This window comes from Seriola aureovittata, chromosome 16 (assembly GCF_021018895.1).
Source record: "Seriola aureovittata isolate HTS-2021-v1 ecotype China chromosome 16, ASM2101889v1, whole genome shotgun sequence".
NCBI classification, from domain to species: Eukaryota; Metazoa; Chordata; class Actinopteri; order Carangiformes; family Carangidae; genus Seriola; species Seriola aureovittata.
This window is the reverse complement of record NC_079379.1, coordinates 8,501,306-8,755,899: the sequence shown is the minus strand read 5'-3', so window position 1 is coordinate 8,755,899 and position 254,594 is coordinate 8,501,306. Positions and strand designations below refer to the sequence as shown.

The following is a 254,594-nucleotide window of genomic DNA, read 5'->3' as shown; positions in this document are numbered from 1 at the left end:
CCAGCGATGGCTCAGAGATGAAACTCATTAAGTCTCAAACTCCAATCCTCAACTCCAATAAGACTGTAATATAAAAAGTATGGATTGCTGCAGCGACTGCATGAGATAAATAAAAAGATCTGATTCTCAGATGTATGCCCATGGACCGGCAACACACTTACAGTACATTTGCACATACACATAGTTTTATACACACACACACACACACACACACACACACACTGACCCATGTGAGCAGACAAAGAAGTGCATAGCAGTGCGCCCACTTTTGCACACCCACACAGTTGCCCACAGCAATCCCACGCACAAGTTAATTTGCATTTACAATAATTTCCCATATGCTCAGTGCTTGTCCAGAGGTAGGCGTTGCGTAATAAAGCAGTAAGTAATATAACCTCAGTCCTGGAGAGAAAGAGAGGGAGAGAGAGAGACACTTAATAAGTTCACACGGTGGAGCGGAGAGAAGAGAAAAGCATGGAGCACAGAAAGTAGGCTGGGAGAGGTAACTGAAAGTTGAATGCTGTTGTAAGTGGATACAGGGCATACCTTGTAACACATAGATAAGTACAAGAGGCTCAGACGGCCTTAAGGTTGGAGAAGAGAGTGGACGTCGGTTCATTTCTCAGCACTAGGAGTGTAGTTAAAAGCTATGTATTTAGAGCCTGTCCACCTTCACTGTTGAGCTCCTCAGTACCGTGACCCTGTTCCTCGAGGCCTGACACTCAAACCATGAAAAATTTAGTGTGAAATGTAGCCATGCAAATGCTGGAGGTTTTATTTCATTTGACCAGGTTTTGAGATGCATGAGATGCTGATGTCCGTCCAATGTGATGACAGTGAATTGAAGTTTCACAGACAATTCATTTGACGAGTTCAGAATTTTGTGCATTACAGCTAACCACATTTGAATATGACTGTAGGATGTTATTTGCATTGCCTGCATTCTATTGCATGCTCCAAACAAGAAAACCATAAAAGGCATAAAAAGTCATAATATAGTAAGCCATAAAAAGTCATAGTAAAGTCAGGCATGAAAAGGCATACTATAATATGGCATAGAAAAATCATAGGCATTAAAGGTCATCGTATCGTAACACATTTAAAGTCATAGTAAAGTAAAGCATAAAAAGTCATAGTAAGGTATAAAATGTCATTATCGTAAGGCATAAAATGTCATATTATCGTGAGGCATAAAATCTCATCCTATAGTAAGGCATAAAATGTCATAGTAAAGTAAAGCATAAAAAGTCATTGTATAGTAAGGCATAAAATGTCATAGTATAGTAAGGTATAAAATGTCATGTTATAGTAAGGCATAAAAAGTCATCCTATAGTAAGGCATAAAATGTCATATTATCGTAAGGCATAAAATGTCATAGTTTAGTAAGGTATAAAATGCCATATTATCGTGAGGCATAAAATGTCATCCTATAGTAAGGCATAAAATGTCATAGTTTAGTAAGGTATAAAATGCCATATTATCGTGAGGCATAAAATGTCATCCTATAGTAAGGCATAAAAAGTCATAGTATAGTAAGGCATAAAATATCATATCATAAGGCTTAAAAAGTCATATCATATTATCGTGAGGCATAATATTTCATAGTATAGTAAGGCATAAAATGTCATATTATCGTAAGGCATAATATGTCATATTATCGTAAAGCATAAAAAGTCATAGTATAGTAAGGCATTAAAAGTTATAGTAAGGCATAAAATATCATATCATAAGGCTTAAAAAGTCATAGTATAGTAAGGCATAAAAAGTCATAGTATAGTAAGGCATAAAAAGTCATAGTATTTTAAGGCATAAAATGTCATATTATCGTGAGGCATAAAATGTAATTATCGTAAGGCATACAATGTCATATTATTGTAAGTCATAAAATGTCATATTATCGTAAGGCATAAAATGTCATAGTAAAGTAAGGCATAAAATGTCATACTATAGTAAGGCATAAATATGTCATAGTATATTTAGGCAAAAAAAAGGTTGTAGGCATAAAACCAACATATTAAGGAATAAAAAGTCATAGGCATTAAAACTTCCTAGTATAGTAAGACATGGAAAAAGTCATAGCATAGTAAGGTATAAAATGTCATATTATCATGAGGCATAAAATGTCATAGTAAAGTAAGGCATAAAATGTCATACTATAGTAAGGCATAAATACGTCATAGTATATTTAGGCAAAAAAAAGGTTGTAGGCATAAAACCAACATATTAAGGAATAAAAAGTCATAGGCATTAAAACTTCCTAGTATAGTAAGACATGGAAAAAGTCATAGCATAGTAAGGTATAAAATGTCATATTATCATGAGGCATAAAATGTCATAGCATAGTAAGGCATAAAATGTCTTATTATCGTAAGGCATAAAATGTCATACTAAAGTAAAGCATAAAAAGTCAAGGTATAGTAAGGCATAAAATGTCATTGTATAGAAGGCATAAAATTTCTTTGTATCGTAAGGCATAAAATTTCTTTGTATCGTAAGGCATAAAAAGTCATAGTAAGGCATAAAAAGTCCTAGTATAGTAAGGCATAAAATATCATATCATAAGGCTTAAAAAGTCATATCATATTATCGTGAGGCATAATATTTCATAGTATAGTAAGGCATAAAATGTCATATTATCGTAAGGCATAATATGTCATATTATCATAAAGCATAAAAAGTCATAGTATAGTAAGGCATTAAAAGTCATAGTAAGGCATAAAATATCATATCATAAGGCTTAAAAAGTCATAGTATAGTAAGGCAGAAAAAGTCATAGTATAGTAAGGCATAAAAAGTCATAGTATTTTAAGGCATAAAATGTCATATTATCGTGAGGCATAAACTGTAATTATCGTAAGGCATAAAATGTCATATTATCGTAAGGCATAAAATGTCATAGTAAAGTAAGGCATAAAATGTCATACTATAGTAAGGCATAAATACGTCATAGTATATTTAGGCAAAAAAAAGGTTGTAGGCATAAAACCAACATATTAAGGAATAAAAAGTCATAGGCATTAAAACTTCCTAGTATAGTAAGACATGGAAAAAGTCATAGCATAGTAAGGTATAAAATGTCATATTATCATGAGGCATAAAATGTCATAGCATAGTAAGGCATAAAATGTCTTATTATCGTAAGGCATAAAATGTCATAGTATAGTAAGGCATAAAATGTCATAGTATAGTAAGGCATAGAATGTCATATTATGGTAGTAGTAAGGCATAAAATGTCATAGTAAAGCATAAAAAGTCATATTATCGTAAGGCATAATATGTCATATTATCGTAAGGCATAAAAAGTCATAGTATAGTAAGGTATAAAATGTCATATTATCATAAGGCTCAAAAAGTCAAAGTATAGTAAGGCATAAAAAGTCATAGTATAGTAAGGCATAAAATGTCATATTATCGTGTGGCATAAAATGTCATTATCGTAAGGCATAAAATGTCATATTATCGTAAGGTATAAAATGTCATATTATAGTAAGGCATAAAATGTCATATTATCGTAAGGCATAAAAACTCATAGCAAGTAAGGCATAAAATTTGTTATCGTGTGGCATAAAATGTCATAGTATAGTAAGGCATAATATGTCATATTATCGGAAGTCATAAAAAGTCATAGTATAGTCAGGCATAAAAAGTCATAGAATAGTAAGGTATAAAATGTCATATTATCATGAGGCAAAAATGTCATCCTATAATAAGGCATAAAAAGTCATTGTGTAGTAAGGCATAAAATGTCATATTATCGTAAGGCATATAATGTCGTAGTAAAGTAAAGCATAAAAAGTCATAGTATAGTAAGGCATAAAATGTCCTAGTATTTTAAGGCATAAAATGTCATATTATCTTAAGGCATAAAATGTCATAGTATAGTAAGGCATAAAACGTCACAGTATTTCAAGGCATTAAATTTCATATTATCGTAAGGCATAAAAAGTCATAGTATAGTAAGGCATATAATGTCATAGTAAAGTAAAGCATAAAAAGTCATAGTATAGTAAGGCATAAAATGTCATATTATCGTAAGGCATAAAATGTTATAGTATAGTAAGGCATAAAAAGTCATATTATCTTGAGGCATAAGATGTCATATTATCGTAAAGCATAATATGTCATATTATGGTAAGGCATAAAAAGTCATAGTATAGTCAGGCAAAAATGTCATCCTATAGTAAGGCATAAAAAGTCATAGTATAGTAAGGTATAAAATGTCATATTATTATAAGGCTTAAAAAGTCATAGTATAGTAAGGCATAAAAAGTCATAGTATAGTAAGGCATAAAATGTCATATTATCGTGTGGCATAAAATGTCATTATCGTAAGGCATAAAATTACATATTATCGTAAGGCATAAAATGTCATCCTATAGTAAGGCATAAAATGTCATCCTATAGTAAAGCATTAAATGCCATATTATCGTAAGGCATAAAATGTCATAGTATAGTAAAGCATAAAAAGTCATATTATCGTGAGGCATAAAATGTCATAGTATAGTAAGGCATAAAAAGTCATAGTATAGTAAGGCATAAAAAGTCATAGTATAGTAAGGCATAAAAAGTCATAGTATAGTAAGGCATAGAATGTCATATTATATTAAGGCATAAAATGTCAGTAAAGTAAAGCATAAAAAAGTCATATTATCTTGAGGCATAAAATGTCATATTATCGTAAGGCATAATATGTCATATTATCGTAAGGCATAAAAAGTCATAGTATAGTCAGGCATAAAAAGTCATAGTATAGTAAGTTATAAAATGTCATATTATCATAAGTCTTAAAAAGTCATAGTATAGTAAGGCATAAAAAGTCATCGTATAGTAAGGCATAAAAAGTCATAGTATAGTAAGGCATAAAATGTCATCCTATAGTAAGGCATAAAAAGTCATAGTAAAGCATTAAATGCCATATTATCGTAAGGCATAAAATGTCATAGTATAGTAAAGCATAAAAAGTCATATTATCGTGAGGCATAAAATGTCATAGTATAGTAAGGCATAAAAAGTCATAGTATAGTAAGGCATAAAAAGTCATAGTATAGTAAGGCATAAAAAGTCATAGTATAGTAAGGCATAAAATGTCATATTATATTAAGGCATAAAATGTCAGTAAAGTAAAGCATAAAAGAGTCATATTATCTTGAGGCATAAAATGTCATATTATCGTAAGGCATAATATGTCATATTATCGTAAGGCATAAAAAGTCATAGTATAGTCAGGCATAAAAAGTCATAGTATAGTAAGTTATAAAATGTCATATTATCATAAGTCTTAAAAAGTCATAGTATAGTAAGGCATAAAAAGTCATCGTATAGTAAGGCATAAAAAGTCATAGTATAGTAAGGCATAAAATGTCATCCTATAGTAAGGCATAAAAAGTCATAGTAAGGCATAAAATGTCATATTATCGTAAGGCATAAAAAGTCCTAGTATAGTAAGGTATAAAATGTAATATTATCATAAGGCTTAAAAAGTCATAGTATAGTAAGGCATAAAAAGTCATAGTATAGTAAGGCATAAAAAGTTATAGTATAGTAAGGTATAAAATGTCATATTATCATGAGGCAAAAATGTCATCCTATAGTAAGGCATAAAATGTCATGGTAAAGTAAAGCATAAAAAGTCATAGTATAGTAAGGCATAAAATGTCATTATTGTAAGGCATAAAAAGTCATAGTATAGTAAGGTATAAAATGTCATATTATCATAAGGCTTAAAAAGTCATAGTATAGTAAGGCATAAAAAGTCATCGTATAGTAAGGCATAAAAAGTCATAGTATAGTAAGGCATAAAATGTCATCCTATAACAAGGCATAAAATGTCATATTATCGTAAGGCATAAAAAGTCCTAGTATAGTAAGGTATAAAATGTCATATTATCATAAGGCTTAAAAAGTCATAGTATAGTAAGGCATAAAAAGTCATAGTATAGTAAGGCATAAAAAGTCATAGTATAGTAAGGCATAAAAAGTCATAGTATAGTAAGGTATAAAATGTCATATTATCATGAGGCAAAAATGTCATCCTATAGTAAGGCATAAAAAGTCATAGTATAGTAAGGCATAAAAAGTTATAGTATAGTAAGGTATAAAATGTCATATTATCATGAGGCAAAAATGTCATCCTATAGTAAGGCATAAAATGTCATGGTAAAGTAAAGCATAAAAAGTCATAGTATAGTAAGGCATAAAAAGTCATAGTATAGTAAGGCATAAAAAGTCATAGTATAGTAAGGTATAAAATGTCATATTATCATAAGGCTTAAAAAGTCATAGTATAGTAAGGCATAAAAAGTCATAGTATAGTAAGGCATAAAAAGTTATAGTATAGTAAGGTATAAAATGTCATATTATCATGAGGCAAAAATGTCATCCTATAGTAAGGCATAAAATGTCATGGTAAAGTAAAGCATAAAAAGTCATAGTATAGTAAGGCATAAAATGTCATTATTGTAAGGCATAAAAAGTCATATTATCGTAAGGTATAAAATGTCATAGTATAGTAAGGCATAAAATGTCATATTATTGTAAGGCATAAAATGTCATCCTATAACAAGGCATAAAATGTCATATTATCGTAAGGCATAAAAAGTCCTAGTATAGTAAGGTATAAAATGTCATATTATCATAAGGCTTAAAAAGTCATAGTATAGTAAGGCATAAAAAGTCATAGTATAGTAAGGCTTAAAAAGTTATAGTATAGTAAGGTACAAAATGTCATATTATCATGAGGCAAAAATGTCATCCTATAGTAAGGCATAAAATGTCATAGTAAAGTAAAGCATAAAAAGTCATACTATAGTAAGGCATAAAAAGTCATTTTCGTAAGGCATAAAAAGTCATAGTATAGCAAGGCATAAAAAGTCATAGTATAGTAAGGTATAAAATGTCATATTATCATGAGGCAAAAATGTCATCCTAAAGTAAGGCATAAAATGTCATGGTAAAGTAAAGCATAAAAAGTCATAGTATAGTAAGGCATAAAAAGTCATAGTATAGTAAGGCATAAAAAGTCATAGTATAGTAAGGTATAAAATGTAATATTATCATAAGGCTTAAAAAGTCATAGTATAGTAAGGCATAAAAAGTCATAGTATAGTAAGGCATAAAAAGTCATAGTATAGTAGGGCATAAAAAGTCATAGTATAGTAAGGCATAAAATGTCATTATCGTGTGGCATAAAATGTCATTATCGTAAGGCATAAAATGTCATATTATCGTAAGGTATAAAATGTCATAGTATAGTAAGGCATAAAATGTCATATTATTGTAAGGCATAAAATGTCATCCTATAGTAAGGCATAAAATGTCATATTATCGTAAGGCATAAAATGTCATAGTATAGTAAGGCATAAAATGTCATACTATAGTAAGGTATAAAAATTCATAGTATAGTAAGGTATAAAATGTCATATTATCATGAGGTAAAAATGTCATCCTATAGTAAGGCATAAAATGTCATTGTAAAGTAAAGCATAAAAAGTCATAGCAAGTAAGGCATAAAAAGTCATAGTATAGTAAGGCATAAAATGTCATCCTATAGTAAGGCATAAAATGTCATATTATCGTAAGGCATAAAATGTCATATTATAGTAAGGCATAAAATGTCATATTATAGTAAGGCATAAAATGTCAGTAAAGTTAAGCATAAATAGTCATATTATCTTGAGGCATAAAATGTCATATTATCGTAAGGCATAATATGTCATATTATCATAAGGCATAAAAAGTCATAGTATAGTCAGGTATAAAAAGTCATAGTATAGTAAGGTATAAAATGTCATATTATCATAAGGCTTAAAAAGTCATATTATAGTAAGGCATAAAAAGTCATATTATCATAAGGCATAAAATGTCATATTATAGTAAGGCATAAAATGTCATAGTATAGTAAGGCATAAAATGTCATAGTAAAGTAAACTATAAAAAGTCATAGTATAGTAAGGCATAAAATGTCATTATCGTAAGGCATAAAAAGTCATAGTATAGTAACGTATAAAATGTCATCCTATAGTAAGGCATAAAATGTCATATTATCGTAAGGCATAAAATGTCATATTATTATAAGGCTTAAAATGTCATAGTATAGTAAGGCATAAAATGTCATATTATCGTAAGGCATAAAATGTTAAGGTATAAAAACTCATAGTATAGTAAGGTACAAAATGTCATATTATCATGAGGCAAAAATGTCATCCTATAATAAGGCATAAAATGTCATGGTAAAGTAAAGCATAAAAAGTCATAGTATAGTAAGGCATAAAAAGTCATAGTATAGTAAGGTATAAAATGTCATATTATTATAAGGCATAAAAAGTCATAGTATAGTCAGACATAAAAAGTCATAGTATAGTAAGGTATAAAATGTCATACTATAGTAAGGCATAAAAAGTCATAGTATAGTAAGGTATAAAATGTCATATTATTATAAGGCATAAAAAGTCATAGTATAGTAAGGCATAAAATGTCATCCTATAGTAAGGCATAAAATGTCATATTATCGTAAGGCATAAAATGTCATAATATAGTAAGGCATAAAATGTCATAGTATAGTAAGGCATAAAATGTCATAGTAAAGTAAACTATAAAAAGTCATAGTATAGTAAGGCATAAAAAGTCATAGTATAGTAAGGCATAAAAAGTCATAGTATAGTAAGGCATAAAATGTCATCCTATAACAAGGCATAAAATGTCATATTATCGTAAGGCATAAAAAGTCCTAGTATAGTAAGGTATAAAATGTCATATTATCATAAGGCTTAAAAAGTCATAGTACAGTAAGGCATAAAAAGTCATACTATAGTAAGGTATAAAAATTCATAGTATAGTAAGGTATAAAATGTCATATTATCATGAGGTAAAAATGTCATCCTATAGTAAGGCATAAAATGTCATGGTAAAGTAAAGCATAAAAAGTCATAGCAAGTAAGGCATAAAAAGTCATATTATCGTAAGGCATAAAATGTCATAGTATAGTAAGGCATAAAATGTCATATTATTGTAAGGCATAAAATGTCATATAATAGTAAGGCATAAAATGTCAGTAAAGTTAAGCATAAATAGTCATATTATCTTGAGGCATAAAATGTCATATTATCATAAGGCATAAAAAGTCATAGTATAGTCAGGTATAAAAAGTCATAGTATAGTAAGGTATAAAATGTCATATTATCATAAGGCTTAAAAAGTCATATTATAGTAAGGCATAAAAAGTCATAGTATAGTAAGGCATAAAAAGTCATATTATCATAAGGCATAAAATGTCATATTATAGTAAGGCATAAAATGTCATAGTATAGTAAGGCATAAAATGTCATAGTAAAGTAAACTATAAAAAGTCATAGTATAGTAAGGCATAAAAAGTCATAGTATAGTAAGGCATAAAAAGTCATAGTATAGTAAGGCATAAAATGTCATCCTATAACAAGGCATAAAATGTCATATTATCGTAAGGCATAAAAAGTCCTAGTATAGTAAGGTATAAAATGTCATATTATCATAAGGCTTAAAAAGTCATAGTATAGTAAGGCATAAAAAGTCATACTATAGTAAGGTATAAAAATTCATAGTATAGTAAGGTATAAAATGTCATATTATCATGAGGTAAAAATGTCATCCTATAGTAAGGCATAAAATGTCATGGTAAAGTAAAGCATAAAAAGTCATAGCAAGTAAGGCATAAAAAGTCATATTATCGTAAGGCATAAAATGTCATATTATTATAAGGCTTAAAATGTCATAGTATAGTAAGGCATAAAATGTCATATTATCGTAAGGCATAAAATGTTGAGGTATAAAAACTCATAGTATAGTAAGGTACAAAATGTCATTATCATGAGGCAAAAATGTCATCCTATAATAAGGCATAAAATGTCATGGTAAAGTAAAGCATAAAAAGTCATAGCAAGTAAGGCATAAAATTTCATATTATCGTGTGGCATAAAAAGTCATAGTATAGTAAGGTATAAAATGTCATATTATTATAAGGCATAAAAAGTCATAGTATAGTAAGGCATAAAATGTCATCCTATAGTAAGGCATAAAATGTCATATTATCGTAAGGCATAAAATGTCATAGTAAGGCATAAAATGTCATAGTATAGTAAGGCATAAAATGTCATAGTAAAGTAAACTATATAAAGTCATAGTATAGTAAGGCATAAAATGTCATATTATCATAATGCATAAAATGTTAAGGTATAAAAACTCATAGTATAGTAAGGTACAAAATGTCATATTATCATGAGGCAAAAATGTCATCCTATAATAAGGCATAAAATGTCATTGTAAAGTAAAGCATAAAAAGTCATAGCAAGTAAGGCATAAAATTTCATATTATCGTAAGGCATAAAAAGTCATAGTATAGTAAGGCATAAAATGTCATATTATCATAAGGCATAAAAAGTCATAGTATAGTAAGGCATAAAAAGTCATAGTATAGTAAGGCATAAAAAGTCATAGTATAGTAAGGCATAAAAAGTCATAGTATAGTAAGGCATAAAATGTCATATTATCGTGTGGCATAAAATGTCATTATCGTAAGGCATAAAATGTCATATTATCGTAAGGTATAAAATGTCATAGTATAGTAAGGCATAAAATGTCATATTATTGTAAGGCATAAAATGTCATCCTATAGTAAGGCATAAAATGTCATATTATCGTAAGGCATAAAATGTCATACTATAGTAAGGTATAAAAATTCATAGTATAGTAAGGTACAAAATGTCATATTATCATGAGGCAAAAATGTCATCCTATAATAAGGCATAAAATGTCATTGTAAAGTAAAGCATAAAAAGTCATAGCAAGTAAGGCATAAAATTTCATATTATCGTGTGGCATAAAATGTCATAGTATAGTAAGGCATAAAATGTCATCCTATAGTAAGGCATAAAAACTCATAATATAGTAAGGAAAAAAAAAAAAGTCACAGGCATAAAAATTCTGTATCATAAGATATGAAAAGTCATAGTAAGGTATAAAAAGTCTTAATATAGGAAGGCATAAAAATGTCAGTAAAGTAAGTCATAAGCATAAAAATATAACACTATAGTAAGTCATAGTAAAGCTTTAGTTAGTTTAGGCAAATGCCCCACATTTCTGATCAAAATTCAGTTTTTATCTTTAAGCTGCATAATTTTCATTGTCAATTCAGAAATAAACGACAAGGACAGAAAACATTTGCTTATATTGGAGATTTTTTAATAACACATTTCAATATTGCAACAGCCATCAGATTTTCTTCTAACAGGTAAAAATCATCAAAAACTAACAAAAAAAAAAAGAAACTTTTTTTTTCAGTTTTATATTCCAAACACCACTGTTTCTCAGCTATGGCCCTAAATTCAAACAAATGAAACCCTTACACAGTGAGCAGATATTATATTCAACACATTGTTCTTCAAACAAATTATAAAAATAGATTTAGCATTTTCAAATACATATTTACAGTATTAAACATATCATAATGATCACAGTAACAGAGAGGTGGGGATAGAGGGGGGAACAATTTGAATTTCATTCATCGTGGTGGCGAGGTCCAGTTTGTTGTTTGTTTGTGACTGCGTGTGTGTCTCTGTCTTTGTGTGTGTGTTAAGGACCATCAGAGTGTTTTCTCAGATATGTTAACATGTGCGTGATAACATCTATAAGGACATATGACTTTATTTAATTTGACAAAACAGTTACAGAGAGAGAAGGAGAGTACAAGGAGAAAGAACAAAAAAAATAAATAAAAAAAACACGTACCAAATACAAACCTGTTACAATATTCTGGTCAAAAATGTATGTACCCTCTATTGTGAAGCTGTATGAGAATGAAATAATGCCCAGATAAACTTCCTTCCTTCAAATCTCCTGTGTTAAAATAGGACAGAAAAGGTGATGGAGCAGATCACTGTACAGAGAGGATTCTGGGAGTTTAACTGGAAAAGAGTGCAACCACGTAGTATGGCAGAGCGTGATATTAACAGCAACATAAAATGAAACATGAGAATCCCACAGCAACAAAGAAAAACAAACATTTTTTAATTTTTTTTTTATGACATTGTTTTACTGTACCCATACTGCAACACACACACACTGTAATGTATACAGCAAATCCAATGATAATGGACCTAAAATGAACTGTAGCAAACCCAGTGTTCAAGAATACACAGATACTGTGTGCTGACAGTAAAAATCCTCCAGTGTTCCTCTCACTTCCTGTCAAAACAACTATAATCTGTTCAGGAATAAACTCACAGTCATAGAACAAAATCAACAAATCAAACAGAAACAAAACAAGAACACAACTGCTTTGCTCAACACTTTTTTTTTTTCTTTTTTTAAATACTATAAGTTAAATAAACCCTCCTAACCCCCTTTTCTGGAGAGGTTTGTGTTACAGTCTGTAAACATAAATAAATATGGATAAATAAGTGAATCAGGCCATCTTCCAGAGTTGGCCTGAGTCCTATACAGAGTATTAAACATGGTAGTGAGAGAGCCTTTGGAGAGGAGGATTATGTTACCGAGATGACACCCAGCAGGCTAGTGGAGGGGAACTAGATGCTTTTAAATGCGCAAAGAAAAAAAGTGGAGAGCACGGAGGAGTCGAGAAAGATAGAGGGAGTAAAGAAAGTAGCAAAACAGACAGCGACGTATGACAAATGAGTCAACAATCAAACACGTGTTCAACCCTTTGTATCCTGCTGCGTTTGTTTCACCATCAGTAGCCTCAAAGAAAAACAAAAAGGATGATGTTTCTGAAAGTACAGTCCATCATCACCCACAACTTACCGTCGCTCACACTTTATATACTGTATATAGGGCTATACAGTATGCTAGACCCGTCCATTCATCCAGCTCTTCTACACTTACTGTTTAACATGTGACAGCACAGTCTTCTCAAGCTCCTGCTCTGAAACTTTAGGTTACATTTCAGCCATGTTTAACCTTCAGAAATATTCCTTTAACCACCTGACATGAGATCAGCTCTGATGTACAATGATATGATTGTGTCCTCGTAGTAAATAAGCTCCAGTTTGATGTGAAATCAGCTGTGCCAGTTCTGAGGAGAGAGTTATTTGATCCAAGGCCAAGTAAAATAGTTCCTGCCTCTTACAGTACATTGTTTTTAGTGAATGGATGTTGTGGTGAAGGGAAATTCCACCCAAAACATAAATGTTTCTTTGAGCACTAGTCCATAACTGTGTGTGTGTTTGCTGCACAGTATATCTCCCGCAGCCTCAGACAGAGCCCGTCCTGCTAGAGACAATATTTCATTTGACTTAACACACTGATCCAGAACCAGTGAGATGGAGCTGACACAGTTACTGAAGGGTCAAAGTGCAGATAGAGGTCACACACAAAAATAGTCAAATGACATCACTCCTCTGCTGTCCCCCCCCAATCACAACAGGAACACTTGCTCCTCTCTGAGCGGAATTCATAGAAAAAAGGAAGGAAGGGATCAAGGAAGGCATGAGGAACTGTGGAAAGGAGGAGTAAATAGAGGAGTGCGGTTTGCTGAAAGATCTGCTCATCTTTCCTTAAGTCTGGAAGAGCTCTCTCTCTCTCACTCTCTCTCCGCCCCTCCTCTTCTCCACCCAATCATCTGTCTGCAGCAGCGTGAGACTCGGCGTGTGCGTCGACTGTCTGTTAGACCTGCACACCGCGGCCGTGCATTTGGATGACCTGGGCTCTGAGGGTCTGGATGGCAGCCAGTATCAGCTTCTGGTGCTCTAGGGAAGTGATGCCAAGGCTCAGTACGTCTCTGTGGGCACAGAGATCAAGATTTACCAAGATTAGTAGAAGGAATGTGAAATTTATTGAACTCTACATCACTGGCTCGAGTCAGTGACTTCTAATTATTTTATGCTCAGATTTACAGGTTCATTAATTAACAGTTTATCACTCAGAAACTTAGCTCATCTGCTCCATCACTGTGTAGTATTACCTTGATAAAATTTGATTGAAAGTGGATTGGTAGCATTATCAGACAAGCCAACAACTGTTATTACACTTTTACATCTGAGTCCCGCCCACTGAAACTGATTGGAAAAATAGATTTACAGGCCCTTTAAAGGTTTGTTTGGCAATTTCTTTAAGCAGTGTTCCACGGTCCTCTCTGGTTAAAGAGTTTCAGGTCTGTCACACCTCTGACCACACTGGTTGCCGGTGGGTTTGGCCAGAAGTGTGCTCTGTTTGCACCCACTTAACCACAGTGATGTCACTGTGTACCAACACACCCCTGAGTACACTTCGACATCACTGCAGCGAAGGTGGAGGAGGACCACAGGAGCACATGTTAAAAACAATAAAAAATAAAAATGTCTGAACTGAAACAAGTAGCTTCTAAAACACCTCATACATGTTCTTAAAAATATAGTTTACCTTATTTTAGGGCTGCAACAAATCATTTTCATTATCAATTAATCTACTAAAGTTTTATTTCCTCAATAAATCATTTGTAAAAAAAAAAAAAAAGCTCAGTTTAATTTCCAAAAGCCCAAGTTGATGTTGTAAAATTGCTTGTTTTTTCCCCAGTTACTCTAAAAGCAAAAAATAGTTTATCATGTAAGAAAAAAATAGCAATGTAGAAGGTGGGGTAAGAGACTATTTGGAGTTTTTGCTTTAAAAAAAACAACGATATATAACTATATCGACTAATTAAACATTCAGCTCTACTTTATTATTTATTTATCAGGACATTTCTAGATGTGCAAAGGTTAGCTCTAATAATCAGCGGTTAAAAAAAAAAGCCAATATCAAGAAAAAGAGTGGAGATTATCCACTAAGTGCTTTATTTATTCATGCAGTTAGTGTCTCACTTCAGTTATCTAGTCTCATTTGCTCACTTGGCTGCCCTCTTGAAAACGGGAAATGAAAGGTCACGGAGATAATGTTGTATAAAACTACTTACTGTACAGTCATTCGTGCCACAGACTCCAAGTAGCAGTACCCTGCAGCAGTGAAGTTGTCCTTGTATCGGCCCATGTCCACTGCGTCCAGCCACTCTCCTACTGAGTTAAAGGATGGGAAGGAGGGGAGAGGCCTTTCTGCTAGTGTAATGGATGAACTCAGGGTCCTAAAGGAAGAGAAGAAATAGGGGTAATTGTACAGAGTTTGGAAATTTATAGAAGTGAATGTTTACAGTCATCCATTCACTGGGCCTGTAGACCATACCTGCGTGCCAGTGTGGAGGAACCGATACCATCAGGGGAGCGAATGCTTTTGCTGAGGGCTGAGTGGATCTGGCTGAAGCTGGGCCTCTCTGTCCTCTCCTTCTGCCAACAGTCCAGCATCAACTGATGGAGATGTGGAGGGCAGTTAACCGGCGCCGGCAGCCTGAAGCCATCCTCAATGGCCTTTATCACCTACATGCACAAACAGGAAATCAATATCAGTTTAGACATTTTAGAATGAGTATTGTGATTTTCCAGTGCTTATACTATAACTGGATGAATTCCCCATGTGTATGTTTGTGACTGAAAGGGCAGGGTGGGGGGGAGTGAAGAAATATGAAGCAAAGTTGTGTCCTACTTTTAAAAGTTGAGTAAGGTACTTAAAACCTTTTTTTTCCCCTTTAGTTGCTTAGTTTCCAAGAATAGAATCATGTGGACAGTACAGGTCCTACTTGGATAAATAAGAGTATGAAAGTGCTGGGCTTTCATTTTCTCCTGTCACTAATTACTCCACCTACAATGTCCCAGTGCATCGTTCTGCTTTTTGTAATTTAACTTATTTTAAGGCATCACCTGATGAGATGTTGCTAACTTCAACAATATGAACTGAATACAAATCTGTAGCAACGTCTTGACTAAATTTACAAAAATTAAACCGCACAGCAAATAGCCAACTATTATCAGAGAGAGAACAAAGAGCAATATAAGTCACTGTCTGTGGGTTGAAAGGTCACTTCACAGGTTATTTGATTGGGTATCACAGTAGTTGGGTCCTGACAGCAAAAAACTGTTATAACTATTTACTTTTCTATAATACAATACATTGTGAATTAAAAACAAGAGTCCTGACAGGTCTGAAATTGAAGAGAAATTAGTGAAGTGAAATCAGCAAATTAGCAAAGTAAAAAGCCAGTATTTTCTGATTTGCTCCTGTTACCCGGCCCTCTAGAGAGATAAGTCACTAAATACTTAGGAAACGATTAATCTACTCCTGTGAAACCTCATGGTCTCCAAATATCAGAGCTTGAAAGCCCCCCCCCCCCCCCGAGACTTCCATCTGTGTCCCTCCATCAAACTAATGTTGTTCCTCCTAACAAGAGATTTCCTCTCAATATATATATAAATATATATATATATATATCCGGGGACATGCAATACGCCCTCCTCCTGAATCACTCTAAGTAATACAATCTCCTGAAAGGAGGAAATAAAGTTGAAGCCTAATCACAAAAAAAAAACGATGTCCATCAGCGGCATTATTTCCTAAAACACATTCCCTTCTCTCTGCCTGCCCACTCACCCAGTGCCCCACTCCACCATCCTCTCAGCCCCTTAAGCTCCTATCTCACTAAAGAGCATTCATAAAATGCTTTTCAGCATTTGACATTTTCCATTTAATCAAAGCTGGTAGGTAAAGGGCACTATGGATCACAGGTGGACAGGCCGAGCAACAATTCCGTTATGATATAATGTATCAATTTAAAGTGGATTAATATCCCCAGCGCTCTACAAGCTTGACCTTTGCCCCTTCAATTGGAAAGTTTGATAACATGAACAAGGCTGAGGGGAAACTTTCTTCAGCTTTGTGAAAGGGCACTGGAGAAAAAAAAAAAAAGGAATTTGAAAAGCCTCCTATTCTCGTGCCTGCTGAATAACTCATGCATATTAATTTTAGGACATTCAAAAATGGAGCATGCTAATAATCTGTTGCTTTTTAACTATGCACCTGCCTGCATAAAGTGTGCACATTATTTTCTGATGACATTCATTGGAGAGGGCATCAGCATGCTGAAGCTCTCGGACTTGATGAGTGATCGTTAACCTTAAAATGATCACTAGATTTGCTAATATTTCATTCCCGGTGTGTTGTTGGCTTCAATAAAAAGAGAAAATAGTCAATCCGCTCTCATCTCTTTTTTGCATCATGCTTAAATCTGCACTTTAGAGGCATGACGTCCTTCAAAAAGCTAAATAAAAACGTTTCTTTTTTTTTTTTTGTAGGACAAAGTGGTAGGAGTGGCAACAGGAAAAACAGAGAACCCACCCACACTGACTTGGAAATAATAGGTTGCAAGTGACAAGCGGCAGGGTCCAATCGACTGAACAATCTCTTCAACCCTCAAATAGCAAGCGCTTTACATTTCCTGAAAGAGGCTGAAATTTTCCAGAGGGATTTTCAACACTTTTAAGAGCAGGACGGCAGGATGGGGACAGGCGGAGGCCACTGGAAGGGGGTCAATGCGTCCTTACGAGAAAACAGGATTGGTCATGGAGCTGATGCAGACTTAAAGAGGGGGGACTTAGGCCCTGCAAAAGCTTTCAGAGGTACTGTGGCTTCTTGGCTTTCTTTTAATAAGATCCAGGCTGGGCATGGATACAGAGTTCATTGATAAAGAGAATCAGAGGGAGGTGGAAGAGAGAGAGGGAGGCTGGTAAAGTGCAGATATTAATATAAAAAAATGGAGGGAGGAATATGAAGAATAAAGGCAATAACTGGAGGGATTAATCTCTCTCTCCACTTACATCCTGGTTGCCCATATCCCAGTAGGGTCTCTCTCCATAGGACATGACCTCCCACATGACGATGCCAAAGCTCCAGACATCTGAGGCAGAGGAGAAGCGGTGGTACTGGATGGCCTCTGGAGCGGTCCACAGCACCACGCTCTTCCCTCCGTGCTGGCGGACAGAGGAGGTAGAGGTAAAATGCAGAGTTAAATAAAAGGGTGTGGAGAGTTCACAAAACATAAAGCTTTAATATTCTCTTTGAAAAGCTTTGAACGTATTTTCAATAGATCAAAAGAATCTTTAGACGAGTGAGTTCACCTTGAGTGGAACCCAAAAATATCCAGGGAAATAAGGCACTGAATTTTTCTTTTTTTTTTGAAAGCTTAATTATATGACTTCAACCTGAACCTGACATGACACGTGTTCGCTCTCATTTGGTCCAAGACTCATTAAAAATATCAGCCATACATGTGTGAACTTCATACCAACAAGCTTTCTACCACTTTTAGGTTCATTAAATAGGAAATTAGAGAGTAAAATATCCAGTGAAGTTAGCATCCTAGCTGAAGCACACGCTCAGGTCTTCATTATGATGTTCTCTTACCAGTGTGGTGTAGATAGCCTCTATCTTGTCCTCCTGAAGAGGTCTGAAGCCGGACACTTTGCAGCCCAGGTTGGAGTTCACCAGCACCTGAGATTGAGAAAACAAACCGGTTACGTTTGGGGGGGGGGGATCTCCGCGTGAGAGCTCAGCACCCTGGTGGGCGAAGCTCTTATCCCACCAGGGACAATTGATTGTTTACAGGAACAAATGGTCGTGTTCTTCGTTCTCCATGACGTGACCACTGGATTTGACAGACAGGGCTCTTAAAAAAAAAAAAAAAACCCACCCAGTGAAACCTGGAGGTGACAAACCGATTTCGACAGTATAGTCTCATCATTTTCAGCTTCACACGCTCCTCAAATAAAAACCTTCAGCTGAGTGATTGAAGATGTTTGCAGACAAGGACAAATTGTATTCTGTAGTCCGCCTGTGAAAACATATACCAACCCTCCCTACACCTTCTCCCCTATCACCTCCTCCCACCTGCTACCTCACCTTGTGTGCAGCCAGCCGTTTGTGGACGAAGCCCATTTCAGTGAGGTACTTCATCCCTGATGCCACTCCGGTCAGTATATCCATCAGCTGCATTACACTCAGCTGGCCCTCGTGTTTCTGGGAGTTATCAGAGGCACGAGGAGAGGAGGGACAATCACAGGAAGGGGGGAGACAAAGAAGGAGGGGGTGAGGAAAAGGAAGAAGAGGAAAGGATGAAGGAAAGGGAGAGAAAGTGAGGTGAGTTTACAGAATATAGTGATGCGAAAAGAAAAAAAAAAAAAAGCTAACACATCTGTTACTACAGTACAATGTTGTGCTCACTGAGCTGAATCCCTTTACTTGGAGAATAAACACAAACAGCCCATTAATTCATATAATTTCATACCACGCCGCAGTAGCAGAGGGGGCACAATAACAGTTTACACAAGCTTACAGCATCTTTGAGCTGAAACACTCCATTTGTGCTGTTAATTATGTTACATTTTCCTTATTACTGTAATAAGCACAAGTATTGCTGCTCTAGGACTGTACCGTAATAGTCGTGAATTCAGGATTATTAGAACAAAATGCTTTGTATGTGAAAGCGGAAGATAATAATAATGGGGCTTTATTTTCTGATTAGACAATAAGCAAACACATCTGCATATAATTTTAAGATAAATACACAAACATATTAAAGAAAACTTACCCTAAGGAAAGAATCTAAGGCTCCATTAGACATGCTCTCCACCACGATCATCATGGTGTTACCTGGAGAAAGAGAGCAAGACAGTAGAGTATGTGAACGAGTGAAACTGGGGGAAAATGTGAGAATCGGGGAAAAAAATAAAGTGAGTGTAATAGAGACAGAGACACAGACGGAGGGGGGAGCAGGAGGGAGAGAACACAGTGAGTGTAGTCCACTTGGCAGCAGGGCAGACATTGTGCAAAGCCATTCTTCACTCAGTGAACTGTGGTGAAGCCAGGAGAACCTGTGTGCTACCCTGGCTGTCTCAGCAAGTTTAACGACCCAGACCCACACACACGCACACACACACACAATCCATGCACGACAACACACATGAACCAGCAGAGCCCAGGCATGCACAGTCATATACACTCCACATATGCACAACAGGCACAGGCGTGCGTGTATGCGTACGCGTGTACACAGACACACACATGCACATGCACACTATGTGCCCAGGCACAGATGGCAGGGATCCAGCAGTGCTATGGAGTGCACAGAGGAGGATAATAAGACTGCAGCAGTTAGAGGGAAGAGGAAACAAGGAGAAAGGAGGAGTGGAATATGGGAGGTTGATACAGGTAAAGCTTGATAGACATGTAAACAACTTGGTGTCTAACAATAAATCTCATGCGGGCATGTTACAAAAAAAAACAAACTATAATTGTGTTGTAATATTCACAGTCCATGGTCTGCCAGTCGCGCTGGGCTTTCAGAAAGCTATTTGAAATGGTAACCAACAACACTGAAGCACCGTGAGTCAGCACAGAGACACTGCCAAAATCCACCAGCCATCATGTAATTCATGTGAGCTGCAGGGTGAATCACTGGTTTAACTCTGTGACTTGCACAGGGCCGGCATGACAGATAACAAACAGGGCCCCAGTTAAAGGAGCTCTAACTTATGTGTCACATGATCATCTGCTAAAAATTTAATTCTATTCTAGAAGATATAAGTTTGGAAATCCTGACAGAAATGGGGAGGAAGGGAGGAGAAACTGAGTGTTTAAGTGCTGCCTCACACAAACACAGATTTATACACTCACACACACACACTTGTAAGTCAGTGTGAATACATATTGAAAAGCAAATCCTTGAACTTTGCTCTGCTGTTTCAAACTGTGGCAAAACAACCTCTTTTATAGACTCAATCAGGTCTCTACAAGAACTAATAAAAACTGGAAACATTTCCTTGTTCCGAGGAAAAGTGATCACATACACTTGTAGAAAAAACAAACTGGGGACAAACATTACTGCAGCCAATCATACGAAGTCCAACAGACAGATGGCTTCTCTAAACAAAAGGTGTCAGTCATTTCAATGTAGTAGTAAATCCACGAAAGAGAGAGGTGATCACCGTAGTTGTGTTATGTTGGGGAGGTAACAGTAGCCTTGGCTGTATATTTGACATTCCAGCCACTCAACTCTCAGATCACTGCAGGTCTGTGCTGACTCCGACTGATTCTTGATACATTATTTTCAATAATCTGATCTGTTCTTAGGTTATTTCCTTCTGACTGAGCCGACAGCCGTGCTGCAGGGACATATCTCTGTTTCTCATGAATATCAGAGTGCAGCTTATGCTAGTCCAACTTTGTGTTGCAGTCTTCCAGCTGTAACACCTCCACTCCTTCAGTACCTCGACAGATATATAAGGGCACTTTGCCTCTGACATGAAACTCTCTGAAGCAACCGTAAGCTATGAAGACTGTACAATGAGACCACCACTTTCTGTCGCATTGATGACAAAATTTTGAATTTTTGACAGTTTTTCATGTCCTTACAATGTGATAATATATGTTTAAATAAACTGCAATTGTATAGCACACACTCAATACACCTAAAAATTTAAGACACATTCACCCATTCTCACACATACATATGTTTTTTCCTACATATTTAGCACTTTTTCTACCATACACACACTGATGATACATCAGGGGCAATTTGGGGTTCAGTATCCTGCCCAAAATCCCCACAATTGCCCAAAATGCAGACTGGAGAAGTCAGGAATTGAACCACCAACCTCCAGAGCCACAGCCACCCTAGTACCACAGTACATTGTAAATAAATACAATTTGGTGCTTTGATATTTACTATATTTACTGATCTGATCAAATGTAGCTCCTGCACTTATCTTTATCACTGTGCACTTAAACAGCAGCCACAGCAGAAAACTTCATTTAGCGGCCTCGCCTCTTTTCTCTGTGTTTCTACCCTGAGGTGAAAATACTTCCTGAAATCATATTCCTGGCAGGTAACAAATCACCGTATTGCATTTCCTATAATCCCATTTCCTGTCATCCAGGTACTGCCAGTAAGAAGGTGGAGCATCATGTGGTTGGTCATGACTGATAGAAAGGAAAGGAGGAAGCTTTGCTACCTTAATGGGACACACCCATGTTTCCAAGTGGCTTGAATTACAGTTAAAAGATGGGGAGATTAGAAAGAGGAGGTGGATGCTGTTTGCAGGTGGGCTAGGTGTGGTGGAGGGATGGCAAGGAGCTGAGTGAGGAGGAGGTGGCGGCGGGGGGGGGGGGTTAAGTGATGTAAAGCAGCTGATTTGTAGTCTAACAATGTGTGTGTGTGTGTGTGTGTGTGCACTGTTTGTGTGCACGGATGTGTGATTTCATGCCAAGTGAGGAGGCAAGCAAGCAGGTGTGTGTGTCAATGATAGTGAAAGAGAAGTGAGCATATGGGACCGCTTTCGTGTGTGTGTGTGAGAGGGAGCATCCATGTGTGTGTGTGTGTGTGTCAGTGTGTGTGTACATGATGGTGGGAGAGATTGGAGTGGATCTCAGGGCCCCGCTGGGTCTCTAGCACCAATTACTGTACCCTGCACATCTGCTGCCATCCTACTGAGCACAGAGTGTGTTCGGGCACTGTGCCCTCTCACACGCACGCAGACACACACAAACACACACACACACACACAAACACCACACTGAGCATCACTGCGGCAGTAACACAAACTTCACAAACTCTTTAAAGCTTCTCCCTTCACCTGCCATTCCCATTAACCTCTACCTCATCTTTTCTGTCTCTCATGTGTCTTTTCTAAGTCTCCTCCCTTCAAGTTTTTTTCTCTCTCACTCTCTCTCTCTCTCCCTCCTTCCATCCTGTTTTCGCTCTAGGACCTCAATTGCTATCTGTCAGCGGAAAATGGGCCTTGATGTAGCTTGGCTGCTGCTAGCGTGCAGCATCCGCCCCGCCACCCCGCTCTCTACTCTTCAACCTGGCTTCTTCACTGTGAGCACTGACCCCCTCCACGTGTGTGATATTAAAGTGGTCGGAGTGTCCCAGTGCTCTTTACAATCCTCCCTTCCTGTCCATCACCTTTCCTCTAACTCCAGTTTTCCTCCCATCTCTGTCCATGCTTTCACGAGACGTGATGACCCCCTTGTGCAGCTGTGATACTGAAATCTTTTTTTTTCTATCTTTCCCATGGCCTCATTCCTTTGGTAATGGAGATGATGAACCCCCCCCCCCTTTATGAGACTGGAGGTGATCAAACTGTCACATTTCTCTTTTGAACCTTGGCTATCCAGAATTTTTCCCCCTGTGTGCTTCCTTTCATCTTCACCTGCTCTCCTTTTGTTTTCCCAATCTTTTCCCAGGGGTATCGCCTTCCTCCCAAACTGCCTGTCACCCCCTGCTTTCTGCTTGGTCTCCCCTCCCTCCATCCCTTCTCACCGGTGGTGATGACGCCCTCCAGTCGGATGATATTGGAGTGGTCAAACTGTCCCAGGATGCCAGCTTCACTGAGGAAGGAGCGACGCTGTTTGTCGGAGCAGCCGGCCCTTAACGTCTTTATGGCCACTGGCAGCTCTCTCTTACTGGGCAGCTTCAGGCAGCCACGACACACCTCGCCAAAGTCGCCTGTAGGGGGAGATAAAGAAACAGAGGTCAAGGTCCCTATTGATTGAGGAAGAACCAGAGAGAACAGAGAAAAGAGGTCAGGCTGCTGATATGGAGTAATATCTGCACAAGGATCAAAAGAAAGTGAGAAGAAATGAATAGAGGGTTAGACCGAGGAGGGGAATGTGGAGAGAGACAGAGAACGGTTGGAGCAGAATCAGATGGTGAAATACAAACATACCGGGGAGGGAAAGAGATGACGCAAATGAACAGACACCATTGAGAGAGAGAGACAGACATGAAATACAAAGGGATCAAAGAGAGATCAAAGATGGGGTAGGGTGCAGGTGAAACAGTGAAACATCAAGCAGAGACAGGATAAATGTAACAGCCAGCTCGATTTTGGCAAAGATTAGTAAGTTGCCAGACCGAATGAACTGCTGCTGCAGTTTGTCTCAAGGCAGGTTGAGGGAAGGTGCAAAAATACCTTGAGTTGCCCTCAAGAGTGCTGCAACTGTGGACAGTTCCTGCTATGTCTGCTGCCTTTGCTCATACTGATAATGGGAATGGTAGCAATGCTTAGAATGCTTTTGCCTTTATTGCAATTTTGGTAAAATAAAGTTTCACAATTTCTACTGTGCCATAAACTCCTTACCAATTATATTAGGGGCACATAAAGAGCAATTTACACGAGGTGTACTAGTCAACCTGCAAAAACCAATGAAGGAAACTTTCAAAAGTCTGAAAAATAACCCTGATGATGTCGTCTGTGTTATCTCGAACTGAACAGAAAGCTTGTGTTATTAACTTGTGATGTAGAGTTTGAAACATGTGGGCATTTACCAAGCCGGGAGGTTCTAACAAAACCTCCCTGCTTGGAAATGTAGGATGGAAATGTAGGATCCAGTTTTTCAGAAGCTTGACCCATTTTGCATGTTGCACTTTTGTGGCCAGAAAGGTATGCAACCCCAAATACTGGAAAACTGCGGCTTTAAAGAGTTTGCGAAGTGCAGCAGTCTTGCTTTGTATAATCCTGTACCTGTGTGCACAATTCTCTCTATCTTGATGCTGGAGTTGTCCAGTTCCTTGGCAAAGGCGTGTACGGCCTGCAGCAGGTCCTCACAGGTCTCTGGGTCAATGTAGGTCCTCCGTGTTGGGATCTTAACTGGAGTGGTACAGACACACAGGAACACACAATATAAGACAACCTTCACAAAACAGAGACTTGTCATGTAATTTATGGTCCAGGTGCCTGTCACTATAAAGAAACATGATAAAAGACTGGGTTCCCCAGCAGCAAAATATCCACAATACCAAAAATAAATAGATAAAAGAACGACTCTCAGATTCAGATATCATTAAACCCTACGGGCAAATAAATACAGCTAACAACTGTTTTGTTAGCATATATATATGTGCGTGGCCCCAGTGGTACCCTCTCTCAGCACAAAGCTACGCATTCGCTTCGGTTTGTGCTCCACTGGGGCTGCAGTCAGTGGAGAAATTGGTAACTCTGCCTGCTTCAACAAAGAATTTCTCTCTCTGTGATTGTTCAACATTAGACCAAAATGATGTGTCTAGGAAGAAGCCTTTGCTCTCTGATCCGGAGACTGAAATCAATACCCAAGTTTTTACCATTGATGTCGGAGATAGCTGAAACATTTTCTACCATCAAACTCCACTATAAGTAAATATCTGAGTTTGAAATCTTTATCTGTGTTTATAATAACCAAACATAGCCCTTAAATACTTTGCAAAATGCTGATTTTGATTCTAACTGTTTAGGATGAGTTTTAGTTGGTTTTTTTTTTTCCTTTGAAAGAGACACAAAATGCTTCTGTTTATGTATTCATAACTTGTCTAATTCTCCGTTTTTGTTTGTTTTGACCTTGCGAACTCCAAAGGCAGAGAGAGAGACAAACCGAGATCAAAGGCTCCGACTCCTCAAATCCGACTTCGGGTTCCCTCCACAAGGCTTTAGTCAGATCACAAGGCTCTTGCACCAGGCTTTTTGTCTTGCCTCAAAATGTTATCTCACTAACACACACACACACACACACACACACACACACACACACACACACACACACACACACATGCAAAAATAACATACACGCACAAACACAATATAGTCTTCAGTCAGAAACTGGGACAGGGCATAATAGACAGTAAAATGCTGAGGCAGAGGAACCTTAAAGTGCCCCGGCACTTGTAGTTGGCTTGCTGCTTTGATGTTAGTGTTAGAGTTTGTGTACCAGCCTCGCAAAAAAAAAATGACAGCTTTGGAACATCAGCAAGAAAAAATATCTAAAAATAATATGATTATATGTCCTCAAAACACAATATGACATTTGATAAATAACCTACTATGTATAAAAGTGATATATTGTCAGCTACACAACTTGTTATCAAACAACAACTGGGTGTAATATCAGTGAAAATGGTCTAAATTCAAAATAAATGAATATTTTTTCTTTTGCTCTGTTCAATCCATAAATGAAAAATGTGGCTGTGATTACCTTCCCTCATTTCAGGACCTCTACAAAATCACTACTGTGACATTAATGAGACGCAACAATTGGGAATTGACGCTGACATTTAGAACTGCAAGTGGTACTGACCCCAACTGTTTGACTGTACACAGCACAAACAACAACAAAAACACTCTCAGCGCGCCACTTGTTTTTCTTTTATCAACTGCCTATTGTATTTACTGAACACTAACAACTAGCAAATAAACTAGCCAGCAGATAGCCAATAACTATTAAGCAATCAGGTTTAGTTTTCAATTAGATGACCTTTGACCCTTGGTACGACATGTTATGGCTGATCTTCCTGGAAAATGCCTGGTGGTTTTCCCAAAAGCTGGGCCGAGGCTCTGAAATGTGATTACAGCTCCGGATCGACCTGAAGGATCCTATACTGGCTGCCTCATAACGGCTTATTGATCCAACAGACACACACATGCACGCACACGCACACATACATAAATAAAGCCAAAAGTCCAATTATGAAGCAAATGAAACCTTTTCTATTCAAGGCCAGGGCTGAGTGGAGGATCGAATTCTTTTCTGTCAAATAGGGTTTCTCAAACTCACTGTTGCAGCTTAAAACCAGCTGTACAGTACACACGTACACACGTACACACGTACACACACACACACACACACACAGAGGGGGGTGCTCACATGCCACGTTAAATGAACAATATAGGCTGAAAACGGCTGCAAACACATGACACACACGTATGTGCGCCTCACTAGCTCTGTGGGTGATTAGTTTCAGGGTTAACTGTGTCACGGCCATGAGCGATTGAGGGGAAACTGAAGCATGTTCTCACTTGGCTGCGTAATCTTCAGTGGACCACAGAGTGAGTACACTCAGCCCCAGATATGTTCATCCTAGACAAAAGGCCACAAACTGTGCATCATGCCTTACTTACCGTCTTCCTCCCTTCATTTCCCTGGACACCTTCTCTCTTTGTCTCTCTCCTACATGCAATCAGACTCTGGCTGCTATCTAAAACTGGTCAATTAATGGAGATTGTAGATGAGTCTTGATCCTTTCCTCCTATCCCCCCCTTTGCATGTTTCTAGGTCACATACTCCAACAAAAAACTAATGTCCTGAGCAGTGTCACTTATGATGAGTCTTTCTGTCTCTGCCGACTCACCTCTTCACACTCTTCTCATACTACGCCCTTCACACAACTCATTTCCCCTCCATTTCCCTCTACTTTATTACTCACACACTCATTTATTCACTTTCTCTCTCTTCCCTTGTCCTCCTGCGTTAACACAGGGCAGGGGAATGTGTCTTAAGAGTTTGGAGGATGAACAGATGGGAGGAGAGGAAAAAAAAAAAAAGGCATTATATGAAACACACTTTTTGTTCTCGGACAAGGCAGACCATGCAGCACAATGAGAGCGTATTGTACTGGGTCTGCAGTGACGGAACAGGAAGTGGACTCAAGAGCGTGTGTTGATAAAGAGAACAAAAAAAACGTCTTTGTGCCTGTCTATGCCAGTGTCCATGATCTACAGAGAAAGGTGTGAGTGTTTGAAAAGCAGGCCAAAAATGTGTGTGTGTGTGTGTGTTTGTATGTGTGTGTATTGCGTGCTTGTCATCTGTTGGCATGTCTTTGTTTGGGCAGATTTAATTCCCAGCCGCATGGCTTCGGCTCATTATTCATCAGGCATAGTGCTCCAAACCTCTCCAGAGGGCTCAGCATGCTGGGAGATTAAACAACGCAAATGAGCACGCACACACGCACACCCACCCCCACAAACGAACACACACACACACGCTGAATTCACAAAATTGTGTACACACACACACACACACACACACACACACACACACACACACACACACACACACACACACACAAGGAAACGCTCAAAACACACATGCATCCACCATATTAGCAAAGCGTTGGCTCACACTCTCTCACACAAACAGGGAGAGATATGTCAAACTACTTCCATTCTGTCACTGCCAAACAAAAAGCCTATTGAGAGCTTTGTGAGCAGAGTTTAAAAAAAACAGCATTTACAACCTTGTTCAACATCATATGCAGCAACAACAACAACATTTAACGTCCTGTTTTGGGAGCGCAATCAGCCGTCGCCGCTGTTGATGCTGCTGCCTGCCTTTTTCTGGAGCTTTTATCCCCCCTTTCCCTCCTCCCTCCCCCCTCCCACCCTTTACAGCCCGCATCTCCGGGTCTTTATCTTTCCCCTCCTCCTGATTTCAATCTCTCCCCATCAAACTCAGCCGCACACACACCACCTAATGGAGTGAGTCAGGGTGCTCAGAGTTGGCTAAGCATGCACTCAGAATTAAGAATTAATGCCGTGGCACTACCTCATCTGTGATGCACAGGCATGTGTGTGTTCACATGCATTCCAGCACATGGAAAAGGAAAGACAAAGCATGTATTGATGGATCCCCACCCCCTCTCCGCAAAGTCTGAACACACACACACACACACACACACACACACACACACACACACACGATGAAATAAAGTGATCACCGTTGTCACTTACACTGGAAGTAAAGTTCCTCGTCTCCCTCTTGAGAAGCTTTGCTGTAGCCGCATTGTCTACAAAGGGAAACAAAGACCGGCATCAGACAGTGTTTTTATCCCAGCTGAGCAGACACAAACAAATACAAGCATCACACCCTGTTTATCTTGCAACGTAATAGATTGTATAGTGTGTGCAATAACTGTGAGATGAGACGAGCGAAGACAGGAGTATTGATAGTGGAAATGGAGGGGATACGGAGAGGAGGCGTTCAGAAAGACCCCTGATGCGATGGCACTGATGAGCAACAGAAAAATCTGAGGCTGAATAAGTAGAAATCCTGCCTGATTTGACTGAGCGAGTCACAGACACACAATGATCAGCCTGAAATGGATACGCTATTGTTGTTTCACCCTGATGGGAGTTTTTTTTTTTTTTTTATGAAAAGAGTTGAGCGCACACACACACACACGCACAACACACAGGCCAGTGTACTTTCCACACGTATGTGCACACACAGTTATCTCTCATCCCTCTCCACCGCAGGGGGTCTAGAGAGGAGAGAGCTCTCTATGATCTGACTGCTGATGGCTTTTCGGCTTAGAGGAAAACTTGGCACTTTACACTCACACTCGCGCAATCCACAAAAACACACAGGGACACACGCACACACACTGTAAGTGACAGATTAACAAGTGATGAGCAGACATTCTGGATGACCAGCTGCGTGCTGACTTGGATTAGAAAGATGGAGGAAAAAAGAAGACAAGAGGGATACAACCGAGGAATTGAAGAAAGTCTTGATGGTAAAATCTATACTACATCTGAGATTCTTTTAACAAACAGGTTGCTGATAGAATATGTTCTGAATGTGACCTGGATATACAGTATATAAGGTCCCCCCCCCCCGCTACATTCTGAAGAACTCTTTTCATGTTTTTAGTTAATAAACTCTAGGTTTTTTCACCTGTATGATACACGTGCGTTTATATCTGCAGGCATCATATTGACAAATGATCACGGAACATAATTACAGTGGCTGGTTGTCAGGTTTTCAACAAAAATAGACACGGCCAGTCTGACAAAGAAGCTACAATTGCAGTGTCAAATGACTTGAGGTGCACAATTGTGTACATAAAAAAATCAATGTTGCAGGTATCTGTAGACCTGGGTGTGTGTGGTGCATTTGTGTGTCTGAGTGAAATATATCTGCTCGGTGAGCCATGTGTTAATTTGAATGTCAAAACACATCAGCACTTCACACAGAACCCACTAACAGCCGTGAGGGGGTTCACAGAGAGCCTGATGGACTTATGTTTCAGGTGTGTGTGTGTTGGAGCTCGTGTTCGCTTCTTTACATGTACGCACGGCTGAATATTTATGCGTGGCATTTGACGCCGCGTGCATGCGTTTACGGGACTATGTTATTTTGCATGCGCACGTCCCTGTGAGTGTTCGCGCGAGGAGACGTAACGGAGGGTGCAGGCTGACACATCCCTCAGCCTGTGCAGCAGCAGGGTCTGAGACAAGGTCAGGGCCCTGTCTGTCAAAAGACACCAGCAGACACATGCAGCAACAGCTCCTAAGGGCAGGAGATACCAGACAGGGGAGAGGAGACAAGAATTAATAGATAAGGGAGCACAGCGGATAGGGAGCGAGGGGGAGAGAACGGGAGGGAGATTTGGATGGAGGGCACGACGGTACCAAAAGAAACAAGATGCAATAGACGTGAAGGGGGAAAGGAGAGGTAACGGAGCAAATGGGGAACATGGCAAGGGGATGAGGGCAAAGCGGGAGATAAATCACTGAGGAGAAAATGTAAAGGAAGTCGGGCAGATGAGGAGGCAGAGGAAGTGACAAGAAAATAAGAGGTTACGAGTAAGAGGATAATTGGGCAGAAGGGTATGCAAGGAAGGAGAAACAGTTCAAGAGGTGCACAGCACAGCCCATAAAGTACACGGCTAGGGGCAGAGGAAGAGGCAAGGATGGTAGGGAGGAGTGCAGGATGAGAACGGATGCTACAGATTAAGGAAGCAAAGGCAGTGATGGAAAACTGCAGCTGAGACATATACCGCAGGATGAGTTACGGGACTGACAAGAGGCAAATGAGCAAAAACAGCAAGCAGATGCACGGAAATAACAGATTTAAGGGGACAAGTCGAGTGATATGAAGGAAGCAAGGAGACGAGGGGGCGAGTAAGCCTTGGAGAGAGGAAATAAGGAAGAGGAAGGATAATTGGCAGGGCTGCATGAAGGCAAAGTCCCATGACTTGATACCATTTCCATTACCTCTTGAAATGTCACAGATGTGACAAAAATGAAATAGCAGATGCAAAGTAGTTCTTTTTGGTGAATGGCTTCTGTTCGGGTATGAACTCAACAGTAACAGTCTCCATCACATTTTTAAGTTCATCTGGTTTCGTGGCAGAGTGCAGTACTGAGGGTATAAAATGGAATTGGGCCAAACAGCTTGACAAGAATGGAAGAAAAAAAAGAGCGACATGGTTTTTGGCTTATTATCATTCTCTTGGTATGAGAGAAGCTGGAGAAAGGAGAAAAGAAACCACAGAAGGAGGGAAGAGATGGCAAGACCACTGGGGAAATGAAAGAAGAAAGAAACTACGGGGGGAAAAAAAAAAAAGAATAAGCAGGGCTGAGGAGCAGGAGGAGGAGGGAAGTGCAGACATGCCAGTGTACCTGGGCATCAGCTGTGTGAAGGGAGGAAGAGGAGAAAGAAGAGGAGGAGGAGGAGGAAGAGTGGAGAAGGAGGTCGAGAGCAGCACCACACTAGCAGGAGTTACATTGGAGGAGCTCGAGCAGACACTGCTGGGAAGAAAACAGGGGGGGGAGGGGGGAGTGCCAATGTCAATCCTGACTCTTTTTTTTTTTTTTTTTAATTACTTTAAAAAAAAAGATCAGTCAACACAAAGTTTGATTGATTGATTCCTTTCTCTCAAATTTAATCACTGGAATCATTAGACTACGGTGGACGCGGCCAAAAAAACATGCAAAAAATGATGAAATAGTCATACATGATTTTACTATGAAAACATATATGCTTTTTTCCCCTAAAAAAAAATTGGTCCCAATTTAATACTTTTGACTATAATTCTGGACTGAAATTTCACACTTCTGAGGAACCAGATGGCAGAAGGGAACGTGTGGATGTCAAAACACTGAAGATCCTGGCCAAATTCTGTCACTGTCAACTGGTTCTTAACAAATGTTGATTTTGGCACAAATTTTCATCTCAGTTTTGTCATTTACAGATTTTTCAAAGCGCATTTCTTTTTTTCAAAAGCATGGATGTAATGAATATATAAAAAAGTAACACTTTCTCAATATCTATCTTTACGCATCGCAAAGTCTTGGGAAAAAGTTAAAGGATGAAATCAGTCTTATTCTATGTCGTCGTTACTGTCAACAAATCAGAAGTAAAATCCAACAAATGCATCAGTCCTGTGTCTTTACACTTTCCAACTGTCCTCGCCCGTCTGTGGCTCTCTGCTCCAAGCCCACTCCCTGCGACTGAAGGTGTAAATTTCATACAGGGGGCCAAAATATATACTTTAGTTTAAAAGCAAAAAGAAACGTAATGATTTCCTGAAACAGCTGGGAACTCTAGTTCTGAGAAAATACTGCGTTTGCTTGGCACTACTTGCTGCTGTGAATGTGGCTCACTTGATGTGTTTTTAGTAGTTTTTGGAAAACAATGGATCTTTATGGCACAGAGGAATAAGTTATGTCAAGCTTTGACTGCGTACCTGTATCTGTTAGGATCAATTCATTGTTGGGTTTTGGTCTTTTAATGGGATTTGTTGTCAATAAGAAAATATAAAATATTAATATATAATATCTAACTTATCCTTTAAACTGACTTAATGGCTAACTGGGCAAACGTTCATTTTTGTATGTTTTTTTATGTACTTATTATCTAATCATAGTTTTTATTTTTATTTTATTTTATTTTTTATTCATTGGCTACACACCATCTTAGCATGGAGAACGGCACTGGGACGCAGAAACATCAGAAGACATTGTGGTATTTTGTGATATATTTCCTATGGAACCCATCTTTAAACGGGAACCGTGCAAGGTGAAGTATCCTCTCAAGGCACAAAACTTTGTAACTGATTTGTACACTAACTCATTACAGCTCAGTATGTTTGTGGAGGATATTTGGGAAAAATAAATTTTTTTGTAAGAATTAGCATGTTTTCCTTAGATGACATCATAGTAATTGCAGTTGTCAGCATGATTTGGGCAGACAAAATTAGCTCTAACCTTACTCTTCTTATGTGCAGCACATTCACACTTTTGCCCCCTCGCTCATGTTTTCAGGAGTGAACTTTGAGAAAAAAAAAAAAAGAAAAGGGAAGGGATGTCATGTAAATGAAGCCCATTCACTGCAGACTCTATCCTCTCCATACCTGAATTCTCTTCTAAAATAAAGTGCAGTTATGGAAATAACATGAATAATGGGTGGGAGAGCAGGAAGAGGAGCTGACAGGTAAAGTGAGGCAGAGACGAATTAGGCCAGAAGAGACTTATGTGGGGCGAAATACATGGAAAATTAGGGAATTTCATAAAGCCACTTTCACTTTTATCCATAATAGGTTTTATCCATTAGTGTGACTCTAGTTTATGAGATTCAGAACGGTGATACATTTGTTTTCTTGCACTGCTGAGTGCTGCTTCTTGAAAATAGAGTGATTCCTGCCCACTAAAGAAGCATTTCCCCCACGGTGCATGTTTGTTTCTTTTAATCTACAGCCTCTCCTGCACAAAGGCAAAATATTATAGTTCTAGGTTTGGGTTAAGAATATTAACAGGTCCAAACTTAGAAACAAATTCATGATTTATTCACCTGTAAATGATGAATAATAAATGGGAACATATTTCCCAAACTGATACAGAGCCCTTTGGAATGGCAACTTTCACATTTAATATGGAGGATGTCTGCGTCTGATGGTGGGGGGGCTTTCTGAGACACGGAAGCACTGATCTGTACAAGACACAGGAAACTACACCACTGTGCTGGAGACCTTTTCTCTTGGCCTACCCGTCTCTCCCTCCTCTCATTCTTTTCCCCCCTTCGAATCCCACTTTCTGTCACTGTGTCGCCAAGAGTCAGTGGCCCTATGAAATGACCCTCTGCTTTAATTCCCGCCTCTTCCTTTCTTCTTGATCTCCTCTCCATCTCCTGCTCCAGATAACTTGTAACTCACTCACCGGACATAGACACGCACACACGCATGCACACACTCAATCATCAAGACACACACATGCATGCTGGTGTGGCCGGTGAAGGGTAAACAATCCCACTGCACTGACCAGTCAAGCCTGGGCTTCCTGGAGAATGTCTGGGCAATGCCCTGGAACTCTGGCTCTATCAAACTCTGTCAGGCACCAATGGACTCTGTGTGTATGTGTGTGTGTGTGTGCATGTGGGCGTGTATGTGTGGACACACGATGGGATACAGTGTCAAGATAAAGTTTAAAAGAGAGGAAAATACAAAGTACTCATTTCTCCTTTTGGTCCCATCAGTCCATTTTTATTCCCTACATTATTCCGACTGAATCATTTTCCAAGTACGTCACTGTCACTTTTAACCTGAAGAGCCAAAATATCAAGCTGTGGCTCACTAGGAAATGTGTTTTAAGATTCTGCAACTCTTGTTTGATGATGTGATGTCTTTTTCTTGAGTGTTACTGTCACAGAGGCCAAGATGAGAATAATTACTGAGGTTTTGTTAGAGTCCTAAGTAATGTCTCCAAATGTCTTGTTTAATCCGACCAACAATCCAAAACCCAAACATATTCGATTTACTATCAAAGAACAGTTTAAAAAAAAAAAAACATTTACTTTGGCATTTATGCAGCTGGAACCTCTAGATTTTTACCAATTTTGCTTAAAAGATCGATCGATCATCAGAATTGTTGCTGATTTATTTTCTGTTGTTCAACTGAAGGGTTAATCAGTTCACTCAGCATTATAAAGATACTGGAAATTGGACCATGTCGCTTCCTGTTGCTGTGCGGGCAGGTCGACACATGCTTCATCTCATCACTAGCTCTGTATGTTTTCAGGACTCTAATAGCGACAGGAACAGAATAGGTAAAAAAAAACCAGCAACAACAACAAAAAAAAAACCCATACCCACATTTTACAGCTGCTGACACATACTTTACATTAAAAGTGAGAAATGAAGCCAGATTTCCTGATGAAGTGGGCTCGAGGACTGTGCAAAGCATCCCAGTGCGTATCCATAAATGGAAATGCGTGCCTTAAGTGCGTGCGACCGCCTGTGTCCGTGCCTTCATGTGTGTGCAGCGGGACTCATTTGCATGTGTCTGTGTGAGCAGGCATATCGATGTAACTGAGACCCTGCAGCCGAGAGCTGGCTGTCTTTGCAAACATGAGAGCATAGTAATTGAGGCATCAAGCCATTCTCTCTTTGTTTCTATGCAAAACATAAAGAGCAAGTTAATGGTCCAGCAGTGATGAACAATGGAGACCACTTGCAATGAACGCAGTGATGGAAATAAAGGAGGGAAAGATAAGAATAATTATTCGCTACCGTGCACGAGGGGATGATGCTGCCGTTTCTCAAAGCGAGAATGTATTTAAATACTTATGTGTGTGTGTGTGTGTGTACTGAGAGTAAGCAGGTTTTTTGCACATTCTGTGTTTTGCTGTTGCCTTCACGTGGTCTTTGTTCATCTATTCCCATCTATTCCTTTATAGGCGGTTGACTGACAGCATGCGGCTTGCGTGGTGCTGCTGTGAATGAACAGAACTCATTTCTACACCTGATTGGCTCCATCATTGCGCTGTTAGAGTGTATCTGGAATTGGTCTGGTGGTCTCTCTATCACAATCCCCTCTTTAGGTACGCCTACCTGTGGGAAAGGAATGTTTTACTTTATCTGGCTGAGAGGTGGCACTGATGTGTGTGTGTGTGTGTGTGTGTGTGTGTGTGTGTGTGTGTGTGTGTGTGTGTGTGTGTGTGCGTGTGCGCGTGTGTGCGCGTGCGTGTGTATAGAGGAAAGCAAGAGAGAATGCACGCAATCTATGCAGACAAATGCTTCCACAGTGAATCCGAAAGTCTCCCTGGACAGACATCAGTTGAATACCAGCCAAATGGAATTGTTAAAAAAAACAAAAAACAATTGTGTTTCTGGCCATGTGTGCATGAGTGTTAATTGTGTGGGAGTAGATATGTGCTTCTTCTTCATTTGCCTGCATGTGTGATGTGCCGTATGGTATGAGTTATGTGTGCGCGTGTGTGTGTGTGTGTGTGTGTGTATGTGTTTCTGAGTGGACGTGTGTGAGGCGAGCTGGCAGAATATAGAACTGGACAGGAGTCAAAGAGCAAAGTGGTTGGAACGGCGAGCAGAAGTGCACTACCCCTCCCATTTATCAGCTCAGCTGAATAAAACATCTGAGTAGGTATATGGCAAGTTACGGACAGAGCAACAAACAAGACAATAAAACACACATTAAAACGCCTTTAAGCAGAAATACGGAGTGTACCGAGCGGTTGTTCACTTGATTGTTCGACTTTGTAGGACTTTAGTAGTTTAGTAATATCATAAACTTCAAACTCATTTATGTGAAAACTGACAAAAGTTACTGACTACTGTAACATCAATTCTGTAATTGCTGGAAAACATGCAGCAATGTCCACTAATCGCTTGAGACTCTAAAAACCAATTTAATGGTTCAGGGAAGTGTGCTAAAACTGTTTTGAAAATCAACCTATCATAGCTGATACAGGCTTGCGTCAATTAATTTTAAGAATTAAGGGCCACAGCAAAATTCACACACTTTAATTTTCAAATGAACCCAAACTGACACAGTATTTTGGCCAAGGTGTGTACCTGACTTTGAGAGAGAGAAACAAAGCTTCTCACACTGACTGCTGGACAGGGATGGGTATCGTTAAGATTTTACAGTTACTACTACTCTTACCGATACTGCTTATGGATCCGGTACTTTAACGGTACTCTTATCGCTACTTTTTGAGGAAGAAAAAAAACTTGAACAAACAAAACATTTGTCACACTTGTGACAACGGGCTGTGTTTTCATCCACTCTGGTAAAGTAGAGCCACACTTTGGACCGTTTGGTTCTCTCCGCCATCGTTATGTATAAAGGTAGGCTGCGAGCTTGAGTTGGTGTCTGCGCTGCACTGTCTGGTGTATGTGTGTGTGTGTGTGTGTGTGTGTGTAGCTGGAACAACAGCCCCGCCCCCTGCCCTCCGCTCACACAAACAGCAGGCAGGCAGAGACAGAGAGACAGATCTGTTGTCTTCTGTGAGAATAGTGAAAATCTATCATACATAGACGGATATTTGGTGAAATAAATGTGCAAGTTAATGTTTATCCAGCCCCAGTACCGATAGCAGAACCATTAAGCTCGGAGCTTTTTGATACTGTGGTCTTGAATAATGTAGCCCTGGGGCCCGTTCAATACCGGGGCTCGGTACCCATCCCAACTGCTGGAGTCTGATTGCTCTGTTCCTACCGACACAAAATTCTCTAGATTGAAAGAATTTTTTTTATATGAGGACTGAGCAGTGGGTAAAAAAAATAAAAAAGGACACGGCACCGGTGCAGAAAGTCAGTGTGGTCACCTGTGAATCTATCAATTTGCCACCAGCTATCTTTACTCATCTTTAGATCTTTACTGGAAAATCTGGTGAAAAAATGTTTCCCTGTTCACTCTGGCAAAGAACTATGAGCTCCCCTCCAAAAAAAAAAAAAAAAAAATCAAAAGAGGCTTTGACCCTGCCAACATTTTCCTCTGAGTGCAGACAGCACCATTATCAAGCCGACTTCTTTATGTTGCATATGAAACTGTGTTGGGGGTGAAAGGTGATCCTGTAATTTCAACCATTCGCTCGCCGTCACTGCACTTTCCTTTAATAGAGGAACTCCTCCTATCACTGGATTACTGTAATCTGGATTATAATGGAGCAGCGAGTATTTGTCCACATGAGCATGACAGCTTGTGTTTGTGCAGCACGCTAAAGGTATTAAAATCTGGGAATGACAGAATGAGCCACAGGAAGCAGTGAATTAATTATTTGCATGTGCGTTTCCATCGGTGTGTTCATATCTACCTCCTCCAGATGAGCAGTCCGACTCCCATGGAGAGCAGCATGATGAGGGCGGCAACGGACACGACGACAATGATCACCACTGGGTTCTGTTCACTGGACGCCAGTGCCACTGGAAATGACAAGACACACTAGTTACACCGAGTGCACTCGGCAAAAAAAAAAATCACAGCGGTATTTATCCACTGTACAGACTCATCGTCACACGCTTTAACACACCGGCATGCAGCGCACATAAATTCAATTACAGTATTTGAAGTGTGAACAAGAACAGGAGATGAGAGCAAATAACAAGGCGATGACCTTAAAGGACAAATTAATTTGGTAAGAGTGGAGGGTAAACTGACATTTTCCTGTTTCAGAAATTCACAACCTTCCCATCATTGATATTCTCACTTCACCCACCAACATTACACTGTACCAAACATTTACAAACCGTATGCTTCACTTAAAATGACTCAAAGGAACACAAATAATATGACACCTTGTGTTGCCATTACACACAATATATTTTCCTTCTTCTTGTTGTTGTGGTGAAACTGATTGTAGCAGTGAATCAGAATTGCAGTCATTGATGAAACAATCTCATCTAAAGGTCCATTTAGTAGCTGTTGGAGAGCTTTCAGTCGCATTACATTACCTTCCTTCTCAGATGCCAGTTTGCTAGTTGAGACTTGTAATCATCTGCACTTTTATCAGAAGCAGTGATTGTTCTGTCAACTGCTGTTTCCAAGGTTACCTTAACAGAAGTTGACAATATCCTGAGACGCAGCAGACAATGCACTAGCCAGTAATCATCTTGACACGTATGAACAGTAATCTTCAGCATCACAATGGAAACACTCACCAAAGATTATATATCAAAATGTGAACGTGAGCTCGTAAAGTTTTTCCCCTCTTTATTGTTGCTGTGCACCTGCCAACTATTTGCTTACAATCAACCTACAAATACTTAAACTCGCTTAAAGCTGGGGAAGGCGGTTACTTTTCTGCTTTAATGGGCAAAAATTCTATAACCACCTCGCAGCATATTGTAGTTCAAGATGTCTGAGGACAAAGACCGTTTTCCGTTTTCAGGGTTTAGAAAAATGTGGCTCATGACACATGTGCCAGTTGAATTTCGCTAACTGCAGCCAAAGGCTTACGGCTGTGAGGATTTTCAAATTCTGGCATCTTTATTTATTTATTTTTTTACCTACCCCAGCTTTGATGTATTATTCAACTGACAATTGGTGAATGCCATGATCAGGTGATTAGGGTTGATGATGATGTATTTTTAATATTGTTTAAAAATGTCTTTGCCTGCATCTCTTACACGACCACTAGAGGTAGCTGTGGTGATGCCTTGTAAGAGTATCAGGTCGTCTTTTATTTGACACTTGGTCTAGCCTGAAGCAAATGTAGAGAACTGAATATGTATCATCCAAAAAGTTACTGTTCAACTAAGACCTCTCACCAAAGAAGCATGCAACGCCCTCTGCTTAAAAAGAAATAAATGATCTAGTAGCTGGTCTTGGGCCAACTTTAGAAGATAGTGGTTGTGCAGGGCAGCTCTCACGCGAGTTAATCTGTGTAAATGGTGTGAAGGTGCTCAGTGCTATAAGATTATGAATGCTCAACAAATCCCTTTTCCGTGTTTATAAAAAGTTCAAACCAAAGAATTCATGACAAGTACAAGGCATGAAATGCACAAAGACACACAAACGAGTCCCAACCAGACCCTGAGGTGGCCCGAGGGACACAGTATCAACTTGCACAAAGAAGAACAGTTTCACAGCTTACTGGTAAAATCTCAAATCTTCACACATAATCTCAGACACAGTCAAATCCCCTTCACTGTCTCTCCCTATCTCCCTCACACTAGCAACACGCCTCATTGTGTGGGCTGGCCAGGTGCCTACACAAACCCCCTATCCCAATCTGCCTGGCGGTGCTGAGAGGAGGGGGTGAGCAGAAAGGAGGGAAAGTGAGGAGAAGAAGAGGAGGAGGCGTAAAACGGCTACTTACACTCGCCAAGTGTCTGAAGCTCCAGGGGAGCGCTGTACGCTCCGTAGTCGATGGGCGGCGGCGAGGAGGAGGAGGAGGATGACGAAGATGAGGATGATGAAGAAGAGGAAGATGAGGTGGAGGAAGTGGAAGAGGAGGCAGAGGATGAGGAAGACGAGGAGGATGAGAGCGGGGAGGAGGACAGGGATGAGGAGGAGGCTGGCGTGGAGAACGGGCGGATGAGGAAGACATATGTGGTGCCAGGTTTGAGGTTGTTGACACTGATCCGCGTGGCGGCGGTCTTCACAGTGGAATAACTCTGATCCTTTTGTTCCTGCGGAGACAGAAAGTGAAGTGAGAGACAGAGAAAACAAAGACAGGGAGAACACAGGAGGAGGAGTGAGACGAGTAGGTGGAATCCATTTGCGAGACTCCTTGTTCCTCTCCCAGACACAGTTTGTAATGCTGGGGGACGTGTGAGACTAATTCTTTTTTAACCAAATCAAGGGCTTTAGGTGATGTTTCATTTATTGAGAGAGAGGAACAGTATTCCAAAGAAGTTTCAAAGAGTCCAGGCCAAGTTTAGGAGTCAGGCTTCTTTCACCTGCTTTCAATAAATTACTATCTCTCTGTGCTTTGGAAATCAATAATGAAAAATCCAGACAGTAATAAAAGAATGACTCTATTCATTAGAGAGGTCTTAAGAAAATAAATCACATCTGTTTCTCCCCCTTGGGGGAATGAGATACACCCTGCACAAGTGGGCACGGTGGGGGCAGAGGGTAGGTGACACACACCGTACCATAATTACTTCTCTTGTTGTCTGTTTGTTTTTGCCTGTTCGCTGCATTCAATTTCCCATCTCTGCCTTTTTTTTTTCAACAAATACTCTTTTATTGGATCTTAGAATGTCTTTCCTCTGCATGTCAACAAGACCACACCAATTAAAGCTGAGCTTGTTTCACAGCTTTTATGATAAACCTGATTTCCATGCAATGGTACAAAGATATAATCGTGGCAAAGTGAGTTGAGTATGTTTCCATGTGTCCATTTTTGCACAACGCTACTTTGCATGTGGTTGTGAGGATTTGGAGCTGCATGTGTTTTATGTGTGATCTTTATTGCTTTTTAGCCACACACCAGTGAAATATTGCCATGAAATTTTTTATACAGAAGCCCACGAAGTCCAGAGGGTGAATCCTAATGATTGTGGTGATCAATCGGGGTTGACATCGGTGGTTATAGTTTACAGACTCAGGTTAAATTAGCATTACAATTAGTTATTGGACATTTAGACAGAAAACGGTGAGAATGTCAAAGTGAAATTCTCACCAATTTTCTATGTGAGCCAGCGATTTCTTGGCAGGAAGCAGCAGCAGGCCCGTTGGCAGCGCGTCTTGGGCGGTGTGGGCATCAGAAAAAGTTCAGGCAACTTTATGGTAATGAGTTTTATACAACAGTTAGTTCCGACCAAGTAATTTGACTGGACAAGAGGCATTCAATGAGTGCTGATATATAGTATAACAGCACTGGGACTCTTAACTACATGTATCACTCTGCTTTACAGCTGTTCTATTAACCAGTAATCAGCGTTACATTAATGGCCGTTATCTATCTTAGATTGTAACAATCGTTGCAAAGATGAATATATTTCCAGAAATAACGATTTAATTAAATGATGCCTGGTCGTCAGAAGAGGATGAGAGGAAGAAACCTGGATACTTCAGCGCACACCTGAGGTAGACAAAGTAGCAAGCTGGTGTGCACTGTGCAGGTCAGGAAAATGTTTGTGTTGCTTAGCAACAGTCCAGTACCAGTTCAGTTGCAGAACTATTTGTGTTGTCGTCGCCACATAAAAGATTAAAATAGACAAACAAATCATAACCTGTTGTTGCTTATTCAACTAATATGGCGCTTTTAGAACTGTTAGAACGGCTGTGATTGTGATTGACTGAATCACAGCCGTGTTGATGTTCAGCACATCATCACTCCGTCTCGTGTGATATTGCTTAAATGATGTGGTTGGGCGGCAACCAATCGGATTGTAGAAGTGCTCCGCTGTAGAGAACAGTTTTTATGCTTCTTTTATTTCTGTTAAGCACATTGAATGACCTCTGTGTATGATAATGTGCCATACAAATAAATTTGCCTTGCCTTGCTTGTTCTCAAGCTCAATAGAAGAGAACTTGATAATTGTGGTGGTGGGGTTCCCTTGTTCTCTCCGACATGTCCCTGTTTGCTAACTAGCTTCACAGGCCCTTTAAATACAGTTTGCAAGACCAAGCACTCTCAACAAACTTGCTGAATCTACAGTAAGTCATCAAATTTAGAGCACCCTCACACTTCAACAGCGTCTGTGGCAGGACAGTCAGATCGCTTTTGGCCTGAATGTACAGTTAGCATGTCAGCATGCTGATGTTAGCATTTATTTTAATAAACTACAGCATGTAAATACAGCCTCACAGAGATGCTAACATGGCTCTAGACCCTTCTTTTAGCCATGTATAAAAGGGATCCAAGAGTCCAGACTCTGACTTTTGGACCCTACTGTATGTACAAGAGTTGTATTGCATGAGAACAGGATAAGGCAAGTAGAAAGGCAGAGAGGCGGCTGCTTCTATGTGAACTAGTATGTTGCAGATGGGAAAGATGAACAGAGGAGGATGGAGAGGAAACATGGAGGGTGGTGGGAGTAAAACAACAGCAGCATCACTCAGAGATGACATGCTCTAATGTCAAGTTATGAATAAACTGTGAATTAATCATTATTAGTCATTGCCATTATTAGTCAGTATTATCATCAACAGTGTGTTATGGTCCAGATTAAAACACTTTTAAATGCCTCATATGTTCAAGGGTTATGAATAATTTTTGAGATATCAGTCAGTGCTACGTATGTAGGCCCAGACTGTAAAAGCTGCATCTTGATTAAAAAAAAAAGGGAAGAAAAAGACTATACACTGAATAAGTAAAGCTGAATAAGCAAAGGCTCTTTGACAGAGTGTGGTTGTACTGCCTTTTCATTTCATGGCCTTTCAACAACTTGCTCATCTCAGTCTCAGTTATTATCCATCTATCCTTTACACTCTCTCCATTCCCCTACTTCCCTCCTGCGTTTCCTCTGCACCTTGTTTCACGAAGCAACTTCATTCATTTCTTTCTATCACTGTGTTCTTGCAAGCGTCTTATCATCAAGACATCTCCCCCTCATCTGTCCCTAATACCCTCTCTAACCTTTTCCCTCCCTCAGCTATCAGACCGCCATCTCATTCTTTCGAAATGTGCTACACCTCCTGTTATCTTTTCTCTTCTCTCAGGTCTTTCCTCACCCACCCCACCTCTAAATCTTTCCTTTTTTTTTTCCTTCTAAAGATGTGGGAGTAGAGCAGTAAGGATCAGGGCTTTGTAAAATACGGTGTAGCATAGAGAAGAGAGGGAAGTGTGATATGGGTGAGAAAGTGACACAGCGAAATACAAAGACCTGGCGTTGGCAGAAATTGCGGTGTTTGAAAATGGAGAAGCGTGAGTGTGACAGCTGTGGTTTACGTGCATGACAGATTTGCTGTGAAGACTATGACTGTTGACGGGACGGCCACGATCTGACTAAGTGCTATGTTAAATAAGCGTGATAAGGCTGATGAAATCACAATGGTTATCCATAAAAGCAGAAGAGAATGTCGCAGTAATATGGATTCAGGTTTACAAACCACAAGCCTTGAAATGGACTAACACAAGCATTAGAATGGGCCGTTACTAATATAGATACTTCAGAGTTAAAAAAAAAAAAAAAAAAAATATCAATTAGTTGGCTGTTTATTTTTAATATTAACATAAACACGCACATGAAGTCAACATTACTTGTCATGTGAAGAAAGACTCAGCCTGTGAAAGCAGTTGTGTAATATCTTCTGAGGCTGCATCAAAGCAGGAGGAGGCATGGAGGCTCTAATGAAAGACGCAAGTGAGCTTTATTCTTGGAATTGTTAATTGTTAATTAATGTGCAGTAAACAGTCTGAGGCTTTCAGCTTGCCATCCTTTATTATTAATGTTCCTAGGTGGAAGTATGTTTAAGAGAGTAAACGGGATGCTAGAGGCAAACGTTTTTCTATCTTAAGCTGGTATTAAAAGTCTAATGAAATAGTGGCAGTTCCAATGAGTTTCATCAATATTTTCAGCAACAAGAATTTGTTGTGAATGTGATTCTGTCATCATTTCTGTATTGTGTGTATGTGTGTGGCAAACGACATACCCACTATAGATAAAAAAAGAGAATATACCATCAGGAAGCAACGCTTTTGGGAGGCATTTCTTAGTCTTAAGAAGGGTTAAGAAGGATTTGGAAGATGAGTCCTTGAACATTTTATACTTGAAGAAAAAACTCTCTGGGAGACGAAACTATCTACCAGTGATGCAGTTTTCCAGTATCTTTGGCATTTGCATTACTTCAAATTATTTTTTGTGTGCCAGTACCAATATACTGTATCTGTGTTCCATTATTGGCCAATCATATCAGTCATGGCAATCTATCATTGGGTTAGACACATTTAAAAATAAAACATAATTTATATCAAGAACAAAGATAAATTAACAGTGTTTCATTTGAAATGTTGATATCCAAGATGTATTTGTTGTTTTAAGAACCAAACCCATCTCAATGTACTTTTACATCTCTTCTTTCAGGCTTCTGTATGGAGCTCTAGTAACAACAGCTCGTGAGCCAATCAGAAGAGAGGAGGCTCTGAGCCTCTTTTCTGATTGGCTGACTGCTTTCTGATTGATCAAATAAAAATATAGTGGATTTCAGGTTTGTTGTGACATCACAAAGTTCCAGAAGTCCTGACGGCTTGTTTCAGAATACAGGCTGTGTGCATTTCTCTGTGGACTGAGCGCATTGATACTTTCACAGTATTATCACAGAATCTGGACCAGCCTTATAATAGGAAATAAGAAATACATGGATATCTACCTTTATACAATATGGGACCTTTAAAGTTTACCGCTGTTTACTTATGGAAAACAGTAAGTGGAGATAAGCGTGTTATTGTATATAGTTTTAGGTCTTGACTAGTGATGACAGTGCAGACAGATGAAGATGTAACATTGGATTTACCTTCTCATAATATTTGACCTCATATTCAGTACGGCTGCTGTTTGGGTAGGCAGGCTCCCTCCACACCAGAGTTATGCTCTTTTGCTCGATCTTCTCCGCTCGCAGCTCACTGATCAGAGATGGTGCTACAGAGAAAGAGAAGAAGAAGAAGAAGAAAGAGAGAGGAAGAACAGGGATGAGTTCCGGGACTCCAGTCTCATTCATTATAAATAAAGTAGCTTCAGGAGTTTTCTCAGGCACATCAGAAACAGTCTCAACTCTCCTGGATTTCCAGTTTTTACACTAAATTCGACTGCGCAGGCAAAGGTCAGGGGAGGAGTACTGTACAGTGAATTCACTTGTGAGGTGGATCAGAAACGAGGCAATGATATATTCATACAGTATACCACAAACTCAGATGTGATGTGAGCGATCAAAAGAAATGTGGAAAGATGGATATTAGGAGAGGAGAGGAACAAAGAGAGAGAGAGAGAGAGAGAGAGAGAGAGAGAGAGAGAGAGAGAGAGAGAGATAGAGAGAGAGAGGACAAAATTATTGAAGTTAAGACATGTCAGAGAAAACAGCTTCATCGTACTCAGATTCCCCATGAATGGACAAACTGTGGATGTTTCTTTGAGTGTGTTGCATTGAACACAGCCTGGGTCGGTACACTGGGACTGACAGTAGATCAATACAGATATGGATTGACTGACAAGTCTGTATCGACACCAGACTAACGGATGGAGATGTTCGTAATCTGAGTCTCTCAATTAAACCCTCCTCTGAACTTTTTCTGACTCAATCCAGGGGAGCTGCGGTGAAATTCATCCTTACAGATATTTCATCTCTTATCGATCACAACAGAATACAAAACAGAAGATGAATTATCAGTGCAAAGCTTTCCAAGTCTCAGAGGCAGTGTAATGGCAGTCGCTCGCAGAAAACAATTTCATTACCGAGGAGAGACCGGTTCTTTGTTTCTCTGACAACAAATGACAGGCGACGCGTATGATAATCAGCGAGCACCACCCACTCCTGCTTAAGTGCTAATTATTCCATGGTTAACGAAGTAGCAAAAATGGGTTGTCACTCAAGAATAGGAAGAAAAATAAAGGGGTGCAGTTAGGCCTTTCTGTTTGGGAGGAGTGGCGCCATTAAGGCCATTAGGTTTAGGTTTAGTGGCATGTGAGTGTAAGGGGTGTTTGCCGTCATCTTCTTTTGACTTGATAATTATTGCTGTTACTTCAATACCTTCCTCTCACGCAGACATGATCCTCTTAAGTCCCCTTTCCTTCTGCTTCTTTCTGTCCCTATTTTACTCCTATTCCTCGTTTTTATTCCACCCTCTCTCATCCTCCCTTCATTCACCTTAGCAGCTGACCACTCCTCTTCCTTGCTCTCCTCACTTCCTGCTCTCCTCCCTCCTGACCCATAACCATCAATTCATTCATTCATACATTTTTCCTGTATGAAAACAGCGACACTAATGAATATGTTCTGCCTGTCACACTTAAGTAAAACTATGTGAACACATAAAAATACTCCACACACACACACAGAGAAAGAGAGAGCATCAGTGCAGTTCCTTCAGTCCTCCTCTCAACCTCTCAAATGACAGGATAATACAGTCATTTTAGGCAGCAGATCAAAGACAGCCTCGACACACACTGTCTGTATCTCTCTCTCTCTCACTGCCCATCTCCATCTGTCTGTTTTTTGATGTCTGAAAACACAGGTATTATCCATTATTCATGGTGACTTCTATGACTTTTTACATCATAGAGGAAAGATGGGTATGTAGCCGTGTGTGTGTGTGTGATTATCTCACAAATTCTGCACAGTAGGAATGTAAAATAATAACGTGAAATCTAACATTTTTAAATTTAAAAATGTATTTTAATAATTCAGTTAGAGCACCTCTGCAGGTAGTTGCCATTGTATTATTCTAATGCAAGCTCATTTTTCAAGGCAGATACCAATTGTCGGGAACAAAGAGACAGATAACTGATATTTGATATTTCGTAGTTGGTGTTAGTTAGTGCTGCAGACAGGGTAGTGTCTCATCTCCAGTAGCAGGACTTTCTCATACTAGTAGTGTTTACTGCTGCTCTATTTTATCACAGGTAATGCTTCCTTTTTTTCCATCACAGTGACTAACTACCTGCTGTACATTTAAACTTACACTAGTTCTGCTCCAGCACTAAGAGCTCTCTGCTCCTTCTACTGACTTTCACCAATTCAGCAGTTGTTCACACGCTGTTCAGATCAGCTAGTTACTTTAGCTTAGCAGTTAGCGCTAGCGCCTCTCTCGCTCTGAAACAACAGAGTGTGATGTTGTTGCAACCTCAGTGTAGAGGATTGTGATGTATATTACAACTTCTGCTGTCTTACCTTCGACATACAACTCCGCTCCTTAACCAGAGTCGCTTGCTGACAGGGGCAGCTTTAGTATGTGTCCGTCTGTGTACACAGAAGCCTTCAGTGTGATAGGCTTTTACTCGTGATGTGTAACCAATCAAATCGTGCTGTGGGCGGGACATTGATTCAGACCACAGAGTGCTGGCTACAGGCCAGAGACAGGTGGCTGCATCAGTGCCAAAGTATTTTGATCCCTATTAGGAACACCATCTTATCAAAATTACTCAAAAAAAAAAAAAAAAAACCCAGAATAGTTGCATAATATTTTTGTGCTTATGTTTTGCGTTTATCTGAACTTTTACAAGATGTATGAATTTTTTTTCATTAAAATTTTACAGTCTGTTAGCATTGGAAAAGGAGATATATAATAGCTGAAATTGTGGGAAATATATATTTGACAAAAGAACAAAAGAAAACTAATTCATTAAAGAATCAAAAAAAACCAAATAAAATAGTGACCAAATACAATCTCAAGAGATGTGATGTGTCACTTTAATCTTTGGTTGACTTTAAAGCATGAATTCTGTGTCTATTGAATGTGAAACACTAAAAAAACAACAACATATGAACAGTCAAAGTGTTCAGAAAACTTTAATCATGCCAGGTGGCACTGAAAGATCTCGAACACGTTGCTTTGAGGTATCAAGTCATTCTAAGGAATATTGCCACTTCATGTGAATGCAACCTAATGTACAGATGCACGCACAGTAGGGGAGAGTAGCTGTAAAAAAGAAAGGCACTGTAGGAAGGAAAGATGCTAATGAACAGTATACAGGAATGTAAACAAACAAGCAGGGAGATTATTCTTAATGATAAATGAATCTGTTCAGACACTTGTTATATTATATATATGTGGAAGAAATAGACTGCAGTCTGGCTCATTATAAAATAAAGGAATTACTCCCACAGCACATGAAAAGCAAGAAAAAAGAACATGTAAAGTAAACAGCTGAGACTGGCAGGTGGTTATAGATAAACATGACAGAAACTGAGAAAAAGAAATGAGAAAGGAAAAAGAGTGAGACGAAAGTTAAGAGTGAGTGGAAGTTCGAACAGACACACCCTTCCTTCTCAAAGCCCCCTGCCACCTTAACACAAAAGAACCTCAGTCGAACCAACACGAAACCCGGAAACGCAGTGTCAACCTGCTCTCACCCATCTACAACTGCAGGCTATTGTTTGCTATTCTTTCCTTCCTCGTGTGCTGAATTATGCATAATACTGGCGCCTGCCTCCAAACTCCAGATCACATCACAGCTCTAGCTGACACACAAGAGCAGGTGTGCGCAGTTTCTCTACCAATTCACACACAGCTCTGATACAAAAGTAATACAGTGGTCAAAGTGGTGTTTCCACCTCTGCAGCTGCAAAAAAGTAGGTGCTAACTTAGCAGCGACTGAACTGATGGTAAACTAAACCATTTAGATACTGGTAGTGAAGAACGCAGCTGCTTTCCTTTGTAGCTTTTAAAACATATTTTATTGGAAAATATTCATCAGAATTTGGATTTGCTGAAGTGTGCTGCTGCTGCTGTTTCTATTTTGTTATAATAACATTTCATATAGAAAATGTCTTCTAGGAACAGGAAGTCCATCAGCTTCACAACTTAATTTTTCATCAATTTTCTTTCTGGTATTGTACTTTTCACTCACAGAATTTGCTTTCACAACATGATAAATTTGAAAATAATTAATGAATCTATGAAGAATTTGGACACAACTATGGAGCAATGGTTGCTAAGTGAATATAATAGTTTCCAAGACACATGTGAAGCTGTTCACGTAAGCAGGCATTAGTGCAGATACTGTACGCCCACCACCTGGACACACAAACACAAGAGTGCATGGCAGCAAATGGAGGGTAGTGTTGTGTTTGGCTCTGTATTTGAGAGGAAGAAATCAATGCAGACAGCCGTCTAAAATGGCTTTTGCACTCACACACACACACACACACACACACACACACACACACACACACACACACACACACACACACACACACACACACACACACAATTGCAATTGCACAATGATTTTCAGTAATATCAAGGAGGTGATGGCCTTGTGGGCAATAAGCCTCTCCAGCTCTGCGGTGGAAGTACACAGCAGATGTTTTCAAAGCCTCATCATACAGCAGAAATCACACGGCAGACGAGCTGATACGCTCTGGTCACAAAGACATACATCTCCTGATAAGATCCAGTATAAAAGTTCTTGCGGCACACATACGAATGACTGGTACAGATGATGCTCTATAAAACTTCAAAGGGACACTGTGATGAGAGCGAAAAGTGAGGCATGAGGAAATGTAACAGATAGAGTTTGGCACAAAATGGCAAAAAAGGCAGCACACAACTGTTCCTCTGAGTGATTAAACTTCCATAGGCTGTGAGCACAAGCTCGGGCTGGGTATCATTTAGGTTTTACGTATTCTGATCTTTCCTCTACTTATCAGTTCCACTTTTCGTTGAATCCAAGCTATTGGTACATTCCTACACCCCTGAGGCATTTGCCACAAAAAAAAAGAAAAAAGAAAAGAAATCAAAATATGTAGCAAAAACTACTTTCATTTTTAGCAGATTTAAGCTGCCCTAAGTTGTCAGAAGATTCTTTTTGGTTGAATGATGAAAAAGCATGAATATTCTTTGTCTTGCCATGTTCTAGTTAAAAGGTATACGATAGGCATATTGTATCAAGTAATATTTCCATATGTTTTTTGATTATAAAGCAAGTCTAGGTTCTATCTTAGTACTGTGAAAGTATCAAACTGAGAAATGTCCACAGCACATATTCAGAAAATGTGCCTTTAAAACAAGCCACCGGGACTTCTGTAACTTTGGGATTTCACAATGAAGCAGACACCCTCCTCAGCCATGCCCCAAGCTTGGCCCATCTGGACCCAACATCCAGTCATGCAAAATTTGGTTGGATCGTTTACCTTAAATCTGTTATCGATCACTAAGGAAACAGCCAACAAATCAGAAGAGACGTTCAGAACCTCTCTTATGATTGGCTCACTGATCTGTTGCGACTAGAGCTCCAGAGAGCAGCCCGAGAGAGGAGCTGTAAAACTACATCCAATGATTTTTGGTACTTCAAACCACAAACATATCTTCTTATAAATATCAACACTTCAAATGCAACAAAGGAAAAATTTAAAAATGGGACCTTCAAGTATATCCTGTAACATTTTGCTCTTTAAAGTCCTGGCCACAGTGCGCCATATTGTAAACACTGTACTTGAGCACTGGTGCAATGCATAACCACTGATGCAGACAGAAGCACAGGTGGTGCTCACTTGCTTCCAGCAATGAAAAGGCTGAGTTGAGCATGTTTCTTAACAAATCCCTGGGGTTCTTATAAGTTCCAGTTTAGACTCAGCTCTCGCTACCCGATCCTGACTTTCTGCAGACACTGGGGGGGTTTATGTGGCGGCTCCATGCTCAGGTCTCTATGGTAGGTAGATCTATGAATAGATTTTGGCACAAAATGGCAGCCGCTGCTGTAGGCTCTTGCATCCATGTGTACAGAGGCAGCTGAGGTGCAACTGGCATCTCTGTTTCGTTATCAAAGGAGACAGGCAGAGGAGCTGCCCTCCCTGGGGGCGACAGCACAAGCATGGCTGAACATCCTACAGTCATTCTGACTTCTTTTTTTTTTTCCCCCTCCACCTATTCCTCACTTCCATGGGTCCTCTCTCTGGAAACTCTCTCACCATCTTCTCAATCTCCTTATCTCTCCATTTTCCCGACACAGCTCCGTCTCTCGGGGGAATCCACTATTCCCCACAGGCCTGTTTGTGCCTCTGCTGAGATGACATCCATCTTACCAGGAGGGGGTTTTCATTGTTCTACTTCATTCCATCGCTGCCTCGCTCGCAACTTTACACTCTCCTGCGTGCCTTCGCATATTAAACAAGAGCGAGTGACTGCATGTGTGTTCGGAATGAAGAGAAGACGTGTAGCTATAAGTTGACGGCGGGAATGATTGAGAGATTGAGAGTATCTGTCAGGACTGCTCATGTTGAAAGGGTTAAAGGGAAGCAAGCGCACCGTTCCCTCTGGGCAAAACACCCCTGGCTTCTACCTGGAGTTAAACTGATTTATGTGACTGACAGTAGAGGAGTGGGAACATTAAGTTTCTTCTGGTCTGGCTATTCCTGGGGCTTTTTACACACCCACTGCCACAAGCATTTCTGTCAATGGCTCAGAAATCCAAGTGGAGAGTACAATCAGAAGTTTCAAAGGGGCAAGTTAGGCTCCACTCATTTTCACTTTAAAGTAACCTGAGTTCACGAGCTAAACCTTTGATCAATGCAAAAAATAAAAAAGAGAGAGAAGCTTATCAGAATATGAATAATGTGTCACAGCATTTAGTGCAGTTAACTATTCAAAAATCCTGCTGACAGACACTTGACTATCTGAACCCAGAATCCAACACTGCACACTTTTCAAGTATCATTTGTGTGGAGAAATACTGAAAAATCAGAGGCTGACCTTAAAGCAACGCATCCCTTGTACTGACTAAATTAAAAGCACGCACGGAGCAGGTGTTCAGCAGCTCTTTGATGTATGTTAAAAAAAAGACGGGATGTTGCACAATCACATCAAGCTGCTGCAATGAAATAACTTTGAAAGCAATCTTGCCTCAGATTTGACCAAGAGAAAAGAAATCTAACACACGTTTAATGGCATAATACAAGATAATGGTGCGGACAATCAAGCATTTGTTCAAAGAAGGCATTTGATTACCGTTTTTATAATATTTCTGTACAAAACCAGACACTGTTAACATTTCGTTATTAACACTAAATCACTGAGATCTGAAAAACTCTATGGTGGCTGGCTAAAGCAAGCTGGCATGTATAAAACGCTTCATTTCACTATAGGTGATTTTAAGTGAATACATATGATTGTGGCCTAATCTAATGTTTCTGTATATCAGAGCAGCTACCCTACAGGTCTCACTATCTTGCAGCAGGTCTTGCTGTTTTTAATCTGTGGCTGTCAGCCTGTCCCGGCAGTGGAGCACTATCTGGCAACCTGTCCCACCCCTGCCCTAGCAGCACCCAACCGCCTGGATGCCTCATCCTAAATACACAATGCATACACACAATTAATATAATAAGGAAAGAGCAACAGTGGGAGACAAGGAATGAAATTATATTGTCCAGGATGATGATATTATCCAGGATTCAAGTTCAGAGGCGAGGTGAGCAGATGAAGTCAGAGACAGGTATCATCTGTGGTTGTAATCATTCATATCAGTGTAGGAAGAAAAGGGGAAGTATAGTGTAGGTATAACACACACACACACACACACACACACACACACACACACACACACAAATTTGTATATTTTTGTCTGTGAGGGGGAGAGATGGTGCAGGTAAAACACCTGTTTAGGGCACATTTCAATCTGAACTACAAAATTATATGTTTCAGGGACTTGATCCACCTAAGAGTGTGTGTGTGTGTGCGATTGTGTGAGTCTGAGTGTGTGAGGTACTTGTGTCTGTGTAAAAGAGAAGAAAGTCTCAGTGATCTGCCTGATTAAATGTGTCAGTCGGTAGGTGGGTGCAGAGAAAAGGCCAGAACAGCAAGCGAGCGAGAAGGACAAAGAGAATCTCGCTGTATGATGTTACTCCAAAGGCCCGGATCAAAAAATTACAGCTGTGCAAAAACACCTGGTCCTGAGTACAATCTTGCAATGCAATGGTGTAGCATTTTTGCACGTGCAGTTAAAGACATTAGTGAACTTTGTCCAATCCGATTAGAAAATGATTTCAAGAAAAAGGGAACACGAGGACCTGTTGTACGTCAGAAACCTCCTATTACCTCTTGGCTCAACCTTTACTGAGCTTACAAATCTGTCAAAACTGGCATCTCACACTCCCACCAGGGAAGAACGACTGGGGCTGACTTGCTTAAACTGCTCTTGACAGCTGCACACCGACTGATTCTGAGCACTCTTTGGGCCCAGCGTGCTTTAGCCTAAAGGCAGAGGCATGGTCTGATCACGACACGTCTCTTAAGCCAGACAGCCTCTGCCTGGAGCCTCCAACAAATAACAAAAAACATGGGGCCACACGCATACATAAACACACACAGAGCACCTGACCCAGGCCCGCTGCAGGTGAGGTTGGCTAAGAAGGTGAGGAAATCTCTCTCTGCCCTGACACAGACACAGACGCACGAGCCTACTGTATATATCCACTTCCCTTCACTACTGACTCCGCTCGAGTGCTGTCAAAGGTGTTGAGAGAAGACAGTGTCAGTGTTGAGAGAAGACCATGGTGTATATTGTTTGGAAATTATGTGAAAGAGGCACACTGGATGAAAAAAAGGTGTGTGTGTGTGTGTGTGTGTGTGTATATCACCCCCCCACACAGTTGTATCAGAGAGCGGTATGCTGTCATTTAGAAAGACAGCTGCATCTCTACACAACTCTCTCTCTCTTTCACGCAGCAGGGCCCCGCCAACCTCCCCTCCAGCAACAAACCCCACGAAAAAAAAAGAAAAAAGAAAAAAAGAAAAAAAAAAGACAAAGATGGCATTCACACACAAACACTAACCACTAACTCTCTCCCCTCATCAACAGAGGGGAGATGAAGAACTCTGTAGGTATTAATATGGAGAAATTGAGAGAGAGAAGAACAATTTTTGAAGTTTGAACTTTTCTTTCTAGTGTCTTTGCAGCGAGAAGAGTTTGTGTTTTCACCTGTTTCACCTGTGTGTGTGTGTGTGTGGGGGGGGGGGGGGTGCATCAGAGACAGCCCTTAAGCCCTGTATAATACTCTGATTATGAGGATAACATTGTGTGTGCCATCAACCACCTCCAAGCTTTGTTTTTGTTCCTAAGTGAGCACTACAATTCCCTGAACAACAAGAAACAGCCTGTAAATCCACATACAGAGCACACACACTAAAGACCCGAGAGTGCCTCTTCATAGACTCCAATTATAAGCCAAGAGGTAGGCAATTAAAATTTCCATCACAGGGTGACAAAGCGTCTTAAGTGGCTGGGCTATAGTCCTGAAAAGTAGCTTGATGACTCTATTCATTTGGTGCCTGCTGAAGCCTCACCTTCCCATCACTTCTAATTAAGGAGGCAAAAAGGATCCAAATGCCTCCATGCAGAGGGCTGGAGGTGGGGAAGAGAGCAGAGAAGGTGAAGAGGTGTGAAAGAAAAAAAAGAAAGGAAAAAAAAAAAAGGCTATTGGAAACTAAATGACAAAGTGGTAGTTTTGTACTTTCACAGTTGAGAAGCGCTCATTCAGTGACGGAAAGAAAAAAAAAAACATCAGCCGACAGTTTTTCCGTCACAATGCAGGGAGGGTGTGATCCCAAATTAATTCAGGCTTAAACTCATAAATATTCAAAGAGTCAAAGTGAAACGCGTGCTCAGAAGTCAATCAGAGCTCTTAGAAAATCACGAGGTGCTGGATCAAGAGTGAGAGACAACTCCAGCTGCCTCGCTTCGCGTCTTCCAAACACACAGGTTTCACATTTACATTGTATCAAAACACATTTTGCATATGATGTTCAATTTACTTGTCATGATGGAGCACTACTTAACCTTCACTTAAAAAAGAAAAAAGTGACATATGACCCTGATGGGTCATCCGCTCTTATAGCAGCAACACTGCTGCCTTTTCTCTTTTCCTTTGACCGTACTTGCCTGTAGGACTCTGTCACATTCCCTCAAATGTCTGCTTCCTTCACCTTTACAGCTTTATTCTCTGGTATTCTTCCACCACACTTCTACGGTGTATCTCACCTTTTCTTTTGCTTTTTCACTTCTTATATTGCAGTTCCCTTCCCACTTCTTCCCCTTTTATCTCCACACCTTTACGTCCTCCTCTCGTCTCCTGACTTTTATTCACACACAAGCACTTGCAAATAGTGCGCTACATATTCAGTTTCCCCACATACTTGATTTGTTTAAAGCACCAGACAACTCCAGATAGTTCACAGACAGAAAAGAGAAAAAAGTTTTCACTCTATGCACATCATTTTTGAGGAAGTCCATGTACTTTTCGCTTTTGCTCTTCACCCCTGTGCCTCCTTTCCTCTGCACCCACAAGGCATTCTGCTCATAATGTTACACCGCTCACCTCTCCCCATCCCTCCACTTCTATATTCATCCCTCTCTTCTCTCCTGCCTTTCTTCCTCCATCTCTCAGACCCATGTAACTCCACGGGGACCAGCCATCTAAAGCCCGGCCAGTAATCCTCTCAGGATATTGAAATGCCAATCCTTCCTCCTCCCTGACCCGCACCTCCACCCCATCTCTACAGCCGGCCTGCATCCCCCTCTCCTTCCCTGCCTCAGCTAAAGGGCTTTGGATGGACCACTGGGGGCTGAGACATTCAACCCAAGTGTGTTTCGATCACACACACACACACACACACACACGCACACACAAAAATGCACATATAAGGAACAATACTGAGGCAAGATATCATTATCGCGTCCTTTCTTGCACGTACACAAATCAAGCATGAAGCAATGCACAGAGCGTATGGCATGCAAGCATGAGAGAGCACAGACATGAAAGTGCTGTCACACACACATGGCCTGGTGCACCCAGAGCGCGCGCGCGCACGCACACACACACACACACACACACACACACACACACACACACACACAGACACACAAACGCATCCCTAATCCACAGCTGGATAAGGGGCCCCATGAGCCCTGGGCAAAACTGATCCCCCCCATTTACCCAGCCCATACCCCGTCTCCTCACGCAATTCCAGCCATGTTTCATATCCCCTACTCCCTCTTCCCTTTTTATCCATCCATCCATCCTTGACACACCATGCAAACCTCCCTCCTTCCCCTTGGTGGCCTGGAGAGTCCTGATAAAGCCCCATCTGTCTGGGAGAAATCCACCGCTGCACTGTGCATGTGCAAGCATCCAATTCCAGATACATTTAAGGAATTTAATTTGTATTTGGTTTTAATGGAGGGTATTAATGTCACGAGATTTAAAATGCCGTTTCAGATGCTTTTTCCTCCACTAAAAGAGAAGATCTTACTGCATGCATAGATGTTAATTGACCCCTTGTGTGTCTATGTGTGTGGTTTGGGTATTTGGCCGTAAAATAGCACCCTCTCTCCCGGAGCTCATACTGTGCCCTTAAATCCTAAGGCTTTCTTGGCCCTCAGCTGCCAGCTAAACCGCACCACCCGCTGCTAACAAGCTTACCGTGCCCAGGAAAACAAATACGGTACAGTAGCAGAAGATGGGGGGGGGAGAGCTGTGGAGAGGATAGAGAGAAGCAGAGAGGTGAGGAGGAAGAGGGCAGCAGTGATTATGTCAAGGCAGGTGGCGAGAGAAAAGAGAAGATAGTGGGAGGAGTGGTTGTGGATGGAGAGACAGGAGGAGGGAGGTGGGGAGAGAAATTACCATCCAAGAATAGCGAGGTGATATGGGGAGCAGGAAAGGATACGGTGGGGGAAATGAGGAAGGAAATAGAGGGTAAAAAAAGAAGAGGTCTTGATGCAGAGGTGGGGGGGGGGCAGAAAGTAATAAAGAGATGATGAGGTGGCAAGAGAAAAGAAGTGTGAGCGTGTGTGTGTGTGTGTGTGTGTGTGCACTGGTGTGTGCTAGCTTTGTTCCAAATCCCTGCTGCAGTATTTATAAAGGTCAGTGAGTTTTGATGGTGTAAAGTCTTGGTGTGGAGGCACCCACACATGTACGGACACAAGGCTGAGGGACTGTGCAGGGATGTTTTTTTTTTTTTTTGTTCCAGTTCTGTAGCTGACCTGGCTGCACAGGATTTCTGACCATTACGGCTTTGCTCCTGCAGATGAGCTATACCTCACTTCACAGCGCACCGAGGCTCTGATCAGTCTCACCCACAACAATACTGCTGTAAAATCTGTCTGCCTCATCCTGCTGAGAAAATGAGACACACAGAGTCCTTATGGATTTTAGTCTGGGGCAGTTGGAGGTAAAAGTTGTTGGATTTGTCTCCCGTCTCTTTCTCTGAAAGTTTTGGTTGTCTCCCTTGGCAACAGATAACAAATACTGAAATATCAGAGTTCATAGTCGCAGTCTTGTTAATGTTTATAGATCGGATGTGGATTATGGATGCACATTTATTTTTGTTTTTTACTGATATTAAAAAAAATGTTTAACAGGGAGATAAAGCCAGAGGGCAAGACTAAACAAAAATTTGAATTTTGTACCTTATTTCCAGGGATACTGAAAATTGTGTCTACTGGAACACAATGCATTTATATGCTTGGTTTAATAATAAGACTTTCTTATATTTTCATTAACAAAATTTCACATATCTTGTTTTAATAGGGGACATCCATCTCAAGTTTTAATCTTGTTTTATGTAGATGATGTTTAATATTTCCACCAGCATTAATGAGACTATACCCCATGCCTGATATAACTGAACAAGGTCCTCATTTCATTGCTGCCCTCTAACAAACGCACGTGGACACAGACATTTACACAGCCTTACCTCACACGACCCTCAGGGAGAGCCCACCACTGACGTGAGTTGGCTTGTGTCATATGTAGTCGGTTAGCTGTTTGATGTGAACCATGCTCTGCTAGTCATGTACGGTCTTTTAACAAAGCTGGACATGCAGGCACATGTTAAAATCTAAATATATTTACTTTTAATTCTCTCTCTCTGCCTCACTCACACACACACACACACACACACACACACACACACACACACACAAAGGCAGCATTAAAAACCCAACACCAAATGTCAGTCTAAATCCTCCCTGACACAGAAAGTCTTCTGAAACCCCTGCAAACACACTCTCCTAACCCCTTGTCCAATCCCTCTGGATGACACGGTTAGTGGGACAACTCACACCCTAATACCCCATAATAACGACAAATCAACGGGCATGGCAACTGCTGACATGACAGACAGACAGGGAAGGGGAGATAAAAAGGAGAAAGGTTGAAAGAACTGTGGGGACAGGGGAAAAAAAATAATCACCACAGGTTTGTCCTTTTCTGATATAGTGTCCCTAACCTTGGAGCTAGGGGTGTTTGGGAAGCTAAATCCCTTTAGGGAGCTGAAGGTGTAGCTTTTTAGCTCGGTTACCTTCAGCCGTTCTCTCAAAGATTTCAACTGATGGTAGATAAAAGGGGTTTGGTTTGAGACACTGCGACACATTTTCAGAACCATACACCACAGCCTGGATATGGACAAAACATTCAAAATAACATGGAATCAGTTGACTCTGTGTATTGTTAAAGGAGCACTCATGATCGCACCTCACTCTAACATTGCTTGATGCAGTTTTAAGTAAAAAAAAAAAAAAAAAAAATGCCATTAGTGGAATGCAATCGTGCTGAAATGGATAAATAAAGGATAAGAAGAAGAAAAAAATGTATTACCGTTGCAAAACAAAATTACTTTTCTAATAAAATACTGCAGTTGTGAACTTAGCGGAGAGCGGCAGTGGTATTAAGCCTCAACCACATGTCACTGATATTGAATAGAGATCTAGTGCACACACGTAAAGCTGTCCTTCTGACCACTCCCTCACCCTATGTGGTCCAGATGTCCAGATGTTGCACTTACGTAACATTTACAGTTGGTCAGCAAGAGGATCTAGGCCACAGAGACAAACTCGCATTCATTATAAATACTCAATCTACTTAAATCCGCCCTCTGTATACACAGATGCAAATCTCAGTCATGAACCCCACTTGCAACACAGCAATTCAAAATGATTTCTTCATTTACGTGCAAACATCTTACAGCTGTCATTAAAAGAACATAATGAAGTGAGTCCCTTTGCCGTTATAAACAAACTGTTACTGTATATCCACCTTTAACTGGCTTGAAACTAAGCAGAGACCCGAGGTGAGTGTGGCTGCCATCTCAGCCCTCGCATATGACTAACAGTTCTCCATTCATTATGCAGCACATTTCTCAAAGCTAATTTCCAGTTAGTGGCAAAAACACACTCTGCCATTCTCACTTTGTCATTGTTTCTCCATCACCTGCTTCCTTGTGCAGCACCTTTCATCGTCTTTCTCCATCATACTTAATTTGCTTCATTACGCCTTCTGTCTCCAGAATCAGATTTCTTTCACCATTTTCAATGAGTAAACAAGCTTTCTCAACGGCATGCACAGTGGGTATGACCGATAAATGCATGTGTGCATTTGCGTACAAGGTATTTGCGTTCAAGCAAGAATGTGTGCTTGTACTTTATTGTGTGTGTATGTGTGTGTGTGTGTGGGTGTGTTTGGTCTTTTCACACTTGAGCCCCCCCATATAGTGTTGTTGCAGCGCCGGTTGACAGGGCTACTTGGCAAAGTGCTTTTTCAAGCCCCTGGCTAATGGCCTGCTGAAGACTGCTGCTGATGAAAATGAGATCACCTCCACCGGCGATACTTTTTTGCTCTGTCGGCAGTGACTGGCACACTGTCAGTGTGGGGAAGGAGTGTGTGTGATGATACTATGTGCTGCTTAGCATACACATAACTGAAAATCACACCGCAGGATGTGCATTTAGTATTGAATGCCATGTGTGCTGCACAGTATGTTGCAGTATACACTTTGAGAATCTACATAAATTACAAGCTTAGTAAAAGGTCACAGTGCGCCTGTGAGTGTACATACATCTAGTTATGTACAGGGAGATGTACACAGGGCCTGCAAGTGTGTACATATACATATGCCTGTCTTTTGTGTGTCTGTCTGTGTGTGTGTGTGTGTGTGTGTGTGTGTGGAAATTGATGTGCTTTTACAAAACAAAACCTTAGAGATCTTCAGCAAATAGAAGTCAAAAGTGCAAATTACCACAGTGAAGACTGCAGATTTAATGAACGAAGCTATTGTTTTGTTTAATGAGATGCCGTAAGAATCAATCAGACCCTGTAATAGAGGTAATATTTTCCCCAAAACACAAACCAAACACTAACATCATCTATAGCAAAATAGGACAAATATTATTGTAAATTCCGCCTCAACTTTTTGTGAAAACGCAACGACAAATTCAAGCCAAAGCAGCAAGAACCTAGTAGACTTCCTTAAAATATTTAGATTGAGGAACCCATGCAGTGCAAGTCGATTTAAGACGTATGATAATTTTAGCTCACACGTAATGTAGTCTGACTGCATATCAGAGACATGCAAGTGCGCTGGTGTGTCCCAGTTGAGTACATTTGCTACATCATCTTTTCTGAAATGCAGAGTGACCTCATTCTTGTTGAGCTGTTGTTTGTCATCTCTGCCAAGGAAGTTGTGTTTTCACCCACGTCTGTTTGTCTGTTGGTTCGTTTGTCAGCAGGATTACGGAAAACAAATACAGCACCGATTCACACCAAGCTTGATGGAGGGATGAAGGAAGAAACCATTCAATTTTGGAGCCAATCCGGTTAAAGGGGCAAATCCAGGAATTTTACTAACACATTGTTTAACATTGCAAGATTGCAAGGGCATTTTTCCACATTTTTGAAAATTTTTCAGGAAATAATGTTTGGATTGTGATGCAAGAAGAAACATATTTTGTTTTTACAGTTTGATGCAGATCCAGATAATAATCTTGATCTCACAGACTTGTGTAGGATTGTTTGGCCTTGGTGGAGGTGTGCGCTCTGCTGAGTGCAATTCTGGTTTCCTGACCGTGCAGACTTGGACTGTTATTTAAAATGTAACCTGCTCCTTCCCTACACATGCCTTTGTGTCTGTACGTGAATGTGAGGCTATGTTTGAAAATCAAACTGTGACTCACCAGGAAGGCTTGTTGACACGTTGACCTGTGTATAGAACCTCTTGTTGGGCAGCAGCTCTGACACTCCGTTTAAGGCCTCGACAGTGAACGTGTAGTTGGTGTTGGGAAGGAGGTTGACCACGGTCACTGTTCTTTCCGTCAGGCCGACCTGCTGAGGGACGAAGCCGACGCTTGCTCCACACGGCTCGCACTGCCTCCCGAGACACCGCCGGCAACCCACGCTGTAGGTCAGATCCACCCGGCCACCTGTGTCGGATGGTGCCGCCCACTCCAGGATCAGGGTGGACTGCTTCAGGGTGTAGACCAAATCTCTAGGAGGGGAAGGGGGCCCTGAGAGAGGCACGAGTAGGACAATTTTATTTTGGTTTATGGTTTTTGGTATGGTCTTTTTTGAAAACAAAGAAAAGACAAGACACACAAATATATAGAGGGGGGAGTAGACGATATATGATCCCTTTTTGCAAATATCAATTTAAAATGTACAAGGATCTTACAATTTATTGAATCAAACACTAACCATTAAGTATATAACCAATACATATTGTAAATCTGCAGCAATCATTTTATACTCCCAATTTTTGCTCAGCATCTTTGTTTTTGTTTTTTTTAACTCCTGACTGTTAAACTGAAAGAGCACCTCCTAGTGTCCACTTGTTGTAATCATGAAGCTGGGCATTGCTGACACAAAGGCTTGGACAAACAACATGTTTTGAGTGTTGTCACCTGCATGGCTTCCCAAGATCGCTCAAACATCATGATGCTGAAGCGTGAGATTTTATCACATGACTGATGGACTTAGTCCGCTGGGTATTACAGCGCGATTGCATGCACGGGCTCAGTTTGCACATCACACTTTGATAATCCTGTTTTATCCTGGATTTGGGGTTAAGAAACAATTGTTTTGATGAGAACCACTTGACTCTTATGGGAAGGGGCAATTGAGAATGTGGAGTTGTTTACTGTGGTATACTAGTATACGTGGTATTATCATGGTAAGGCAGTGGGGTGAGGCAACATTCACTGGCTTGAGATGGAGGAGGGATTAGAGATGATGCAGAGAAAATAGCAAAACACTTGGAAACAAGGCTTGAACTAAAAGTGGATTACAAGCTGGTCCATAATGTGATGTCAACAGTCCTCTGTGGAACAAAACCTCCATTTACCATCAGTAAATAAAGCTGAGTTGCCATGGAGAAGGCTTTTAACTCTCCTGGAACATGAATCTGATGGGATATTCAGTTGTTATATGCCAGACGCATCTCAAGAGTCACAGCTGTCTACTATAAGGCTGTGTATGTGGAGATTTGTGGTGAGACTCTCAAGGTAAAACATGGGACAATTATGACATGTCTCTGGATTATACTTGTGTTGTCAAAGCCAATGAAATCTGAAGGAAAATTACATTATCCATCCGTTGTTGTCTGACACACATGGATTTGCATGTACTTTCAAACCTAAAACATTTTAAAATCACCCACCACATGTGACAAAAAGGATAAACACAAAATATACATTCTAGTTTTAAAGGGCTGAAAAGCACCAGAGGCCAGAGGACTGTACCTCATCACTAAGTCCGTGTCCTGACTGACCTGTGCCTTTTCCTGCAGGTCCTTGCGCACAGAGGCTAAATAGAGCTTAGGTCCATTAAAGGACATGAATTTTATATGTGTCCCTGTATGTGTGTGCATGTGCTGTGTAATGAATAAGTGAAGGTGTGCTGCTCTGTGCGTGCTGTCAAACACGTCACACACCACAACAGCTGCGTCCCGCTCCCAGACACACGTGGAGCACAGAGTTACGTAAGCCCAGAGAGCATTCAGAGTGTGAACACACACAGGCAGGCACACACACACACACACACACACACACACACACACACACACACACACACACACACACTAGATGTAGACACAGCTGGGCCTTTTATTCACATCTCTCTGTACTTCTACGCTTTCTCGGCCTCAGACTCCCTCAGCGCTTCCGTTTTCTCTCTTCTCATCTTCAAATCGGAGTGTCTCTTATGAAAACACCTCTGTAACCATCCTGCCCCTCTTCTTCTGCGTATTTTAACTCTCTTTCACTCTCCGTCTCCACCTTCCATCTACTTTTGCCATGTCCATCCAAATGACTCTGACACCCTGTGCACTGCTGCTCCAACAGAATGCACCATAGCAAATGCAAACTTGCTCTTGATGTTGTTTTTGCAATAGTGCCAGTTAGGCCTGTGAGGAGTTTGCATTTCTGTATTTGCTTAAACTAGATGAGGATTTCATGACTCAAAATAGACCACTGTTTTCCCTGTTTTGGTAAGTGCCCATGTTAAAATTGAGCATGACTTTTGTGGTGCTCTGTTACAAGAAAACAGTATAATTCATAAGTCAAGACATATAATAAGTGATGCTATCAAGAAGGCATAGCTAGTGTATTATCCATTTAGTAGACACAAGGTAACAGGCTTGCTCAGCTGGCTGAAACTTGCGCAAACGTTATAATAACTTAATAATATTAGCTAATAATGTTAGCCTAAATTATTAGCTATTATTAGCCCTGCTCATACGTTTAACTAATATTTCATCGAGATAACATGAAAAAGAAATATGTAGGTTGGGACAGAAGGCACAGAATCGTAGCTAACTGGTTAACATAGCCTGCTAGCCCATTTCAGCTAGCGAGGATAGCCAAGCTGTCTTCAGTGGCATATATTTGCTACTTTAATATGCATGATAGACTTCCCCCGTTTGGAAAAGAGTCAGGTCAAGGACATGGTAGGTTTGTATCCTATGACTATGTGTGAAATTTGGAACACTGATAATAATCTATTGGTTGTAACTTATTCTAAGATGTCCTGAAGGAAATTTGTTGTTTTTAACAGTTTGGTCCTTAAAACATGAAAAATCTGTATTTATGTATTTCCCTAAACCAGAAAAAATACTGTTCTGCTTCAACTTCATTATTCCTCCTGAAATTTATGGTCTCCCACTGTTTTCAAAAATCCATTTGCAGTGACATGTTGGCAAACATTATGCATGACTTATATATATTTTTCTTGTAGTCATTATGCTATTGTCATTGCCTTTGCAGTTCTGTCAGCAGGACTTCCACTCTGCCAAACTGAATGCAAAGGAACATTTCTGTGTCTTTCTGTGAGACATTTAATTCAACTGTTTCCAAAGTTTCACTTTTCCTCTTCACAGCCACCAAGAGATATTTAACAGTGTGCTGTATTGGAACATTTCTGAATAGCTGCCATCGATAATGGTAATTAGTCGTGTCAGGAAGTTTCACCAGACGTGTCTCATTTAAAACATGTGGCAAGGTGTTTTTTCACATGTTTCAAAAATGATTCTTAAAAAAATGACGAGGAGTCTGCTGTTTCAAAGAGACAGCAGTAGCTTTTAACTGTGGTAAACACATTAAGGTGTAGATACTTCACAGGCCTTAATGGCAAAGGGAAAAGAATAAAATTACACCGGTATTATTATCTAATTGCTGGGAATTACAAGGTGTGCATATCAAACCTCATTCATCTGGCAAACTCTCCCTCTTTCTTTTATTCTTATAATGCTAGATTCATCAAGCTCTCCCTTTCTCCATCCGTAAACACACGGTGGATTAGCCGAATCTGGGGATGATCATAATTACAGAATCAATAGTGTAATTAATGTGGTCATTAGGCTGCTATAAATGTTATCACGCAGGGATCACAGAGCTCAGCGATCAATATTGTAATTAAACCCCTCCAAAGCAGTTACCATAAAAGCTAGTATGACCACACACTTGCGCATATATGTGTACGCACAAGTTAATATATGTGTGTGTGTGTGTGTACAAACATGCATGGACAGACATAGTGACCCAATGGTTTTACTGCCCTGAGTACTCCCGGGATATTGAGCCCATTATTCCTCCATCTAATTACTAAGCTATATCAATAGGCTGTTCTCCATGCAGGAATCAATAGGGCTACCCTGTATGGTCTTTGTCTTATTGGCCTTGTAGTGCATCTTTATTGGAGAAGAATGGTACGCGGTGTGGGAGAAGGGGTGAGGGAGGGTGAGAGAAGGTAAGCGGTGAGGGATGAACAGATAATGCGTGGTCAGTGGGGATGAGGTTATATAGTTTGTCGCTTGAGGACAGAGAGATGAGATTTCAGTTTGGCAGAGGGAAGAAGAACGATAACCTGCACGGATGAAAGGATGAAGAGGAAGGAAAATGTGAAGAGGCAGTGTGCAGAAAGAAGAGTGATGAGTGGTCGAGTTAAGAAGACAGAGACAGAGACAGAGAGACAGAGAGAGAGAGAGAGAGAGAGAGAGAGAGAGAGAGAGAGAGAGAGAGAGAGAGAGAGGGGAGGAAAGTGTGCGTTCAGGGGTCACAAAGGAGGAATGGAGGAGGGTAGAAAAAGCTGGGTTGGTCCATAATGGATGTAATAGATGTATTGCAGACAATGGATGGGTAATGTCAGGAGGAAAGGTGGATGAATATGGACAGAATGCACAAGGTTAAGCAAAAAGATGGAGAAAATGGGGTGATGGGCTTTTTGGGAGAATACATAATATGGGCGTAATGTTCGGAGGAATGAAGGATGGATGGGTGATAACAGGTTAAGAGGCAGAGAAAATGGCTGCAGTGAATGGACACATAATGTGTGTATTCTATCGGATGAAACCAGAGGGGGTGTAAGCACAGGTTGGGAGGGGTTACAGTTATGGGGAAAGTCCATCCTAAAACATAAAATAATGGGTTTGATTCATGAGGATATTTTCTCTATGGAGGATAAACCGTACCAATTTTGTCAAGCAAGGACTATATTTATCTGTTCTTAAAACATACTACATCTAGAGCTATTTATTCAAAATAAAACCCTATTTCATTGTTATCAAAGGGAAGTTGTGGCACAAGACACGTATAATCTATCTCGTTTTGGGACAGACTAATTTCTGGTCAACAATCTGGGCTGATGAAAAGCAACACCAGACATGTTTTCGGGTGGACTTCTTAATTTTTACTTTGATGCAATTCAATACGAAAAGACTTGAATTGCAGTGGAGGGCTATAAGGTGAAGGAGAGGTGAAGGTTGGGGGAGATGAGACATGGAAATGGGCTGATGAGGAGGAGCTGGAGATGGAAAAATAAGGATAAATGGCGAGACAGAGACTGGGGAGGTGGGCGCAGGTCAGGCGCGGGGTTGATGAGATGAGAAAAGGGTGAAGTGGATGAAAGGATGCAGGGTGAAGGACAGGTAAACCATAGGGTCATTATAGATATCCAGGCAAAGTGGATATATGGAAGGGCGAATGGGCGAGATAATGACTTAATGCAAAAAATGTCTAGATAAAATGATATAGTATAGGGGTGTGTAATAGCAGAAAGAGAGAACACCCAAAGGTCACCACACAAAAATATAAACAAATATATAATCTTATTACGTGTGCACGCTGCTGAGGGAGTGTCCAAGGGGGTCCTGAAGTGGTCCTCCTCACACACACATGACACAGATCCTTCCTCGTCTGCGACACTGTTGGCTGGGCAGGGGAAACACTCCTGCTGCCTGGAGGACATCTTGTAAGATCCAGGGGGACACGCTGGAAAAGAGCACACACACAGAAATGCGGCACATCAGCCATGTCCAAGAAATTTGATTGAATAATTCCTGCCTCCTTTATCCTAACCAGGGAAATCCCTTTAGAAGCCATATTTTGAGAAGAGTTCTGCACAAGGGAATGAACACATAAATCACATTGTTAAAGAAGAAGAAAAGTAAAGCCATGGGATATTTTCAGAGTCCAATAAAAAAATTCTCCAGCTCTTTTAAAGATAATTTAAAGACATCTTATATCACTTAAGCATTTTCAGAAACTCCATTAAGCATCTTAAAGCCTAAGAAAAAAAAAAAAAAAAAAACTCTAATCTCCCTTTCAATTCATGAGAGAGGAAAATAAAGAATGAATGGAGAAAAAAATAGAAAGCAAGTGAATCCACAGGGAAGTACAGATCAGATAAAAGATAGGATTAGTGGAGAGAAGTAGAGGAGACTTTGGCTAAATCCATCTGACAAACACAATTCTCACATTACGTGTGATCAGTGGCCTTGGCAAATGGCATCAAAGGCTGCTACTGGATTGAACCAGCTAGGCAAATGAAAACAAGCCAAGGCAATGTGCAGACACGTAACTGCAAAACCCAAAACTTCATTTTGTTGTTGTTTCCCCACATTTCCCGCTTTATTTGCTTGTTTTCTTTTTCAAACATCTCCCTGTGCAGCCAGAGGCGAAACCCAACTACCACTGCACATGAGAGAGAGAGAGAGAGAGAGAGAGAGAGAGAGAGAGAGACACACACTACAAAAAGGTGAGAATGTGGGCGAGGGTGATAAGAACTCATGACCTTACATACGGCAGCTCACAAGAATGCACGCCATGTAACAGAAGCTTATCAATACATGTGTGACATCGGGTGGTGCATAAACACACACTCACAAACACACAGTATAAAACAGTTTATTTTACACTCCCTCTCTATGCAGTTTCATTTTCCACTTGCCGTGCCTTTGTAGCAGGTGATAATGGGTGTGAAATCAGGCAGCCAGCTACCGCTCGATGCTCTGGTCTCCTCTCTTCTGAGACTGTATTCTTAACAGCAGGTCTACATTAACAGCTTTGGCATGCTCCCTCTCTTTCCCCTCGCTCCTCCGCTCTCTTTCTATTCTCCTAATACATCTGTCTTTTCTTTCTTATCCCTTTTCCCATTTCTCATGGCTTCCTTTTTCTTCCCTGCCTTGCATTCTAACCATCTACTGTTCTTGTCTCTCTCTTATCTTCCCCTTTTTATCTTATTCCCTCAATTTAACTCCGTCTCACTTCTCCACTTAAAAAGCACATTACCCAACAGGCTTCCTTTCCATGTGTTAACTCCCCAGGTTTAAGTGGGTATAAGGACATTCTGGTATTTTGCTCCCACATCATTCAGTCAGAGCTTCTTGTTAGGTGTTTTCTTTGGAGGGAGGGTTGATTTTGGCTTGACCGATCACAAATGATTGACACATCCAGTCAACACTAAGGTTGTGTTAGCCAGAGTAGAGTTAGAATAACTTAAGAAAGAACGGCAGTTGATATTGAGAAAACCTGTTTATAAAAAGATAATTTGCTGGTTAAATAAGTGTTGAAGCAAATATGAAACTTCTGGGCCAACATATGCTCAGGTCCTCGGTCCAAGTCCGGCCCATATACAGATTCCAGCTGCTATTTTACATTGTTGGCTGATGGCCGGAAGATTTTCCGTGAGTGTGCCAGAATTGGTCCAGATGTGGAGGTAGCATCTAACCATCCCTCTGTATATGTTCCAGACTCGTGGAACCAGCCATATACTGGGCGGGATGAAATACAAGCATGTACGGGTCAGATTTATATTGCTATCTGGGAAGGAGGTGTCTTGATACAGGAAAATAGTAGATAAGATTTGCATGACTCAAAATATGAGTTGTTGTTTTCCTGTATCAGGACAACTGTTTAAGGTAAAGGGGAAGACGATAGTCATTATAAATACTTGAAGCTATCATGAAGACATAGCTAATGTGTTATCCATTTAGTGGGACTGCTGGCTAACATTAGAAATCTCACACGTCATGTTTGTTAAATTAGCTAAATAAATAGTAATTGTTAGTCCTGCTCACATCCTGAAGTATTTAACCACATTTGTGGCCTTTTGTAAAAAAAAAGGAACATGCATTAGTCTACAGGTTTGAATTGATAACACTGAATAATTTTGTTAAAAGGGCAGGAATATAATTGTAGCTAATATGTCTGGCTAACATAGTTAGCTAGCAAATGTTAGTCATCCAAGATAGTCAGGCCTTCAGCAGCCTGTATTTGCTAGATTAATATCCAACCCCTTTCCAACTCTCAATTCAAAAGAATTACATCATAAACATGGTAAATTTGTTTTCTATGGTGCTTTAATATCATGGCTTAACATTGGCTTTAGCAGTGTACCACCCATAAAGGCTTGGTTGCTTTTCCAATTGGAGAACCAGACATTCCTGACAGCAACAGCAGACCTATTTGAATTATGTAACAAAATTTGAGTTTTGGGAAGCTACTCAGATGTCAGGAGCCAGGGTAAACAGTTACTGAAGCCTTCTGGAGAAAGATGGTACACCATCAATCCGACCTCTGGCATTGTGTCACACTAGACTACGGTCAAGAGAGGAGATCACAGGCCCACGTGTCAGTCAGCCAAGTTGAGGTGCACGCAGCCAGTGCAAAGACCAACACAAACCTGCTGTCCTGAAATGCTTATGAACGTTCATCAAAACACAGGCACAATAATGAAGGGGACTCCGTCCGCCCATCTTTTTTACTCAGCCACTCTTACAAAACACACACACACAAAAGGCCTGCCATCACACATTGATTAGAAGGCACCGTCTGCCTCTCCTGGCTCCGACCAGAGTGACTGTGCAAGCGTGTTTTGTGCCTGTGTACATGTGTGTGTGCCTGCGAGTTGCGTATCCGAGGCTGTAAGAATCATGTAATCGACTTTCTAATGTCTGTCATTACACCGAGAAAAGCCTCTTGCTTTTAGCTCACAGCACAGCCAAGCATGAGGACATAAGAGAAAGACACACATACACACACACACACACACACAACCTGTCAAGCGGCACTGGAGTAGACTCTCTTTGTTCCTGACCGTGCTGCCACTATCCTTCCCTCACCACGCCAAGAACATCAAGCGTGAATAGCACGCGAATCAAGGCAAAATTATGCATAGATCTATGAGAACAGAAATGGGTTTTGCATTTTCTACCTATCATGCTTAAAAGCAGGCTAGCCATATTCGTGGCTGGCTGCAATTCTGACTTATCTCTTCAATTCAGCGTGGATACACATTTTGCCAGCACACCTCTGAAATGTGTGTCTAATGATAGGGGTGTATCAAGACAATATGTGCAGCTCAGATAACAAAAGGAGCTGGCTTCACGCGCTGCCCGTCATTCTCCACAGCAAGGGATCATTCGAAGGGCCGCCAACAGCCAATGCCAGGCAAGGTCACGTCAATCAAAATGGGCCAGCAGCCATCTGCCAATGGGAGAATGTGGAATCCCTAAAATGCATCCAACAGTGAAAAAAAAAGAAGATGCTTATATGTAACACCACTCCAGTCATTAGAAGACAAGTTTTTTTTTGTCCTTCTTTGCCTTTTAATTGCCAAGATATACTAGTTAAACTGAAAATGAGAGCGTCAGGGAGAGAAAGGGGTGGGTGTGTGTGTGTATATATATGTGTGTGGGGGGGGTGGCGTTGCTTAGAGAAATAGAGACAGAAGGAGAGATCTGCCAGGACAGCTGGCAAACCAACTGATCAATTTGTCCTATGTGCCGACTGGGAACCTCGATTAAATGGAACATGGCAGCGCATGTACACGCGCACACATACACATACACAGGCATATTTCTTCAAGGTGTTATAATATAGATATGCAGCGACATGCCAAGTCGTATTTGGGAGGCGGGTTGGGGGGCGGGGGGGTGAAGCAGGAGGCAATTGCTGTGATGGACTGAAGAGAGACAGAGACACCAACAGACAGACAGACAGATGGTGTGTGAGAGACAAAAAGTCGGTGGGCTATACGTACTGTACAAAGAAAGGACATTAAATAGGGAGGGCGAGTGTCTATCTGTCAAGCTAAAGGAGTCCAGAGGCAGAAAAACAGATAAGCACAGACGTGCAACGCATACAGATGAGAAGCACTGAAAGAAACAGTGACAGCACGTGAGACTAAGGTCATCTATAGTGGGAATATATGCAACAGTAGCATTGTCTTGCATACATACTTGCCAAAAGCATGTGGGTGGGAGGATAAAATTAGAACGATGAAAGGAAAACTTGGTATCAATCTAACAGGATGAGTGAAAATAAAATATTCATGATCAAAATGACACTGAGATATTCCAACAGTTTCACCGTCTAATGAGTAAAAACTAAAAAGTCCAAGGAATCCACATTTCACTGAGTTCACAAATTACTTTAATAGACTTTTGTCAGAAGAATCAATTTATGCTTTGCCCTTCTCTTTTATTTTCCCTTCCCTTTCTTTTCTCTAACCTTAAACATGCCCATTAATAAATCATGAAGCACTTGATATAATAAATGTGAGCAATGAATTGTTTCTCTGCCCCCCTGACAGCACACATTAATTAATATTAATAACACTAAAAGAGGTTTGCTTTGGACACTTGCACACACAGCTTAACCCCTACTGTTAAACCCACACACCCACTGAGGAATAAATACAAATGTGTACTCAAAACTGCACATAGACACAATGAACTTTTGCACATAAAACACAAGCTAAAACACACAGCCATCAAATGGCAGTGTCAAGTTTAACACTGCACTGCTTAGAAATGTCTCAATTGCAATAGTTTTAGTTAGTTAGTTTTTAGTATTTGTTCTTTTTTTTCCTTTTTTTTTTTGCAAAGGCTTCTAAGGCATGGAACAATAAAAAAAAGAGAAAAAGAGGTGATGGCACAAAGGAAAGATACAAGAAAGACAGGATGTTATTCCAGCAGGTGGAAATCAATAATTCAAAGAGCCTTAATTCATCTCAGTGCCCGCTGTGTGGCTGATGCTGATTCTGATGCTAATTCTTTCAGCTAGCAGGCAGCTTTAACATCCACAAAATGAAATCTCATTACCATCAAACAGTTTTGAAGGTCTCTTTTACGCACTACACACACACACACACACACCCACACACAAAATTGTGTCCTCCAGGTCAGACAGGTAGGCGGGTTGGAGAGAAGTGACTGATTGGTACATTTAAGTGGTAAGCGTTTCAGGTTGGATCAGATTATGAAATTGTGAAATGATGAGGAGGTTATGGTACCCAGATGAGTCTGACTAAATTAAACCAGTTGGAATTGGGCTGAACTGGATGGAACCAGTCCGCCCTTGAATAAAAGTCAGTATTTAGTTAATGAGACTTTGGCTAAAGAGAGTGGATTTGGACCACACAAGAATAAAAAGTCCTTTAGAATAGCTGGAGCCCAGGGAAATGAGCTTGGGTAGTTGCCAGTGTGAATCTCCAGAGTGGAGGACTGACTGCTACTGAAGTGCTGTTGTCAAGGCACATAAACTATTCCTTGAGACCCTATAGGGGTTTTTTGTAAAAACAACATAAGACCCATAGTTCCCTTTTATTTATATGCGACATCTAGCAGTCGTGTGAAACAGCATCAGTCTTTTCCAGCAAACGCCCCAAAACGACATGTTCACATTCAAGTGACAAAACCCTCTAGTGGCCATATTAGTCATGACATGAAGGTGATGTTAATAAGGAGTGAAAGAGTCAGAGCAGGGAGGAGGTCAGGATGAACATATGGATCGATCGACAAAACTCTGACTGGTCTTTTAACATGGGAAGCTGCTGTTTGCCCTCTGTGTGACGCATGACCAGGTTGTTTTTGTCCCTAAACCTAACCAACCCTTTACCACGACACTGTCACAACAACATAAACAGGGATTTTTTAACTGTTCATCTGTGGCATATCTCCTGCCGCTGTAGAGGTGTTATTCAGGAAATGCCGCTACGAGTCGTATCAGAGGGACGGGGCAAAAGACTTATATGGTCATTTAGGGTGAAGGACTTGTTGTATTGCTTCTAGGAATATCTGGGTTTGTAGTGGATGAATTAGTGTTTTATCTAATATCTGATACAAAGGCTTTGAAATATTCTTATTTAAAGCAGAAGTTGCTCATCTTAAGTAAAAATGCTGCATCTCTAATTAATGCTCTTCAATAGATAAAGCCTTGACATTTTGATGTTTCTGTTTTAATAGTTGTTTCATGTTTGATCAATGACTTATCTTCTCTCTGCAGATATAGAAAATTAAACATTCAAAGTGCTCCATCAAGGTGGATCACAGCCCCCGGAGCTGGCAAAAAGTGCTTCTCTCTTTTGTAAGAGTAATGGTGTTCTTTAGTAAAAAAGAAAAGCAAATAATTGAGTGCAGAGGCCCAGAGATCAGTAAACCTTGAGAGAGCTGTCTGCCTCTGTAATGCCTAAAGTAGTGCACAATAAAATCTGTTGTAGCTACACCATTTCCGCCAAGAAGCAAAAATACATAAATATACAAGTCAAACTGTAAGATAGTGATATTTAGTTTGAATAACAGTATCACATCTTCTGTAATCAGACATTGGTTTTCTGGTGTTATAGGCCGACATTAAGTGACTGATGAAAAAAGGCAATTTTGTGACACTTTCCATGGTCTGCTTTTAGGAGACAACAATTTTCTTTTGCTCTACATGCAGTGTCATAACCCGTCTGCGCGTCTAGCTGCTTTGAAGATATGACCAAGCCCTGAATGACAGTATAAATCCCTGTTATTAGCTCAAAGTAAAGACCTCATTCAGGTACACCCACTGCCTGGCTGCTGCCTCAGAGTGTAATCAGGGAGAAAGCTCTGAGCCGTGCCATTCAGGTCAACGGTTTGCTTTATCATTTTATTCTCTGTTCTGCCCTGGTTACCACAGACTGACATCACACAGAGAACACAGGGGGATAACCAGCGAACAATGCCACCGGGGGTATTAATGTCAGCGGTGCTGTGTACGAGCTTTGCGCTGGAGACGGGTAATTCTGCCAACCAAGACACGCCGAATGCGGCACGTATGCACGATGACACACACACGGCAAAGTACACAATTACACACACTTTTTTTTCTTTTTTTTAACTTAAACACCCACAGATTAATTCACTGACTTTCTGAAACAGGCTCACACCAAGAACATTTAACAAAACGGACGTAACAAAGAGCTGTTGTGTTACATCACAGCAACAGGTCTGTACTGTCTGTCTGTACTGTTGGTATCAGATGGAAAGTGCTGAAGGGAACAGACAGACAAACAAAAATACACCTGAACCAGGAGATCAAACACTAATGTACTTGCACTCAGCCAGGTATATACATACTGTACATCAAACAGTGAGGCACACAAAGGAGAAGTCTGAGGACACAGCTGAGGCGTCAGCTTTTATAATTAGACATGAAAAGATGATATGCTGATATTGATGGACCAAATTGATTTTTATGTCTTATGGCCCTTTACTGTATATCATGTCTTTAGAAAGAGATCATCAAATAGAATTTTTAATAAAAGCTGTGATTACATGGGCCATTTTGAACTATTGGATTATTCCTGACAAAGTATAGATGGTGGCAAGCAAGAGTAAGAGTTTAAAGCTATGCTAGCAACTCTGTTAACCCCTTTCCACCAACGTGAGCCTAGTGCTAGTTTTGGGCTTGTGTTGGTGCCGGTTTGTTGGTGCTTCAAGGGCTCATCCTCCGAGAACCATGAATGTCAGATTTTACGCCAAATTTAGTTTAAATCTATTAAATGTCACAATATTTCAGTAACCAAATGAAAATTTTGACCTGTTGGTGATAGAGAAACAAAAGGTCAGAGGGTCATTGAAGTGGAATTTATCTTCTCAGGAACTTTAATAACTGCCGCAAAATTTACTGCTGTCCATCCAATAGCAATGTCATCTTCTGGGTTCAACGAATGTCTGTTACAAAATTTCATGGCAAATTATCCAATAGCGGTAAAGATATTTCAGTCTATTAATGTGTAAAACACTTTTTTTTGTTTGGGAATATGCACAGTACAGTATTCGGTGTGAACCAATTTGTATTTTCTTTTGAATGCGAATGACAGTTTCATATGTGGTATTATATATACACACATACATACACACATATACTTCAATGTTAAATGGGATATTAAAACTGTATGACACACGTCTTATGTATATATGAATATAAAAAACAAACAGATGTATTTTCTCTCATGCATACACACGATTCGAACAGACAGATGGACGGAGGGTGCATATCTGTATTTTATGAACACACAGTGACTCACTTGGCTGAGGCACAGACATACAAAAAAAAAAAAGCAACAAACACGGGCACGCACACGCATGCACACACACACACACACACACCCCAAAGTCAATCACTGACTGTTGACAGAGCCTTCTTTTTCTCTTTTCCTGTTTTCACCATTCTCTCTAATACCCATGTCACTCTGACATTTACCTTTCTCCCATCTCATCTTCCCAAATAGCTCTTGATTGCTATCAGCGCTGCTCCCTGCCAAATGCTGCCCCCCCCCCCACGATCCTCCCTCCCCTCCCCGTCCGTCCCCCTTCCCTCCCTATATCATGTTTGCTCTCTGCCACCCTCCCTCCCTTTTGGTCCATTATTCGCCCCCCCCCCCCCCCCCCCACTTTAGCTCCAGCTATCATTTTCACAGGATTTATCAGAGGCTGAGGAACAAAAGACTGAGAGGGAACAATTTCAGGATATTATTGCCTCCGCCGCCGCCTCCTCCTCCTCATCTCACAGACAAGCACATTTACTGTTCATTTACATGTTAGGTATTTCGCTGTTGTTCTTATCTAGAGTGAGGCAAAATAGGAACACATATTGTTTGAGGGAAATCCTCAGACAACCATTTCGTGCTTCACAGCCCAAATTTTACATCATCAAACCTCACCTTAATCGTCAGACCCCGACCCTGAGGTTCCTGGGATCTGCGACCTTGTCCAGTCGTCGCCGCGCTGAAGTATGTGTTTTTGTTTCCCCCCTGTGTGTGATTGATGGCTCCCATTTACCTCAGCTACACAGCCATTTATTTACGTCCATGCCTGATCTAGTAACATGGCACCTGCATGCAAGCACACGTGCGTAAGGAGAAAAAAAACAAACAGATGCGTCTAGGTTGCAGGCGGCCACCAGCACACAAGGAGGGACATGTCTCAAAAAATGCTAATTTGCGCACACACACATACACACAAACACCCTCAAGACTACAAAGTAGTACTACTGTGTAAGAATCACACTCGAAAGTGGACTGACAAGAAAAGAGAGAGAGAGAACAAAAGAGAAGGAATATGGGAGAAAGAGAGAAAAATGCAGCGTTTATCAGTCAAGCCTTGCAAGGTGGCCTGCAGGCTCCGAGCCTTCATGTCCCACTGATACCCATTATCATCATCACCACCTTCACATCCAGATGGACAGTCCCACTCTCTCACTCACACAAACACACACACACACACACACACACACACACAGTCACACTCTTTACTGCACATACCCACTCCACATGGAGACAGCTTGCAGCAGAAGACCGTTTCAGTTAATGTTAATGTCAGGGTAATATATTGTATATGTGAGTATGTTAGTGTGTGTGTGTGTGTGCGTATGTGCATGTGTGCGTGCGTGCGTGCATGCATTTGAGCATTTGAAAGGAGAGTCCCGGTCATTTACATTATAACCAAATCAGCCGCAAGTCAGCAAACATGTTTGCATGTGAATGCCAGGCAATTTCAGGTCGAGTGCTCGCAAAATGAGATTCAATGTTCTGCTCTTTCTCAACAGTTATGCTGTTGTGCTTGTACGTGCATGCGTGCACACCTTCTCTCTCTCGCCTGTCATACTTCGCTAAAATACAATTCCTCCCTTCAAACTGCGAGTGAAGATAGCTTAGGTAAGAGAAGTAATACTGATTTGTAATGCTGCTGAAGGTTACACACACTGCTGCCTTTTAGACACTTACATCTCTCCCCATTTGCAATGGCAATATGTAATGTCATTCTTCACTACTTCCAATTTTTCATGTAACAAAATGCATCAAGTGCATGTCTACAGTATGTCTGTGCTGTGAGGATGAGTCAGGAGAGGAAGTACTGTCAATATTTGTGTTTTTGTTGGAGGCTGGAAAAAAAAGAAAAAAAAAGAAAAAAGAACCGTCAGACAAAGAAGACGCCAAGTTAAAGTGAAGAAAATTTTTTTTTGTTGGAGTCGATTCAGTTTATAATTCACTACGACACATGTCTTACATTTCCTAAAGATTTAATAATATATGCAACTGGAAGCTAATCACATTCACTGGTGGAGGCGTTAGGAAAGATATGGAGACTTTGTGTGAAGTGTGTGTGTGTGTGTGTGTGTGTGTGTGTGTTGAATATGGCCTGGTTATGGAAATTAACAAGCATAATCTTCAGCCCACAGTCTGTTGTGACACGCCAATTTCATTTGATTCTTTTTGAATCAGCTTTTCAAATCTGGGATGTGAACTTGAATGAGTCTCGCCTACTAATGACATACCATTTTCATTTGCTTCATCTGAATCAGTCATTTTCATAAAGACTGTGACCCAGATATAGACAAATCGGCCTGATAAATTTGATTCCCAAGAGTGCAGATATATGAGTGCTGCCGCATTTCCTCAAGTACAGCGGGGGAGAGGAGAATGGATGGGGGGGGGTTGTTGAGCAGTTCACTCAATCTAGTATCTTGTCGAACTGTTAAACAAGAGAAGGTCAAGGGTAATCAGATAGCTCCTCAACCCTGGAAGACACACCTATTAGAGTCACTTAGAGGGGACCTGGATAGGGAAAGGTGCATATCTGTATGTGCTTATGTAGTGTAATTATGTATATGAGTGCCTGCATGAGAGCCGTCTGCATCTTTTACAGTGTATTAGTGCTTAATGTGTGTGAATGAAAGACGTGCTTGTGCATGCATGCCCACACAGTAGCTGGAGATTTAGAGGTGCACAGTCTAGTTGTGAACATTAGTCTCTTGACATACTGTACTGAGTATGAACAATCATCTGCTTAGAACAGAAACCACTGCACATAATAATGCCTTCCGCTGCTAAAGCCCTGCCATAGATAAATAAAAACATATAATATCAACTTGCAGATTTTACTTTATGTTGACGCTGTCCAAAGGAGGCGTTGATCCACCAGTGTGGTGTTTCTTTGTAGTTTATGTTCTTTGCATTATTATTTCATGACATTCAGGCAAACAAGTCTCGACCAAAGCGAGGCAGTGTTTACCGCACAGGTATTGTATTTCATTGCTTTACATCATACAGGTGTTTATTTATCTCATCCCTTCAGTTAAGGGTGCCTGACAATCTGAGCCTTCAACTCACTTTTCTTTTTTTTTTTTTTGCTCTGTCCTGGTCTGCCTGTATATTTCTTATTTACACAGACTTGAATACGCAGTAAAAGCTTCTCTGATGCACTTGCTTGACCCTCATTTGATATTTGACCTGTATGTTATGACCCAAGGTCATGAGGTCAAAACCCCTGCAAGGAGAGTCTCCAGAGAAAACTGTTGATGAATCATCTTCTTTTTCTTTTTCATGTATATGAATAAATCATTAAGCCTGTTCTTGGCTGTTGTTCCCCCGCACACTTAGTTCTGATCGTACAGTATGTGTCACTTGGTATGTAAGACTCTGTCTGTCACAGGTTTCTATGACGTCTACACTACAGCGTTCAGCTGAGAATCTAAGACAAATCTAATCCTTGCTCGTCGCTTATTCTCGGTGACATTTGAGATCCAGCGTCCCTGATCCCTGAAGTTATTAAAAAGCTGAAGGGACGCAGAGATGGATGGAGACAGTTGGAGGGGGTCACTTGGACCATAAGACTGATTAAGTGTTTTCACTGCTGGGTTGGAGTCACGGTCAGAGCATGCGACCACCACATGTGTATGTTTGTGCGTGTGTTTGTGCGAGTGCGCAGGACCCCATGTGATGAGGAACAGTTGGTCTATCAAGGAGATGGATGAGGTGGGTTGATCCTCCAACCCCTCCCAACCCCCCCCCACCCCCAACTGGGTTTAATAGCTGAGCTTCATGTTAGGGATCAAAACAAGCACACATAATGGTGGACAACACACATTAAGTACGTGTAACACGAACATTTACCGACTTTAGTTTAAAAAAAAAAGGCCATGATTTTTTAAAAGTAGCATCAATTTAAATTGATTTTCACCAGGACTTTATGTCTCTATGTTTCCCAGCTTTCTAAAATGACTGTGTTGCTCGCTGCAAAAACACAGTGATCACTGCAGTTTACAGTCAAAAGGTCTTCCTGTGACAGCCACAGCTCAGAAATTGCTTCCTGTAAAAAAAAAAAGAAAAAGTGGAGTAAAATGTGAAAGGAGGGAATGCAAATGAGCCACTGATGATGCACCAAACTCCCTAAGAAAATAAATGAATTGCAGAGTGTTTGCACTGAAAGTGTTACTTTTAAAATCAGATTTTTTTTTGTTTTTTAGACCACCTGAATTTCTCTATTACTGATGTTTGTAGGAAATTTTCATCAAAAATGTAATAATCAAGATAAACACAGATAAATTCCACATTCTCACATGTTAAAAACACACAAAATGCGAAGGCTGCTCGTACATAAACATACAAGTATATCAATATACACACAAGACACTTATACACCACCATCATCATTTGGTACAAACTTCTTTAAACAACTTAACTCAGCCCTGAAATCACACTGTCAAGAGTGAGCTGATGCATCGCTTAATAAAATACACACTCGTTATCCAAACACATACACTAATATGAATAGACGTACATAAAGACACACACACACACACACACACACACACAAACACACACACAGCGACAATTATCGTAGTTTAGTCCGCCTGCTGTTTGAATTAAAAATGAGGCCTTGAAACACAATCAGGGGCCGCAATTAAGCTGTGAAGGTAAAGCGGCCTTGACCTTGTTGTGTAATTAACGGACTCTTCTTTCATTAATCTCCACCACCCCTCCCCTCCACTCCCATTCCCAATCCTCCCCCATACATCCACCTCGCTCACTCAGTCCCCCCCCCCCCTCTAAGCAGCCGTTTAATTAAGACATGCAAGATGGCGTCACGAGGAGTCGGGGGATAGAAGTCAAGCAATTAAGGGACAGAAAATAAGGGATGAAGGGAGAGGCGCAAGTTAGACAAAGAGAGTGTCGACGAGACAAGAGGTGTAAAGTAAGTTAAATCTCTGTCCTCCGCCCTCTTTCTTCTGTTTTATATCAGCCAAATGCTCTTCCTGTTTCATCCGTTTACCCTCATTTCTTAAAACGTCCACTCACTGAATAGTCGTCTAAAATATGAATCTATGAATGACTGTGTCATGTTGCTTCTTAGAAAGATTTTCACTTTACTCTGAGTGCAATCTTCCTCCTGGCGTGAAGAAACCCGTGTACACTCAGGCACACACATTTCGCATTATACTCAACCGAGGTCTTAGCTTGGAATTATGGTCCAGACGCTGCAGCATGTGGAGACAGACTGAACCAGACAGTGAGTCATCGAGTGAAATGACTCAAGAAGCATTACATCGCATGTTTGCATTTCTGTGTGGATGTGACAGCGAGAGCGTGTTCACTTCCTGCTTTTTTTTTTCTTTTTCTTTTTCTTTTTTTTATTGTGTTGCGTCTGTATCCCGGGGTCTCAAGACAGGACAGAGTGCATTTGACACAGCAGGCTACTCGCAGTGCGGAGTGGTGCTAACAGTCTATGCTTAAAAAAAAAAAAAAGAATAGGCCTTACTGCCTAAAACCAACTGTTCGAACCAAGCAGAGAGCAACTAAAAAGAATCATGCTGCACAAGCAGATGCGACAGACGTTCCGAGACCCACTTTATTGTGCTATTTACTGCCTCACTTAGCGCTGTCAACAACCATTGCTTAATACAGGCGGAGAGCTGTGCCGAGTCTCAGTTTGAAACAGGTAGGAGAAATAGACAAACAGGTGGCTGGAGACTCCCTGCACAGATTGTTCTTAAAAAAAAAAATGGTGCGTGAACAGTCAGAAGGAAAGAAGTGAGACGGTACAGTTTGGACACATTTGGGCACAGCAGCAGCATCATCATCATCATCATCATCATCATCATCAGTGCAGTGGGAACGCACTGCACATCAAAAAGTTAGCTCTCTTTTTTTTAGGTCGATGACGGATATATGTGTTCCGCCAAACCGCCAAATTTAGCTGTTTGGCATATCATTTCTGACACTGTGCCAGCACAAGACCTCAGGGTGATCCATGATGGATATGAGTTAAGGGCCACAAACCCTTAATTTACTCGAGTCTAGGTAATTATTGATACAAAACAGTTCAGCATAATGGCAGACTGTGGTTGAATTCTGTTATTCCGCTATATTAAACATGAGTCATAAATTGTTGGTAAATCAGACTTGTCGGAAACCAGTCACTTAGAGGCACAAATGGCACTTGCTGATGTTAAAACTTACTGACCAGACAGCCACAATGCTCGTCATAAATCGGCTAGAACGAGTAGATATTCCAACCACAGTGGCTATCAGCAGCAGTTACGATCAAACACTGACACTAGGCGGTCCACTGAAACTGGCCTGTTGCATACTCGTTCCTGTTGCACATCCACACTGCTGCTGTGGCTGCTCAACTTCTGTGTTTTGTTTTTCCTATTTTGGCTGCGAGTGAATGTTGCATGACTGACTCCTCACTGGGATCATAGTCTTCAGTGATTAGGAACAAAGCTTCACATGTAAAAGGACTGGAACCTACGAAGGAGTATTAGGGCGATTGATGAGAAAAAAACATGAGGAGGAAGATTTTTTTTTCCATCATGCACTTTGAGGAAAAAAAAGTCGAACTGACTCAGAAGAGGAACATTTTTTTTATTTTGAATTCCGAGAATAAAGTTGAGATGTCCAGAATAAAGTCATTTTCCGTGCCTCTGTCAACGCACAGTGGCTCCACCCATCCTCCAAAACGTGCAATGGATGTGATGAAGTAGTCTGCTATTACTTCGGGGTCGTTGTTTGATCTGTAGGCCTCCATCCACACTACATACCGACTAAAACCATCAATACAACCATTGATAGCAATACCGCACGGCTTCAGCTTATCGTACAAATGCATGAGCCGCAGCGCGTTGGGACCTTTGTTGCGGTAGTTCCTGCGTCTCAGACGCCTCACCTGCCTGAGCTCCACAGCTTCAGGATCAAACAACGTGATCAGTTGTCTCATTGTGTCTTGTGATAGAACATATCCCCTCTGAATTGAACGCAGCTGTAACCAACGATATCCTTGCATTTGTCCATTACCTGCTATTTCAGTTTGCACGAACGCGGCCGTCTCTTCCATGTTTGTGTGTTTTTTCCTTCTGAACAGACGCAGTTTTCTCTTCAAAGTCCTAATGCTGACAACGACACTGCACTTATGATCCAAATTTCATTGTTGCTAAAGCCGATTCTGAAGTACAATTTCATCAGTTCATCTATACAAGGCATTTTGTAGAGGCAGTCAATGTGCTGTTTGATATCGTCTCAAAAGCTTGACTTTAATCTCGAAATGTCAAGTTTATTCTCCACATTTTGACTTTATTCTTGGAAAGGAAAATTAAAATAAAATTCTTCCTTTTCTGACTCAGTTCGACTTTATTCTTAACATGATGAAATGAAGCACATGATGACAATTTTTTTTTCTCATCCATGGCCCTAATACTCCTTCGTAGGAATCTGCCACAACACGCCTGACAACAAAATGCCAACACCAGGAAAGTTTGATTAAACTTCTAATATTCTTCAGCTCTGCATGTTTAACGTGTCCAACAAACAGAAAAGCTTCTGCCTGACTTGTACTGCTAATAGCATGCAGTGAGGCAAATAATCATATACACTAAGTAAATGACTGAAAATAAATAACTGGAAAATGCACAACATTACGGCTTGATGAGGACTAGGTGAATGCATCATTGAAATACGGACCAATGCAAAAATAACCTGTGGAATACTGAGGGCTTCAAAGGACACACCAGTTGTGTTCTTAGAAATATGCAGATGAAGTTACCCAAGTTACTCCAAGACTCCAAGTTCTCATCTGACCGCCTTGTCATTGGCCAAACAGTGTGATGTGTCAAATTACTTAGCAACAGCCATTGGTCACAACTTGATTATAAGTGTGTTATAAGTGACATGCCATATTAGCACTTTCAGTGCACTTGTTTACTTGATCTCCTTTCACTTACTGAATAGATGCAGTACTTAGTGGCTATGCCAAGGTTTCCTACTGCACTTAGTGATTGGTAAGTTGCGTTGGATAGAAATGTCTGCCAAATGAAAACATGTAAATGTGATGATGGGATATATAATACACACTATATAATACAATACATCAATTGCCTTGATAAAGACCCCACAGGCTGAATACCTGGATCTCATCACTAGTGCAGTCAGAACAGAAGAAACGATCTACAACCAAGTCCAGTTGCCCTTGATTCAACTTGCTCTTGGATAAGCACGACCTGGATGACCGAAGATCTTCACAGACGGTACAATACAGTCCTTCTTTTGTTATTAAGGGAACTGGCAAAAAATGTATGTTAAGACGGTATGCCCCACTGACTCCCAAGAACAGACTGACCCTTAACCCATAACATACTTAATTGTGTTAATGACATGAGTGTTCAGTCATATTCCAACTAAAGATCTGTTTCTCCACACTGATCAGACTAAAAATGGGAAACAAAGCCAAAGAAAATCTAGTATGAGACTTTCGAGAGACTCGCAAGCTGATAAGAAATAAAAAATAAAATCTTTTAAATATTAAGAAACCTGACAGAAATAGTTTTGTAAAGACATTTTACACACTCAAACTCTTTCTGCAAAACAAGAATAAACTCTTCCACACACTGTACAAAGATGACAGAGGTCAGAGAGAGAGAGAAGGCAAGACAAACTAGCAGCATTATTTAGCTGTTGCGTAGGAGTGTTATGTGTGCGAGAGTATCGATTTGTCCTTCCCCTGAAGCGCTGTAGCACCATCCCTCCCTTTGCATTTGTTTTTTGTTTTTTTTCACTCCCTCAATCCCTGCCTTCCTGTTGGCTGACACTCTCCTCACTTGGAGCTCTCTATCGCTGGAAGGCGAGCAGAAGTGGACTGTGAGTGTAGGTGTGTGTGTGTGTGTGTGTGTGTGTGTGTGTGTGTGTGTGTGTGTGTGTGTGTGTGTGTGTGTGTGTGTGTGTTTGTGTGTGTGTGTGTGTGTAAGCAGGGTGGTTCAATATAAAACTCTCTGTGTATTTTTACCTCAGTCTCACTGTGGGGGGCAGTGCTGTAAGAAAAGGCTACAGTGATTACTTTACAGTTCAAGTCCTTGTTCTCCATACAACTAAAACTGTATGCAGTATTGATCTAACACCGTGCTTCCCAATGATTTACTTCAGGATATTTCTCTACTCAGTACAATAGAAGTGGCTCATAAATGTAGTACACAGACTCATTATTGAATCTTTACATAATGTGGTGGGAATGGTGCAACTAAATGAAAAGGTTTAACTCTTCAAGGATTCTGGCAGGGAAAATAAACCTTTTGAGAGTTCTTTTAAAACTGTACCATTGCTCTGACGTTAATTCAGATTTATTACATGGTATTTTGCAAATCTAGAAAGAGTTTTTCCTCTCTTTCTTTTAAGGCAAGACATTTCAATTGCTGAGCCAATCATGGTAAAGATTTGGACAAAGCAGGTTTAGGGGAGTACCTATCAGCTCGGGCCAACTGGTGGCGGCAGTCATGAGGTAAATATATGGAGTGTATAATAAAACAAAACATTTGCATTCTGCTCAAGTTGCTGCCAGTTGCTCTCTCTTTTCAAAGTACAAGGCTGGTGATATTCTATATTTTCATTACCGCCAACAAATCCAATGGAAAGCCAACAATGTGTGGCTCACATGTAAATCTTAGGTCAAGAATATATACCTGAATTTTTAAAAGACTGAATAATATTCTAAAACAGCTGGGTACTGTAGTTTTTAAGCAAACAGAACTAAAACAGGAGAAAATTGTGTTTTTGCTTTCGTTCGAGGATTAATACACAAGCAGTACTCTGTACATGGGAGTGGCTCAGTTAACTGCAGTGCTCACATTCATTGTAATGAAGGAACATGTCCGCCAATGCAATAGTGTGACTCACCGAAGTTTTTAAACAACAATCGCAGTCTATGGCACAGAGGAATAACATATATCCGGCTTTTGATTGTTGACAATAAGAAAACTATATAAAATGTCACTTGACCTACCCTTTAAGATTATTTTAAACATGTTTTTAATTTAACTACAATCTGGACGATTAATATGGTAACATGAGAATTATTTTTAGATCCTGGCTCATAGCGTTTCAATGGAGAGCTGCAGCTCATCTAACTGTCTCTTCACTACCAAGTTGTGTGTGGTCTGTATTGATCCTTCAATATCTGCTCCTTTCTGACTATCAAGACTTAAAAAGAAAATATGTACAGTATGTTAGTAAACTATAACTAGTGTGGGTTGTTCAGTGTTTGTGTGTTTCAGTGATCTCAGGGTCTGTCGTCAGCCTTAGTACAGACACAAACATTTCTTTCCCAACAACCACCCACTTATGTCGTCTGTAAACCGAGTATTATTTCGAGTATTGTACGTCTCTTTCTTAGAACACGTCTGGGGGGAAAAAAATAAATAAATAAATAAAAAACATCCTTAGGACCTGGTTACACACAGCAGAGTCCTCTGTGTGGTTGACTCAGCTTATTCAGAAACTCTGTGACTTCACCAGTTTGGCTTCCCCATCCAAACACACAGGATCTCCACACGCACGCCGTCTCCATCCCTTTCTTCTCTTCTGTCACTCGCACGCAGTTTTCCTGCCTCTGTCTCTTTCTTTCCCCGTTTCGCACACGCAGAGCCTTGCCCCCCTGCTCTCTGCTGTGCCGTGTCCTTGTTACGCTCCCGCCTTTGGCACATCAGCCAGTTGTCATAGCACACAGGGTCGACTTGGGTACATGGGCCTACGCAGAGGCGGCGAATACTCGGAGCGGGGTGGTACAGGAGAAAGAGTGATTTTTCACGATTTCTTGCTTTTTGATCATGAAGCTCTTCTTCTTTTTGACTTTTACTCGTGGGGTTCATGTATGGCCTGAACAGTTGGTCAGATTTCAATGATTAAAACATAAAAAAGAACAAAAGATGAGTACATGAGAGACAGAGAGAGCAGAGGTGGACGGACTCATCAGCTAGCTAAGGTTACAGGTCACCTGTCACAAGAGAGCTTGAAACAGAGTCAGGTGGCCCTAAGTTGCATAAGGCCCACCGCCCCCTCATGTCAAAGGTGGTGTCGATGTTTACCACTTTGATGAGAGGATAAAGCAGAACTATGCTTCTGGTCAAGAAAAGAGAAAAAACAAAACAAAACAAAAAAAAACACCATGGGAGTGAATTGCGGGAACAGTGATCGGGTAAACTTGTGTTCTTTCCTCCAAGTTTGATGTCAGCAAATAACAGTAACATTAGGTTGTAGAGCATCTGTTGGTCTGTCTGTGTCTTGCTTGTTTGTAAGCCACTTCCAGGGATTCACAGAAGTGAGAGTCAAATACAACAATTTATTACGTCTGATAAATGCCAACGGAAAGAAAGTCAACACAGGCGCCAAATGAACTCACGCTTTCCATCAGCAGCCTCTGCTGGAACCAGTCCAGACAATATACGCGCATGATGGCTCCTCATAGGTGCACATCATTTAAAGACAATGACTATACAAGTGTGAAAACAATGGATTGACACTGATTATTGATTAAATATTTAATTCAAAATGTTGATTAGCTGGGCATACTGAGCATATCTCTCTGTAAAAAGTAACCATCAAGTATTCCGCCAGGCCATGGTATAAAGAGTACTTTGTATTTGAAAATGGTTTACATGGCTCAGTGGTCAGGTAAGAGGGCCCCTTAGCAGAAGTTTTCTTGGTGCTCTGGGGAGGTCAGCACCGGCTTTGAGAGAGAGAGATCCATTTAAAACTGCCTGAGAGAGGTCAAGAGGGAAGGAGGAAACAGTGACGCTGGAGAAACGGTGAGTGAGAGCGATTTTATTAGAGGAGATGAAACTATGATTGCTTTCTGGTGGGGCTGGTTGGGTCAGTTCTGGTAGGGGCCAATCGGGGTCGAGGGGGGTGGGGTGCGGGTGAGGGGGTGGGGGCGTGACGGTCGCTTGCCAAAATGTCTTCCTATTTGGATCTGAGCCTCTCCTGCACCTCCACCTCTTGTCTGGTTTTGATCTGCATCGCTGTCTTCGCTGACCTCCTCCGCCTGCTCTCCTCCATTCATTCATCCATCCATCCATCCATCTCACTCTTTCACACGCACACCCCACCCCCCCCGTCCGTCCATCATCATTGCTCATCCATCATCCCTCTCATTCTAACCCGCCTCTCTCCTGCTCGCTCACTCTCTTTCCTCCCACCAGTCTCTCCATTAATACCTCTCACTATCTCCGTGGCCTCAGGAAAGAGCAAAGGAGTGAGTGGGATCACTCCGGCTCTGTGAGGAGCGGCCGCGATCCAAGTCGAAAATGAAAACATCCGCGCGAACAGGCACGCACACACACACACAAAGTCAGGACCTAACGCACACACATGCACACATACATGGAATCATCCAAGAACCCAGAAGCAGAAACACCCACCATCATTCCCATGCACTGCTTAATAACCTACTGGCCTTCGTCAAAAATATGCTTCCAGTTTCCTTGTTGGCAACTCTGAAAATTCACACATCCAGCAGTTTGGATGTTTACTATCATTTCCCTCTTGCCACCTCGCAGTCCGTCCATTTCGATAGTTGAGATGAGATAAGTATAAATGCCATAGTTTGGTGACAAAAGACACATACAGTACGTATTGATGAAATCGCATGGCAAGTTCTGAGATTTACACATGTTGCAAAATAATGATGATTCCTCTTCAACCTTTGGGGATTGTAGAGCGCAGCGAGCAGTTGCCATGGTAATGAGGGAATCAAATGCAGTGTTATGGCTGAAACTGCAATAAAATGATGAATACAAGGCCCGAGCCTCATGAGAGCACGTTAAGGGCCCTTCAAACCCCTGTGCACAAGGAATTATTTGCCTTAACCATCAGTGATCAGTGAGTAACATCACTTGACAATAACCCTCTGGAACATAGGCGGCTTTTATTTGTTATTATTTACAGGCGTACTGCATAATCACTGCAGGTGTCAGCTATAAGTATGCCGGATATTGTGCCAGATTTTTATAGAATTGGAAATTTGTCTGGAGTGATTGCCTCTTAGCCCAGAAGTTTCCAAGACACCTCAGATATTTGCACATGCATGGATAAAGCAGTGTGCCATGGTTTCAGGGATATAGTAATTTTGACAGAACATTAACCGCCTTGTTTATTTCAAAAATGCATTTATAATATAAAACAAAAGGGCAATTTGCATGTATTTTGATGCTTCAATAGTTCCCTGATGTAAACAGGAGGTGTAATATTGCTACATAAGCAGTGAGCTTGCTGTGGGCTCCATTTGCACTTTGTTTTCCCACCTAGTATTGTTTACTTTACGAATCAGCACCATGAAGGAACCAGAAGATCCTGCACATTGTTCACTACTTGTATCCGATGCTTTGGCCTCGAACTTTGAGGATCAAAATGTCACAAACAAAACAAGTGTGCAAGTTTTTCGGTGCACCTGTAAGACTTTCTGGGGCTGCAAGAGCTCTCGCACCATCGAAAAGCAACGGTGAAATAGCTACGTACTAGCACTTCCTGTCTGCACCGTAACCATGGACTTATAAACACCAATCATCTGATTAGTTTAGATTCTAAACGCAGTTTGATGATTATGAGGTAATAGCAGATCCTCAATAGTCACGGGAATCTATGGACACAGTAAGTTCTGTTGATTGTATCAGAGTGTGTTTGACATCCATGTGTTCCAGTTCGATAAGGTTGTGACTCTTAGAAATAGGACTGCAATTGTGTCAATTAGGTGCTATGGGATGCTGATGGGTAAGCATCAAGGATCAGTGATTAACATGCCTTGATATTAATTTTTATATCTAGAAAAACACTAGATATGAAACTAAAGCTCATTTGGTGTCTTCATTTGGTGCCATTTCACTGCTGTACTCTGGCAGAATTAATGGGGAATTCAACAGTCTAATTAGGATGTTGTAAAAGCGTAGATGACTTTACATATGTATGAGAATAATACAACAGTAGTATAGTGAAAAACTAAATAGATTTCAATCGCACGAAGCAAGACACAGACTTCGGTGAAGAGTGGGGCAAAGTTTTTAGCTACAAACTTTGTAATGGAACAAAGTGTACCGGAACCATTTAGGGACAAACTGTCTGGAGCCTCAAGGACACGCTGTTGTACAGAAATACAAGATCCAGCACATCAGCCCACACAGATATCCATGGCAAGCAAACAAACAGTTGCAGTGGAGGCAGTTGTGTGCAGACTGGAGGCTGAATGTTGTAAACAGAGGGATGCTGAGGGAGACAGATACACAAATTGTCGGAGCTTGATGCGACATGACCGCAACATGACCAAAGGGAATCAAGCCGTCTGGACTGAATCCCCCACCGAGTTAAGCCACTTATAGAGATGAGGTGGTGGGGACGAGGAGGGATGGAGGTTTGGGAGTAAGTGGCTAGAAGAAGGAGGTAAAGGAATGTGGAATAAGAGGTTAGCTTAGGAAGGGAGAAGCAAGGATATACTATACGAGTCCCTCTGGACGGTTTTATTGTTTAGCTTGCAGGGCTGGTGGCAAATAATGTTCCCTTTCTCTCTCTCTGTCAGTCTCTATTTTTTCTCTCGGTCACACAGAGCAGTGAAAGTAGAGACACTGAGACAAGTATACCTCCTACAAGGACAATGCCAACTTTCATATGAAGGTCTAGTTTCTTCCCTGCCAAGTGTAAGATAGCAGTTTTGTCACCAAGTGGTGTTCTGTGGATTTCTGGGCACTTGACAGGTGCACGCACACACGCACACACACACACACACACACACACACACACACACACACACAAAGTCGGTTGTAGGACTTTATTTTTTATTTTTTTTGGAGACATCCTGCTGCAAGTCAGAGGACAAAGTGAAACCCACAAAAGCAAAGTGAGAAGCAGAGGGAAAGAAATGTGTAGTATCCCGCAGGAGAGCCGAGGAGACACTGAAAACTGACATATACGCCAACTATGTATCTTCTCTCTCCTCTCCCTGACTTCCTTCCTCCTTCCCTCTTTAGGAGTCTGTTTGGCAGTAGTCAATCTCTAAATAAAAAAATGATGTACTTGAATGCGTCTCAGTGAAAGAGTAAACAAAATGTGTTATGAAAAAAAAAAAATTGTGAATGATGCAGTCACACTCTTGTTTTCCCCTCCCTGCAGGCAATAATTAATACTACGAAACGAAAACATTTGAGAATTACAACTACTCAAACAATGTGATGTGTGATTAAAACAGATTGCGCGATCTCTTGTTAAAAAAGAAGAAAAAAAAAACTTGTAAAACTGGAAATGAATGGGAGAATCAATTTGTCATCGCATTGTGTTTACATTTTTGTTGTAGGCATCTGACTTTTAAGACCACAGCTGTTCCACATTTACATAATCCACAACAACCCCCACGCATGCATCCATCCACGTGCTATTTTGGGTTTTTTCTGCTCTTTACATGCACACCAATTAATGCTGTGAACCATAATCTGTGACAATTGCTTCACTGGCCAAGTCACACACATAAACAAAAGTAAAAACCAAAGCCCTGTTTGTGTGCTTTGACTGAGCTCAAGAACTGGCTCTGAGATCCTTAGTGATTTACTAATAAACTGATCCACACATACAGAGTGAAAGAAAAGACAGATTACGAAGAAAGTGAAGGGAGTCTGCTGGAGCTTGCTGTAATTGGTTACAGTCAGTTGCCAATTTCTAAACAAGCAATTCAAAAAAGAAAAAAAAACAAACAACAAAAGACACAACAACACTGGTCCTCTACTTATAACTGATGTATAAAAAAAGATTCAGAAAGATAGATCGCAATTTAGTCTGAACAGTTTGTGTGTTTTGATCGGTGAAGAGTTGGTCGCATTCCCAGCAAATCTTTTAAACCTTGGACTGCGACTCAAATGATGAATGACAAAGAACTCACAAAAACAGATTGTAATTGAGCTAAATGGCCTGTGTGGGCTTTGATAAGTGCAAAAACAAGTTGCCAGCAAATAAGGGGCTCCAAATCGAGTTTTTGATAAAAGACCAGCATCATATGAATATTTTAGCATCAAATACAACCGCTTTCAGTGTTTCTATTAGCATTAGCACATTTTCACAATACCTCATTTGCCTTACAGAATATCTATGTTGTAAATTAATTCCCATCCTTCACTAATAAATACTGAAGTGGATATTAATGTAGGCCTAATTTTAAATTTTAAGTATTAGTCTATTCCTCCTTGTCCTCAGCTGAACCTATAAAATAGAGCAGAAAAAATAAACTTAATATACCCACATGCAAACACACACATACATCGCTATCCTGCTCATCCAGACACATGCTCTGACAGTGCCAGCTGGGCAGATTAGACATTATGACAGTTTATTAGAGAGGAAGTGGCATGAGAAAGACAGGAAACAGTGCTGACATCACACACACAGCCAAGTCCACTCCTGCTCAATGATGCACACACACACACACACACACACACACACACACACACACACACACACACACACACACACACATCTCTTCAAAAGATGTAGATGTCAGTTCTGTTACACCACAGACATACAGACCGGACTTCAGAGATTCCTGCAATATGAGTGCATCCCAGAAAAGATCCAGAATGTTTTGCAGCTTAGGAAACATCTTAACTTCTAATGTATTTGAAACCTGTCGTGTCACCATATCTTTTCCACCTCATTCCACCTAAACAGTCTACCTATCTTATCTGTCCGTACACATTTTCATATGCTGCTGTGCTATATTTAAAGCTGCACTAATCAATACTTTAATATCAACAATGGATCAAATGCTAGACCTGCGTTATGTGAAAGGGGTCATTCGTAGTGATGAACCGACGGAGAATTAGCATTTGACAGAGCATTTTAGCATCTTGCGGCTCATTGTTTTTGGTTTTCCAGCATGCAACTTTAATGTTTCAGTTCTTTCTCAGGAGTCTCATCAGGATAATTTCCAAAAGAGGCAGGCAGCTGTTCTCAGCAAAAAATCCTGGTGAACATATCAGAGCAGCTAGAGAGCGAGATATTTCCTTCGGGAGGCGGTAGAGTCCAAAACAGAGCTAAAAATGTGTCTCCAAATGAATATTAATGTCATTTTCAGTTTTGCTAATAGTTACAACTGTTTATATCTTGTTGTGCTGCCCTTAATTGGCCAAATCAATTAATGCAAGTTTCAAGAACAACTTGGCACAGCTATTATTGCTTTTTCCTCTGTGTAGACAGTAAAAAGAGAGATATTTAAGTGCAGTGCAGGAACATGACAAAACACAACAGCAATGACAACTCAGCACTAAAAATGTCATCAGGGACAATAAGGTCACTCTCTAAAAGATGAATTTTCAACCCATGGCAGGAAATTGGGGTGACTCTGCAGTTCTGAGAGAGGGAAGAGGGTCAAATCTATTACTGGGAAGACATGAGGAGCAGAGCTGGGAGTCGGTGTACACGGGAAGGAGCAGGAGCAGCCGAGCAGCTGGTAGGGGCAGAGCAGGGATCAAAGGCTGGTGTTCAGGTTTGGACCACAGGCCTGGAGGTTTTCGGAGCTGGCTTGTACACCAGCAGCAGTGTTTTAAAGCCGCTCTGAGGAGCTACAGGCGGCCAGCAGTGGCAATGAAAAATGTGAGTGACAAAGGCAAGAATGTTTTCCTTCAGCTTAAGGATATTAGATCACAGTTGCGGCTGTAAATTGAACTGGCAACAAATACAAACAATTAGCCTAAGCAGTGTTGCTAGCAGAACGTGTTACGGCAAATTACTTTAGACAACGCAACTGATGTGAGCTGATTACAGGCGGCAAATTCTGATTATGGTCCAACTCTTCAAAAAACCACCACAGAGGAGGCCACAAACCATAAAAATGTACATAATCATCCCTTATACATGATTAAACAGCTTTTAACAGTTAATATTGTGTGTTGAGGTCTCATTGTTTGCTGAGGTCTCATTGTTCTTTTATTGGATGAATAAATTCCATAACTGCTGTTGCTATGTAATGAGTTGTTAACTGGAGTTGCTAATTTAATTTAATGCTTTAGCTATGCCAGTACTGTGCAGCTATGCTACTCTGTGTACCCCAAACATTTCTTCCTGCTTGGTTGGTTTGCATTTGGGCATGTGCTCGTGTATGTGCATCCCACTGTGTCTATGAAGAGTCCTCATTAGTATTTCCTCAAGACGCTTGTTGTGTTACTATGACATCTACCACTGAGAGCCAGTATAATTGGACTAAAAAGGGATCTGATGACTCTAAATGGGTCCCGCACTCATAGTTACTGAGCTAAATGTCCACAAAGCCTGCTGGGTAGTATTCAAACAAAGAGGAGTCATGCCTCTTTGTGATTGGATACAACACGTAGTGCACCTCTGTCTGAATTAGTCTGCTTGTTTTTCAGATGACACAGAGCCAAGCCTTCTTATTGCTCCCGACACATGCACACACACACACACACACACACACACACACACACACACACACACACACACACACACACACACACACACACACACACACACACACACACACACACACACACACACACACATAAACCTATGAGTGCATACACAGTGCAAGACACACAGACACACAAAACATCCACAATAGAGAACTAGAATTACCACGTTGTTATTCTGCTCCTGAATTACAGCGTTGTATAATGGCCGGTCATGTCTTTCCAGAATGTTATGATGTCACAGTGAAGTTGATCTTTATCCATTTTGATATAAAATGTCCGCATACATTTCATCCTTATTAGATATTTGTGTTAAATTGTCTTTATTGTGTATTTGATTATGAAATCTTTAGTCATGGCCAAAAGTGTGTTTTGTGAGGTGACCTTGACCTTTGACCTCTGAACACCAAATTCTCATCAGTTCAATTGTTGAGTCTAAGTGACTGTTTGTGCCAGGTGTAATGAAAACCCCTCGGGGCACTCCTGATGTATCATATTCGCAAGACCGAGAGGTCATTGTGACCTTTGACCACCTCAGTTTATCCTTGAGTCCAAGTGAATGTTTGTGCAAAATTTGAAGAAATTCCCTCAAGGCGTTACTGAGACATCACATTCACAAGGCCGAAAACATGTTTGGGAGGTCACCGTGACCTTGACCTTTGACCACAAATCTAATCAGTTCATCCTTGAGACCATGTAGCAAATTTGAAGAAATTCCCTCAGGGTGTTACTGAGATATGGTGTTCAACAGAATGGGACGCAGAGACGTACAACCAGAAAACATGACACCCCCAGTCATGGCTGTCGCCTGCACAGAGGCAGGAAAATGGAAATACACCGTATTGTATTCACTCAGTGGAACAGCCAAATAATACTTGCCCTTTGCTGCACCGCAAAACCACATTTTGGTCCCCCTTCCCCACATTCACACACATGCAGTGAGACAAAAGACCAAAACATGCTGAGCGATAACACACAGTGGTCAATAAATGACAAAAGCCATTCATTCCTCCATCCATCCTTCCTTTTATTTATAGCCATCTCTCACTGACTGAAGGTGATTGGCTGCTGGTGATGGGTGGAGGGAGAGAGCAGAGAGTCGGGAGGGGTGGTGGTGCTGGTGGTGGTGGTGGGGGGGGCTCCTCAGCCAGACAGAGCTCGCCAATTAGATTGATCTTGGAATGGCGGGGTAAACAAAGGTTGCCAAGACAACAGTTGGCAGGGGATTTGACAAAAAATACTGGGAAGGTGGGGCAGCAACTAATCTATTCTGTCTCTGGCCAGAGGTATGAGGCCAATCTGTGGTAGAGCAGACATAGGTGTGTACTACGCATACATACACACACACACAAACACACACACACACACACACACACACACACACACACACACAGTGACTAGTAGATCAATAATAGATTGAGATGCAGACTATTCTGATCAATGAAGAGACAAGTGCAACCCCCAAACTGCACACCGAGTGAAGAGCAGACCTGGAGATATAAATTGGTGCAAGGAGACATAAAAGAGTGTGTATGAATCGGCATACAACACACACAGCATATTTTTGCCTCAAATAGGAAAACCACCCCATCACAATACCAAGCAAGTCTTTAACTCATCAGCTCTAGCTCATGTACAGAGCTTCAGCGCAGTGTGATAACACCTCTAAAGTGTGTGCGAAGTGTCTGCGTACCTATTGATTCAATGTGCTCACACACACACACACAAACACGCAGCAACAGAGGGAGACTTGTCGATATACAATCTGGAGAATTCACACCTAATTGTGTTTGATCGCAGGTCGCTTCAGATCAATAACAGCAGACGCCAGCCACATGTGTTTACACACATACAAGGAGACCGCCATGCAAACACACACACACACACACAGACTGTACGCATTGCTTTCACTTAGATGACAGCTATTATGAGATAAGAGATATCAGATGTTTTGATTAATCAATTAAACAAGTGATTGATTATATTCCACCATGAACTTTTTTGTTAGAAAAAAGGAGCAACACAGAAAAAGCAGCAAACGCTCATCTGTAAGAAGATCAATCAAGCAAATGTTCTGCATTTTGGTTTAAAGTAATTATCAATAGTGTTGCTGATTATTTTTCTGTCAGTGAATAAATGATTTCACAACTAGATGAGGGGAAATAAGGATTCAAAATCAAGGAAATAGCCTGAAAAGTCAAAAACGCACAACTAGCCTTAATATATAAAAAGCTACCGAGATAGAAAATGTGACATGAAAGAGGATGTAACTTGAGCGAACTCTTGGGTCAATTAAGTTCATCCCTGACTGTGTGTGTGTGTGTGTGTGTGTTCTGTAAATCTGCATGACATTAATGTCATTCTGTGAGTGTAGGCAGAGTCATAGTTAGCGAGCCACCCTGCTGACATATCTGTCCGTTAGGCTTACTCACACACTGAGAGAGAGAGAGAGAGAGAGAGAGAGATAAAGACTTCTGTCCTCACCCTCCCACCACACTTTTCAGTGCGCACGCACACCCCATGCTATACCATACGGTACTGTATAGGTGCAGTTTGTGTGTGTGTAGCATACTATGTGAGCACGAAACAAGGGATCATGTTTAAGTGTGTCAAGGCATGCTGACATGGCGTGAGAGCGCCTGTCGGTTCGCGCCCAGCAGCAGGGTCAGACAAGGAGAGAGGGGGTGAACACATGGGAATTGAGGGGTGGTGGGGCGCAGGGATGGGAAGAGGCAAATGAGAAAAAGCAGGACTAAAGGAGAGGGAGTAAGCATGCTTCATGAATAATTCAATCTAGGCCATAGCCCTAGAGACATTGACTTTAACACATACACACACACACACATGCACGCATATATTCTGGGCAGGTCACTTGTAATGGAGGGATTACTGTGCTCTCGTGACAAGTCAGATCAGATCCAGAGGAAGCGCCTCAGGCAGAGCAGAAGAGACAAAATGAGGGAAAAGAAGGTGAAAGAGAGGAGTGAGGAAAAGAGGAAAACCTTGTGAGGAGGGCAAGTGGTTTGGCAGCCGTGGGCGTTACATCTCTCATCATCTCCATTCATCGTTTGCCCCCCCCCCCTCCTTTCTTTGGCTCTTTTCTCAGTCTGATGTTGTTAATTCACAGCTTCCCTGCCCTGTAAATCCCTCTCTGATGTCTTTTTAACATTTAAAAGAAGGATGAAGAGGAAGAGAGAGTGTGTGTGATTGTTTTGATGGCATGCAACAGGCCTTTGTCTGAACTTGAGGGTACTACTTGTAAGGCACATGTAAGGAGCTGAACATCAGTCACTGAGGATGCGGGTGCATCACTGAAGTTGTGTTGTCCATCACTAACCGGCAGTAAATCTGGTGTCATGGTAATGCGAAAGGCTGAAATGCAAAATGAATCTTTTATCTTCTTTCGGTCCACAAGACAGCAAGCGACCCTGGCTCGGTTAGATGCTCTCAGATCTGCTTGGACAGATATTTCATAGTGAGACAGCTACTTAAAAGTCAGATGAGACTTCCAAAGCGTCACAACTCCCCCTGCTCTTCATCCTTACGCCCCCTTCATCTCAGAGTGTTACATGGACACTCATGGTCCTCTCTTTCATCTGTCCACCCCAGGGTTTACTTCAAGTGCAGACTGTGCACAAACAAAAGAGGCTGTTTTGGACAGGAGCAGCAGGGAGCTTGTCTCTCTCCGTGGGAGAAAATGCACTTTAATCTAATCTAACTGACAGCACTCACAAGAATACGCTTGCATGATAAAATACACACATGCAAGAATCAATCAGTCTGTCAATACTCTCCCAAACCCAAAGTAAATGGAAGTGGATTGTACCTCACACACAAAGTGCTGTTCTGTTGGCATGTGATCGACACTGACCTCTGACCTCCCTGTGGAGGCTTGGTGCAAACGGAAATAAAATTTCTCTTTAGGGATCAATAAAGTAACACATTATGATTATAATTGACTGCCCCTGCTAAACTGCCACCACCACAGAATCCATACCTGCTTGCATATGGATGTACACTGTAAGACAAGCAAATTATTTAGACATCATGGACATTAACCTGCTGCTTTAACAGCATCCAATATTCTGGAAAGTCGTCCCACAAGATTTTATAATCCGGCAGCAGGGATTTGCTCCCATTCAGTCACAAGAGCTTTAGTGAGGTCAGGCGCTGATGCCGTACACTTTGTGTTCCAGTTAAAGGGGTTGAGGTCACCAGCAAAATTCTTCCCCACCAAACTCCTAAAACTGGAGAGAGGGCAAACTGTGGACTAAAAGCTGGAAGCACATCTTTGTCTGAGATATCATTTGTCCGGCTGAACAACTCATTGATATATTATCGAAATCGCAACACGGCCAAGTGCAATATCCAAATCACAATAGCAGCAATTATTTTGATGAAGGTAAAATGTGTCCCAACAGACCACAAATGAAGCCTTGTGCTGCTACAGAGATGCCCCCGGCCTCAAAATCATATTCTCCAGATGTGAAGAAACGTGATTGTTTGGTACAAGCCCCAACAGAAATCACATCACCATCATTTTCATATTTTTTTTCAGTGAAAATCAAATGCAAAAATTACCATTCCAGGTGAGATTGTGACTCATATTGCAGTATCTGCCAAAAATAATCGCAGTATGATATTTTTTGCATATTGCCCAGCCCTAATCATTTGTTTGCTATAGCATTAAGATTTTCCTTGAAGCTAGACTATGTAACCACTGTGGCCATCACGGGATGAGACGTTAAAGTTCCATTAATTTCTGACAAGTTACAATTTTTTGTTTTCTTGCTAAAAGCATAGTGTAACAGTATCACATGTAGAGAAAAGTCATTAAGTTAGAGAACTGACTGAAAGTATTGTTAGTTATCGATCTAAAGTTTCTGAAAACATTAGCAAATATTAGCCACCATATGCTGCTGGTCATACCAGACCAAGTGCGGCTGTAGCAGTGAAAATCCACTGTATTAAGGGCTTATTTTATTGTTACATTCAACTTTTCATCTGCAATATTAAGATTGTGTTATTTGTTCTGTCAAAAGTTACATAGTGCCCTTTAATTGGACACAAGTGTTCAGTCTTAAACCATGAAAAACTGCCCCAGACCAAATGTCCACAGAAGTATGTGACAGTGGTGTCGCTTCATTAATGTTAAGAATAAGAAAGAGAGAGTGAAGAAGGAGACTAAAGAAGGAAAAAAAGAGTAAGAGAGAGAGAGAGTGAATGAGTTAAATAAAATAGCAAGAGCACAGTGAAACCAGAAGAAATATTATGGCTAAGGAGAGAGGGACAGAGCCAATAAAAACAGTGAGAGAGGGATCAAAAGATGACAATGTGGGCATAAAAAGAGATGGATGGGTGAGGAGAGAGACAAAGATGAGAGATGAAGCGAGAGCAAGAGAGGGAGAAAGAGAAATCCATACAAGAGGAAGAAGAAGGAGAGAGACGAGTGTGTCCTTGACTAGTGCCACTATTATCTTCACGCTTTATCAGTGCTGTGCTGATCTGCGCTGCAGAGAGCAGGCAGAGAGACAGACAGCGGCCATACGACATGGCTCACATCCCAGGGACATTTAGCATGGTCTATAAACCTTGCTCGCTCACACTCACATGTGCACACAGCCAAGCCTATTCATGTACAGAGCCAGCGCTAATGGCATCACTGTCATAATGACAGCTCGATGCCATCGCCGAGCCGTTTCTTGGTTACAGATAAACTGCACGGCCAGTCACCGGTGTAAAATAAATCATAAAGGAGATGGCATTTCTTTTGTTGTCTCGTGGGTTGAGAATGGAATCTGAGAGGAGAAATGATGATAATACTCCTTCTTTAATCAATTGAAAGGAGATCAGCAAGAGTTACAAGCGTAGAATAAGGCCCTCCAGCCACAGCCCGAGCCCGGTGATAAGCTTTGATGGTTGTTTCATTCCTCAAATTGAGCGGAATAGGAATTCCAGCTCGACCACTGTCTTACAAATGTAAAAACCCGCTTATTTTTCCCCGCAGAGAGCTCCCTCGAGGAGGAGCTAATGATGGTGTTTTTCCTGGGAAGATTTCACTGATGCCGAGGTGAAGGGATTGTGACAGGCAGCGCACACGGCTCTGAGGAGGCTTCAGCTGAGATGAAGACAGCATGACAACGCTGTGAATACACAATGACTGGCATGGGATTACATGCGTAAAACTGAGATGTGTGTGTGTGTTTTTTTTTTTAAAGTATGGATGAGTGTGCTTGTGTATAAGCTGGGTGATTGGAATATCCAGGCTATATGTGGAAGAGGTGGGGTGGTTCCCTGTGCATAGCGTGCATGCTAATCTGTAGCGTGTGGAGCATATTGCCACATGTCAGGCGTGTGTGCATGCGTGTGTGTTTAAGGCCCAGATTTTACTTAGCGTGTGGAACATGTCTGTTGTGTGTGTATGTTCAATTTTGCCTTAACTCCATGCCTCAGGGTAGTTTTATGCTATAGGAGGAGATCTAGGAAGACGTTAGATGTTTGCGTGTGTGTTGCGTGTGTGTCCACTGGGGAGACTCTGCTCTTTAGGGTTGCCAGGGCATCTTCCTTTATTTTCTTCTTTAACAATTCCCAGTTTCCCTTTCCTTCTCTTGTTAGCCCACAGCACTATACACACCATACATATATGTCTATACACTTAAATGCTATGCTATGCAATAACTGCTCATACACACAAAACACTCAGCGATGAATTAAATATGTCATCTACTCTGGTGGGGGCCAAGGGGGTAAAGGGGGGGGGGGGGGGGGGGGGTGAATTAGTGACGCCCAATGTCCTGAGAGGGAAAGTGAGCAAGAGAGTGACAGAGAGGGAGAGAGAGAGAGAGAGAGAGAGACAAAGAAATACAAAAAAAGTACAGGAGGTGAAAGAGGGAAGAATTAAAGAGCTGCTTTGTCCAGATTACAACACGACAGTTATTTACTCACTTAACTCTGCTGACATGTATCTAACTATTCTGTCGCCAGCAGTTGTTTTCACTTAGAGCCAGTACTGGCACAGTTGTAGTTTAACTGACTTTGTGACCAAGCAAATATTGGAAAAAAATCTGTCCTCTACTCCCCCAAAAAAGTTTTCTTGTAGCAGTTTTGTGATTGTTGATTTGTGATTTATTAATGTTGTGTTGTTTTTACTGTTGGGTTAACTTCTGGACTTGCTTTCATTCACTTGTAGACTGTATTTTTACTAGATTAATGACGGTTTTATTACTGTTGATCTTGACTGCTGATACTTTGCCTCCTCCTGCCATGAGGCGCAATTTAACCACTTTCACAGCTGGTCTATAATTATGTGAATCAAGTTTCTTTGTAAATGTGAAAACTCATTTTTGCAATACCTTTGGTCTAGCTCTTGTTTGTGGACTTTTGATTATTATTATTTTTTTGTGGTAATCATGATTTTATCTGCCCATGATTAATGGAGATGAATGGAATTTCCTGGGGAATATTTCTTTTGTAGAAAGTGTTGAAATTTTTCTAATCGCTCTAAAGTATGTGTCACAGTGTTGGAGTGGAGGCAGAAAATCTCAGAGATGAAAATCTTAAAATATGGACGGATAAAAACCAACACTATCTGCATGGCTAGATAACACAATGGTAAGTAAGAAACCATGCTTCTCTTTATTTGATCCAGTCTTTAATTCTTTTCTCTTCTTTACTTGAGAAGTCTTTGTGTTTCATTCCTTGCTGCGCTCTTAAGGCGACTGCAAACGGGCCTATTACAGGTTCGTATCAAATTAACAATACTTTGCCTGATTGTGAGTATGAGAGCTTGAGCGGAAAACTGTATGGAGAAAACATCTAGAGGGAGAAGAGGTATAAATGGAGGAAGGAACAACAGCCCAGAGAGCCAGAGAAGAGCAAAGACGGGGAAGCTGGGGAGACAGCGATTATGTGGAGTTGGGAGGAGAGGGGTGAAGTGTGAAGTAATGAGGCCAGAATGAGGGCTGCAGCTGTGTTGTGTCCAGCAGAACACACACACACACTGAAGCCAGCCAGCCGTGGGGACTCCAGAATGACAAATGACAAAGTGACAAATGTGTCTTTGGGGAGCAGGGCAGCAGGAATTGAGAGTTCTGCAGGGTTAGAGGAAAACACAAATCCCACACCACCACCACTACACACACACACACACACAGAGATAGACAAGGAAAGTTGACAGTGTGTAAAAACACAGAGTGATGTAAAGGCTTAGTGACTGGACACGCATACTGTATGATCATCCTGTCATCTGCATGTATGGATGTATGTATGCATGATTTCATCACTTCATCATCGGACGTGTCAATGCCCATGATCGAGAGGTGACAGGACACGTCACTGTGGAGTCAAACTGCATCTGACAAGCTGCTCTGTCTCTCTCTCTCTCTCTCTCCCTCACACACAGAAACACAAACTCTCCTGAGAGCTCAACCATGTCAACCTACTGTGTTCTCTCTTCTATTGATTTGCTCCTTCTTCTTTCTTTTTTTTCCCCCCTTTCTTTCACGTTGTTTGTTTTGTTTGGTTCTTCTTACCAAGGGTGTTTATAAGGCATCCTCTGGGTCAAAGACACACACGAGTGGAAGTGGAGAGAGAGAGAGAGAGACAGTGTGACAGAGAGAGACACAGATGGAGAGACAGACAGAAAGAGATAAAGAGGGGGAAGAGGAGATGAGAGATAAGAGGTTTGCCACCAGGGGTTATTGCCTTTTTCACACTGTGTATTGACTCATCCTATCAGGGGGTGGGCTTTTCTGGGCCACAGTGTCCAATGCGCACACACACACACACACACACACACACACACACACACACACACACACACACACACACACACACACACACACACACACACACACACACACACACACACACACACACACACACACACACACACATATACACTTATCTTTCCTAACTTTTGTGGTTGTATGTTTGCTGCAGTTTACAATGAGGAACTGATCAAATAGAAACAAACCAACATGGAGCACACAGATCCAGCAGCTGAGCAGCCAAAGCATCCTATGCACCACGTGTTAATTGGCATCTTCCTCCTGTGAGTTGACAGGGAGGGCCACGGACAAACACACACATGTAAGAACACATACACCAAAGCTGAAGGACATGGGGGCATGGGAGCTAAGGGGAAGCAGGAGAAGACAAGACAAGGGGAAATACAGAGAGGAACGAGGCGTAATCCCCCCATGTGGAGTTTAATGGTTCAACCCAGCGGTCGAGGAAGCTTGCAGGAGGTCTGGGGATGGATCGATCCAATCCCTCAAACAGGGGTGGAAAAGTTTTTGTCTTTGAGAAAGAATGGCTGAAGGGTGAAGAAGAGCGATTAAGACAGGGAGAGAAAGTTGGGGCAAGGGAGAGCGAGCGAACAAGGGAGAGTGTGAGAGAAAGTTGAAAGGAGACTCAAGGGGATGAACAGTAAGGGTGGTAGGAGTAATAAGAATTATCTCTGTAATGCTGTTTGACCATGCAGAATGCCTGGGCGATGCAGAGTGGAGAACACGCTGAGTGTGTCACACAGAGTGCCAGTCAAAATTTAATTAGAGTTGCAGAACACATGCATGCAAGAAACACCCTCTAGGTATAAATAACTGACGGATCTGATGCATACAACAATGTACACACACACACACACACACACACACACACACACACACGCAAACAAAGGCAAAAAGAAAGAAACCGCCTGCACAATTCGCAACTACACACAGACACGCACTTTTTAGAACTGACACAATACTCCTCAAACTTCCATCTTCCATAAATATCTATAAGCCCTTGAAGCTTCTGCTGTTTTTCACTTCCTTTAATTACAGACTAATGCTATAAGTCTGCAATTAAAGGAATTAAAAGACTCAGTGAGTAATTAAAAGAAATTAGTCACTACATTGTAATTTCCAGATTGGATGCTCCAAAATGCTATATTTGGCATGTGAGTGCCGCCACACATAATATAGGAAAGTTTTTTTTTTTTGTCTGTCCAAAGGTTTTCAGCAAATATCTGTACACAGACGGCGCTCAAAGAATATGCTTCTAGTTTCAGTGAGGGAGGGCCAAATCCTCAGCACCTCTTTCTGTCAACATTTTTTACATTTCAAATTAAGTTTCATTTAGACAAATCACATGTGTGTCTACCATAGACTATAAATAAAGATGGGCGTGGGCTCTGTAATGTCACCCATGGGTTTTTTCGAAGAGCGGATTTGAAGCTCAGAGTGGGCTGCTTTGCCGTCACTATCTTTGCAGCTGAGCAAAAAGTTCAGTGGATGCCGGTTTGTGTCAAACATACAATCACCCACCTGTCACTCAAAGCGGCCATGCCCTCAATTATGCAGAACTTTAAGCCTTAAATCTAAAAAAGGTGAGTTGTATGAAAATTCGTCCCCCATACAATTGCCACAAATTAGCTATAGAGACCAAAACCATTTTTTGTCACAGGCTGTAAACCTGTTTATTTGTGTTGTAAAGTTGGGCATTTTAACATGGGAGTCTATGGGGACTGACTCACTTTTGGAGCCAGCCTCAAGCGGCCATTCGAGAAACTACAGTTTTTATCCACCTCCACGTCGGCTTCGTTTTTCAGCCCCTGGGGTTGCCGCTTGGTACCCACTACATACATATATGGGCATATGAAGACTGTTTTAAGACGGACCTGGAAAATATGTGGACTTATCCTTTAAATAGTGCTTTTGAAAAATGCCACCATTTTGATTGAGTTATGATTCTGAAATGATTTTAAATCCACAATGAATCAGAGTCAGAGTGCTGCTTCGGGTTAATCGAGATGCTGTCCACACCACAACAAATGGCAATTCACAACATCAAATAGACAGTTTAATATCACCACAAATGCTCAACTATGTTGTATTCCTCTCCCGGTGGCTTTTCACAACCCCCGTGTTCTTTCATTTGCAGGCGTTTCAAAGACGGATAACATTTTCCCGCATCCTATCCATCTCTCATCACTCACTTTTACCACCACCCCTTCATCCCTCCATCCCTTCCCTCCCCCCTCCTGGTGTAAATCACATCAGTGGGCAGAGCAGAGCAATCCCTTCTTTCTGAGGGAGGAGATTAGGATTGAGCACAGACAACTGGATTTAAATAAAGATCACCTTCCCTACGGGGCTCATCCCTAAACTGGGAGTGGGGACTGACTTGCTGTGGACGTTTAGTGTGAGTTTGTGCGTGTGTGTGTGTATGTATGTGTGAGTGAGGGAGTGGTGGTAAGAGGGAATGATGTAGAGTACAAAACTGCCTGCATGTGTACGAGTGTGTGTTTCTGTCTATGCATGTGTGTCATGATGATAAGTGCATTATAAAAGCAATCTGCGTGGTACATCTCAACTGGAATATAAAATTTGATTTTTTATTTTTATTTTTTTCTTTAAAAGCTGGCAGACTTCAGAGCACAAGCATACATGTGCAACACACACACACACACACACACACACACACACACACACACACACACACACACACACACACACACACACACACACACACCTGGCTGATAACATGCAAATAGTGACACCTGAAGGTCAGCAGCAGCTCTCTCCTGCTGAACTGTGACGCATTGGAGGAGAGGGCAGAGAATTTACCGTTTGTTCTCTAAGCTATATAAGCTATAGCCTTATCAGAAGTGTCACATGGAGTTTAGCCCCCCCCCCCCCCCCAATCGCCGCCACCACAACCCTTTCCCTCCGTGCTGTCACTGTAAATCTGCCACTCCCACAACAACCTGAACTTGCAGCCATTTGTGCATCACATGACTATCACATGCCTGGTAAACAGGGTAGGGGACAGTTTTATAGGAACATAAAGTGTCCAGGGGGCGGTGTTTAGTATCTTATAAGAACTGACCCTCACAGCATAGACGACCATGATTCTGCCACACACCAAATCGACCTGTTTACATGCAAACACGCCAACACTCAGATCTTCACTGCGGAGGGATGCGTTATCTCCGCCATCATAGCACTCACTCTGATAGACACATACCAGACAATTCCATTCAACACAACTTTATTTATTGCCTTGAGGGTGATTGTATCTTCATGCCAAACAACAAGTTTATTGGGGAAAAAATGTATAAACAGTAATTTTAATAAATCGATTGAAAAATTGATTATTTTTTTTATCACTTTAGTAATGCGTAAAACCAAAAGTGAGTGTACCCACAACGTCTATCAAAAAGTCTATCTGATGTTGTTCGGTAACATCACTCCCCACATCTCAAAAGTTCACTTTGTGAGTACAGTGTTATTATTCCTGGCAGGACTGAAAACTACAAAATAAGATCCTGCTTTTAATTTAAGAAAATCTCTTCTTTAACTTATTAATCAAGCAGATATACCAAACATTCACTGGTTCACATTTCTCGAAGTAGAATATTTAGTGTTTTTCCCTGTTTTATATTTTAATAATTTGAAATAATTTGTTTTTACTTTTTTTTTTTTTTGTAAGAACAAGAATTTGAAAACTTTGCTCCGGGCTCTGGGACGCTGAAAATAGTTAGTTAGCAGTTCTAGAAAGAAACCTGTTCAGTAAGTGTGTGCGCCATTGCCTGGTTAAGTAGTCTAACAGGAGCACATTCCTTACGATGCTGTACAAAAATACACAAAAGACAAGACAAACAAAGATGAAAAGAAATACATAACTGATACTAACACCAAAAACACTCCTCCGCTGAGTCACACAAATAAACAAAAACTAAAAACACCCAAACTTTGTACTCAGGGAAAGAACAAAAGAATAAACCAGGGCTAAAATCAGAGCACTTAACATGCATTATTAATCGTGTACACTGGGTTTCCCTGAATTACAGGCCAGAACCCAAAAATGAGTCCCAGGGCCTGTTTCTTGTAGATTGAATTCAGGAGTGCAAGAGTACTGGTATGTTTTCATAAGCATGCTTCCAAGGGCGACACTAATACCTCCTCAGTGTGGATGTCGTTGCATTAGATTATTCACAGTTTATCCTCGATTTATGTAGAATCCCTTCTCTGTGTAATCAGAGAGGCAGTTTATGCATTAATTTAGAGCGTTATTGCATGCTTTTCTCAATGCCACCCCATTCATTCTACTCTGTTTACATCGCCTTAATGAGCACAAGAGGCAATTTCTCATCTGGCAGTTCTCTCTGTGGTCTTTTTTTTCTTTTTTTTTATCTATTTAAAAGAATGCAGTCAGCACACTCACATGGTACGCTGTAGGAAACTCCCTAAATCCATCATTTTCTGACTTACAAGCTCCTGCACTTAGGCTCTTGGAAAATCATATATCTAATTCTTTTTTATTTCCCCAGGCAAAGCCGGCCACGTCCCAACCCTTTTGGCAGTGGCAGTGGCCTGACACTTCTCGCAGGGCAAAGTAATGCATGTTAAAAATTGATGAGACTTTTTTTTTTTTTTTCTTGTGTAGGTTTTCGTAATGTAGCAGCTGAAGCGGACCTACGGTGTTGAGGTCCTGGCCTCAATCAAGACGAGGCAGGTAAGAGGAGAACAAAGAACTGCCATTGTTAAATTCCTGAAGAAAGAGTGGAGAAGGACAGGAGTGAAGAAGAAAGGAAGGAAGATAAGTCTTAAACGGAAGGCAGAGATGCATCAGGTGACCATCCTGAAGGTTTGAAGTGCAGACAGAGAAGCATACAAAGTTATGGCAAGGCAAAGACTAAGAAAATAAAAGCAGCCAAAATAAAAGTGAAAACAGAACCACATTTGCATGGACAGCAGACAGTAAACAAGAGTGAGCCCCAGAGGTTCTCTTTGTGTCATGACTCAGAGGGGGGATAAAGGGGGCCAAGGCTTTATGCACCGGAGGAGCCGAGGAGAGGGTGTAAAGTAAGTGAAGAAGTACAGAGCGGGAGAGGGGGGAAAAAAAAGAAAGAAGAAGGGGGACAGATAGGAGGAGAAGTGTTGTTTTGCTCGCCGGCCCGGTCCTCCTCTGGCCCATGATTCATTGCAAATGAAATGTCACCCTGGCAGGCAGTAATGCAGGCCAGCCCACTCCCCTGCAGCCTAATTGAATTTTACAGCCATATAAACAACAGTCAGCCAGCGGAGGGAGGGAGGGGGACAGAGAGAGAGAGAGAGAGAGAGAGAGAGAGAGAGAGAGAGAGAGAGAGAGAGAGAGAGAGAGAGAGAGAGAGAGAGAGAGAGAGAGAGAGAGAGAGAGAGCGAGAAAGAAAGAGAGAGAGTAGTTATTGATGCCAGTGTTTATAGGTGGAGGCTTCTGATGTGCCATCAGAGAGTGTGTAAAGGCCTCTGGGGGACCATAGCACAAAGCACACAGATGGAGGGGACGCCAAAGCAGGTCTGCCACTGACACGACTCCCTCAAGACACACGCACAAATACACATATAACCATGACATTAAAACTGCGCTTTGAGACACATATTCCCCAAATACTACAGCGGGCCCTGACCAGATTTACCAGAAGCACAAGTCAAAGTTCAACAACGTCCAAGGATACAATTTCCGAATGATCATATTTCACTTCCAAAATATGAAGAAAACAGTTGATTACGCTTTATTTCACAGGTGCCATAGTGAAATAAGGTTTAATCAATTACACACAGAGAGATTTTTATTCAATACACAGCAAAGAAAAAAAAAAAAAATCTATGTCATTGCAAATCACAGCAATTAAACATATGCTTCAACAAAACTGGAGAATAAACTTTGCTATAATAAATTAACATTTTAAATGGTTTTCCAGTAATTAACATCTCTGAACGTTGTAGGAGCAAAATTATATAGCCATAAATAAGTTACCTACTTTATTATTTCCATGGGAAAAGACAAAAAAAAAAAACACATGCTCAAAACTCTTCACTGACAGTGTAAACCATCCTTGAGTGTTTTCTCCCTGTCAGTTAAGTAAGATGTGCTGGCAGAGGCTTCTCTGCAGATGACAGCCACTGAAGATGGTATAGGAACAGTCAGCAGTGTCCCCTCGGGGGCAGCCCCGGGGGAGAGGTCAATTTGTCCTATCCTGATAGAGGACATCACCTCCATGACAGCAGGCAAAGTTGGCAGACGGACAGAGAGGCATCTGCTACACCAGCACAGGCTGATTCATGTGGCAGTGGTCAATTTGTTTAAAATTAATACATCAGCTTGACAGGACAGGAAGCACTTTCTCTTTAATAAAACCATTAATATTGAGTAAATACGAGGCATGATTAAAATCATTTTTATTACTAAGCGGTGTGCTGCTTTATTAACACTGAAATCAACCTCTTCTTTTATTCTGAAAATGACTAGTCCCTGAGGGCATACAGGATAATAACTTAAAATACTAAAAAATGTAAAAGATATAAAAGCTCAATCAATTCAGCAAATTCAGCAGAGAAGAAGAATTTTATAAAAAAAAAATTGTAACTAACAGTCACTCTGTTCATATATGGGAGTAGTCCAGCTGATCCCACAGGGATATCTACTCCCCGGCCAATTCCATCCCACAGGAGATGGGTGTCTACAGGATGAACGAAGTATAAAGAGGACAAAGTGGGAGCCTTCCGTCCTTTTATAGCCGCTCACAGCTCTGACACAGGCCTCCCTGACCAGTGGCCTTAACCCATACAGAGCAGCAGCCTTTGGAAGGCAGCGAGCAGGTGTGCCGCCTTTTGTTTCACTGGCAGCCAGAGTCCCTCACACACGCAGCAGCTCTTTGGCCTGGTGTGCAGGGACCGGGTGCTATTGCATATTCTTATGTATTCCATAGTCAATCCCTCCCAAACTATAATTTAAAAGCTTCAGTTACAAACACTTGAGCGGAGAGAGAGCTGCAGTGTAGACAGAACTGTAGAGACGAAGGCTGTGTCTGAAATCATTCCCTATTTACCATCTATTGCACTACATTTACATCTGTCAGCGATGTCTCAAAATGACAGTAATTCATGAGAATTTCCTGCTCAATGTGAAATACACTATTGAGTGTGTCTTAAATAGGGAGAAGTGACTGAAGTCAGACCCGATCGTAAATTTGTAAAGTTGGGGTTGGTGGAGACAGAAAAACACAGTTCATACCCGGAACCTCAGTTGCCATACCAACACACAGATATTTAGGTGAACTAATTAGTTAGCTCCCTGTTTGGTTGAGATATATATTTGGAAAGGTTTTAAAATTCAAATTGACCATTTTCGGAGCTAAAAGCAACTATACCGGCACGTCCTGGAGGCCTAAGGCTTTAAGACGCTGACGCAGAAAGTCACAACAGTCCAGATCTCAGTCCAGCCTTGTTGCTTGTCCTCTCACTTCCTGTCAGCTCTCTACAATATCCTATCCAAAAGTATTGATAAAACATTCTTTGTCTTTTGACGGTCAACTCAGCAGAGGACATTATTTCAGCCTCAAAAGTAGCTCTACTGGGAGATATTGATGTGAAGCTTCAATTCCGTCTTAAACAGAATGCAGCAAAATGTTTTTCTTTCCATCTAACAGCCAACAAATGTGTGCCCATCTTCCAGCCTCCTTGCCTGCTTATTCATCTTCCCATTTTGCAGTTAGTCTGTTTGTTTTTGCCGTCTGTCCCACCTCTGCCCATCTGTCTTTCCGTCTAATAGTTCACTGGCTGGTCTATCTACCTCTATCTGGCTTACAATTGCTGCCTCATAAACTGGGATGAGATTTATCCTTGTGCCAAATGAAAATAACGACATGGGATAAATGAGGCTGGCTCGATGAGACAACACCGGGGAAGGACAAATAAAAACAGTGGCAGGCGAGGCTGCTCGCATATCTGTGTGTGCGGGTGCATGTGTATGCATTACGATGGTTAAGACTAAAGGTATGAAGTGCCGAGTTCACTGGTGAAACAATAAATATCCATCACATGCCTCCATAACAAGCGGACTCCTCGTGTCTTTTATTTTATGTGTTTATATGTTTTAAAAAAATGTCTGTTCCCAGAGAGTGGCACAGGATGTCAGACTATTTAGGGATTTAAAAAACAGCGAAACTGTGTGTGTGTGTGTGTGTGTGTGTGTTTATGTGATGTGTCCCTAGCTCAGCAGGATTCCAACCCTCCCTGCTGACTATGACCTTCCCTCCAAGCAGGCGGCCCTGTTTCTCTCACCCCCCCCCACCCCACACAGACACACACACACACTCCTGACTCTACTAAATCCCTCCGTTCTGCTGTCTCCTTCTTCCCTCCAGCCATCCATCCTTCCTCCTTCCCTCCATCCTTTCCTCTGTCATCCCTTGATCCAGCCCGTACCCCTCTCTCCCGGAGTGCATGATGCTTGCAGTTCTTGATCCAGAGCACGGAAAGGGGGCTTCATAAATATACCATCCATCACCACCGGCAGGGCCAGTTAAAACCACATGACATGCACACCATTGATTTGGTGTGTGTGTGTGCGTTTGTGTGTGTGTGCGCGCTTCTCACTGCCAAGACATACACACAATGTATACAGTAGAAGTAAAAGACAAAAGGTAAAATATGAGCACTCAACTGTGCTTATATAAACGCATCACTTGAATGAGTTTCCATGTGTAATGAGAAGGAACACTGAGCGTCTGTGTGGACAAACATTCATATGTGTTTGTCCGTTCGCAGCCAGGTATTATCTATGCACAATGGACACGAAGAAACAGTCGGCTGCACTAAACATGATCACAGATGCAAGCAAACTTGCACTTGGAATACACACACACACACACAGAGAAGATAACAGAAAAGACAAACTGTAACGTACAGCTTGTGCATACACATACATGTTGTGCATGAGCAGATTAACCAACAATTCCTTTTGCAAGATTTTGTGTGTATATATAAGTGTGTGTATTGAGTGTGCGCGTGTGTGTGTGTGTGTGTGTGTGTGTGTGTGTGTGTGTGTGTGTGTGTGTGTGTGTATACTCAGGCAGGCATGTGTGAACTCGTGTTTTCCCGTGTCTGATTTTTCCAATCTGTGCAAACACGGCGATGGTCCACTGCGCTACACAGACTCTCCCTGTTCGGCACTCCGCCCTCTCACTATGTCCTGTATGATGGATGATAGGGAGGGAAAATAACTAATTCAACAGTAGATTTACATTGTTCTGGATGGTGAGCAACACAACACACACAGAGAGAGACACCACAGAGTGAGAAAGACAAAAGAGAAAAAAAGTCAAGCACTCACTGCCTACCGGTAAAAACTCCAGCGGTCACACAGAAATATTTATTTATGTATATGCATTAGTGGATTAATGAAAGATGCTTTCTAGAGGGACACTTGAGGCTGGATTTGCTGGTTCCATAAGATCGAAATCAGGCCAAAGCGCAGGAAAACTAGTTGGAGCTGAGGTTGGACGAGCAAGCGACAGCCATCATGGCTGACTGTGATAGGCTGAGAGGGATTGCTGACTTCCTCCTTTTAGCTTTTATTGTTAACCCAATCTTGTGTCACTAGTGGCCACAGTGACACTTGTTGAGCAAAAGTTTAGGCTCGCCTTAAAACCTCAATAGATTCTCATAATCTACTTTAAGTACTGGAACCCTTACCTACCCTTGTCACATGTGTCGCACAGGTTGCTACAAGACGAGGATGTTGAGAGGGAGGAAGCTGAGCTGTGGCAATATAGAGTATTTGAGGGTTTTTGCATGTGTCCAAATAAGATCTTCATTTAGAGTTTAAAAAAAGTAAGAGGGGGTATGAAAAAAAACAGCAAGAGGGGAGCACAAAGAAACACAAGGGAGATTAATGCGCAACAGTTTCGTTTATTTTGCATCTTTTAGAGACACTTCTGAAAAGAGCTTATCTTGTGTTCAGATCGTGTGGCCAATTTTCCTCTTTGTTGCTCAGTGGTGTTCGGACATCACAGGAAATTAAACCTCATCACGCCAAGACACGAAATCTCTGAGTCCGTCAAGCTGTCATCTCTCAGATTTTTTTGTTGTTTTTTTGTGAGCAGTCCTGCTTTGCTGTTCTTGAGAGAACCAGTTTGAGTTTTAAGAAAGTTTCACTGTATTCATGTGTGATTTTTGACTTCTACAGAGGTCATGTATAGTTTTAAGAATTGTGTGTGAAGGTTCTGTCTGAGGTAAAGGTAATAAGAGGTATTTAAGGACAGGCCAAGCAATTAAACCAAAAATTGACTTTTTCACTAGAGTCCTCTTAAAGAAAAGGAAAACCTGTGTGTTACCTTTCAAATGATTTTTACTTCTCTGATTGTTTAAAAATCAATTAGTTTCATCTAGTCAGGTTTCTACAAAATGAACAGTATCCACCGTTTCACAGGAAAAGCAACGATTATAGAAAAGTCTGAAAAACAATCTCATCTTTGGGGGGTCCTGACCCTCAGATTGGGAGCCTCTGGGGTAAAGGATTAACCTGAGGCTTATTCTGAGTTAAGGTGTTCTGTATGTGCTCTGAATTTAAATGCATCTCTGTCCACACGCATGTATACAGGATAACCCGTCTGACTGCCATCGTCCCCCCCATGTCTCCACCCCTGCACCGCCACCCACCTCATGTCCCCAGTCTCTCGGTGTGCCAGCTGACCACAGGCTCTGCAGGACACCTCTATAGCACAGCACAGTGGAAATGTCACCCATAACACTCGCCTCAGGATGCCAATCACTTCACACTGCTCCCCACAGTGAGTTTGTGTGTGTGCATGTCGGTGTGTGTGTGAGAGTGTGTGAGTATGTGAGAGAGAGAGAGAGAGAGAGACTAAGGGACTTGTCAACGTGTGTAAAGAAAGCATGAAACAATTATTGATAGTGTGCACACAAAATCCCCCACATCTCTACCAGAATATAAAATAAGGTTTAGCCAAAGTGTATGTGTGTAAATTTATGCTTTTATGTTTTTGATGTGCGAGTGTCTGAGTGCCTCTAACTGCTAATGAGCCTGTCCTTCCAAAGGGATTATGGGTTGTCTAGTCAATATGAGGACTACAGGTGTTTGTGGAACTATGCATGATTACACATTAAAACAATCAGTGTGTGGCTGTGTGTGTGTGTGTGTGTGTGTGTGTTATGTGGCATGAGTGGTAGGCAGGCCTCAGTTAGGCGTGAAGACAGAAACAGATGGAGTGGGTTATGAACAAATAACGCACATGAGCCCGTGAGAGTGTGGTCGTAAGCCCATGTCTGAGCGCGCATATGTGGTGTTGTTTGTTTCTGCGCGTGCTCGTGCGATGATTGTGGGGATATGCAATTGCACATGTCCAAGAAAATCCTCGTGTACATTTACATGCATTTGTGTGCGTGCATGTAGGGGGGAGGATTTGGAACACAGAGGCGCAGGTGTCCCTGGAAATGCCATCCATTTTCGTCGGCATGTGGGTTGCGCGCGCGCGCGTGTGTGTGTGTGTATCAGTGTGCAAGAGGGAGGGTGCGTGATGGGGAGGGTGATGACAAATGACAACAAAATGAGGAAGGTAGGGGGATGGAAAGCCAAGCTGGCACAGCCTGGCATGCCAGGCTCACTGTGCAGCCAGGGGGGCGGGCACTCTGTCCTCACGGCAGGCCCCTCAGCCGAGCTGTGAATACAGAGACAACAGCCGGCACGTGCGCGCACACACACACACACACACACACACACACACACACACACACACACACACACACACACATACGCAGAGTAGCATCAAACAGCGATGGCATCAGAGACCGTCACATGCAAACACACATGCACACCTTTATACAAATACATATTAATGGGCAACAAGGTTGTGATATTTGAGGTTCATTTCTAATAAATGATGGCGTAATAATGTGTAGCAGTGTGGTGTGTAATAATGTGGTGGCAACATTTTTAAATTGAGGGACAAGTGTCTACAGCCTTTTTTCCATTTACTATCATTAGAAAGCTTGTCTGACGTATATAGAATTTAGTTTATTTATTGAAGGTGGAAACAACATGGTGTGAATGCCCTGAGCAGCGAGTCACGGGTTCGATTCCTGGCCGGCTGGACCATTTGCTACATGTCATTCCCCTCTTTCCCCATGTTTCCTGTCAGTCTTCACTATCCCTATCAAATGAACACACAAAGATGCCCCAAAATAAGGTTTAAACCATTAGATTAAAAAAGTTAGTTACTAAGTCACCTGCTGCAGTCAGAAACCATCTGTAACAGTTGTTGGTTGAATTTATATGGCTTCTTTTTTTCTTAACATCAGATATTCAGTCTGCCCAAGATGCATGAAGTGGCTACTATAGGTGTAAATGGGGTCTAATGTACATGATCTACGTGCTGAAAAACATAGAAGCCTGAAGAAATCTTTCAGCGTATGGACCTGGAAGAATGGGTTGCCATTTTGGTCCACATGCATCCAAGTGTCTTAACACATTCATGGTGGGATGTAAAAATGGCCCTATAAAGTACTTACTATTCCATTTTGATATCACCCTCTGAGGCAGTTTTCCCTCATCATATTTTGATTAATTTGATTCTGAAGGTTCTTACATGTATAATATGTCGACAGTCCAAAAAGGTTGAATGCCCTGAACGCTCCTCACCTATCAGTAGGACTGGCGGAGCTGTTTGAATGGGTGACAACACCTCTTCAAGACCCAATTCTGCAAATCCAGCGACCTTTGACTTTGCACTTCCAGATACATTAAAAATATTTTTTTTTCCATTTCACTCCTGTGACTGCAGCGAGACCTGTATGCTGGAAATAATTACTGCTTTAATGTCATTCCCGTTAAGACTTACTTTCTAATAAGCGCAGGTGTGTGCGTGCACTGCCGCGCTCGCTGTCTTTTGACCATTTCTGCAGAATAAGTACGTTTCACAGAGGTTAAGTGGGGGCAGACAGATCTATACACTGATCCCACATCAATTTTGAACAGATGGAAAGTTATTACTGGAGGTTGAATGGGGATGGAAAGAGGTGATTGTAGCAAAGCAGGGCAATTGCTCCGCGCTGCCTCCTCACCCACAATATATATCATTTTTACCAGAGGGTGAGGGATGCACATGGACGACAGAAAGGTAGGAGGCATATGTGTGTCTGCGCATATTTGTGTGTGCCTGATTCCACGCCTTCGTACTCTGTTCCCCGGAGCACGGGAAAAAGAACTCTTTGACTCTAACCTCTAATCTCTCCCAACGTGACACACTTCCAAGTGCACAAACACACGGAAACACTTGTAAGCCGTCTTGGGCACCAGCGTCCCTCCGCTGTGTCACTTCAGGACACAAAGAATTACACAGTCTGACATAATCAGACTGAAAATTTATCTTCAGGCAAAGAGGCAGCTTGTCCTCAACAAACCTTTTATGAGTCGAGAGTTATTCACCCGGGATTCACACTCGGCGCCTTATCAGCAACTGCGGCCCAAAGTCGCGAGAGTCAACAACTCTCAGGGGCAGTCTCAGCAGTCATCTGACTTGATGCTACAGGTTTCTCTCTCTGTACATCTGACAGAAGATGATGCAGGCCTGTAGCAGAGGTCATTAATAGGAGAACTGCGGCCCAGATCCGGACCCGGATGTAGAACCTATAAATTATTGGTGAATTATTACATTTTGATGGAGCGTTTCTACTTTAACCAGCACAAGTTTTCTAGCCTTTACAGCACTGCTAACATGACACTACTTGGCCAATCAACTGCAACTGAAGTCAATCAGTGAGATGCACACACACGGAGAGAGACGATGTCGAAGAGATGGGCAGGGAAAGTGTGACAGAAGAGGGGAAAAAGCGAAAAGGACATGTTCAAGCTGTTGAGATTGTTTATTACAAAAATGGTCGAGACTGTTGGAGTTGGAAAGTGGAAAGTCAAGCTACACTGTGTATTTCACTTTGGAAAATTAAGCACTTTATTATAATTTTTTTTAATTTTTCAAAAGCCTTCCGTTATGTAGTTATTACTTATTGCAGCTATTATTTTCCTTGAACTACTAAAAGAAAATAGTTTTCAGCTTTGCGGCAATGCATTTCTCGAATAGTTTAACAGGCTTTTAAAAATGGTTTATTTGGTTTAGGAAGCAGGACAATTTTTTCAAACTATAAAAGGACACTTATTTCTTCAGTTTGAAAAAATTCAAAATCTCCACATTCAGAGATGCATGGTTTTCAATGGACAGCAACATATTTTAAAAACTTCCAGTGTCACTGACTGCAAATAACACGCTTCTTACACTTTAAGTCAGATAAATATGTTCCCTAAGAGGAAGGGGGGAAAAGAGATGCTGCTGCTAATCTTCCCTCATTGTTTCATTTTGATTTATATTCTCTTTTCTCTCTTTCATTTCCATTTGCTGCTGAATCACATAATTCCTCCTCAGGGATGTTTGAATTCCTGACTATGTTAGCTTTACGTTTTGGGTTTCTTCCCCACGATATAATCACCAGCAACTAAAATAAGAGCAGCTCCTACAGTGGATGGTGATATCATACGCATCCACAAGTGTTATCAAGTACCATGACTTGGTGATACTGTAGTGGTCTGGTTATGAAATCGCAAAAATCCCTGGAAAACAAAACAACACTGAGGAGAAAAGGGGGAAGGAAATGGCACCTGTATGACAAGCCGTCTTATATATGTCTTAATAATCTCTTTTCATGCTTAAATAACATCACGTCTGTCACTTTCTTATATCCGAGAGCTTTTCTTACGGGATATTTCCGTCCTTAACGGAATGTTTGATTCAGCTCAGTGGTCATGAGTGAGGCGGAGAGAAATGAGGCTGTCATGTCGGGTGAGTTAGCAACATGATTAAGCTGGATGCCAACCTTTTCTAACTTTGATGCATTCATGTCGGCTGTATTTAATTCATGAGTCTGGTGTGGGAGATTGAAAGTGGTAAGAGGAGGGAGAGACGGATGGAGGCAACATGTTGCAGTTTGCAGGTTTATCCCATCTTCTTGTCGATTACGCCTGTGGCCGACGTTCTTTGCAGGTCTTTTTTTTTTCTTCTATATCCTTTTTATTTTCTCTTAATATTCTATTCTACTTATCATTACCCACTCCGACCTCCATATTTTCTTCCACATCGGCTCTCTTCTCTTAAGTTTAAGCTTTTGGCCCAAAACCTGCTGCAGCTTTACTCTCATTTAACACTCATTCCTCTCTACTTATGACATTGTCCTCCCTCTCTTCAACTTTACCCATCCTCCCCCTCTTCCTTCCTTCTTCAAGTCACCCTCAGCTTTTACAACTCATATTTTATGCATTCGGCTCTTATGCAGAGCGACTAACAAACAGTGCATCCATGAGAAAACTGACTCTTTTCTGCAACGCTGTGTATTCACTTCCTATTTTCCTCCCCCCTCAAACATTGTTTTTTTTCCTTTTTTTCCTCTTCTTCCTTCCTCTCATTCCTTGCTTCATTTTCCCTAGGTAAACGAAGGCAAGGGAAGGATGAATGGTGAATGCTTGGCCTCCCTCCAGCACACATTTTCAATAACCAAGGGGCATTTCACGCTCCCTCTGGAAATGAGCACACGCATATAAATTGTGTGTCGACAGCGGAATGTTTCTACATTTTTAAAAGTGTGTGCAAATGCTCGTTGGTCCGAGTGTGTTTTTTTGCTGTCAGCCCACTTGTTGTATGGCAGGCCAGCTAAATAAATACATCACACGCTGGGCTCAAAAGAACACATTTGTCTTTCTCCCAGGAGTATGTGAATTATTTAAAATGAAAGCTGGGGAGAGAGATGACTAACAGTAGCAGGTGACGTGGCTGGAGAGGAGAAGGATGGAGAAGGATGGAGGGAGGGAGGGAGGGAGGGAGGAAGGACCAGATGGGAAGGGGTGGCGCAGAGCCAGAGAGAGCTAAAGAGAAGTGGTAAAAAAAAAAAAAAAAAAAAAGTCTGATAAAAGAGAGAAGGGGAATGAAAGAGGAGTCAAAGGCAAGGAGAAGGAAAGAGGGGGTGGTAAGTGATAGCGGCTCTGAGAGGCAGTATAAAGGCACAAATCAGTTGGAGGGAAGCAGGAGGAGGAGAAGGCTCAAGAAAATAAAAGTCAAAGAGGAAAAATGAAATAGACTCGTGTCTGAGACAAAAAGAGTCGGGGAGGGTCGATGAGGACATGACAAGAAGTGACAACAGACAGAGGGGAAGATGAGCGCAACAGAGGGAGTGACTTCAGAAACATATGATTGGACACTGGTGCCAGATTTTGAGCACACACGAATGCGCGCGCACACACATACACTTTTTCCCTTACCCTCTCTCTCCCTCTCTGTCACACACTCTCTCTCTCTCTCACACACACACACACACACACACACACACATCAGATAAATCTCCAAGCTTCTCCAGCAGATTTCAGCCTGTTAACCTGACTCACCCTGCCTCACCCCATCTCACCCTACCACATGGTCCCCACAGGGGGGCAGGGAGAGAGGGGCGGAGAGACAGACACAGCATGTTAGAGAGAACATTGAAAAGAAAACAGGGACACAAAGACTGAAAAGCAAAGGAGAGGGAAAGGAGTGTAAAATAAAAGGGGGGGGGTGAGGAGGTAGAGGAAGTTAAAGCACCATTGAGATCAGTGGGATAGAAATTAAGTGCACACTTCTCTGGCAGCGTGGGGAGGGCATGGGGGGTGTGTGTGTGTGTGTGTGGGGGGGGGGTGGTGAAGGGAAATGAAGAAGCGGGGATGGGGATGGGGGGGGCAGTAAGGCATTTTGTAAATTACAGAGGGCGGGAGAGCAATAGAACGGAATAGCTGGGTGGTGAATGTGCCGGGAGCCGGATTGTGGAGCAGCAAACAACAGAGATAATAAGAGAATCTGCTGAAGGCACGCGACACACTCAGTAATTATATAGAAAGAGCAGCCTGCCTTAATTAGAGCAGGATGGAGCTCATGAGTGTGACAGAAACACACGCAGCAACAACACAGAGAATACACATGCACATGAAACATGTGTATTTGAAAGGTGAATTATTACATAATTTATTTTTTTCCCCCTAGGTCTGTTCCTGCTCGTGGCTTTTCATAATGAGAGTGGAGAATGTGTGTGTGTATGTGTGTGTGTGTGTGTGTGTGTGCTCATCACCGTGAAGTACATGCAGTGCGAATTTGTGAATGCACGCAGGGTCCAACTACGCTGTGCGTGCACTTGCAAGTCCTCCTGACTGAAGAGAGCTCAAGTGAAGGATGGTTTCTACACAATATCACCTCTCACTGTTCTGCTCCTTAATTCTTTTTACACCTTTATTACACGATAGCAAGCTGACTGGGCACATATGCTAATTTTCAATCATATCCTCACATGCACGACCAGAAGCTGCGCCACCACAGTCTTCCAGGCTTCTCAGCAACTGGGGATTAAGTGTTTCTCTTTCACTTTAGACGCCAGGATTTTCTCTCGTTCATTCATTTATTCTTTCTATAGTTTTTTTTTTTTTGTCGTAACTCAGTTTAAAGAGACAAAAGCAAAGAGAATATTCTGATATGACATGCATTTTCTTGCTTCAGCTTTTCTACAATTTGAAAGTAATTCAGTTATCATGCCCAAAGATAAAATCTGAACTATGATAAGCAAACGCATGCATCGCCTGGCTGCGTTACATAAACATGTGGGCTATTTGCTGTGTTAAATAAAGTTCACTTTCCAGTTAGTCAGCAATTTAGTTATTCCTGTATCAGCATTAAAACTGCAGAAAAGGTTAGAAAAAAGTACACTATGACAACAGATACAATAATCTGAGCTACTGAGGTAATAATCCTCTCCTCTACTGCGCAACACTATCTGCTTACACCATTATCAGTGGCTCCTGACTGGCTATTCAATATTATTGACCTGCATGGAGACACTTAGTGCATTTGCACTCGCTCAGTTGCACAATTAGACCCAGGAGTAAATAAGACATACAGTAGTTACAGAACCTGCACAGAACTGTACACAAACACACGCAGAGATTAGTAACGTCACTGTTATGTATACGCCACGATTGCCTGCTTTGCATTCATTACATTATGTTTCACAGCAGTCAGCCATGCATGTCCTCCAAGCACACGTGCATGAGCGTGATTGTGAGACATACACACACAAACAAGCACACTGCTGTAATTTCACTAACCATTTCTCTCGATGCAGTTTCCGTGTTCCACACACACAGAGTGAAATCAAACCGTTTGTGTGTGTTCGTGTGTGTCGGTGTGTGTGTGTGTGCTGCGCAGACACCACAGAGTGCTACTGAATATGTGTGTCCTTTACTATATGTGTGTATGAGCAGTCCCAGCGCAATTCCTCAGTTTAGTGGAGCATTACGGCTGATCAATAGCTCTGGTGCAGTGGGAGATGTCGAGGGTTGGCACTGCATATTCATACTATTACGGCTGAACTGAGAAATGAGGCACTATAGGGGAAGTGCGTGTGAGTGTGTGTGAATGTGTGTGTGTGTGTAAGTGAGAGATAGAGAGAGAGAGAGAGAGAGAGAGAGAGAGAGAGAGAGAGACAAAGACAGGCCCTGGCACCCTGAGACCACACCGTTACTCGCTAAACTGCATCCGAGCAGCAAAGATACAGTATGAGATCTCTCTCTCTCTTCTCTCTCTCTCTTTTTCTCCCTCTCTCTCTGGGCTTCCTGTCTTCATTGGCACTGTCACTGGACTTCACCATCCTTGTCCGCTCACTCTCTCCTCTGGCAACATGCCTGGCCTGTCCCGTATTCCCTTTACTCCTGCCTTTCCTTCTGAATGTCTCCTGTCACCGCTGGAAGTCTCCTTATCTCTGTGCTTCCTGACTTTGCCTGTAGCTCATTGTTACATTCTCCTCAGTGTCTCTATTAGTTTGTCTGCTCATCAGATTTTCCTTCAGCTCAGCTTTTATTACAGCATTGCTGGTTATTACGAAAAAGCAGGTCAATAAACACGTATTTTGTGTTGCACACAGATTGGCTGCCAATATCAATGACCAGTGCTTATCTCCAACTGTCAAACACTCCAATTCTGCAGCAGAGCAAATGTTCTGCATGGCTTGTTGGCAGTGTAGCTGCATCTACTAACTTTTTCTTTTCTTATCTTCTCTACATTTAAAAGGAGATCTGGTAGTTTAAAAGAGACAGTTTCTTCCTCTGAACCGTCTCTTCCGCAGCCTTTACCTCTTACTTGTTTGTTGTCTCTAACTCTACTTCCATAAATACCATGTGCATGCAAACCCTCAATTTCCACTTAGACTCCTTACCTCTATGACTTTATATTATTATCAAAGTTCTACCGAAGACCTTCTTTTCCTTTGCTGACTGATTTTCTTTTCTGTCTTCTTCTGCCCTCATTCCTGCTCTCTCTAAATTTAATTACTGGAGTGAACAGCAGTTTTAATCCATCTCTTATTTTCTTGTCTGATCTTAACATTCACTGTCACAATGGGTTCAAAGTGAAAAACGTTAGCAATGCACACGCTGTAAGTCACACACGTATAACAAAACGGAACTCAATTTCCAAGAGTAGCAATCAAATTGCAAACATCGACCAGAACAGCATGAGCTCACTATGAGCTCAGCACTCCTACTAAAATTTCCCTTCCATTGCAACGCGCACATTCTGCCGTCCGTGGACTCCAACACCCACGTTGCGTTGCACAACAATGCAAGATGGGGTGTGAAAGCTAACAGCAACAGTCAGGCGATCAAACTGCTGCTGCTGTATGAGCAATGGGTTGTGACAAAAGATTCCAATACTGTCCGAATGTGTTTGCGTCAGAGCGCAACACCCCACGCCACCCACCGGTGTAAGTGTAAGTGTTTGTGTGTGTGTGTTGTGTGTGTGTGTGTGTGTGTGTGTGTGTGTGTGTGTGTGTGTGTGTGTGTGTGTGTGTGTGTGTAGGCCATCCAGGCTACATGTAAATGTGAGAGGAGAGGCTGTGGTGTTAAACTCAAAGGGACACAGCCCTCTGAAGAAAAAGTACATTAGTCATTGTGTTCACACACACACACACACACACACACACACACACACACACACACACACAAAGCCCTTCAGATTGTGCAGCCTTCCGCCTCACACACCACACCTCACATGTCGATATGTGTGACATCACTCTTTGGACACACACGTGACACAATCTGACATCGCTGATACTCATCGATGTCACTGTGAGATGAACAAAAGCAGGTATGGACTGAAATTGACTGAGAGGCCTTTCTGTTCTTCCATTGTCTGCACTCTGTGTCCTCCTCCTTGTCTGAACACTTGTTAACGCAGCTTCTTTTTTGATTCCCTCTCTCCTTTCTTGCTCATGTGAAATCATTCCTCACAATTCTCCTACATTTTGACAGTATCTGTCGGTATCTACACATCTCCAGTGTCTCTTTTCATATGGATCATCTTCTTTGTGTTCTTTAATCTGCTCTTCTCTGCTCTCTAGTGTAAATAGCCTCACTTCTCATTTCTAGCTCCTCTCTCCATATTCTGTTTATCCATATTTTCCTTCATCTGTCTCCCTCTCTTTGGTTTCACAGCAAAAATCTTCATCTTATTAAATTGTTTTCATCTAAAAAATTAGGTTCTAAAAAGTCTTGTTTTCTTAAAACAAAGGGGGTCTCGTCCAGTCAGGTGGCTGAGATCATTTCAAGTTCCCAATGCAAATCAACTTGTTAAAAAGAAATTGTGTTGGCGGTGAAATAATTTGTCCTAGTTTGTCTTCTTTCAAGAGACTGTCACTCATTTCTACTGAATTCATAAACCAAGATGAATTATACTGGAAACAGATTTTTGTAAGAAAATTCACCTTTCAGGACTCAAAATGTACAACATTGAATTGAAAAGATCGATTTTTGCAGTGGTCTCTCTCTCTCTCTCTCTCTCTCTCTCTCTTTGTAGCACTCTCTCAAACTAGGGAAACTGTTCAACAGTACTTGAAGTAGTGAAATTAACTTCCTACCGTAACATCTGCTTTGGAAACACTTCTGTTCCTTGTTCTTTTATTTGGTTCCTCCGTTCTCCTCTTTTTTCCAAACTCCCTTTCTTGTTCCTTTTATTTCCTTGGAGTCCCAGAGGGAATAAAAGGGACAACATCTACCCACAGATCCCACCGTCTGTTTTTTAATTTCCTACCTTCACAGCTGCTGTGTCCCTCCTCGTAGCCGGCGCTGCAGCTGCACTTCCCAATGGGCACCAGCCATTCCCCTTCAGCACTGCAATGCATCCTGGGAGGGCTGTCTGTGTCAACTTCAGAGTTGTTGACGCAGGTGCCGCGCACCTCTACCAGCGTGGCGAAGGCCGCCTCAGCCACCGTGTCGGGGAACACTGCCAGGTTCTGGACGGTGGCGAGGCAGCGTTTGTAGTACACCCGCACGGCCACCAGGGCCACGCAGGCGCCGACGTCCTGGAACGCCAGGTGGAAGCCCTTGCGGTTGAGGTGGCCGATCTCACGCACCTCCGTGTTCAGCTTCATCTTCCTCTCACCGAGGTCGCCCTGAGTGAAGCTCTCATCAGCAGCAATGGTGTCGATCTTGGTGTAGCGGTCCTCTCGGGTCACACCCCCGAGGTCCCTGTCCGACTCAACGTAGAGGAGGTTGAAGGTCTCTTTGCAGGTACCTGCAACGCCAGGGATGCTGTTGCAGTCGCGCAGCGTGAACTGGAGCTCCACGAAAATGCGCTGGCCGCCTCGGCGCGCCACCCAGCCGGTCTGCAGCCAGTTGTTCTGCTGCGTGGGCTCCATCACGTTGCACACCTGGTACGTCCGGATAGGCTTGTACTTCTCATCTACACCACTTATCTCCTCCCACTGGAGAGGGAAGAAGAGGGCAGGAAAAGAGGAAGAGAAAGGGACAACAAGGAGAAGTAAATATGGAGGTGTAAAGAAGAGTGAATGAGAGAAAAGAAAGACAAGGGATGAAGGTTATGGCAAAAAAAGATGGGAGGAGAGTCAATAGTAAAGTAAAAAAAAAAAACAGAAGAAGTGACATGAAACAACGTAAATTGAGGGAGGTGTGAGGCAACAGATGATGAAAAAGAAAGTCAAAGGATAGAGAAAGAAAGAACACCGTCACTTCAGGTCTAATTACATAATCTGTCAAGTGCATGTGTGGGTGTCTGAAAAATCATTGGCACTCGGTTTCTTTAATAACGTGACAGAGAAAATGACAAATTGCATGTGCTGAGTCATCACATCAGCCTTGAGTGACGCAGCTGAAACTGTGACTCAGATCTTAGTTGTTTTGTCAAACAGTTTCTTTTGACACCTGTGGTACTAAAAGTGATGCAGTGTAAGCATGGAGTGTCTCAACTTGTCCAATAAACAAATATCGGAATACTGATAGTTAAATGTTGGTAGTGATCGAGACTCTGAGTTAAAGAAACAGAAAACAGATTGTTATTGATATTGATTTGTTGATTTTATTGATCGAGCTTAACATGGAAAAAAAGTGCTGTCTGGATTTGTATGATTCATAAATATTGATTCATCTACTGACAAAAGTTGTTAAAGTGAAATATCAGAAGTAAAACACAAAGCATCTCTTCCCTTCACTCCATATGAAACCATGAGTTAAGTTTTCTCTGTTGCCAATAATAGGTTCTTGCAGGGAGTGGGTGGTGATTGTTGCTTAACAAGAGCTTCAGCCATCATTGAGCTATGTGGCAATAGCAAAACTTACAAATAGCTCCTTTAAGGTATACTTTACTGTAAGTCATTATTGGTTGTTGTATTGTTGTGTAAAAATTTTCTCTTAGTCAGGGGTGAGGCCAAACTAAAATACAGCAATGACCTATCAAGGGTCTTTGACTTCTTCACTGACTTGACGTGAGAAAAATTCCAGTGTAAAGCCAAATTTGTCCAACAGGTGAGAGATTATGAACGTGTCACTGTTTGAATGACTGAGACACTCTGATTTCATAGAAATGAAAGTGAGCTGAATGTGGATCACACACACACACACACACACACACACACACACACACACACACACACACACACACACACACACACACACACACACACACAGTGAAGATGGATTATATGTGATGGTAATGTGATAAACTACTCTATTGCCAAGGTGACTAAACCAAACACATGCAGTGTGTTCTGTCTCTGCTATTTTTATAACACGGATCGTGTCTGTGTGTGTTTGTGTGTGTATGTGTGTGTGTGTGAGAGAGAGAGTGGGTGGGGAAAGGCCAACCTCCAGGTGGGAAGTGGGTGACAAACTGCTGTGGCAGTGGCAGCTTCTTTAAAAAGGGCGCCTGTATTTGTCTTACAGTCATAACTTAGTGCCAAGGTTTTTACAAGCCAAATCAATCGATACAGAGGGGGACCATTTATCTGTGGCGACATATCTCTGCTCCGCTTTGGACACCGCAGTATCCTAGCCTGGATTAGCACCATTGATTAATGATAATGATGAGCTGTGGACTGGGAACAGAAGTGAACACATGGTGTGAGAAAGAAAAGGGGGCGGATGAATTAAAGAAGGAAAAATAAAAAAGGCATGAACAGAGACAGCAGGAGACGAGGAGAGGAGTGGTCTGGGCCAGCTGTTTAGCCAGCAACTGTGTTGTGGAGCCTCGTGTGAACAAGCATGTGTACCGACAAATAAATTAACATGCGAACAATGAGAAATGCAACTTACTCCATTGGGGGGATATGACGTCCAGCCCAGCTCAGCCTGAGTCTCTTTAGAGTTCAGCAGCACCACTGCAGGAAACAGATGAGGAAGGGGAGAGAAAGACAGACAAGGATAAGGTTAGAGGTCAATTAAGGCGGCACAACAGCAGCTGAATGCTTTTATTCTACCTTGTCAAGATAAAAAAGTTTGACAACAGTGGTTTTCGTCTGCATGACAACAAAACGGGGGAAAGACTAACTCAAAGAAAGTGGTCTAAAATTTACAAGTCGAACACTGTTAGTGCAACATGACGTGTTGTACTTGGAATAATGACAGGAAGCCATTAGCACTGAGGCAGGCTTGTCAGAAGGGTGAATGTATGCTTTGATAAGTGCATTAATACCATCTGTTGATGACTTAAGCCGGACAAAGAGCTTTCCATCATCCTCTGGCTCCATCACGAAAAAAACAAAACAAAGAAACAACAACACTCCAGAGACGGCAAACTAAACAGGACCACAGAGCTTTCAAAACAAGCTTAGAGAGGAAGAACACTCTCACTTAGCTCTCAACAGCACAGCAAAGAAAACACAATAGGTAAGAGTTTGAGGTCTATGCGTGAGTTTTCCTTTCAGTACCACGGACAGGGAGCAAGAGGAAGCTGTTTTCAGGACCATGGACAGCTACACCAGAAATAAAGGGGTGCTCAGCAGCTTATTTAGAAATCAGCTACACAAACAGACACGCTGTGACCTAAAGATTTTTAATGTGCAAGTTTTACTTACTTATTTATGTTTTGATAAGTTAAAAAATAAACATAAACCAGGCTGACTTTACAGGTATAAAATGGTACAGGAATAAAAGGCTGACAAAGAAAAACAAGCAAAAACAACAATTTGGACAAAATAGAAGACAAATATTAATAGTTTATCAGCAAGCAATGATAATTACTGGTGATTTTAAGTACATTTTTTCTATATATGACATGATTTTTCATGATTAATTCATCTGACAATAGTTGTTTTTTCAATTAATCCTTTCACAGTTTATTCTATAGTCAGATAATGGTAAAAAATTGCTTGTTATGTTCTTCAAAAAAAAAACCATTCAAAATACACTGATATGAAAACACAGAGAAGCTGAAAACCCCAGCTGAGAAGCTACATACCGTAAGTAGTAGTAGGTAAAAAAAAAAAAAAAAAAGGATGAATTAAACAGTCAATCAAATTAAAGTTGAGTGACAACTATTCTGATAATAACCAAAAATTCTCTAGTTGCAGGTTCTCAGATCATGTGAGTGTTTGATGCTGTTTTTTACAGTATGACTAGGTTTTGGACGATTGGTCAAAAATCATCATCAGATTAAGCAACAATAAAAGTTGTCTTTGGATTCAGTTACATTGTAGTATTACTACTTTGAATGAATACTTCTCCCACCACTGCAAAGTGATTACAGTAACAGTTACTGCCTTTCAAAGAGCCAGAGAAGAAAATACTTTGCACCCTTTTCAAGCCGAAGTTGAAAAAGCAAACCAACGAGCCGCAGTTCAGTGGTCAGGGCGTCTTTGAACAGTCGGAGTGAGAACAGCTAATGTTTGATACTCAGTAGTATGCAGCAGGCATACAAGAAAGCCATCATCAGCACATTCATCTTCATCTATAATGTAATATCAACATCTGTAGTGACATATGGTGGGCTGCCATTATCGCCTCATTTTGAAAGGATTTTGCTGATGTTAAAGTTACTCACGCTTTAAGTTTCTCTGCTTAAAAAGACCCCCCTCCTTAACACACACACACACACACACACACACACACACACACACACACACACACACACACACACACACACACACAGAGTTACATGCAGTATTCCTAACACCTACAGCCTTGAGGCAATAAGAGGTCTGACATCCAGACAGACATGAAGAACACTACTTTTTTTTCTATCCTTGAAAAGTGCTACTTTCCCTCTTGTCCTTAAATGTGCTACATGGCTTCAACTTTTGCTTTCTGTTCGACTTTCATCCACATAAGGAGCCATGTAAGGGCTGTTGAAAAACACCGCGCAACACAGTCTAGAGTAGGCAGCAGACTCCTTGACGAGTAACCATTTCACCTCATCCTAGGCAATTTTGGCATCCTTGAAAAGTTTGACTTTGATCTCTTACCCGCTGCTACATGACAAATGTTTGGCCTTGTCAACATTAACAACTGGGCACATGGACGTCCTGGTGAGCGAAGAGGAGAAACCTACGCTGTAGGTGTGACGACTCCAGACCTGTAAAATCTTACTGACTCACACTCTGACAGGAAGATGTGCTGAGATACCAAAAGCGAAGGAAAATGTTTGATGTTACACTTGCAAGTGTCAAAATAAACCTGTCAATACACTAGCTGAACTTTTCACACAACCCTGTATATTACTTGCAGCAGAAACTATTTTTTAAAGAGGTGTCCTTTTACTTTTTTTTTTTTCCCCATCCCATTCATTTCTCTCATCCGCTCAGGGGAAGAATATTAATACAAGGTTACATAAATACAGTTTGAGATTAAAAAAAAAAAAAGACACACTATTCAGTATCAACACAGTTTGGATAGCCAAAACCCTCAGACGACAATGACTATGAATAGCCTGTTCTTCTTTTTTTGGGTATGCTTGAAAAGGAGACATCAGCGCCTTGGTTAGAGGAGCAGGAGAAGCCTTGCTGGACCCTGAGAGATCCTTTACTAAACACTTAACTTTATTGTTTTTGGGTTAACACCGCCGGGTGCCCAAAGCATGGTTCTGTGGTTAGCTGATAACATAGAGGCATTTGGAGGAGATTAGAGTGGGAGAGGGCAAGGGTGGTGGAGAGACACAGAGGAAGGCTGAGGCGGGAGGAGGAGAGAGAGATGATGAGAGAAAATAATCAGCGGAGGAGGGTGAGGAGAATGAAGTGAGAGAGCCAACATGAAAGAGAGAAACGCAAAAAAAATAAAAAGTCGAGTTGGCAAGAGAGACAGAAAAAAGAAAAGGAAGGGAGAAAGGAGCACATGAAGTGCAAACAAATGAATACACCGGGTAATACACAGAGGGATCAGTGTGCCTTAGCGAGCAGTCAGTCAGTCAGTCAGTCAGAGAGAGACACAGAGGACAAAGTTGGCTATGATCACACACTGAATACATAAGCCCTATAATCACAGCATAGTTAGACAGACTAATGGGCCTTTAGGGGCAGGAGGAAGGGAGAGACAGATAAGACAGAGACAGAGGAGGAAGACAAAATAAATAAAAAAAAGTTTAGTGAGAGAGCCAAAGCAAGGGGGAAGGAAGGGTCACCAAAAAGTTAACGAAAGAACATGTGACAAAGAAACAAAAGCTCTCCCATCATGACTCTGACTAATAGGCATGACACATTAGCTACTAAACACCCATTTCAAAGGTTATTTCATAAATAATTGCCCGTCATTATATGGACAATGTGGATCTGTGAGGCATTTTTGCCTTTTTTTGTATATCTGTCCTCAGCCCTATTCAAGGCCACTTTCATCACCGATAGAAAAACCCAGGTTATGCACAAAGAGTACCAAGTCTTTTCTGCTTCAGCCATATTACAACGAGAGCTTAAGAAGTACGGAGAATTCACTTTATGGAAGGCAAGAGGAAGAACTGAGAGTTTTTAGTTGCTTGTGTTTGATGTGAATTTAAAAAACGAACAGACGTGGGAGAGGGAGGGAGAGCATCAAAGAGCTTTCATCAGAAACTCTGACAGACTTTAGAAACCTTTCCAAAAAAAAAGTTGTTGAAAAAATAAACAACTTGATCAATTACCAAGAGAACCAAGCCCAGAACCTGCTCCAGTAAGTGTAGCAGAGGCTATCTCGATGCCTGCCTTTTCAAATTCAAACCATCCACTACAGAAAACTCTCAGGTTGCAGGAACGACTCGATTGGATAAGATACATGCAAGAGTTGGCGCACAACAGCAATTCTGAAAGGCAATTTTCCGTGCACTTTAGAGTTAGAAAACATCCTCCGTGTTGTTGTTCTCTTAGAAATGAGATCTTTATGAAGGTTTTCAGGCTGCAGAACGCCGTGCGGAAAGAGCAGGAGCTCTCGACTTCAAATTGCAGATTTTAATATCGAGTGTTGCTGCTGCAGTGTGTCGGGGCACATACATGAAGGCATGAAGTGTGTAGGAGGTGGAAGTTTTAAGGGATTTCGATTTGCTTTCCTCTTTGTTTTGGCAGTGACAGGCTTCATTAAAAGTGTATCTCAAGTGTAAGCCGCTCTTTCTACGCCCCCCACCCCCCTCTCTCACCACATCCACTCTTTCATCTTTCAATGCCTTGTGTGATGTATTAATTGAGTTGTTCAACCTTGCTGACAACACATGGGTGAGATATAGTGACGGATACAAAGCGAGCACTGAGTTAGGAGACAGCTGTGGGAGCGATGTACTCTACGGCTCTCAGGTCAAGTATTCAAAAGAAAGGGGGGGGTGGGTTATTGGTGCACTGAGGAAGAGGCAAACACAAAAATTTGGCCCTTGTCAAGTGAATAGCCGGCTCTCGCACTGCTAGTTTTTTGCTTTATAATGGCAGACGGAAACATGAAGACAGCTCTGTCACAAAGGCCTTTTTGAAGCGCTTCCAAGGTTAAGGGTTCTCGTTCTTTCTGCTTGAATTAAGTTTGTGTGCGACTACTCAGCTGAGAGGAACAGCACACTTCTAAGGCCAAGTACTTATTATCACAGCTATGAAAATTTGTCACTTTAATGATCAGCATTCAAAGGTCTGAAGGACTTGCATTTTGTCTTGCAGTTCGCAAATGAAAAAATTTAATTTGACTTGGTTTTTCCTTCAAAGACTTGAAGACTTGTTACAACTTTAGACTTAGCTTGGCATTGACCTCAAGGATCTGAGCTTTGGCTTGAGACTATTTTGACAGACTTGGACTTGCCGTCAAGGCCTGAGGTTTGACTCAGTTATTTTTATCTTTACAGCTTTAAGATTTGACCTGGATAAGTCTTGACAGACTTGATGTTTGACTCAGTCTCATCTCACTGACGCGAAACTCACTTTGAAAGACTCAAGACCGGACAGACTTAAGACTTGACCTTGTCTAAACAAGTTGAGACTTGACACAGAATTGTCTTAACAACTTTAGACTTGCTTTGGCTTTCTTGAGACTTGAAACTTGACTTAGACTTGTCCTGATGATTTGATTCTTCTCTTGGACTTTTTCTGTATAGCTTGAGGCCTTTCTTGAGATTTGCTTAGGCAGATTACATACTTGAGTCAGACTTTACTTATATATAATTTATTATATAACTTATATAATAAATTGAGATTTAACCCAAAAGAAAAAACAAACAGCTGTGACATACAGATAATATGACTATATATACAGCTGCCACAAAATAAGTCAATTGTCCTGAGAGATGGGTGTAGGAGGGAAATGTGGGTGGGCATCTAAGAGGTATAACAAGAAGAATTGAGAGCAATTTTAAACAAGAAGGAAATAATATGTTGCAAATGTAACATGAGAAAGTTATACAGGTATGTAGACCTGTACCAGAGAGATTTTTCAGGGGGTAGTTTGTTGATCCCCAAGGAGGCAAACTGGTTCCTCACTTTCCCTCTAAAAAGAAATACAGAAGCGCCCTTGAGGCTGATTGGGATTTACAGTGTTGCTCGAGGACCCTAAAGCAGGGTGGGAACATGACACTTGGGGGGCCTGAATCGCAGCACTTCATATGAAGAATGATCTTCCTGTTTGCTGCACCACCCTGCTGCTCAAAGACGTGGGAGGGAAGATAATATATAGTTCAAAAAAAGCAATACAGTAATACTGCTTCAGGGCAGATAAAAAAAAAAAAAAAAAAAGGATAAATGGATGGGGATATGAGGTGTCACATAAAAACACAAACAGGCACATGAAAGATAAATGCTGTGTATATACGGACACACACACACAAATCAGGAACAAGCACACACACACACCCCGTCCGAGACAAATGGTGTCAGGCAACTCTTTATCCCTGACACACACACACACACACACACACACACACACACACACACAGGGACCATAATAGCGGCTCTAACAACGGAGCCCTCTTTTTACCAGTCATTAAACTTTCAACTTCAGTAATGTGACATACTGTAAAGAGGCTGAGCTTTCCATTCATTAAAGGACACCACACGATTACCTACACAATGCATGACAATGGGATGAATGGTTAAATGCTTTCATGGTGCAAAGCATGTGTCTCTTATCTGTACGACATCCTGAAATAAACCAGTATAACCTAATACAGGACAAACTACAACTGATGATTATTTTCACTATGGATTGTCAATTTTTTTAAAACTTAATCATTAGTTTATGGTACTGAAAAATGCCTGTCACATAAATATTTAACTTACTATATATATATATATAAATAAATATACAAATAGAAAAAAGAGAAAATTCTCACATTTGAACAGCTGGAGAAATGTGCACAGGAATGTCTTTTCCGTGAGAATGGAGGCTGCCCAGCATTGTGCGGCATTGCCCTTTTTTTCTGTGGACTATTCAAAGTGAAGATATGTGCTATTCCTCTCCATCCTGCTTATCAGCTTTCAGTATCTGTACCACAATGATGCATACACAAGCACTATGAACTCTCATACACATCACTATAATTAGCTAATGTTTGGTATTTTTGTTTTGATGAAAGACTTCTACAGTGACTTGATGACCAAAATTGGTGGCAGCTACTTTTGTGTTAATGGTCCTGCAGTGCAGTACTAAGAAAATGTATATTGTAAGCGGCGATAATAGGTGTAAAAGCAGACTGATGGCAGTGACTTTAGATTAAAGTGATGAAAGAATTTTGACTCTAGCTCAAGCTGTTTGAGATAATTGCGAAAACATAAATTTGATTATTAAAACGTCACCTTAAGGTCATCAAGTGTCGTTTTATGTGCCTGAGTATTGGATGGAATTTGCAACGCACCTGCCAATTTTTGGTGTTTCAGGTTTTTTAGCTTTTAGCAGAGGACAATAATATTCAAAAGAAATTATTATATTAATTATATATTTGTCGCAGGAATTTGAGTTTGGAAAGTGCAGAAGCAGTACAGGATATGGCATATCAACTTTTAAACTGCAACAGTTCACAACATGTGGGCAGAAACAGGGAGATGAACACGCTTTTGGCGACAGGCCGGATTTGAGCAGTTGACCTTACTGTTTTCCAGGGCATGTGTTGAGACCACTAGACCAACAGGACAACACAACTGTTACTGACAGCAGGTGACACTAACCATTAACTGAGAACTGCATACAATTAGTAAAGTACTGCAGTGGAGTCAATGATTGTGAATAACGATCTGTAACACTTAACCATGATGAAATATGCCCCCCCCCGGTACGGAACCCGGGACGCTGTGGTTCACAGTCAGCACCTTAAGCCCTGCACTATCGGCTCTACTGGTGAGCATGATCTTTTGTTTTCACAACCTCAAAGTTTTACCATGACAGGAGTCTATGGGAATGAAGGCAGCTGAAGAATACAAAACCCTAACCCATCATAAGGTAAAATCCTGAAATCCATGCTGACCTACAGTAGAAACCAGTGTGCAGGTGTAAAAACAGATGGTAGACGGTGAGAATTCCTCTTTTTCTGTTACAAACTGAATATTTTATTTGACCAACTTTTGCAGACCAGAAAAAAGGAATGCGGCAATCATCAAGACTAACCCGAGCCCTATCTCGAGGATCCAGCCAGGGTTTCAGCAACACACGATGACAGTACAGAATATATTTCACGAAAAGAAAATAAACAAAGAAACTTTAGCTGAAGGCTGAATCTGGTACTGCACAAAAGCCACTGTTACTAGAGTAATACCTTAATGTAGACATCAACAACCTCTGTGAACTCAACTGTCAGAACAAGGTACAAGGCACAACTATATCCCCAGCACATCAATTCTTTCAAATCACTTTCAACCTTTCCGACCTTATCTTTCTCATTTGCTCTACCCATACTTCTCAGTTTTCCCCTCCTCATTTCCCCGTCTTTCTACCTCTCCTGCAGTGCCAGTCTTGAATCTGAATGACCACCTGTTAAGACAAATCGCTTCCGGGAGAGGGAATAAAGCTTGTGTGTGTGTGTGTGTGTGTGTGTGTGTGTGTGTGTGTGTGTGTGTGTGTGTGCGCGTGTGTGTGTATGCATGTTTTTTGTGTGCTTGAGGGAATGAAAGAAAAGAGTCATTGATTGAGTCAGAGAGCCAGCGAAAAGCAAAGAGTGTTTAAGAAAAAAAAAAAAATGAGAGAGGAGGAAAAAGCAACATCGAGGCAAAGAGTGAGGACTGACTGTAAAAATTAAAAAATGTGAAGGATGTGTTGAGTGAGGCACCTAAGGAAGAAAAAGAGATGCCATTATGGTTATACCTGCTGCTACTGCATAAATACACACCTGTAAGGCATTTTTATTACAATATGTTCCCAGGCCACAAGGCAGATAGATTCTTCTTCCTTTATCTTTCCCAGACAGTCGCATGGAAAAGCGTTGAGAATTATAGAAAAGAAGAAACATGCTGAGAGGGCGAACGTTCGACAGAGCAAAAGACAGTGAAAGGGAGAGAAATAGAGAGACCAGAGGCCAAAGGGACTTATTTTCATTTGCAGGGTCTTGTAAAAGGTTGTAATTGGTTGTCTGGATTGATATAGTGAGGGCGGTGAGAGCACTGTCAGGTCTTATTGTTACGACAGAGTGGCTGCTAGGTACAGGCCGGAGAACAGTGCTTTACTGGCAACTCGGCTGAAAGTCAAACTTCTGCAAAGGAGAACAAGGCGACATTCACAGCAACGACTTGACTTATAAAAAAATAAAGAGCTGGAGTGATGCAGTACAATAATGTCAAATTTGCCTCTAAAGCAAATGCATTTCTCAATTAATGTATCAGGTTACATTTAGGACATATAAAAATCCAAACTAGATTTCTTTCTTCCGTGACTCAGGGCTCAGGTTCAGGCAAGTCACTTTAACCTTGGTTTTTTAGCAAAGGGATGAGTTATTCAAAGGAACGAATGGACCGTGCAAGAGGAACTATTTAAGGGATGGACAGAGTGGTAAGCGAAGGGACAAATGTAGAAACCACTTCAGGAACAGTCACAGCTCTAAAAGCAAAGTGCTAGAAATAAAACGCTGGAATATTGCATGACAGAAATCAGCCAGGCAAACATGCTGGTGACAGAGACTCGAGCAGACATAGAAAGGAAGACATAAAGAGAAATGAGATGGAAAAGAGTGGAAGGATGGACGAGAGAGAGATACGTAAAAGTCAAATATAGAACAAGAGAAGGATGTTTCCAACCAGTCTGGGATGACTCAGCTCTCTGTTTTTGGGTTCTTGGTCTAGCTGCCGATAGAGACTCATTATTAAGAGACACTGCTTTGGTATCATGTTCAGATGAACGGCCGTGTAATCCGGTGGACTAAACTTGAAACATGGAGCCAACACAAAACAGCTCAGTTAACAGCTGTGCCATCTCCTCCTGCTGAAGGTGTGATGGTCGCCAACAGCAACTTTAAACCCTCTTTCCCAGCCCCGCAATTTGAATATCAATCAGTTGTCAAAAGGTGCAACCTTGCTGACTTCAAATAAACAATTCAAATTTTCCCATTTTTCAAATTAAAAGCATCTAAGTGTCAAAAAAATATGTTTACTCTACTGTACATCAAGGCCAATAGAAAGAGGCATTAGGGAAACAACAGGCCTTGAGTTGAACTTAATTTAGTAAACATCACTCATCATTCTTTTTCTCCCCAAATAACAACCATTCAACATTTGAATTCTTATAAGTAGTCATCCCCACTGTGTTTTTACTGGGTAACAAGATTTCCTCTCTTATGCAACCGCACATATATATGTCATGATATGCATTGCCCTGTTTAAGGACTAAGGCATACCACATAACAATTCTGTGATGTTAAGGCAATCAACAGTAAAGTGCGCATACGTGTAGAGCTCAGTGAGGCAGCTTTTAATGTGCATACATAACATGGACGCTCACAGCTCACAGAGTTCACGGATCTAGGAGAGCACATATTCACTGCATCTCAGATTCATACAGACTTGTCTGAGGATGGAAACTAGTTGAGTTAGAAGTTATTCATAAAGAAGAAACTCTTGTATGCATGTGTACGTATAGTATGGAGACACAAGTGTTGGATAATTTTGCACAAAAAAAAGAATATTGCTTTATTACAGTCCATGTGAAATTAAAAAATATGAAAAATGTTTGCCTGTATATCTCAGAGGTTATGAAGAAAACTGACTGAAAATGTCACTGAAGGCAGATTTAGCACAGCAAACTTTCCCCTCAACAATTTTCTCTGGCAAGGATAAACACACACACACACACACACACACACACACACAAACACATAATTATATTCCCTTGTTGCAGTGACAAGCTCGAGTGTTAACCTTTTTGAGAGCAGAAGACTGTTTCAAATGTCATAAAAACACAGAGCGTGAAGCAAAAAGTGGCATGTGGGGCCACTCATGTCTGCAAACACACACACACACATTTTTAAAATGTACTTCCACGGATTAATATAACCTGAGTTTATGCCTGCATAATAAATGCACCTGCATCAGCATATGTCATGCATGATCGGGCTCCAAAACTTGGAATGCCAGCATTTATCGGATATATGTATGTGTTTTGTGCACGTGTTAGCCTGTGTGCGTTTAGATTCCCACACACACAAACAAACACACACACACACGCGCAGAGTCCTGGTTTTAATTCTGGGAATGCCTTACTTGCAAGCCTTTCAGATGGCTGCTAAATAATGTAAGTCTGTATCTTTGCACTGTGGCACTACCTGCTCCATCTCCTCCCTTAGTCTCTCCTCAGTCCAGCCAGCCAGGCAGCCAGCAGACTGCATTATTTAACTGAACACTCATTCAGGCCACTATCTTGAATAAAGCCGGCTGGGGCCTCATAGTTTGATGTCAGTGCAACAGAGAACGAAGGAAAACACGGGGAGACAGGGAAGGCAAAAAGAGAGGACTGCAGTGTGCACGGCAAAGAGAAGGGAAACTTTTTCGTTTTTTCTTTATCATCTTCTCCTGTCATGTTCTTCCTTTACAACACCCTCGTCTGCTTTAACCTCTCCTCTCCATTCCTCACTAGCACTCCACAATCTCTACATCTCCCTGTATTCTCTCTCCCAATTCCCTCGTTTTTCTGCTCACCTGTGTTCACCTTTTTCCACTCTTTCTGCCCTCCTCTTTTCCCATTTAGCCCCCGTCCCTCCCTCGTTCCCTCCATTCCTTCCTCTCTCTTATTCATAAGTGAGAGAGGGGAGAGGAGAAGGGAGGGGAGGGGAGGCGAGGGCAGAGGCGTTACATAAGTGCAGAGGAGCTCCAAGGTTTTGTGCTGACTTTGTTTTCCCTCTGGTTCAATTTGAGAACCACTTTAGATTAAATTAGGTCGTCTTCTTCTACATTTACCTCTCCTCGTCTCTTTCACCCCCACCACCACCATCACTACCCCTCCCTGCTTTGCTCTATTCTGTTCTCTCCTTTATTCACTGACAGCTGAAAGAAATGAGTAGTACCTGCTGTGTTGCTGACTGGGGGGGTCAACATGCATACACAACAATAAACACACAGAAAGAGTCTGTGCACAGACATGCTACAAATCCATGCAATGTTCTGTCTTATATACTTATTGCTTTCCACCCCGGACACACACACACACACACACACACACACACACACACACACACACACACACCACACACACACACACACAGAGCCCATTACAGTATTCAGTTTCTCCCTCCTATCTTCCCAAAGTGCACTGCAAAGCAAACATCCTGCTGTGCAGAGGTAAACAAAACACACCATCCCCTCGCCGAAAAGCAGGCACATCAAACACACTGTCTCACAGACAATTAGGCTTAAAAAAAAACAAAAAAACTTCATAGATAGATGAATGCTTTAAAACACGTATTGTATAACCATGGGCCAAGCAGCAATTTTCACCCAAACAGTTTCAGCATTGGCAGAGGTGGTGTTTAAGGTCAGACTCAACTTCTTTTTTTTTTTTTTTAACACAACAAACTGCAGCAATATCAACAAGTCGGGTGTAAATAAAGATGGAAAGGAAAACGAGTTTTGGCCAGCACATGATGTATTATTTCAGGCTAGTCAGGGCTCCACTGCCAGATGCCAGAGGAAACCATGATATACAGTATGGATTATAAGGGAAAATATAGTTCAGCTGTCACATAGACTGTGTAGGACAGGACAAGCAGACAGTAATACTTGGTTTGTCTTCAGAAACTCTGCAGAGGAGCTTCTTACTAAAAAGCCAGCGAACATCAACTGCCAAAGGAGGGTTAAGCTGGCTTGGTTGCTTTATTGTAATTTTCCATGTTTACATACATTTTCTTCTGGTCCTTGCTTTTTACGTTTTTTTTCCCCTCAAAAGGAGTTGTGCAAACAGAAAACGAATATGTGAGTGTATGTTTGCTTCCACCAGGATGCCTAATAACGATGTTGATATTAATCACATTTTTTCTGCTTTCAAAACTTGTTTCATATCCGTCCATCCCCATGTGACCAGCACTCATGTCCTGGTTGTTACTGGCCATATATGACCAATCCCCCAGCTGTGTTTGAATCAGAAAACCTCCTTGGTTATGATTGCTATTTGTGCCTCCACTCACCCACTACGACCTGCAGCACTTAGCACTATGATTGACAGTTTCCCAAAGGGGGGGGGGGGGACGGACATAGGTACATATTTGCATGCATATATACAGAGCACATACTTACACACATACACACACCTTGCTCTCAAACTCACATCTTGCCTCGCCCCAACTCTCCCCTGCTTCTATGGGCAGTAATGTAAAAGAGATTTGGCTCCACATGGGCAGGCTGCTGGGCCGCCTTCCATCCGCTAATAGTCTCACATCAAGTCATTTCAAATAACCTCTATCGTACGACATTGACAGCAGTATAATGTTTTGAAAAAGCAGCAGCTAAACTGGGTTAATACATATGCATTAGCCATCTGTTGAGTATGTCAGTAAGAGTGGATTATTTCACATTCAAGAATGAGATGATATCCTCATCTTTAAGCCCACTTAACTTAATACTTAAGCCTATTTTTAGAACGTGTCCTCCACTGATGCCATGTTTCTGAACATATTAAAAACAAATCCACAAATTATCCAAACACATCCCCCGATTCTGTGACAATGAATTTGAGAAAGAATGACTTCTGGGTCGCTTAAATCCAATGCAGTATTTACTAACAACTGGAAATTTAAATTTTTAAAGGCTCGGTTTACATAATAGTTTTTTCTGCCTAGTTTCCAGTAAGGACTGTGCACGCCTTAACCTGTTACTTTTGACATTTTCAGCAACACAAACAACATTTAATTCCCCTCCATTTAATTGGGTTGGGAGCAAAAAATCTCAGAGACGCATACCAGTCCTACATACCTATAAATATTTCAGCAAATAATATCAAAAACTAACCTGCATAGCAACATATCCCCAGGGATAAGGGAGAATAATGATTTTTGTGTTTTGGATGAACTAATCTTTTAAGTTTTATAAGTGCTAGACCATCCCTTTACAATATTAGTAATATATTAATATATCACCCAGCAGTACTGTGGGTGCACATGTCTTCACGTCATCAAGGCCATTGGCTTTGTGTAGAGCTTTCTACCTGTGGCGGTATACTAAAGGGGGCTATTTGTAAGTTTTCTTGCTGGGAGCCGGTGGTGGTGTTTGCAGCTTTGGCCATCATTGCATTTACAAGACAAGAGGTTATGATTCACCCTCTGAGCAGATCAGGGCAGATTGGAGGCCACAGTGAGTTGCTATCGGAAAGTGACAAGACGGTCCGGGGCTAGCTGGTTAGCATGCTAACTTCAGTAGATGAAAAGACATGATAGAGACAAGAGTCAACATTGGTGTTGCTTACCATCACTGGAGACAGCTCTTGGTGGGTAAAGGAATGACGTTTGATGCTGAACTCACATTTCCTCAAGACTGGGAAGTAACCAGCAGTTAATGCTAATGTTAGCTACGTAGCAATAGCAAAAAACTTACAAGTGGCCTTTTTAACCTCCTCCATTTGATTCGGTGACAAAGTTGGCAAAATAGAGTAAGCACTCTAGCGGCTTTCTCATCTTCTTCTGTCTTGTCATGCTGCCCTCAGACACACCCCCTACCCTCTCTTCTTGTCCTGTCCCTCTCTTCCTCTTCTTTACCTGGGGCGACATCACCACCTCACTTCACCCTTCATAAATTCATCTTTACTCTGCCTTTCTATCATCCAAGTCATGTCTGCACCACATCCGTGGACCCGTACAGCCTTTACAAGCACCCTGCAGGCCCATCACCCATTACCCTCAGCATCGATCTCTGCTGCATCGATAAACGATAGCAGCAACGCATATAGATGAAATAGGGAGAAAGAAGGATGGATGGATGGATGTAGAGTGGGGGGAACTGGAGATGAAATAAGTTGACTAATAGATTAGGCAAGGCGGAGAGATGGGAGAAAAGTAGGAAAATACAAGGGATGAAAAAAAACGGAGGGAGAGGATGATGCAAGAAGGGAGAGGGGGCGCATTGTGCGACCATTCGTCAATAGCAAGCAGTACGACCTTAGCGATCGATGGGTCCGGCAGCCAATCGGTCAATAGGCTGCATAACTAGCTCTGCTAGCCAGGGACAGAGAGGAGGAGAAGAAAAGCGGCCTTCGTCATAGCAGTCAATAGGCCAGAAAAACAGACCACCTGTCCACTCTGACACAAGTCCAGTATAAATGGCACAAAAAACAATGGGAGAGGAAAGAAGGGTAATGGGAGTGGAAAGAGAACATGGATTAGATCAAACGGACAGATGAAGGATGATATAGCATGGAATGAATAGAAACGAAGATAAGGATTCAATGTTGGGTTTGTACCCATTCATCTGGAAGCTGTCCTTACAAGAAAAACAACAGACCACCAAACATAGACCACTTTACATTCTGCTAACAAAGCCTTCACGAGACACACGAGACAACCAGGGAATCTCCAAGGACAAGAATACCACACTGTCCTTCATCACTGGTTCTCATGAGTCCATGTTCAGTCCAGATGACATCAACTGGGCCAAAAAGATATATTTAGAAAGGCACAAAGTTTGTAGAAGGATGATGTTGGGCTGGTTGTTCACTTTCCATTTCCTACTGTTCCTCACATTGTTTTTTGTTTTTTAACCATGATCATTCCCAGACATTATAATATGGTTTTTGTACCTAACCTTAACCTAATAGTGATGTCAGGTCAGAGACAAATGATGTCGTTTTGTCAATAGTGCCAGCAGATCAGAAAAGGCTTACACTGTACGTCTCGTTACAGAAGGCAATTAAAAACAATGTTTTTTTCTCCATTTAATTGAGAGGACTTGTTGTTTATTTGTGTCTCATTTCTTTTAGAAGGCGCCATGGAAACAAGAAAGCCTTGCTGAGTCGTGCTGCTGTCCACATGTTGATCCTGACAACAGAGGGATAATAAGGACTGTACCACTAACAAGAACAGAAACACAAAGAAAAGCGAATCACTAGTTGACTTTTCCTGTAAACGGGTGTATGTGAGGAGAGTTTGCATTGTTGTGCTGGGTTTTATGCTTTAAAGAGCTTCCAAAGTTTCTATAGCTGTGTTTTACAGTGCCATTGAGCTCATTTCAGAAACCCCTTTAATGATCTGGTTGTGCAGCTGGTGATATTAGATTCATATCAGATGGGAGCTCATCAGCAGAATCGAGCCGGCTGCTCCACAAGAGACCTGCTGCACTCACTGTGATACAAAGACACAAAAGGAGAATGTATGGGCCTGAACCGAGCTAAAAAGGAAGCGGCAGAATCTGTAGGGAGAGTGAGGCTCCTCGGCCCAGCAAGTGATCCATTCTTGATAAGCACACAAACACATATCAGCGAGGGCTCCTTGGGAAATCTTAGTTATTAATTAGCAAGCTAAGGTGATAAATAAATAATGCGTGAGTGGAGCAGCGGCAGTAAGCTGCGCCTGGTTAGGATGCCAGATTGTGCCAAACCACAGCAGCAGCAGCAGTAGGTCAGTAATTAATGAAATCAAAGAGCTGCTCTAATGAGAGACAAAGAGCAGTTCCCTCACTGATGACTCCCCCCTCGGGTAAACAAGAACCCAACAGGACAGAATGCAAAAACAGGCAAGTGCACACCAATAACTTGGTCTTAAATACGTCTACGTGCAAAACACACACACACACACACACTAACAAAATCTTTCCAGTCCTGTGAGCGACCACCGCCAGCTTATGCTCCTCATTTGTACCACTGCCTGTTAAGCGCCAAACCCCCCCCCCAACTCCCTTTCTCATCCTCCCATCAGCCATTATCCCATTTCATTTCTCCACCGCCAATTGTTTATTTGCTTATCACCGGCCAGATAATAGAACAGAATTAATCTGCTAATTCCTCTTTTTTTTTTTTGCAGACCAATGCCTCTGTTCATGTGAATGGACAGAAAAGCAGGACTGGTTCTACAGCGCGGGGCTGGCTGGCTGACTGGAGGATTTAATTATCAGGGCTAATTACTTGTTTTCCTCTAACTGTTAACCACAGGGCTGCTGCTGCCGCTGCTACTACACTTCCCTGGGTGCTAATGCCTGAGGCAGCCGCTGGTTTCATTGAAAGGACGGGGTAGTGAGTGCACCACAGGAGCCAAGGATGTCTTTTCTCCTCTATTATCAGCTGGCTGTCTGTCAGACAACCAACGGGTTTGGGACTTTGCTGGGAGGGCAGGTATTCATTTGTGCATGACAACAACACAACTGCGTCAGTTGGACTTGTGCGTCACATAAACAGTTACATGTGTGATGAGCTTGTTATTCCACTGATGCACGTCACAGCCCGCTGTCTCTTCCCAGATTCTAAAATAAAGACAGACTCACTAAGTCAGTAAGTGCACCATTAAAATGAAAAAAGAAAAAAAACACAATTTTTTCAAAATAAAAACATACTGTTGTATTGTTGTTTCAAGGTCATGTGATTGTCATTTGTTGTATTGACTGGTTGCAAAGCTTAGTGTTGATTAATTCTGCTAGACATAACAAATCATTCTCCAGCACTGCCTGTGCCGTGACAGTTGTAATGTAACTGATGGATTTTAATAAACTAACTGATGGATTTCCTCTAAAGGAAAACTTGAAACTACTTCATATACCCCCCTGATGAAGGTGAGACTTTTGCTACTCATTTCATTTTGATAGAAGAGTACCATTACCACACACACTCAAAATCTGCTCACACACAGGCTCGCGTTTTCCCTGACATCTCTGCTGCAGTGACTCACATCCACGTCACCAAGTCTCTGCAGAAAACTGTGACACACACATGTACTTCAGATGACAGCTGTGTGTGTGTGTGTTTTTTTCTGAGTGCGTTTTGGTACATGTGTTCATTTACACATGCGTGGATATGTGTTGTGGTAATCCAGCCAATACCGTATCCTCAGGACAGACATGTAGTGAGCAAGAGAGGCAACATGTCGAGTGATAAAATCTGCAGATGGGGCCTTGGGTAATTATAGTTCATCAACATGACAACTTGGCTCTCACTTATCAGGCCATTAATATACACACACACACACACACACACACACACACACACACAAACACTTACAATATTACCTCAAAAACAGCATTTCCATAATTAGCCCTGACTAATGAAGGGCAGAGAAACCAGCCTGTTAAAAATACACAAGCAGCTCTAAATTAAAAACAAGACAGGGATAATTGTGTAATCTATAGTATTAATGGATATTCAACGGGACAAATGTTAAAGATCCAAGTAGCCTGTGTTTGCATCTTTTTAGTCTATTGAGTAAGATAAACCTCGACAAAAGTCAAATATTTCAGTTCTTCAGCTCGTTAAACTGCACATTTATTGCAAAAATCAAGATGTGATGCAGAAATGTCTTCGCTGAGCACCTTTTTGATCACATGTGGTAAAGCACTAATGGTTTAAGTGCCTTGATTAGCGCAGCAACAGCCGCCTTTTAAACTGCAAGCTGAAGCAAACAGTACACTTGGGCCTCTCTGCACCACTACCATTTAATCACACACACTTTTCCTTTCCATAAAAAAAAAAAAAAAACACCCTACATAGACACATGCTGCTCTTCCATACCAACGGCTTCACACCCTACGGTTGACTCCATGTACCCTAAGGGTTAAAGGGGAAAGGTCACCTGTCTTGACCTCTAAAAGCCCTCTTGACAGCTTGTATCGAACAATCACAACACCCGGCTCAGAGCTCAAAGGTCACCTCCCAGAGGGTCTCGGCCTATCGAGTGAGGGGCTGCATCGACACGGTTGAGGGGTGCAGTGACCAATCAGAACACCTGACAGCAACTTGGGGGGGGGGGGGTTTGATCAAATGTATGTATACCTCATTTAAAAAAAAAAAAAAAAAAAGCCTTCAGGCATTTTGCACCCCCCCCCATGTGTAGATCACGGATGATGGATTGTCTGAGGCATTTGATTATGGGCTGCTGTTAGCACCTTAAACAGATGGCGATAAGGAGTATGGATATGAGGAGGAAACTTCGGGTGTAGCCAGGTGTTCATGTATGGGATTTTAAAGAAAAACAGATGAGGACCAACATCCAGAACGCTGTGAGGTTTAAACTCATTCACAGGAGCAGTTTTACAAACGACTTGACTCTGTTATACTGTGTGTTTTTTCATTATGTGTTGTGTAGTTGCAGGTACAGTATGCAACATGATCACTTGTGTGGGCATTTTCTATCAAACTGCTGTACAGTCTGTGAGAACACAGTTACTGCAAACTCACCTGCACACCATGACCATTTACTGCACACCCATACAGCGTCTCTTGCTGACATTACTGGGTTAAACCTCCACTGCTCTGGACTCCAGGGAGCAGTTGCTCATGTGAAGGAGGACCTTCATCTGCCACAGACAGCTTATGGCTATGTTATAGATGGCTAGAGCAGAAAGGATGGATGGAGGGAGGGCGGAAGATATCAAAGTGCGGTGGGGCAGAGGGGGTGGGAGGGGGTTGAGGAGGGGACAGAGGGATGGGATGACAGAGGGTCGAGATGACGAGGGCAGAGTTGGGTCGTAGTCCATGTCTGCTGGAGCCGAGTAACGTGGCACATGGCATCGCTAATGAAATCTGTGGATTCACTCTCCTGGCAACGAGAAATTATGGGAGGTGTGGGGGGTTTGTGGAGAGAGTGATGGAAAGAGGGGGGGAAAAAACAAGAGAAAATGTATATAGCAAAGAAGTAAGGAGAAATAACAAAGAATTGAGAAAGAATTATGAAAAAAAAAATGAAAAATGGAGGATGACAGACTTGCAGAGAATGAGTGACAGAGGAAAAGAGAGCAGAAGACAAAGGAAAAAAAAAAAAAAGAGGAAGCCTCATCTCCATACACTGTGATAGCAGGCAGATTTGAATTTAAGGCCTGTCTCTCACGGAGCCCCTATAAATAGGGACGAGGAGCAAACACCAGGCAATTTCGCTGCAACACCAAACACAATGCCTGATTGAGGGCAAATTAAAATGCAAATGCAACACTTCCATTTTTCCAGATTTCACCTGAGAGATAAGCGAAGGACCTCCGTTTCTTTCATAAAGTGTAGGGGTGCGCATGGGCGCGGCGCGTTTGTGTGTGTTTATGCAGAAGTGTGTATGTTTTGTTTGTCAAGTTTGAAATGAGAGGAGACAGGAGGGAGACTGGAGGTGAGGTTGCATAAACAGATTAGATTCAATATTGTCCTCTCCGAGCTGCATTTCAATCGTCATCCTCGCCGCCTTTCCCTCTTGCCCTTGTCCGCCGGCATTCTCGGCATACCTTCAACAGGCCTCAAACTACTGAGCAACGCAGGAGAACACTGCAATATTTCAAAAATAGAATAATATAAAACAATTTAAAAATAGAAAAGTGAGGCTGGAACAAGACTCAAAGAAACAACTTCAATTCTGCACCTTGGATCAAAAAGTTTGGAACACTTGGCAGCATTATGAGCCTTTTTATAGTTTTACAAGCCGCCGTTAAGCAGCTTTTAGGAGTGCAAAGTGTTTAATAGTTGACAGAGCCTGGTTTAGCACAAAGCCAATCACTTCACCATATGAATTCAATCCTTTCCAAGTCACGGGTCAGAGACATATTCAACCGCTGTGGTCACGTGGTCTCACTGAGCAGAAGGTTTGCAGTTCAAGCCAAGAGGAGGGCAAATGTTGACCGCAAAGCGCTGCCCAGTGACCAATGGTTACCCTGTTTGAATCGTGGCAGAACCACAAGCCGTTTTCCATTTATCAAGACGGATACGGTGAAGGTGTGTTAACCATGCAAGAGGAGGAATAAGCAGGAGAGGCAGAGAAAAGAGGGATGGAAAGAAGGAGAGAGAGAGAGAGAGAGAGAGAAAAATAAAGAAATTAAAACAGAAATTACCGGAGAGAGTGACCATCAGAACCACAAAATGACAGACCGACAGAGAAAGAGGAAAAGAGTAACTAAAGCAAACTGCCTTTCCTTTAAGCCACTCTTCGACTAACTGAGCTGAATTTTTTATCAGCTTCCAGTCTCAGGGGGTGGTCGGCTAAAAGCGAGCTTTCCTTGTGCCCTCATGCTGTGTATGCGTGCCTGTGTGTGGGTGTGTGTGTGTGTGTGTGTGTGTGTTTGTGTGTGTGTGTGTGTGTGATGGTGAGTGTTTATATGTCGAAGAGTGAGGAGAAAAGAGCAACAAGCATGACTGTTAAGGTGGCATTGTGTGCATCTGCAGACATGTCAAGTGTTACTGTAAATGAGGATATGTGAGGTTGTATTTTTTTTGACTGCTGTGCACATACAGTACATCGTCACAGACTGTCAGGTTACAAGGACATGTTAATATATGCACTATTAACCTCGACTCTCTGCTGCTGGGCACTCTCACAGCTTTTGGCTACTTTTCAGCCCCGCAGCTGGCTTTGTGAGAAACGAAAAGAGCAAGACCGAAAGAAAGACATGAACAAAAAAAGCACAACAAAAGAGGTTGAAATCTAAGAGAAAATTCAGGAGTAACCTGAAGACACCAGTTAATCACAGTTAAGCTAATTACCCTTTTAAAATAATTTTGTGTGTGTCAGTGCCGTATTTAAATCTAAACTAAATGAGATGGTGGCGGCCAGAAACTGAGCCCTCCTTGTTTAATCGGATGGATGTCAGTGAGGCTGTGACCAGACTGAGTGATTGCTAAGGCTTGTCCATAGTGGCGACTCTTCAGACTGAAGAATTGGACCTGTTACAGCACAATTACAAGATGGAATCCAGAGGCAACCTGGACAAATAAAGTTCAGTGACTAACTGACTCTTGGAGGTGGAAATACTCCGTCCTCTGTCAGATTTGCGTCTTCCAGTCACCATCTGTCTCTTCGACTACTCTTGGCTTGGGAAACGGTGGTTGGTTTCGTTAATCGACTCAAGTCTTATGCGGTGCAGGTCTGAGTCAGACGTCGGAGTGGCGCTGCCACTCTGCATCATCGTCAACATCACGGCAAAGTCCCACAGGGATACATAAATGTGAGCACACACACACTTGAGTTACGCTACATAAACAAACAAAGAGCCATACGTGGGGGTTGAAGGTGGCTGGAAAGCCGAAAGCCGCTCTTGGATTCAGGACTGAAAGTTGAATGCCAGTGGAACGGTCTCTGTGGTGGAGACAAATTCTCCAGCACGGAAAACAATTACATTCCACCAACTGGTAACCAATTTACATTCACATGTAAATCCGCACAATCCTGGCCAATGAATAGGCTTCATTGAGTGCTTTAGTGGCATTTAGTGATTTAGTGGCAGGCTCCTTCAAATGACCTTCCAGGAAAGTCCATTACTTTACCTCCTTCTAAACACACACACACACACACACACACACACACACACACACACACACACACACACACACACACACACACACACACACACACACACACACACACACAAGACTTCAGAGAGGCAGGTAATTCGCCATTAACTCAAGCCACTCAATCCCTGAAACACTGCCAAGTTCAATTGTGTGAGCGAGTTCGATGGAGAAAGAGAATGAGAGAACGAGGGAGGGAGAGACAGATGGAAAGAGCAATTGAGAGAGAGCGGCAGAGAACGAGTGAGATAAAAAAGAGTGAGAGGGAGGAAGGCACTTTATTCTGCCACTTCCTGCGCAAAAGCATCCGCTCCCATCTGCCCTGAAAAGAGTATCCCAGTCACCTCAGCTCCATACCAGTCCGACCATCTGACCACTCCAGCATTACGTCACTCACTTACCTCCACAGAGCTAGATAAAACACGTAAAACAGAGGACACACACGTACGCAGACATTAAATAACACAAATATAACCCCCGTCCCTCAGGAAAGATGAGGAGAAGAAAAGCCAAAAAACTTCACAGAACAAAAACAACAAATAGGTTTCTTGTGACGCATTCAAGTGCAAAAAAACTGGCTAAACAGCAAGCCCACAAACAAGAACACAATGCAACCACGCAACAGAAAATGGAAGAAAATGCCTACATCACTATCACCCCCGTAATAACCCTTGGTAACCCCATTAAAATCAATTCATCTGTGGAAGGTGTACCTCACACACACACATCCACGCATCCACACAGAAACAGAGCTCAGACACACAGCAAATGTACTAAATGTGGGGGCAAACCAATTACAGCACATAAACCAGTTCTTGCTAAAGAAACACACACACACACACACACACACACACACACACACACACACACACACCGAGTCCTTCCCAGCAGAGCTTTGTTAACCATAGCTAGTGTTTAGCTACAGGCTGGACTAAGGGGAGATAGTGAAAAAACATGTAATAATTTCCGAGCTCACGCTGCAGAGGAAAAGAAAAGCTTTTCAATATTTGATATTAAACATTAATTTTTCTTATTATTGCATGTCACATTTACACTACAAGCCCGAAAAGTGGAGTATGTCCTCACAGTGTTAATGTATGTGTATATCATATACACGTGTGTGTGTGTGTGTGTGTGTGTGTGTGTGTGTGTGTGTGTGTGTGTGTGTGTGTGTGTGTCTGTGTGTGTCTGTGTGTGTGTGTGTGCGCTTCTGAGGTGCAGCACAACGTGACGTATCAATTCATGTTGTTTCAGAATGAGCTCATGTCAAAACCAGCATTAATACGACGATGGATTACAGGTGGGATGGGGAGAAGGGAAGGCGATGTTATTATATGTTATTATGTTTAATTCACATTAATGTGACTGCCTCATGGTCTAGTCAAAAGAAATACAGAGAAAAAGATTGAAAGACTAAGCAGGACGAGAAGGAAGCGAGAGAAAGAATCCGTCTGATAGATTAGACTTTCAACCTCCTTTAGATAATTGTTTTGGTTCTCTGGCTGACTGATATGTATAAGGTTAAATCTCATGGTTCTAACTTAGCACCACCATCTGTGAAATAGTAGCAGTAGTTTGTATTAAACAAGCTCAGATAAGCCAACAGTAAACCTACCAGCCAGGCAGAGAGCCAAACTAAGTAGCAAAGAAAAGTTAAGCTGGCTCAGATCATTTTGTCAGGAGCTGGTGAACACTACACGGACCTTAAAGACAAAATTGATGAAGGACCTGACTGAAAATCTGTTGGATATCATCAGATTCGCAAAATGGTCAAGAGCAATATTCAAATCGCAGGAGCTGCCATTATGAATGAAGCAGTGAACCAATCTGGTACAGAGATGCCCTGGCCTACAAACCATACTCTCCAGACATGCTTGTTTGGTAGAGAGAAAATGAAATGCAATAATTACCGTTGCAACTAAAATATTATTTTTTTTTTATTTATTGACTGATCACAATATCAGTCAAAATAATGATTTTTTTCTGTTTTCTTTTTGCATATCGTTCAGCCTTAGCCGATGATCTGGCAAGGTGCGTTGCATAGTACAATTTGCTGCCTGGTCTCTTTGGCAGAATGGCTGCAGTCTGTTCAGCAAGACATGAGCCTCATGGCCAATAAGTCATGTGTGCAGGAGAGAGAGTTTTCCATCCTCGAATCTCAAATCAGATCAGAGAATGCCCCAGTTACAAAGGGTGCTTTAGGGTGCTGGGGTGCCAGAATGTGGATTAATCTTCCAGCTGAGGCACAAAATGTGTTACTCGCAACAGTTGGTGAAGTTTTTTTTTTTTTTTTTTTTTTCCTTTTTTGGTTTTGCTTGTGCAGTTCTCTTTTGATGGCTGTTGGTGCGAAAACTTGATTTGCATATTTTCTTAGCAAATAAAGCCTCTGCACATCTTACTGCAGGTCTGGTTCTGGCACCTGTTGTGCAACACAAGCAAGATTCACTTGCTTTACTGAGGAACTGCCTGAGGAACAATGTTTTTCTCTTTTGATATACCAGTGGGAATGATTGACGCTTTAGGCATGATTGTGTATTATGTAGGTTCAGAGTGACAAAGATATGAGTTCAATGACATCTGACTGTGTTAATCTATTGTACACAGAGCACAGGAAGACATGCCTTTGGTGCTTCACACTGTTCTGTTGATAGACAATCGCTGGCTGCGTTCGCAAAGACTGATTAATCAAATGCCACGCTCTCTGCTTGGCTTTCTGTCCGACAGACCACAAGATAAAATGGTAACAGGCATCTGGCTAACTTGATTTTCAGTTGAAGAGTTTTTTTGATTGACTGCTGGCTGCTTTGCTGGCTTCCTGGCTGGCTGTCTTAGTGGTTGCCAGATTACCTGACTAAATGGCTGGTTGTCCAGCCAGCTGGTTAACTGACTAACTGATTGGCTGGCTGGCACACTGATTGGCTGGCAGGCTAATTGACTTGCAAACAGGAAGGCAACATTTATAGCTTAGAGGAAGCTGAGAAACAACAGGAGCGCACTCCACCCAACCATCCTGCACTGATGACACTCTGATTGCAATCACGACCAGGCACACAAAGAAACGTGCACACACACACACACACACGTCGAGAAATGTACTTATAGTCTGTATAATAACATGCATAACAAGTAGCCAAGAGTGCAAACACACAAAGGAAACAGGAGCAGTGTACAGTATACGGCAGCATGTACAGCACGCACATATAGGCAAGACAAAAACAAGTTGCTCACATTAGCCAATGCAGTTTCTTTTAGCAATATTGTTATCATTAAATCAAAAGAGCTGAAGTGAAGATGGTGCTGATAAAGAAAGATGAACAGCGTGCTAAAGAGACGGGTATATTTTACTCTGGCTTGCTTCTCTGAGTTCGTTTTGCCTTCTGTTGGTCAAAATTGCAGCTTTAAATAACAAGCTGACTGTATGACAGTTACAATAGGACCATGGCTATGGTTTCACTGAAGAGATGCCACAAACATCAGCACAATCAAGCTACCCTGTGGAGTTTTTGACCATTAGTAGCGCTGCGGAGCAACGTTTTAATGAGCAACGCATATTTCCAAATGTTTCATGAGGACAAAGATGCACTCAAACTCATTTCGTTATACACTGTATGTTTTGGTGAAGAACGCTGAATGTAAACATAACTTCTGTTTGTTTACAAGAAAAGGACACACAGGGGACCTTTAATATTTCTCCAAAATATGCAGTTTATGCACACTTTGCCCTGCTTTTCAATTATTCAAATATTCCCAGTTTCTGCCTCTGCTCTCCATCTCATCCCACACATTTATTTTTCTGTCTCCTAGACATGTTTGTGCTTCTTCAGAGGTCTGCAACCTGACCTAATAGAAATGGTTTGACATTAAAATACTGGTTTTGAGCTTTTGGCTGGGTTAGGACTCCTGAATTTTTGTTAGGTCAGGTTTGTGCCAAAATTCCATGCCAGCAACTGTCCCACAAATCCTCTCTATGCTTAATTTCCTCCGTCCCTCCCTCACTCGGACCAACAGTAAACCGAGCAGAATATGGTTCATCCGCTCCCGCCCCACTACTTAGCCTATTACAGCCTTTCCCACTCCCCCCTGCACTCCTGATAAAGTGAGCAGATCAGGTCCCATGCTGCTATGTTAACCTCCCTTGCCACTCACCACATTACATCCTCTGCCACCTACAAAGCTCTCTCACCCCCGCCCAGGCCTTCTGATAAACTGAGAAGAGCAAGTCCCATGCTGGCATGTTAACCTGCCTCGCCCACTCACCCACATCTACGCTGCTCACACTCACACTCTCTCGCCCTCAGCCCAGTCACTAACACCCTTTCATTATGGATAGTCTTCTCCGCGGGGGGCTATCACTTCAAAGACACCCCGCTTTCCTCGTCTGTGTCTGTGCGGAGAGGGTGCAGATGACGGGGGTGCGATGAGGTGTACGGCGGGGGGGGTGGGGGTGTCATAAAAGTGACTGAGCCAGAGCCGCACGATTTATGTATTTATTCATTACCAAGGAAGCTGCGTATTAAAAGGTCGGGCAATTTTCCAGGTCACTGACCAAACCCACACGGTGAGGAAGCGAGGGGGATGAAGAGGACAGGAGAGGAGAGACAACAGAGATAAAGAGAGAGGGAGAGTGGCTGAGATGGCAAGTTGGTAAAGGCGATATTGGCAGTTGGACACACATCGGTGCATTCACACTTCACCTGAGCATGTGTGTGTGTGCGTTTGTGTGGACGAGCCAAGTTTACCCCTGTGTGTGTGTGTGTGTGTGTGTGTGTGTGTGTGTGTGTGTGTGCACACGCAGCCCGTTTGTTTGTGTGCGAGTGCATCTGCGGTTTGTGTATGCGTTCACGTCTGTCTGCACACCGGCTGTGGTTAATGAGTTTGAAAGGTCAAACGCCTCTCAGAAAGATTAATGGGGTTTCCTGGGCACGGGGGTAATGGTTTACGAGGCCCAGCCGGACACATTTCCAACATGACGGTCATTACCACCACAGAGCAGAGACAGAAGGAGGGATCGCAAGCAAAGACAAGGATGAAACAAAACTGCTGGGCAGCAAGCACTCGCCGGAAAACTGTGTGCGTCTGTTCACCTCATGTGAATGTGGGAGTCATTTTTCTTCTTGTTGATTCTGTGTGTAGACCTCATTCAGCCATAACTACAAATCTATATATGTGACAAACTGCTGCATTTAACCGAAAAGAGAAGAAAGGTCTTGTTTTAATTAGATATCCCCTTCATTTATTAAAATAACCTGTGTCTGGGTCCACTCAGTTTCCTCTCAGTGTGTGGCCCTTCTGAAGGCCATCGCCTGCTGTGACCAGCCTTATCCCATTAGGTTTGAAAAGTCCACTGCAGGCTGCTCTTTGTCGAAAAAACTGACACTTGTTGTGCTGCGGTGCATTCAGGTACTGTGGGAGTCCAAAAATGTGATGGACAGCTCCAGAACGGTGGCCTTTTTAAATGGAGGAAGAAAAATTACTCAAAAAACATCAATTTTTGACTACTAGTAATTTACCTGGCAGGGTTGTCTGACGTTTTAATGCAATGCGGGACCAATTTGCCAATTTGTCATTGGTCTTTTTGATAGTGTTTCTTTGGCTTGATCTGCAGCCGTTTCTTTTATATTTCAAATAGGCATATCAATTTCTAATATCTTCATAAATATACATTATATTGATTTTATGTCTGACTACAGAATACTGATATTCAATGTCCTCAGTGTGGGACCTGTGTGTTTAATACCTGTGTGCAAACCAAATTTCCAGGCTGTGTTTTGCAACATGACATAATTTCCTCTTTAATACATTTCACCGATCAAAACAAACACCACACTTGCAGCCTGTGCACGAGCACACACAAGCTTTGTAGAACTTGGAAGTTTATCTCCAATTTGCAAGCCATAATTATTTGTGAAATGTTGGCCGCCACCATTTGAGATCTGCACGTGCAGTAGGCAATGCCTGGAAACAGCTTTACTGAAATGGACCCCAGCTCTGCAGACAGCACTTGACTTTCAGATGTCCACAGGTTTCATGCCAGCCCCTAAATGCAGCACAGAACAGCCTGTATCCAGACCTGTCCCTTTTTTTGTCGTTTTGGAAAAAAGTATGTGAACAAGGTCTGCAGCTCGACCTTCTGCAGCCCAAGTCGGCTTACCAAAGTTGTTGTGACTGCCAAAGTTGTCATACATGTACTTCTGCCATTAAAGAAACATTTTTATGTGTGTCTGAGTACGTGTTAAGCGCCGTTCATTGCAAATGTTATATAACGCAACTTGGGAGAGTGCAAAAATTAGAATGCATTGAAAAGAATTAATCTTTCATTATCAATCCCTGCTGTATCTATTTGAGACGGGGCCGGAGATGGTAGATAGTGACTGAGGAAACATGATGTAGCATTTAAATCGTATGCGATGAAGAAAAGGAGGAAAGCGCAAAATTATGTACATATAAAAACATGTTTAATGTTAAGTGCAGTCTTTTTCTCCTCTTCGCCAACACACACACACACACTGCAAGTCTTCCTAACATGTCATCATCAGGTCAGACATGGCAGAGGCGGACAGGAGGACATGAAAAGCACATTAAGAGGCAGCGTTCACAGGCTGGCCGGCCTCAGCCAGAGCCAGTGAGGCGGACACTGACACAGCAGAGCACAGATGAAGAGGGGAGACTAATGGCAGAGGGAGGGGTGGAGTTCAGCTGCGGAGGTATGAGGGCTCTCCAAGTATGCCACACGTGTGTCTGTGTTTGTTAGATGTGAGAGAGCAAGACTGTGAGCATGTGCATGAATCCATGCGTACGAGCATGAGTAGTAGAAATGTGGTTTCTATAAAACATGTTCTGTGTATTTCCAGTTTGGGACCCGAACACATGGAGAGGACAGCGCCTCGTGTTTTAACAAGATCAGAATCTACTCTTGTCAGCTCACATAACTGTTACGTAACTGAATCAGGGCTACTGGACAACACTGCCTCAGCTGCAGCCAATCCAAGGGCTCAAAGCATGTAGCATGACCTCGCGCCTAAAACAGCACTGCTCTAAGATTCATGTACACACGGTGAAATGGGTATATATTGTGAGTGCCATCAGTCCAGTAAACTATTAATTTCTATTCACATACATAACATTTCAACCAAACTGTGATTGTCAAATGTATATTTTATATCCAAATTTTGTCACTAAATCCAACTGCTCACCTGCAGCATTACATATAAACAGATCATGTGTGGTGTTACCGCTACAGAGTTTTAGATTCAACATTTTGTCTTAGCAATGACTTTCCACAAAGACTGTTATCCTCCAAAGAAAAATGTGTGTGTGAGTGTGTGTGTGTGTGTGTGTGTGTGTGTGTGTGTGTGTGTGTGTGTGTGTGTGTGTGTGTGTCTGTGTCTATCTTCTTGCACATCCCGGGACCTTAGCCACCTCCATAACTTTGATGCGACTGCCTAAACTAGGCACAATTGAGTCTGATGGTCTCTAAGCCAACATCAGAAAGGGAGGGCAACACATTTAACCTCTGGTAAAACACTGCCTCGACAGACACACATGCACAGGTTACACTTCCTTTCCATTTTCCTCACAGGAGCCTTAAAGCTGCTTGATGCGACAGAGTAGGCAAACAATCACATATGAGGTTGGACAGTACTTGAAATTTGCAGTAACTGATTCAGGGTCAAGTGAACAAAGAAATTTGAAAAACTGGTCGGATCAAGTGCGACCTGGAGATCCAGATTTTCCAACACAGGGATAAAGATTCTGGCGTTTTTAGGCATATTTTAACAGACTTCCTTTTTTTTTTTTTTTTTTTTTTGGCCAGCAGCTTCTGCGAGTCGGGCCACGGATAAGACGAACAAAGCCTTAAAAGCCCGAGGTCCCGCTCGTCTCAATAAATCTGTTACTCATAGCAAAGCCTAAATGAGTGGGTGATTTTGTTTTCACCACTGCAAAACAAGGAAATTAAATGAAATGCCGGGGAGTGCGAGGGTGGTAGACTGACTGAGCCCTGCCGAGTTGTCAGTTCAATTCCCAACATGCCCACCCACATCAAGCCTCGCATTAATGCAGTTAGTGTTTACTCTCAATGCAACACACCCTGAGCAGAGACTTCTGCCAGGAGCACAGCTACGGCTCCGTACAAAGACACACCAGTGACATTTATCAACTTTAGACACCTCAGGACTTAAAATTCTGCCAAAAAAGGGAAAAAAAAAACAAAAAACAAATCCTCTAATCCATTAGTATCCCAACAAAAGCAGCAAAGATGATTAATGAGTATTAAAAAATATCAGGCAGAAATAAGTCTCAACTCCAAGATGCTGGCGGTGTGGGTGGTGGGAGACATTCTTGATTAAAAACATTTTCTCGTTGTATTTATTAGACTTTTTTTTTTTTTTTTTTTGCATATAACCTTTGAAGAACCTTTAGAGAACAGGCCCTGAAGATGTTTACATAAAGCTCTGACATGAAAGCACACATGCATTTGCCAAAATAGCTCTGCTTTATGCTTCAGTGTGAGCTTTAACACTTCTATCCTCCACTATTCACATACATTACTATGATTACATTATTTTCTGCTATACACTTGTCCTCATGCCTCGTGAAGGAAAATGTTTTATACTGTACTTTAGTGCTGGAACTAACACTTCATTTCATTATCAACCAAGATTCATTTTACATCCAGCAAATCATTTCATGAGCCAGATCCTGTGAATATTTAACATTAAATTATTTGAACGAAATTTATTATTTTGTGTGTGTTGATCAACTTGTTGATTCATCGGCTAATCGTTTGAGCGCTGTTCAGCTTCTTTAGTTTCTCTTCTCCCACTTTCACTGCCGATTTGAGCCTACATTCTCATTGTGAGCTCGTATTCGTCTTCTTTTCTTGAGCTGATTTACTCTGTCTGCTTCAACAATTTAACTGTGTGTTGCATAAATTAATAACTTTATTTTCATCTGACTTTATTATAATTCGCCACAAACAAAAAAAACTAATTGGTTAAACTGCACTCAAATCACCTAAACAATTTTCACAAATAAAAAAATAAAGCAAAAGCGCCAAATTTTTCTTCCACAGGAAATGGATGTGAGCAAACACAGTGGGTTCTCACAGACACACAGACACGCACACACAGACTTTTTCCGATGGTTTGTTCTTGCCGATCCAGCAGAATAACCCCCGATACTGTAATAGCGTCCTTTCCCTGAACAAAGGAAAATCAGGTGACCCCCCCATTGGGATCCAATAGACACGCATACTCTCGCTTACACACACAATTCATCAGTCTATCAGTCTCTGTCAATATGTTCCAGTCGGGTGGGAGGTAAATAAGGATCGGGGTGAGCTGCTGCATTGACTTGTTATAGGAACCCTTGGTCTGTTTCATTACATGTAACATACTGTACAAGAGCCGTGGAACAAAGCCACGGTGGAAGCTTACAATTCCCTCCCCACTTGCTTTTACTCCCCTCCAATTTTCTTTCCTTCACTCCCTCATCCACTGTTCCTTGCTCAGCGTTCTTATTTTTCTTCACCCCTGAACCCGACACACCTCTTCTCCTTTTTTTTTTTTCCTGCTTGTAAAACATTTTTTTTTTTTTTTTAAGATGACTCCCCCTCTTTCTTCCCCTCACAGGAGAGTGACGCGGCACCGCCTGCCATCCTCACAAATCACTCTGACCTTTCATATTCACAGAGGTCACAGTCATCTGATCCAGCGCGCACGGGTTCCAAGGATTGCCCCTTGCCATCCAAAGACGGACCAGAGCAATCAGGGCCGCCAGAGGCAGTGGCAGCAGAGCAGAAAGAAGCCTGCATAAATCACAGACAATTAGTCCCAAATTGATGCCTGGGAGGGTGGAGCGCTGCTCCTCTGCTAGTCTGGCAATTGCTGGTAAACCCAATATTAGTCAATCAGATCGCTTCTAAGCACTAATTATAAGATTCAGTAATCACATATCATGACTGGAGTATAATATCAAACAGTCACTTCAACTGACTTGTGTGGAAGTCAACAGTAAACAGATACAGCAAAGTTTCCTTCTGGATACAGCAGGTTTTTTCCAATTAATGGCATCTCAGTGAAGTGACCAGTAAACCTGATTCTGTATGTTGAACCTTTAATAGCTTCTAATCTACAGATCACACCTGCTTTCCTTCAAAAGACAAAAAAGTGATTTGAGGATCCATCAAATTACAGCAACTCACTCACCAGGCAGAATAGTTATAATGGATGATCCCACAAAACCTCAGATTACATTTAAATAGCATTTGCGATATTGAACGTTCAATATCAAAGTTTTTTCAGCATTATTAAAAAGTTATGGTTTGGATAGGTTAGTAAAACAACTTTGTTAAGGTTAGAGAAGGACTGTGGTGATGGAAAAGTGTAATTGTGTGATCTGATTTAAGTTATGTTTTTGGAAAGATCTTGATCATGGGGGAAAAAAAAACATTACTTCCATCTCTGAAGATCAAATATAAGGCAAATGTTAGAGATGCACTTGCATGTAAACTCAATGATCAACAGATTTCCTGTTAAATTCTGTGATCTGTCATATGCTGAACTGTCTCACACACACACACACACACACACACACACACACACACACACGATCAATGGGTATGCTGACACAGAATGAAAGCTGCAGTCCGGGTTGAACGTTAGATCCAATACATTGCCAAATATCTTTACTTTTCTCTCTACTGCATCAAAGATTTCCTGCAACTACAACTACAGCTTCAAACTGTCCGTTATCATGAGAGGGCTGAGTGGTAAACATAGAAGACCAGTCACATTGTGTATTTCTGACAGTAATAAATACTGGAACTTTATCCTCAGCATCACAAACCATCGCGTTGGAAAAATGTGAGCTGTGAATCTTAAATCACACATGACAAGAGAGGTTCGAGCGGCACACCGGTGTAATGAGGCTGCAGGTAAACAATGGTCTGCATGTCTGCCAAGAACATAGTGCAGTGAAGTCAGCCCCGGCCGTTCTGACTCGACGAGGCATCAAGCAAAGCTCCGGCCGCACAAACAGGATGATCCCACAGGTTACGCTGCAGTTTCTGAGTCTCTCTCGCTCTCAATCACTCCGCTCCTCTCTCCCTCTGCCTCTATTGTTCTGTACCTGGCTTGTGCCCTCTCTTTGCTTGCTGCAGAATGGATGGATGCAGAAGGAGGGAGGGAGGGAGGGAGAGAGAAGAGAGGGGAAGTAAATGAGATCCCGATGATATGCCAAGGTGTGTTAGCGGTGAGGCGTGGGGAATGAGAAAAGCGGCCTGAAGGGAGGGGGAGTGGCTAGATTGACTGTGTGTGTGTGTGTGTGTGTGTGTGTGTGTGTGTGTGTGTGTGTGTGTGGGGTATGGTGGACACCCAGCTCTGCCTGTACGGAGCCCCCACCACCCGATCGTATTAACGTTTGCTAAGTCAGCTGAGGATGCAGGAGGCATGTGCAGGAGAGGAGGAGAGGGAGAAAAGGAGAGGAGAGGAGAGGAGGATGACATATGAGAGGACAGTGCGAAGAACAAAGGAAAACAGGAAGACAGGAGGCAGAAAGAAGAGTAGAGCACAAAGGAAGGAAGAGCTCACAATGTGAGCGAGACAGGAAAATGCTGTTGGCACATGAGGAGGAATAGAACATGGGACCAAACACAGAGGGACATGTAAAACTGTGAATAAGAGCTAATAAGGGATTAGGCACAGGCACAAGGCTGGACTGGAAAAGAGAAATTTCATGAATGGTGATCAAAGAGCCACATAAATATTGTAATACAATATAACAGAGGCTTTAATAGATCCTCTCAAAATCCCAAATACAGGAGAGACTAATGCCTAAATACACACACACACACTTCTCTGATGAAAAAAAAGCTGTTTCTCCCTCTAAGAGAGCACACACACACACACACACACACACACGCACACACACAGGTAGGTAAATTGCCTCATTAAATATGGACATAATGGCAGAGAAGTATAAAAAAAAATTTTTTTAAAAAAAGGGGAAAAATTCTCTCCAGTGTTTTCTTATCTTCCAAATCCTTACGAACAGCGGGAAGAATTGCTGCCAATAGCAGCCTTCAGGAGCACATTGCTTTCACAGCAATTAATCGCAACATCAATTAAACAAAAGCTAGCATCCAAATACGGCTACCCAGCATTCCAGGGAACCAAATCAATCTGGCAATGAGTCCGCATGTGTTGCATTCAATGCTCCAGAGGAAGTGTGTGCATGTGTGTGCGTGTGCAAACGCAAAAGAAAGTGCAAGTGTGTCTGCGTGTGCGTGCACAGAAGGGCCCCTATATCACACCACGAGTATGTGCGCCTGAGTGTATGTTTCATGAGAAAGACTGCATGCGAAGGCAACATGTACGTGTCAAGTGAGTGTGTGCATTTGACCCTGAGTCGTGTGTGTGTGTGTCTCAGGAATGCATTAATGTATGGCTGTGATGTCTATATGTGTGTGTGCGTCTGATGAAGTGTGTGCGTCTGATGACGTGTGTGTTTGAGTGTACATGCGTGTGTGTGTGTGTGTATCCAAAAAGCACTCAGCTATGCCTGGATAATAAAGCCCCTCTTTAGAAAGCGCCTGTGGGTCTGAAGCCATTATGTTCTTTTCCACTTCACAGTCTCAGACCTGATTAGGATCACTTCCCTGCCTTCACCTGAGCCAACCGGTCACACACACACACACACACACACACATCCAATCAGCACTGTGTGTTAGTTTAAACTCATAAGTTTCACAGGTTTACAGTATCTCTGCTAACTTGTGAGTGCAAGCAAGTATTTATCTGTGGCAAACAGCCAGGTTGCTGGTAAACTGTTGGACCACAGCAGCACGTTCCCCCGCTCCCTCACACACTTCAGTGCAGATGCACAAGGGCAATTAAACAAGTCAGCAATCCAAATCCCAATCCCACATCAGCATTAAATCTTGGTAAAACACTCTGTGAATCATACACTGTTCCCATTAATTCCAGCGTGGATTCTTGATTTAATGCTGATGGAAGGACTAGGAGAGAAACCTGCACAATCTCTTCTCCACTGTTCAAAGGACAAAAAAAAAAAAAAAAAACTTGTTATAGAGGAATGGAGCTGAAAAACGAGAGTTGCATGCAGTGGCAAAAGCACTAAAGCATCAGTCGCCCGTGCCACAGCATCAGTGGCTGTTAAGAGTGTGAAAAGACAAAGAAACCAGTTGCACGGAGATGCCACGACAAAACCATCATCACCACCACCCCACAATTCAAATCACTGTGACAACAGAGCGGGGATTTCTGTCTTATTAGAACAGCTGTGAGACAAACTGAGTTTACCTCTCTGAGTAAATCACAAACCCGGTACTCAAGCAGACCGGGGCTCTCTGTATGTGGCACCAGAGATGTTAGAAATGTGGCTCGGTTTTTGGTTACTATTTTTTTTTTTTTTTAAACAACTTGTTTACTTCAGCCTTTAAGTTCATAATGATGGAGGGGATGCTGTGAATACTAATCAACTGTACGGGGTTTTAATTTGTACTAAAGTCTCTTGTTTATATATTTTTGATTCAATAGCAACTGCGTGACTTTAATTCTGACAGTCTCAGTTGAACACATTTGTTGTGATGATCTGGTTATTCGGGAATAGATGCTTGGAGTTCACGGAGCTCAAATGCGTAAAAATCTGCCAAAAAAAGAGCTTTTAGAAACGCGCCTCTACACCATCAGGCAAAAACATTTTCTGTTTTACGACATATATTAAAAAACAAAAACAAAAAAAACCATTCTGTCTAAAATGAATGTCCTCTCGTTACTGTTAACATGCACCTGCTTCCCATCACAGGACAAGCGCGAATGCCAAACTCTCTCCGCCGCGGACATCTGTCTGTCGATCAACGCTGCCTGCTGCGGCGACCAGTTTTTGGAACAACCGAGCCATACAACACATGTTTCCACATACCTTCTTCAGCGTGACAGTCTTCCACTTGGTTCAGCAATAATATCCAAAGCACCGATATCAGCGTTTTACGGAGATCCATGTTTGTCTGGCCAGTTCCGCGGGGCTCTTGTCATCTCTCTCCAGCCTGCGCGCAACGCACCGCAGCAGAGACGCACTCGGTGTTTGAATGGAGCTGATGCCGTCTGGACAAGTAGTGCAAGAGCCACGGAGCCACGCGGCCTATTTGATATCTCGGGGGAGGGTTTTGTCGACGAGATTGACACCGGGCGAGCGCAATGAAGTTGGATGTGGAGACGAGGGTACGGGAGGGTCGACCTATCAAGGAGCTGCAACCTGAAATCTCCGCGCCAGGTGTTTCCACTATAGTTAACGGAGACAACCCTGCAGCAGTTTTTTTTTTTTTTTTTTTACAGACTGTCGTTTTATAGCGAGAGGTGGGTAGGTGGGTGGGGTGGCATTAAGTAGGACCTGGGTTTGTGGATGTGGTGTCATAGGCTGTTAAAGAGTTTGGGGAGGATTATATCCAAAGCCCTGTACTTGTTTAGGGTTGGTATCACAGTATTTTGGTTCTGAGGTCGAGGATTCATTGGGGGTCCTAAAGAAGAGTGCAGAAGACCCTCATTTTAATATTATTATTTTAACTTTATGTTGGAACTTAACTGGAAACTAAATCAAAACTCTTTCAATACAGAAAAAAAATGCTAGAAAAGTCTAGCCACTCATTTCGATTCTCATTAGTAAACAAACACAGAAAATACCTATTTTCTAAGTATATTCTCCAAATATGTTATATTATATTTAACCTATGTGGTGAAAATTTTTAAATTTTAGACTTTAAAGTCACAGTCCATGGAATTCAATCACTCTCTTTGACACCCCACAGTGATATTATTTAAAGACAAAAAAAAAAGAGATAGTGACAGTGGTAGCCCTCAAGGATCTGACCTGGGAAGCTATAGTTACATTTATGAATACGCACAACTTAATAGGAAAACACATATATACAAGACAATACAAAAGACGATGATACAAAAAAAAAAAAAAAACATAAAAACACTCAATGAAAAGCTTTATCATTCTTGACTATATGATTGGTCTTTCTTTAAAGACACGTTGCAGCTTCAAAAAAGATCCTAGAGACGTTTTCCGATTTATCACACAACAAAAGTGAAAATCTAAGCATCGGGTCTTTCTCTAGAAAATCTGATACATCTATGTCAGTGTTCCCGAATCCTTTAACATAGAGACACAACGTTATTTAGGCAAACATTTTTACATAACATCTACAGTAACACAGCAGAATTAAATCAGCATAATTGATATGTATGTACATATGTATAACTATAAAGCTGAATTTTTTTTCTTTTCACACAAATTGTCCACAAATTGACTTGAGATCATTTCTGTAATGAAAATCACTTCCTTTCTCAGGGGACTATTGATTTGATGCTACTTAAAGTGAGGAGCCATGTTCACAGTGTTCTGCACCAAGCAAATATTATCGAGCTTTTCTTCTGGGTTTGTTTGTGCTTCTTCAGACGGCAGGAGAGCAAGATGAACTGAAACACAGAAAATGCTGTTTCAAGGGTTTGCATCATTGTAACACATAGACTCCACCTAAGAGTCCCTTGCTCTATATATCTCATTGTAACCGCATGCACACGGACATAGTGAACACACACAGGCAAGTGTACACACACACTTTCCCTGAATTGATCATTCTCACAGTTTAGCTTGGAAAGCAATACAGTTTATTGCTGATTGACAAGCAAGATACCGTTTTTTTTTAAAGAGAAAAAGAGAAAACTAGTGGTGTGAACACAGGTTGTATCTCCAATCAATACAGTCTTTTCTGAGTGCTGAAAGGAGAAGGCTGCAGGAGATCCAAAGCGCTCTCTCTATTACATATCCATTTAAAAAAAAGAAGAACTCATCATATGCTTCATTCAAAATTTCCAACAGATTGTGGATCTTGACGATGAATCTCAACAAGAACATAAAAATACTGTTTAGTATGCAACCAGTTCCTTTAATGAAATTCAGTTGTATTCAAAAATATGTTCCTATTCTTCTGTTTAAAGAGCATTTCAGGTTAAGTGGCTGTGAGGATTACAATGACCCAATAATGTGGAGTTCTGTCGCTCATCAGTCTATTAAGTATATGAAATGATCCCTCCAGTTTTCACTTGCAATACACTGAAATTTACAGCTCCCCAAGTGAAACCTGAATGCAGAGTTCAGAATCGATTTATTTTCAGCTTTTGATCAAAGTTGACTTCAAAGCCTAAAGCTGAAACTTCCTCCAAAAAAAAAAACATAGACCGACCATGGAGTCGCCATGATGATACTGAGCCTCCACTTGGCAGCTCTTCAATATGTACCGCCAGCCTCGGCTATTTAGCTACTTTTCAAACTTTAATGTCGTGCAAATGAAAAGGCTAGTCAGCACACCTAGTTTTCCCCCGCAGCAAGCCCTGCAACTGCCGGACATAAAACAGCTCTGTAATAAATGTAATAAGCACTTTTAATACACCACACACACACACACACACACACACACACACACACACACACACACACACACACACACACACACTGTAGACAGCCCCTCCTATATGCTCCATAATCATCGGTAAGACTCATTATCACAGTTATCACCCAGCCCCCTCTCCATCCCTGCTCTCTCTACTCAAGCACGGGCTCACACGTGCACATAAACACACACACTCACACACACACTCACACACTCACACACACACACACACGCGCGCACACACACACACAGATTATGGGCCATCAGCCTGACTGATCCTCCCCAGCAGGGGGGCTGGTAGCCTCAGTTCTGACAGCTGATGAACATGATCATCTGTCCTCCTCTGTGGTCATTACTCACCAAGGACAGAGGCCAGCAGCTCTGCTCGCTCACTAGCTCGCTTACTCACTCACTCACTCACTCACTCACTCACTCACTCACTCACTCCGCTGTCCATTACACACATGCACACAGCAGTCTCTTTCATACTGTCACTCTCACACCACATATCCTCCACTACCACATCTGCCAAATTTGTCACTTTTGGTTTATATTGTCATCTGCATTTTGCAATTGGAATTCTTACAGCATTTTGTTACTGTCAACAAATCCAACCCAACTCCTCAAAGACCAAAACCAACAATTTGTACATCTCTAAACATCTCTATCTTGTCTGTGGCACTCCACTCACAGCCAACTGGTTCCTCCTGAAAATATCAATAATTAAAGATGCTTCAAAATGATATAGTTTTACTTAATAAGATGTGTACAATATTATTTAAAACAGCTAGGCCCTGAAGCTTTTAACAAGCGGTACTCCATCAGGTGCAGGTATAGAGCATTTTCCAGAGACTATGTTCAAATGTGGATTAATACACACTATAGTGAGTATTTCAGGCAGCAGGACAGTGTTTGTGGCCCCATGTTCATTGTAATGATGCAACACGTCATCCTGTGCAGCAGCGCTGGTTACTGATGTGTTTTTAATCAACCCAGGAGCCGCACACATTTATTATCAGCAACGCAGTCGCCAGGAGGTGCTTTGGGTGGATGGTGGACGTACAAAGGACACAACTGGCACAGCAGAGACCGAGGTCTGAGGTATAGTCACTACAAGTGGACACTGTACTGGAAGATCGTATATTTTGTCGGAAAACACAATTGTTGTCTTTGACAAATCAGTAAATGAACAACATGCTGCATCCTCAAAGTGTAATCAGATCGCAATTACATTTCCTGCAAAACGTATTTGCTGTCGCAGTTTAGTTGTATATAAATGTAACTCATAGGAGACATGGTTGTTTTAATAGGGAACAACGAGGGAGGTCTATGGCACAGAGGAATAAACTATACCAGGCTTTGGCAACACACACAATACTTGTTTGTTGGATTAATTAATTGCTGTTTTTGGTATTTTGATGGGATTTGTTTACAAATTAGAAAAAATATCAAATATTATCAGCCTGAAGTGTCTAAGAAAAGCTCCTGCTCCATTCCACATTCCACACATACAGAAGTTTTTCCCTTTTGCCCTCTGTCGAACACATGGCCACATATCATGTGCAACGAGCACCGCGCCTCAACCCCCCACGTCCCCACCCACAGCCAGTGTGCCTGCATTACTGATCAGGAACACGGTAACCAAGAGAAATAAAAAAAAAAAAAAAAAAAAAAATGAGATGTGAGATGTAAATCACAGTCTGATATTGTGCAGAGGGGGCGGGGGTGTTGAAGCAGTAAATACATGTCAATTCCAGAAGGGACCTCACACACACATACATGTACATGCAGCTCTGTCCTGCTGCTTCATCATGCGACAGTTTCATGCTGATGCGCTTTACTGGCCCCTCCCTCTCCTGCTCCTTCTCACATACACACCAGAGAGAGAGAGGAGAGGAGGAGAGGAGGAGAGGAGGAGAGGAGGAGGAGAAGAGGAGGAGGGAGCGGAGTCACTTGACCTTTTCTGTTCCCTGGCTGTTTTCCCAGTCATCCAAGCAGAACGAGGAGGGGGAACAAAGAGATAATGGGAGAAGAGGTGAGTGTGTGTGCACATACTTGAATACAGGCATGTAAGTGTGCACACACACACACACAAACACACACACTCTCACTCTCGCTCTGAAACCACTGTTCACAAACACTGAACATCTGATATCTCTATGGAAGATCTCCAACCACACTGAAACTAACGAAATCTAACGGAATGAACACAGATACATTTCTTCTTCCTCCTTCTCTGTCAGTATAAGTAAATAACAAAAGTGTGCACCACAGCCATCATCTGGTAAGGAGTGGGACAGACAACCCGACCACACAGTCCCAGATACCTCTGGCCTGAGTACCATGTAAACCATGTTCCCAGTTCAATCCCAGCTGTGTACCTTAAGTTGCATGTCATGCTCCTCTCTCTCCCCATTTCCCGTCGATCTCTCTCTACTATTCACAAAATAAGGCAAAAATGTAAAATAAATAAATAAGCTAAATTACGCTCAAACTCTCCATAATTATCTATGTTGCTTTTCATCACTTCATAAAAAAAGACATAAAGAACAGAGAAAAGGGTTGGGACTGGCAGCTGTGTAATTTGCAGATTTGGCTGCTCTGGCAGGCATTCAGACTGAAAACAATGCGGGGGGGGGGGGGGGGGGACGATGATGGAGCTGTGTTGATTATGGTACAGGTGAGACAATGAAACACAGTCTGAGTTTAAGTAATAGATTAATGTGTTTGCCAAAACACCGCACCACCGTAATACTCACAAACAGAATTTTGTGGCAGCTATTTTACTTTTCTGTTGTGACAGTCTGTTCTCGTTACAAAGGAATCCACCAGGAATCCGCGCTTGTATGTATTTGATTGGCCGACGCAGCATCTCACTGGATGACACCACGGTGTGTTGAGGGAAAAGTTGAGCCAGGTTCAATATTTTTGCTTGAGTCCTTTGCATTGGCAACCCGAACTGGACTCATTCAAATGAATGAAGGGCCTGTGTGTCTTTTTACGAGCACTGCCTTCATATGGATGTGGTGAAAGTTACGATAAGGAAAGAGAGCAGTTACAGGTTTGACACCACTGTCATTCCTGCTCTTTCTCCTCCTCCCCCCTGCATAATGTCACAGCAATCTTTTGACACACTTTGGGATTTAAGGAAAGCGTAGTAGGAGTGAGAAGGACTGTGGTGAGAGAAGAGGAGGGGAGGAGATGAGAGGGTTGACAGAGGGGGGAGATGAGAGGAGAGGAGAGGAGAGGAGAGGAGAGGAGAGGAGAGGAGAGGAGAGAAGAGGAGAGGAGATGGGGTAAAGAAAGAAGGAAGGAGAGGAAGCGAGTGTTGGACAACAGTAGGCTACAAGTCCCAGATGTATTGTACCATCGCTGTCTTATTCCCAAGACGGGACCCTGTAAACGCTACCAAGTGAAAAGGTGTTAATGTGTCTTTGAAAGAGATATACGCCTACACACATATACCCCTATAACCATATACACACATACAAGATGTGTCACGTTAACACACGCACACACACTCGCAGCAGTGGTGACAATAATGGATACAGAGTGTTTCAAATGGACACAAGGGAGTGGGTGTCACTCTCTGCTTTATTCAGATGGGTGTGCGGAGAATCGTCATTCCCTTTATGAGATGATTAGCTGCCAGGCGTTAATCACACCAACATTTCATAATGAAATTAGATTACTGATACGCTCTAACAATATCTGTGGACGGATTGTTTTTATTGCCTTCATTAGTATTTCTATAATAGCCCGTTTGTGATTTGTTAGTAGATTTATTACAATCATACTTTTTTTTATTAATGCAAATTAGATAATAACGTTTACGTGTGGTTTGACTATAAATCACAATTTAACTGATTGCTAGGGATAGCCCATGTATTGTGAAACTGACAATGGAAAAAGGTCATAGTTCATGAACTGGACTCAAACTTGTGGCTCAGAGAGTTTACCAGGAAGTTGTAGAGTAACTTTTTGTGTTTACATCAGCCCCACCGGGGGAAGCAGGTCACACGGGTGTCCAGGGCGGCGCGTCCTGGGAAAGATGGGTAAAGCAGCCCATGGGAGGGTAACTGTCATTGGCTAATGAGTTCTTGTGTTGCAATTAGTTCCAGTACAAGAGTTAGTGGTGTCATCAAGGTCATTTTGAGTCACATCAGGACACAATGTCTCAGTGGTGGGAAAAGTTCTCAGATTCTTTGCTTCAGTAAAAACACCAGAGCAACAATGTAAAAATAGTTCATTACAACTAAAAGTCTTACTTCTAAAGCTCAATAAGTCAGAGAAGTATTAACAGTAAGCGAGATGATGGGAAGGAAGAAAAAAGTTCTGCTGCACAAATGAGTTTTTTTCTTGTCACTTTTCACTAATTGTTGCTTTATATGAAATATTTGAATCAAACAGTTATTCAAATGAAACCATCTGAGAGAGGGGAATTACTCAACTCATATACATCAGAAACATGACAAGTTTTTGTTTGGTAAGGGGTCACATGCAAAAAAAGGTTGAAAACCCACTTGTTTATTCATTAACTATGTGTTGTATTGTATTACCTCATCATATTTCTTTTTATGTAAAACCTTAATCTGAAATGTAATTAGTAACTGTATCTGTGGGATAAATGATATCCCTAGTTACATCCCCATCCCCGGTACTGTGTGGTCTGTAGAATCCCTATGTAACTCACAACATGTTTACAGTTGAGAAGCTCCAATCTTAAATGCATTTGAATCCATTATGAAAGTTTCCCATACACCTTAAATATTCATTTCAAAATATGATTGATGATTCTATGGCTTAATCTACCCACAATCCCTTTCTGAGGACCTTATTTTGGTTTGGATGAAATGAATTCTCTCGGAGTAGATGGCCCTTTGTTCAAATGGCACATATCTCACTCTTCAATTAGCTTGATAACACTACTCACGGATGCTGTGGACAAAAAGGGAGAGTCTCTTATAATTGAGGTGACGTTGCTTTTGAAGTGGGACTGTTTCCAGATGAGTTTGTGCCTCTTCGCGTCTGCCCTGACATTTTTTGCTTGAGCACTTGAGCAACTGGAATTACAAGGAAGCGCAGCAGGGTTCAATTTTTAATGCCAGTCACAAACAACATCTCGCTTACACCGTTCTTGTATCCAATTTTCTGAGATGAAGAGGACAAGAACATTTGAAAAACCACTGGATTATATTAAGTATGAAGTTATCCTGAAAAATATGAGATAGCTTATGGCAGAAAAGATAAAACTTGAGAAACAAACTCGGCTCTGTTGTTACTGACAAACTTTTTATCTTTCCTGTGTGAATCTTCATCTTTTAATTTTGTTCCCAGAGGGTGAAAAGAGAGAAGGAAAGGTGATTAGATAGACACCAAGAAAGAAAAGGTGTGGAGAAAAATGTAAAGATAGACAAGGCTTAAAAAGAGCAAGAGAAAAAGAGGGATGTTGAGGTAGAAAGCAGGACACAGTAAAGGCAGGGCCAAACCAACTGTCAAGTAGCCATGTGGCAGTTTGCAGATAAGGCCCATGACTAAGTAATCAGGAATATACAGTGTGATCTACTGGTTGCCGACATATTCCTGGATATGACATCTGCCCCGCAGCCTCATTTCTCCACCACAGCAGGCCGATTCCGAGGCGACTCACTCGGCAGGAACCGAATCCGATATCGTTTTTTCCAAAGGATTGTTATTCCGGCCGCCACTGCTACTGCGCCAGTATTTTTAAATATCAACACAGATAGCAAAAACCTATCGTGACTTCAGATAAAGTTCAATTATACAGTTTACACAAACCGCCTTAGTTCATATGGAGCTGTGTTTGTGTGTGTGTGTGTGTGTGTGTGTGTGTGTGCCTGTGCCTCTTTAACAGGATGATCCTTTTATATTTAAATCTGTGTGTGTGTGTGTGTGTGTGTGTGTGTGTGTGTGGTAGTTCGGGGTTGCAGGGCGGTTTATCAGACACTGAATACACTCTGTGCAGGTGATGGGAGATTAGGGAACGCCACTGTTTCCAATTTTTAGGTCCGACTTCAGACAGCCAGGAAAATGGAACAACTGTGACTTCTTTGCCTTTTTCTTCAACCTCTGTTTTCCTCCTGTCCCTCCTCTTCTCCCTCTACATACATTTGTCCCACTTCGTCTTTCCTGCCTGTTTTCCTATCACTCTGTTGTTTCATCCCTCTATCTCCTCTAGCTGCAATTCTGTAGCACTGATGCTGAACATAAAATTATGTCTCTTTTTCTGCCTTTTACAAAGACAGAATTACTTGAGCAATAGTTTGTGTTTTATAGCTTCAGAGCTGTGGATGACTAGAATCTGAACAACGTTCTCATCATTAAAAACGGAGAATCCAAAAAGGTTTTTAAGGATAACCTTTATCTTTACTGCCAAATAGCATTGGGCCATGTTCGGAAAAGTGCCAAAAGTGTGAACTATCAACCTTAGCTAAACATGCAAGACCAATTTTTTTGGCACCAGCTGAGAAAAAGAAGAAAAAGGAGCAGAGACCATCAATTTTTGTGCTTAATAACGACAGAGATCCCTGTAGCTGTTAGCCACATTTTAAAGCTATGTAAAAAAAAAAAAATCTTCCTTGTGGAGGAAAGGTGAGAGAGAGAAGGGCAAAAATCAATCCAGTCGAGTACAGGAGAAGAAGAGAGAAGAAAGGGAGAGAGGAGAGAAGGAGCGTTGGACTGAGAGTGAAAAATGTGTTGGTTTGTCAGCATGGGCTGGTTGTCTCAGGAGACACCGACAGGAATTCATCAAGAGAGATAAATTATATTGCAGTAGTATCCCTCTTTCCTTAGCGTGTGTGTGCATGCGTTAGTGTGGCTACACTTGTGGGCTGCACATAAAGTGTGTGCATGTATGTGCATAATAGATCATTTCATGTGTGTTTGAAGACTCTCTTCCATATGGATCATTTCATACATGGTTAGCTCTGAGGCTGCACTGCATAATGACAGTAATTATATTCGAGTCGACTATAGTCGACTATTTAACCTACACTCTTCTTACAGAGGTAGCACTGATGGATGAAGAGATAAATATTTTTCACATTGGTTTGTTTTTCATATCACTTTCTAAATATTAATACCATTTATGTGACAAACTTAAACTAAACTCAAACTAACTATTTCAATATTACCTTATGTCTTAATAAATTAATATTTCATCTACAAGCGCTGGCTGTGTTCTAATTTGCAGCTTATTTTAAAATACATCATGTAATTGTAATTGTGGCAGCCGCAATTGTTTTAAAGTGATGCTTCATGACAGCTTGGAGTCGCAGGGTTCAGCCTCACTACACAAATACAAAATGCGTGGTGGCATGTGTGGCACACTGTGTAATTAAGCAGCTACCTAATACAGGGCACAGGGTGTGTAAATTAGATTACAGCTCTGCAAATCAAAGGTAGCTTAATAATATCTTCACTGCTGCAATTAAGACATACAACTTTCTGTTCAGTGACAGAGACATGCAAGAAATCGACTCTTCACCCTCCTACTGCTCCTCGTAATGAGCATCAATGGAAAACAATGCTCACATAGACGCGCGCTCTCCACGAGGAAATGCTTGATATCAGAGGGAAGGATGAAACGCTAATTTGGGGAAACAAAAAAAAAAAAAAAAACTTCACCAGATTAATGGTGAACCAAATGTTAGCCGCATTATATTTGCATAATGAGCAACTGTGTGAGTGACACCCAAATGCTGACAGCCATGATGGCTCATATTTGAGTTTCCTATTTGCTTAAAGACCCCATCCGATGAAAATTAAGTTTTAACCTTGTTAACATGTCCATATGAGGTTTTTTTTATATATATATAATACAACACATATCATGAGTGAAATAAGCAGTAAACGTGACAGCTGAGTACTTCCACCTCGGAACTGCAGTGACCCAATGCTAACGGATTCAGACTGACAGGAACCACTCATGTCAACTTGCGGAGACTAGGGGCGAGAGTACAGTACAGAGAGCGAGAGTTTGCATTAGCACTACCACAAACACTGTGTCAACCACTGCCAGTCGAGCTGACAAACAACATAAACAAATAAAAGATGCTAACTATGCTAACCGCTGTGATATGTCTACTAGTTGCCAATTTTGGTCACAACAGACTCCTCATCTTAGTCTGACTGAGGCTCAAACATGTGGCTGAGTCTCTCCAATGTTTCCTCAAACACTCACCATCCTGATATGCACAGCTCTTTTACCAGTCAACAAAACCTTGCCACCCACTGCAAGTTACATCTATCAAACAACATAAACAATTAACTACACGTTAATTAGCGTTCTGATATGTCTTCTTCTGACTCCTCAAAAACTCCTGAGCCTGGGTCTGACTGAGGCTCAAACATGTGGCTGAGTCTCTCAGATGTTTCCTTCGCTAATCGTGCTCACTGCTCTTTCACCTGCCAACCTAGCACAAACAGCAGTGGTGGGTGGGGAATAAGGCCTGATCCCAATTTTTCAATGAGGAAGTAAGCGTAGATGTGCATCCAGCCCCCGTTTTTTTTTTCTTTTTTTTAATTCACTTTTATGTGGGAAAAACCATGTACAACAAAATATTAATCATAGCAGAGGATTTTTACACAGTTTTAAACATGTCTTGAGAGAAACCTATGTATCTACACTGAGGAGTGTCATTACAAGGGAAAGCTTGCGAGACTGAAAGAGTTTGAATATAAAAATCTATATAAAATTAATAATACTTCAATACACATAATATGGAAAGAGATTTAACTAGAAGGCTCAAAGATCCACATTTCTGTGGGTGATTCATTGCAGGAGAACAACAGGCCTCCTTTGGGGTCCAGCAGTGGCTGTAAAGTTGGCAGACATTAGGTTACTTTGGGGCCACCTGAAGGGACAATAAAGACAAAGAAATATGCATGGATAGGAGAAGAGAAAGAGACAGCCACGCAGCCAGACTCCTGCATAGATGTAAGGCATGAGAGAAGCCTATGACCAGGGTCAAACTGTTTTCATCACCCCTGTTTACTCCTTGGTGCTGGATGACGAGGACTTCAAATTGCACTAAGATTGGATCTTACAAAGAAATGAATATGAGTGTAATGGCTGGAGGGTAGCGATAACATCGTCCACGAGGTCCACTTATAGTACAAACCAATCTCATATCAATACACTGCCATAGATTGGGCTGTACTGAGAACATGAGGCATTCATCGCTGTTATCTTGAAGTTTAACAGATGGCAGATCTTCTTCTGTCTCTTTTTCAAGCCACTCTCAGAAAAAGAATCACCAGAGGTAGATTACAGTTGATAGATTGGTGTAGAAAAAGCCTCTGAGTGTGGGCTGTATATGATTACAACAGGAAGGGTTTAGATAGTCATCTTTTCTCAGGAAATGATGTCTCAGTATATGAACACAGAAAATATAAAGGAACTGAAACTATTTTTTTATTTTTGAAGTTGACAGATCCAAAGAGTATTTTGAATCTGTCCTGAGAAAATGTAAAACCTGAAAACCTGAGGTTATCAATACAGATACTGGAATGAAATATTGCAAACATAAGGTGAGCATTACTATAGTGAGTATCAATGTTAAATGATAATTTCACCATCATCAGGCCTTGTAGCGGGAATCAGGCTGTGCTGTTAGGTCACACTTCTCTCTAGCAATGACCTCACATACTTTTACATTGCCTTTGAATCGGCAAAGCGAAGACCAGATGCTCATAGGCTTAAACCAGGCCTAATATCCACATTGTATCTGCTTAGGCTAAAATACGTTTACTGGCCCCACTGGATTGATCAGCCGTTTGTATTGAACCAACAATGATAACTAGAACAAGGGCACTTTCTGTAATCTATATTTATGGGCATGTTATATGATAATATATTATTTTCTAATGGATAATCATTGTGGTGTTGTGCATTGCAATGCTACATGCTATTATGTGTCAGAAACACAGAAACTTACCAAGTTTACTTTTCCTATGTAATTAAATGGGTGGGATAAGGTTGCATTCAGGGAAACAAAATTTGAAGTGGGAAGCCAGTGAGGGATTGTGTCTTTTTTTTGCTACACTGAACTGATTATTCCGTCTGGTTGGTCAGGGTACATGCATGGTGGAGGGGTGAGATATCGCGATAAAAATCCTGTTGTGCCAGTTGTGTAGTCCACACTTAACAAATGTTTTGCATCTAAGTCACCAATAGGTTCAATTCAGAAAATCTGAACTGAACAGGCTTGAGGACATTTACAGGACAAAGTGACTTTTCTAATCGCTACACTTTCCTCAGCACACAAAACTTTAAAAACTGCTTTTAAAAGCTTTTGGACTGTCTGTCAATCCTGGAAAGGAAGTTGTTGAGTCATTATGAATTCTTGTGTTGACACTACCCAAGAACTTCCAAGCATGTATGGCTACTTGAAGCTCCGCTTTATTTACGAGTGCAAAATAAGAAGGTGTGTCAACATCCTTCAACTCTCCTCTCCGACGTCGAGAACGAGAGCTGACAGTGCTCAATTTTTCTGGGACAACAGCGCTATTTGCATAATTGATTACACCTACATCCAACGGAGCAGGCTACAAACAGAAGAGAAGAGCAAACAGCTTAATGATGACATTTGTTCTAGTGAGAGGATAGCGAGCCGTCTGAGAGATTAGTAAACTGTGATGTAAGGTGTGCAGGCCAAAGGATGAGGAGCTAAACATATGCAAATTGAAAGCAGAATATTCATGCATTCCAATTGGGGGCCGTCTCTCCGGGATTCCTTGAGGCCTGTGAATGAAAAATTGTTCCTCAAACTTTGGCTGAACTTTCTTTACCCTCTGTCGGCATTAAATATTTAATGCTGTGTTGCATGAAGCCAAATTTGGTTTGTGTAGACATGGAGACATCAGCGGTTTTTTTTTTCGAGAATTTTGATGAGCCGCTGCATTTTGGCACATTGTTTTTGTTTATGTCTGCTTCCGCTGCACGTGTTTGTATCTCCAGATATTTCCTCTCATTCGGTTCCAAGATCCTATTTGTGTGTTACAGGTGCACATGATTGTGTGTCTGTGTACATTCCGGTATGTGCAAATGCTTTGAGATTACATCTGGTTTTCAAATTGCTTTGTATGTGCCACCTGCATTCACGGGAAACACAATTACATTTTTTAACAATTTCTTCAGAGGTTGTGTAAAAGTCACCTTTAAAAGTGTAAACTGTGAAACGTGAGTGAACGAGGGAGTTAGTATGCAGAGGGTGAACGATTCCCTCCTTCACGTCCCCAAACGACGAGATGAAAGGCTAAATGTGGGCACCTGAGGCCCTCGGGAATTATACAGCACCGTGGAGATGGTTGGTAGCACATTAATTGCATCCAGAAAATAGGATGCTCTTATTGCTTTGACTGAAAGATCAGTGCACTTTGTAACTTTATCAGCGGAGTAAAACTCTGTGTGTCTAAATCAACAGTTTGTCCCGGTGCACAGCAAAACAACACCTTTAAGAAAGGAAGAACACATCTCAATCAGCCTTTCTTGTACTTGTGCAGGAAAGCAGTGAATTCACAGCACTGGAACATTGCTATGTCGCTGTCTCATATGTTACACATAGAGTGCCTCAACATTATTGAGGCATTTTATTTCCCTACTTTACTCTGACAGTGCTGACATCACACAACTCAAACTGCACCAAGTGAAGCTCCTTCTTTAACCAACGAGATCACAGAGGAAACGCTTATGGAAATATCGACTGACATGCTGTTGACACTTTATTTGCAACAGTCTCTCTAATTATGCCCCTGAGAAGGCAGACACACTGTGTTATTCACACATACACACACACACATACATATACACAAGACACGTGGAGTCATAATCATGTACAGGTTGTGGGCGCAAACACACACACACACACACACACACACACACACACACACACACACACACACACACACACACACACACCAAAACCTTACACTACACATGCTTACTCACATAAAGACTAATGAATACACACATACTGGCTGACGCAAGCACATTACTCATGAACGCACACAAATACACAATATTTGCACAGTCATGACACAGTTTTATACAGTCACTCATTCACATTTCTTTTCAGACTGGTCGCAAAACCAAACCAACCTGACCCGAGCCTGAACCACCACCACTCAAACCAATTGAAATCCTGCATTTTTACCATGGCATTACTAGTGTCATGTGCCGGCCATTTCTTTTAAGCTGACCCACTGACCCAAAAGAAAACAAAAAAAGAAGAGAGACAGAGAAGTACAGTAGCATTCCTGCATCTTGTTATTATCACTATTATTCAAGTTCACATCTATGACAAAAGATAAAAATTCAATGATACAAACTATTGTGTGCAATTTTCTTTTTGTGTGTGTGTGTTTTGTCAAAACACACACAGCAGATAGATTAAGCACTCTAAAAACCATTCTGTTTATGTAATGCTATAGAATTGTTCCACATTATTTTAATTAGTGAGCTTTGTTTGTTGCTATTGCACTTTGTGTTTGAATTGTGTTTGTCTGTGTGTGTTTTGTCAGAACACACACAGACAAATACAATTCAGGGATATAAGCCCACCTCTTCCCGGCTGCCTGATGGTGGGACATCAGAGGAAATTAAACCTCATTAAATGATGTTGTTAAAGTAATTCAAAATCTAACTCCCTTCATCTCTCTATAATTCTCTTCTAAATATCTCTCCACCCTTTTCTCCCTCTGAATCCTGTCACACACTAGTAGTTTTAACCAAGTGCTTGTCATTGTGTTGTGCTTTTGTGTCACAGAAGCGCAGTGTAGCTTGGGGGCTCTGATATTGGATTCTCAGGCCGGTGAGCGGTAAGGATGCATGTCTGTCCTAATGTTCTACTGGTAACAGATCAATACGAGGAGAGGAGAGGAGAGGAGAGGAGAGGAGAGGAGAGGAGAGGAGAGGAACTTATTGTATCTTGCCTATTGGAGCTTAAATACAGACCTAACACAGCACAAACAAAAAGTTGTCTCATTTTCTAAATGTCAGCTTCGTACGGTTCCACCAACCTTACAATCTACCACTGTACTACATCATAATTATATAAATTACACAGAAAAAGCCACTTTTTTTCTGAGCTGCCTGATTGTTCCATGAAGGGTGCCATCCCTCAAAAATCCCTGTAATTATCTTCCGAAGGCACAGCATTAATAGGGTTATCTATAAACACAACGATTTGTACTTGATTGGCTTCATTCATGGTTCATTGCCAGTGCCACTCAAATTACTGCTGCATTGTATTTCTCTTAAGAAAAGGATATCCTTCAGTTTTTGAGGCCCGAGAGTATGAAACAATAAAAAGTAGGAAGGACGAGGCATCTTGGCAATCGATGTCCGACAAAGAATTATTTAATGCTATAACACAGTTTACATTCTTTCATAGCCATGTTCACATTGTAAAAGTTATTTGAAGGAATAGTTCAACCACTTGGGTCAAGCTTGTTTCTGCAATAGCAAATAGATTCAGCTCTCTTTAGCCATTCTGTTTATGTAATGCTTTAGAAATGATATACATTATTTTAACTAGTCAGCTTTGTTTATTGCTATTGCACTTTGTCATTGTTTCATTGGTAATATAAAAAATAGTGACGAGTGCTGTTTTAAAGCAGTGCTGTAAAACACTGTAAATTCCTGTTGTACAAGTGTTATATTAATAAAGTTTGATTACAGTACAGACCTGGGCAGCTGTGGCTCAGAAGGTAAACTCATCCACTGATCGAAAAGTCGGCGGTTCCATTCCCAGTTCCTCCGGTCCGTGTGTCCTTGGGCAAGTACTGAACCCCAAATTGTCATGGGATGGGACCTAGATGTAGGAGATCATAAAGAAAAATGAAATGAAATTATGACATTTGTTATGCTGTATTTGCACTTGCACTGTTGACCACCAAGTCCCAAACAGCTGCAGTTCATATTGGAACTGTTATAAAATGCTTACCAGCTCTCCATGTTTAAAGAGGAGACTATTTATAGCTGTCAGAGGTCATTGGTAATTTAACTGTCATCTCCTCACAATAAAATACCACTGGACAAAAAAAAAAAAGCAGTGTAAATATTTATCTAAAGTAACTTAATATCATATGCAGATTTATTGATGGTTTTATTTTTACGATAAAATATAAATGGCGATTATTAAGCTGTTCCATACATCAGGTAGAACTACAGGTAGATGCATCAACGAATATTTGCATTTGAATACATTTCTGTAAATATATCTTCAAATGAACTTTTTTCCCTACAACCCCCCCCCCACACACACATACACACACACACACCCCACCCCCCCTGCTGTCACACATACACATATCAAAAGAATAATGCTTGAATATGAATGCTTTGATCAGATGTCCACCTTTCACCGCACATCAGCATGGATGTAAACAAACACCTGCACACGCACAGACTTTGCTTTGACAGCTGGGCAGAATGAATAAAAAAGTAAAGTTAGTGAGAAAGGAAGAAATGACGTCACCTCAGCACAGTAACTTAAATGAAACCAGGCCAACTGAACTTCCGGCCCACTAAATATCCCACCTGCCTGTGGGCTGGCAAGTGTCAGCTTTATGGACTGGATACACCTACAAACACACACACACACGCACTCACGCACGCACGCACGCACGCACGCACGCACGCACGCACGCACACACACACACACACACACACACACACTCATCCCGTCTCACTCACACTCTGCCTCTCTATCACATTACTCTTCCTCCCACAGGCCAAAGCATGAATCTTCATTGAGACAGATACGGACAAAAACGGAGAACGGGAGGCTACAGAGTGGCTGCAGTGAGTCAGTGCTTGTAATGTGATTTGTCACTCCCTCTGCTCTCACTCTGATGTGATTACGGGACGGGCCTTCGGCCGGCCGTGTCAGATGAGATGGTGGCCTCTGATAGGAGAAGCAGAGCAGAAACCAGGAAGTGCTTGGCCTGTCTGCAATCTGTCACACTTGGCCTGGGAATACTGGATTCAGGGAAGATGACGGCCGCAGAGATGACAGGGGACTGTGGGGGTGTGTTTACTTCTGTCTGGGTGTGTGACTCAATGAATTAAATGGGACTTAACATTCGCTGTACATGCACTCATTTCTCTCTCTCTCTCTCACACACACACAAAGACGCACACACATAAATCTGTCTGGATCAGATACCCTTTGCATTGTCCTAGTGTCACACACATCTATCATGTTGTGTGTGTTCATGCGTTGTGGAAATGGGATATCATTTTTGCAGTTCTCTTGCTCAGCCTTTTAGTGTTGCTGTGAACTCTTACATCACCATTTCCACATTCTTTAATTTGCAGCTTTAAGAGAAGCTTAAAAAAAAAAATCAGTCGTGGAAATTACTGCCCACCCCCTCCCATCTCTTTCTTCAATTTATAAAGATTGGCTTCACCAAAAGCCTCTCATCATCGTTAGAGACGATTCTCACTCAGCGTCCCACCACTTTGAGGAAATGCCTTCTGGGAGGAATTAAAGGCACCTCTATTTTAAATCTGAACAGTTGAAAACAAACATTTCCTGAGGCTATTTGACTTTTGAATGATCAACCTTTAGCTCTTTAAGTTACATGTTGTTTTTAGCTTTTTTTTTTTCTTATTAGTGATATTTTGTGTATATTAATACTTTAGCCCTCTAATGATTTTGTTTTTAGTTCAATGCTTATCATTCATGTTTATGGTACTACTTCAAATGTTTTATTTGTATGATGATGACTTGTTGTAATGGCAATTAAGTTAACTTAATACATGGGCCAGACGTGGCCATCAAATAGGCCGGGTGGTCTGGCACCGCATAGTTCCAAGAGCACCTCCCCTTTTTGGTTCAGCATGTCAGAGTTTACATCCATAGTTATAAAGCAGGAAGCCCTACACAATAAGGATGTGAGTCTTCTCATCCTTATGGTATATGCTTAAGGTTTGGAGCAATCTCACTATTCAGGGTGTTATTTACGCCATGCTACTTCTCAAACTTCACCGGGTTCTCCAACGGCGTATGACTTAAGGCTGTGCTCTTCAGTGTTCATGGCGACCTTAAAATCAGATTTACATTATCAACAAGATGTTAGAGCTGACATATGCAGTTGAAAGGCGGTTACATGTGACCAATGATGCCCAGGACATCATTGTGACTTTCTTATTTAATTTGCATGGTGGTGTTTGTTATTTGGACAGGCGTAAAAATCTGCATTTGTCAGACTTGTGGTGGAGGACACACACATCCAATTACAGCTGATGTAGTAGAAATGATTGACTGACTTTGAGGGCTGAACTACATTCGTCAAATTTCTGCTTTCTGTGTAAAATGGGATCAATTTTGCAAACTAAATACACTCCTTTAGTGTTTTTCCTGCCAGGAAACTATTATTAAGTGTCCACATTTTTGCATTTCCACAAAAAAAAAAAACACTCAGTGGAGGTAATTTCTGCTTTAGCCCCTATACAATGTTTTCTCAGCTCATTGTAATTGGCCTAGGGGAAACTTGGCATTTGGTTTCTTTGTCTTTTTCTACTGTTTTCTGCCTACAGCAGATCGTGACCAGAGTAATATTTGAGACAATCCATTGTCTGCATTTTTTCAGCTGACAATTAGTACACATGAAGGAGCCTAGCAATGGTTGCCAATGGGATACAATAATCAGAAGGCCCTGCATGCCTGCTTACCAGAAAGCTACTGGGGCTAAAGCTCTCACCCTCCCTCCCACTCTCTCCCCTTTGGCCCCTCTCACTAAAACACATCCTCCCTGATTTATCCTATTTTCTCTGTCAATCCTTTTTTTTTTGTCTCAATCTCCCCTCTCCTGTTTCCACCACACCATCTCTTCATCTCTCTTCTGTCCTTTCATTTTCTCTGTAAATCCTTATTATTGCCAATCCCTCTTTTTTTGTTGTTGTTGTCGTCTCTCTCACACGCTCAACGCTCCCTCCCCCACTTCATCTCTCTCTTCGACTGGTGGCTTATGGGGTAGTTGGCAGCTGCAAGCGCGGTAGATTGGAATGGAGGAGGAGGGGGCTGGTTATAGCTGGCATGGCTTTTCCACTTGGCAGGGGGAGGCATGGGTAAACTGGAAAGGTAACCTGCACCCAGTGCCAGTGTTTCAAGGTTAGGCTGGCTCCGTGTGGGTGCATCCAATTGACCCCCATCTGTTCAGCAGGGGTAAGCTGACCCAATCTCAAGTGCTGGTACCTGACCGGAGGGTATGGAGACAGTCACACACATGCATACAAACACACACACACACACACACACACACACAAACTCACGCCACCTCTGCATGCAATAATGCACACATGCCCTCATTTTCTGCCACACACAACCATCATTACATTCTCACAGTCCACTCGCACATGAAATCACTCACTGACACAAATCCACAGGCACTCATGCCATCTTCTTTATGCCCCCATATCCAGCTTCTCTCACATGCCATTGCATCACGCACATCATGCTAAACTTCTTCCTCGCCTTCATCACCACTTAATCCTGCGACTGCTTAGTTCATTTTCACCTCGTTTGCAGCAACGCAGCATCACGTTACGACCTGCAAAACATTTTTCAAGACTGTCAAACACGCATAAAGTAGGACTTATAAACTGCTTAGTAACTAATTGTGTCCATATTTCATCACGCACCTCCTCTACAGTTAGCTCCAGATAAGGTGTGTCTTCATTTGCAGAGATCTAATTGCTCTGCACTCACCCACAGGGGAAGTAGGTAGTGTGGTGGAGGTAGGTGGAAGTGGATGAATAAATAATGAATCTACTTCACCGCTATCTTTAATCCTGTGCAACCCCCCTGTGAGCTGACCTCAGGAGGTAAAGGCACGCATAGCGGTCCAAGCTAAATATATACTTTGCGTCTTCCTCTCACTCATTCATGCTGAGGAGCTGGAGCGTTGTGTTTTCTCGCGCGCGCACACACACACACACACACACACACACACAACACACACACACACACACACACACACACACACACACACACACACACACACACACACACACACACACACACACACACACACAGGCCTTTATAGGATTCCAGGCAAAATGAGCTGTATAACATGCAGAACCATACCTGCAGCACCGGGTGTGTTTGCTCGCCTAAACGCTTCGAAATACTCGCATGTGCACACACTCCTATGGAGAACAAAGCTCAAGCATAGCCAGTGTCTTTGCCCGGCTAACATGAGGCTAATATTGCAGACAGTATCTGCTGCTCTCTGCGGTAGAGAGATAACGCCTTGGCCAAACATTACAATCAACAAGCCAGAGAGGTCACAGCCTCACCTAGGATAACAACTGCAGAAAAATGTTTATCTCTCGCTATCAGCATGTCAGCCACCCTTACTCCCTCCCCTCTCCACCTCTCCCACCTTGCCCCCAGCCACTTTCTTCCCAGCTTTTTTGCCCTCGCCTCCGTGACCTCCATGAATGCACACAGGAAAATTATTCTCAATCCGTCAGTAAATGCAGGAGGAAGGATAAGGAGAAAAAAAAATCCAATAAAATAACAGAACAGAGGGAGGAATCCCATTTTCCACCTGCCATTCCCAGTGTTGGCAGGATAATAGCAGGCATCCCGGTGTTGGGATAAGCTGTGATAACAAATAGCTCAATCTGCTCTGTGTCTTCATCTGCTGTTCTATCTCTCTCACACACACAAAGCTACAGAATTATGATTAATGGTCGGGGCAGAGGCCTATATCTAGAAAGAGAGATGCTGCAGTTTAGATCCTTAATACAGAAATACCACAGTGAGGTCATGTGCTGCTTGATTTCTAACTAACTACAGCAAAGGATGAGACAATACACTATATTTTTAGATGTCAGCAGGGGGAGGAATGCCTGCTGTTGGTTTTTGAAATAAGTGAAAATGGCCCAGATTGTCTTCTTAAATTGTCTGCATTAAACATGAGAGAGATTTAAGAAGCAGAGGTCTTTTTTTTTATTTTTTTTTATCCCTGCCCCATTATGACAGATATAGATCCAGTGCCTGGTGTGACGCAGGCTGTTCTCCAGACTATGAGCGGAGTAAACAGTAATAAAATTCTTCTAACAAGGCTCCTTTATTGCCTTCCTACTGTTTTCATCTCATTTCAGACTCTCGCCTCACGCTCCTTAATGGCCTCAGATTCAAATTCACCCTAATGAGGCGAGGAGGAGAGGGAGAGGGAGGAAGGAGAGAGAGGTGAGAGAGAGGAGGACCCAGTTCATTCGGCACTTGGAAAAAAAGGTCAAGGCTTTACAGACTGTGGATCTGCTGCTCTCGAAGGACACATCGGGTCACTACTCTGCAAATAAGGAGTCATTATTAAAGAAAATAACTATCATGGGGAGTTTGGTTAAGATTGGAAACATTAATGAGTCTGTAAAAAAAGTCACTAAAGAGGTGTTAAGTCTGTCCTGGCCGGAGTTCACCTTATAGAAAAAAATTTAAATATTCAGATATGATTTAGCACAAATATTTCTTATGTTTTTTACACTCACAAAGTTGATTTTATGACGTATAATCACATGTCACGAAAACATTATCTGTATAGGACAAAAATGTCAGTGACAAAGTTAATTAAAGCCAAAAGGACAGATTTTCTGTTTAACTTGTGCTGTATTGACAGAGATGTGCAGCAGGGACACTGATAGACATGGACACTGAGCATTTGTCATCCATCAACTAGTGAGGACAGCCCGCTGTCATCACCTCATGGGGCCCGTCAATTTCATTATTTCTCTCTCTGTCCGTCTCTCACTCTCTCTCTGTCTTTCATCTCATCGTCTCACACTGACCTAAATATCTTCTGCAGCGCGTTGATGACTTTACATTATGGGGAGAGAGAAAGGTCACAGAGGGGTGTAGACGAGCACAAAAACAAACACACACACAAGCACACACATACACACACACACACACATGCAATCACACTGACTAATAAAAAACACAGACACACACAAATGTCGAGGATAACGTTCACACTCACACAATTCGCACTCGCTCTTATCACAGGTACGCCTAGACACAACTCCATACACACCAGTGTCTATGTGCAGACACACACACACATACGCACACACATCGTAGTGAAGTGCAGGGATGTTTGAGGGTGGAAGTAATCTCCCATGAATATTCCATCCCAGCAGCAGCGAGCCATTTTAATTATCAGCCCCTCCCAGGCCCTCTGTGAGGTCTAGCCCAGGTAAATTAGGCTCAGCAAACACCCTGTCTTCAACCCCACCAAATTCAATATGATGTCAAATAGAGCACAGCGGTCTCCGAGCGCACACAAAGCATGCACTCTGTTGTACGTGCACAATGCTGTCGGTGGGTCTAGAAGCTGGATGCGCGCATATTTACATGTATGTGTGTGGGACAGATGGGGAGGGAGCAAGAGAAAGACAGGGACAGACAGTTGCTCTGTATTGTAAATGTGATTATAAATGCAGGAATATAAACACATACGCGCACACACACACACACACACACACACACACACACACACACAAACATTCATGTGACAGCATGTAGGTATTACTGTTTTGACATACATATATATGACAGATATACTCCATACATATTAGGGTCAGATAGCATTGCCATGGCAGCATAACTAATCTCATCACATATCACGGAGCGCAGACCTAATCAGTGCTCAAAACTGTTTCTCCTGGAATTCCTACATTCTGTCACTGTTGAAAATGAAAATGCAAAGATTTATATACAAATACATCCATGACAACAATCACCAGTGTCATGTAGTTTTCCCAAAGTTCCTCTTTGTGACTCCTGCCTGTACCAAACACCTTTTCAAAGTAAAACAACTGCAAAAGTCATGTTTAGATTCAAATCTGTCTTGAAAGAGAGTGCTGCATAAAAACAATGTTATGACAAGAAACAGACAGCATAATTAGGCTATGAAAACTAACTATATTAAATGACTAAAAAATAAAACAAATAAGAATAAAACAATGACAGGAAGTGCTATTTTCTAAGTGAGACTAGAACTCATCAAAAGTACTAACCAAAGCTGGACAACCAACTGGGCAAAGTGGGCAACTGACAAAAGAGACCCCAGGCCCACAGGGTGATTGTTGTCTCCTAAGAAAAACAACAGCATCAGTCATCTCAGCAGATCCTCAAAATGTTAACATTCAGGTGACAAAGTCTCAAGCACTCATAGGAATTATGTCTCTTGTCGGGAGAAAAGGAGGTCTAGTTTTTGTAGTATTTGATTTTAATTTTCTCATATTAAAACAATGAAACCACCATGGATGAAACCTCAGTTGAAAACCAGCTTTACTCTGAGCTCTCAGCTACATCAGAGTAACTGCCTCTGGAATCAGATCAGGTAAGACTCAGGTGCTCAAGTAAAGATATCTATCATCTCTTATCTTCTTGATGTGTAATCTACCCCAAACCCGGTCATCCTGGGTTTGGCCGACAGAACAAAAGTGAGTGGGAAAAAGGCCTTCGCACAAACACAATCTTCAATCTTTCCCCTCTCTCTGCGCCTCTTTGCTCTCTCAGGAGTGATCATAGGGGCCCCCAGAGTGGTGCTACCACATTTAGACCGACTAATGATCTGCTCCCTGGTCCTATCCAGCTCTGCTATACACTTCTAAACACAAGGACATCCACTGTCTGATCTGCAGAGACCTGCCTGCTTGGCAGTCGATTACCATAATCAGGACTCATAAGACAGGTATTTTAATTAGTCAACCTGCAAAACATATCAGCACACACAGGGGCCTGGCAAGTCTACACAGACTGGTGGAAGATTTACCTTTGCATTTAATCTTGCTGCTTTTGAAAGTAGAAAGGTAATTTTTTTTCATCTAACACAGAGCGATGCTGAATAACGTAACTCTAGGTAGAGCTCTGAAAAGCTTTGAAGCTTTGAGGGTCCACCGAATTCAAAAGTCATCCAATAAAAGAGACTGAGGATCCAGATGTCTTAGCTATAAATGCTGGCTTTATTCGTTGTGATAGGTTTGCAAGAAGAGCAGTAATGTCTTGTGCAGCGAAAGCAAGGTTTTAAAGAACAGTAACTATGTAGTAATCTTTTTTTTTTTTTTTTTACAAAGGCATTTCATTCATAGTTTGTCATAACTTGGTGAATCTTTTGAAGAGAGCAGGTGGTGGCGGTTTACCTCCTTTTGTTCTATGGTGGGAATTTCTTTCTTCTCTGGTCTCTGCTTAGTAAAGTTTATTATCAGTTATCTTCAGTGTACACTTTTGAACCTAATTGTAGCTTTTTGTTGCAATTTACAATTCAAAGAACTGTGATGTTTAATAATAAACATATAATGCATGTGGCTTCCTACATCAATGAGAAAATGTAAATATAGCCAGTGTTAGGGTTGCAAGTAATGTTGTTGTTTTTTTTTCATCAATTTGTTTGTTTTGATCTCTTTAGCTCAAAGCGATAAATTCATTTGCCAGCTATCTGATGTTGATTAAACGTTTCATCGTTTGAAAAAAAAATGAAACAAGTGAAAAATATCCATCAAAATTTCCCTAAGCTAAAAATTATGCATTAAAATGTCTTGTTTTGTTTGACTAATAGTCCAAAACATAAAGATATTTAGTTTACAGTGATATGAAACTTTTTAACAATAATCGATTATCAGAATAGTTGCCAATCATTGCGTCCACTAACCATTACAGCGCTAGCTAGCATGTGTCTTGATTTAAAAATGCATGGACACTCAGTTGCATAATTATCTGGGACACCTTGCTAAAACCAAGGTAGACTAATACAACAGTCCTGGCTGAAGTTGGTGTTGCTGTTGAATTGTAATGACTTATAATAAGAGGTGTTTCTAGTATTTAGTTTATTCATCCTCACTAATGGACAAAATATTAGAAACACTTCTCAGTGTAATGTAACACAACTCAGTGGCACCACAAACCACATCCTCCAAAATGACCGTACAATTTAATTAATACCTTTCCTGAAGATGGCATTTATTGAAGGACTATTGTATTATACTGGGTTAATCTTATCTAGGTGTACCTAATAAATTGGCAACTGTGTATTATAGCTTCTCTGAAACATTTAGATACACAGTCCACCTGTGTCCCTGGTCCATTGACTGCATAAAAAAATAATGTACATTATCTGTATTAGCCTGTGTATCACAATACATGAGTGTGTAATCTGTGTTATACATACACCAAGGTACATTTTTTCCTTGCATTAGTACAACCTACTGTGTACAAATTCCCATTATACACAGTATAATACAATCAGTATATAAAATCAAATTATACTGCAGATTTCCCATGATGTGTAATGTGACCTTTGGCTTCAACTGCCATAAAAACAATTTAATGCTTTAGATACACATGGTCTCACACTCAGTCCGCATGTGTATAATGAGTCTAGTGTGTTGTTGAATGTGATTTGTCATGCTGGATTTATACTCTATATATTTATATATACGAGCCATTTGAGTGTTGGTTTCAGCGAATGTCACAGTTACGAATACTGTCTGCTGGGATTTGGCCAAACAACCAGTTTTTTTTTTCTCTCTTTTAATTATGATTCAAATGGCAGTGACTCAATAGCTTTAAGCCAATATAAACATTCGACCCATGAACAGTGCTTTTAAGTGCAATTCACAGCTCTCCCGTGTCACTGTTGTGTCTATGACACAATATTAATTGTTGCTCTTTATATAATTAATTCATTTGTGTGAGGATAGGTGATCCAGCACACATAGCCTCCTCCTTCTGTTTCCCACAATGTCTTTCATGTGCTTCTATGTGTGAAAAAAGGAGCAGTAATTTATCTGATGGGAAACTGTTATGAGGGATTGGCAGTCAGAACTGACAGGTGTAGCACAAACACAGAGCTAGTGGCAAACCAAACTGACTCCAGGGAGGCGCAGGAATGTGAGTCGTCTGATGTAAGGTCAGCATTTAATACAGGGAGGCAAGGGTGATTGGACACAAGAAAAGTAATTTCAGAATAAAACATGAAATCATGCAAGATCTGCATACCCTGCAACATCCCCAGTCTTTACAAAATCTTTTAGTGAGGCAAAAAACTTATGACTCATTGAGCCAAATTTACTAAGATCCCAAATAAAGAGTACTAAATTGCATGTTCATTGTAACATATTGCACGTTTGGGTGGTGTACGTTTTGCGGGTGATCAACTAAGAATAATTGCGTAAGTGACAACAGGTGCAAACAGAAATATTTAAATTAGGGTTTTGTGTGTTTTAATGGTTTCCGCCATGAAGAGTTTGGACAGAAAGCAGAACGGCTGCAAGCGCAAAATGAAATTAAATCCGATGGTCTGAATAATTTTTTCCGTCTTTCATTCCAAAAATGTTAACACGAGTGAGAAAAACTCATTCTCTACGTACTCTTTCATTGTACCTATGTCTCCTCCTCGCTCCTCCTCTTCCTCAATGCTGGGCTGATTAGGACCTTCCTTTCAAACAGACACAGTCACAATCACCCACATTACTTTCAGCCTCTGTAAATCGCAATGCGTGTGCTAAATTAACCTATTTGCATTTTCTCCTCCCCGTATTTTCCACACTAAGGCAGAAAACACCCCATGTTGCATATTCAATAAGGCAAACGTACTAAATTGACGGCGTGTGTTGTTTTGCACATTTGAAAGACGCAAACCTCAGTGCGTGTAGTAGATCAGCTTGCACATTTGTTTGCGAGTGATATCAAGTTTACAGGCGTTTTTACACAAGCAAACCTTAAGTAAATCAGGCCCATTGTCTTAAGATGTGTGAAAGTCTTCTAGTGCATGGTAGACATTACGTACCACTTACTATCAGTAGGCCTACAATCCTACAAAATAATTTCTCATGATTAAATAAATAATTAAATTCATAATATTCATACATTTGTACACAACCTAACTGTGTGTGCTGCTATGAATGAGAGTGAACGGCGTTCTGTTTGTGTATACATATGTATAAGAACACATTACCGTGTGTATCAGAGCATAACCAATCTTCTTATAGTTCCACAAATCATTATGCATTAGTATATTAGGTTCCCCTATCTACTTCTCTCGTTGACATATTAATACAATGTGTATAGGGCCTGTATACCTCATTTCTTATATGGGAGGGAATGATGAACCATGGGAGCACACACATACATGTATTAGTCAGCTCAGAGGTAGAAACCTGGACAGGTTGGGATGTTTGATGGTTCTTGAATGCAAAAGAGAGAGAAAAGAGAGACAGAAAAGAAAAAATGGGAGGTAGAGGAAATATTTTTTCAGTTAATATTCATTTTAGTTTAGTTTGACTTGGAATCCGTTCATTTAAATTCGGTTTAGTTTTTGCTTAGTTCAGTTTATTTGCAGAGGGATACACAGAGGTGAAGAATGAAACAATGGTGAGTAATAACAACCTTGGAAAACAGATTTATCACTTAAACAGGAGCACGAGAGAAAGAGGAGGCCTTAGTGGAAGTGCATTGTGTCATGGTGTCATAAATATTACATTTTCAAGTGAGGCAGCATCTCTCCATACTCTCTCTCTCTCTCTTTCCCTCTCGCTCTCTCTCTTTCTTAGGTCGCTATTTTGTAAGTTTTTGCATAAATCACTTGAGTGGATTTGAGTTCACACAGCTCAAGTATGTTACAGTTGGCATGCGAACAGGAGCTGCCTCTGGTTGGCTGTAAGTGCACAGGATGCCTGCCTCAAGCACATCTGCAGTGTTTGTTTATGTGCGTGTGTGAGTGTGTTTGTACCTAAAAGCATCTGTGCCTAATGTGCATAAACCCGTTCACACACACTACACTGTGTGTGAATGTGTGCATGTATCTCAACTGCTTGAATGCATGCAAAAACCTTATAGTCCATGTTTGGCGTGCGTGTCCTAAATATTATCGCAGAAAAACCTTAAAGAAAAATCACTTCTCTGACAGTTTCCCCATGTGCCATGCTGTGTCGTGAGACCCAGTTCTGTTAACCAGAAGACAGATTGCTGCAGCTCCACTTCCCATAATCCCACTGTCACTTACACCACACAAGAAGTCCTGCATGTTTTCACAAGTATTCTCATATGACTTCTGTACATGAATAACATAAATACAATCAAAAAGTACTTGTTAACATGAGCTGGAAAATAAATGTACACATTTCTGAAGGTAAAATGTGGAAAACACAAGTCACAGTACAGCATAGATACAGCTTTTTGTTCTGCCCCGCTGCAGCACATTTGTAGCAGTAAAGTTTTAATAATGAACGATTGAAACCGTAACTTTAAGGCTTCTACAACTTTTAATACATGGATGGAAATGGGTCATTCGAGCCAGTTAATACATTTTCATATTATGATATACTCGCACCTAGGGATCGGGCTCTTGACCGAACTTTACTTACACTGAATACGTGGACTATCAACACAGCAAGGTCTTAATGTGTAAGCAGAACATAAAGACGTACACAGGTTAGTGGACATCAGATAGGAGAGAAAACGCAGGTCTACGCTTCTTTGTCTCACTTTACCTTTTGAAACTCTTATTTTAATATGTTGCAAACATATGTAACTTGTTTTATATGTGTAGAAGGGAACTGATTTCTACATAATATTATTATTTTATATTATTATAAATGAAACAATTATGAAATTTGTTGCTTTTTTAACTACTACGACAAACAGTTTTTAGGGATTCATAAGCATTTTTGTTAAGGGTAAAATATGTCGCTTACTCACGTATTGCATCTATTGCAAAGTTAAGGAATTTAATTTTCCATTTTGCTGTTTTGTAGTAAATAATAACCTCTTCTCATCTGGGACAAATTTGATTAAAGGCTCCAGGTAACACTGACGATCCATAAATCTATGCATTTTGAATTCCACAACAATGGTAGTAGGTGCTAGACAATTCTGCATGTACCATTTGGAGAAAAGTTTCTGATTGCAGAGGGGAATCAGAAGTCAGAGGAAGGAGCCAAAAGTGGGATTGGAGCTTGAAGACGAGACTTTTGGATAATCCGAGATAATCCCTAGGGCAGAATCTCGGTCAAAAAAGCAACATATGGCGTCAGACAAAAAGAGCGTGAAGGCAAGCAGGAGGGCAACTTCACAGCCGCAGTTCAGACTGGGACAGCTGAAATCAGCTGTCAGCTTTACAAGTCTGCTGCGAGTCAAAAGCTCTCAACCCCCTGGCTGATAGCAAAGCCAAAAGTGACAATTTGAAAGAAAGGAATTCAGTGCTCCTCAGTTAATTTATGCTTCAAAGTTTAGGCACAAGAAAATAAAAAACTTTTCCTTTCCTCCTCGTAAGTTCTGTTGAGTCAGGCTAAAGTCACTCTGGCTAACTTTCAAGTAAATCAAAGAAAGATCAATCTGTGATGAGGGGAAATGACTTCAGTGGTAATAGACTTGATTGATTAGAGGGATCCCACCAGTGAGCGACAGAACATCTGCTGAGGAGATCCTCAGTTTTTCATCAAGAGAAATTAAGGACGTGCCTTCATCTTTCAGAGAGCTCGGACAAACACAGAAAGAGACGGCCACGGGACAGCACTGGAGGAAGAGAGGATGAAAGAAGACGAGACTTTAAAGACAGTAAGGAGCCTTCACGAGCGATGAATATTGTCCGTTTTCTTTTTCAAAGCAAGTGTGTGGGTGAAGTATGCGCACAACAGCTTCATTAGTTGTTTCCCATCAGGGTCAACAACTTCCACCCACTCATATTCCATAGTCGTTAGCACAGAACATACACTAAAGTCTACAACTAATTTACACCACACACGTACATATACAACTCTGCTTTTCACCTTTGTCTCTCCCAGTCTCAATTTTTCCCTTCGCCTCTTTCTCTCACGCCCTACCTCACAGAGCGCCCTTCCTTCTGCTAATCCCAAGGACTGTTGAAAATCGTCCGGCGCTCTGATTCCCTGCCTGAGATTAAGATGGACCTTGTCTCATTAGTGCCTCATTAACACATCAGATAGCAGGCTTAACAGATTGTCAGAGAGAAGGGGTGGAGAGAAAGAGAACATTAAAAAAAAAAAAAAAAAAAAGGGGGTGAGAAGAACAAAAAGAACAAAAGAGTTTGAAAACAGAGAGATGTGAGAGATTGCATCTGTTGGTAAATAAAAAGAAAATGCTGGAGGAGCTTTGTTATCCTCAGCTGCATCTTTTATTGGGTTAGTTTGTGGCTGCGGAGAGTGGAACCTCCAGCTTCAAACAGCATGGCAGGAATCGCCGTTGGGGAGAAACATGAACACGATTAAACACTATTAGCCAGGAGAGAGGGCGGGGATGTGAAGATTGGGAATAACATGCAATATTTATTGTTGGTGCTATTCTCAGACAGGCGGAGAGGTAGTGGGTCAAGCAAGGAAGCAGAGCTACAGCAGAAACATTGATGAGGGGAGCTAACACATAAGCAGGACATACATCAAAAAGTGGACAGACACATGTCTCCTCAACCACATGCCTGTCATCGCTCTGGATCCATCCTTCAGCCAATCAATAAGAACTCAGTGTAACACCATTCCTAATCATGTGCTCCACAGTCTTCTGAGATCCCACAGCAATCAGTGAGTGTGTGTTTACATGGAATTAAAACAGGCCCCAATTGGTTTCCCTACCTGAAGTGAACCGTGATGCTTTTACAGGGGTTAGGATGGTTACTTGGTAAATTATGAATGAGGGCAAACTAGAGAAGAAGAACATTTCAGTGTGCCCGCTGCAACAGAAAGAGCCAATCAGAGAGCATAATATACTCTGATTAACCATCTTAAATTAAATTGCTGGAGCAGGGTGTTGGTGAGAGTTTGTTTCTCAGAGCTTTTCAGTGTTCACTTACTATACAGTACGCTGGCTTTAATTTTATGTGGAAATGGGGAGACATGCCCCCTACCCTTAAAACAATCCTGTTCTATTATGTTCATATGCATCTAATTTGCACTTGCTACTATGTTTTGGAGCTAACATAATACCACTTGGATTACAGCAGCATTTTGTGCCAAAACAGGGAGTATCATTGGCATTATACCCTTGAAAAAAAGTGTAGCGATAGGCCATGGGTCATGATGAGCTGCTTGCACAAACGCTCTATAGCTTCATTTTTTTTAAAGGGGGAGTAGTCAGTCTTGTATTTAATCACTCTGCTGAGGCAGGTCACATTCAGAACCACCATGTAATCTGGAAACCACCTTTAAAAAACATTAAATGTAGTCTTTAATAAATGAATATTCAGAAAGTGTTAAAGAGATTGAAACTGAATTGAAATCAAAATGCGATGTGGTTGGAAGTTTGAAAGCTATTGAGCTTAATACATAGTCTTTTCAATTTATTTCTAGATTAGATTAGATTAGATTAGATTAAATTTATTTATCCCACAACTGGGAAATTCATTTACCACAGCAGAAAATAAACATCTATAAACATCTAGTGTTACCAAAGTAATACCAGAGAGTGAGAACAGGTCATGTTTGCTAAAGTTACTGTGGCCAGCTTTAACTCAAACTCCAGTATCTGAGCTACAGCTGTGTTGGCCTGAATTACAAAGTGTAATCATAAATTAAGCAAATTCTGTGATATCCATTAAGTAAGCATATACCCCAGTGCCTGCTTTTGTCAGTGAGGCACTTCAGATGCAGCCCTATTTGTCTACTGCCTCAACATATTCAGTTGAGTACCCCCCACTGAAGCCCTGCGGGCTTCCTCTCTCCCAATTTAAACAAATCTTTCCCTTGTGCAATTAGTAGCAGAGGCCTAATTCCTGTGTCCTCAGCTCCCACTGCCAACCCATTAACCCCTGTAGGCCTTCGCTGCGGCCAGCTCCGATGTAAGTCAGCAGGCTGCAGAATGGAATAAATCCCCCCACGTATCAATGCGGTTTAAGCTGAGCAGGCTGACATATCTGCCTCCACTGTAGGGGGTCGGGCTGGGCTGGCAAGTTTCCAGCTGGGACAGTCAAAACTACTAATGTAGAAGTCATGATCCGCATGATACATTCGCAGGCAATGCAAGCGTATGGTCTCTCAACCAACCGTATTCACTGCAGTGCTGAAACAATTAGTCAATTGACTGTTTGCTATACACCTCCCCAAAATAGGAATTGCATAATCAAAGCATAGCAACCGTAACTAGGTAGGGAAGGAAGGAGTGGAGTGAAGGACGGTATGTGTTTATCTGCTCTGTTGTTAGCGGCAGCCATTAGCACTGTTCGAAACACTCGCTTACTACCTACAGTATTGTTACTTCCAAAGCCAAGGAGCACATCATTAACTGACTTTGTGGGGGTTATAGGTCATGTTATAAAAAGCCCCATTCATTTCCTCCATGTGTGGAAGCTGATTCTTGATGCTGTAACAATTAAGGATTTAGGAAAGTTTACTGCACAACCAAAAATCCTTGCCAAACTAATTCTTGTTGTTTGCCACACACTGGTTAGTCCTCATCCAAATAGCCTCTTGTAACTTCAAAATGAAAGACTTATTCTTCACATAACATAAGTAGACAAACAGTGTTGTGTGAGGATGAAACAATTGTGTGGGCTTACATTGTCCCTGATCCAATTTGTAACACTGGGACTAGCTCTACCCTGGAAATATACCAAAACAATGCTGTTTCTTTATTTACATGTCTAAATGGATCATCAAATGGTGGCTAATATACTATGTAACATGCAGCTTTGGCCTCAGTCTGTCAGCATGACATGTATGTTGTTATATAACGAGTCAGCTGGAAATATTAAAAAGTCAGGCGTAGCAAACATTGTCATTTCCGGCGGCTAAATTAACAGTTCTGGGCTAAAAGTGAGGGTCCTGCTTTTTCTACATCTGTCTAAAACGAAGACTGCAGCGAGTGGTAAATCTGACACCATTGCTGTCATTGTGAACTGAATATGTACCATGTGCAAACAGGCGCAGCATCAGTTGATCAAAGATGTAATATTTTCAAAGCAGTAAATACCAGTTACAGTTTACAGCTCTCACATGCTTTTCTTTACATCTTATATCACTGTAAGTGGAGAATATTTGGGTTTTGGACGTTTTGTCAGAAAACAAACAGAAAGACGACATCACCTTGGACTCTGGGAAATTGTGACAGGCATTTTCACTATTTCATGACAGCTTATAAACCAGTCATTAGTTGCAGAACTTATCTACGGAGCTATGTTTACGTTTAATATACGATTTATCTGTATTCACTGAATCCCGTCCCTTTATCCATACCTCCAGTACACTTTCTTCAGCTTCCATGTTGTGTCTGCATAAGCTGCAAAGATAAATGCCACCATACACCACTTCCCTGATAAAGCGCTGCCAACTTTGTCATTATCGACGACTGTGGAAACACTTTGTTTCTTATTAAACTGAAGTAGTTACTCAAACCGGTGGACACCCACAGTTCTCTCCTCTCCTAGTTAGACAAACAACTCAACTTAACGTCGGTTCTATAGGACAGGGCAGTAAAGTAAATTATGGCGAATAATCACATGGCGCCAGCAGCAGTACAATAACTGCCAGGCTCCCTTGATTTCTGCTGCACCTGTTATTGAATAATGACAGAACTAAACACAGGTTCCACACCGGCCGCAATTTATCATCGCTCATCGACAGCCCGCTCACAGATGAGAGAGGGTGAAAAAGAGAGAGAGAGAGAATGAAAGGAGGAGAGGAAGGTGAAGAGAGAAATGTAGAGGCATGAATAATGGAAGGAGTGTGGTGTGTGTATTCCCAGCGCTCGCAGAATTACTCTCACTTTGCAGCATTTAATCAATGACTCTCCCTCTATATTTTAAATCCCTCTCTCCTTTCCTCCCTCCCTCACTCCCTCTATGGCAGTTTTCATTTCACAGCAGGGTCATTTGTGTAGCAATATGCTATATTATAACTGCCCTACACACATACACAGATATATACAAACTCACACTCGATCTGCAAGGGAAGGGGAGGGGGTAATAACATCTCAACTTCTCACTCTGAGAGATGAGTTTCTGCTACTTTAAAATCTTCAAACACAACTCTCTCCTTTCCTTAACAACTTATGGAATAAAAAATATGAAAACCCTTGCGACAGGATCATTTACTATGCAGTTTAATCTTTCCTCACCTGATCAACAGCAGATACTTGCCCTTGTGAATGAATTGGAGGGAAATTTTATGTTGCAAAGAGCTGTTATCATCGGGAATGCAGCATTATACTATCAAAGGTCAACAACTACATTAAGGATTTATGCCTGGACTGCAACAGCAGGGACAGCCCTATAAAAGTGAATGTCCATAACTGACTGACCGACCGACTGAGTGATGAAGTTGCACCACTGGTCGACTGGCCAACATCTGGAGTTTTCTCATTGGTCATTTTTCAGCTTTCAACAGAAGTGTTGCCAACTTAACGTCATTGTCTCTAGATTTCCACACTCCCAGGCTTAATACTTGGCAGCAGGGCAGATTGGGCAAAACTGCAAGAAGAAGTAAATAAATGTTTTTGATATCATGAAACATATCACATATGGCAGGAAATATTGCCATATTCTTTATGATCGAATATTGGTCCAAGCCTAGCCCAAGTCACAGAACAACCATTGTTTTTAACTTATGTGTTTGGTGATTTTGTCAGATGACGGGTTTTAGTATCTGGATTTTAGCAACAGAGCAGCAGCTTGGAAATGGCTGCTGGTTAACATGTAGTTTTAATGTGCCACAATTGATACAAAACATGTTAATGAGAACAGCTTTATTATGAATATATTATTATATTATATTATTATCATTCACTATATTAAAATACTGTATACATGATCACAAAAAGTAGGAGAGAAGCAAACAGTTAAAGGGCTGAAACTGGCCGACACTAGGCAGAATGTAAATAGCCTACGACATTGTCCATTTTAAGTTTAGACCTGGTCTTGTTTTATCTTTCGCTTACATCTATCAAAACTGTTCAAAAGTTGTATCAAAAGTCACATGTCACAAACAGTGACAGAGTAGCAAAAGACAAGACATTTTCCCCTGCCTAAACACTGATATTACACACACTTGGAAGAGACATTTTACTATACTGCTAGCAGTCAAACTTGACTGGTTAAAAAGCTTTGAATACCCCTTCCCCTCCATCTTTCCATCCTCAGAATTAGGGGACTGTGTCTGACAATTTCCTTAACTGAAAATGTCTGAAAATGTTCCAATCCGACATTTGCACCCACTTCATGTCAGGATTGGTCAGAGGTGAGAAATGAGCCAGGCCATGAACTTTTCTCTCAAGCTCTCTTTTTTCATTCTTACACAACTATTTCTGTCACTTTTCACGCTTACAACCCAGAGCAAAACTATGAATGTCTTCCTGGAGAGGCTGTCTGAGAATGTGCGCTGTTATCCCCATACTTAAAACGATTATCATGTCTCCCTCTCTCTATGACGACTGGCTTTTCACTCCGCCTTCAATTTCCAATGCAGTTGGATGACACAACGTACAAATTGGTTCTTTTCTAGTGTAACCGAGGCCTTACGACTATGTCAACAATCCTGAGGATTACAAAAACTGCATTCTGTGACCAACAACATGACCACAAGGTTTTTCTTCTTTACAGTATATGTTTCCTCTTCCGTATACGAAACACTGCTGTTCATATAGTGCTGCAACTCACTATTAAATGCCTCCACTTTGCCAGAAAACCCAAAAAGTCCAAAAATAAACAATGAAAGACTGGGCGTGAAGTATCATCCACTGTGCAAGCCAGACACAACACCATGTTTTTGCTATCTTAATGCCATCTGTTTGTATTGAATAACAAATTTGGTCAATTTGTCTCCAATATAGCTGCATATATGGAGTTGATGGAAACACACACTGATCAACATTTCATTTTGCTAATATTGTTGTATTTTGTGCTGAGATAGAGTCAGTCAGTGCAAACAACATCCCGTATATTATTTAGTTGCTGTTAGCAGTAATAATGGAGTGGTTAGAACTAATCAGTGACCTATGAGGAAGGTACTGGCAGCCACAGGCGTGTCTAAGTGTGACTTTTCTTGATGGAAAATAAGTTTTTTTTTGTCTCCTGACTGGCTTTAGCAAGAGTTTGATTTACCGACTGGCTCCACTGATATAGGGAAAAGAATGGGAAGGATACAGGATCTGATTGGTTGAACTTATCCTGTGATAGACAGATGGTTTCATCCAATCACCTGCCAAGTATGTTTTTGACAGCGCCTGCCCTTTTCCAAACAGTTTCCACTGAATCCTTCCCAGATGGCTCTGTGCAACAAACCATCTGGCACGTCAGGTTATAGCAGTAGTACATGTGATGACATTCTGGGCTGCATAGTACCTAAAGTACTACAGTATCTAAACAGCAACATTCCCATAGTATTACAACAACAACAACAAAAAAAACATGAGCCACACGTACAGTGCATTTAAAAGTATTCAGACCCTGTCACTTGTTTCACATTTTGTTATGTTGCAGCCTGATGCTGAAATAAAAAAAATCCCTTCTTCTGCAATCAATACCCCACAATTACAAAGTGAAATAAGAAGATTAGACATTTTTGCAAAGTTATTAAAAAGGAAAAACATTGACATAAGTATTTAGACACTTGAAATTTAATTCAGGTGCCTCCCAAAAATGATTTCAAACAATTTTAGTCTGCAACATAAAATGTGAAAAAAGTGAAGGGGTGTGAATACTTTCTGAATGCACTTTAAGCCCGCCCCTGCTTGCGCTGTGCTGACTGGGACGAGGCCATGTATAGAGTTCAGGGAAGTGTCAGCTGCTGCAGCATCTGCTAAGATTCCTTGGCAAGACAGAGATCTTCAGCATTGCCAGAGACTAAATTAACAAGGCCTCCTGTAATTAAGCAAGTTTATTGGCCCCCAGGGAGTCCTTTCTCCTCATACAATTCCCATTCAGCCTTGTTTATATTCCTTTCTTCTTCTTCTTCTATTTCCTTCACCCAGGGAGTGTGCAATCTTTATCATGATTGCACATAAATAAGTGCTGGTTTGTGCACGCTGCTACACATCTATGCACCCTCCAACACAAAGAAACACACACACAAACACTGCTGACAAGAAATGCTACTTAATTGTCCAAGACGCTTGCAATCACATATCAGTGCATATGTAAACAAATTTGTTTGCTCAAAATCCAAGACAAACATTCATGGATGATGAAAAACACACTCACATGGCAGTTGCCAAATACTCTGTCCACACAGTCCTTTGTACCGAACACACACACACACATACACACACACTCACCCTGAATACACATTACACACATGCATGCAGGTGTGCATGGACAAGAAGAAAAAACACCAGCTAATGATGTGCATCAGATCGCCTCAAAGGTTTGAACTGGAGTCTGAATCCTACATCAGTCTTCCCACACGTCTCTGTTGCTCTTTCTCTTTCAATTATATATTTATCTTTGTAGTGGCTGAGTGATGCATTGAGCCCCAATCTGCCACTGATCCCAGCCCAGATCCGACAGAAATAGAACATCCTTATCCTACTATCCTACCCCCACCACCCCCCCACACCCACCCTGCCTCACTCCACCCACCCACCCACCCACCCTCCATCCTCCCCTGAGGCTTATGCAAATGGTTTTAGTGTGATCCCAATTCCCTCTCTTGGTCAGGTATCGCACTTTCCTCCTTCAATTCCGTTGGCGACAATTGACCGAAAACAGGTAAACAACTGAAAATAAATGAATGAATAAATAGGCAAACGAGTCTGACGAGAAGGAAAAGTGGTGAGAGTGTTGAGTGGAGCTCACAGAGGAGGATGCACATCAAGGGAGGTGTTGCTTTTTAATCAAATCTTAGCTGGAGTTTGATTTGATGTTTGCAATATTACTCTTAATGATTTTTTTTTTTCTAATGTAAGTGGATCCTCTCGGGGTGGGGAAGCTGTTTGCATGGATCCAAACATAAAAATCGAATGAAAATTGAAATGAAAACAAATTTTTTCTGTGGCAATTTACAAAATAAGTAAATAGAACCATAAATGTATTAAACTAAAACTGTGTAGTATATTAGATTATTTTAAGTCTATTTATTTTCCATTTTTGTGTATTTTCTATCATATAAATTACAGTGTATTGGAAATAAAGCATTATTTATGTGACATTTATTAGGAAATGACCTTCATTTGTTCAGTTTGTGATGACAGTGTGCATGTGGACATAATGCATACTGACTACTACTACTGATAAATTGTTCTGTAGATATTTTTAATGTCTCCATGTTAATTGTTCAGTATAGTTTGATCAAGGGAGACTATTTAGAGAGGATCTCAAACAATTGTATCTAGAAATTAATCTACATGATATTGTGTCCACAATAGGAAAGGTTGGAGAGTGTTTCGATCACATCCCATATTGAACATCGTGAAATCGTAGTTTTGCGAGGGAAGCCGCATCATTACAGCAGCTACAGGAATGTCCTCCCAAATCAAATCAAGTCTAGACGCTGATGGCAGAGTGAACAACAAGCCTCACATCTGGCTGGGTGTGATCTGTAGCGGTGCTTCCTGATGAGCTCAGTGGAAGGACACATTGGACAGCTGGTTCTGATGAGAACTGGAGTTGAATGGGGTGGAGCTGGGTCACGTCAACGAGTCACTGACATGACAGCTGACAGCAGCAGAGAAAGGAGTTTTCACAGCAATGAGATGACTGGCTCACAGAGGTCAGGGTAGAATCTGACTGGTTGCAGACTAAAGTGTGAATGTCTGCAGTCAGCTGATTGTTGGAGCTGGAGGCAGGGATGGCAGTAAAGCTAAATAAATATATGAACAAAATAAATGTACAATCCTTAAGACTGTCATGAAATCAAACCCTATTGATCTTATACTTTTTAAGGTCTTCGTTTTTCTGAAATAGAAAAACGTGTTTACATTCTTCTCTACATAGTATTTTATATTGGTAATGACAAAGTCAACCATTCCCACATTAGATTCAGATGCCTAACAAAGCTAGGGGGATTCACAGGAAAATGATGCCTGAATGTAAATTTAATGTCTAATTAATAACATCCTACTGCTTCACGTTAAAAGCATTCGATTCTCGTTACATGGAATGGCTTTTACTGTGAAGCAGCATATTAACTCTTGTGTCTATCACATCTTTTCCTCTAGTGAAGCTAGCATGCTAACCAGCTAGCCCTGGTCCGTCATGTCACTTTCCAAAAGCAACACACTGTTGCGTCCAGTCTACCCTGAAGACATAGCGCTGCTCAGAGGACGTATCATAACCTCTTGTCTTGGAAACGCAACTACGGCCGAAGCTGTTGTCAAGCCACAATCACCACCACCCGCTCTGAGCAGGAAACCACGTTCAGTGGCAGAGAAAAACGTACAAATAGCCCCTTTAAAGTAGCAGTCTCGAAGATTTTAGTTTCTATATCTTTGGGGACACCTGTGGCGATACATGGGGATTGCAGGTTTTTGAACCAGACTTACTTTGTGTCTGAGACTCGTTTTCCTTGTGATTTAGCAGGTGAGTCACACCAGACACCCATTTTATAAACCTGTAAAATGCAAGAACTTTTTTCAACATTGCCACTTTAAACACCCATCAGCCACAGCCACGAGCTGCAAACCTCACCTCCGGCTCAGCAAAACAACTCCACTGTGCCTTGCTGCTGTAGTGCTCGCTCTTTGCACACCATAAAATCTGATTGTTTTTGCAATTATTTTTTACTGACTTCTTTGTGAGTCTGTCTGATGGTACTGTAATAAGATATATGTTATGATATATATGGTAACAACTTTAAACATGAAATAGTCTTTGTGATTGAACTTCCACTATACTTCATTACTTCCACAATGAAGTAAGACGTATCACTTTGGCGGTTTAGTGGTATGTCTATTCGTTTCTACTGGAACGAATGAATCTGTCATAACTGGTGTAGCAGCCAGACTGCAAATTTGTTAATTAATTAAACTGTGAGGAGAAACACTATTTGGTTGAATTGTTAATTGGCCCTGAAAGCACCTGGAAATAGAGTTAACCAGGTGGCAGGTATCACATACACATATATTCTCACACAGGAATGTTTTCTTTGACAGTGTCATCAGTTATCACACACATGTTGATGTAATCACGCTAGCGCTTGTTCATTCTTCTTTACCAGCACACAAACACTACCTATCTACACACACAACCACACACACACACACACACACACTCACACACACACACAAACACACATAAAGGTTCACACACATCCCACAGGAAACACACTTTACAACACAGCCCTGCACAGTCCCGATTTGTCAGTAAAGCTCGATTACAAGGACAGAGAGCGAGTAAGAGACCGATCAGACTTACAGAGAAACACTGACAAAGTAAAGAAGAAGAAAGGGAAGACAGAGAGAGAGAGAGGAGTGAAAACAGAGTGTGAATAAACAAAAAGAAGGGAAGCACCACAGGCTATATGGCATCTTCATCCTGAGGATTAGTACAAATCTGACATGTCGCCATGCAAACAGAGCTGGGACTACAGCGGGCGACAGATATGAAACAGCGAAACTAGTGCGGGGGCCTCGGGAACAGTATCTCATCGTTGCGTGTTTGCGTCACGTTGTCACGATGGCAGAACCTGCGACTCCATAGATGTGGACCACCGAGATAAACCCTCCCACGGGCTGACTACTGCATTTTCCTTTACCTAAATCAAACGCATTTGAAACAAAGTTGTTTCTTTTTTTTGATGCATGTGGGTCTCCAGGGTCATAATTTTTCAACTTCAGGTGCCCATCTGAAAACTGAAAGAGTTTTTACTTGCTGTAATCATTCCTCCCATCCATACAGACCATCCCTTCGAAATTAGACAAAATCTACTGACACCTTTCTGTGTAAAACTGTATATCACATACTGTGCATTCTGAAGATCATTAATTAACTGTTTTCAATTAGATTGTAAAACACACAAAATGAAAACAATACCAACTATAACCAAACTGACTGATCTGTGACGCTTCCTCTGGACACAGGAACATGACAGAGCAGCTCCCCAACCACAATGTGATGCATCCAGGTTCAAGCCCTGAAGAGCGCTTAAACAGGCCTAACTGAACAAAATAACTGGACCCAATACACTAGTGCTGAAACGATTGGTCAATTAATCAACAAAAACAACAAGAATATCCTGGTTCCAGCTTCTCAATTGGGGGATTCGCTGCTTCTTTTTTTTTTTCGTCTTGTGTTACATTTGAAAGTCTTTGGACAAAATCTTTTGCGACATTTTATAAACCAACATCTCAAACCACCAGGAAAAAAAAAGATTATATTACATTTGATTAAACTAATTAGAACAGACAACACAATAGGAGTTGGTGTGAGTCCAAAACAAAACCATGAAGAAATGTGTCTGTGTTTGTGAATCTTGAGCCTTTGCTGTGTGTGTGTGTGTGTGTGTGTGTGTGTGTGTGTGTGTGTGTGTGTGTTGTGTGTGTGTGTGTGTGTGTGTGTGTGTTTGTATGTGTCTATCCATCTTTCCTTCCTCCCTCGTAAACACTGTTTTGTTTTAACCGTGTCGTTTGACTTAATCCTCCTCTGTGTCGCCGGGGGCAACACAAAGAGGTAAAAATGAGGTTACCAAATAAGTTTTCCCGCACAGAAAAATAATTCAAACAGCAACTACAAATGAGGTAACTGATTTTTTGCGGAGGGCGGGATGAGTTCAGAGAGCATACATGCAGATAAAGGTTTCCTCTCATCTGCTTTGGCAGTTTCTCCCCCTGCTTTTTTCCCCCTTTCTCCTCCTGTGACTTTTTAGTCAACCCTCTTTGCCCCCCCTCCCCTCTTGTGAGAGCGGAGGACTCAGTATTTTGGGGGGTAAAGAGAAGGAAAAAAAGGCTTTCAGACTCTCTAGTGGTCTTCTTTATTCATTTCTCGTCCCCTGACTCCGGCAGGCAAAGCTCACTTTCCATCTTTAGTGTACGGGGTCTTGTCTCGTCCCTCCCTCTAATCTATGATCCCCTCCCTCCCCCTGTCCTCTCCTCTTTACTCATTTCACCACTTATCTCCTTTTCCTTCGCTCCTCCCTCTCCATCTCCGATCCTCTCATTTCCAGTCACTTCCTCCTCTCATCGTTTCTTATCCCCGTCACTCAGAAAATGTCCCTAAAAATGAGCTGATGTAAGAATACGCTCTGCTTTTGCAAGAGCAGACTTGAACCCGAACGGCAATCCCTGTATTTTGTTATTAATTCTAGAGATCTAATGCTCAGAGATTTGGGATTAAGAAAGGTCAAAGCACAACCGAGCGATGGCAACGTTTTGACCCCCACCCTCCCCCAAATATATGTTGAATACCCCCTGAGGCAACAGCGCAGTGTATTCAGAGATCAGATGCAGCTTCTTTCTACAAACATGATATCTGAGAAAAGCAGAGTTGATCACCTGTGAGATATCTCTCCGGGCTAATGTCTCTGTTGCTCCAGCTTCACTGTCATATGAGAGGAAAAAAAAAAAAAGAATTCTTTATGCCCACCTCATTGTGAAGATTTTCACTGTGTGTGCAGGCAGATCTGCTCCCTTGATGCCGGGCAGTTTCCCCTCTCATGCTTTTCTGTTTTGAAGTCTTGCTCACTGATTACCACTGCCTCCATATCAGTTTGCTGCTGCTGTTGTTAGACAATTTGAACTTTTTTTTTTCTTTCTTTTTTTATTGTTTATCTCTCAATACCTCAGAGGGTTGAGTAATGATGGAGTGGCCACGATTAATAAATAAATATACAAAACTTAGCGGAGGCAGAAACAAATGATGAAATAGTGCTTTATTGTTCTCTGGGCATAAGGCTCTTGCCTCCTGTCGCTGTACAGCCGAGGCTGAGATGGTTTCACTGGGAAATTAGGCATCTCTAAGCTCAGCTAAGCTCTTAAGCTGCTCATTTCTGACGCTTTTGTTACCTTGGTTTTTTCTCTCTCTCTCTCTCCTTTTCTTTGTTTCTCTGTCTGTCACTTGCTGTTTCTCTTCCCTTTATTTTGTCCTCTCCATCTTTCTCACTTCTCCTTCCTCCCCACCACATTTTTCTCTTCATCCTTTTGTCATTCTCTTCTCCCTCTCCTCACTTTCCTGTCCTCCCTGCAATCTCTATCTCCGCTGCCCGCTGAGAGTTGTATTGTTGCGGTCGGTGGCTGTGTGAGTTCGAGGAGAGGAGCACGGTCAGGCTCAGACAGCCATCCAGACTCAGCAGCAAATAAAGCTGCTTTTACAGAAGTCCCAAGACCTCGGCTTTCACGGGCTCCGCATCGTCGTGTGCATCTTCTTTGACTTCTTTTATTCCCAGCAAACACTGATTTTGACTAGGTTATGCTTCAGTACAGATGAATTATGCCTCATGAGATTTTGTTTGTCAAAGATGAGACAATAGTTCTGTGGCACTTGCACATTCAATAGCAGGGAAAGTTCCCGGAAACCTGTTCGGGGCTGTCATAAAAGAATCATGCAACACTCTTATTCACATGTTTTGCAACAATAATCAACAACACAGTTTGGAGTTGTCCCCGAATTTTCTACTGTGGTGGCTCACTGTCAGAGAAACAGACAAGATGATGAGCAGGATGCTTCATTATGTTCATTTACAGCTATTATGTTGTTGTTTTCAGATGGCACATCTGGACCACATGCACCTGAGTGTTAACTACATTTAGGCTGTCTGAATCAATCAAGCTCAAGGTTTGAGCTCACAGAGACAGTGATGAAACTGAGCCACGCAGCAGTGATAATTTGGGCCTTGTCACGAATTTACACCTTGCCACAGTGCACACGTTTCTACTTAACTGACATTTAACCCTGTTTTTGATGAGCTTTAAAAGTTCTTCATATGATTTCAGCTGACCAAGATGCTAGTGTATTTGGTGTTTTCTGTATGGATACAGCAGATCTTGTTTGCAGATTATATAAGTAACATGAGCAAATGCAACTCACACACATTATCATGTGAGGACAGACTTAAAAATAAAAACTGAAATTGTAATCTTTATTCAGCCACTTTGTTTAATGTCAGATTACCATATGTATATAAGTTAAAGGAAAGTACTAGTAATGCAGAATATTTTGATAACTGAATTTAGCAACTTGATAAAATATGTTATGGATATTGCATTTTGTGATATGTATTTACTAAACTAGTTGTATTTTATGTAAGAGACTGTATGAAAATTATAGGGGTGGAAAGAGTGGCCTGGACCTTGTATTTCACAAAATATCAAGGCAAAGTCCTATCCAGCGTTATTATTATTATTTACTGTCCCTGAGTTGCACAGGTAGATGGAACACCTGCAAAGCATTTCTGCTTGTCATACCTCCGACAGTGCCATAGGCTCAGCTACAAGGTCATCAGCTGAAAGCAACCTGCCACCGACGTTTTGGCCCATTCGTTCCAGAACATCTCCAGGTGGTGGGGCAAGTGGCAGGGATGTCTCTCTACCACTCCCTGTAGCTGGCGCAAGGATATTTCCTCCCACATGTGGTGTCTGTCCATCTAAGCCAGAGCCAGAAGCTTTCCTTTCTCCGCCTCTTCTGCCAACTCCTTTAGCTTGGCCCCTATCACCCCTACACCCCTCAGCAGATGGTAGACTAATGTTCGCAGGTAGCCACAGCACCCTACTTGTGCTGGGAATACGAAAGCCCTTCACCCTGCTTCTGAGCTTTCCGCCATCAGGTCTGCCCACTTTTCACTCTTCCTTTCGTTGGCAGCCTCCGCTCCTTCCTCCCACCAGGATGGTAGTCAGTATGCTCCAGTAGACCACTTCATGCTCCAGCTGCCGCCAGGTGTTCTGTCGTCAGCCTCCTGGTGTAATGAAGGGGACCAGCTGATGTTTCGAGGATGGTTGAGCTCTATTTGTCTCCAGTCTCCAGGACTCCAGGATTTCTGCCAGTTTCCTTTCTCGTGACTGCAGACCAAAACGCAGTAGCCTCTCTCCACCCAAGACTAGTTCTCCCTGCCCGTGTCCTGCCAACCACTTCTTAATGTTTCAACCTTCTAATGGCTCGGTCAACAAAAAGCCTGCCTTCCGTTTGCGACCTTAACATGGGCTTTTAGTGCCAGGTCTGGCAATTCCCTCAATGCTACGACCAGCCTTGCTTTCACCAGTTTGTAACCCAAACTTAAGCTGAAGCTGAAGGATGTTTCTCTCAATCAGGCCCACAGTGGAGGGGCAGCACTGTAGATCGAGCCGCTTCCTGCAGCAGGAAATATATATATATATATATATATATATATATATATATATATATATATACATACACTAACTAAAAGACGGTGTATTCTGAATTAAGCCTCAATATCTCAATGCAAGAATTTTCACAATAAGTGTCAAAACCCGATAAGGATATATATACTATATATCTTATATATTAAACCTGGGGTGAGAAAAATTAATGGACCCTCCCTTCAACTAAATAAAAAGTTATTACCCTCCTCCTCCCAACAATGTGTGAGGGAGACATGGAGAATAGGATGGTAACAATAAAAGAGAAAAACAGCAACAGTAAACAGACTTGAATTGAGAGAGATGGAGAAAAAAGAGTCCAACTTCAGGAAGAGAAACTTCTTTTCATGTTACAGCGTTTCATTTCCTTTCAAGCGGCAACAAAGCATCAGTGGAGGGGGGGGATGAAAATGAGTGGACATGTAAAGGAAGGGAAGGTGTTTTATCACAACTTCTCTCAAGGGTCCCTCTTTCTCTGTCGCTTGTAGATGTAGTGCACCTTATGGCTGAGCACAGGAACTTTAGTGAGCTCTGAGGGGAAATGCATTCCTTGGTCACACACACACACACACACACACACACACACACACACAGGAAAGAGATAACATATAGCACCCAGAGCAGTGCAGAAATCGGTTCAAAGGCTCCATATGATTCTCCTTCACACTGGATCGACGGTAGTAAAGGAGAGGGAACGGAGAGCCTCAAAGCTCTCCCCCGAGGAGCTGAATAGATGGATGGATGGACAGAGAGGGAGATGAAGGCGGGATAAAGACGAACAGAGGGACGGACAGGAGCATCAAACTGTGGCGGCTGGTGATGCGAGGTGCATAGGAATTTGGGCGCTGAAAGCGAGAGGGAAGGAGAGTTCAAGAAGACAGGGAGAAACGGGCACGCCGGAAAATTTAGCACAGAAAAGGAGGGCGAGACAGATCCAGGGTTACAGAGACATGAACTACAGTACATCTCTATCTAGTTGTCAAGGGACTTGCATGAAAAGCTTTGAAATTTGCAAAAACAAAACATTTGAATGAGGTTTTTAGTGAGTAAAAAAAAAAGCTTCTTGAATGATAAAAAGAATATTTTAATATTTTATTAAACAGTTATTCTGTTTTTGTGTCTACTACTGTCTTTTATACTTCAAGCTGTCAAAAACAAAAACAATTTTACTCGATTTCCATAAATGCAACAAGAAGTAGTGACAGTGTTCATGACATTTCTCTGAGGCGATGATGGACAAATCTTTCAAAGACATTTCAAAGACGTCTAAAAAGCTTTTGAGCTTTTTAAAAGGCACATTATTTATTTATCATACCTTCCCTACAGGTGCATCATAATTTACCACAGAAATTAGTTTTCATCAATATTTATAATTATTTATACATTTTCACTTTCAAAAGAAAGTGAAAACGTTATTTAAAATTGCACCAGTTCCATTCAGCTTTTCTGAATATGCTTAATAAATTTCCCAGAAGTAATTGGATGTTCCCCAGCTTTTGAATGATAAGGATAAAGGGAGAGTTGTTAAAGTTGCTAATGTCTTCTGGCTGAGGAAGAGGAGCAGGAGATTAGTTGAAATCAACATGAGTATGGCTGAACTCTGTGTGAACCCCTCACTGTATTGAGGCTGCGTCAGTGCTTTTCAAACATCCACTCTCGGGACCCAGATTTCAAAAAGAGTTCTTCTCACGCCTCAAACTATTTTGCATCTTTTATTTCGGTCTCCCTCTTTTCCTTTCTATCATATCCGAACACCTGTAACAAGGACTCAGTGAAGAGCGAGCAGCCTGGAATACACACGCACATGCACACACACACACGCACACACACACACACACACACACACACAGAAACACAAACACAGACTAGGAGAAAGACAGGACACGACTGCATGACCTCGCGGCGAACCTCAGACAGAGACAGACAAAGACACAAAGAAGACAAAGAGGAATGATGCAGACAGGCAGGTTGACACAGGCAAGTGGGATTAGATCTTTTTTTTTTTACATCCACTGCAGGTTCAAAAAGAATTTTAAAAGAGTTTTTTTTTTTCCCGTCACTCAAAACTATTTTATTGTGTTTCTTCTCTGAAGAAGTACACACATCAAACACTCACCTTAGTCCTATACATACACAACACACGCAACTGCTTCACTGCCCTCTAACCATATCTGACAAGCAACAGCTGGTTTGAGACAAACTGCTATCCTCCACTAACAAACACATACACACACTCACATGCACAGTCATGCACACACGCACACGCACAGACACACACACACACACACACACACACACACACACACCACACACACACACACACACACACACGCACACACACACACACAGTAGTGACAGGGGAATGTAGGCTAACTGGAGTAAATGAAGAGGAGGATGAATTGTAGTTGTTTTGTCAGCACGGCTACAATTAAAGCTGTCGATAGCCATTATAGATAAAAGCCTGCCTCGTCCTGGAACCTGAACCACAAACATTTACATGATACCACATCCCATAGACCACACATTCAGTCACACACACACACACACACACACACACACACACACACACACACACACACACGTCAAACATCAGGGCATCCCACAGGCCACACATGAACTCATAAAAAGGCAAACTCAGACACACATGCCCAGATATATTTTGTCGCTATGTACAGTAACTAGGCTCCCAGCATAGATAGTGATATTAATATTATTGATTTACTCATTGTGGCCGTGTATGAATCAGCCTGAGACAGATGTCATTTCAGTTTTCCTGTACAATGGTAGCTGCACTGGTGATTTCAATTACAAACTCTTATTTACTGCATTGACTGCCTGAATTTTCTATCACTTGCTATGTTTACTAACTGAATCATTCTGTTAGCTTTTAATTTTTTGTTTACAAAATGTAATGTTTTCTTGCCTTCTCTTGTTTTGATTTTGTCTGTTTAATCACAAGACAAAAAACAACATTATGCATTGATAAAAGAAAATGTTTTAATGGCTTTTGTAAACCCAGGAACAACTGGAAAATTTGCCATTTTGCTAACTGGCACATTTAGAGATGTTGATCAATGTGCATAGTCTCTGTAAACACAAATTGAAATAAAACAATTGGATGAACTCACCACTCGCTGAGCTGTGATTATATGATAGACTGTGCTCCTGGTTTTTCAATTTGGAAAATGTGGCAGCTGTTCTGAAACATCAAATTTTCCAAAACTATTCACCACAATCAGTTTCTGAATAAGTTCTAAGCAAGATATAGGCAGTGAAGTTGCACAATCATGCTTTCATTTGGACTAACTGTGCTTAGATTTTTTTTTCCAGGAGAGCCAATCATGTTGTCACAAAATGTTTGCTGATCAAATTGAGCTGAGTCTAGAAGTCTTGTCAGAAGCAAATGAAATTAGAAAAACTGAGTTCTCAAGTTTTACGTCAGCTGTTTGAGACTGACAGGTTACCCAGATACATAAACACACACTCAGAAGCACATGGACATAAATAAATTAACATGCACCTTTACATAAAGATACACACACACACACACACACACACACACATTTCCGACATAATCACACAGTCCCTTGGCTATAAGGCTAATGGGCGTCCTCAGTCTCCTCCACAAGCTGTCTTCCTTTTTCTACCATGGGACATGATTAGCACGCACATATGCCTTCATGCGCAAAAACAAACACACATACACACACGCACTCCTTACCGCAGGGCGCTGCTATCAGCAGCAGTCTAAATGCCAAGTCACCTAGCTAACCATGCAGCACTAACACTCTGTACTGACATACAGCTACCCACAACAAAAGGGCATTCAAACACTTAGTGCGTGTGTGCAGGTATTAAGTTTTAATGTAAAGTCACATACCTCCACACACACACACACACACACACACACACACACACACACACACAAAGCTTTTAAACAAGTGTGTAGATACGGATACAAATATCAAGAGATTCAAATACATCCCAAACTCCTGGAAACAAGGCCAGGCCTTGTGCATGTGTGTATCAGTATGTGTGCATTTTTGTGTGTTGTGATGAATTGTAACAGTCCAGCAGGCTTGAGGCCAGAGGACAGAACCTCACTGAGGTGAGGCCAGGCCCGCCTGCCTGTGTGTGAGTGGATATGAGAGCAGAGTGCAGCAGCAGGGCAGTCTGCAGGAGGAGAAGTGTGAATCTGGGTGTGTCTCAATCTGGGTATATTTTATCTACATACTAATATGTTCCAACCTGTAAACTCTACAATAATTCAATAAAATTCCATCACATGATTTTTAAAAATTCATTAAGGGCCTGTCAACCTGGGTTGTATTCACATATTTCAAAATTACAAAAACTATATTCATTGTTGAGATGTGAAAATACAAAAATGGACTTTGCTCTGTGTTTACTTCTAGACAGATCTTGTTTCTGAAATCTTTACAACGGAGCTGGTGAGCAAAATGTTATGATGAACATTCCCAGTATAAAACACAGTGTACAGCAGCTGGTGGCTATTAGGCACAGCAGTGCTTTGAGCTACATGCTACTGTCAGCATGCTAACTTGCTCACAATGTTGATATCAACATGTCGGTATTAATTAGAAGGTACTATGTCCACCAAGTTCACCTTTTTACTTTAGCATGTTAGAATGCTAACATATGCTAGTTAGCATGAAACATAAAGTACAGCTAAGACTAAGGGTCATCTGGGTATATTTAACAGATGATGTCACTGGCAATCCATCCAATAGTTGTTAAGATATTTAACTAAAAATCAAAAATGTCAGCGTCATAGTGATGCTAGAGGATAAGTCTGGGGATTCATCATCTGGGGACCATAATGTCTGTATAATCAGTCCCATAGTTTTCAATTTATTTCAGTCTAGAACAAAGTGTTGGACCGATCGACCGACTGACATTACCATCCTGCCACCACTGCAGCTAAAAATGAGAAAAACCAAGTTGACAAATACTTTAAATTCACATAATGGAATGTCAGTATATTCTTTTGTGCCTTTATGTTTTGATTTTTTTAAGGTACACTCACAGTATCTCTGGAAAGACAGAACAGTTATACTGTATAGAAATTTTGGTTAAAAAAGATCAGAGAATGATAAAAGAAGTGGCCCTGGAAGGTTTCTGTTTGAACCCACAGCTGGAGAAATGTAGTTTGGAAAAATCCTTGAACTGCAAGTGATGAAGTTACTTGAAACTCAAAGTAGTCCAGCAGCTCAACTTCACCGGTCTGATAATCTGCACAAGAGCAAAATGTTGATTTGTACTCAGCTCACTTGTCCCTGGAGCCTGCCACACCACAGCATCGGTAAAAGTGAAAGTGAGGAAAAGTATTTGGAGTCCGGCTCTGAAACGAAGCAGTGAATTTAATCATCAAGGCTGAGATTCATAAATAAGTTATTTGCCATGAATTTCTGTAGACAAACATTGGTATGATGAAATTTTATCATAAGGCTCATCTTTATAAATGAGGCCTCTGGCACCAGAGAGTGAGGCTCATCCCTAATGAGTCATAATGAGTGTCCTAATTTGTGGCAGCAGTGGTGAATCCAAATGTGAGTAATGCAATATAATATCAGCTATTTAGTGTAGGCTTTTACCCAAAGCACCTTGCATTACAGCGAGTATAAATATTTTTAGCATGAGTGGTCCCAGTGGGAATTAAAAAGGACCATTAAGAATCTGGGTCAGTGTTTGTTTTTCCGCATGAATCCTTTTGATCTGTGATAGAACAAAATATTAAAGTATTAAAGACCCTTTTACTGTAGTGCATCAGGTAAATTTTGCTAACACTTATTAAACTTACGGTGGTGAAACTATGTTTTCTCTAAAGGCATTTGACTTAAAGTGGTTGACCCTTTATTTATATTAAAGGTGCCGTGATATTGTCTCTTGGAACAAACCCAATTATGTTTACATTCAGTGTTTCTCATAAAAACACACTTCCTCCCCAATTAAATCATTTTTGTGGAATTATCTGAACCCCGCACATTATGGTGACTGTACATTGGCCCCTTTTTCATTTGACAAACATGGCTCTTAAATGTTTATGCTAAATGCCAGTTTCATATACAATCATATTTGACAACATAAAATCCAGGCTTAGCTTGCAACCAACAGGATAGTTTGAGAAATTTAAAAAAAGTTGAAATTACATTTTTTTTAAAAACATTAATCTAATGTTTTGTCTTCCCCTTCTTTCTCTTTTATAGTTTGCATTGCATTGTGCACTGTATCGTACATGTGCAATCCTGCCTCATAGAAATTATGTTCATATATATTTTTTATCATGAAGAAACCTTTTTTTTTTTTGGATCCGAGTTACAAAATGTTTATAGTGAACATATCCTCAAAACATTCACTGAAAACACATTTACCTTGTATTGGACAGCTGACATTATAATATGTATGGCCACAATAACGGACACTTCTACACTAGAAAAAGAAAACATTGCTGCTGAAAATTATTCTCAGCAGTAGTTACAATTGCCTCAAAACAGTTAGCGGTACATACTACTACTATTTCAATGATGTCATTTCTAGAAGACAGGGTCACCATCCACAGGGCGCCTCTAATGCTAAGCTTGACCTCTCACCTCATAACCCTAACCCTTATCTGCAACCTACCCGCTCATTCTTCCATGTTTCCATGTTTCCATGTATTGATTTCTCCTTCTACGCCTCCTACCATCCCTGCTGGGCTCAACACAGATGTGTGTATTTTAAAATCTCACATCTATACACCCTCTGCATTGCTCATATCTGTTTCTAGTCACATATCCTCTTCTATCCATCCATCTCTTACTGAGTCATTGGTAGTGGTATCCAGGCTATATATCATACTCTTATATTGTCATCTGTCACCCATTTATTATCCAGTAGTCATCTGGTGTGGCGTTCAAGGGCCGCCTCTCGTTGGCTGATTATCGGGCGCTCAGTGGCAAATTTCTTCTGTGAGTGGACATTCTCGGCTGTAAGCAGATTCTGATTTTGATTCTGACAGTGTTTGTTAAGTAATTACCGTCAAGCCTTCTCAGACAAGTAGAATAACATTTTTGGGGGGGTGACGATGCCGACTTATAAGTTTTGACATATCAGGCTAATCCTAAAGAAGGCAAGACATGCTGAAAACTAAAATGCATCTGCTTTTGAGTTTTGAAGCTTTGGCCTCCTTATTTTAAAGGCTGTGTGAAAAGCAACAATGTTTTATCTGTTCTGTTCAGTGCTATTAAAGCACATGCAGGCCATTCATGTTGATTTTATCCCTTCAGTGTTTTGTTTAATAAGACTCAGGATCTGTGCAACATCATATTTTACAAGGTTTCTCCTGGTCACAACATTTAAATGGTCCAGACTCAGAAATGCTCTCAATGCTGTTACCTTCATAGGTCTTTGGTGCAGATGTAAAGAGACCACAGCAGTTATGATGAGGAGTGTTTTAACATCAGATGTGGACTCCAAATCACCAGACAACGATCCCTTTAAGACACAACTGCGTTGAACTGTAGATTGCTTGTAGGCAACGAGCCAATCGGCACTGATGAGGCAGATGTTGGGAGAGAGCAGTTTGTATGTGTATGTGTGAGAGAGGATTGAAGAGAGTCTTATACTTTTCCCGTTGGCTGAACGTGACATCGGAAAGAAGGCTACAGGGCTAATGTACTACAGCAAACTTAGAGACACATGCACACACCTCAGTGCCAAAATTACATATGTAAACTCTACATTTTTTTTTTCTGTGTCTTTATTTATAACATGACTTTTACCACAGTTTACCTGGTCTAAGCTGTCCTTGACATTACACAGTTTTATCGAACTCATAGAACAAAGATGCTCTTGCAGCACCTTGGAGGAGGGTTTGATGACAGAATGATGAGCAATAACCAATGAGAAGACAGCAGGAAGTGAGGAAGTTAATATAAACACTCAAACAGTGACTTGTCACATATTTTCTGTGAATATTGATGTGATATTAGTGATAATTTGCCTCGCTGATCTTGTTACAACATCAACAGGGACAAAAAAACAAAATCTCTTGTAGTGTGAATAGTGTCACAACTCTGGGACTGCTGACAGTCTTGTAGTCTGCAGTAGCTTTTAAGTGCACTCATAGTGCAAACACAGGCAGCTTATTGTCTGTTTCTCTCTGTTGTCACCACAGAAACACACACTAACACTTTTCCTCACACAGATAAAGTACTTGCAAACACGCACAAATCCACACACAATTAACAACACTTAAACGCAATAGCATTTATCTTATGCTCAGACACTTACACACACATACAAACACACACCTACACGCGCGGCCTCTGGACCCCATGCCAGGTGCAGCTGTGATTCCACAGAGGAACAGCAGGACCGGAGCAGGGCTATTTCAGGCTGCGGCGGACAGATTGAATTAAAGCCGGATTAATCCCTGTAGAATTTGTGTCATTCTTCCAAGCAACACTAAATCCAAATCAAATTATACAACCCACCCCCCCACTGCCACCGCCGCCATCGCAATCTGCGGCACTGTAGCAGTCAGCCTTAAGTGTACGCGTTTATATGTGTGTATATATATATCACTTGTCTTTTCCTCTCCTTCAGTTTCCCTTCCTCTGTTTTTCCTCCCTCATTTTCAACCACACGATCTACCCCCCCCCCCCCACACACACACACACACACACACACACGCACCCTCCCCTTAGCCAACCTTTTGTTCCTCTCCAGCTGTGACTGATGTGAGGAAAGTTAATTGATAGTGACAGCCCCTAAATCCAGTAGAGGAATCGTTAAATGAAAGAGGACTTTGGGACGGTCACTGGGTTCAGTCAGTTCTGTTTTTTCCTTGTACTGAACTAACACTGAAGCACAACATCACTTTTTGCAATTACTTACAGACACATGCACACACACACACAAATAAAAAAAAAAAATCATGTAGGACATCAGAAAATAAAAACAAGACTGAGTATACTGAAATCTAGAGGGACAAGTGGATGTGTCTAGTTTTTAGAAAATTCACCTCCTTCATAAATAGAGATATTCATCCCTGAGTTCGTTGTAGGTAATTTTGACAGATGCAGTGTTTTACACCAAGCTGTGCTGGTAGGCATGTCGTCAAAAGTTTCGAATTGAGAATTAGCAGTGGTTATGTGGAGTTCATTAGATTTCCTTATCTTATTGTATAATAAAAATTTTTTTTTAAAAAGAGCTAGCTTTTTAATCATTAAGGTCGTATTTGGATGATGTCCCTCTAAAAAGTTAATTTGAAGTTGTGGGGTACATGATCTACTGGAGACATGAGGATGCTCTTGTGCTCATCTGTGTCATGAGGGTGTCGTCAGAATCTCTCGTTTCATTACACACAGAGACGCAGCGGTAAAAGAGAGTGAATGGAAGAGACACATAAGCAGAGGACTGGGTCACTGGGTCTACTCAAATTGTTCTGGTGACGAGTCATGATGGGGTTTGCACTTAAGTCACAGTAACCTACTGCTGTGCACTAATCTGGGAAATGTTAATCTGCAATTCCCTGAACCACTTTGTAAATCTCCTGATGAGAATTCAAGAACCGCGTTTTATCTCCACCACACACACACACGCCCACTCAGATTTTCACTGTTTCTATGTTTGATTTGTGGGATAAACAGGATTGGAAGCGCGGTGAGTTCCAGCTGAGTTGGTATCATGCGATGTGTGTTTGTGTGTGGGTAGTTTAGTTTGTATATGTGACTGCGTGTGAGTTTCTTCTTCCTCCTCCTCTTCTCCCTCTCTCTCTGTTTGATGGACATACAAGAGCTTTGGAGGAAGAGTGAAGATGCGTGAGGGAGGAGTTGGAAGAGAACAGCAGCAGCCGGTGGCGTGAGGCTGGGAGATGAGTTCATCTCCTGACAGGGCTGACATGCTCAGCCAACAGGGGAAATCTCTCCCACACACACACACACACACACACACACACACACACACACACACACACACACACACACACACACACACACACACACACACACACACACAATTCTCACACATGTAAGCACACACATAACCAAACTCATCAGTTTCTTTCTCACACACAATTTCACATCTTGATGAGCAACACTGCAGCAAGGTACTGTCTTTAACTTATACATAGAATACACACACACACACACACACATGCAGCCTTACAACACATAATAAAGATCAAGTCTGAGTGTGTTTTTCTCACAGGGGAATTTTTTTGTAATTGTTTGAGAGATTGAGGAAGACTGCTCATCAAATGAAAATGACTTTTTCATTTGATTATGTCAAGACGTCCCTGGCAGTCTCCCTCTCTCTCACTGTTTGTGTTTATGTCTCTGTTCAGGTATCACATCAAGGCCGAGTACCAGACCTCACAACATCTTAGAAAAGACTGAAATGCGTCCGTAGCGCTCAGCATTGAAAAGTGCAGAGCACAAAACAGTAGCATCACGTGCTTGTTCAGTATATTTTTTCATAAAATCCATGATCACTTCCTGATTTCAAATGTCCTAAGGAGTATTAGGGCCATGGATGAGAAAAAAAAATGAGCGGAGGAAGATGTTTTTTCATCATGCACTTCGAAGTGTAAAGTCGAAATGTGGAGAATAAACTTGACATTTCGAGATTAAAGTCGAGCTTTTGAGACGATATCAAACAGCACATTGACTGCCTCTACAAAATGCCTTGTATAGATGAACTGATGAAATTGTACTTCAGAATCGGCTTTAGCAACAATGAAATTTGGATCATAAGTGCAGTGTCGTTGTCAGCATTAGGACTTTGAAGAGAAAACTGCTTCTGTTCAGAAGGAAAAAACACACAAACATGGAAGAGACGGCCGCGTTCGTGCAAACTGAAATAGCAGGTAATGGACAAATGCAAGGATATCGTTGGTTACAGCTGCGTGCAATTCAGAGGGGATATGTTCTATCACAAGACACAATAAGACAACTGATCACGTTGTTTGATCCTGAAGCTGTGGAGCTCAGGCAGGTGAGGCGTCTGAGACGCAGGAACTACCGCAACAAAGGTCCCAACGCGCTGTGGCTCATGCATTCGTACGATAAGCTGAAGCCGTGCGGTATTGCTATCAATGGTTGTATTGATGGTTTTAGTCGGTATGTAGTGTGGATGGAGGCCTACAGATCAAACAACGACCCCTAAGTAATAGCAGACTACTTCATCACATCCATTGTACGCTTGGGAGGATGCCTGGAGCCACTGTGCGCTGACAGAGGCACGGAAAATGACTTTATTCTCGACATCTTGAATTTATTTTCAACATTTCAACTTTTTTTCTTGAAGTGCATAATGAAAAAAATCATCCCCCCTCTCATTTTTTTTCTCATCCATGGCCCTAATATTCTTTCAAACAAATTAAAAATTTTTCTTTTTTAGATTATTTTATTATGCATAGTTATTGTACAACTAAAGAGACAAAAGAGATCATATCACTACCCTGTTAATGTGTCTGTGTTGTCTACCAGTTTATTACAGAATCGATTTTAAGATTCTACTTTTAAAGCACTTCATGGCCAAACCCCAGACTTCTATTTCTACTTGCCCCTTATCAGCATGCATGTAGTCTGAGGTCCTCAGACAGGAACTTGTTGGTAGATGTAAGACTGAAGGGGACAGATGATGTCCGATGAACTCAGACTTGCAAAATAAGTATCTTCCTTTAAATCGCTTCTGGAAAAAGATTTCTTTAAAAAAAAGTTTTTGAATAATCTCTTTTAATTATTTCAATTATTTTAACATTTCTTACTGAGGATGTATTTTCTTTACATATTTCATTCAGTGTTGAGGAATTAGTCTGTATGTGTTGCGTTTGTTTTGTTAAATGTTACTTGTGATTAGATGAGATTTAACATAAAAGAACTTTGGCTTCTTTGGTTTTTTAAGTTTTCTGTAGAAAGAACATGTTTAGAATTTCAAAGTATCCGTTACTAGTGTTGACCAGGAGTCTACAGCCATGCTAGCGGCTATGTGAGGTTGTACTCAGTAGTGCTAAGCTAAATGACTACCATAAGCTTGCTAACATGCTCATAATGACAATGGTAACATGCAGATGTTTAGCAGGTATAATGGTTTGCATGTGTGCATTTTAACATTTGCTAACTAGAGCTACGCACAAAGTACAGCTAAGGCTGAATGCCTTTAGCTTTGCAAATAGTTGGTCATAAACCAAAGTATTGGACAAAAGTCAAAATTTGAAAAGCTGGTGGCACAAGAGGACAAATCAAGTCATTAGGGGACACATCACATCTGTACCAAAGTTTATGACAATCTATCTATCAATAGTTGCTCTTACATTTCACTAAAAACAAGGTGGCACTACAGGAAAAAGGATCAATAAAATCAGTTTTATCTTACTGGCAGCCATGAATGTCCTAAATTTCATGGTAATCTATGCACAGTATACAGAGATACAGAATTTCGGTCTGGACAGAAAGTGATGGAGCGACTGACTAACAAACTGCCATCGAGCCATGCCACCAGCATGGCTAGAAATTTCAAATATCCAGCCCTTCTTTCATGGTTGTTTTTGAACCCCAGGCAGGGTGTTGTTTGTTGCTTACCATAGGAGAGAAAGGGTGGGTGGGTGCATCGGTACAGGGAGCTGCTCATGGGAGAATTAGAAAGACATGACAAAAAGAGACACGAGGATGGAGAAAGAGATGAAATGTCATGTCTTTTCTGATGTACATGTCTCTCTCTGTGGCTAAGCACTCATTTCTTAGTGTGGGAGGTAAAGGTGGCAAAAAACAGATGGAAGAGTGACTTGTGAAACTGAAGGAACAACAGGATAAAAATCAGAGGCAGACAAAGTCAAAGGGGAGAGTGCGAGAGAAACTCAGAGATAGAGAAAATTAAAAATAGAGGAGCAGATTGAGATATATTGTAACGTTTTATGATAGTCCGAGCCACAGAACAGCGTCTGCCTTTTTCTTTCTCTTTCTCTATGTCCTGCCTCTTTGAAACACTCCTCATCTCCTGGGGCAGGGCAGGCAAGACAGGAAGTGAAAGATGTAGGAAGAGAAACAAAAGAACAGGAGAGAGGCAGGAAGCAGTGTAGCTGTAGGTAAAAAAAAGATGAAGAGGAAGACAAAAGGCGCGGAGAGAGAGATCCAAGAAAACGGTAAGCAGAACAAGGTGAGAGGAGGAGGGAGAGATAGAGAGTTGACAATGCAACCCATCACCCAACCACCTCGCCTCTTTTCCTATCATCCCATCCCATCTCACCCTGTCACGGAACGAGCCATGCAGAATGAAAAACGAGGGAAATAGGAGGGAAAAAAAAGAAGATGAAAAGTGTGGAGTGAGCGAGGCAGCGAGGCGAGTTTGACCATACTGTACTGAAATATCGCCCTCCTCCATCTTCTTTTTTTTCCCACGCAGGTGAATCCTGGGAGAATAAAGGAGCCTGTAGAAGGATACGTCGCCCTCTTTCATCAACCTGTTTGTTAGCAAAGCCATAATCTGTCTGTCATTTCTTTTTTTGTTGTTATGAATCATTCACATAAAAGAACAACATACCATGACATGATGATGAGGCCTTTAACAGGGAAATATTGTACTGCAAGTCAAAGTAGGATAAACACACAAAAAATCCCTTATATCTTTTCTATCTCTAATCTTGAGCTATTATGAGATTGGTTTTATGATTATGGTTTATCTGATTCACGTTGCAATAAAATTTAAAAAGGAAGATCACTAACAGTAAAATGTATTTTTATAGCACCTTTCTTAACAGCATTACAATGTGCTTTACAATAAAATGAAACTACAAGAGACTCATTAAATAAGATACTAATAAAACAGCAAATACAGACACAGAGAATAAAACCCAGGCAAAGAGGCCAACAAAAACTGCGATAAAGGGTGAAAATAGTATATAAACAGCAAACGGCAACAGCAAATAAAGCTGTTCCAGGAATTAAGAGGAAGAAAAGTACTATTTTCAGCTCAACACGCGCACAATGACGTATATGAACTCTCAGCGCAAGCAAAAAATATGACACGTACCAGAATGCTTTCAGAAATACATAAAACCATTGTACGTCTCAGAGAGCTGGGTATTTATTGAAAAAGGTCAGGTTGTTCCTGACGGGTTCTTGTGCAGGAACGGCAGACAAATAAGCTTTTAAAAATCATAAAAACAACGCCACACAACGCAATCTAAAAACACTCAGCTATTCAATGAGGTGTCAACATGTCTTTCACTCCACCGTGTCACCTCTTACAGAGAAAACACAGAAGTGTGTTTGTGTGTGTGTGTGTGTGTGTGTGTGTGTGTGTGTGTGTGTGTGTGTGTGTGTGTGTGTGTGTGTGTGTGTGTATGTGTGGAGGGAGGGTATAATATCAAAAAAATGAGAGGCTAAGAGTGTGTAATCCATGTGGCTACTTTATAATTAGCTGACAAAGCTGACAAGAACCCCAGCAAGTGACTGAAGCATTAGATTAAACAATGTTCTGTTTTTAACAGCCACGACCACACGCTCCACTGCTTGGGGAGTGCAATCAGAAAACCACGCGCACACACACATATACACACTCATAGTCATGTCAAACAAGTACGTAGGCATGCACACACCCAAACTAACCTTCCATGACTGCCACAGCGCTGCACCACCACTGACTCTTGACAACAGTCTAATTGGTAATTATTCACATGCCCCCCTCCTGGGAACTTGCAATCCTAATGAAACTGCTTCAGTGTCTGGTGCGCAGACAGGTCTTTAGCACGCACACACACACATACACACGTTAACACACAGAAATGGGCTCACGAGTATACAAACACACACAGCAAAAACTCGGGGTACGTAAGAGGTCCTCGAGGTCAAGAGGAAAGCCAAAGGTTAAGCATGGATGAAAATCAGACGGTGAGTGTGGGATAATTAACTTGACCCTTGGAACTGACACTGACCCTGCTCACAAAGACCGTATCAGTATGACATTGTTGGTGACTAATAGAAAGTGATTCATGCATGAACCCTGCATAAATGGTGCCTTTAATTACATGTTTGGTGGCTTGTGGAAAACCTCACTTCTCCATGTTTTTTCCATGTTGTTGTTTCTTTAATAAAATAGAACATGAATTTATTCTAAAAAGTGACCAACGACTAATGGGGGTCCATGCTAAAGGTTAATGGGAACCATCTAGAAATACAAGGTTTCTACAGGACAGGAATGACATGCATTATACCCATCTTATAAGTGTATGCTGAATGTTGAGTCATAATTACGCGACGCATAATGAGTCACTAATGCCTGGCTTTAGTGTCATTTCGACAGCATGTGACAAGGTTGGCAGCCATTTTTAGATCCACTAAGATGGCTAAAAAGGGCCCCACTGATTGCCGTTATGTTATCATCAAGCCATTTGCATATCATCACATTTGATGAGGTAGATTACTTGGCACAGAAATGTGGGACTTATAATATCAGGGTGGATGATGGCAAGAGCCAGAGAGAAGGGGGAAAGAGATTGGCAGGAAGACAGCTGTGGGAAAATAGCAGAGGAAACTAACAGAAAGTGGAGAAGTCAAGTTTAACTTTTCAAAGACAAGCGGACATTCTTCCTCCCATCACTCGGAGGAAATATCTGATGAAATAGAGAAGGCCGCTGTTAGGACAGAGAGAGAATCGGCAGTGTCAATCACAACAAATTAAGGAACACGACAAGGTAAATATGTGTCATGAGCAAAGCCCCTCACCACGGTGCAAGTGCAGATGTAAAACAAGCTAACACTGCAAATACTGTTCCTGCTTACAGATTCTCTTTTACTTTTTTTTTTTTAAAGTATATTTTTTTGGGCTTTTTTTTTTATGCCTTTAATGGACAGCACAGTGGAGAGTGACAGGAAACAGGGAGGCAGAGAGAGGGGGAATGACATGCAGTGAAAGGCCGTCCGATGCGGGATTCGAACCGGGGCCGACTGCAGCGAGGACTGTAGCCTCTACACATGGGGCGCCTGCTTAAACCACTACGCTACACGACACCCCTCTCTTTTGCTTTTACACCAAGTCTCAAGACCAAAATGAATTCTTGTTAACTTCTTGTATCTGTCCGTTTCTACCGAAAAGACATTAAAGTCAAATAAATGAAGTGCTTTGAGAAGCGTACAGCCAGCGGTGTAGTACAGAGTACATGTCAGGAGAGCTACTTCTTCACAATCACTTACAGTACTTGTTAAGAACCACTGGTACATATACAGAGAGTGTTCATTAAAGGACAAAGGTCTGCAGTCAACAATACACAGAAGTGGAAACTCTAAGCACAGGTTTGACATGTTCCTTGAGTACTGTCGGGAATGTTTTTATTTTTCACTCCACGTTTCAGGGGGAAGTATTTAACAAGTAATCCAAATTAATCAACAAAATACAATGTTTGTACCTGCCCTTCAGAATATCTTATTAGCGTTTTCTGGCCTGATGCCCCCAGAGCAATATCAGTGCTTTCCAAAACAAATCAGCAAATACAAAACTGTTCTCTGATCTGATACCACTCTAGTTTAGTTTTGGTCAGAATAGGCACAATAATAGCTTGGTTTTAGGGAAAGATCACGGTCATGGTGAAAAGAAACGAAATGTTAGCAGCAGGGAACAGGAAGAAAACAACAGCCTCCTGTGTCAAAGTCTGACGTTTTGTGACCCGTCTATTCACCCTGACCTCCTTCCTCTATGGATCTTTTGGCTCACTATGTCACACTGTTTCCTCTTTTGCTCCCTAAGGACAAGAATCATAATTCTTATAGCTGCTGCAGGGGTTTGTCACTTGAGCATAAACATACTGGATGTCGATATTGGCCATTTGCTGAATTGACTGATGCTGGTGTTTTTCTCCAGAGTTGGGGTCCTCTAATATATTATTTTTTCCAGCTGTTAGTTATCAGTTACTTGGTAGGTTAAGATTTTAAACTGAACACAGGTAAAAAAATATATATATAGTATTCCTCAAAATGTCAAGTCTCCCTGAACTTCAAATTGATGATACAATCCATTTTTTATATTTTCCAAAAGGTTTTTAAAAATTTCTCAACAGGAAGTTGAAAATGTAATGCTAAGACTGATCTGAAGGAATGGAAATCACTGAAATTTAAACATACAATACTTTATAGTCTAAATGGGACTCCAAAACCTTATATGTCCAACTTTGGGTGTTTTTTTTCATTTAGCACCTTTTTTGGAAGGTTAATTATCTCATTAAATCCGATTTGGGTCATTTCCAGGACTTACCTGTTAATCAATCAAACACTCAGGGGTTATTATAAACAAGTCTCGCCACTTGGCAGCCATCTTGACAACCATCTTGGCAATGTCCCTGGGCAGTTATTTCAGGCTAACAAGACCAGGCTCCTATCTGAATGAATGGTCACCAGGACATAAAAACTACATGCACAAACTCACCAGTCAAATCTGATTAAAAAAAAACAAAAAAAAAACACTTGGTGACTTTGCCCCAAAATAAGGTTTTAAAAACTTTTTCTCCACAGGTTATACTTCTCCTACTAAAGTTTCACTCATGTCATTGCAACAACACAATTGTTTTGGTAGTTTGTGTGTCATACAACAGCCATCTATTGACTTTTATATTCAAGATTCTTTGAGTGGTTTGTGTCTCTCTTATGATGTCTCTGCTATTATTCATTCAGGGACACAGTGACCCTCATTCACAATGAGAACCTTTTACTTTTGATACATGAGTACATTTTATCTAATTTGATTTGAACTTTTGCATTTATTTTTTTTTTTTCCCCACTTTTACTTTTGAGTACCTCTCCCATCATTGCCACTACAATATTGCTTGCACCAGCAAACCTTTACCCAAACCAAGAATTAGTAAGAAAGCTTCAGCACTGATGTGTACGTAGGAAACCTTTCCTGAGCAGAGATTACCTGTCTGGATAAGTGGGCAAAAAGCCAGAGAACAGAAGTGAATACATGGAAGGTGCCCGTATCAGCTGGCTAGGATTAAGTTCGGTTCACCGCCTTTGTCACAGCGACCCCCCTCCTTTCCCTCTCCCATATTGTCACTAGGTATAAGCCTACTATATGATAGGATTAAAGTGGAATGAAAATACATTTTTAATGCAGTAACCTACAGTAATCCTGAAGTTTAGCCCTGCTAAATTGTGGATGCGTCTTTGGAGAGGAGAATGTATGGTGGTGCTGTAGGTAATATAGGAGGGAAAACATGCATTCAGCATCAGCCAAAAACAATATGGAGTTCATGAATAATATAGGAACCTATAGGCAGGCTGAAAAAGAAATATGAAAACCTGCATAAGGAGGGGGATGTGAGAAGCTGAAAGGAAACAATGAGGCGAGACAAAAGGGGACGAGAAACCCAAAGTAATGTCTGCATGCTTTACTTGACTTTGATTTTGTTTGCCAATGAATGTTGGGTATTAATTAAACGGATGCGCTGGGACCATGACATGACAACAAGAGAGTGAACTACTGATAAGATCAGCCAGATAGAATGGATGCGGCAAAACATCTGGCCCATCTCAGACTGACACACAAACTCCATGACAGCTCACAGATGTCTGCATGTCTTAAAGAGTTATACCGAACACACACACACGCGCAAACACACAAAAACCAGATGTATCACAGTGTCATTCATTACCCCTCAGGGTGCCATCCTGTGCACCACAGAAATGTGTCGGATCCCCTTTTTAATAAATGTGGAGGCTGCTCCCATTAATATATTTATATCTGCTTATGCACCTTGTTGAAAGCCCATCCAGGGAGATTTCAAGCTATATGAGCTTATTTCTTATCTGCTAAGACAACTGAGCATGCAATCCCCCTCCTCTTCCTCCTCCAGCATCTTTTCTTCCCCCTCTTCCCCTGCGCTCGTCTCCTTCCCTCCATTTTTTCCGTTTCTCCACACTGCAGAAATGGGATTTGAGCATTTGGGGTTCATACAGCAGGCAACCAGTCTTGAGGACTAAAAGTTTCTGTTCTGTTTCAATCGTTTAGGGAAAGTTTGAGCGAACCCACTCACAGCCTGGAGACATGCAATATGATAAGAGGGCTGGTTCATATCTGATAACCAGCTCCATAAACACAGAGCAAGAAAGGAGGACAGCCTACGTTGGCTCATGCAACAGAAAGAAAGGCCGTTGTGTATCAGAGCTTATATTACCGCCTTTTATTCATATATAATACCACTTCACTTAATTTGGCTACTGCCCAAGCTTGGACACATACACAAACACACCCTCACTTTTCCTCTTTGTAGCTCTTCTTCTTTCTCTCTCTCTCTCTCTCTCTCTCTCTCTCTCTCTCTCTGTGAAGTTCCACAAGTATCATGAAGTCATGAGGCACCTCCGGAGTTTTTACCAGCACGGTCAACAAGAGTTTTTGTTTCTTACCTGAGAGCAAGAACAAGATAAGAACAAGAACAGCCGGGTTTGTGAAATCTGGATCTGAATTTACAGTAGCCTTTCAGCAAACATCTCTATTATAAAACCAGAGCTATCTGATATTGTCGCTTTAAATTTGAGTTTAGCGGTTGCTTTGGAGCGTGTAGGAGCAATTCCAAAAGAATATTCACTCAACTAACTAGTTAGTAACCTGAAGCGACTGATAGTTTGTTACTCTGTTTCGTTGTGAACTTTGGAAAAGGGCAGGCACTTTCAAAATAATAATTGGCAGGTGATTGGATGAACCATCTATCCATCATATGACGTAGTAGGGGAGCGTGTAAGAGAAAACACAATACAACAACAAGCCGGAGTCTGAGGAACTTAAGTTAGCGTGTTGGTGGATGATTCGTGCCATCTTTGTTAGAAAAAATTGCACATAATACCAAAACAGTCGCTTCCCCATAGCTGCAAGCAGTTCCACCCTCAACAGCCACTGTGGTACAGCCTGGCGAGATGGATTTCTCGTTTGCAAGAAATCCAGCTGACTATCGAGGAAAATAAAATAAAATAAATAAATAATAAAATGTCGGCTGTGGATTCTTCTTTGGTTGGATTCAGTATGGGAGACATTTTTGTGGGTGAGCTGTTGTGTTTTTTTTTCTTTTTTGTTTTGAACATTTTTTCAATTAATTTCCAATATTTTGGATATCGTTCTTATTATTTCTTGATTTTTATGCATTTGTTTTTGGCATGAGACCAGTTATTGTTATGCTAATGTTACCATTCAGCTCAAAGCACCACTGTGCCTAAGTAGCACCACAGAGCTGTGAGCATGGCCATAAAGGGTTAGTCCGTTGGTCTGTTGGGTTACTTTTTTATGAGAAAGAAATATTTTTGTTGGTGGGATTGTTTTGTTTGAGATTGAGGACAAAGTTAGGATTATTTTCTCATCAGGGGCTCTGCCCTGTCAATTGCTGTTTGCACAAAACCAGTGCTCAATCCTCTTGACCCTGCTGGGATTTGAATTTGGATTTAGGATGGTACCCAGGCAACCAGCCACTGGGAGTAGCAGCATTTATTTAACTGGTCTTTGACTGGTCCCTGTGGTTTCAATGGTCCTGGGCCCTTTAACTAAAAGCACCTCAAAGCTAACTTTCTTCTTGCAGCCAGCACAGACTCAACAGAGTCACCTTTACCATGTCTGTTTGCACCGTTTGGATTATTACTAGGATTATTCTTCTAGCTCAGACAGCAGCGTTTCTAAACCCATCATGTACTGTGGCTATTATGAAGTAGGATGACAGGGAGGTGAGGCAGGGGTAGGCTGACTTAGCGTTCATGTGTGTGTATATGTATGTGTACCGCCTGTGTGTACGTATGTGCCCAGGGTGACATTTACTCAGCAAATTCCTCAGAGACAAGTGTACGGTGGCGTCACACCAGCTTCCGTGCTTTCCTGTCATGGGAATTATTCCAGATGTGGTTTGTTAGGATCAAAGGAAGAGAGAAGAGATGATCTATAGTGCTCGAGGGGAAAACGCGGAAGCTGAGAAAGAAAAAGAAAAAGAAAGAGAGAGAAGAAGAAGAGAGAAGAGAGAACCAAGACGACAAAGAGAACAGTCATGCCACATCACTGTTTTGCTTAAAGTGGTTGTCTGGAAATTATGAATACCATTTTTTCTTTAACAATTAACTAGTCTACTTTAACCACCACTGGTGGAATTTAACTTAGCGCATTTGCTGAACACTGTATGGAAGTGTGTTAAATTAATTTATACTAATATTGTACTATTATCCCTTTTTAATAATATTCTCCTCTACAGTGGTTGGCACCTGAAGTTACTTTCAATACTTTATCAAAATTTTGGTGATTTCTGTATATTTATGGAATAAGATTTTGTGTGGAGGATTTTTACATGTACTACTATGCTTTTATATTGTGGAATTTCTACTTAATAAAGTACATGATGAATATTTCTTCTACCACTGACAACTACATGTAGTGGATGTTGTGAGAGAAAATCTGTTTGAGGCGAGGATCTGCGTCTGAGAAGCGAGACACAGAGCTCCATACTTGATCTGACCTTGCTGGAATGAGGAGAGAAATGACAGAAATTACAAATGGAGTTGTGACATCTATGTCACAAATATTTTTAGTGTAATCAATTGCTGCACAAGATGCTAAGGCAATGGTTCCCAGCCTTTTTGGCTTGTGACCCATTAAAATGAATCAATATCTGCTTGTAAGCCCTCATCACCAGCTGTGGCCAGTTGAACCAAAAAAGAGAGTGGAGACATCTTTCAGAAAGCCAAAGACAAAAACTAGACAAAAGTTTAGGGAAGAGAAAAAACAAGCAACAAACTTTTCTACTTCCTGTCATGTTAATCATCTTGCAACCCCTCAGATTTATCTAGTGACCCCTTGTGGGAGTCACTGTCACAATGTTTTTATTACTTTTGGAGAAGATGATTGTAATGATGATTTGTCTAATTAAAGCTATCTCATTAAATCCTATGTAAGATTTCAGACAGTTTTTTTTCCTTTTGTTGCTTTTTCAGCTGGATTTGGTGGGTGACTGAGTCATAGCCTGTAAGTAACCTTCTCCATCACAGTGAGCAAAAATGGAGCATAACAAAGAAAAAAACATTTATGAGCTGGTGCTGAGTATAAAAGTAGAAGAGTTGAGGAAGATGCCAGTGCATCGGAGTCAGCTTTCCATCTGTGATGACACAGTGATCAAGTATGCAGAAATTCAACTCTTGCACAACAGTGCGAGGGGAAGGAATAGTAGAGAAGGCTTTACCAATTGTCTATTTTTTAACTGAAGAGTGATAGTGCAGGGGTGAAAGAGAGTGCACTTCAAACATATAACCTGCATAAGTTGAAAAAGTTTTCAGACTGGAAAAGTGGCGCATCACATACTGTAAGCAAGAATAATAATTATAAACTGTAATACCAGTTTCAAAGATAAAACTTTTTGTTAACCACTGTTACTTTGTATGATTTTGGGATAGGTGTTTGTGTGTTTTGGTCACTTTTATTCTTATGTTTAAGATATTAATTTTATTTCCTTTTTTTCCATTTTTAAACAGTACTGAACAGCAGCCAGGCAGGAAGAGAGCTGCTATAGAGACAAGTTTGGCATTTGCTCAGTGACACTCACAGATTTGCCAAAAATAAAGGAAATTTAGGTAAGCCTAAGTCATTTTGTATGCTTTCATTTCTTATTCAAGGGTGCGGTGTAAGTATGTAAGATACGGAATGGCAGCCAAGCAGGTGGTGTCTGCAACAGAGGAAGCTAATGACACTTTAAGGTTTCACCACAGGGGGTTTTGCTCACTGCCGCCTGCCTGCTGCACGCTGACATGTCAACTGCACTGCCCGCCCTAACTATGGTGCCATGTATATGTGTGTGTGTGTGTGTGTGTGTGTGTGTAACTGTGACTGTGAGTGTGTGTCTGCTCTCCATTCCCCCTCTCTCTCCCATGGTGCCTTTAGGAAGTGGAAGGTAGAATGTATTCTGAATATCGATCATCTGGCGTCTCTGTGGGTGTTCTGTGCCGCAGCGTTCAGTTAGGGAGCAGAGATTGATGCCTTGTCAGTCTGTTGTCGCAGTGAGGAGAGAAGGCTGTCAATGATACATAAATCTGCAGCAGAAGGGTCACAACGGGGGCAGGGGAAGAAATATAGACATTTGTTATTGACTAATTTGTTGCCATATTTGTTCTCAAGTTTGTAACACTAATGAACTGCCCCCTCGGCAGGAGCAGTTGTGGGAAATAGACCTAATATGCTCTTTTTCTGTTTTTTTTCTCATGACCCATTGCTGCAGATTGGATTGGGTATTATGTAAGTCTTAAGCTACAGAACCACTCAACAGTGCACAGTCTAGTAATTTTTATACTAATGTGTATCTTATCCAGATACAGGGTGTAAATGTATCTTAAATGTCTCATATTTTACACTTTTCAGGTGTTGTGTTTGAAGTTTTGATATCCATAAGAAGATATATTTGTGGTTTTAAGAACCAAAAACCATCTCAATGTAGTTTTACATCTCCTCTCTCAGGCTTCTCTCTGGAGCTCTAGTAACAACAGGTCAGTGAGCCAATCAGAGGAGAGGCTCTGACTGTTTTCTGAGTAATCAAATAAAAATATAGCAGATTTCAGGTAAACACAAAAAAAAAAAACAAATCCTGCAAGGCTGGACTGTGGGTCCAGATGGGCTGAGCTTAGGGCATGGCTGAGAGCAATAACTGCTTTGTGGTGACATCACAAAGTTACAGAAGTCCTGACGGCTCGTTTTAAGGCTCGGTTTCTGAATACAGGGTGTGTGCATTTCTCTGTGGACTGAGTGCTTTCATACTTTCACAGTATGAATACAGAACCTAGACCTGCTTTATAATAAAAAAAGACATGGAAATCTACATTTATACAATATGGGACCTTTAATATCTAGATCCAAAAATCAGTCTTTTCCCAGGAAAACTCTGCATACCAATGTTCAGTTGAGAAAACTTTGAGAGACTTATTGACACTGTTAAATGTTTTATCAGCAGCTTGTTTCACAAAAAAGAGAGAAAAGAGAGAGAGGTGTCTTTGGGATATAATTGACACCCAAGTTGAGGGAGGAATTAGAGAAAAGAAAAAAGACAAATTCAATAAATCTACAAACAAATGGAGAACAGAACCAAGAATCAAGGACCATGCACTTACAGTGTGTTTCAGCGTGATGACTTCTGTAGGTAGCTTCAAGCTCAAGATTTTTATACTTTGTATTTTTATTTTTTATTTCTTTCCTTATTTATAGTTTACTTATGTCAGTTACATTCATTTATTTATTCTAATCTTTTAAAAATGATGCCTAATATCCTCTTACCCAAAATCTAGTTTTCAAATTTAACCACTTGAAACTCATCTGAGAATATTTTCAGCGTACCAACACTGATCCCCCAAATTCATACTGCAAAAACTTACAAAGTAGTTCCTATCACGGAAAATATATTTTCAATGTTGTTTTTTTGCTGTTTTTTTTTTTTTTTTAACTTGATGCTTTTGTTGACCTTTGCAAACTGAGTTTTTTCTTTTTTAATTAAACTGGGGAAAACAACTTCTCTATAATTAGTCTTTCCAATATTTATTTGGCAGCTCAAGTAAATATATTAACCTGTGCTATCTTATGATTTTAGATTAATTGTCTTTCTTTTAAAACTGTGGAAATCCAAGTCACTGCGATGTAAATGTCAGTTTGAATGGTTTAATGTGAGGTAATGTAGATATGGAAAAAGGTGACACCCATTCCCTTAGAAGTCTGTTGTAAATGCAGTGTTGTTTTGCAGCAGACTGTCAACATGTTGGACCTTGGAGCTCGCCACCCACCACCGCAAATAAATTCACAACCTGTGTGGGACAAAAGCAGAAGCAAAGAAACAAAGCAAACGAATAGTAAAATTAGCATATAATTGTAGCAGTTTTCGGATCATTTTGTCAGAGGTTTGTTTACTCTACATTGTGAGTTCTTCCTGAACAGATGTGCTGAACTACCCTATTGAGTTTATTCAGATTCTCAACAGACTGAGTAGGGTGACAAACAACAGAAGCTTCATCAAATTCAAAGAGTCTCCTTCACAGTTGGAATAACACACCTCAGAACCTGCACTTTAAACATATTTGTGTCTGTTACACATAGTTTCTGCTTGTATACAGTTATGATTTCAGCTCACAGGAAAGGCATTATATTCATTCATAAATGAACAATGCCTCTTAAATTTAAATCAGTCACATTTAACAAGGATGGTATAAATGTTACGTCCTGTTTTCTGCTGAATGATACTGCAAACACAAAATATTTTTACACAACCCCCTTGTGAAAAAGGGAACGGTGTGGGTGATACATTGTGCAATCATCAGATGCCAGCTAACTTTAATCTCCTCTTAAATCCCTCCTGGAATATGGTCTGTGACAGTGTGGTGCCTGCCGGCTGTTACCTCCATGAATGTGACGGTCATTAAAAACAAAAAAGAAATGTGTCATGAAAAGCAGTTTCATGAAAAGATGCACCCAAATGCCCCTCCTCAAATTTCAGGTACATCTGTACCAGCATGCGAGCAGACCCTCTCTGCTGATAGGAGCGTGAGAGCAGGCCATACAGAGAGCGCTCGCTCACATCATGAGGGCACAAATAGCAGGAGAGAGTGAGAGCTGGATGAGATGGGGTTGCTGAAAGGTACTATAAATACACAGCTGTCACAGAAATTACTTTCGCCCCAATTTCAAATAAGTGCACATGCCGATTTTGCCATTAAATTCAAGGATGTAAATGTATTGATTTATTCTGCAGGACAAAGGTCGATGGGAGCAGAGGGAAAAACCAAGAGATTCTGGGTGGTGGTAAGAAATGTGTTATGGATGCTTGGTAATGTATTGGTTCTATCAGTTATGATAATGTTGTTGTTGTCTTTCGGCTGCTCCTGTGAGGGGTCAACACAGTGGATCATCATTGGAATATTTAATCTAGGCTTCACACACCCCAAGCCCTCACCCACCCCCCAGTTGTTATGATAACACTATAGGGAACAAATTAACCTCTGAAGTCTTGCAACACAGCATCATAGATTTAAAAAAAAAAAAAAAAAAAAAAAGGTCCAAAGGGCGACAAATTTTGACATAATTAGCTGCCACTTTATTTGGAGGGAAAACTGAAAGTGTGCACAGCTGTAATGACTCTTATGATCCCTCATCACACAGGAAAACAGTGAGTTTGCACAATCACTGCAAGTGGGTTGAAGTTGAACCAGGAAGTTGGGATGCTAATAAGTTGTACTGGATGTTTAGAATGGACATTTTTAGGTTGTAATTTTAATGTTAGCTTTCTTTCTTTTTTTAGTAACATTTCAGAAAATACTTTGCTGAGCACAATGCCACATAACTAAACTAAAATGAAAACCATATTTATAAAAAAAAAAAAAAAAAAAAAATGTAGTAAAACAAAGTTTCCTTTTAAATTTTCCTCTAAAATTCTACTACTGTCGAAATCTGTCATTCGAGGAATACACACTTACCCCCTGTAAGATTGAAGCTGGCTGTAAAAATAAAGAAACAATCTTGTGTCAATTTCCTTTTTATTAAACCAACATCCCCCATCCTGCACTGCTAATGTGTTACTTCCTGTTTATTTTCTGGCATAGTCTTTTGGAGTGCATACAGCTTCAGGACTTTAAATTTCATTTTAGAAACCATGCTGATGGCTCAAAATCTGAAGTGAGGTGATATGAAGGTGGTAACAAAGACAAATCAAAAGACACTCACACACAGGTGGGGAGGGGGGGTCAGGGTCTCATTCCCTTTTTTTCTGTCTCCTATCACCCTCAGCCCCTGGTGAATTAATCTGTGATTCTAAAGATGTGATTTTATGGGATCTATCAGAAATTATTCATGAGCGAGCTGGGACGACAGGCTGAAAAAAGACACACACAGCGGCAGGGGTCCTGCTGGGGCTGATCACTGGGCTGAATACCATTAGCAAGGTTTCACACGTGACCAACACCATCACAGGTACTTTAAGTGGAACCCACCCCCTACACTCAACTATCCTCTTTGCCTTCATCAGGCAGTTCGCTCTCATCACAACCTCCTGCCAATGTTTATTCAAAGGATTTAAAGGATAACAACTGCTGTAATTTTGCTTTTTTTCCTGTTGTCATTATTGCTAATGAAAAGTCTTCTACTTGCTGCGCTACTGCAGCCTCATTCTTCCAGTTGTGTTCTCCTGTTGTTTTCAAAAATCCATTAAAAACAGCTTGCAGTGACACTGCTGCCTTGGTTAATATATATATCATGCTGAACAGCACATGTATTGCAGTTTTTAACTAATTAAACAAGTAATTATTGTGTTTAAATGAGAGTATTTTCCCCATTTATGCATACGCGCGCATGGAGTGACAGTAAAATACATCTGTTTTCCCCTGAGGTTGAGCATCCGGCCAAAAGACCAAATGACAATCTTTTTGAGTAGAATCACAGTCCACGATCTGGATCATGATCTGAATCCTGTTTCTGCTTTGATTTTATACTGAAGGTCAAAATCAAAATGTCTGTTGTCCATTTTGATACAGTAGCTCTCACAAACCTATAGAGCTGTATGCTGTGAGTAAACTAGAAACACATTGGGCTTTCAGATGTTCACACAGTTTGCTATCACTAAATGCTGAAGTCTTCTATGACAAGCAGCAAACACTCCTGACATTTTATCATTTCAGGGCCTTCATGATGGTCAAAAGTAACGAGTGTGGCATCATTTCACATCACAGGTAATGGGGACGACAGCTAATGACACGTCTGTTTCTCTTCTAAGTGGCAATGGTGAAAAAAACAATGGTTATTCATTGCTCTCTTTGAGTGATGGCACTATTGGTAAATGCTACTCAGGACATGTGGTCTTCACTTTTGCTATACTAACTAACTATAATTGAACTGTTTTGAGTCTGAAAAAAATATTATTTTAATCATGTTTCTAATTGTCGACAATAATAAATTTCTAGGTAGCGCTCCTCCACTTTTATGAACAGCATTTCACCACCTCTGCTAATGGCACAAACAGATATTGGTGCTGATGAGAATCCTGAATGTTTCCCTTTAATTGAAAAGGAGCTATCAGGGGGTAAATATCTGTTTATTTTGCTATTCATCACCTTACAGCTCACAGGCTGGTGCTTGACACAGCCTTTAACAATAGGAGCCAATCATGAATGATTTCCAGTAGGGCACTGTGGAGACTGAGGGGTCTGTCATTGTACGTGTGTGTGTGTGTGTGTGTGTGTGTGTGTGTGTGTGTGTGTGTGTCTGAAGGGATCATCCATTTTTTCTGTCATCATGTTGGACAAGTACTACAGAGTGCTCTGATCAATGCTAGTGTGTGTGTGTGTGTGTGTGTGTGTGTGTGTGTGTGTGTGTGTGTGTGTGTGTGTGTGTGTGTGTGTGTGTGTGTCTGCGCATGTTTTGCAGCAAAAAGTCCTTCCTGCCTTTCTGTGTTCAAGGAAATTGCTATTGATGAGCCTCAATGCAGAGAATGGCCGCATGCAGTTTGAGGCAGTATGCAGCATTAATGCAGACTGTCATTTAGTCCATTTATTCCCTTGAGAATCCTAACACACCACACATACACTCCTGCACTGGTTTGGTGTTCTTTTCCTCAACCACTGCAGTACAGAGATACAATATTTCATATAGATTTCAGAATTAATTTGGACCTGATTTCAGCACGGTTCATTTGGTCCACACTATATACTGTTGCCTTTTAGTTGTTGTCTGTTTCATGTTCACCTGTCTTTTTAACTAACAAAGAGGTGTAAACATGAAGTTTTATGGTGTGACAGATGACTTCTTCACTGGACATAAGTGGTGACTTTCATCCAGCATGTGGAGAATCAAGATGCGATGACTGTCAGCAGGTCATGCAGCACTTTACTGAACCTCCTGTAATGTGTTCATTTACTGCATGTTCTCTGGTCTCACAAAGACCATCCTAGAGAGTCGAGACTGCAACTGGAATTATAGGCAAAGAGACAGAAACAGGAAAAAAAAAAAAAGGTATTTTGTACCATATTTCAGGGACCAGTTACTGTGTGGGTGCTATATTCCACTTAATATACACAGATGGAAGCACAACAGCCCTCTGTATGAGTGGCTTTTCACTTTCTGATGTACCACGGAAAATTGTGCACCCATGGTCTGCAAATAATCTTGTGTGAATATATACAATTCTTACACAGATCACCTCCTTGACAATTCATGATGAGCAGATGGGTTTAATAGTAGTTCAGCTTTTAAATTCATATTAAGATCAGAATCTGTAAACATCACGTCCCGTGGTTCAGTTCATTTTCTTTTCACACCACAAACAAAACGCACCAGAGATCACTTGGAGCTGAACCAAGGAGCAGCCTCTCAGGTCGCTTAGCATGAAAATTATGCCAATATTCAGTATAGTATCTAACATGGCGGCGTCACCTCTTGTTTGCCTGATTATTCACCGGGACTCACATTCACACACTGACACAGACATGCATTAACGAAAAACAAAAAGATATGCAAGTAAGATGCGTGTCCAAACAAACAAAGTTAGCCCATTTATGCGTGTACACACATGCAAACACACAATTTCCCAGAAGACCGATGTGTTGTTTCAACCTGAAGCCTCGTCTTTGTTCTGTGCACCTGACCAAACGAAGACTTGGAAATGATGCACTGTCAGCTACAATAAATAAGGTTGATTATAGATGTTATAAAGGTGGCATTGCAGGAAAGAAATCGATGTAACTGGGTGTCACAAATCTGTGATAAAGCATTTCCCCTGCCTGCCCTATTTATGAAATACATTTAGTTTTAGCCTTCCAGCGTCTTAACAATCTATTTTATACATAATTTTCTCATGTTGCATATAAAATGAATGAGCCCACTGTTTTGAGAAGACGTGGAGAGAATATGTTCTGCATAAATCTAAGCTTTCTCTCACGTGGGTGTGATAGTGAAATTTCCAGGATTGGAAAATAATGAATTCAGACCATCATTGAATTAATTCAGCTGTGGGTAGAAGTGAAACACTAATCAGCTCTCCAGAAGACCTCAGACAACGTAACTGAGCAGCCTCGAGTCCTCATTAAAACCACGAGTCACAATGTCTATATAGAAAGGTTAGGTGTGTGTGCAAATATTATGTCTCCAGGCATGTTTGACGCTTATGTGTTGCATTCAAGTGCGTATCCATGTAAGACCAAAAGAAACAACTAATTCAAGTGCTGATATTCGAAATCCAGGATCGTACAACCCTCAAAACAGGGTCCCCGAGTTGACACGAAAAAAAATCCAGCCCGCAGGATATTCTTGCAGTGAAAACAAATTTGTCAATGGACTATTTCCTCTGTTATCTAATGGGTTTGCACGACCTCAACAGGTGACCCCAGACAAAGTAATACTCACACCCGACCTCTTGCTGCAAGAACACAAGAATGCAAATGATTTTTATTTCCCCCTTTCAGGCAGTTTTCACTTCATTAATTATTCGAAAAAGCCTAAAGGCACCAAATTTCCATTATTGCCATGTGATCAGCATAAATGTGTGTATTTAAAACACATGTTTTCACTTTCTTTAAGCCATGTGTGACCTCCATAGTCCCCCCTGAGGGCTCCTAAAGCTTGAGAACCATTATCTTAACTCAATCAATATTTAGTAACACTAGTCTATTTCTTTCTCATTGTAACTTACAGTGAATTACAGTGAAATGGACTAAAGAGGAACAAATGGGACCAGCCTTTGATAACCATGCATAATTTTTTAAATGTTTATGTATTTGTTTCTTTTGTTTCAGGAAAAAAATGAAAAAAATGAAAGAAAAAGGAGAGTAGTTCACCCTCAGAGGCAGCTGAATTTCTCACAAGTGAGAAGCAATCTAGCCAGGATCCAAGTGATTTGCTTGTGGCCGAACCACAGAGGTTTAACCCAATCCGCATCCTACGAAGGAGGAACTACTGGCAGCTACAGAGGAGTGACTGTTCTGGTATTTCTGCGCAAATGTTCCTTACAAAGACAGACAGAATCTACCGACATGCTAACTAGATTTCAACAACAAACCATCTGGCATGTCAGGTTAGAGAATGTGATATAAACACAAAAGAAGGAAAAAAAAAAATCCCACTCAACGTGTACCATTCGTCTTAAAACCAAGGACATCACTCCCACGTCTTTGCATGCATGTTATAATGAGCCAAAACCAAAATCCAGCCACCAATCCACAATCCTGCAGACTTTCTATTTCATGGAAAATCCGCCACAACCCCCGCTGTCAGGGAGGCTGTCCTGTAAGTCAGGCCTCTGCGGGGTGCCCTGCGTGAAACTCTGCATCCTGTCTGTCACTGACTGTGAAGAGCGCTGTTTGTTTGGCATTTGAATGAAATATGTTCGGAGTAATGTGAGCGCGATCGGCTGTTCGGGTGAGTGATAGACTGATCGATTGTGTGCAGTGTTGACAGACATTGTTATTGAGCTGAAGCCTGGAGGAGACAATAGAGGAAAGTAGTTTATGATGTCAGCAGTCCTCAACCAATCAGAATGGTGACAGGAGGAGGGGGGAAGAGAAGAGAGACAGACAGACAGACAGGTAGATAGATAGAGGTCATTAGCTACACTGTGTCTGCTATTTCTCTGTAATCTCAGTTGTGGAGGAGACTGGGTTTAATTCCATCCAAATAATACACCTGAGAGAGAAGATACATCACCCGACACTTCCATCCACAACACCGCCATGATTTCTCGTACTGGAAACAGAAAAATACATCTTTCAACACAATTGTGTGTTGTTGTTTTTGTGTGTGTGTGTGTGTGTGTGTGAGTGAGTGTCCTTTAAACTCTGTGGCCAGCTCTGTGATATCTCTGTGACATGCTGCCAGCGTTACTCGAAAAATTGAGAAAGTAACTACTAATTAGTTGATAACAAAATTAATTAATCCCATTAGTCATTTAATTACTGACTCAAAACAGCTCTGTCAAAAGTAGCTTTAAACTACTCCAAAGCCTCCACACCCATACACCACATCCTAAAAAACAAGACATTGTGCTTTAACAAGTGCAAAGCCTGAGGTTTGGAGGGATTTACTGACCATTAACAGCTAGCTTAACGTTCGCCCCAGGGACCCGTGTCCGCACAGTGAAGCCGTGGTGTTCACACACCGTCCAGAGCTACGCCTGATGATTCCTGAATATACAAAATTCACTGGAGACCGTTGCCACTATGACACATGAATCCAAGCTCAAACCTAATTGAACTTAATTGGCATCAACTCATCAGTGGTGGCAGTTAAAACAGACGAGATATTAAAAAGGAAGTGAGGTCATTAACTGGAAGAGAGCTGCAGCACACACACACATATACACAAACAGTGACACAATAACTGCCGTCAGAAGAGAGGGCTCAAGATAAGAATCATTATGTGATAACAGGGTACGATCATTAGGTGATAACATGGAGCAAATAGATTTTTTTTTTTTCATATTTTGACATCATCCTGAGGACACGCAATCCTGTCTAATGTACATGAACAAGATAATGACATTAAATCTCAGAGGAAAGTGGTGTAAGGCATTATCGCCCATATCAAAGAGATTAGATTTGAGATTTGTGCATGTGAAGCGTGGCAACAGGATTACATCCTATGTACTCGTCAGATAAAGACAGGTGGTATTTTACAGCATGCTGTTCAGAGTATGGTAAGTCCTTTATGTGAATACACTGGCTATGGTTTTCTTTCCTTCAATGTGAGTTTTCTCACTTTGAGCAAGCAAATATTATCAAGCATTTTTGAGCAGCTGCGGCTCAGGAGGTCGAGCGGGTCGTCCATGTGTCGAAGTGTACCCCAAATTGCATCTGATGGCTGTTCTATATGGTGGCCCTGAGAGGTCAACGCACTGCAACTTAAGAAAACACATGTGAATAGAGAAAGAATTTTGACAGCACCTGTGCTGCAAATACTTACAACACAATGGAGGTGTTTTCGGGGGACGCTAAAAAGTGGGACGCACTTGTTGTTCAATGCCTTGGGACTTTTGAAGTTAAAAGCATTGAACAAGTGGGCACATGCGTTACAGCTGGGTTCATAATTTTCTTGGAGATATTTTTTGCCTTAATTCTGACAATGACAGAGAGAGAGAGAGAGAGAGAGAGCGAGAGAGAGAGAGAGAGAGAGAGAGAGAGAGAGAGAGAGAGAGAGAGAGAGAGAGAGAGAGAGAGAGAGAGAGAGAGAGAGAGATGGGATGATACACAGCAAAAGGCTACGGTTTTAAACCCAGGCTGTTGCGGTTAGGACTACACCTTCATGGTATGCGCTCTACCGGGTGAGCCACCGGGGCGTTCCCGCATCACTTTTTATGTGTTTTATGTAAGTATTTGCAGGACGTGTGTTGTCAAATTGATGAAGATGTTTTCTGAATTTGTTAGTGTTTTGTCTACTTTCATGTGTTTTCTCAAGTTGCAGAGTGTTGAGCTCTCAGGGCCACCGTAGTTCCATCATTGCATGCGTGTGATACTTGTATATGTGTTCGTGAATGTGGAAAGTATTGTATAGCACTTTGAGTGGTCTCCAAGACTAGAATAGCGCTTTATAAGTGCAGTACATTTACCTTTTGATCTACTTCCCAAATGCCCTTGTTAGAGCTTTATTCATATATCCTTATATATCCTTTTTTTTTTTATTATGGTTATTTTGTGATTGTTTGTTTTTTTTATTTCACTTTCTTTTTTTCTGCTAACCAAGTTCATTACACTGTCTGTTCTTACTATTGCTGAAGATGTTTCGTACTAAAGCAAACGCTTAGTTCACAGAAGAAAAAGCCCCGTGATGTGCTAAAGAAAATCTCCAGTTCACATTAGGAAACACTACAGCAGTGGCAACCAAACCTTTAATGTACTGACACCAACATTATGAAATGGCAGAGCTTTATCATCAAACTGGCTCTGCTGTTTTTAGCTAAGGTCAGGAGTGAATCAGACAAACAGCCTCCGAGCACTAAACTCCATCTTCACAGAACTGTGAGATGATTTAAATAGTAATTGTCTGACCACATACTTCTCCTCCGGGGTGTTGCTATAGATAAGAATATGTTCTTAGTCAACATGCTTTGTTATGTAAAGGTCAAAATATGTTTTGTGTCTTTCTGAAGCGCAGCTTTCTCTGAGCGGGTCTAACACGGTTGTGGAGGAGTTATTCATCCTGATCCTGAATATTTTAATCCTGACACTGACACAGTAGCACCAGCAGCCAAACTGACAAGATACACAGCAATAAAACTTAGGCTCCACAAGTTGCGGTTTGATAGCATTTTATCAGAATCTAGTGTTGCATCCGTTTATTGAATCCCTTGACAATTCTAATGAGGTTCAGCTCTCAACATTTGCAAGTAATTAAAGTTAAAAATAACTCAAACTCAAAAAATCTGTAATTGCCTTTTGTTGGCTGAGAAGGCAGAACTTGAATTTTTAGTGGCAGCTTAATTAATGGTCACAACCCCATTGCTGCAACCTGAAAATGAGATGAGCAGTAGTGGATTTAAAATACTCACTAAATATATTTAACACATTGAAATAACATGTGCAGCCACCTTAGTTTTGAACAACTTGAATGAACAATTTGTAACAACAGCATGCAGGGAGCACATTAACCAGACAGCAAGCACATTGCAGCCAGTAACAAATTAACTAGCTACAACTGATTTAATCTGCTGCCTGGGATATTTGTCATTTTACCAAGTGAAAGTGCAGCAAACGCTAAAATGAGAAGTTTGCTAACATTATATTACATTGCTTTCTTCTAAAACAAAAACAGCAAGGAGAGACAAAAGGTTCAATTTCGATTCGATTTTTGTTACAAATCTAAGGAATTGTCCTGACTTGTAAGCAAATCTAAAATTGAACCGGCTATCGAAGTCTAGAGCCATGCTAGCTGCTGGGTGAGGCTGTGCTTTGGCACAGCAGTGCTTTGAGCTAAATGCTACATAAGCATGCTAACAAACTCACGATAATGCTTACATGCTGATGTAAAGCAATATACCAAGATACCTATTTTAGTTTAACATGTTAGCATTCGAACATTGGTTTTGAAATTTTGACCTTATTATTGTGCAAAATGAAAAGAGACATTTCACTCAAAGCCACAAATGTGAACCTCACAGTGATGCTAGAGGAAAATTCAGTGGCTCATCAAAGTTATTATGCTTCATGCTCTAGGGAACATGAATGTCTGTACAAAATTTCATGCCAATCCATCTCATAGTTGTTGAGATATTTCAGTCTACACCAAAGTGGTGGACTGACTGACAGACACTGCTATCCCTACAGCCATGCTGCTAGCGTGGCTAGGGTTTTAGGCACCGCTCATATTTTCCCTCGCTCCAGTCTGGGTGGGGATCATCAATCGTCTCAGAGTCCACATTTACTGTCAACTCTCTGCTCTCTGTGGTGTAATAAAGGTATAACATGCCCAAAAAACATTTAAAAAGGAGTTCCAGATGGTTATCACTGTTTTGTTAAAGTCAATTTGGAAAAAAAAAAAAAAAATCTTTCATAAAGCTTCATTTTGAAATGCTGTGATAAAGACAATGCATATCTGATAGGTTGTCTCCGTGCAGGCAAGCTCAGCACTCATGGTTTGGAAACCAGTGAAGTGTAAATGCCAAAGGATGTTGTTAGCTCTTGATAGCACCGGTGGCACCTATAACTCTGGCACCCCGAGGAGCTTCAAAGCATCCTGAAATGGAATAGAATACTATCGTGGCTGACAACTGTCATCTATATTTCAGACTGGAGTTTAATGACTATATTAAAAGCCCTATTAATTTCTGGTAATGATAATGCATGGTTATTACCTTGGTGCACTCTGTGTGGAGGGTGGTTTGGTGCTGGAGGAGATAGATCAAACAAATCATTTTTACTGTCAGCTCCCACATCCAAGTGGGGCATTTGTTAACATTTGGAAATGACAGTTAATTAATGGAAACAGTATTGTGGGTTTAATGACAGCTACTTGACCAGATATGGTCCTTTAACCTCAGACATACAGTATTTTCCAAGTTTCCTGGACGGACATCCTAAAACCTTCAAGTAAATCTTTTTTTATTTCCACCAGGGACATTTATTTTTCCTTTCTTGTCCAGCCATTGCTCAGACCTACTGTTCTGTCCAGTCCAAACCCTGACATCCATTTTCCCCTTCATTCCTCTTTTCTTTCAACCCCTGAGGCAAGTTCACGGTCTCCCCTGTTGTTGCACCACGAGAAAAGTTCGGAAATCACAATGACAACTTGGGAGTTATAACTCTCATATGAAGAGAGAAAGTACTGGATTTAACTTTCCTTTGCCAGTCACCTGCACTGAAGTGTCTGCAGGTCAAGAGAAGCGCATCTCATTATCGGAATTGATATTCAAAGATATTGTCGCCTCGGTTTTGGCTCTACTCACACTCTGAAAATATCTTGAAATCATCATCAGACTATTGCTCACCTGAAGGCTCCCAATGACAGAGATGCCCTCCCGGGGAAAAGTAAGAAAACAGACAGAACAGATGAAACAAGAGAAAGTCAAGGAAAAGACAGAGAACAAGAGTGGTTGTTAAAAAAGAGAAAGAACAGAGGAAGGAGGGTGTGAAAGGCTCAGACTTTCATGGGTTCTGTAATTGAGCTTGAAATCACCCTATATTCGAACTTAACGGCAAACTTTTATTCCCCTCCCGTTTTCTCATTTACTGCCTTTATCACTTTCGCTCTCATCTTTCTCTTATCCTTCCCTCCCTCCCTCCCTCCCTTCCTCCCACCCACCCTGTCTTCCTCTCTGGTTTCCTGGTGCACATGAAAGCGACAGGCCTGCCTGCTCCCAGGTTATGAATATTAAAGTCCTGCTTCTACTTTTGTTTAGCCTTTTGAGGACATGTCCATGTTTTTTTTTTTTTCTTATTCCTCCCGCTCCTCAACCTTTCCTCTGTCCTCTGCACCTCTCACCCTCACCCCTGCTAATCATCATTATATCTTATATGGTCCTCTGCGCCTGACTAACCCCACAACAGCCCTTCTCCCTTTTCCTCAGTTTTAATCATCCCTCCCCATGGCAACGCGTATTATCAGGCAATAATAAAACTTTTTTTTTCAGCCTATAGGTGCAGATGTCTTTATGTTTGCCTCTGTGATTATGTGAGTGCCTGAGAGAGGGTGCTTTGCATGCCTACTAGGCAGCATCTGAGAGTAATTTTGGTGTGGCAGCAGAGGCCCCAGGTGTGGGGAAGATATTGGAAAAGGCTCTTATTGAGCCAGTTCAAATTAGGCACCGTTTAGAGGACTGCATTCTGTCGTGACCGTTCTATCAGCACTAGTTTCTGGGCTCTGTAATCTCTTTTGGTTCTAAAATAAGATAGTTCCTCGACATTCTTTGTTTAGAAAAAAAAAAAAAAGGCTCATGTTATTTTCATATCAGCAGCAACTGTTTTTATCCCTGACATTTCTATGTTTCTCATGGCAGCCAAGTTAACTGCTCATACTGAAGATGTTTCCATCCTGCATAATACAATAGAGACAGAGCATGAATGAGGCAGTCTAAGGAGTCTGTGTGTGTAAGTGCATGCTTGTTGTGTACCAAAAAGCCGGATGGTAAATTCCAACTGTTATGTGCTGGGGCCTCTGAAATTCCCATCCCATCTGATTTTGGGCATTCTCCCGCAGCCTATTTCCATGGAAATTAAAGCATAATGCCAAACATCATGGCTTTTTCCAATTCAGACACACACAGAGACACCCACACACACACGCAAAAGCAATACTGGGGCATGTGGATGTTTACAGAGCAGAACTTGGGGAAAAAAAAACAGAGATTGATCTTGGATTTATAAATATGGAGGGAAGATGAGGAGGATCAGAGAATCTGAGCCATTCTGGCTCCGTGATCTCCATGTTGTACAATCGCACAGTGATGGACTTAATTCAGCTGAAACACAGCGGGACAGGCAGAAGTAAATGTAAATTGAGTCAGTATTCAATATTGTCAAAATCTGCTGCGATCAAATAAACCGGCAAGTAAACGAGTGACACGAATAAATCAGAATTATGTATTTTTAATATGTGACATGCGGTAAAACACACTCCTACTAGAGCTTGATGATTGCTTTTGGAGAAAAAAAAAGAGACACAGAAATCAAGGTAATTACAACTTGTGCATTTAAGTCTGCTCAAAATCTTTAACGGGTTATTCAACAATCATGCTTTCCAGTAGTGCTGTTATTGAGATACATCTCTATTTATCTAAGAGAATTGTCTTTGTGTGTATCGCTCTGTCTTTCTCTCTCGTCTGTTCGTGCTTTATGTCTTTATTTAAGTCTTGGCAGACCGTCCATGTTCTCTTGGAAACACACAGCATTAGGTCGCTCTGTTCCACAATGCAGCCTGTACATCCCATTCACAAAACACAAAACTAAGAACACACTACGCCCACACCTTGAGGGCACGCACACACACACACACACACACACACACACACACACACACACACACACACACACACACAACACACACACACACACACACACACACACACACACACACACACACACACACACACACACACACACACACACACACACACACAAGCACACACAAGCACATATATCAAAGTATGCCTCAGCAGGAACAACCAACATAAGGTAAAGCATATTTTATGCAATTTTGGGAAGAAAAAAAATCTGAAAGGGAAAATCAGTGTGTGTTTCCAGCTGGTGCTCTGTGGGTATTATGTAATGTGAATATGAAGCAGGTATAAAGAGATTACACAGTTAAAAAAGCATTCTGTATTTGTGGCACATTATGGCATTTTCACCTCAAGTGGCATTTATGTTGGTGTAATGAATTCATTTGTCTTGTGCTGCTCTTGCTATGGCTTCACTAAGCTGGTCTGCAGCAACGCTGATCCCAAGGTGGGCCCCCTTATATACAAACTCACACAACCCCCATAAACTCAATGGTAAAAACCTGTTTACACACACACACATACACACACACACACAGACACTGCATGCATACGAGCCACACACATACACAGTACAAAACCTCAACAGCCACATTACTTCAATATAACTCAGAGGGAGATAGTGGTGTGGTGTAACTAAACATAATGATCACCCCGCCCACGCAGAGTCTGGATCCTGTCCCATTATTGGCTTTAGATGAAATCAAGATGGAGTGATCCCTCGGCCTGAGACACTGCAACTGCTCAGACGTGTGTGTTTGCTTCTGTGTCGTTTTGAGTGTGGTGTGTGTTAGCGGGTAACCTTTCTCGTCTACAGATACTGTACATGAGATGTAAGTGTTTGAGGAACTTGAGCATATGTTTTGCGTTTCTGTCTGTCAGTGTGAGTTTGTATGATTTCTGAAGATGGATAACTCACAAGCTTGATGTGCCCGTTTATGCATGTGTTATGTTTATGCCCGTTAGCGGGAACGAAGCCCATTCCCCTCTGAGCTTGTATTCCTGAGTGAGAGCTTCCTAGAGGTCTGGGCGGGAGGTATGAAGTACACACACGAGCACACACATACGCACACAGGCGCACACACGCTCTAATCTGACACACTTCCTCGGGACGTAGGATGAAAAGAATTTTTAAACACAGAGCCGTCTGAAGGACCCTCATACATATTTCATCCCACAGAGCTCATCCTGCTATCATAAAGCAGATTAATTGGACATTTACTCAGGCATCAATCGATTTGGAAAATATATCAGTATTACATTCTCTCTTCCTGCCCACACTCTCGCAGGTTTTCTATTGCCCTTATGTTTTTATCATCCCGTTTGTTCTCGCCAAAGTTTCGAGGAGTAATGGCTGTGAGTGGCCATTACCACTGTGTCAGTCCTGGGTGATCTTGTCAGCCAAAAAGAAGTGCTGTGTGCTCTATGTGTGTCCTATGTGTGTGTGTGTACATGTCCTTCTATGGTTGTGCGGACATATTTTTTTGTGTGAGGCCATCATTGTGAGGACATTTTGGCCGCTCCTCACACCTTCAAAAGGCTGTTTAATGGTTTTTAATGGTTGGGGATAAAAATCTAGTTAGGGTAGGGGGCTAGGGAACGCGTTATGGCCCTCCTCACAACTATAGAAAGACTAACGTGTGTGTGTGTGTGTGTGTGTGTGTGCTGAGTGGCTGTTTCATAGCAACTTGTTCTCAGTTTTCCTCAGTGAATCACACAGTTTTTTCAAGATCTGTGAACTTACAAAAAAAGGTGTGTACCCAGCAGATGGTACCTTCTCTCTAAATGTGTCAGCTGGATATCAAACATTTATGTTCCACTACATGTTGAAAACACTTAGCCTTAATGTTATTATTTTTTAAAATTTTTTGACAGAAAAATACCAAGATTTTTTTTTTCAAGGAGGAGATCCTTTGAACTCCTAAAATGTGTTTTATGTTCTGTGTGGTTATGGAAAGTGAGGAAAAAAAACTTATTGTCAATCAATCCTGTGAAAAGACCAAAACCATGTTGATTCTACTAATGAGTAGCACTTGTTTCTGCTTGAGGCTCATCATTGCACTGAGTGACATGTTTCTTCATTATGATGAACCTGAGCATACTTTACTGCTGCAGGAAATTCTCACTAAATTTCCTAAAAACAGTCCCCTACAAATACAACATTTACTCCTGCTTGATTAATGTTTGCTCAAAACTACAGCACCTCAATGAGTTGGGAAATTATTTTTCCTTTTTTTTTAAAATGTAAGAATATGTGTAGGAGACTTGTTGCCGCCACCTTTGTGTCTGTGCTGGACTATGGTAATGTGCATGTATCTTTACAATGCCTACACACATTGGATACTATCTACCATGGAGCACTGATGTTTATCACACTTGTACGCCCAGGTTGGGTGATCTGCTCTGTCCACCCATTGACTTAACCACTGGCATACTCATATCTACAGTATAAGGCTATTCTTGGTCTGCTTCCATTTTAAGTAAGCATGGGAAGTTATGTCCTGAGACATATCCCTGCTATCTATCCCTAAAGTACTGTACTGAACTGGAGAAAAAGGGGCATTTAAGTGTGCTAGTATATTTCCCCAGTCTCAGTCAGGCTAAGGTCCCTATGCTGTCAGTAACAGCAGTGCATCCTTTTCTTTGGAGACTGTTGAAATGAAACCAGTTCCCAGTGGACACAAGAGTCTTTACCTTCCACCTGACTGTGTTCTACCAAGAAGAGTTGGTGTAAGTTACTCTCCCCAGTCTGAGTCTGTCACACAGAGTGAACGGAGAGGAGAAGATGCACTCTATCTATCTGCTGAGTGTTCAGGGAGGTAGGAGAGGTAAAAGGTTTTCGCTTGAGGCCAAAACAGTTAACTCGCGGTCTGCTGCCGCGTGTGCGTGTGTGTGTGTGTGTGTGTGTGTGTGTGTGTCAGGTTTTTGCAGCTACTTTACATGTTTGTGTCATGAGGCACATATCTGATGCTGCACACATGATTAGCTTGTACAGTTGTGTTTGAGCTGTATGATTTATTTTAGACTGTTCCTCTGAGCCACTCTAACTTAGAGGAAGCAAACAGTGGAGCAAATGAGCATGCACAGTCTTTGCATATTGTGTGTGTGTGTGTGTGTGTGTGTGTGTGTGTGTGTGTGTAAACTGCTAGTGTGTCAGCCTGTAAGTGTGTTTGTCTGCTGTCTGAGCCTATAGTCGGAAGAAACAGGAGCTCAGCCAACAACCCACTGGTTCTAACGTAACTTTCAAATTACTCTCACTCATCTGAGCCTATTGCACCTGCTTTCACTTAAGCACTGCTTCAGTCAGTGCATTCAAGAATTTAACACACTACAAGAGCAAAATTAGTTTTGATGATGAACTCCCTTCAGTGGACTGACAAGATACACAGCAAAAACAAATGAAAGAGGGAGGTAATCAAATGTAGTGATACAAAAACAAAACATACCTGGTTTAACTTTAATTGAGTTTCTTTCTTGGGCTCAGTGACTTCACAACAGCACTGAGCTTTGCCTGCACTTTGGTCATAAATTACAATACAATGCACCACCTCCAGTGCTTTAAGGCCGGCAGGAGAATAGTCAGTCAAGGATGCAGAAAAGGTTTTCACACGGAGGACAAAAGAGATACAGTGGCAATCATAGAGGTACTCAATCATTAGTCCTGGATCTATCCTGCATTAACACTACAGACATTGTCCTTGGCATTATACAGCATGCAGAAAGAAGCATAAGAGCTAATGTCCTTCAAACAACAAGTTACAAGACCTTTTTTTGTAAGTGCTGATAAATGACAAGAAAGCAAACTTCGGTAAGAAAGTGTAGGATGGAGGCGATGAGGTTTTAGGTTTAATCATCAGTGTAAAGTAGGTATTTGTTCCCTTGGTCTTCATGCCGTTTGTTATAATAATATGACTAATAATTCATTCAAAATCCCATTCACAATTGTAACCATGCTAATAACTAAAACTCCAGCCTTGGAAGAGAGCCAAACTCAACAGTATGTTATGTGACAAGCTTGATGTGTTGTAGACAGTTAGCTATGGCAGTTCTTTGAAAAACGATCGAGTAACATTGTTTTTTCAATATGTTTTAGATGCCTTTTAAGAACACCATTTCCCATAAGCCATGGATGTTCATGGGCTCAACGTCACAGCACAACAAAAGAGGAAACTCTTTAAAATTCTAACAGCTGACTCAGGTCTAATTTTGCTTCTCCATCCACTACACTGTCTGAGCCTAATGGACAGTTTTGTCTGTTGACCTTTTATGTTTTGGATATAAAATGTTAATATTTTATCCTATTAGACATTTGTGTTAAATTGTGTCATAATAAATGTATGAATTCTTGAGTTATGGCCAAAAACATGTTTTGTGAGTTCACAGTGACCTTGACCTTTGACCACCAAATTCTAATTTGTTCATCCTTGAGTCCAAGTGAACGTTTCTGCCAAATTTGAAGAAACTCCCTCGAGGCGTCCCTGAGCTACAGCGTTCATGAGATTGGGACGGACACACAGACAACCCGAAAACATAACGCCTCTGGCCAAAGCTGTCGCTGGCGTGGAAGCATAACAACACGATCTATTTCCATTGTTGTGGCTCCGTTTCATGCATCTTTTAGTTTTGCCTCCTATGGAATACACACTATACCGTACCTTTACTATAGCATTTATACAGAAACCTTTTGATATTCTAACAGGATGGCCTTCTCATCTGTCAGGCTTCCACTTCTTTTCATTCTTCTTGCACACACACACACACACACGCACACACGCGCACACACGCGCACACACACACACACACATTAGTCCTATTATTTTAGCTTCTCGTTTTCTTACAAATAAACAGTTTGTTGCCTGCTTTTTTCCATCAAACTGTCATGTTTGCTGTCCATTGTCTCCTTAATCCTTTGTAATCTTCCACAGTTAATTCACTGGCTTGAAAGGTCATCACTAGAACTGTCACACACACTGTAAATAAGAGGTGAATGAAAAGGGAATCCAGGGAAATGATGCCCCATTTTCTAGAAGTAGCCAAAACCTTCAATGGGTTTGTTTGCATGTATGTATGTGTGTGTGTGTGTGTGTGTGTGTGTGTGTGTGTGTGTGTGTGTGTGTGTGGTCCTTGTGTCTGAACTTTATTGACATTTTACTTTGTGGTAGATGTATATATGGCTCATTGTATTATCATCTAAATACCTAACATTAATTATTTTAGAGTTGGGATTAAACTGCCCTGCAGGGATTTAAAATCAACACTATGTCCTTATTACTCAAAACACAGACTCTCAGAGAGAGCTCTCAATCAGCTGTACATATGGGATGGGCTGCGATTAAGAAACAGGAAATAACTGACGATATTTTTATTTTTTAGAATGGATGATTGTTGATTGCACGACGTGCCCTTTAAAAAGTCATATACAGAATGCTGTGATGAAGGTTTCACACCGTAATGGGTCAGTAGATTTGTCTGTCCATTAGTTTGAAATAAAATTATCCAAAAATGATCAAGGTGACTTTTTCATTACGCTGCCGCCTTTCTTTCTAATATCTTTGGGAGAAGGGAATATATTGAAGTTTCTTCTTTTTTATTACTTTTGAGGCAGAGAATCTAACTAACACGTGTCTTATGTTCTTCCAAATTTTATTTTAATTTTGAACGGATTTGCATTGGCTCACACCGGTCTGCACCTTGCTGCATGTTAGTTCTAAAAGTTAGAAATTTCTAGCACCCAAACATTATTTATCCTTGCTTGTAATTTCTACGTTAAATTCGCCAAAATCTCGTTACAAGTAGGCCATGCAGTGCAGAAGCATGTAGACCACTGCACAGATTTTGCACCTTTTAATGTACATTTTGTGTCTATTAAAGCACACACAGTCATACTCACTTTTCATTCTATTACACCTGTTTAGGGCGTGACAATTCCCACCTAATTACTTAGGTGTTTATTGACCTCAGTAAATTCCCAGCATAGCACTGACCCAAATAAGCCAGATAATAGGACTAATCTGCAAAGATCATATAGTATTTATCTGTGTCTGTGAGGCAGGATACATCAGACTGGCTCCAGAGCAGCAGCAGCCAAACCCCATGAAGAGTCCTGCTGATCAAATGAACTCAGACAGGTGATGATAAATCCTCTGTACATGAGCCTTTCAAGACTGGGAGAAAGATGATGGGATAAAAAAGTGGGATTTGGAGAGCGGAGAGGGAGAGAAGAGAGTGAGAAATGGATGTGATGTGAGAGCGGAAAAGTGGACTAAGAAAGAAGGGGAAAAGTGGCAGAAGGGAGAGAGGAGATGGCGTGAGAAAGCAGTGGACAGAGAAGCATGAGCAACGAGAGGCCAGAGCCGGCGGCCTGTTCTCCTCACATTCGTCAGCACTCATCTTTCCCACATCCTTCCTCCTCTACTTCCCTCCACCTCCTCTCATGTCAACAGCTTTTCTGTTCACGCTGACGATCTATATATCGTGCGAGCACCTTTCACTCAGCATTTTCATTATGCATTGCGTGTCATGATGCGCTGCATGAATTATGCAAATTGCCTCAACATTTGACTTCGGAAAAAAAAGATCCCATGGGGCCTCAGTAAATGCCACTCAATTTAATGTTGTATTCCTGCAGTGTACATATACTGTAGGTTTGTGTTCGTGCAAAGATTGCATTTGGATTCAAAATGGAAAGATGATAAGCTGCAGTGAGTTAATAGAATTGCTCCAAAGGTAACGGTATTTTATTGTCTTTTTGAGTAGTATATGCAATAATGTGAAGGAATGTACTTGGAATGAGCAGCGCTAACTTTAGCCAAAAGTGCTGAGAGAGATGAAGACATGAGGGGGAGAGAAGTGACAAAAGAAAATGAGAGAAGTGGCTGAAGGGTGTTTAGAGGGTAGAGCAGGTAGAGAGGGAGGGAGAACGAGACGGAAGTGGGGGGAGGAGAGGGAAGTGTAGAATAAGATGTGATATTGTTAATGCTACAGTAAATTAATATTCGTGTGAGGTCATCCATCAGGAGGAGAGCAGGCGAGCCGTGAGAAACATGATAATGGAACCTGTCACCGGGAGGGAGAGGAGAGGAGAACGAGGGAGGGAGCGAGGAGGAGAGGGTGTATAGGTAGAGAAAGAAAGAGAAAACCAGAGACTAGTATAGATCCAGAGGGGAGGGCTGAGAGAAACGGACAGAGCGAAAAAAAGAAAAAAAGATAAGGTGCAAAGAGAGCAAAAGACCAATGCAGTAAGTAACAGAACAGGTGGAAAAATGGAAAGTGGATGTAGGCCATAGATGGAGGAGAGAAAAGAAGAAAGAAAGGAAGGAAGAAGGAAGCACAGTGTAGATGGGAGGAGAGGAAAGAGAGAATATGGGAGATACAAAAAGCAGGATGAAGAGAAGGGGGAGGTAAGAAGCAGGGGGGTGCCTGGGGTGGAGCGAAGTAAGAAATGAAGAGACAGAGAGACGAAGGAATTAGTGTGTGTGTGTGTGTGTGTGTGTGTGTGTGTGTGTGTGTGTGTGTGTGTGTGTGTGTGTGAGTGCATGTGAGGAGGGAGGTAGCCATGCAGAATTAATCTACAAATTACAATGAATAATTAAGGCCCGGGAATCCTGTGGGGATAGGATGGAATAGTGAGGAAAATGGAGGGAGGAGGGAGAAGGGGAAGGGAAGGGGGGAGGAAGTGAGGGAGGAAAACAGGGAGGCAGGGAGCTACCTCAGGCAGCTCCTGACACACAACCCTCAGGGAAGAACAGAGTGAGCAAAACAGGAGTCCAAAAAAGAAAGAAACAGAGGTTGGAGGTGTTCTTGTCTCGACACAGTCGGCGTCAGGATGATGTGGAGGGAGAGGAAGAGAGAAAAAGAAAAGACTGAAACCCATTGAGATGAATGAAAGCACAGGGAAAGATCTGCCTTTAGTCATAATGAGAGAGAAAATATGGAGACACAGGGAGGAAGGAGTAAGTGACAAAAGAGAGAAACAGTGAAGGTGTAGTGGGGAGTTCTCTGTCCGCAGGCATCACTGTCAATCTGTCCTCCAGCTGTGACTGCGTGCCACAGAGGTGGCCTCATGCAGACACTAAGTTTGCAAAAGACACCCTGCCTCTACATATGCTGCCAGGTTTAAAGATGTAATGAGCGTCATGACAAATTTGTTGTGATGACAGAGTTTTCATCAAGTAGCTCTAGTCTATTTTAAAACAGCACTTACATGACAAAATGTAGTTACTGTATTCACTTATGGAATATCAGCTTCAGCTGAACTTAGGAGGATGTTTTTGCACTCCAAAGAACCGTACATTTTGTCCCCTAGGCTTTTATAGTGTTGTCACCCTATAGAGAGGAATCACTTCCCATACAGAGGCTCGACTATTGGGCGGCCTGTCCAGGTAGAGTAGGACCTGCCATGGTGGATAAAATCACTCGCTTTCAACTTGTAGTTATTAGAACGCCTTATTTCACTCTTTTCTAACTAACTTATTTTTGGATACAGCTGCCCAAGCTGCATGGACTGGAGTAACTGAGTAGGGACTGGCTCTTTTAACATAAGAGCATTGCATTATAAGGTCTGAACCTGTCCTATAAGGAATAATGATACCCAAATAAGTGAGACTGATAAATGGTAAAGTTTTTCAAGGAAGTGGACAATCCTGATCTGGTTCCAAACTTCTGCCGATATCAGATTTCTTTAGCATTTCAATTCGTTCTGGTGTCTTCTCCCCTATTGGTCCTAATTTTCTTGTCATGAAAAATGTTAAGTTAACTGTTCCTAGCCACAGTTACATAGCTACTGTTTTCACTGGAAATGGCAAAAGCAGGATGGATACATCACACACTACTGATTGGATATAGCACCC

At 41.3% G+C, this 254,594-nt stretch overlaps 1 protein-coding gene across 3 annotated transcripts; it reads right to left on the bottom strand.

Moving 5' to 3' along the window:
- Positions 1-11,190: 11,190 nt before the first annotated feature.
- Positions 11,191-161,759, bottom strand: LOC130183408 (ephrin type-A receptor 7). 3 transcript variants are annotated; one of them, XM_056398780.1, is made up of 19 exons: positions 161,550-161,759; positions 125,643-125,707; positions 123,127-123,799; positions 66,186-66,341; positions 60,759-61,088; positions 44,617-44,741; positions 39,527-39,839; positions 37,523-37,631; positions 31,093-31,221; positions 28,417-28,472; positions 24,406-24,531; positions 23,202-23,387; positions 19,470-19,531; positions 18,782-18,898; positions 18,287-18,373; positions 17,701-17,853; positions 15,179-15,369; positions 14,916-15,080; positions 11,191-13,766 (listed from the first exon to the last, which is right to left on the bottom strand). In XM_056398780.1, exons 1-19 carry the CDS (start codon positions 161,626-161,628, stop codon positions 13,652-13,654), a joined length of 3,237 nt encoding a protein of 1,078 aa, XP_056254755.1. In that variant the 5' UTR covers positions 161,629-161,759; the 3' UTR covers positions 11,191-13,651. The 3 variants fall into 3 exon arrangements, with proteins under 3 accessions (XP_056254755.1, XP_056254756.1, XP_056254757.1); XM_056398781.1 differs by having other exon boundaries at positions 31,093-31,218; XM_056398782.1 differs by lacking the exon at positions 31,093-31,221.
- Positions 161,760-254,594: the final 92,835 nt, after the last annotated feature.

Bases quoted from the DNA above. Each gene is read 5' to 3' on its own strand.
- LOC130183408 (XM_056398780.1), bottom strand. From the start codon at position 161,628: ATGGATCTCCGTAAAACGCTGATATCGGTGCTTTGGATATTATTGCTG. The intron at 125,708-161,549 runs GTATGTGGAAAC...TGTTTCCTGCAG, and splicing joins AGACTGTCACGCTGAAGAAG to TGGTGCTGCTGAACTCTAAA. The intron at 39,840-44,616 runs GTAAATCCAATG...CTGTCTCCGCAG, and splicing joins AGGTCAAATATTATGAGAAG to GAACAAAAGGATCAGAGTTA.